At 41.2% G+C, this 288,358-nt stretch overlaps 5 protein-coding genes across 8 annotated transcripts; 3 read left to right on the top strand and 2 right to left on the bottom strand.

The window, feature by feature from the left end:
• The first annotated feature begins 28,491 nt into the window (after window positions 1–28,491).
• USP38 (ubiquitin specific peptidase 38) lies at window positions 28,492–46,735 on the top strand. Of its 2 annotated transcripts, XM_033159559.1 has the most exons (10): window positions 28,493–29,335; window positions 31,651–31,780; window positions 35,103–35,232; window positions 35,372–35,473; window positions 36,810–36,968; window positions 37,958–38,151; window positions 38,842–38,935; window positions 39,642–39,748; window positions 41,300–42,647; window positions 45,749–46,735. In XM_033159559.1, the coding sequence occupies exons 1-10, from the start codon at window positions 28,600–28,602 to the stop codon at window positions 45,908–45,910; spliced, it is 3,162 nt and encodes a 1,053-aa protein (XP_033015450.1). In that variant the 5' UTR covers window positions 28,493–28,599; the 3' UTR covers window positions 45,911–46,735. The 2 variants fall into 2 exon arrangements, with proteins under 2 accessions (XP_033015451.1, XP_033015450.1); XM_033159560.1 differs by lacking the exon at window positions 35,372–35,473 and having other exon boundaries at window positions 28,492–29,335.
• A 37,387-nt stretch (window positions 46,736–84,122) lies between these two features.
• GAB1 (GRB2 associated binding protein 1) lies at window positions 84,123–164,368 on the top strand. Of its 2 annotated transcripts, XM_033161064.1 has the most exons (11): window positions 84,123–84,520; window positions 139,399–139,693; window positions 142,768–142,981; window positions 145,548–146,149; window positions 149,291–149,376; window positions 149,893–150,199; window positions 157,169–157,258; window positions 160,600–160,693; window positions 161,297–161,420; window positions 162,568–162,687; window positions 164,197–164,368. In XM_033161064.1, exons 1-11 carry the CDS (start codon window positions 84,449–84,451, stop codon window positions 164,353–164,355), a joined length of 2,163 nt encoding a protein of 720 aa, XP_033016955.1. In that variant the 5' UTR covers window positions 84,123–84,448; the 3' UTR covers window positions 164,356–164,368. The 2 variants fall into 2 exon arrangements, with proteins under 2 accessions (XP_033016955.1, XP_033016956.1); XM_033161065.1 differs by lacking the exon at window positions 157,169–157,258 and having other exon boundaries at window positions 84,127–84,520.
• LOC117053377 (translation machinery-associated protein 7) lies at window positions 99,633–100,036 on the bottom strand. The gene has a single exon (XM_033161066.1). It carries the CDS (start codon window positions 99,976–99,978, stop codon window positions 99,784–99,786), a length of 195 nt encoding a protein of 64 aa, XP_033016957.1. The 5' UTR covers window positions 99,979–100,036; the 3' UTR covers window positions 99,633–99,783.
• An 11,087-nt stretch (window positions 164,369–175,455) lies between the features above and the next one.
• On the top strand, window positions 175,456–200,132 carry SMARCA5 (SWI/SNF related, matrix associated, actin dependent regulator of chromatin, subfamily a, member 5). Of its 2 annotated transcripts, none has more exons than XM_033160291.1 (24): window positions 175,456–175,626; window positions 180,138–180,212; window positions 182,194–182,360; window positions 182,997–183,097; window positions 183,835–183,935; window positions 184,846–185,025; window positions 186,075–186,230; window positions 186,329–186,460; window positions 188,468–188,536; window positions 189,003–189,112; window positions 189,223–189,449; window positions 190,156–190,277; window positions 190,371–190,523; window positions 192,433–192,565; window positions 194,158–194,306; window positions 194,468–194,587; window positions 194,682–194,792; window positions 195,150–195,263; window positions 195,471–195,557; window positions 196,469–196,601; window positions 197,868–197,986; window positions 198,436–198,648; window positions 199,379–199,489; window positions 199,831–200,132. In XM_033160291.1, exons 1-24 carry the CDS (start codon window positions 175,501–175,503, stop codon window positions 199,894–199,896), a joined length of 3,075 nt encoding a protein of 1,024 aa, XP_033016182.1. In that variant the 5' UTR covers window positions 175,456–175,500; the 3' UTR covers window positions 199,897–200,132. The 2 variants fall into 2 exon arrangements, with proteins under 2 accessions (XP_033016182.1, XP_033016181.1); XM_033160290.1 differs by having other exon boundaries at window positions 195,435–195,557.
• Window positions 200,133–202,378: 2,246 nt separating this feature from the next.
• FREM3 (FRAS1 related extracellular matrix 3) lies at window positions 202,379–279,753 on the bottom strand. Its single transcript, XM_033160821.1, has 24 exons — window positions 274,533–279,753; window positions 272,983–273,072; window positions 251,586–251,732; window positions 245,914–246,144; window positions 245,274–245,399; window positions 235,534–235,785; window positions 221,795–221,944; window positions 220,489–220,698; window positions 219,835–220,032; window positions 218,792–218,956; window positions 218,054–218,236; window positions 216,829–216,959; window positions 215,946–216,104; window positions 214,666–214,969; window positions 213,508–213,639; window positions 212,812–213,143; window positions 210,164–210,356; window positions 209,658–209,762; window positions 209,322–209,449; window positions 208,091–208,225; window positions 206,281–206,407; window positions 204,252–204,439; window positions 204,010–204,156; window positions 202,379–203,439 (listed from the first exon to the last, which is right to left on the bottom strand). The coding sequence occupies exons 1-24, from the start codon at window positions 279,751–279,753 to the stop codon at window positions 202,909–202,911; spliced, it is 9,585 nt and encodes a 3,194-aa protein (XP_033016712.1). The 3' UTR covers window positions 202,379–202,908.
• Between the last annotated feature and the right edge of the window lie 8,605 nt (window positions 279,754–288,358).

Genomic DNA, 288,358 nt, shown 5'->3' with positions numbered 1-288,358 from the left:
GTACACCTGACAGCTATTTTTTAAAAATAAGTCTTTTTACTTATTAAATAAGTCTTTTTACTTAAGTCTTTTTACTTAAAAAATAAGTCTTTTTACTTAAGAAGTGTTGTTTGAAATATATTGATTGAAATATATGCTATGGCAAATAAACTATTTTTTAAAGGGGGGACAAAAAAAACTAATACTAAGAAGTCTTATTAAAGAAACTTGCACAGACAAAATATTTTAAGGTAAATGGAAGTACTTCCCTTAAATAAAAACAGGGGCTAGCCACCCCAATCTTAGGTGCTCAGTATTAGCTTCCCCAGATTTCTGTGCTTCAAATAAAATGTAGGTGACAATCTCACAAGGTAACTGCTCTCAAGGGTTTTTTTTTCCAGATCAGAAGTGTACATGGCTAGGCATGGGGCTGCAGTGCAGAGCACTGGAGAAACATTTACTGGAAAGACAAACCACACATGCCACCCTCAGCTACCTTCCAATTCAACCTTGCACGGACTGAAATTATAAAGAAATTCTAAAATGCTCTGAGAAAGAGGTATACACATAGGCGAATAACACTTTCAAGAAATTGGAGAATAGGTTTCTGAGCAGCACTTGTCATAACTCTCCCCAAACTGATATTGTTCAATAAAAACTATGACTCTTTCAACTTTGCCTCTGGTCTTATGATGATTACTGGATAAGGATCTTTCCTGCCACCCACTCACATATTACTCAGCTCAGGTGTCTTCATGGTGGTCCACACAATGGAAAGCTGGGGGTGAATTCCCCCCCCCAAAACCCCAACACGGTTCCGTGTTTGGCGTATCCAACACCCACCACGCAGGACCATCAGGAAGGAAGTTCTAACAGCCATCCCAGTTATTGCTAGTGTGATAACCAAGCAGTGTCGCTGCTGTGATGCAGAGGGTGGAAGATTGATGAAAAGGTTTGCTGGCAAAATAACCACCAGACACTGGCAATCAATCACATCAACACAGGGGAAGGGGGCTTGCATGAGATGAAGGGGGCTGTGAAAAATCCTAAATCTCCTGGGGCATAAACACATCAGGCAATTTCCTGAACGAACCCCTTGGGTCCATGTACTCTGATTGCCCCGCCTCGGGTGTGTGTTTGGCTCTATTCTCCTTGGAAACCATACCTTCTTTCTGTGCCAAGCCTGGGCAATCCCACTGAGCTATGGCTTTATCTACAGCTAGGGCCAGCCCTACCATTAGACAGGGTGAGACAGCCACACAGCCAGCTTATCCTGGGAGTCCTGAAAGGGCAGCAAACTGCTATATTGTTTAATTTATTCTTATTGTACTTTTCCTGCCAAGGAGGGGAGAGGCATCTGTAAGATTTTAGATTTTATTTTATTAAATGATTTAGCACCTACCTTTCAGAGCACAATTGCCCCCCAGAGGCATTGCACAACATTCCATAAAAATATTATTGCGATAATAATACATAGCATAATTGTTTCTGCCTCGAGTGGTGCCAGCCATAACTTGACCAGCAATAGAGTACTATGCACCTTGACATTAGGCAGCGGGAGGGAGGGGACAGGGCATTTGCTGCTTTAATTCAAGCCAATCCTGTGCACACACTCTTCAGTGCTGGTTGATATGACCATGAGCGCTGCCTATTATTTAAATGGCAACCTTTCATTATTTAAATGGCAATCAATCATCTCTGCAAGTTCCTACAACAAAAGTCTACTTCTAGTTTCGTTTTGTTGTTTTTAATTATCAAGGGATCTGAACTCCTGTTTGAGGGAAGCCAACCCTTTCTGGCTGTAAATTTCTTCCTACATTCCTAAATAATGGCCTATGGAAGCCAGTGCTGGACAAAGCACTACTAGAACACTGGTGCTATATGTGTAGAGTAGTTTCATCTCACTGTGTGTGATGCCTTCTGTGCATGACTAATGTGAGAGCATCACTGTGTGTTCAAATGTGGATGCCATCAAGAGCTCCATTATGATTGGTGGAGCAGTTATCAGTCAGTCAGTTTTATTACGGCAAAAGCCAGCAGTACAAAGAATCATAAAATCATAAATCCAAACAGAGAAAAATTGTCAACAACATCACCAGAGATAAAACAATTACACAAAATTCAATAAAAGAGATTTACGCTTCTCCAGAGCTAAAGTGCAGAATTTAGCCACATCATTTGATACTAGACTTGAAGAATCCTCCAGAAGATATTTTCGTAAAATTTCGGGGGAGGATTCCAAATAGTGTTGTAAAGGTGTAAATTTTGTTAAAAGGGGTAAAATATATCGAGCACGTTCTTCACTATAGAATTCGCAAAATAAAAGGATTTTATTTCCTGTGGCCAGGAAGTGAGGTAACAATCCCTTTGGGTGGTAATGGATTTTCAGCCAGAGGGATATTGCTTGTTCCCATACCTTTAATTCCACTCTGGGGAGTCCTGCCTCTTGCCTTAACACTGAATTAGGTGTACTCTTTGGGGTACCAAATAAGGATCTTAAGAATTTTGATTGTACGATTTCGAGGATCTTGAAATTAGCAGAAGGGTTAATTTGAGAGCCATACAAGAGTTGGGCTAGAGATTTTGCCTGGAAGACTTTTAGGGCCATCGGGAGGAAGCCAGCGCCTTTCCTTCTGAAAAGCCTAAGGATGGCATTTGCGCTTCTCTCTGCTGAGATAGCTGATGTAGTCAAGTGTGTTGTCAATTTGGCATTATAAGAAAAAGTTATGCCCAAATATTGGAAGATCTTAGTTTGTTCAATGTCATTTCCCTTCATACTCCAATTGTCTTTCTTAAAGGAGCGATAGAAATGTACAATTTTGGTTTTGGCAAAGTTAATTGTTAACAATTCAGTGTTACATTGGTCGCTAAACTTCCCTAAGGCGCGTTTCAAGCCCACTTTGGTTTGTGAGAGAAGGACGGCGTCATCCGCGTACATTAAAACTGGTACTTTTCTGCCACTGGAAAACACAGGGGGATGGGTGTCAATTTCATGGCAGCATGTGATTAGGGAATTAACATAGATGTTGAACAAAAATGGGGCTAATAAGCATCCTTGTCTGACTCCTCTTTGCACTGGGATTTCTCTGGAGAGTCTGCCATCCTGTGCGAGTCTTACCTGGAGGGTATTGTTTTCATGGAGTTTAATTATCAGAAGTAACAACCTTCTGTTAATACCCATATTGGCCAGTTTGGCCCAGAGCCTACCCCTAGATACAGAATCAAATGCTGCTTTTAAGTCCACAAAGGCCGCATAGAGTGATTTCTTCCAATATTTCACATATTTGTAAACAAAGTAATCTAACACTAGGCAGTGGTCAATGGTGGAACGTCCGGGTGTAAATCCTGCTTGTTCAATTTCTAATAAGTCATTGAGGTCTAACCATTCACACAGTTTTAGACATAGATGTTTTGTGTAAAGCTTGCAGATCACATTCAGCAGACTAATTGGTCTATAGTTAGATGGATCAGAGGGATTGCCCTTTTTAAATATAGGAACAATTATGGCCAGGCCCCAATCTTTAGGGATTTGCGTTGTTGTGTCTATATATGAGAATAGGTTTGCAAGGATCGGGGCCCACCAATTTATTTGCGCTTTCAAAAGTTCAACCACAATGAAATCACTTCCTGGAGCTTTACCAGATTTCATTTGTAGAATTAGCGAAGTGATTTCAGCTTCAGATATAGGGGACCATGGCGCATCATTATCTAAAGAAATGTCAAGGGGTGCGGGATACCATTGGTCCCTGAACAACCCATTATAATGCTCTTCCCATATATCAGCAGGGATTGTTGTGCCCTCGTTAGTTGCTTTGGTTTGACTGGAAATAATTTTCCAGAAGTTGGTATTATCTTTTTCAATCGAGGCTTTAATGAGGGCTTGCCAGATAAGAGAATCTGCGTGTCTTTTTTTGGTTTTTAGTAGCTCTTTATAGTTCTTTTTTTTAAGTTGCAAGTCTAATTTGGTAATTGGATTGGGATTTTGTTGGAAGATCTTAAAGCATTCCCTGAGTATGAGTTTAGCCTGAATGCATTCGCAATCAAACCATTTTTTGTTGGTAGGCTACTCATTATGGTTAACGCTCCTAAGCCTTGACAATAACGGTTGGAGTTTTCGGGTTAGTGAGTTATATTGATCAATTGGGGAGATCAGTTCGGTGTTGTTAGAAGTCAGATCAGCCCAGAGAAGCTGGCCTTCTACTGATTTTGTCCAGAGGTTAAAACTGTTATTGACATGCGGCGACCATTTAATTCTAGATCTACCTCTTTGTTGTAGATCATTGGAGTTGAGTGCCTGTGTGGCGAGCCTACACCCAATGGGTTCCCAGAATTCAATCCTTTTAAGGGATAGGGGTAAATGGTCACTTTCGGTTCTTATATCTATGATAAATTCAATATGTTCATTAAAGAGCTCTTGAGAAACAAGTATGTAGTCAATAACAGAGTGCCTTAAGCCTGACCAGTAGGTGAATTGGCCAGGTCGATCACCCGATGAGAGGCCATTTAAGATGACAAGATTTAATCTAAATGCCATTTGGAAGAGACATGCGTGGAGCAGTTATAAGAGTCTCTATGGGTTGGCTGTCATTTAAACTTCCGTTGCCTCTTCCCGATCCCTTCCTCTGTTACGGTTTTTTTTCTTTTCTTTTCTTTTCTTTTCTTCTCTGTTTCTTTTTTGGAAAGGTTTATTGAGACTTTTCATAATACATTGCAATAAAAAAATAAACTAATATGTCTGACTATTATAGAATAGAATAGAATAATAATTTATTGGCCAAGTACATTTTTCAATATACTCGGAATTTGCTTTGGCTACATTACAATGTAAATTTACAGAGCAAGAGCCGAGGCTGCCCTTCTTGGCGCCTCTTAAGCTGTGTTGGTGAGTGTAGGCCCGCCTCCTAGGCCCGATGGAGTTGGCCAGAGGAGGGAGCGGTCTTCCCACTCACAGCAGCAGCAACAGCAGCAATGTTCCGGAGGTTTCTCTGGAGCCTCTTAAGCTGTGGCGGTTGAGTGTAGGCCCGCCTCCTAGGCCCGATGGAGTTGGCCAGAGGAGGGAGCGGTCTTCCCACTCACAGCAGCAGCAACAGCAGCAGTGTTCCGGAGGCTTCTCTGGAGCCTCTTAAGCTGTGGCGGTTGAGTGTAGGCCTGCCTCCTAGGCCCGATGGAGTTGGCCAGAGGAGGGAGCGGTCTTCCCACTCACAGCAGCAGCAACAGCAGAACAACAACCATGTAATTATCTTTTGTCAGCCGGAGCTAGCAGAAAGGTCTTCAGATCTGTCATGCCTCTCCTAGCTGTTATGGTGCTCTTGATGTTGCCACCGTGTGATCATAATACCAAGTAGACAGCTTGGGACCAGGTTTGCTGAAAGATCCGCTTCTTCCACAAATAGTGTCCCATTTCTTGAGGTCTTCCTTGGAAGCCTCCCTGCAGGTTCTCCACCTGATAAGGTGTGGCAGTTGGTCCGTAAGGAGAGGACCTTTTCCGTGGTGGTGCCCCATTTATAGAATGCCCTTACCAGATAAATTCACCAGGCACCTATGTTACAGGCATTTAGGTACCAAAAGATTTTTTTAATTAACTCAGGCCTTTAAACACACAAAAGACATAGATTTTGTGAACTTTTAACAATATTGCATTAGTTACTATACACCTTGCTGGTTTTATATTGATTTTATTCTGCTTGTGCTTTTAGGTGCTGATTTGTATTGTAGGTAGCTAGGGGGGGTTAATATTTTTAGGATTGTGACTTTATAGCAATGGAACCAATAACATAAACATAAGCACTGGCATAGCACTCTGTCTTAGAAAATAAAGTTACTGGGCATTAAAACAAAATGTATCCTTTAAGGTAAAGTCCTTCCTATTACTGTAAAATGGGAAAGCTGGGTCATATGAGAACAATTCTCAAGTAACACCCACATTTAGATCAACACCCTCTAGTAATTCAGAGCTCCAGTTGTCAGGTTAGATGTGGAGTGAACAATAAATCCATGTCCATTGAAGCAGACATGCTAAAAACTTTCAGATATACAGTCTATTGCAATAAATGTAGTTTTCAGAGTGAGTGAACCAATGCAGACATTCATAATTTGTATAGCTTTAGCACCTAGAAACTTCAATACAAAGCCAAGGTCACACACACACAAACATAATGCAAGCTTGGCACTAGCCTAAAGTACTTCATAGGCTACAATTCTCCTATAACATGAGATGTACAATAATTTTTATTTCTGTATCCTAATTTATTATAGCCAGGACCCAAGTCATGAGCTTTTAGGGACAACTGGGGGAGGTACAATAAAACTGGACAGCAGGCAAAAAGGAAGCCTGGAAAACAATCCTTAAAAAATGAAGCCCAAAGCTGAATTCAATTCAGAATGCTCTAGGCTCAAATAAATACTTCTGTGCACCTGGAAGACACATCTCCTCTTTCCCTACCTATCTACCTACCTTTCCTTTCCTTCTTTTGCTAAATGCCAAATTATCTAATACTAAGCCTGCAATTCTGGCAATTAGTTATTCAGCAAAGATGCTGTATCTTCAAATTATCCCACTTACCTGTCACATCTAGCATTTTGTACAGAGTGTTTCATCTTCCTAACTAGCTCATATTTTGTCATTCTCATGTTTTTTCCCCTTAGTCATCACACTTACTGTTTTCACATTGTCCTGTTAGAATAAACTTTCAGCTAGCTCTGAACTCCATCAATCTGTGTCTACCTGTAGGTTTATTGAAGTTCAGAGCTGGAGAACTATATAGTGTGGCAAGAGCAAAATTAATTGAATTCTGAACATCCACCTGCCCTGCCCGTTGCTTGCTTGCTTTCTGGGTGTCCTGTGCCTACTATCATTATACACAATGTCAGTTCCTTTTTTTAAAAAATCAGCAAGGTCAATAAGCTGTCCAGCAGCAGGTCACTGACAGAATTTCCAAACAAGCAGGGAAGCTGTCTGGACAAGGAATCGCACAGTGGTACCTCAGGTTAAGTACGCTTCAGGTTAAGAACTCCGCTTAAGAACAGAAATTGTGCTCTGGAGGCGCAGCGGCAGCAGGAGGTCCCATTAGCTAAAGTGGTCCTTCAAGTTAAGTACGCTTCAGGTTAAGAACGGACCTCTAGAACGAATTAAGTACTTAACCTGAGGTACCACTGTATTTAGTATCAGTCCCTGCTACCCCACCACTTCCTGGTACATTGGCAACGCCCTAACCTAGAAGTGTGCATGCACACGAAAGCTCATACCAAGAACAAACTTAGTTGGTCTCTAAGGTGCTCCTGGAAGGAATTTTTTTATTTTTTATTTTGTTTTGACTATGGCAGACCAACATGGCTACCTACCTGTAACTGGAACTAGACTCAATGAGAAAAGGCACACACACACACACACACTCCTGGGCTGCAAGATACACCTCTGGGCTGTAAGATACACCTTCTCCCCTTGGGTAAATTCCTCCTGAATTGTCTCCTCAGACAGTTTCACAAAGCATTATCTGCAAAACCTTTGGCTTCATATATCTAAATGAAGTTTGTACTGTAATTCTTCCCCTCAGAATCTCTAGGGTATTCTTAATCAGCTGAATTTCACATGGTATAACTATGTAATGTGATCCAATTTAGCAAGGAACCAAAGATTAATGATTCAGACAAATAAAACCATTTATCTGTGTTTGGGGAAATTAATGATTTAAGGCAACAAAACACTGCTGCGAGAAATATTTTCTCTGTATTCATTATATATACTGCCAGAGCTATAATAGGTAACGCTAACAATCATAAATGGTCACAACTTCACAAATGGAGTCCCCTAAAATAGCCATAAATTGTGATTATTCCAGGAATAATAGTCCCCTGATCTCTTAAAGCACAGAGCCCTCAGTTGTAATCTTTCCAATCACTCTAACCTTCTACCATTTGTTCTAGTTGCTCTTACCTAAAAGCTTTTATAGAAATCATGAAGTATTACATGGACTCCTGTGGCCTATTGCTGTCCAAGGGCACTTCTGTCACTCTTTTTAGGTGGGATTCACATACCAGCAGCTTCAGGTTGTACAACTGAAATTCATTTGGAACTCTTGTACAACAAACCCACTGTATACTCAGAGGGTTTTCAGTATCTCATGAATTTATTCTGATATTTAAGGGCTTCTCCAGATGACCTTATTGAGCAGTCATTCTGATTTGCTTGCCCAAAATGTATGCAGAGGTGAGGCTATGACCAGCTTTTATTAAGTATTTGTTCTGATTTGTTATTGAAGTTATACAACAACAAGGATTTGTCCTGGGTGGAATCTACCCACATATAAAAAACACTGTGAAAATGCTTTTTTAAAACACATTTTGAAAAATATATTGAATTTGCCACAGCTCACCAATGCCATCAAGTGTCACTTTCGTATATTGCATTTTACAACACACTTAAAACGTTTTATTTGCAGCTGTATAGCTGAGTCCCTGGTTTTCTTGTGTGGTGTTTATGCATTCTCTTTTAAATCATTTTAAATCCCTCCTTCAGAGAGTCTGGAGACACCCTAAAAGATTCTCTACAGTTGATTCTGGCTTTGCCATAGGTTCTGCTCTTTAATTTTGCTCATCTGTAAAGAGATTAACAACACCTCCATCTCAAGTGCCACATGTGGACAACCTGCTACCCTCAGAGGCCTTCAGTGTGGCCTATGTATTTGCCACTGAAATATTCTGCCTTTTTGCCAAATGTACACCCCTTCAAGTCTCTGTGCCATAATCCCCATGCAAACTGTGGTCCTCTCAGCCTCTCAAACTGATAGGCTGAGCAAAATGTGACTGTGATGGGGAGGGTGACAGGCAGGGAGGACCAGCCCTGAATGCTATTTTTCACATGCAAATCATGCTCCCTCTAGCCCAGGCTTCCTCAAACTTGGCCCTCCAGATGTTTTTGGCCTACAACTCCCATGATCCCTAGCTAGCAGGACCAGTGGTCAGGGAAGATGGGAACTGTAGTCTCGAAACATCTGGAGGGCCTAGTTTGAGGAAGCCTGCTCTAGCCTATGGTTACCAGACGTCCCCGTTTCCCGGGGACAGTCCCCGGGTTTACAAATCGAATGTCACCGGATTTCATTTAATGTCCCTGGATTTATATTTTAAGTGTTGTAGATTTATTAGTAGGGAATGAATATTGCGTGATTGGTTCAACGGCACAAGACACATCATATGGGGACTTCCAGCGAGGCAAAATGGGGGGGGGGCATGGCAGCAGGCAGCTCCTGAAGTCAGCCAGAGCCAACTGCACTTCCAAGCTGGCTCCAGGCTGCTGAGACTGCAGCTGCCACTGCCGAGGGGGAACCAGGGATGCCCGGAGCGTCAACTGGGGGATCTGCTGACACACACACCCTGCGACCCAAATCGAGTCAGAAGCGAAAGCACCCGGCTGACTGCCCAGCAATGCTCCATGGCCAGGAAAACCCTGGAGCTGATGCAAGGAGAAGGAGGAGAGGAGGAGGAGAAGGAAGAGAGAAAGAAGGAGAAAAAAGAGGGGAGCTCTGACCTTGCTGCGCCGCCGCCGATGAGGAAGAGAGGTAGGACAGCACCGGGAGGGCAAGGATATGTGGCTGAGCCCAGGCCCAACCCGAGCCTACTCCACAGTGGCTAGTGCTTCAAGAGAGCAGGCTGGGGCCCAGAGGAAGGCTGTGTGACAGAGGAGACCACAGAAGAGAAGATATTACTTCTTAATTATTATTTTTAATAACTTTTTTTTCTCTTTTAAAAAAAAAGTGTCCCCGGATTCTTTGAAAAAAATCTGGTAACCTTACGTTTAGCCTGCAAGGCGGGTTGGGGGGGGCTGCTATGTGAATGTAATTTGTGTCTCTGGCTATGTCCAACAGCACACAATGGCTCTGAGGTGCAAAAAAGGTTGCTTACCCATCATAGAAGCCCACAAGAATTATTTCATTCAGTACATTGTGTAATCAGATACCATGGCAATCGGAGACACAAACATTCCTTTTATAATGGAATTCACAGCAAGTATTTTTGCAGTAAAACAATAACATGAAATAGACCCTCAACCAATCTTTCCCCTATTTTATTCTGACCCTCTCATGCAGCTCTGAAAAGAAGTCACATTTTCAAAAAATCACATCAGTGCATTTGAATATTTAATTAACAGGGGGAAGACTACATGCCCTATCCCACACATCTTATACTAGGTAGCTTTTGTGAATGCCCCATGCAGCTGTTGCAAGATCAAGAAACAATGGCAATTCTTTCGTTGAATTGGTCTGAAACACTCTTCTGTGCCCGCTAAGCTCATCTATATTATTGCACTGCTATTTAATACATTTCCTGAATCTACAACAATCTGTCACTTAAAAAAACAAACCCTACAATGCAATTTCTCTCTCCTTATTTTAGGGGATTTCATATTTCTTTCTCTCCCCTCCCCCTTATTATTTTTCCATGTTTTAGCAGCTGCATCACAGTGATGATAATTGTTAGTTCCTCTTTCTGGCTTTCTTATTCAAATTCATTTCAAACTGGTTCTGTTTCATCCTTTCTAGACAAATCCCAAGTTTCCTTTACTGCTCTGTTCACACAGAGAGTAAAACATGAAGTGCGTGGATGAATTGAACAGTGTTGGGTCTGGATGTCACTGCATATCTGACTCAGCTGTGTTAGAGTGCTGCTGAATAAATGATAAGTTCCTGCATTCACATTTATTACTTGAACAATATTGATTGCTTCCTTTTTGTTTGTGAAGGAATGCATTTTGATTCATAATGCATTACTCTTTTGTCCTAGAGCAGTGGTGGTGGATCTGGTCCTAAGGAGGCCCAAGAGACCTACCCATCTGGCCTGCAAGGCCATTTCAAACAAACCATACCCACCTGCCCTGCACCTGACATCATCTATGGAATTGTGTGGGGCAGGTAAAGATGTGGCTCCTTGCCCAAAGCAGAGTTTGCAGGCGCACCCTGCCACACTGGTGGAGCCCTGTACCTTTTCAAGCACCTCCAACCAGCTCATCAGTGGCACAGCATATCATCTGCGCCTGCAGAGCACTGTGCCTTTGCTCACACTGTTTGATTTCAAACCATTGCAGGCAAAGAAAATCTGGTCACCTGAGGCCATTGTGGTATCAAGGTGATTGACAGGTTGGCATGCAGTGGGCACATATGGATCCAGCCTACCAGCCGGATCCATTCCCCCACCCCTGCACTAAAGCTTTGCCTTTGTAATCACAACTCACATAAAACTGACAGGAATCATAAGCGAAGTTCTTTTCTACAGTTAATTCTCCCTTGTGCTGTCCTCCATCGCCACAACTTCTCTGGCCTGATCATGAACTTCTGGATCCTACAAATGTAAACACGAGAGTCGGTTCAGATCAGCAGTAACTCACAAGGTGCCAGTGAAGTGAACTCTTTATTCAAAGAAACAAAACAATTCAGGCCTAGTGAGCACAGCTACTCTTCCCAGTAAGTCTTGCTGCAATGAGGTAGGTGCAAGGTCCTTGTCTTCCTACAGCTCTGTAAGTCTCCTCCTCACCTGGGTCCTTCCCAAGCAACATGAGACTTCGTTACCCTATTTGTCTTTGCTCTGCCCTCTTCATACCTCTGTGGGATCTGGGAGACCAGCAGGTAGAGGAGATGGTCACAGCAGGAGGGGGAGACGGGTTGGCTTCTTCAGCAGATTGCCTCATTTCTGTCTCTTGGGCTTCTCCTCCTCCCCAGCCTGCGCTTCTACTTCTGATTCTAGACTGCTCTCTGCTACAGCCTCTTTCTGCTCACTAAACCCTGATACCTCTCCATTATCCAGCACCACCTCCTCCTAGTCTACTCCTTCTTCTCCCTCTGACCACTCATTGTCATTCCACCTCCAATCCCCTGGCTCTGAGCCTTCTTCCCCTGGGGGTTCTCCAGCTGGTACCAGTCCATGACACATACACATGAAAGCTAGCACAGTATAGTGGACTGTAAGTTCAGGTTCTTGTTCTGCTGTGGACAAGTATTTGGGCATATTGAAGTCTTTCAGATTAATTTCCCCATCTGTAAAATGAGGGAAATAGTGGTGCACCACTTGATGGGCTTTTTTATGTCCCTATGATAAGAAAATGATGTTGCACATTAAAAGAATTGAGCAACTTGTTTAAAATAGTGTGCTCTGGTCTTTTTCTGATAATGGCTATTTCTAGCGGGTCACTATTCCTAGAGTGCTCAGTGAATGGTATACCAAATAAATCAATTCTATTGATTTGAATGAAATATTAATGTGATGATGGCAAGCTTCAGCAACACAAGAACTTGTGTACCAATTTTATATTCTTTTCCTGCGTCCCCTGCAGCTGACTCTCCAGTAAATAGCAGGCTCCATGACCCTGGTTTATTTAAAAGTGATATTGGGTATCTTCAAAACTGAATGGAAAAGACTACACAGAAAGCTCCTTGTGCGGACGGATGTCCTGAAAGCACACTGATAATGATGGAAGGTCAACAACAGGGTGGGAACCTGTGGCTTTCCATGTGTTTTTGGACTCCATCTCTTCCAGCCAGCATAGCCAATGGTCAGGGCTGGCGGAGTTGCTGTCCAGCAACAGGTGGGAAGCTATGGGTTCCCCAACGCTGATCTACAATGTGATTGGTAATACCTCCGGTTGCACAGGTGTTACCTCTGCCTGCAGACGGGATCCGTTCCAGAGCGCCGGTCGGATCCCGAGATTTCTGCAACAGGAAGGACCGCTTCTGCACATGCACGTGCGATGGCAGGGCACTTCTGCGCATGCGGCAAAACACTTCTGGGTTAGCCACTTTCGCAACCTGAAGTTTACGTTACCCAAACGTAAGCCGAGGTGCTATTGTATTGTTTTAGAAAGGATCCCATTGCTTGCTTTGGCCATGTGGTTTGTCAAAAACTGGGTTGCTTTATTCTAAATAGCTTTATTCTAAATGAGAGTATGATCTAAACAAAGGTGCATAGTTCATCTTGACATATAATTCAGATTCAATAAGCTCTGCTAGCTCAGTATATTTGCCTGGTGACAAATAATTCAAAATGTTCAGCATTTGTTTTATACAGGATCATCACACTGTTCACAGGAATTTATCTTCAGTCTATTTCAGCTGATACAGAGAATGAAATACAAAATGTTGTGTTCATCTCTGATTAAAAGAAACCAGACACTAGTGCTGCTCATGAATACACCCAACTGTTCCAAATGCACTTCCTTTAGCAATTTAGCATACAAGATACAACTACATGGTGTATTTCTTCTTTGAATCCCTGCCCGCAGTTATCATTGTTTTAGTACTATTAATGTGAGAATTCTGTGCATTCTTATCTGCAAATGTACATTCAGAGACCACATCTCAGGGCAGACAGAAACCTTAACCTGCAGCTAGTGCAGATGTTTCTGCTGCATATCACACATCTGACAAGGATTTAGTTCTCCTGCTACAGTGAGAAAATTGGATCTCTCCTTTAACTCAGAGATAGACCCCTTAGTAGACTACTTTAGGGAATTGCTGTTCAAAACTATCTTCAACACCCATCCTTAGGCTGTGATCTCTAAGCACTCTTGCTTGGTGATAAATTTCACAGAAATCAATGACAAATTTCTTCTTCAGTTAGAAATGGAAGAGAAATTAGATAGTTTGCATGTAAAGGAAAACTTACCTAATTCACACTTTCCAAAACACAGCCATCTTTTAAAATTCAAACTTCTGAGAATTTTGCAGTACAGCACTCCAGTCAAGCAACGTGTACAGAAATGGATATACTAGTGTAATGTGTGACTATAAATGCATACATTAGTGAAAATATCATATAAAAATGCATTATATTGGAGACAAGTGCTTGCAAAAAATGTGTATATTAGTCAAAAAGGCATGAAAAAATGTTTTTATCAAAAGAAATTTGCACTAAAATGCTGATGAATGTTCATGTGCATGTGGTTTTTTCATGCAGAAATTGCTAGAGCTGTGTGAGGCTGGCACATATGGAAACAGCTCCAATACCACTGTCCTTATCAAAAAATCTTTTCACTGGGCAAAAAAAGATGAAAATAAAATGCCTGCTCAGTTTCACATCATATTTTTGAAAGTTTAGTTGCGTTTCCGAGCACAATTCAAAGTGTTGCTGCTGACCTTTAAAGCCCTAAACGGCCTCGGTCCAGTATACCTGAAGGAGCGTCTCTACCCCCATCGTTCTGCCCGGAAACTGAGGTCCAGCGCCGAGGGCCTTCTGGTGGTTCCCTCACTACAAGAAGCCAAGTTACAGGGAACCAGGCAGAGGGCCTTCTTGGTAGTGGCACCCGCCCTGTGGAATGCCCTCCCACCAGATGTCAAAGAGAACAACTACCAGACTTTTAGAAGACATCTGAAGGCAGCCCTGTTTAGGGAAGCTTTTAATGTTTAATAGATTATTGCATTTTAATGTTCTGTTGGAAGCTGCCCAGAGTGGCTGGGGAAACCCAGCCAGATGGGCAGGGTATAAAGAATAAATTATACCAAGAACAAACTTAGTTGGTCTCTAAGGTGCTACTGGAAAGAATTTTTTATTTTATTTTGTTTTGACTATGGCAGACCAACACGGCTACCCACCTGTAACTATTATTATTATTATTATTATTATTATTATTATTATTATTATTATTATTATTAAAAGACTTGCTGCTTACTGGACTCTAATGGAAGGGAGGAAAGCTTTGTTCTTTGGATAGACTACAGGGTGGTTATTGTAGGCTGCTATGCAATGATTGATTAAAATCTCTCCATCTGCCAAGTTTGCATGGAGCTGCAAACTTCATGGGCTGCAGATTAGGTTATAACATATATCACAAATATTAAATCACAAAAAGCCAACCAACCAAAGAAATTATTGGACTCGATAAAATTATAATGAACAAATAATTCTAGGAAATACATAAAATTAATTACAGTCAAACTGTTGTGGACTGCCAGCACTAGGACTGTTATACTAAATTTTGGTATTTGTTTTTTTCATTTTCCATATTACCCACAGATGAAGAAAAGCATCCAGCCAAGGCCAGTCATATTCCTATGTGTTTGTAAAATAAAACAAAATTGTGCCACACACTCAAAAACAAGTCATATCTACACCAGCCCAGCATCGCCTTAAACTTGCGTATCAATTTCTCAAGTAATGTTATCTCTCAGATCTGGTACCAGGAATCTATAGTCACTCTATGGAGGTCACACCAGGCCTATGCCACCAGCGCTGTTTGCTTATAACAAAAGGTTTATCAGCTCTCAAATTAACAGGTCTCTGTCCTGCCCTAAAAAATAAATATAGCCAATTGCAGAGAGGGTTGTATTATAGTCTGCCTTGCAATAGTGCTAATTCCATTAAAAACCCATTTCTGCCCCCACCACATGTGAAGATACGTTCCAGTAACCTGATGCCCTCTTCAACATAGTGGAGAGGATCTAGGGCTGATAACAGATTTGGTGATGTTTACCATACCACTACAAACTCTTCTTGATGGCTACTTGCGAGGGCGTGACAAAAGCTGCCTGATCACATGAGGAGACAAACTCATCAAGTAGTAACAGTTATGAAGCAATTTATAGCAGCCCTCATGGTACCGGTATTTATACTGTATAAAGCAGCCCTTAGTTGTAGAAACACGGGAGTTGAGATGCAAGTGAGCTGTGCAGAAGCAAGCTGTCAGCTAGCCTTGCAGAGCCTCTTTTTATTAGCAAAATCAACAGTTGGAAAGCAGTAGTGAAACCACTCTAAACTTTAACATATTTCCAGCAAAGCACATTTCCAGCGTTAGCAATACACGTGTCACACAGGTGCTTCCCCCAAATGTTCCCCTGATACTGTACTTGATAACGTCTGCTTCACTTGTCATGCTCCAACCAAGTGACACGTCTAAGCAAACAGTTTGCAAAAGGACAAAAGGTCAAGGGAAAATGCCTATCTTCTAGCCAAGAAGGCAAAAGGTCAGAGAAAGCAAGCATAACACTCCCAGACATGCTGTGGCATGTTTTTGTGCGAGGTTTCCCTTCGCAATATAGAGCGTTACCCCTACACTTAGTCAATGTGGTGTTTTCTTGTATCTTCATAAGGATAATGTCTAAAATGTTGGTTGAGAATCTCATGAAGGTTCAGCAAGCTATTTTTCCAAAAGGCTACCTTTATAAAAATCACTATGCATAAAAAGAAAAGCCATAGGCAATCTACTTTAGTTCATTTTCACTTGATGAATGAATTCTTTTAAGAAATTGTGCAATGTTTGATACATCTTTCAGGACAGGTTCAGCAGAGTGTGCGTGCACATAATACTTTCTAGCAGATGCCGCACAGTTAGCTCTTGCAGAGTCCACTATTCCATCTAATTTCTGAGTCACAGATGACTTTGCAGCCAATCTATTTTTACTATTCCCTGACAGAGAGCTATCTATACTGATGTATAACACCATTTATATAAACAAGCTATTTCCACAGCAGGTATCCGAGCAGATTCAAATGGATCATTTTTCAAAAAGCGTTTCTTTATAAATGCCCTGCTTTCCATTGTGTTTAGACCAATACAAAGGCCTGAAAGAGATTGTATCAGCATTACAATTCTTGTTTTGTTAAACGTGTGTCATTAAATAGGAGAGCCAAAGGAAGGTACATTCTCAAGAACCAGCATCTATGTTTATCTAGGTGCAAATTAATGCAGGAACAGTGGTATTTAAGCAGCATATACAATGTGAATAGTGGAGTTTAAAATTACAGTAATTTTGTATTTTTGCAGACAAAAATGGCTCTGGGTTGTCTCAGAGTAATCTCATGCAACATGTCCTCAGTAAACACTTCACAAACACATGCCAAAAACACTATCTGTCTGTAGATGGGTGGAAAGCTAATGATCTTTCTCATCCACCAACCAGTGGGTCAGCATCTTACATAGTGGGTGTTGGTCACATCTCTGTTGAATAGAGATTAAAACTATTCCAGGATGGCTGGAACTAACACTGCTTGGGCCATGTGGGCATTAGTTCCTATGAGCTTCTTGTTGCAGTGTTCACTGTTGTATTCTCAGATGGTTCCCTTGCAAAACAAACAAGCAAGCAACTTGTTCTTCTCACACAGACATCAATATAGGTATGTTGGGTGAGCCAGTGTGGTGTAGTGGTTAAGCGTGGTAGATTCGTAATCTGGCTAACTGGGTTCGCGTCTCCGCTCCTCCACATGCAGCTGCTGGGTGACCTTGGGCTAGTCACACTTCTTTGAAGTCTCTCAGCCCCACTCACCTCACAGAGTGTTTGTTGTGGGGGAGGAAGGGAAACGAGAATGTTAGCTGCTTTGAGACTCCTTCAGGTAGTGATAAAGCAGGATATCAAATCCAAACTCCTCTACTTCTTCTACTTCTTCTTCTTCTTGAGTTAGATGAACATTAAGTTAATTGAATTTCGGTGTCATTGAAATGAATGGGGCAAGTTTGAACAGTGGAACAGACTCCCTTGGGAGGTTGTGGACTCTCCTTCATTGGAGGTTTTTAAACAGGGGTTTGATAGCCATCTGCCTTGGGTACTTTAGCTGAGATTCCTGCGTTGCAGTGGGTTGGACTAGTTGACCATTGGGGTCCCTTCCAACTCCTTGATTCTATTATTCTAAGTTAGTTCCCATTGAAATGAATGGGACTTCTAATTCGTTAGTCCAACTAAATCCAGGTCAGTATCTCTTTGGTACCATTGTCCATGCAGCAAGGGCTGCCTGGAATTATTTTCCTGAGGGATCTGCCACACGTACAGTTCCTCCCAGCCATTGTTAATTGAACCAGCTGACTACTATTAGTGGAACAGCAGTCTTTCTTCTCTACATGGCCCTGGGAATTTTCCAAAATGAAAGGGTAGCAGTTTGTAGGCTACTGCTATTTGGGCTGCCAGTGCATTAAAACCCTTTTCTACATATGCTCTGCTAGCTGTAGCAGTAGGCTCTCCTGACCTCTGGGCCATGGCATTAGCTGTAATGCAGGAGGTGCTATAAGCTTGTCTTAGCAATACACTTGTGCTGTGTTTAGCTGAGATCATGAAATAGATTAAATGATGTCACCAGTGAAGAAGGGTCCACTTGGGCTACTGAGACACAGTCCATCCAAACAGAATGTCAAGCAGTGTGGTATAGTGGTTAGAGTGTTGACCTGGGAGACCAGGATTCAAATCTCCACTCAGCCATGAAGCTCACTGGTTGACTTTAAGTCTCTTAGCCTATCCTATGTACCTCACAGGATTATTGTGAGAACAAAAGGGAGAGGAGGAGAAATGTGTGTGCCACCTTGACCTCCTTGGAGAAAAATGGGGCTATAAATGTAAAAATGAATGAAGCTATTTTTGAAAACAAATTCCACCCCAAATTTCAAAGCCACATGCTCTTTCAACACATGTTTTATACTTCCATTTGGACTCAGAGACACTCTGCAAATATTTTTGTCCGAACCCAAAAATATAGCTATGGCAGGGAATGTGGTGTGTGAGGCAGTGAGACTTGTTCTAGGAGAATGTGGATAGAAGTGGCCAAGGGTGTATACCCACAGCATTTACACAGAATTCAACATGTGCTCACTTGCCCCAAATGGTTGGCAACCCCTACACTGACGTTTGGGGATAACAGCAGCCATCTGTAGGATTGTCCTGCATGTCTTCTTTTTCCATTTATTGTATTATTCAAGGGGTCTTACCCAGTACTACTTTTCTAGAAAAAGAAGTGCCAGAACTCACAATGAACGCCTCCCTTGTTCTCCTATAATGGCAATGGCACCCACCTGAGAGGTGCCAGAACTGAGTACTGGTAAGTTCAGGCTGAAAAAAGCACTGGTCTAACCACCACCCTGAATCATCCATGCCTAGTCACAGGAGCAAAATGGCAAATGTCTTCCTTTCTCAAAGACAACAGTTGTATATATGTCTCTAATAAAGGTAGCTATTCTTTCTACTTTGCATATAGCACTGCTGATTATGAACAACTTGTATGAGACTATCTGCTATTGGTTCCATTTGTTCCTACTCTCTTGCCTTCAGGTTTCCAATCCAATTTCCCCTCTGCTTTTAAACTGCTTCTCACAGTGCATTACTTTCCTATACTATTTCCTAAACCACTACAATAGTCTCAGCTATTCTGTGCTAACTACACAAGTGGGAAAGAACTAAGCAGTCACACCAGTAATTGGCAGTCGTTCTTTATGTGTTGCTACCTGGCAAATAATTGTTTAGGGTCAGATCTAAGGGCAGTTGTGTCACTGTGGTGTCACAGTTTGTGGTAATGTGCTGACATCATCATGAGTCAGTCCAAGACACTAGACCAGCAAAGTCATGATGGTGGACACTAATGTATCAGCACTAGTTCCCATTTTGAGATAAGGAACTTTGTTATCTAAATCATTAGTGACACTAAAACAAAGGCACCATCAGCACTATACATTTAAAGCTGTAGTGGCTTCCCCCAAAGAATCCTGGGAAATGTAGTTTGCTAAGGGTATTGAGTGTTGTTAGGAGACCCTTATTTGCCTGACAGAGCTGAAGTTCCCCGAGTTCCCTGGGAAGAGGGACTGGTTGTTATACTACTATGGAAATGGTAGGTCTGGGAGGGGAATAGGAGAAGAATAACTATCATCATCATCATCATCATCATCATCTAAATATCACCCTTCACCCAAAGATCACAGGACAATGGCCATCAGCAGGACAGAATGGATTTAGCCACTTGCTACCGGTATGTGAAAGTTGTTCTTCGGCAAATGACACTTTGCCCATTTGTGCTCAACAACACAATAACTCTGGGTCCCGATGCTCATCACCAGAAGTATTCTAATGATGAGTTGTCATGAATAATCTTCATAACAAATGCATGCATATTCTTCCAATTATCCACAATCAAAATTATGCCCAGCAGGTTAAACAGATTGTGATTCTATGAGACTGGCCCTAATTAGTGGGGAGGAGCTAAGGCTTTAAAACCTGGGAACCATTTGAACCAAAATTTTTGGAGCTATCAGAGAAGAGTCCTTGGGATTAAAGATTCACACCATGCCTGCTGTTAATTCTGGACAGTCTTTTTTTCCATCATTGCCAAGGATATACAAATATCCAGCTCATAAACCCAAGGTTGCATGCTGATTATTTTGAGATCATCCAGACAAGAAAAGGGAAGATTGGGCCAAAATGGGAATAGGCATATTTTCACGGTAGGTTTAGATATCATTTCTGTATGGCATACATGTTTGTGACACAGTATAACGTACTCAAGAAGCTAGCTAGACCTGTTCAGAAAACCAGAAGATTAGATAATCCGGAGGCCCTACATAGCCTATGTTAAGTGGACCAAAGGTGAAATAGATGAAGCTTTGGGTGTAGCCTGGTTCACGGGAGTTGGTAACTGCAGTCTATGGATCCAAGGTGTTAAATTTAATTCTGTAAACATTACAAAAGGGGTAAAACTATGGACAAATGAGTATTAAGACAAGTTTAGAAAAGACTTTACCTTGGTAAATAACAACCTTACAAAGGATGAGAAATACTTCGGAAACCTCGTTATAATTCTTACACAACTTATAATTATGAAAATTACCATTCAGAAGAGGTGATGGAAAATAAAGCAGTAAATTAAGATAAAGTGTACCAGCAGAGATTTCATTATCTAGTGATGATATATCCATAGCATGAGCCCATGAGACTGACATGTTCATTTTTCAATAAATACTTTGATTTATTCTATTTATATCCTACTTTGCTCCAAGGAGCTCAAGGTGGCATACATGGTTCTCCCTCTTTCCATTTTATCCTACCAAACCCAGGTTAGGCTGAGAGACAGTGACTGGCCAAAGACCTGCCAATGAGCTTCATGGCTGAGTGGAGATTTGGACCTGGTCTCCTGGTTTTGGGGAAGGCACTGTTTTCTCCTTGCTTTTCTTTCCCCAAATTTGAATCTGAACTGTTATGGATTAATATGGAGAAACCTAGGTTCTACCTTCTGTAGGACAAGGAGAAGTATCATAAGAAATGCAAATACAATTCTATGGGGGTTAAATGCCAATATCAGCATGTGCATGTTCACTCATCCCTTTAGCCACAGGGGCATCAATTCCACAGAAGTTAGAAACATCTCTCAATCAGTATTGGTAGACTGGCAGAAATACAGATTGGAGTAAGGAAGACCAAGTAATGTTTCACTAGTGCAGAGAGCTATCACATCCTTCAGTCCTAACAGCAAGTCAATAGTGGGTTCCTAATCCTATATACTGTGGATAAGAGGAGAGTTAAATAAGATGTGGCTTGTGTTTGGAACTGCAATCCATATGCTTACAAAAAACTGGAGGCTTTAATGTCCACAACTGTACCATGATATTAAAAAGAATGAAGCAAATAAGATTTATTTTTTTAAAAAACCGCTAAACTGATACTACAGAAAGCAAGATTCCCCTATCCCAGAACTGATAAGTATTCATTATGTTGTGGTGAATATGAGACGTAAACACAATCCTATACAAGTCTACTCAGAAGCATGGCCCACTGAGTTCAAAGAGTCAAGTGTGTTACTTACTTACAAATTACTTACAGCCAAAAGGTGTTTTTTTTCTCTGAAGGGCAATATGAATAATTTTAGAATAGGCTCCCTAGAACAGACCTAGGAGCACAGAATCTGGTCTGTATTAAAACCAAGGTGAAAGGATTCATTTAGAGGAGGCCACATGACCCAGAAGCTGTACGCCAGCTCCCTCGGCCACTAACGCGAGATGAACGCCGCAACCCCAGAATCGGACTCAACTGGACCTAATGGTCAGGGGTCCCTTTACCTTTACCTTTACTATGAGCTGTGGAACCTGAGCCTATATTCTACTACACAGATAGGATCTGGTGTCAAAACTCCTGTCAAAACTGGCATAAAAGGATCTGTATTCTCAGAAACGTCCCTATTCTTAGGCAGGGTGAGGCATCTGCCTCAAGTAGCAGATGCTGGGAAGCAGAAGTTATGTTACAAGAAAGAGTTGTGTGTGCAACAGTGTCTGCCCTGCACCCCCTAAGCTAGCTTCCTGCTCTCAAGTATAGCTAAGGATACTGTCTTGTTGTCTCTAGTGTTTAAGTAAAATTCAAGTGCCAGTGCTATCCGTTTCTGTATGTGGATGGAGGAGGCATCTTGTCCTTTGCCTCTCACAGCAACATTTTATGTAAGCCCTGTATACCGGTACTTTTGCTCCAGCTCTGTGAAATAACCTCACATCCTGAAATGAAGCAGCAGCTCTTAGACAGAGCAAGAGTGTTGCACGAGGGTGGAGTTGAGACAGGGAAAATGAAAGGATGAGTTCTGAGCTGCCATTTCCCCTTCCTTTGGACCACCAAAACTGTACAAAGGATCTAATCTTACTGAATGGCAAGCAGAATGCTGTAGTGTCTCTCCGCCTCACATCTCACACAGGAACTCTGCTGTAGTGTGAAACCTCTATTGTGCCACACCAAGGATATGACTCATCCAAGCTGGGTGTCAGGAGAGATACTGTCATTTCTAAGGCTTTGTACCTGGGGTAGAAAATATTTTTCCTCCTGAGGGCCATATCTCCTCATAGGAAACCTTGTGGGGCCCACATATCAGAGTTGTGGCCAGAGGCAAAAAGTGGGTGGAACAGTAGATGTGACTCTTGCCTTTGTACAATAGGCTATATTTGAGCTATGCAAAATCTAGATATTTCTACATGCACGTCTCCATCCATGCATGTAAGAGGCATTATCATCGTTCAACAGCACATTTCAGCCAGGCAAATGCACACAAGGAGAAAGCGGAGCAGGCCAGCAAGAGGTATAGCAGGGGAAGGGGTGTGGCCTGAAGAGAGTTTGGAGGGGCATTTGGCTCCTGAACCTGAGGTTCCCCACCCCTGTTTTGGACTGCCTGTTTTTCTCTCTCGGGAGTTCTGAAATATTATCCCAACTAATAGGCAGGATACTTGTTTGTATTTATCTAAAATAGTTCTATCCTGCCTTCCAGCAGAAGCTTTCAAGGTGACTGTGAGATTTTTACATTTAAGTTGCAATCTGGAAATCATTTTCACTAGCCTCAGTTATTAACATAATAAACTGGATGCATGTAACCTTTCTTCCCATGGCGGAGTTGTTGTTGTTGTTGTTGTTGTTGTTGTTGTTGTTATCATCATCATCATCATCCAAGCTGTACTGTTGCCAACATTGTGTAGTCTAGAAAGTCACATTCCTAGCTTGTGAAATGTACTGCCAGCTTGTGGAATGATAAGGAATTATATTATGGAGGAAGGTATGACAGATGCCCTCATTGAAGTTGGGTGCTGGGCAACATAACCAATACTTGGGATGCATTCATAGAGAAAACACTATGTTATTATACAGTAGAGGTCTCTTATTAACTATTTGTGGTAGGATTTAAGATTACCGGTAACCGCTGCAAGGTAATATATTTCTTTGAAGGCTGCCTATGGTCCACTCACACCCCACCCAAAGGTTCAGAGTATGAAGAGCCAGTACTGGAACAAAACTGTATCTTTAGTTAATTGCACTCTATGGGGGTTTAACATATGATGGTTTCACATGTGAGGAACAAAAGATATTTAAAGATGCAAACACTTTACTGAGAAACTTTTGATCAAACGAGGCCATGCATTGATTTTTCCCACCTAGAATGGCTATTACTGTTCTAAGCAGCAGCAGCCACTCAGCCCCTTCTAGGATTTAACTTCCCCTCAGGGAATCAAAACCGAGTTACCCTGCCTGATTAATCCCACTCAGATATGGACTGACTGTGGGCAGACAAACAGTCTCTATCTGAGCCCACTCAAGATAGTCACCCACCCAGAAAGAAATTTCCTGTTTAGATATTAAACTGTCAGCATCTCACTGAAACTCCAGTCTCTCTTTCTCCTGATTGGCTGATGATCCAACCAGCTCTCACTGTTTGCTGTCACCTGGAGGCAGACCAGGGCCTCTCCATCAAAGAAAATGTAACTGCTCTGTGGTAAGAGCTGGGGTCCCCTACATAGTGCTCGTGGGTACTATGGCACCCAGAGACATTTCTTTTAGCACCCACAAAGGCCTCCTGTCACCGCCCCAATTTTTAAAGGTCCCCCAATTGCCTTTTTAAATCTGCATTTCATTTGTTTTGCTGGTTGTAGGTGGTTTGCCTCTTCTGGAAGGGGTTTGTGTCTGGTTTTGGCACAAATTCTTCGGTAAAATTGGTATTTTGTGGTACCATTGGTCGTTTCTTAGATTTCCAAATGTGCCCAATGGCCCAAAGAACACATGCTTTCCATGCAAAAGTTCCAGGCTCAATCTCTGGCAGATTTCTGAGTAAGGCTAGAGAAGACTTGGGTCTGAAAGCCTCTCAAGCCACTGTGAAGTCAGTTTGGACTAAGGATGGGCAAATCTGTCAATTTCAGTTTCTGGATTCCCCCCCCCCCCAAAAAAAAAGTTCAGTTCTCCACGTTTCCACATCATTTCACAAAGTGCAAATTAAATTTGCAAATTAAATGAAAACAAATTTCTTTCCCATCTCTGAAGTGGACAATACTGAAATAGATGAACCAGTGACATAACTTAGTACTGTACAGGGGTCGGCAAAGTTTTTGTGGCTTGGGCTGGTTCAAGGTCCCGCAGATGCCGCGGTGGGCTGGAGTGTGCACGTGCATGCACAAACGCTATTTCCAGCGCTCCTTCTGGCATGGAGGAGGCGAGTGCAGCTTTCCATTGGCTGCAGGAGCTTCCTGCAGCCAATGGGAAGCAGGCCAGCATTGCGGAAGGTGGTCCCCGCTCAGCTCTGCGCCAGTTTAGCACGGTGCACAGGAGCAGACTGAGCAGGTGGCGGGGGTCCCCGAGCGGGTGTCAGGGGGCCATGGGCCAGTTAAACAACCCCCATGGGCCACTTGTGGCCCATGGGCCTTAGGTTGCCGACCCCTGACTTAGTATAAGGTAGCTTCCTATATGTCCATAGCTGTCAACTTTCCCCTTTTTTTGCGGGAAATTCCCTTATCCCAGCGCCATTTCCCATTGCAAAAAAGGGGGAAGTTGACAGCTATGGCCATTTCCCAGTGCAAAAAAAAGGAAGGTTGACAGCTCTGTATGTTTCTATGGTTTAAATTACATAATTATTTTGGGGGTCTGAAAGAGTGGGAAGAATGGTGAAACACTGCAGGTGTGGTGAAGTTATTGTCACTTCTTTTCCATATGAAACCCTCTAAGGAGACTGAAAAATGAGGATCTTCTATACTACTTCACTATCGTGAATGATAAATGCTTTTGTCCGATTTAAATAGCTGTCCTCAAACACGTTTGTGCACAGCAAATACAATTCTAATTCCATTATATTTCACAACTTTAGCAGAGAACAGATCCAAGTGAGCTCACTGCATAGGCAGAGACCGCACGCAATTGATTTCCACTATTAGAGCTGTCAAGCCTTTGTTTTCAAGTGGCCATATATCAATTTTCATGTGAATCACGGGACTGAAGCCAGTGATTATCAGTGGTGAATAAGAATCATGTGTTTATGAAACCGAGCAAGCAAGTTTTACACAGTTTGGACAACTGCTAGCATTGTGCTTTGTGAACAAATGTGACACAATGAAGAGAATAAATTCACTTTGATGTGTGGGGTACATGGCTGATTTAAAAAGTACTCCATATGTAACACTTAGAACTAAGATGCTACATGGACTGCCAGTATTTTTAATGACAAGCATAATCAACACATTAAATGGGAGGGATTTATATGATGGTTGGAATTGAAGCCATGTGCAAATATTAGTCATGCTTTGTTGAGTTATACTAGTAGTGATGAGCACTAGCCTTCAAAGTACTGTGTATATGATTAACCTCTAAATACCACCTACAAAGTAACTATTATCACATGGCATCCCTACACTAGTTGCATGAGAAAAACATATGATACAATTGCTTGAGGCAATGGTGCAACTCTCAATCATTTTTTAAAGTGACTGAGCATCTGATTTTCTTTGTTGCTGTTCAGAAAACAAGTATTGTGTTGTTCTTTGCCAGGTCCCGACATTCATTCTTAGCAGCTTATGCCACATTTGTTCACATAATGAGCTGCTCACTACCCAGCGACCTACCTGCAAAATTCTTTCATCTTTTCCCCCTCACAATTTTCACTTATGGTGTGAGAACTCTGGCTTACATCTAATATAGGGCCTACTGGATGAGAAGTGTGTTCTGTGTGATTTTGTTCCAAGCTGGCTCACACAGTTAAAACTTTGAAGTGAAATGTAAGGGAAAGTGTATGTTACCATTTTTCTGCCAAATGTACTAGATTTTAACCATATAGGCTTGTTGTTGTTTAGTCGTTTAGTCGTGTCTAACTCTTCGTGACCCCATGGACCAGAACACGCCAGGCACTCCTGTCTTCCATTGCTTCCCGCAGTTTGGTCAGACTCATGTTTAGTGGCTTCGAGAACACTATCCAACCATCTTGTCCTCTGTTGTCCCCTTCTCCTTGTGCCCTCAATCTTTCCCAACATCAGGGTCTTTTCCAGGGAGTTTTCTTTTCTCATGAGGTGGCCAAAGTATTGGAGCCTCAACTTCAGGATCTGTCCTTCTAGTGAGCACTCAGGGCTGATTTCCTTAAGAATGGATAGGTTTGATCTTCTTGCAGTCCATGGGACTCTCAAGAGTCTCCTCCAGCACCATAATTCAAAAGCATCAGTTCTTTTGCGATCAGCCTTCTTTATGGTCCAGCTCTCACTTCCATACATCACTACTGGGAAAACCATAGCTTTAACTATACAGACCTTTGTCGACCATATAGGCTAACATGGTACAACAAAATGCAGGACAGAATCAATCTCTCACACATTTGAATCTTCTGGATCCAAATCAGACAGCATGGAGAACAAGGTGCTTTAAGAACGCAGCTTAGCTACAGGGTGAAATTCACCCACGTTCTAGCTCACATCTACAAAGGGAAGCTTTGGGAAAGAAGCTTCCTGCCCCAGAAACAAAGCAGGTCATGTAACAAAAATACGTACTTGTACTGCATTACTATAATAAAAGATGCCCCTTGACTGCTCTTTTCAATATTTGAGGAATGGCAGTGGCTGCTATATGAAAAATTCCAATACGAGAACAAGACAATACTTTGGGTCCGGAGGGGGTCATAGCTCAGTGATAAGGGTATGTCCTTCATACATAGAACAACCCAAGATCAATCCCTGACATCTCTAGCTAAATAGATCTTTGTGGATCAAGGGAACGAAAGAGCCCAACCTAAGACCTTGAAGAGCCACTGCCAGTCAGAGCAAACAATACTGTGATAATCATTAGTATTTGTAAGAAGAAGAAGAAGAAGAGTTTGGATTTGATATCCCGCTTTTCACTACCCAAAGGAGTCTCAAAGCGGCTAACATTCTCCTTTCCCTTCCTCCCCCACAACAAACACTCTGTGAGGTGAGTGGGGCTGAGAGACTTCAAAGAAGTGTGACTAGCCCAAGGTCACCCAGCAGCTGCATGTGGAGGAGTGCAAACACGAACCCGGTTCCCCAGATTACGAGTCTGCCGCTCTTAACCACTACACCAAACTGTAAAGGGTGTAAGAGGCATATGAATGCCTTAAATAATAAAATACCTTCTCCTCTCTGTATCCTCTCACACTGTTTCAAAGGGTCTCTCAATGCTTTGAAACCGATTATGGGCAGGTATAAGGGGACTTCAAGTGGAGGGCAAAACAACAACAACAACCCACCCCTTTCTCCTCATTCCACTAAGAAGCCTCCAATGGAGGAAGAAGCCTTTCAGACAAGCTGCCCCTGACTAACATGAGAGGGAGGGGCTATTGCAACCATCTCTTTCTTTTGAGCTACCCAGAAGCATCTGCTGGGCGGCTGTGGAGGGCAGAATAATTGACTTAATAGGCCTTTGGTCTGATCCAGGGCAGTTTTCATCTTCTTAAGGTAGAAATCCCCATATCGCCTAAGGTAGAAAACACAACACTCTCCCTGTTGTACTAATTTTCCACTTGAGAGGAATGCTGCACATAGGAGAGCGTTCAAAACAAAACAAATCAAAACAGACCAGACCTTTGCTGTCTGAAGTACCACACAGCCCTCTAGAGAACTGTTCTGAGTCCTGAGCCCCTGCTTTAGTTCTCCACGAGGCGCGAGGGCGCTTGACAGACCACCAACCATTTCAAGTGAATGACCAGCAGAGCCCCGCCCCTTCAACTCCTCCTCCACTGGTTTCGCCCCTCCCTCTTTTATCGCGCCGCCCCGCCTCTCTACCTCCACGAGCTCTGTGATTGGGCTGCAGCGCAAGGGCCGCAGCACGCCCTCTGGGGCGGAATGGGCGCATGCGCGTTGCTAGGGCTTACGGAGAAAAGATGAGAGCTCCGCTGGTTGTTTATGTGCGTTCCGAGTAATTCCACTTCCTGCCTCGCGTGACTGTGCGCCGCTCCGTCGCTTCCGGGTCAGATGCTTCCTGGCGTCCGAGGCCTCTGAGCTACCGGTGTTTAGAAACCTCCCGAGAAGGCCGGGCGGGCGGGCTGGGGTCGATGTTGAGGCGCCGCTGCCGGCCGGGGGGGTGACGAGGGCGGCGGCGACGGCGGGCGCGAGAGAAGCGGTGGAAGAGAAGGGCCGGCAGGGCCTGGTCGCCCGATGGTGGGCCGGCGCTCGCCATGGACAAGATCCTGGAGGGCCTGGTGAGCTCCTCGCACCCGCTGCCGCTGAAGCGCGTGATCGTGCGGCGCGTGGTGGAGTCGGCCGAGACGCCTCAGAGCGCGCCCGAGTGCCGGGCCATGTTCTCGCTCAGCACCCGCCTCATCCTTCAGGGTCCCGACCAGTTCCAGCGCCAGGTGGGGCGGCAGGTGCTCGAGGCCTACGCCCGCCACCACCGCGACGACTTCGAGGCCTTCTTCACGCGCGGACTGGTGCTGGCCTTGCTCCAGGGAGGAGACCCGGCGTCGCTGCCGCTGCTGCCGTCGCCGCCTCTTTCCGCTGTGGCTCATGGCCTCGGGCCTAGCCTGGACCCTGCCGTGCTGGACTACATCCAGGTGGGGCTTCGCCTGCTCATCAGCTGCCCGGCGGTGCTGGAGCTCTTCGCGCTGCTTCAAGGGGAAGCGCTGCGCCTGGTGAGCGAGAGGCCGCCGGCCCCGCTGTGCGCTCGCCTCTGCCAGCTCCTGAGCGACTTCCCGCAGTGCCTGCCCCGCGGCAGGAAGCCCGCGCTCGCCTTCTGCCAGCAGCTGGTGCGCAGCATCGCCCACTTCCAGACGCAGGGCACCCGCGAGGCCGAGCTGCGCCTCTACGTCTCCCAGGTCACCCAAGTCAGCGGCCTCCTGCGCAGCATCTGGAAGGCAGAACCCGACACCCTGCTGCCCTCCTTGCAGGAGCTCTTCGCCATCATCTCGTCCACCGGTGAGTTGCTGTTTCGCTTTGTAAGGCATTGGCTTTAGTGCCTCTCGGGGGGTTTGCAAGAGGTCTCACCTTAGGAAGAGCAAGAAGTATGTTTATGCAGTCACCCATACAGACATCACCAAATGTTCCCCTTGTACAACATGAGCAGCATTCTCCCTAATGTCATCCTAGGCAGCTCTGGCAACATGTGTAAACAAGAACCAAGCTCTGTGGTTGCATTAGTTAAAGCAGTGGTGATGCAAGAGAAAGTCATGGCTTTATCTTCAGTTCTCATGTAGTTCTTGTTTGCACATTTTTCTAGAGAAGCTCATTGCTCCTGGGTTGCAAAGGTAACATTTGAATTGGACCAAAGTGTAAGGCAACAAGAAGTGTAGGAAAAGTACTAATTAAAGCACTTAAAATTTATGTAACCTTTTTCAAAGTAGGTGAGTTTAAAAAAGCAAGGGGTCCATGACATACTAGATATTAGATCTGGGAGCCACATCTTCCTTGTAGTCCTTCCCTCTTGGGCCAAAAATCATTGTGACATTTGGTGCTCGGAGAGCAGCTTGAGTCCCTTCCTTGACAACTCTTGCAGAGAGAAAGGCATTGTCTTTGGTTAGCTGTTAGGTTACTTTTAGATAACTTTGAAACTCAGCTGAAGTCATAAAATGGCTTGTGCTAACCTTACAGCATGCTGAAATATAAAAAAGAAGTTATAACTAACAAACAGATATTGGGGATAACATTATTAACTTACTACTTTTCAGTATTAGTTTAATCTGACTAGTGATGTGAATTTCCTGGAAATTTTCCTTGAGAAATTAGAGTAATTTGCATCAGAGTAATTTGCAAAAATTCTGATGCCCTAGAGAGTGAACTAATTTATCATCTTCCTTCTTACATTCTTATAAAACATTACTTCATACAGTGCATAGTTAAACTATGAAGTGTTGCTCCCACAAGTAGTGATGACCTCCAACTTTGAGAGTTTTCAAAGAGGTTTGAACAGATTTAGAGGGGATAAGGATATTCTTCTTTGCCGATCACTTGTAGCCAAGTAAGATTGTCTTCCATAAACACAGTTTTAACAATGAGTCCGTAGGTGACTGTGGAGGCCAATTCTGGATCCACACGTCCTTCCACAGTGGGGACATGGGGACATTGGTTTCCTGGTGGGAGTTGATCACGGTGTGGATTTGCCAAGCGTGCCTTCCTCTTAGCACGTTTCTCCCTTGCGTCCTGAGTTCAAGTGTCTTCAAAGCCCATGACACCTTTGGTAAAGGCTGTTCTCCAACTGGAGCGCTTGCAGGCCAGTGTTTCCCAGTTGTCAGTGTTTATACTACATTTTTTTTTAGATTTGCCTTGAGACAGGCTTTAAACCTCTTTTGTTGACCACCACCAGCATTACGCTTTCCATTTTTAAGTTTGGAATAGAGTAGTTGCTTTGGAAGACGATCATCAGGCATCCACACAACATGACCAGTCCAATGAAGTTGATGTTGAAGAATCATTGCTTTTATTATTAATGGCTGCTAGCCACAATGGTTTATGTTCTACCTCCCTTGTTGGAGGTGATATGCCTCTGAATGCCACTTCCTGGGAATCTCAAACGGGGAGAGCGCTGGTTGGCTATTGTGAGAGCAGAATACTGGATTAGATGGACCACTGGCCTAATCCAGCAGAGGCTTTTCATATGTTTCCTCAATTCCATAATATTAACTACAGTGGTACCTCTGGTTAAGAACTTAATTCATTCGGGAAGTCCGTTCTTAACCTGAAACTGTTCTTAACCCGAGGTACCACTTTAGCCAATGGGGCCTGCTGCACCACCGCCGCACGATTTCTGTTCTCATCCTGAGGTAAAGTTCTTAACCCAAGGTACTACTTCCAGGCTAGCGGAGTCTGTAACCTGAAGCATTTGTAAGCCGAAGCGTTTGTAACCCGAGGTACCACTGTATTTGGCTATTAACTTTACCACATGTGTTTGTGCTCTGTTCATGAGCAACACATTTCTGGAATTCAAAAAGTTTCTAGATATGTGGTACATACAGATAGACTCCTCCTAAAGAGATGAAGGTGGGGGAATACCCAAGTTTCCTTCTCATTTGATCACTTAACATCCTAGAAAATACTAAGACAGGCCAAAGGAAGAATTCTTCTGCTGGACATAACTTACAAAAACATATTTGAATGGATTAAAATGTTGCTTAGAACTTGAATAATCTGTTGTAATAGAACTTTAATGTATTTTTGAAATGCGTTTCAAAATTCAGTAGGAAAAAGAGTACAAGCAAAGCATAAATACTTCTTTCTTGCATATTTGTCTATTATAGATTTTGAACCCTCAGTTGCCTTGGCAAGTCTTGTGCAGCATATCCCATTACAGATGATTACAGTGCTCATCGGAAGCCTTACTACAGATCCAAATGTAAAAGATGCAAGTATGACTCAAGCTTTGTGCAGGTATAGTCTTTGTTAGAAAAGGGCATGACAACATTACCCAAATTGAAAACATCGTAGCTGTTTGATCATATGAGTTTTAATTCAATCTGCATAAATTGGTAAATGAACAATACACTATTCTGAAGAGGGGGAAACACCATTTTGTTTTTAGACTATGTTTTAGACACTGCTGTGGCAAGCACAGTCTTAGAAGAGGCATTCCTTTTGTGAGAGAAGAGGGGAAATGTCTCTACTAAGTTCTGGCATGCCATCCATGTTTTTGTAAATGTACTAAAAATAAACATGCATTTGTGTTGTGTGTTTTTATTGTCTGATTCATAAGGGATGCAAACTCAATTGCCAAATATTGCAGCCATAAAAATAGTAATGCCATTAACACATTTTGCAACCGAATGAAATCTTTAAAAATTGGAAATTGTGACTCAGGAAAATCTGTAGTGGTATACAGTATAATCATTGACAAAGAAGGTATTATGGTATCCTAATACAGCAATCCGCCTTTTATCAAATCAACCAACTTGTGATAAGCATATCTATTGGGACTGATTTTGTGTACTAGCCTGTTATATTTCTATTTTGGGCAGTCTCAGTGTGGTATAGTAGTACACAGCTTTAAAAGGGCATCAGGGTTTTTTTTAAATTAAAAACAGTTTCTGCCAAAGAACCTGACCTGTGAAGTTACCTTGTTATAATAAGTTAGATGTTGTTTCTTTTCAGCAGCATAATCTTGTTCTTCTTGGTTAGTAAGTATTTAGTAAGCTTTTGTGAAGAAAGTAGTAATTACTGGCCTTTGGATAAAAGTTTATGGGTAAAATTTGCTGCTATTTAAAAAGAGGTGATTTTGAACATGGGGTATATTCCAGCAACATGAAAGCTGCAATCTATGTACCTTTCTTTGTGAGCAAGTCCCATTGACTTCAATGGTATTTACTTCCAATTAAGCATGTATATGAATGATCATGTACATTCATTGAGATAAAACAATTCTATACATTTTTGTACACCTAGCTGGACATTTAGAGGACAAAAGTAGCACTGTGCGAATCTATCTTGAGTTGCAAAATGCATTGTTTGGGGCTTGTGATGATGCTGAGTATAATCCCAGTATCTTTTATACAAAGGTGCTTTCATTCAGGCTTTTCTACCCTTTCTGCTTCAGTCCCCTGCACCACATTCATTCCCATTTTGTAGTGTCCCCTGATCATTAGGAGTTGCTTTTCAGGTGACTCCAATATATAACAGGCAAGAAAGTCTGTCTTATTGTTTGAGGAGGTTTATCTCTGGATCCATTCTTTTTAGAAAGAAGAGCTAACTGCTACTGAAGTCTTAAACACCAGATTATCTGTATTTTCCAAATATTGACAATGGTTGTAACATCCAGCATTTAGAAATCTGAAAATGTAATAAATCAAATTCTGGATACCAGTCTAGGATATGAAGTGCATAGAAAGGGCAATAAATAGAAATGAAGATGGTGCTTAATCACATTGGTAAGAACAAGCAAATGAGTGATTTCATTAAGCCTATTAGTAGCCGTTCTGGGGCCTGTGGAGATTATGGTGCTGGCTGCAAGTTTTCACTACATGCATATGGTTAATAACAGTTTCTGACAAACAAACATCTGTCAATCAATACATATATGGTAGGCTGCTAAGTAAACCTAGAGATCTAACTGGTTTCCTTTTTTCTGAAAATGATTTATTTGGTTTTCATTGTTTAAATTCCTATACCTTTGTAGGCCATAGATTTAAAATTTACATAGCCTTGCAATTAAGTGCTCAACATTTTCTAGCTGACACACACAGTATTTTACTAGCCCACACACAAATCTTATTTGCCTATCACGTTAAATTTTAGTGCTGACAACCATAAGAGACAAGTCCCATGGCTACATGATAAATACATCATCAGATAGTGAAATCTTTCTGAGGCAGCCAGCTTCACCTGCCTTGTCTTTCTAGCTAAGCAACTGCAGTCATTTATATTGGTCAGCTAGATGACAAGGAGTAAAAAGAGAAGTTGGCTGCTCTTTTACCTCTTGAACTAATATGAGGATAGGTGTAGTGTAATGTCAACGATCACAAAATACTGCATCTAGGTGAGCTGGAAGAAACCTTAATTGCTTGGCAGAACCTGTCATCCTTTATGCATTCACAGTCTATCTTACAGGGTTTTCAGCTAAACGTGTGAGCTCTCCCTGGCTTGATTTGGTTGGGAGCAGCAGTTATGAGCAAAGGTGCAAGATGCTTGGAAAAAACTATTTCCCCCATCCCTCCCCAAGAAAACTGTTCCCATCCTGGTTAGTTCCAAACTCCTTTATCTGGCTCCTGCTATGGTAGTGGGAAAAATATTTCTCCTTCCTCGTCTTCCTCCACGGCAGTAGAGAAAGAAATTGGGGTGTCTATTTCTCCCTTCTTCCAGGCACCTGGAATTCTGAGAAATGTTATTTTCGCAAAAACATAGACATCATAAGGTTGGAAAGAAGAAGCTTATTTCTGGGTTAGGGGTTGTATACTCACTTTGTTTTTAAAGTGAGTACCGTGAGTCACCAGGGTTCATATTTTGAGCCAAGTCATTGGTTACTAACCACAGCAACATCTCTGCTTTCTATTGCTAAATGCAGGCATCACAAACTCAAAGGAATGCTGGGTCACCTTGTTTGGTGGCTGTTGGTTGTACTAGTGAGGGATATGCACTCACTGCTTCTCCACAGAGATTTTCTTCCTTTTCTAAAAGAAAAGTAAATTTTACATTAAATGTTGGACACTTAGTAAATGTTTTGGTTTCCTAGCATATTCTTAGCATTGTACAAGGACCAGTTGGAAAAGAGAAACCATTGCGTCAAGATCTTGCTTCCTTTAATTCAGATCTCTGCCATAAATATTTTATTTGAAAACTTTGGACATGAGGATAGTGTTTAATAAAGACCACTGGTTGGCTTTGACATTTATTGGTAAACATTTACAGAATGGCAGAAAATGGGGAAGGAATAAAAGCATTGATCTGCATTCATGATGCTTGTACGACAGTATTCACACAGCACTCCAAACAAAAAAGCTCCCGTTAGCTTGATGAAATAAATTATTATTTTCTAAGTGGTGTAGTACTGCAGTTTTGAGTATTGGGACTAAGAACTTCCCCCTGCCACAAAACCTTGGAGAAAGTTGTTTCCAAAGGCTAGAGAATTAGGTAGTGCCATGACTCTCAGTGTGACTTAATGTGATGGTCATAATATGAAAACCAACACAAACTGTGGGGCAATTAAATAATTAGAACTTCTTCTTTTGGCTGAAATACTAACAAGCACCCCATCTTTTTTCAGAATGATTGAATGGCTGTCCTGGCCATTGGCTCAGCATGTGGAGACCTGGGTGATAGCACTCTTGAAAGGGCTGGCTGCGGTCCAGAAGTTTACTATCCTTATTGATGTTACTTTGCTTAAGATTGAAATGGTAGGTATGGTTGCTTTTGTAGAACAGCTTTTCTACTTATTCCAGACTGGTGTAAATATTGTGTAATACAGAATGAAAACTGTTGTATAACAGAAAACTTAAGAATATCTCAATTCTGATGTGTTTGGTTTTTTTTAAGGTTTTTAATCGACTTTGGTTTCCTCTTGTGAGACCTGGTGCTTTGGCTGTCCTTTCTCACATGTTGCTTAGTTTTCAGCATTCTCCAGAGGCTTTTCACTTGGTAAGTTTTCATTTGTCTGAGCTTTAAACCTACTGCTTACAAACAACTTCCATAGCTTTCTTTGTAAAACCTAGACTGCAGTCTTGTGTTCATACTGGAGGGTGAATGCCTTGTGGCTAGTTGTAAACCAGCTATAATAACCAACTTCACATCTGTACTGCAGATAATAAGGTCTATCCTTCTAGTTATATCATGTATTGCAACTTCAGTTTTATCCTGCTCTGTTTTATCCTGCTCTGTACTGAAGATGTATTGTACAAAACAAGTTTTAAAACAAATAGAACTAGATATTAAGATATTGCACACTTACCCATACACAAGTACTTGGCAAGGGGAGTTAGATAGAGCCACTGCCACAAAAGATGTCTCAATGTTCATGCCAGTTCATGATGTTCAGTTATGTTTTAAACACCTCCTACAGTCTGTATTGAGGGCCAAATTCACAGTTGGCCTCTGAGCTCTTCATGCCAGCAGCTACTCCACAGTCTTGAATGTGCAGGCTACACACAGGCACACAACCATCTCAGTTAATTTTTCTACATCATCTGAGGGAAGGAGATTATCCACCCATCAGATTGGAGGTAGGGGACAGCAGGGTGCTCAACTCCACCCACCCTAGCACTTTGTCTACTTCATCTTTTCCCTGCTGCCACCAACAAAAACTGGGGGGTCTTAGAGGGGCCAGAATTGCTGGGGTGGGGCAGATCAGGCTTCCAAACTGGAGGGGTTAAACACCTCTCAGTAGTAATATGAAAGCACATGATGCAATAAAGATGTTTCTAAAATTATGTTGGGAGTCAAAGATGTAGCTAGCCTGCTTAAAAAGTTGTTGAGTACAGGCTTTTCTAGAATGTTCTAATTCATACTGTTTTGATTGTGAATTCCTTTTAAGAGATTGAATTTATGGGCAAAGTAGAGGTGAGCCACCCTCGATGGAGCTGCAAACTAATACCAAGATAAAGTCATAGAATACGGAACAGGTTGTACATTATCAGGGTGACAGTACACAATACAGGCCATTAAATGTTTCAATCATAATATTTAGAACAGTCTTCCCCAAATTTGTTGTCCTTCAGCTGTTTGGGGTTTTGTTGTCCAAAATTGTTGAAAGGCAGCAGTTTGGGGAAGGCTGATTTAGAAGAACAATGCAATACTAATGCAGTGTTGCTGTCTATCCTGATTTATGTATTTTAATGGAATTGTGGGTTTTCTGTTACAACTTTTGCTCCCTACCATTAATGGTTATCAGTTATTAATTGCATTCAAGTAGATATGAATAGCATAGTTTTTCAGATGAACTTGGGCAAATGCTTTGGTCTTTTTCTCTTAACATTAGATTGTTCCTCATGTGGACAAGTTGGTAAAATCCTTCAAAATCAATGGCCTTGCCTCCAGTGCAATATTCTTGGGACAGCTGAGTGAGCTAATACACTGTATGATGTATCATTACTCTGGATTCCCAGAACTCTATGAACCTATTTTAGAAGCTATCAAGGTAATGCAAATAAATTAAAGGTTACAGGTTGGGAAAGTGGGTTGGTCTTGATGCTCTGCAGTGAATCTGGGCCATTTTTGGATTGAGGGAGGAAATTGGATTATATTGTAGCACTAGAAACATCACTGACTAGGAAGATGTGAAAAAATGAAATATCAGTATCGATCTTTAAAAATAAGATATCTGGTTGCTTAATTCAGAAAAGCACTAAAAAGCAGAATATGGTAATATGCACCCTTACCTTATTAGAGCATTTTCATAGAGTTAATGAAGATTATTGGTGATTATCGAAGGGAAAAGTCACCATGTATTAACTCATTTATAGTGGAAATGGTTTGAAATGACCAAGATATTTCCTGATCAGAAATGTTGTTTGTATTGCCTTTGTGTTGTATATTGTGGAGGAATATATACATTGATTTTTTTAATTGTATTTCTATGCCACTTTTCATTCAGATCAAATCAATATATACAGTGACACCATTGTCATAAGATGTGGAACAATTCCTTCCATAAAGGCAGAAAACACACACAGCAGTATATTTGGCTTTGACTGTGGTCTCTTTTGGTTGGGGTATCATTTTTTAAAAGTGCATCTTATGGTGAACAGAGGCTGTTGAGTGTTTTTGCTACACTTTACAGCTTGAGAGGCACTCTTTGTGGCAAAGAAATAGCAGGGACACAGATAAAAGATTACCTACAAGTCTCTGATTTGACAGTATCTTTAGAGTTGATAAGACACAGCCTCTAGTAATTTTTTTTGGCTCTGCATTCACAGTGAATCTTTGATGGCTGGCCAAACAACTGTACTGTCAGTTCTCACAAAGACAACTGTGATACTTTTTCAGCATTACCATGAGTAAAGAGCCTAAGTTGTGAGGACAATGTGGGGTGACTGTTAAATTATTGCTTTGTAGATAGTGTTGTGAAAACAAGTGCTTAAAGTTGTTGCTGTTCACTACTCAGTGTTGAATTTTCCCTCCTTGTAGGACCTTCCCAAACCCAGTGAAGAGAAAATTAAAATGATACTGAATCAGAGTGCCTGGACATCTCAATCCAGTTCCTTGCAATCTTGTCTGTCTAGATTTTCTGGAAAATCTGAAACGGGAAAGACTGGTCTGATTAACTTAGGAAATACATGTTATATGAACAGTGTGATTCAAGCATTATTCATGGCTACAGAGTAAGTTTAAACTTCCTCTTGTGAGGAATCCCAAGCATTTGTTTTTACTAAAGTATTTTTTTTAAAATAATAATAATCATGAAGCAGATCATTATGGTTTTGATATTGCCAGTGAAGAACTAGGTAACATGGCAAAATTCAGTTTTCCTTAACCAAACGTGTTCAAATATATTGGAGTTCACATTATATCCTGCATATCATCATGTATTCACGTTAATATTGGTAAAAATTATACCATTTACATAAGGCCTCATGGCAATAAAATATTGCTTACTTTGTTCCCTGGTAGATGTTTATGCACTCAAAGAAAATCACCAATTGGGAGTTTTTTGAAAAATGCCCACTTTGCTTTAGACTATCACCTTCTATAAAAAAAAAAATTAAATCCAGTTTGAATTAAAACAAGGTATGTGTTGTATGAATAATGGTTGATATCTGACTAAGTCATATTTGGAGTTGACCACTTGAAATCAGTGGAATCAAAAGATAGTCATGATTTCAGTGTAATAAGTCTAATAGGACTAGTGTTGGATATTGCCCATAGTGTGCTGGGTCATTCAGACCATTCTGCATTACAAAAGCAAACACTGACCAAAGCTAATGTCAGATAAATGTGTTCTGCGCCATGAGAACATTATGTATACGATGATACATGAAACCATTGTCATCTCATCTCTTTCCCTTTTGCAGTTTCAGGAGGCACGTATTATCTTTAAATCTAAATGGGTGCAATACACTAATGAGAAAGTTGCAACATCTGTTTGCATTTTTGGCTCATACTCAGGTGTGTGTAACTCTTTTAATTTTTTTGAATATTGTAGCCATAATATCCTAAACTTGCATCTGTCTAAATGTTCTACCAGAATGTACCAAGAAAAAAAAATACATTCATATTTCTATAGATTATTTTAATATTCTCAGCTTTTCTAATCCAAGAGAAAAGAATAGCCTTGTTTTCCACGAGTGAAATTTTATAAGTTGCAAAAACCAGTGCAGAATAGTTAAAATCTAGCCAACATAGTTGAAATTTTCAGAGTAGCAATTTTTGAGTGTTGCCAGTTTCAGACATGTTCCCAGCTGCTCAGACCTTGCTTTGTGAAGTCACAAATGAGCATGCAAGTATGGCTGCTGTGTACAACTAAAAAAATGTTGTACATAAGGCACTGAAAAGATAGGAAAAAGGGATGAAGTAGTTCATATTCTTGCTACCATATAACTTTTCTAGCTTTAAGCTGTTTGTCTACTTGCATGTTTTGTAGGAAAAAAAGATTTGTTTAATTTCTACATTATTTTTATGTAAGAGATTTGAAGGTAAAACTATTAGTGCACTAGACCTGTGTATATTTTTTATATCTGAGATTTATTCTGTCATACTTGCATGCACTTGCAATCTATTCATTTGAGCGTCCCAATTCAGAAATTAAGGAATGCTTTATAGAGTGGTGCCATTACTTTGCATTTCACTTGATTTTGTTTGCTTCCTGATACAGAGAGAAGCCTATGCTCCTCGGATTTTCTTTGAGGCTTCCAGGCCACCCTGGTTCACCCCTAGGTCCCAGCAGGACTGCTCTGAGTATCTCAGGTTCCTGCTAGATAGGTATGGTACTCTGAAATCTGCATTGGTGTTTTTTACATTGTTGACCAAATAAAAGTAACCAGAGATACCATCACAGATTTCTAAGTTATTTTGTGCTAGAGTTTTACCTAGAATTGCAAGGTATAACAGTATTCCCAATCTTCAAGGATTCAGAACTGAGGGAGAAATTCAGTGTCACGGTATTATGATCATTCCTTCAGTGCAAGTATCTCTGCTTGCCAAATGAAATGCTCTCCCGTTCAGTGTTTGAAACACAGATATATAAGCTAGGTGCCAAATGGCTCCTTAAACCAGGGTTACAGGTGCCAAAATGGAATGCCTAGTTGCCATTTTGGGGCCAAACGGCTTAAACATATTTTTCAATATGACATTTTAGTTCCTGAAATTTGTTCTGATTGTGCAGATAAAATATAACAGATAACATTATACAGGATGTGTTCCTAGTGTGGGAAAACAACCAAGATCCAAGGATCCCCAGGCATGCACCTCCAGATGGTGGAGACGACAGGCACCATCCTGCCGCCTAGACTTGGTAGCAAGTGGTCAATAGCCAGATGCAAAATGAGCCTGGAGAATTTCAAACACTGCTCCTGTCTCCCTCTCCCCATATGGATCTGGAGGGTCTGCTGATTAGGAGGAGGGGCAACCCTGTTGCACAAGTTTAATTATATGTGGCCCTGAATATCTGTGGTAAAGAACTGCTGCTTGGGGGGGGGGGAATCTAGGTTCTATTTGGTCTCTTTAATTAGCATGCATTTGCAAAGCCAAAATGGCTGACCACCCTAATTAACTCCAACATGCATGCATGCCATTGGTGTTTACATCCGTAGTCTAAACTTTTTTTTCAGTAAGACATTCAACTTGGCTTAAAATCAGCAGCTATGTCTGTTCTAGAGAACTATTGAATCCCTGCAAGTGATTTTTTTTTAATGCAGGAAACTTTTTTGTGTAATATACTAAATAACAGTTTCCTTCCTTGGGACGCAGGTGGCACTGTGGTCTAAACCACAGAGCCTAGGGCTTGCCGATCAGAAGTTGACATTTTGATTCCCTGCAACGGGGTGAGCTCCCGTTGTTCGGTCCCTGCTCCTGCCCAGCTAGCAATTCGAAAGCACGTCAAAGTGCAAGTAGATAAATAGGTACCACTCCGGCAGGAAGGTAAACAGTGTTTCTGTGCGCTGCTCTGGTTCACCAGAAGCAGCTTAGTCATGCTGGCCACATGACCTGAAAGCTGTCTGCGGACAAACGCCGGCTCCCTCGGCCTATAGAGAGAGATGAGCACTGCAACCCCAGAGTTGTCCGCGACTGGACCTAATGGTCAGGGGTGCCTTTACCTTTACCTTTACCTTCCTTCCTTAATCAAGTTCCATTAGGGGTAAAAAGTAACTCACAAGGCTTGTACCAACAGTTATCTGTGTGTGTGAAAGAGACACATATACATACATACATACATACATACATACATACATACAAACTAAAACAGTGATGCTTTAATCAGTGAAGAGAAATTGGTAGGGAAATAAATAATCTCATTTGATTTCTCCTCCTTAGGCTGCATGAAGAAGAGAGGACCCTGAAAGCCCTTTCTTTGTCAAAGCTTTCAGAAGATATGAATGAAGAATCTGTAGTCCAGGAGGTGTCCAGCAAAACGCAGCTGATTACCAAACAACCTTGCAGAGAGGAAAGAACATTAATAGAGAAAATGTTTCGGGGGAAACTGCAAACAAGCATATGTTGTTTGAACTGCAAAAGTACTTCTTACAAAGAAGAAGCCTTCACAGATCTTTCACTTGCTTTCTGCCCTCCTGTATTCTTAGAAAACGTTGACCCACCAAGTACCGAAAATTCACCTGAAGGAAAAGATGACTGCATGGAACAAGTCAGTACTAGGGCATTCAGTCCTGTGGCAGAAACAGCAGCGGATGGTCTAGCAATTGGTGATTGCTGTGAAATGGTCACAAATGATGGGACCTCAAAAGACCCTCCCATTGACTCAAACTGTGAAAACACTAAAGATTCTTTTCCATGCAAGGCTGAGAACAGGGATAGTTTGCAGAAACACGTCAGTGAAGCTACTCCCTCAGTTACTGACTTGCTGAATTATTTTCTGGCACCCGAGGTTCTTAAGGGGGATAACAAATATTATTGTGAAAAATGTGCCTCTCTACAGAATGCGGAAAAAACTATGCAAATTGTGGAGGAGCCAGAATACCTCATTCTTACTCTCCTAAGGTTTTCATACGACCCAAAATGTCACATTAGGCGCAAAATCTTAGACAATGTGTCTTTGCCGCTTGTTCTGGAGTTACCTGTCAAAAGAACTGCGTCACCCTTAAGTCCAGTATCGGGCATGTGGTCTATGGGTGTTGAGTTTTCTGACACTGGTGAGAATCTAGCTAAAAAACTCAAGCCTTCTGGTGCTGAAGAAGTGTGTTGCCCTCAACTAGTCCCTTATGTTTTAAGTTCTGTAGTTGTGCATTCTGGCATATCATCTGAAAGTGGGCATTATTATTCTTATGCCCGAAACGTTGCCAGTTCAGGGCCTTCATTAGGATCTTGTGATCAAACCCAAAGTCTGGCTTTAGCTTATCCACAAAGCAACTTGATGGCTGGAGAGGCTCCCGTTGCAGCTGCTGAAAAGGAACTGGATGAAAATGAGGTGTCAAAGGAATGGTTTTTATTTAATGATAGCCGAGTGACATTTACCTCATTTCAGTCAGTCCAGAAAATAACGAGCAGATTCCCCAAGGACACTGCTTATGTGCTGGTTTACAAAAAACAGAACAGTACAAATACACTCAGCGCTAAATCAACCAATGGGCTCTGGGTCAATGGAGATCCCCCTCTGCAGAAAGATCTTATGGATGCCATTACAAAAGACAATAAGCTATATTTGCAGGTAAGGTGCAGACATTGCTAATGTGATCAGCTGGCTTAAGACTGCAATCCTGTACCCACTTAACATTGTAGTAAGCACCATTGAACTCAGTGGGACGTACTGCTTCTTGGTAGACATGTATATGATTGCACTGTAAAAGCTTAATGCAGGCATCTAGCTATAGTTATAAGTCCAAGGCTGTAGCTTGCAGACAAATACAAGAGACTTTGCATGGTTTTGAGCTGCTGGATCACTTCCATCTCCATGGGGCAGCACTTCTGGAGGTAAGAGCACAGTGCTGACATCTCTTCACACAATGGTTTGGCAACACTCTTCAGATTGTTTTTGATTTTTGGCTTGTCAAGTTTTTAAGCTGGCTTTTCTAGTTCAGACATTTCACCCAACATTATTCGGGTTCCTTAGCCTTGTTTGGGTGTGATGTCTGAACTGAGCCTTTACCTAGTAGATCTTTCAGTTGTGTAGACTGTTACTATACTTTCTACTAGAGATGTAAAATTTCCGGAAATTTTCAAGCTCGGGGGAAAACCTAGTTTTTTCCAGGGGTTTTCGGGGGGAAACGGAAATTTTTGGAAAAATTGAAAAAATTCTACATTAGCACTTCTTTTTTCTTTTCCACATTGAAAGTCATTCTGTTACTTTAGAAATGTAAAATATAACTATGGACAGTTTAAATGGGCATAAAATTATCACAACTAGCATATGAAAAATATAGTGTCTCCAAACAATTATGACAAACATAATTTACTTTTAAAATAATATTTATTTGTATTTGTAACAAATGGAGCAACAATCTCCTGAACTGTTTAGTAATTTATGAGGAACAAAAAAAACTCCACAAAACAATTTTTAAAAATCCAAAAGTAGCAATTATTCATATTTCCTCTCGACGGTATTTAAAAAACATTCTCATAAAAAGAACTGAAGAAGGAAGTGGGACTAAGTTTCAATGAATGGGCATGAAATTTAATCAGAATCATTTTCTGTGCTGTAATTAAGTATATATTTTCAGGCCCTTTTTGTTGCTCTATATTTTCTTCCAGTGCTTTGAGGCCTAGTGAAGAGGAACAGAACCAATGCATACCACATGCATGCAAAAACAAAACTGAAACCTTTTTCTTTTCTGGTGACAACATCACCTCCTAAAGGAAGAAATGTATCTTGTTCTTGCATTGGAGGGTTCAGTTTGTAACCTAGGACTTGCTTGTCCTAGATTCTGCAGTACTTCATCCTTTACAAGTTACAGCCATAATTTTTGTTAAACTTTCTGAAGTCTGTACGGATGGGGAATCTGTGGCCTTAGGTGCTGGTGTACTACAGCTTCCCTTACCCCTGACTATTGACCATGTGGCTGGGGTGGATAGGAGTTAAGAGTCCAGCAACATCTGAAGAGCCACATATTCCCCACCCTTGATGTATCAGCGTTAGTTTCTGATCTGTAGACGCCGCTTAGTTAACTCATTTAATTTCATAACTAGAATTACTCAGTTGATTTGCATAAACATGTCGTTCAAAAACACATTTTGCACAGGTAACATTTTATAGTGGAGCTTAATACGGAGATTTTTGAACTGAGGGTATTTGAGGGGAATTTATTAATTTTTAAAATGTATTCCTTAAACGATTGGCTATTTTGTGACACACTGCAACCTTCTAAAACCTTTTGGGATAAATGCTACGTCTAATATTAGCATGCCTTCAACTTTTTATTGGTTAAACATGGTTGCAAGAGCAAGTTTATACTGATAAGGTGTTGGCTTCAGACTTATCAGATTTTATGATGAAACCTATGGTGTACATGCAGATTTGGATTCAGCTGCTCGTTTTTCCCTCAAGCAACATCAAAACTCAACATTGCTCAAGTATGATTACTAAAGAACTAGACAGAATTCCTGCAACACTTGTACCTGATGCACTTAATAACCCCTAGTACCTTAATGAACAGCAGTGGTGTACACCAGACATCTCCAAACTAAGGCCTGCGGGCTGGATGCAGCCCACGCGAGCCAATTGTGTGGCCACCGCCCGCTCTTACCAGTGCGGTGCAGTGCAGTTGCCCATCCCTCGGTCAGCGTGGTGACGGAAATAGCTTTTGCGCATGCACAAAACATCATTTCCGGGACACTTTTGGGTCTGCTGAGGCCCGTGCACACGCGCACAAGCTATTTCCAGTGCCGCGCCGACCTGGAAGTGCACCAGAAAAAGTGAGTGCATGCGCTCCCCTGCGCGTACACCATGAAACAGTCATTGCAATATCATAGCTTGGGAATTGTATTGAGGCTTTAATCACCACGCCAGTATCTGCAAGAGAACTGAAATTATACGACCTGTATCTTTTGAGGTCATTCTACAGCCTTCATGATCTTGCAAGGATTGTAAGAATTATAGCTTTGAATTCATTTTCAAAGTTTGTAGTGCTTACATTTGTGGGGCAGTGTTGGAATATGTGATTGAAATAGCTTTGGGTGTCCTCAGGCTGCTTCACAAGATGCAGCTTTTGTATATACCGAGTAGCAGCCCCCCAGGTGTGTGTGTGTCTTTGTCTCTGTCTGTCTGTTTTCCCAGGTCTGCTGTCTGCATCCCTCTGGTTGATGCCAGAGATTGAATCTGGGACCTCTAGCATGCAAGGCAGTGTACTGTGGCCCCAGTTAAATGTCTCTTCTGTTTTTCAAAGCACATGACTGCATAACATCTGCAAAATCTATCTGTACAATTTTTTTTAAAGTAATTTTGGGGAGGCAAAAGTAACAATTGATTTAGCTTCTATTCCTTTAATGATGCCTGCCACTTAAAGCATTTAAGTTATGGACAATCTTAAATTCTTTATGTGGTAAACTACCACATGATCTTCGGATGAAGGGCAGTATATAAATGTAATTAATTAATTAATTAATGATGGTGATGGTGATAATATCTGCTGTGTAGTGTTAACAGGTGCTTCTGTTACTTGCTTCTGCTTTTGAGTTTCTGCTTGAGCATTCTGCAGCACTGTTGAACAAAACTGGTGTGGCTGTGCCAAATGTAAATTTCTGCGCCGCACCCCCCCCCCCTTTACTGTGAAACTAGCTTAAATGTTCATTACTAGGTTTATTTGTCTATTTCAGGAGCAGGAGCTTAGTGCTCGAACACAGGCCCTTCAAGCAGCTGCAGCTTCGTGCTCCTTTCGGCCAAATGGATTTGATGACAATGACCCCCCAGGAAGCTGTGGGCCAACTGGCGGAGGTGGTGGAGGCGGATTTAGCACTCTTGGCAGACTAGTGTTCTAGGAAGAGAGCATAAAATGCATTGGTTTCCAAGCAGCTATTGATACTGCTTAGGACTGTTCTTACTGAACTGTATTAAATAATGTACTAAGCTTTTTTTTTTCAAGATGTGATCTTTGTTCTAAAGAGAACTCTCTTTTTTTATTTGAAATAAATAAGTGCATCATGGAGAAATCTACCTCTTAAATTCACTTGTTTTTATGGAAAGATATTCTTCCAAAAGAGGAGTTAGAAGATTTTTATGACACTAGATGAACTAGTAAAAAGCACTTGCAATATGTAATCCCAAATCCCTTGATGAAAGAATACTTATTCTTTGAAAAAGAGATGGTTACTCAACCCCAGCAGTGTTTGCGGTGGGGTTAATTTGTCCATAAATCTATAAATCCTCAAAGGCTCTGGAGTTGGTAACCTAAAAATAAATGAAAATCCAACGTGCTAACAATGTAATCCAGGATAAGAAATACTCAAACTCAATGTATTTACATTACAGGTACATATATTAAAAAGTCACTTTAATGTGCTTGTTAAATCATTTTTCCAAATGTGCATGGTCTTGTAGGGGGTGGGAATTAAGTAAAAAAAAATGCAAAGTTTGTAGTATTTTTAATTGCTTTGAGGATTTTAAAATTATTTCAGGGAGTACATCTGCTGTGTTTTGAAGGAAAAGACTTTGTACGTGCCTTGTACTTTAACAAAGTACAAAACCTTTTGAGGCTGCGGAAGAGTGTAGAACATGAGATGTTAATTTCTTGTTTAATATGAACTTAATATGTTTTTGGAAAGTGTTAGCTTCGCCAGAAGTAAAGTCTGATGGTTCTAAAAATACATTTGTTGCTCGTGATTTTCAGTTCAAAATGAACTTCCATTTTATTATGTATATATTGACATTACGTATATATTGACATCACTGCTTTTGTGGGATACAAAAAAAGATGGTAATGAAACTTTACCCATATTGCTGAGATGAAACATTTTTGGCAACTGACATTTTCATGCTCTTGAACTTTACATATTTGGGGTGTGGCAGGAAACCTCTATTTCTCCCTCTTTTCGAAAAGCCAACATAATGGATATAAAACAAAGTTTTAAATGTTTGGCTAAGACCACCACCTCCAGCTAGATTTTCCTTATGCATTCGCTCTTGTGCTCCATCAAAACTAGCCAATGAGCTTTGCATGGAGTACTCTTTACAAATCTTATATAAATAAGCATACAGGATTAGTTCAAAGGAATTGTTTAGAGCACCTTGGTAAGAGCAATTTTGAAGGTAAGGTAAATAGAGTAGTCTGATTCTAACCATGCTTATTTGTAAAAATACAAAATACTGTATTTTTAATATTGTATTGTTTGTAAGCCGCCAAGAGAATATTTGCTGATGGGTAGTCGTATCTAATAAATAATAAAATAGAAAAGGGGGTCGTTGAAGGATTGCACTTGGTGCAGTAAGGTCACTGTCTGCAAAAAGCTCCACTTGGAAATTTTTTATAATGAAGTTATGTCCTTCTCTGGCAGTATCATGAGGATATTTATGAGGGTGCTACATACAGAAGAGTGAGAAGCCAATATAGTGACATATCCTTTTTTAAATGGTGTTGGATTTTTCAGAGACTACAGCAAAACAAGCATGTTGAACTGTGTGCTGACATGTCTTGTGCTTTTCCTTGCTTGTAATGATTAAAGGCTTTGATCCTAAGTAAAGTAAACTTAAGGAAGTTCATAGAGGGAACACTTCCTGTTCTGCAGTCATCTGTGACCCACAAACCTTTCTGGAGGGTTTGGGGGTGGAGGACTTCAGAACAATGTGATGGGGCTGCTAGGAAGGGCAGGGATACTCCAAATCTGGGCTTGATCTAAACTAAATGAAGTTTACGTAATAATTCACTTCCCCACCCCCCATCTCTAGCATTTCCCTGTGCCCCCAACCCACATTCAGAAGAGGCCCCTCAGTCCTCCAGAGAGATGCTTGGGAGGGAAGCACAGTGGCTGCAGTAGGAAAGAAGGAACAGGAAATATGAGGTTAAATTAAGACCCTGGGATCTAAGCCAAAATTCTGTTTTGCTTAAAAGAGGATTGGTGCATCAGTAGTAAATGTGCTACTGCAGTCAAGAAAGATAAGAGTGGAGAGCTTTTGGTTAGGCTGAACTGGTGAAGAGTGAGAACACTTGTGGTTTGCCATCTGAAAACATGCAACCGATAGGCTTAGGAGCCCTGACCCTTTCTTTGCAAGTCTGCATTCTCCAGTTGTATTCACCTTAGAGAATAAGCAGTGGAAAATAAATGAATAAGGAGCTTCTGGATCAGAACAAAGATCTATCTACTTCGAGCATCCCCTTTCCCACAATGGCTAACGGGGTGCCCTTGGAAAGCTCTCAATCTCGCTGTTCAAGTTGGATAATATACTTTTAGAACCTGAGTAAAAGGCTAAAAATGCAGGTGAATTTTTTTAAGTGCCAAGTGAGTGAGAATTAACTTCTGCCATATGGAGCCGGTCATGACATGCATGCAGATTTATGTTCTGTTTCTACCTTTTGGCGGGTTCTATGGTCACCTGACGGTATTGGCATCGTGAAAGAGGTTTCAGTGTTCTTCCCTTGGAGTCTTTTCCCCTGCTGGCGCTTGTATTATATGCATTTTCCATGGCCAGAAATCTATATCCTGAAAATACAAAAACACCACTGGCAAAAAGAATAGCATCTTTAAAAGTTTCTTGCAGCTCTTGAAGCTGACATCACGTTAAAAGAGAGGTCACAAAACTAACTGCGGGTACCAGAAAATAATATTTAAAACTTGTAGTAGTCTTGAACAGGGGTCAGCAAACTTTTTCAGCAGGGGGCTGGCCCACCGTCCCTCAGACCTTGTGGAAGGCCGGACTATATTTTTTTTGGGGGGGATGAATGAATTCCTATGCCCCACAAATAACCCAGAGATGCATTTTGAATAAAAGCACACGTTCTACTCATGTAAAAACACGCTGATTCCCGGACTGTCCGCAGGCTGGAGTTAGAAGGCGATTGGTCCGAATCAGGGCCCCGGGCCTTAGTTTGCCTACCCATGGTCTTGAATTTAAATGGTGCTGAGCCAGCATCAATATTTTGTTGCAGGAGCTGTTGTATGAAAACAAGCACTACCGGTACTTTTAAAAAGGAAAGCACTTTTCAGCTTGTCATTTGCCACAGTGTCCTTAGATGGATGTAGCAACTGTTTTCTAAGGTGCAAGTCATTAACCCTGAGATTACTATTAACCCCAGTGCATAATATGGGGCCACTTGCAGGTTTTTGTCCTACAGATGCCCTCTGCTTGGTGCCTCTCCTGCTGCCCCCACACTGCCCACTTTGACCCCTCTGAATCCTATTTGCTCTCCTTTTGCAACCTACTTAGGGTCAAGCCAGCTTGTGGGACCCACCAGCGGAAGTCCAGTGTCCTAAAATCAGCATGTCCACCTGATCCTGCAGAGTGTACATTTGCTTCCTTGTGCATTAGTCTCCCGTTTTCTGTAATCAGTCCCCAGAATACAGAGGGACATAATGCAATGTCGTTGGTGCATGTTGCAGCATTTGAGGGCAAACGAAACCAACGTATACAAATTACCGTAATACAAGGACTGTGCAGCAGTTGATCTCTACATGTAGAAGTGAGTTGAAATTATTGCACTAGTAGGCAAAAAAATGGGGGCCCCCTTAGGATTTTTCTGTAATTGATTTATAATTTAATTTTTTACTTTAAAAATTATTTTTTATTATGTTGTACAAATTATATTTTTTAGTGGATAAAGGGCAGTATATAAATTGTTTTAAGGGCTTGGGGAAGAGCTACCATATTTGGCCTCAATATTTGAGTATAATGGGATCCTAAGGAGTTTTTCAACTCTCCCATTTCCACTGTAGCTCATTGTGCCTCCTGAAAAGGCACCTGTGTAAGGTAGATCCCCCCCCCAGTGTGCAATGAAATGTGGCACAAGGAAAACAGCAGCCCCTTTCCCCCATGCACTTCTATGGAGGCTCTCTGTGTATATACATACTTCAGTATTTATGTAGTGTCCCCTTTCCATGCATGAATGTCCACTGGTCACATCAAAGGGTGGGGCTAGCCTATACACCTCTCCTGAAGCATTCCATGAATCCCTCTATAACCTTTGTAGTGAAGCCCAGCTGATCAAATCCAAATCTATCTTTAAATTCTGTTGAGTAAGTTCAAATATTATTTTTTTGCAAACCCCACCAGCATGGACTTTTGTGCTGAATTGCTCGTGAAGAATGATTGTTGCTTACATTGGGCAAGCAGAGTTAACTGGAAGACTCTTCCTAGTACAGAAATTTCTAATAAGAATCAAGTCCCTTTTTCTGTTCATTGAATCTTAGCTTTCAGATCCTCTTAAAGATGAGTGCCTTTCTGGTAGAAAAGCAGCATAGCTCTACCATAAATATGTAAATAATTAGACATGGGAGCAGGTAATCAAAGCACCAGGATGCCACCCTCCACCCACCAAAAAGCCAAGTTGATACACTAAGGCGCGAAATCAAAAGGATTAATCTGGATCAGATACATCCAAGCTGCTATGAGTACTTTTAAGAAACAATGACAACGCCCATATTTTGGTGTGTATTCACCTTAATCCACTGTTGCCTCTCACATGTTTTCCTTAGTTGCTGCCTCTGACTTCTGTGTCTCATTCAATACCTTCAGTGTGAAAATGTTTGATAGAACCTGCCCTGTATTCACCAGTGCTAAAGAATAGCATTGGGCAGAAAGAATAATATCTTTGTTTACTTTGAACCTCCATTAACTCCTCTTGACTCTTAATGAATACTAAGGTGTGTGGTTTTTTTTAATAAAGGCTCCGCAGTTCGTTAAATCTGCTACAGCTGAAATGGTACCATTTTAATTCCTTGGCACACCTCTCTTCTGAGTTTAAATCAACATAAGGTACACAAATGTTCATCTTTGCCCAGAACTGGTCAACAAACCTAGGACTGAACATTTCTCGCTAAAAGTGAACATCTAATTTACAAGGGAACATCCTGTTCTAAAATCAAACTTGTTGCTCTTTTCTTTTGGCACTTGACACCTACGCCTGAGGAAGAGTTCTGTATAATTTGAAAACTTGCTTCCTGTATTTTATAGTTTGCCTTGTTTTTCAAAACAAAGTAACAAAATAACCATTATAGTCTTACTTGTTTTATTGTAGGTAAGAAAGGCATTAACCTGATCTAGGGGAAAACACAACCACATAACGGCAGTTCAAGGTGGAAAACTACTAGTGTGAATGGCTCCATATGCAAAGCTCTACTTAAGTTTACCATGCTATCTCAACCACAAGCTTATGGTAAAAAGAAAAAAGAAAAATGCACATCTCCCAATACAATGAGGAACTCACCCTGCTAGATTTTCTGTACTTATTCTCCCTGTCTGCATCAACATTAAGCTTCTAGTCCTTAGAAATTAATGCACTGCACCAGGGGCGTACCCAGGATCAAAACGGGGGGGGGGGGACACAAGCCATGGTCGTTCAGGTTGTGACACTTCAGCACGGAAAGGCGAATGAAACCAAAATTAGGAAAATTATATATAATTATAGCAGTGCTTTATTATGGTAGTTATTACAATTATTTGCTTGATTTTTTTTTAATTTTTATTCTAGTTACATGTCTTATACCAGGGGTGGCCAACTCCCAAGAGACTGTGATCTACTTTCAGCAGTGATCTACCCCCGTTTTTGGGGGTTCAGCTCAAAGTTGTTGACCTTTTTGGGGGATGGGTTTTTTAGGGTTTCAGTTCGTTTTTAGATTACTGACCATATTATGTAAACAGCAAACAAAAACAGCTTCAAAAAACAGAACCCCCCCCCAAAAAAAACAGAAAGCCCCCAAATGGCTGAAAAACTCAGTTTCCCAGGATCCTCAGCCCTCGCAAAGGAACTACTCACCATGCAAGGGAACTGTTTCCAAAGCTCCTTTGCAACGATCAGCCGGCGCAAAACACACACACACACACACGCAGTGGCCGGCTGCTGGCAGAGCTCAATTGTTATTTAGATTTTGGGAGGGGGAGAAAGACCAGTAGTTGAGCTTTTTTAGGAGAGCTTTTTTTTTCCTTTTAGGCTGCCGATAACCATTTAATTATTTAATTATTTTTTGCTTCGGGGGGGAGGTGCCCCCCTGCCCCCCCTGGGTACGCCCATGCACTGCACCCCTGATAATCCTTCAACTTGAATTACCGTATTTCGCCAGCACATGCCAATCCTCTTCCTGGGAGTGGTCTAGGGCAGGGGGTATGTTGGGCCAAGCCATTCATCTTTTTGACATATCTAGTGTGAAGTGAATGAATAGCTTGGGATGATGAATTTGAGACCTGACCTCTTCCTTTTGAGATGTTTTAATATTTGGAGGGGGGGTGTATTTATGTGCATCAAAACCAACTAATGATGGTGTTTCAAAGACAGGGTAGGCTTTTTTGTTCTGTTTTTAAAGGGAAAAAATGTATTTTTAAAATTCTACAGACTTTTGAATTAAAAAAAAATGTGCAGCAAAAGCAAAGAAAAACATTCCAGTCTAAATTTGGAGTATTGCTTTAGGGAAGTGATCAAGCAGAATGTTCCACTTTGCCTTGAGATGGATGCCAAGTTAAACAGTTCAGCCAATATCTCCTACAATTCAACTTGAAATGTACTTCAGGCCAAGAGTTTGTGTTAAATTAGATCGGTAAAGCGGGGGGGGGGGGAGAGACCCAGTTCTCACACACATGGAAGCTGCTGCAACCAAATCTGCACCTAAAATAGGCTCACTTAGCCACAGGATGAAAATCAGAATGAAAAGAATCAGAATGCCTTGAGATTAGGGACGGTGAACCCTTGGTCCTCCAGATGTTGTTAGACCAAACAAAACACCCCCCACCCCCATTCATGATGCTGATGGTTGTTAGAGGTCAACAATATGTTGAGGATCACAGGTTCACCACCCCTGTTTGAGACTGAAGAGCTAAGAGGAAACCATCACTAAAAGGTCCAGGTAAATAAACAAGGGAGTCAGGAAGAGTCATGTATGTGGCAGGAAACAATTGTTTTCTTACATTTAAGAGTTTAATTTCCTCTTTTTTAGAACGGACAGCCTTATTCCAAATAGATCCACTGATATCAATGGACTTACTTAAGTCCATTGGGCTGTATCTAATGCTGCAGCAGTAGGGTTCTGCTGGCGCAATGGGATTCGGTTTCCTTTCCTCCTGCGCACTCCCCCAAAATCTGCTCCAGGTGGTCCCTCAGCCTCCAGGAACTGATTTCAAGGGTGTGCAGCAGACCAGACAGGACAGAAAGAAGGAGGAAGCTCCATTGTATGCGTCTGTTGGGCCATCACAGCTGCAATATGGTCCTTTGATAGTGACAAAAAGAGGGCTAGCACTTTTTAAAAATGACTGCAACCTCTTATTTGGTGCATCTAAAGGATTTGATCGGGTGCTTTATTTTTGTGTAGTATCACTGGAATTATATTTAATAGTTGAATTATTCTATTAACTGTGCTTTGTTTAGCCCTCTATTTTACAGCTGCTTTTGACACTGATAGTGTGTCTCTCTCTGTGTGTATCAGTTACTTTTAGAAATAGTCCTGGATTGTCTTTGTAGTTCAGTTGATAGGCAAAGTCACTGACCAGTCCAGGGATTATTACTTGTCATGTAATATTAGGCCAGATCCTGAAAGGGGCTGAGCACCTACAATACTGCAGCAAGTCAGTTATTCAAGGAACAAACTCTGATGCATGGTATAAAAATGAATGTCACACAGTATCATCTTCATCATCATTACTGTTACTATTAATTGTTTGTTTATATCTACAGGAAATTGACAAGCAATGTATAGCAGGAACCGAACACACCAGATAACCATTATATCATAATCATTTGCCTCTGTTCCTTTGGAAAGAAAATAGATTTTGAGGTGACCACATTAATGCGAAGCTTCAGGCTTGATTTGAATATATAGCTTGGGGCCAGGTTCTAAAATTTCCCCCTAGATCAAAAGCCTTCAAAGTTTCCAGTAGTCACAGGGTACTTTACTAAGAGTTAAGATCCAAATGTTAAAGACTTTGAAACAAAGTGCTGGTGCCTCCAAAATATTTGTTTGCTGCTCACACAATCCTATTCAATCCCTGTAGTCAAATATTGAGCATGGCAGTGAATGGGCTTGTGTATAGCCAGTATTTCTTGCTAGAAACTAGATGGTGCTCTAGTGCTAGCTGTTTTTCAGCCCTACAAAGAGCTGAAGAATTCACTTTAGAGAAAGCTTTTCCTTCCTGTTCCTCAGAACAGTGATGGGAGCCAGTTTTCCCTGGAATGTTTAACTGCTACCCCACCCCACCCCCCACCCCAAAAAACCCACCAAAGGAGAAAAGCAGCTTTTAAAACTGAACAGTGGCTGGCTTATCTCAGGTTGGGGGCAGCTGTGCAACAAACAAACAAAAAAACGCTCCAGCTTAACATGAAATGCCCTTGTCTTTATGTAAACAGCTCCTTTGCATCATCAGTGCTGTCTACTGAAACCTCCAGCTCATTTCCTTCTGTTGCTACAGCACATAGGGACAGACCCTTGCTTCCAAGGCTAAACCATTTTTTGTCTGTTTTAAATTGTTCCTTGTGCAACTGTAAAAACTGAGAGCATGACTTTTGTCCAATTGCATCGCTCCAGTTTGGTATGAATATGCAGTTGTGCAAGCTGTATTTGCCTGCGGTGCTGCTGTCAGCTAAAGAACACTGCACTTGCTGCCAGAAAACACCATCATTAAACTGATCTCTGCAGTGCAATTCTGAAGTTCAAGATTACTTTGTCAGGCAAATATTTTAGATCCATAAATCTTTCACATGTTACAGCATTACAGGTCTTGAAAGAACTTTTAATCCACATTTCCTTCAGCCCAATCCCTCCCTTAACAACAGTGTAGCCAATGAAATCTGCATTCAGTTTTATATGCAAGAGGTTTTTTATTTGTTTGACTTGTTTCTACCTATGCAGTTGCCAAGCCCAGAGAGGTTTTGGTCTATCACCATAGCTGAACTGGTTTCATTTCAAGGCTGCAGTTTAATGCACACTGCAGTAGAATTACATCCTATTGAAATCAATGGAACATCTGAGTAAATATGGACATGATTGGGCAGCAAATATATTCTAGAACAATACTCTATATTCTATAACCCAGAAAAACTGTAGTAGGGTATCATATTTATAGTGTCAGACTAGGATTAGAGAAATCCAGGTTCAAATGATCACTTGACCATGAAACCAACTCTCATCTTAGTCTACTTCAGAGAGTTGTGAGGATTAAATTGAACCATGCACACTGCCTTGGAGGAAAGGTTGGCTATGCATGTAATAATGTATTGACAAAAAGTTTAATAATGAGCTGTGAAACTAGTTCTGCATGTCCCAGGAGGCATTGGGCTTGCATTAGTCAAAGAGGGTTTGACAACTTTTTGACAACATTCACTATTATAACTGAGTTAGCAGCAGAACACAAATGCTGTTGGCTTATTTGACATACTTTTTGAATCAACTCATTGGAGGTTTTCCCAGATGGTACAACCTCAAGTAGAGGAAGGGTAATGGATGTGATGCACATCAGTGCTAAATTTCCGTCTCCTAACTCAAGTTGCCTGATTTTTGTATTGAGATTAACACCCCAATCCTGTGCATATTTACTCAGTTGAATGTCCCATTGTGTTTGGGAACTTATTCCCAAGTAAATGTACATAGGATTGCATCCTTCAAATCATGTTTTTTACAGAGGAAAAGGTCTTGCCTTTACTCTTAAGTTATTTGCTTTAGTCATTTATTACATTTTTATCTCAATCTTCCTCCGAGGAATTAATGGTATATATGAGTCTGTCTCCTTCCTTTGTTTGTCCTCAGAACAACCCTATGTGATAAAATAAACTGAAAGACTGCCTCAAGGTAGTGATGGTCCCAAGACTGTAAATGGTTGTAAAATATTGTAACTCAACTAACGATGTCCATATGTTACCTCCAGAATTGGAGGCAACATGTCTTTCAAAATCAGGTCCTGGAGAACAACAGCAGGAGAGGCTTTGGGGGGCTTCCCAGAAGAATCTGATTGCTAAAGAAAATAGAAAACGGGAATAGATAGGCCTCTGGCTTATGTTCCCCCATTGAGGCTCATGGCTGATTGGGGATGTGAACATGGATCTCCCAAATCCTAGTGGCTTGTAGAGCTGTAGTAGGCAGGGTTCATTTCTTCACATAAGGGACTTAAGGTGACCCTGTATTCTCCTGGTGAAATCTGTAGTTTAATTATTAGGGAGAACGTGGAAGATTCTGAATGAAGGCAGGGGATTGCATTTCATGTCCTCCTAATATTTTCTGTTGCTGAATAAGAGAAATGTATGGCATTTCGCAGGAAACTATAATGTAAATATGAACAGCACTGTGGAAATATAAATTCTGAGGTTATTGGAGGTTATTGCAGAACATGAACAAATTGAGGGTACAATGGAATCCAGGGGGTTCTACAGGGTGTTGATTTTCTATGGTTATTAGAAGTGATTATACACTTAAAGAGTGTTTTCAAGAGTGAAGCTTTGACAAAATAACCATTTCATGCTTTTATATTTTCAGCCTTAGTCTGTGTGAACAATCTGTCTGTCAGAGATGCAGAATTTGTAACAGTAACACAGGCATCTTCAATCCACAAGCTAAAATGAAACAGTAGGTTTAAGATTTTAGTCTTGTTGGCTTCACTGTGACTACCTTCACTTAAATTCAATGTCTTCTATTTAACAGGTCTGTGGACTGTATGGCAGTCCTCTGAATATCATTGGAATTGCATACTCATGTTGCTCCCTTAGGCTAATGAGGGCAGTTCACTTCTGGTCTGCATCTCAAATTACTCCTCCACTTACCTTGCCATATTACCCCCATGGACAGCTGTCAAGGGACTCAGCTATACAGCTGCAAAAAAAAAACAACAACGTTTTGAATGTGTTGTAAAGTGCAATATACAATTGTGACAGTAGAAGGCGATGGTGAGCAATGGCAAATTCAATATATTTTTCAAAACTTTTTTAAAAAGCATTTTCACAGCGTTTTTAACATGTGTGTAGATTCCACCAAAGACTGCATTCCAGCAATGGATGGGGCTAGATACAAATAGAATTGCACACACTTACCGCGCAAACACTTACTTCCCCTGTTCCTCGTAAGAGGAATGTCCCTTGGACAATGAAGTTGTAGAAATGCAAGTAAAGCATCACCTAAACTTTGGTGACCTCTCTCCCCTGCATTTCTGTGCCATCATGGTCCATGGGATGCTCTTCTTGGGCAGTATGAGGAGACCTGAAAGCAAGTTGAGAGGCTCCCTCATATTCTTTAGCCAGCTAGAAATATTTCAGAATGAATAAGCTTTCCTTACTCTCTGATGACTCCTAACTGATCAATGGAGCAAAGCTGGTTTTCACAACTTTGTTCTTCAGGCTTGGCATATGGCATCCTTGGGCAACTAGCTAGGCCTTCAGAAATATGGCAGAAGCTACCATTGTGCTGGTCTCCCATGTCAGGCCATGTGGACCCACAATGTCTTAGAATGATACAACAGGGGCATTCTTGGAAATTCAAATGGGCATTTCCAAATTGCCTAGTGGCTGTTGCTGCTGCTGCTGCTGCATAAACCTGATGGGGCCCATCAGCCTTTCTGGGCAGGGGGTGCACCATGCCAAAATAAATCGATTCATTCATGCATGCACAGAGGGAAAACCCCATACAGTACAGGATTGTCAAGGGGAAGGCGGTGAGGTAGCCATCTTGAGGAGCCATCTTGGATTCTTGGCCATGTAGTGGATGATGGCATCATGAGGGAGATATACCGGTACATTTCTGGTATTATGCCTTTTCACAGGGTGCTGCGAAGACAAATTATTCTGTAATACTCTGAAGCAAGCAGGGTTGATTGGCATTCAAACCACAGTCACAACACAGTCTGAGGCTGAGCCCTGGCTTGCATTAAACCCTCCTTTCATAAGTTTTCTGCCTTCTAAGCCTGTGCTTGTTTTGCCAAAATGTACTGCCTCGTCACTGTATGATTTAGGTGCCAACTGTTGATTAAAAAAAATTGGAGCTACCTCTACTTGGCTCATACTTGGAGCCTTTTGAGTTTGTGTGACTGCCATGTGATGACTCACTTAGCTGCAAGTTGTACCATCTACCTCTTGGGAGATTATCTTCCAAATTCCGGACAATATCCCATCGTAAGGCTGGCTATTGGATCCTTCTGGACAGGAAGAACTATTAGGGGTTTCCTGTTTCAGTTAAGTCTTACTTGAGTGCTGTGCTTTTGCTTTTCCTGGCTTGCTCCCTGATCCTGCCTCCTGTTTTGTCCTTTAGTCCTGATTAAATCATCAGTCTGGATTATTGACTTCTCTGTGGCTCCTCTTTCCTGGCTCATTACAACCTATAGCCCATAGTATTATCCAATTTTAACGATGAAATTAACATTTTGAGGCATCCCCAAAATGTCCTACATACACATGTGAACTGATGGGTTTGTACAATGCTGCATTCATGTGACTCATTGATCTCTTTCTTTTAAAAAAAACAAACCCAACAACACATTGTGTGTTGTGTGTGTGTGTGTATACACATAGATGCATGTCCATACAAAATGTTCATACTGCCTGTAAGTGTGGAACAACGTGAACTGAGGTTTGCTCCTGCATTAGGCTATATGTAGAACAGACTTGACAGGGCACAGTATGAACTGATCCTTCATGTAAGCAGAATGAATTTAGATTTGAATTAAATACTGAAATTGGCACGAATTGCTTCCCAGCCTTTCCCTGCCTAGGAATGCAAGTTCAACCAAGACCACCTGAGCTTCCCTGCTCTGTTTTGCCTTAGGTTTCCAGCAGCCCCAACCAAAAACTAAAACAAAACACAGAAGCTGTTGGCAGATGAAAAGGAAAGTGCATGGGGAGACCAGTGTGGGTGGCTGGCAACATCTGTATCACTAGAAGCAGGATATAGGCCGTAAGTTATCCTATGCGAACATTGCATCTTTATTTGGAGCATCACATAATTTTAGTTTGTTCCTAACTGTGAGTCCCTGGAACATTTACATCAAACAAGCAGGCTAGTAGGGGCTAAAATGAGGTCCACGAAAATACTCCTCCAGTGCTCATAAGAACATAATATTTATGGAATTTAAATACCGGTAGTTATAAGATCTTGGACAAATGAAGAAGCAGGAAAGTTCAACTTGCAATTTATTCTAGGAGTTTATACTTGCTTTCTGATTTTGTGATACTGTATGTTTTTTAAAATTGTGGGTCCTCAAATAGCTGATGCCAGCGACTAGTCACATAAAGAAAAACAGGATCTGGGCATTCCCTCTTGTCAGTTCATTGCTTGTGTGCTAAACCAAAAGGGTTGGTGCCCATAAACTCTACTGAATCACATAGCTTTGCCCTGATCTGAGAGGTGCAATCCAGATTCTCTGCCTTCAGCCTTGCAAGTTCCGTCCTAGTTCTGCATACCCTCCCTTCTCCTGACTTTGGCCTGGGAGTCAGGGTTTTTTTTGTTTGTTTTTTGAAACATAAAAATGGTCTACTCTATTGTCCCCCTGTGCATGCATATACTTGTCTCTCTTCAGAACTACCATGCAGATGTGCCTTTAATCTCACCTGTCTATGTAAATATCTTCGTAGCATCTATGGGCAAATGTTGACTCCATAGTTATATCCCAGCAAAGAGACCCATTACTGGACATCTGTGGGCAGGCACACATGCAGGGAAACATATTTTGTGAGCTCTCCATTAATTGATGTGGCAGCCAAAGCTGCTCTCACCACAGGGATCATTTTTCTAACCCCTAGAAGTTGCTGCTTACATTTAGAAAAAGCTGAGTGAACTGGCTCAATGAGACCATTCTGTTGCAGTGAAAGAGATGGGAAAGCCGGTGTAGTGTCCAATGGGCTGGTGTTGGAGGACAGAAGGACCATTTGGCCTGAATCTCAAGCTCAAAAGGGGCCTCAAAATTTAGACACTTGCTTTGTGTGTGTGTTTGATAAGTTTCACAATTTGTTTTCATGCACATCAGACCAAAATGTGGCACATGCTGGAAATTTAAGTAAATAAGAGATGTGATTTGGTAAAAAGACATGATGTTTTTACTGATGGATGCAGATCTTGTCCTACTGTCATAGATATTAATACAAGCATATCAGAAATAATGGCACTAAATTAAACTGTGATGAATTCAGATCAGCTGATTATATAAACAGAGCACTACTAGTGGCTGTGTGTTAAAAGGTGGGCCCAGGATATAGGGCACAATATATATATGATTCAATGGGAGAGACTATGGAGAGTTGATATAAAATTTACACCTAGCATGAACTTAAGGGAAAATACGATGAAGATGCTGTACAGATGGCATTTGACACCTGCCAAGCTTGCAAGGATGTATAAAAACAGGTCAGACCAATGTTGGAGATGTAAAAAAGTGACAGCGACATATATATATATCTATATGTGGTGGAGTTGTGACAGGATTAAGGAATTTTGGGATACAGTTTACAACGAACAAAATAAAATGTTTAAAACTACGTTCTCTAAGAAACCAGAACTATTTATTTTAGGCATAATGACACCTGATATTAAAAACAAAATAAGACCGCAGTTCATGTATGCGGTCACCGCCGCCAGGAATCTAATAGCCAGAAATTGGAAAAGGGAAACCCCTCCAACCAAGATAGAATGCCAAGCTAAACTGGTAGAATATCTAATGTCAGCGAAAAAAATGGAACCAGTGAGAGGAGCCTCGGAAAAGGAGGTAGACAAGGAATGGAAAATGGTGAGAGAATATCTCCAAGGATACTGTAATAGCAGAGGCTTTATAACGTTAGAAGAATGAGTAACAACATATGGTATTAATACAAAAAACAATAATAATGAAATAATGGATATAAGTAGGAAGACGATGTTTGGATCTAATGATTACAGCAGGAAGAATATTATGGACTTAATCGGAAGTATTCACATTTCTTCTTATTTCTGTTTGTTACATTGTATATAGGCATATTAAATTATATGTAGGTAGCAACGATTAATTGAACTGGAACAGAGATATGAGCAGTTTGTAAACTTAAATGCTACCTTTTTCCTTTATGGGAAATTCTTTGCTATTTGTATTTTCTTTTTTATTATTATTTTCTTTGTTTATAAAGTCAATAAAGATGATTTTTTTAAAGAAAGAAAGGTAGAGAATTGTTTCATTGTAGTGTCCCGTTCATATTTTGGTGCCTTATTTTGTTTGTGTGTGTTGGCAGTTCTAATCTTTATTGTGGACAGGGAAGCTGGAAGTGACCCCAGACCTCTCTGGACCTTAGAGAGGTGTTGGACTCGGACTGGGAAGACACAGGTTTTTAACCTTTGCTCAGTTGCGAAGATCACTGCATTATCTTGAGCCAGTTGATATATTTCAACCTCATCTGCCTCAGAGGGTTTTCGTCTGTGGCACCATCAGGGCTAGACTTTTGAGTCAGAATTATGTCATCATCGTTGTTATAGTGACACTGTAAGTACATCTGCAGGTAGACTACCTACTCAAACAGCACATGACAGGAACTAAATATACAGTAGATAAGTGAGCTTAACAGTGCAACACTAGCCATGTCTACTCAGAGGTAAGCCCTGTTAATGGGACTTACTCTCAGGTAAGTGGCTAAAGGATTGCAGCCTAAGAGTTCAATCCTAACCGTATCTACTCAGAAGTAAGTCCTAGTGAATTAAATGCAACTTATTCCTAAATATGTAAGTTTAAATTGCAGCCTTAAATATGAAACTTTGCAAATGATTAGAGGCTTTTATCAGGGTTGCCAACTCTGCCCCCCTCCTCTGCCCCAACATATCAGGAATGTAGAATTTGTAAAGCATGGAATGAAGAAAGGTGTGAGGAGAGGGAAATATTACCACAGTTTGAAAGTAAGGGAAGATCCATACCACACACCGAAAGCACACCTGAGCTGCATTTAAAGCACATGACTCCCCCCCCCAAAAAAAAACAATCCTGGGAACTGTAGTTTGCATAACTGCATCACTAATTGTGAGTTTAATAGTGGGGAAGAGAACCTAGGAAGAAAGCTAGGACTAAAACATTGGTGAATAGAAGGCAAATGGAGGCAAATATCCAGATCACGTTTAATGCAAAACATTTCTGTTTCACTTTTATCTGGCATAGCTATGTAAATTTGTTAGACTAAAGTACAAACAATTCCATATTTGCTACATATTGGTTCAGTAGCTAGAACTGCTATCTGCAAGGGATGGAGAATGGAGCCATTGTTTAAGTCAAAAAAAATTCTCCTTACTGAGCGGAAATTGTTTTATAACCTTCTCATGTTCCTTAGAGTTATTCTATATTGTATCACAGGGCAAAGCTTTGGCCAAGTGATAAAAGATGGTTTTACTGAGTGTGAGTAAAAAGAGGTTACCATCTTGTCAACCGCAACGATATTAGATCCCATTGGGGTGGTTTGTTGAATTTCCGGCTTGCTATAAAACCTCATAAAATGCCTATTTCCAAACCTACCTGGGGACAGTGGGAATAGCTCTGTACAAATTCTTACCTTTAGAAAGGATTTTAGCGTCTAAAATCCTCTCTGTGTTGCTCATTTACTTGGGAGTGAGTCCCATTAAAATCAGTGACACTTACTTTTGAGTAGACATGCTTAGCTTATGCTGAAAATGTCTCATATTCCTGCTGAGTAAGCATGGGATTAATTGGCAAATGGACTATTTAAGTAAGAAAATGGAATGGATTATGTAAATCTATTGGTGATTTCCCCAGCCCAGCACCAAGACATCCGGACATTTAAGACCAATCAAAATGAATGTACACTTCCTAACCCTTTTGTTCTGAGCAACCTGTTTTCAATTAAGCATGTCAGGCAGGACAAATTTGCTTTCATCACTTTAAGCAACATCTATGCAAGTGACGTAAATGAGATTTCGGACAGTCCCAGTTCTGGCTCCAAAAAATTAATGCATGTAGCTTTTGATTTGAGACCTAAGGCAGCAATCCTATGTACACTTCCTAGAGTAAGTCTGATTTAATTCAACAGGATGTATGCAGTAGATATGCATAGGGTTGCCCTGCCAGTCTCATGGATGGATTTAAAGTAATGTGCAAAGCAGCAGTAAGCCGAACGTATCTGGTGCAATATTTTAAAGCACTTGAGGAAACTGGGACATCTGATTTACATTAAAGGGGGGGGTCTTCTTCTTCTTCTTTTTAATTGCATTTGTGTAGCTCAGGGGTGCCCAAACTTTTTTCAAAGAGGGCCAGATTTGATAAAGTGAACATGTGTGAGGGCCGACCAAAGTTGTTGAACTTTTTTTAGGATTGAAATTGCTAAACTGGATTAAATTGACCAGGCTGATTAGGCCCCCGAGACGGACTTTGGACATGCCTGGTTTAGCTTGTTCTGAGTAGGTTACCTTTTCTCTATAGAGGCTAGCAACATTATGGTTTTGCAGCCAAAACAAAACATTATACTTACACATTTCCTAACAACTATGGATATTGTTGCATTTTGCTAATGCTACATCAGAGTTCATGGATTTTTATTTTTATTTTTTAGATCATTTGACATAATGAACACAGTATAAGATGGACCTGGGGAAACGTATGCAGCCACACATTTTTGTAGATCAGTTAACATTAGACTAATGAAAAGTTTTATCCTTGTGCTTCTGTAAGAAGGCATCAGTGATATTTAACAGCTATAGCAACTGTATTTGGAATAAAGTGGTAAGTGTTCTTATGTACATACGCAATATTGAGTTACAGAACTACAATGCTAACTTGCTGCACATAGGTTGGGTGTCAGCAGTTGAATTTGATGGAAAGCATCAATCATGTGTTGGTTTCTTTAGGGATAAAAGCCAAAGCAATAAAAAGCTTCCTAAATAGATATCATTGCAGATTCCTTGGAATTAATCCTCTTCGAGTAATGTTTAAAACATAAAGGAAGGAAGTTTCCCTTCACTTCACATTCCTGTAGAATAATTCACGAACTTGATCTGAAGAAAATAAGAAACACTTGAGGAAATAAATTTGTGAAAATGATTGTGTGTGTGTGCGTGCATGCGTGCTTGCTAGTATACTTCAACAGAGCATATAGTGTATTGTTGGGAGTTTGGAGCTCAGACCAGGGACCAGGGAGACCTGAGTTCAAATCCCTGTTGAACCACAAAATTCACTGGGTGTTCTTCAGCTAATGACAACCTCCCTTTTAGCCCTAACCTACCTCACAGGGATGCGGGTGGCACTGTGGTCTAAACCACAGAGCCTAGGGTTTGCCGATCAGAAGGTCGGCAGTTCGAATCCATGCAACAGGGTGAACTCCCATTGCTCAGTCCCTGCTCCTGCCAACCTCGCAGTTTGAAAGCACGTCAGGTACAAGTAGGTAAATAGGTACCACTCTGGCGGGAAGGTAAACAGCATTTCCATGCGCTGCTCTGGTTCGCCAGAAGCGGCTTAGTCATGCTGGCCACATGAGCTGGAAGCTGTCTGCGGACAACGCCGGCTCCCTCGGCCTATAGAGCGAGATGAGGGCCACAAACCCATAGTTGTCTGCGACTGGACCTAATGGTCAGGGGTACCTTTACCTCACAGGGTAGTTTTGAGGATAGAATGGGGACATCACTGTGCTGCCCTAAGCTTGTTAAGAGAAAAATTTAATAAGATATGTAATATACAGTATTTTCTGGGTGGGCTCCTAAGAAATGTGAGTTCTGCTTGCACAGTGGAACTCTTAATCCCAGGCTGAAATCAAGCCTTTCCATTGAACAGTTGTATGCATCTTGAAATAATGCTACTGGCATTTAAAAGATTGGTTGGCCCAATAAAAGTTATCATCCTGTTAGTTCTGCATTCACTTTTTCCGAATAGGACATAAGAGGCTTTGTAAGATCACTGAGTAAAATCTAATACTCTGGCATTTCCATGGATCCGCCAAAAGTCTATTTGCAAATGCTCTGAATATCTTCATTAACTACTTAGTTTTAAATCACTGCAGTATAAAAAGGGTGCTTCTTCTAATAATTTCCCTTCTTGTACATGCTAGGAAGATTTTAGAGCACTCTACATACTTTCTGGGATGATTTTTAAAAACCTGATCTGCTTCTGTAGGTAAAGCAGCAAATTAAAATAAAGAAGGGGGGGAAACCCTATATATTTAATTTCATTTAGGTTTTGACCTCTTCTGCAAGGGGCTCTGGGCAGTTTATAGCCAAATTAAAATCCTGGGAAAGTAATTTTTAAGGATGCTGGGAATTGTAGCTCTGTTGTTAAAACAGTGCTATTATTATTTTTAAAAGACTCTATAATACAAACACATCACACCAATATCATTGTTCCATAAACAGTCATAGACATATAAGCATAGTGCTGCAAATGGGAGCGTACAGCATATGATTTAAAGCTCATGTTATCATAAATTGCATTAAGCAATGAAACTGGCTGGACTTGGCAGAAATGCATATTCTATGGAGGCTAGCTTTACTTGTGAAAGCAAAAGCCAGCCTTTCTTGGGGCAAAGCCATGGTTCCAGATGGTACACATGCAGAGAAGTATGAAGAGTTGTTTTCTATAGATGATGAATCCCAGATGTAGCAAATTTCAACATACTTTATGAATTACTGAATGAGTCTGTGGAAAAAAAAATGGCTTTCAGTAACCAGCAATGAAAGTATATACCTTTCAATAAGTTAAGGAATTTTTGATGGCGGCTTCTTGTCTCTATTGATCAAGCTAATGTAATGTCTTCCGATGCTCACAAGCAGTGCTGTGAGAAACAGAGGCAAGCTAAAGCGTTGTTCACATGTTTTCCCCCATTTGTTCAAGGAACATGTAGAGGGGAAAGTGACTGCTGGCCACATCCCTGATGTCTGGCTTCACCACTGAAACTGGCACACCTGCTGGCCACATTCTGGACATCCACATGCTCAACATTAGCATGAATGGATCTGCACACATACAGTGGAATGCATGCAGTACTCTTCTACACACTTGGGAAGCCTGGAGAGATCATCATTGCCAGCTGCAGAGGAGATCCCTGCACCTGTACTTACATAGGTTTCTTTCAAATTTCAACTGCAGGCACATAAGGGGTGTGGCAATTTGTTTTTCCCACTTGGGCTTCTTAGAAAGAAGAGTGAGATAGAATAGAAATGTAATAAATAAATATAAAGCAGGGGTGTGAACCTCAGTCCCAGGGGCCAAATATGGAACTCTTCCCAGGCCACTGCCCCTCCTCAGCCACAACTGATGTCCATAGACAACACATCCCACCGGCGTTGCTTCCCATCTTCCTAGAGCATTTTTGGCTGGCTGGAATGTGTCCTTGAACTCTGATAATGCCTCTGGCTTGCCTGGATGGATGGAGGATAGAGAAGGGTGAGTAAGTGTGTGTAGAAACTAACCTACTGTACAACTGGAAAATTTTTACACCCACCCACCATTGGCATATTCCCCCTAGAAGGCTGCATGGAACAAAATGTGCCCCATGGGCTTAAAAAGTCCCCCCCCACCCCTAGTATAAAGGAACAGTGAAGAGAATACAAGCCAGTTGTTACCTGTAATAATAGCACAATCTGGGAACATAAGAAACACAGGTGTGGTACTTCTCAAAATGCTGGTTTACCGGTGACCCCTATGTCAGCATGTCATGGGGGCTGGGGGGGGGGTGATCTAGGCTAGGCAATCCTCATGTAGAGTTGCTCTTTCTGGGGGGATATTCTGATATGGATGTGTGGCTGCATTGTTTGACCTGGGAACAGAAAAGGCCTTCTCGTTATCTGAAGAGACCTTGCATAACATTTTTCACTGGGCAGGAAGACCTTGCTATCAGCCTCATTCCTTGCATAGGAAACATTTCATATTCAGTGAAAGAAGTCTCTCTTCTTATGTGGCAAAACTCTTTCAAAGCAGGAGAACATGGTGACCTTAGATCTCATTTGTGGAATGAATGTGGCAAGGGGAAAAGTTCCTGAGGGGTTGCACACTTCCTCTTTGGCAAGGCAATCTCAACCAAAGGGGCACAGAAAAGAAGAGGCATAGATGTTGTACTTGACCATGTTTGCCTTTCTTTTCATGTCAGAAGTTCTTTCTCGCTTCCCTTTATTGGAAAGCTGGCTTTGCAAATCTATCTCAGAGGGTAAAGAACTGACTCCTCCACTTTAAGGAAAGGGGTTGTACTGAAGCTGAACAGAGAGATAAATAATGGTTTTGGCCCTGCTGATGCAGAAGGGCCTGAACAGGAGCAGTAACAGTATTTACCTTCAGCTGTGTATTTTGTGTGTGTGTGGTCCAAAGCCATGTTTGGAAAAGCATAATATGCCTCTTCTCTTTGGCTAAGGAGAGAAAAAGAGCTGATGCTGTTCCTGGCTGCAAAAGTGCAGATTGTTGTTATTTCATTAAATGCATCTCATGAAGAGCAGAATACCTCTGGATAACTTTTAAAAGAATGCAGAAGGGCGGGATATTGGGTTGTGGCTGTGTCAGCTGTTATAACATTTCTCTATCTTACTGTCCCATCACATCTGAAGTTTCATATCATATTGAACTTATTGGCATTTTTAAAAATAAAGGATTACAGTGATACCTCGGGTTAAGAACTTAATTCGTTCTGGAGGTCCGTTCTTAAGCTGAAACTGTTCTTAACCTCCACCTATCTACTACCTTTTCCCACCTAGGTGGTGGGAAAAGGTAGTAGACGATGGAGTGTTTGTTTTTTAAGATGTCTAGAAAGAATGTATGTTGTGTATGTCTTGTCTGTAACATGTGAATGTATTATAAACTGTATTGATGAACAATAAAAAAAGTATTTAAAAAAAGAAAAAAGAAACTGTTCTTAACCTGAGGTAACACTTTAGCTAATGGGGCCTCCCACTACCACCGCACCACCACCATGCGATTTCTATTCTCATCCTGAAGCAAAGTTCATAACCCGAGGTACTATTTCTGGGTTAGCGGAGTCTGTAACCTGAAGCATCTGTAACCCGAGGTACCACTGTACAGTGTTGTTGTTGTTGTTGTTGTTGTTGTTTTAAAAAAGGAAAATATGAAAGCTCGGTGTGGGTAGGTACTTCAGAAATCCCTTTGTCCAACTTTTTCTGAAGGCGGCGGCGGCAGCGGCGGTGGGGGTGGGTGGGTGGGAGACACATAAAACACAATTTATCAAAATCTGGCCAATCCCATTGTATGCAACCCTCTTTTTTCTCTCCAGTAGCATCCAGTGTCACTGTAGGCTTGTGCAAATATCTCTCCCACCGATCTACACTTCTGCTTGTCTCTATTATTATACAAAGCACTCCAAATGCCAAATACAGCGGAAGTAGCAGCAATATTTATTATTGTTATTTTGGAATTAGCCCAGGCTTATTGGATAAATAAAGTTGTTTTGCACGGTTGATTGGATTTTTTTTTTCACACAAACAAATTCTTGGTAGAAGGAAACTATAGCCTGAACACTAATTTTTCCAGCACTAGTGAAATGTATCAGATCTAATTCTGCACTTAGACAGCTTGTTCTATGCTTCCTCTTTCCACTTGGATGAGTGAGCATAGAAGATGTGTGGTGCTTTTGTAATAGCCTAATTGTTCTATAAATTTGCAGGTAATGTGGGTACAGAACCAGCTCACAGGCAGTACCAGACACAGAGCAACACTGGTTCACATCTGAAATCATTAACCCAAGTTAATTTATTGGCTGGGATCTGGACTGGTGGTTTGAAATGCATCTGCTGTTTAAAAAAAAAAACCAAACCCAATTCCTGTTTCCCAACTCTTCTTCAATACAGCAAGCTGGGCAAACCAGTTTCAACCTCCTCCTACTCTGCAGGCAGTGTGACTTGTATCCAAAGTCCATGCGAGCATGATCAGCACATTTAGGTCACATCCACACCATATATTTAAAGCACACGACTTCCCCCAAAGAATCTTGGGGAATGTAGTTTACCTTCTGACAGAGCTACAGTTCCTAGCACCCTTAATAAACTACAGCTCCCAGGATTCTTTGAGTAAAAGTCATGTGCTTTAAAAGTATTGTCTATGCTTGAACCTTTGGAGATGCCACCATGAGAAAACTAGCCCTGTGGCATCTGAAAGGAAAACAAAATGAAGCTAAAGACTACAATTTATCCAGCACAAAATATGGTGTGCTTAAATGGGTTTAGCTCTATTGCAACTATGGGCAGCATGCAGTTACAGGGTTTTCTTTTAAATTAGGCATTTGCTAGTTCAGCCAATGCCTTACAACAGAACAAACCCTGTTTTTTTTCCTTACAGCAACCCATAAACAAGAACACACCCTTGACTTGCAAAGCTGGAGTCATTTCTTTCCTAGCTAGTGTTTCAGGCACACACCAGTCATTTCAGTAAGTCATGTGAAAATGTTTTGAATTCTTTATAAAAGCACAATCTGCGCTGTCTCTCCCCATCTCTTACTAAGAAACATGTGATTTGAAAAGAGTACTGTACTGTGTGTCCACGGAGGAGTCGTCACGCATGACATTTAGTTGCGAGACAATTGTTCTGACCCTCTGCTTTATTCACAGAACGTCACCTTCTCTCTGTGACTTGCAGACGTCAAAGTGTTGTTTACTGACTGACTTGCTGGGCTGAGGGAAGTAAAACAAGCAAACGGACCAAAACTGCTGATGCCACAATTTAGTCTTCTCACGAGCGTCTGAAGTTTTTGCAAGAGGCATGTGAGGCTTCGGTGTTCTCCTTATGAATGAGTACTGAAGACAACCAATCTTTCATTGTTGTTCTGTGTTCTCTAATCCTGTACTGATCAACAATGCTCAGACACTGCATTGTCAAGTTATCCTGGTGAACATTTATTTATTGTGCTCATTCTAAAGTACAGCATTTCTATCCTGTGTTTTGATATAAAAAAATACTAACTTTTTAAATTTAAAAAGTGAAATAATTAAAAACAAAACAAAGCATAAGATGATAATTAAAACATAATGTCACAGCAAAGTGGCTTTAAATGATAAATGACCAAATAGCAGCAAATTAAATAGCAGTAGCAAATATGTCTGTTGGGTTTAAAATGTGGTAACACTGCTTGTGGTTTTTTTTAGGCAGGACATTGAAAGATTGGTTTTAGATGTTTATTATTTAATTGTTTGTTAATGCTAATTCATTAGTCTTTAAAAGTGTTGTAAACAAAATCTGTCCTTATTCCCTTATGGGGTACACAAGAGCCCTTTGTAGGTTCTTCATCGGTAGGAGAATATAACAGACGCCAACCAGAGAAAATTGAGAAGCAAAATCTTTATTATAGCTGTTGCAACAGGGTGACTCCCCTCACACATAGGAGAGCAGGGGAGGGACCTAGAACAAAGGTGTGCCTGCCCTTATATAGACATTTAAATTTCCTGCCCTGGAGTCCAAGACCACCCCCAGAGACATCATACATACATTGCAACTCATTACCAAACTTAAAACCATGGAGACACCTGGTCTGAACAAAACATTGGATTATTATCTCATTATACATGACAAAGCTATTTTTAGCCATCTCACCCCTTGCTTTTTCCTGTAAGACCAATTGCAGTCGTTAACAGTCGTCAACAGGTTTCCCACACCTATCAGCCAATCACCCATTCCCACCACCCTTCTGAGTAATACTGTGATGGCCTGGGAGTCAGACTCAGATGCTGAACCTGAGGGATCCCAGCCTGCACAGGATTCCCTGCCTCCAGAACCAGCTGAGCCGGGGCCAGGGCTTGAGCCTAAAGGATCCCCACCTGTGCTGGATCCCCAGGTGCAGACATCAGCAGAGTCTGCTCTGGCTCCTGATGGGAGGGAGGACCCATTGCCTGCAGGTGCTCCACTCCCAGCCTCTTCAGAGGAAGCTGAGGCGGCCCCTGGGTCCAGTAACCCACCAGCCTCTCCTGAGCTGCAGAGGCTCAGGACAGAGAGGCGAAGAGAGCTAAGTGCTTACAGGAGGAGTGCTCGCCTCCAGAAGATCGGGGCCGCCCTAAGCATAGGGACAGATAAAAGCCAGCCAGACCCAGCCCAAGTTGCGTGAGCAACTTAGCTGCAAACGTATGCTTGACCTGCAACCTTGTGCCTGCACCTGCCTTTTCCCCCCAAATAATATTTATTGTATTTTCCAAAAAAGAAAAAAGAAAAAACATCTACAAATACACACTAACAACAACAAACAACATAACACAATAAAAAAGAAAAACATCAAAAAAATAACCACAAAAAGAAAAAATACATCATCATACTAAAAACAATCTCCATTTTCTTATCATCTTTTACGGACTTCCTCCTGTTTCCCCTTATTTGCGTCCCTTAAGAATATTTCACGTAACTTCCGAATTTAATTTCTCCCATATTTTATGAGTACTATCAATCTTAAAATTCAAACTATTTAAATTTATAACTATTTGTAACTAACACAGATTCAAAATCTAGTTCTATAATCTATAATTTCCTAAAGTTCTTGTTATTCACTTCAACTTGTACATTTAACAGCCTATCTTTCTTTTACCAGTAAAAATAAACTTTTAAATATTACAATGCTTTTTTAAATACAATTTAAATTTTCCCCATTCTTTCTCCACCACGTCGTCTCTCTGGTTACGGATTCTCCCAGTCATTTCCGCCGGCTCCATATAGTCCAACATCTTCATCTGCCATTGTTCAATAGTAGGTAGCTCTTCCAATTTCCAGTTCTTTGCTATTACAACTCTTGCTGCTGTTGTGGCATATAACACTAAATTTCTGTCACATTTCAAAATATCTTTACCTAAAATACCTAATAAAAAGGCTTCCGGTTTTTTCTTAAAAGTATATCTAAGAATTTTTTTCAACTCATTATAAACCCTTTCCCAAAAGTCCTTCACCTTCGGGCACCCCCACCACATGTGAAAAAATGTTCCGTCAGATTGTTTACATCTCCAGCACTTATTACTTAAACCATGATGCATTTTGGCCAGTTTAACAGGGGTCAAATACCACCTGTAAATCATCTTCATAAAGTTTTCTCTTAGTAAACTGCATGCTGTAAATTTGATATTTTGATTCCACAATCTCTCCCAGTCCTCCATCATGATGTTGTGCCCTAGGTCTTTTGCCCAATCAATCATTGCCGCGTGCCTGCACCTGCCTTGGACCTTGACCTGTTCCCTGCCTCGCTCCCCGCTGGACTGACCTCCTTTGGACCCCTAGACCCAGGACTGGACTTGGACCTTGCTTCACAGACAAACCCCTGGGGCCAACACAAATACCCCTCCCCACTCTCTCACTATATATAAGGGTCTGGTGACTTCTATTTCAGTGTATCTGAAGAAGTGTGCATGCACATGAAAGCTCATACCAAGAACAAACTTAGTTGGTCTCTAAGGTGCTACTGGAAGGATTTTTTTTTATTTTTTTTTCGACTATGGAAGACCAACACTGCTACCTACCTGTAACTACCATAGAGATGTCATTTTTTTCAGAAGTAGGGAGTCTATGGCTTGGTTCTTGAAAAACAGGAGGCCCATAGTACTTAGCTAATTGGGAACCACAGGACTAAATGATTCACACAGTATTCAATAAAATGTGTGAATTATGCAGAGGACTTTGTGGCTTTGGGTGGTCAACAAATATTGAAAAACAACAGCAGGTTGCCATAGCACCTAAGGTGTTCTAAAATAACATGACTTTTAGCCTCTGCCAGGGGGATGAGAAGGAGAAAGGCAGGTGGACCTCCTGGAGAAGACAGTTCGGGAATTTGGGGTCAACCACTGAAAAGGACCTCTCAAATGTACAGGGCAGGGAACACAGGGGAGGGCAAAGTAAGGGGTCATATTGGAGGAAGAAATCTTTCAAGTATTTTGGACCAAGACTGCTTAAACATTACTACCAGCAACATAGGCTAACCTCACCCATCTGCATTATATAGATGGTTCTTCTTTAAAATGAGCCACAGTCTCCCTAATACAGAAGGAAATGAAATGACCAATTCTTATTCAGTGCATTAAAATTATAGCACTGCTGGTTTTAAAGCTATTTACCCACCCCACCCCACTTTGATTCTTCATTTTATACAAAACCAATTAGTAATAGATATTGATGAAAATAAGAGTTTGGTATTAAGGGTGTGTAAAAGTTTGCCTAGATGAGGCAATTGCAACAATCCGTTTGTGAAAAACCTTAGTCATTTCTGCCTATTCTGAGGAAAAGCCTTCAACACTCCTTCAGAGGCAGAGCAGCATAAACCACAGATCCAGGGCCAGCTGTAGGCTGTTCAATGACTGAGATAAACATTTACCGGTAACAAGTAAACATAAGTGTATTCCTGTTGAAATAGGTGGGAATTTCTTCTGAGGAAACATGATTAGAACAAGACACTTAGTCACACAGGTCTGGGTTACTCTTGCTTCACTGTGTGGTGGTTGCGAATTGGGAACTCCACCCAGGGCCACTTTTATGAGGTAATGGCCAAGATATCCTGAAGTGAGACAAAGGTAAAGACAAAGACAGTTTCCAGATGTTTGTTTCCAGCTCATTTAAATGATTGACACAATAAATGAAGAGACCCAGAATTATCATGAAAATGTTAGAGGCATATACAACCTCTCTGAGTTTAAAACAACAACAACAACAACAACAAAGCTTATAAATGCCATGAAATAAATGAATATAAATAAATAATATCCCAACAATAGTAAAATACTGCAGGTCACCAACTTGCGGTAATAAGGCCATTTTGTGATTAGTCTTTCTCAAGTTCATGTAACTGAAGGATGGCATCTACTTTCTTAGGGAAAGTGATCAGATTCCTGAGGGATTTTGTATATGTTTGCCATATAATGTATATAATACTTGTTTATGTTTAGACCTCTTCATATATGTTGTGGATCATGGGCGAGGAACCTTTTTGGCATAGTGGGACAAATTTTTATATCAACCCCCCCACCCCACCCCATAGGCCATCATCTTTCACAATGATATCAGGTGACTGATAGGTAGGTGGTCCTGCCCACCTGTCAAAGTTGGCCTGTGGGGTGCAGCAAATAATGACCAAGCAGTATTGAACCCCCTGCCTATCAGCTGATGCATGGGAAGTTCATTTTTGTGGGGGGGGGGAATTTGGAGAAATGTCTCAAACACCCAGACCAAGTAGGATTGAACTACCCATTGCTGATATCATTGCACTGATGCTAAAGAGATGCATTTTATAATGGAGGCTTTACGATTTATATACCAACACAGCCTAAGGTTGCACCCCTAAACAGGCTTATCCGAAGTGCTGTGGGAATTCAGCGAGACTTACTTCCAAGTAATAATGAATTGATTGAAGTTGCATGAGTGAACAATCCCAGCTTTAAATTGGAAATTATGCAACTGGAATATGTGAAGAGGCAGTTCACACCCAAAAAATGTGGGGCTGTTTTGCAGCTATTACTTCATGGTTTACCCTAATAAGGCTTTCTAGAGCAAAAGCGCCTTTACTTTGATTGGGGAGCTGACCATTGTCAATTCTCTGTTTATCTAGGCCATTTTATAAATCCTGCTGGCTTGGAATTTAAATGCTGGCAGGCAGCAAAGGGAAGGGACAAGTGGCTGAGAACAAGGAATACAGAGGTGACTGTTGTAGAATGGCTCAAAACATTACAGAGTTACAGCTGTTGGCAGCTCCCAAAATTCATAATGTAAAGAATTCTTACATTAGATAGCCACCCAAGGTAAACTGCTATTATTTACTAAGAATATGTAGAAGGGTTGTTTGAAGTCCCCTCTGTCCATGTTTACCGTATGTTTTCTTGGCTGAGGAGTGAACTTCAGCAAAGCAGCAGCATGGTAAATACCCTTATGTGAATTTCTACTCTCTTTCTAAACACAGGAAGGCCCTAGGCCCTGTTTCCTTCAACTTGTTTGGAATGTTTGGTGAAGGAAGAAAGGGGCTGCTTATCAGATTTGTAGATGACACAAAGTTGGGAGAGACAGGTAAAATCTTTATTAGAAGAAACAAGGTCAGCTCAAGAACACCAGGCGTAATGAGCACAGCAACTCTTCTTGGTAGGTCTTGCCCCACAAGGCAGCTGTGGAGGCTGAAGGCCCCCGCCTTCCCACAGCTGCCTAAATTTCTTCCTTCCTCAGGTCCTTCCCAAGCAATATGAGACTCTGCTTATGCATCTGTCTCTGCTCCTCCCTCTTCATACCTCTTCTGGTCTTGGGAGAGCAGCAGGGAGGGGATCTTGTCATCACAGGATGGGGAGACACCCTGGCTTCTTCACCAGCCTGAATCATCTCTGCCTCTTGGCCTCAATCCTCTCCTGCTTCTACCTCTGCTTCTGCTTCTGGACTGCTCTACTATGGACACTCCCTACTCAGTAAACCCTGTTACCTCTTACCTCCTCCTCCTAAGCTTCTCCTTCTTCTCCCACTGACTACTCATTGTCATCCCGCCACCAATCTCCAGGCTCCGAGCTTTCGTTTCAGGGGGTTCCCCAACTTTTGCCTCCCACCATTCCTCTTTGTCCAGCCAGTCCATGATATCTATGCACGTATTACCATGGGTGAAAAGTGTCTTGTTACAAAGCTTGTGCTTTTCTAAACCTCAGTAACTCCACTGGTGGCGGCAAGAATGTCATGTTCCTAAACCGAGTTTCTCCTTCCTAATAGCTCTCTCCTAACATTGTGTCCTTCAAAAACAACAACAATGAAAAGTTAATACATTTTCTTCTAGGTTATCTCCCTCCCTCCCATAAGCAACCCACTGCATTTGCTTCCGCTGGAGATGGTCTGAACAAACTGTTCTTGTGCTCCGTAAGATTATTTCGAGGGGCTACCTCTCATTAAAGGTCTTCTATGTACCATTCTTGTTTCTGTTGATACATTTGAGGTTTTCTCAGGGAAATTGTCCTTCCTTATCCTTTGTGATACTTATTGGAGACAATCTCCCAACTGTCATCGAGAAGCTGGTTGATATTCAGCTATCCAGGTTACACACAAACATGCATGCTAGAGCAAGCTATCCTGTCTACTTGTCTTCAATTTATCTGGAAATAGACAAATTGAATGTTCATGAGTTTTTGTTTCCTAAAGTGACCCTGATGCTGTCAGCCTGCCTTCAATCAGGATTTAATACACACAATGGGGGAGATGCCATCTTTTAGATACAGGTTGCCTGCCACACAGTAGGGGGTGGAAGACTGAACCCTTTTCCTGACTCTGGTTCCCCTTATCTTATTTCCTCAGTGGACCTACATACAGGTGGGAAAGGTTTTATACAGCTTTTCTCTGCTACCATGGTGGCAGCAGCAGCAGATCTGCTGGCCCTGTGAATCCTGCTGCCTGGGCTGGTTGCCTCTCCTTGTCTCATGGGTGGGCCGGCCCTGGGTGCAAATCATGTTCTGTAACAGATTACAAATTTATTTGCAAACTCTGTAACTACGTTGCAAAGGTGAAGCAGGTGACAAAACGAGCTAAGCACCGTCTTGCATAATTTACACCAAGTACATGCATTGCACACCTCTATAAATCCTTCAAGAGTGAATCCTCATACTACATTTAGACAATGTGATCAGAAGCCTTGTTTTTTATTGTTCCAATAGCAAATCAGAGTCTCTGGATCCCCACAAAACAAATGACATAATGTTGATGAAAGAAAAGTGTTGCAGGCTTCAAAACATGCACATTATCTTGTTTATTGCCATATTTTCTGACCTTGACCTTTAGGACCTGTTAAAACTGTTCTTGTGCAACTTCCATTCATTTCAGTGGTGGCCTGCGCAGGGGAAGTAAGCTGTGTATTGTGCCACAGTTAGATTTTAAAGGAATCCAAGGTCAGAAAAGCCTCTGCTATGACAGCTTACACATAACGCATAGCAATTCTCGCTCCATTCCTGCATATGATTTTTCAACACTGAACTGAGAAAAATAAGAAACCGCAAATTATAGTGCTGAGTAAAAATGTAGTGACTCTATATTAAGAAGTATACAATATACCAGAGCTTTCCAAACTTTTCATGTTGGTGACACAGTTTTTAGACCTGAATCATTTCGCGCCATAGTAATTCAGTTTTACTTGCAGACTGGAGGTTAAACTAACCCCTTTCCAGCCCCAGGAGGGGTGTGGGGAGCATTTGCACGACACACCTACACACTGCAGCCGACATACTCCATGTTGCGACACACAGATTGGAAAGTTCTGCAGCATACAACAGTTAACTGCTAAACTGCTACAACATACCATAAACCTTTTCCTACTAATATACTTAAAGAAGTGTTTCAAACTGGAGGTAACACACATAAGGAAATCCTGGGGATTTTCCCTTTCATATCCTTCCACTGTTACTTCCTCAATTTCTTAACCAGGATTTAAATATATTTTATGTTGTTTCATGGCTTGCAGCCTGACGATTGTCACTTTAAAAAGATACATAAACTGTTCTTAAAAGACAGAAGTATTCTGTTTTCACTTTGATTCCATTGTCAGTCCTTTTGCCTTCTTTTGTCTCATTGGAGGATTCATGTTCTTAATGCTCAGTCGTATGTAATTTAGAGCTACCAAAAATACGGAATTTAAAAGACTGGTGTGGTTTTGCTTGTTTTAAGTACAACAACACCTACCTGCTTCATGGCTCAACATCTTCCCAACCTTTTCCCTCCAGGATTTAAAAACAATTTTCTTTTATCATAGCCTACTCCCCTGCATTAAGTTCAAATTCATCATTTTCAAAATGAGTCATTATAAACATTATCTTTCAATTGTCCTTGTCTGTGTTGTATCGAAGCAAATGGGGGAGGGGGAGGCGGAGGGGGAGCTGGCTTTTTAGCTGCTATAACTTCTCTCTTCCTTTGAAAGTCAGCCCAGTATAGGCTTACACATGGGAACCTGCACAATGATCCAAATTAAACTATCATGCCAGAAGCACGTTGAATTCAGTTCCAGAAGTGAAATAGATTATTCCACTGTTGTCTGCTTTATACTATACAACATGCATGGAGTATACTTCTTCGGAAAGTATTAGACAGGTTAGATAAGCGATTAATCTCCATAGCAGGTCTGAAGGAAAAAGGCCAGGTTCACTAGAGAAAATATAGGAACAACTGGACACACACGTGTGTGAAATAATTATGTGTGCAGCTAGAGCTTAGCTTCTTAGCTAACCTCTTAGGCAGTGGGAACTGTTGGGCAAAAGCTGCAGACAATGCCCCACTTTTTCTCTCCTACCTGCCTTTGGATTTATCCTACATGCTTCAATTCTCAAATTATTTCAGAGGTATCTCAGTGACTTATCTAGACTTAACCTAGAGAAGATGGATTTGAGGACTACAGTTTGAGTCACTGTGCCATTCAAGTGGTTAGGGATTAGAATAAGGACAGAAACCAAACATTATTGTTCCAATCATAATGTATAGCTTTATACATTAAGAACAGGTTTATATAATAAGAATACGGTTTATATAAATGCATCACAAAATGTTCATTAAGTTGCTTTATTTATTTATTTTTTAAAAAAGGTACGGATAATTAATCCACAGAGAGAGAGACCAAGGTTCTGCCAAACGGTCCGGTTTGCATATGTGAGCTAAGGCAATCTTGCAAGTAAATTTTGAATCTGATTGACATCAGGGTTAGCTGAGTGCTTGGTGATAACCACTTATAAATTTGGGATTGCAAATGACAGGTAGCAAAGCAGAACAGAACTGGTGCATTTTCCTTGCAGAGGCTGGTGCTGCTTTAGCTATGTAAATGCAAGCCACTCTAGATCCCAAATCAATTGTATAATCACAAAGTGATTATACAATGCTCTTCCACATATTCCCCAATAATATAAACTTTTTTGTACAATGAACTCCAGACTCCTTCTTCGACATTAAGATTGCAACCCTGCATTCAGCTAGGTTTATAGATATCTCACAAAATCATAGAGTTGGAAGGGACCCTGAGGATCATCTAGCCCGACCCCCTGCAATGTAGGAATATGCAGCTGTCAGGGATCAAACCTGCAACCTTGGCATTGTCAGCACCACACGCTTAACCAACTGAGCTATCCAGCTAGCTTATACCTAACTTGAATAGGATTTGAGTAGCTGAAATGAGGTTGAATGTTTCCCTTTTTATATAATCAATTAGTTAAAATTACTTAACTAACATGCATCAGAGGGAAAATTAAATAGCGTAATGGGCAAAGCCCATTTGTATAATTGCATTTAAAACTCTATTATCCAAATTACTCATCTGTATGAAATGCTAAGTGGCCAATGACAAGCATCTGATTTTCAAAACACAGAATGTAAATGAAACAGCAGATAGCTTTTTGACTTTTTTACCTTGAACCACAGATCCTCTTGAGCACCAATGCTCTGACATTTGAATCAACTCTAAAAGCACTTCACTGGAGAAAAATGTTACACTGGAAAAATCCTTTATATGTCTCGATAGCCCCATCAGGATCCAGGACACCTGGAAACGTTCAAATGTTCCTGTGTATGGCTGAACTCCTAGATGATATCCACTAAAAATTTAGCTGACGTCCTGCCCATGTTGAAGTCAAAAAGTACCGAGGGTTCACATTTGGAAGCACACTATTTACACATAAAAGGAAAATAGTAGATACTAATATTACTTTGGATGAGGCCTCAAGTATTACCGGTAGCTGATGGTAGAAATTGGCAGATGTTTAACTCATAGCAATCTTGTGCTTTGCCCCAGTACATAAGTTCCGAACTGTGGTTTGTGGTGTATTTGCAGGTGGTCCTTGAACCTTGGTTTATATTCCAACTGTAAAACTAGAACTTTTGGGTTGGCATTCTTCCTTCTTTCCAGCAGCAACATAGCTACAGACAGTAGATGTAACTAACAACACTTTCTACTTGGGGTTTTTTTTTTTTTAAAATAGGTGCACAGTTGCCGCTAAGGCTTCATGTGAATTTGGATTTTAAAAGATGTTCTCAGAGAACATGTCTCATACAAGCCACAGAATTTATGTGATATTATATTTTCTTTCATCATTTCAAATTCATTGAATGCAACCCCCCTGAAATAAACCAATGCAGTTAAATGGCTGCAACCCTGAACACATTTACAGTATGAGCATATGCTTGCTTACTTTTGCAGTCAGTTCCATGGACTAGGAGCACCATGATGGATCATACCAAAGGTCCGCACAGTCCTGCATCCCACTTCCCACAAGAGTCAAACAGATGCCTTTGGGAAGTTGACAAACAAGGCACCAAAAGCAGTAGCCTGCCATGTTATTGCACCCCAGCAATTGGTATTCTGCCTCTGAACCTGGAACATCCATATCAAGAATGGCGGTTACTGGTAGACTTACTGGGTTGCGCAACAGACTTCTGCTTGCTGCATGGAATTTCCCACTGCAGCACCCTGCAAACCCTCAAAATGTGATCCCAAGGTTTGGATGACCCTCTGGAGCAGGATTTGGGGTTGTGCAGGGAGAAGAAAGGAAATCCTATTGCACGAATGGGATGGCGCAAATGCAATCCATTTTCCAAGGCCACATTTTGGGGCAGCAAATTCCACCCACAATGCAAAGCTCAGACAGTAGAGCATGAGATTCTTAACCTCAGGGTTGTGGGTTCAAGCCCCATGTTGGGCAAAAGATTCCTACACTGCAGGGAGTTGGACTAGATGATCCTATTGATTGTGTGGGAAAGTATTTTGTCTCCCCCGAATCTCCTACTAATTCATTTCTTTGAATAGCTTTTAGTTCTAGCTTGATGGCAGAACCTGTTGTACTGCTGCAAACCCATGAGCACATACTTGGGAATAACAAAGTAGATAGGTGTAGGATCAAGCTGTTAGTTCCATTAATTTCACTAGAATGTAGGCACCCTTAGTTTTTTGTATGCATTATCTTATTGATAATGCTATCACAGGAAGGATTTTTTTTGGGGGGGTGTTTGTTGTTGTTTTTGTAAAAAAATTATTAAGAAAGTTTAGAATCCATACAAATTATCAACAATACAACCAATTACATTTTCCCCCTTTCCTCTCCCCTCCTCCAGGACTTCCCCCAGCTCCCTTAACTGTTTTGTCAATTCATATTTGTTTCTGCATGTTACAGAATTGTAAATATTATTTTCCTATTGTTCAGATTCATGTTCTACTAATAAAATGTGTGTATGTTTATTCAAATCCTGCCAGTGATTCTAAGTCTCTTTGTTGTTTTTTCAAATAGTTTTGTAAGAAGTCCCCATTCTTCCTTAAAGTCCCGATTGTCCTTTTCCCGCAATTTATTTGTTAGTTTTGCCAGTTCCGCATAGTTCATCAATTTTTCTTGCCATTGTTCCTTCGTTGGTATTTCTTCCTTATTCCATCCTTGTGCTAGCAAAACTCTTGCCACAGTTGTAGCATATATAAATAAATTCTTTAATTTCTTTGATATATCTTGTCCTAGAATCCCTAGTAAAAAAGCTTCTGGCTTTTTAACAAAAGTCATTTTAAACATTTTTTTCAATTCATTATAAATCATTTCCCAATATTTTTTTACTTCTCTACATTCCCACCACATATAATAAAAAGTCCCTTCTTTTTCCTTACATTTCCAACATGTACTTGTACCAGTTTTATACATTTTTGCCATTTTGACTGGTGTAATATAACATCTGTACATCATTTTCATATAATTTTCCTTCAACAAAGAACAATCTGTACATTTTAAATTCACTTTCCACAACTTTTCCCATTCCTCAAATTGTATATTATGCCCAAAGTCTTGTGCCCATTTAATCATTACAGATTTAACCTCCTCATCCTTCATTTCCCATTCTAACAAGATACTGTAAGCTTTCTTCAACAACTTCACCTCCTCTTCTACTTCTTTTTGGAATCTCAAGATTGTATAACTAAATCCTTTTTTGTTATCTTTCTTACACATTTCATTTAATTGTCTATCATGTAACCAGCTCTGGACGTATCCTTTTATCTCCTCATACTCTTTTATTCCATTTGCCTTCTTGATCTCTCAGTAAGTCTCTGTATGTAGGCCATTTTTGTTTTTTGCCAAGTGGTTTGAGCAGTGAAGCCTCAATTGGCGATAGCCACCAGGGTGTTTTTTGCTCTATTAAATCTTTGTACCTTTCCCACACTCTCATTAATGATCTCCTAATTATATGATTATAAAATCCTTTATGTTCCTTTCCTTTCCCATACCAAAGATATGCGTGCCATCCATATCTGTTATCATGACCTTCCAAATCTAAAGCTTCCTCCTTTTCCAGTTTTATCCAGTCTGTGATCCATACCAGACATGCAGCCTCGTAGTACAGTTTGAGGTATGGGAGGGCAAAGCCTCCTCTTTCTTTTATATCTGTAAGTATCTTATGTTTAATCATTGCCTTTTGCTTCAGTTTTGTGTACGCCGCTTAGAGATATTTTATATTAAGCGGTATGATTGATTAGAAATTAAATAATCATTTGCAGAAAAATTGGGCTTGGAGGAACCACATCCTGAGGATACAACCCCAACCCTGCTCTTTTCAGCAGCAAAGGAGCAGCAGGAGATAAAAGGAAGCAAGTTGCACACTGTCTGCTACTTTTCAGCCACCTCAGCTCCCAGTTTCAGCTTGCTAAGGGCTAGAGAACCCTGTGCCCCCATTTCTGACTCACCCACCTCTATTTTGCATCACCTCTACTCTCCTACCCTGCCTTCCCTCCATATACTCACAAAGGCATAGCAATTTGCAATCACAAGGAGTGGTGCTTATAATGCCTTGGTTAAATTATTAAAACTGTATTTTTGCCAACTTTGATCTTCCTTACGTGTATCTGGCTTGATGTATGCAGAAAGCTTTGTGGACTAGATGAAAATGGCTTAGGTTGATGGGAAATGCGATTGATATTCCTATTGCTTGGTTTAAGTTGGGTATCACAATATTCATATGGCAGGGAGGGGAATCGTGGTCATCCAGTTGTTGTTGGACTCCAGCTCCTTTCAGGTCCAGTCAGCTTGGCCAGGGATGATGGGAGTTTTAGTCCAGCAATAATCTGAGGGGCACCAGGTTCCCCTTCCTATCGTATTCTAATTTCTTACTCAGCCCAGCATCTCCTCTGAAAATGTGTGGAATGGGAGGCTGGGTAATGAAAACCATCTGTTGCATAAGCATTTTACTCCATAGAGTTTCACCTGACCTACTTTCAAAATATAATTTCTGCAATTATATTTTTCAGCTTTACACCCATGTCAAGAAAAGTTAGGCTGAGCACCCCCACCGTCTGTACAAGGCGCTTCATTTCCTTGAACTGCCACAGTCCCGCCTCCCCTTATCCAAAAGTCCTCTCGAGCTCCCGAGAAACTTTCCAGAGCAATCCTGGCAAGAATCTAGCATTCTCCAGAAGAAGTTTCTCTCCGTTTCACAGGCCTGCTTCGGCAACTAACCCTTCTGTGCAATCGACTACTTTTGCGCACTACAGATCCCAGGATCCCTTCCGTAGGGTTGAGTCCCCTCCCTCCCTTATTCGTTAGCGAAAGGAGAGAAAGAGAGAGAGAGAGAGAGAGACCTCTGGCCGACATTCAGAGTGTGGGGAAAACACTCGCTTCCTCTGCTTTGGACGGAAAGCACGCAGAAGAGAGGCCATCGCTGCTGGAAGAAGGGAGAAAGGTTTAGGGGGGGGGGAAAGCGTCACAGCAGAGCGGGCTCCAAAGGCAGGGCACTCGGCTGCAATCCTAACACCCGTTACCTCGGAGTAAGCACCGCTGAATTCAACAGGGCTTAGTTCCAGGTAGCCATAGGTTAGGATCGAGCTGTTACAAACTGAACCTTCCGCTTGCTGAACAGGGGCGGGGGAGCCCCTCTGGGGCAGCGCCCCCCTCGCCCGCGGTGGACACACGGAACTGCGTCCCCGCCTCCCTCGGTTTTTAACAGTTCCGACGTTCTGAGCGTAGAATTCCGCCGCCCTCAGGATTCCAGAGGGGCGTCCCCTGAACTGGCTCAGCGTTGCAGCTGCAGCGAGGCCCGTCGAGGCAGCACTTAAAGCGGGGACGGGACTAACCAGCCGGGTTCCTGCTCCCCGCTGTACCAGGAAGGGACAAAGCGCAGGCTGTAGCGGCGTCCAGGCTTGTCCAGGAGCTGCCAGCCGAAGCAGCTGAAAGTTACGGTGCCTTTTCCCTACCCCTCTCGGCTGGGAGGAGGAGAAGGAGCGCCTCTGTCCCTCCGGCCCGACGTGGGCTCTGCCTGCCTGTGCCTTTGGATACACACATAAATACACAACCTCTCTCGGCCCGTCCCTCCCTCTCTCCCTCTCCTGCTCTTTCCCGGCCGTCTCCTCCTCCCTCTCTCCTCCTCTTTCCCCTCCTCTTTCCCTTCCCCCAGAGTTGCCGGAGGAGGCCGGAGCAAGCAGGCAGGCAGGCAGGCAGGCAGGCAGGCGCGGTGCTCCTGTTGTGTGCGCGCCTCTCTCTCTTTCTCTCTCTCTCTGGGCTGCCTCCTCTCGGCCCAGGCGCGCCGCAGCTGCCCAAGGAAGAGTCTCCCTTCCCTCCGCCCGGTGCGCAGCAGCCATGAGCGGCGGCGAAGTGGTCTGCTCGGGCTGGCTCCGAAAGTCGCCGCCGGAGAAGAAGTTGAAACGCTACGTAAGTGCCTTTTCCCCTTTTCTTTTTTGCCGCGGCTTGCGGGTTGTGCTGGCAGGGGCGTCCCTCGGCTTGCAGCCGCCGCCGCTCTCGGTTCCTCCTTCCTTCCTGTGTGTGTGTGTGTGTGTGTTTTCGCCCTCAGTCCTTTCTTCAGCTCTCCCTTTCCTCCTCCTCCTGCGCCTCAGCCTCTCTCGGTCCCCGGAGTGTCCCACCCAACCTGGGCTGCGGTGAAGGCTTCCCTTGCGAGCGGGGCTGCTAGGCTTGCCCACCCGAAGGTGCTCGGGGCAGCCACGGAGCCCGTCAGCCTCCCAAGTACTTTTCAAAACTGCCAAGTGCGCAGTTCTGGTTTCTCAGTGTTTTGCAAAAGGCCCTGAGCAGACACAACTTTTACCACCTTCTTTATCATTGCCCTTTGCCGGGGGATGGCGGTGGGGGAGCGGGCGAAGTTGAGTCCAGAGGACGCAAAGTTTTTTTTTTTTTTCCTGGAACGGTTGTCTTAAAAAGAGAGAAAAGGGAGTGGAAGACGGGAGATCCTTTTGGAATCGGGTGATAATTTTGTTCTTCGAACTTCCATTGGTTATCCTTGTATGTGATGTCTGTCCAATCTGACTTGCAGCATAAAATACAAATGTAAGGCACTGGGTCCCCCCTCCCCTCCATTGAAAGGACACCCGTGTAATAAATAACATGCAGGCTATGAACAGATTGTCACATGTGCATAATCATGCATGTATGTGTGTTGTTGGATCTACATGTGAACCTACAGCCATATGGCTTCCTAGTGTAGTGTGCACATAACACAACTTATCTGAGCTTGTGTGTTTATTTAAGATTTCTATGTGCAGCAGACATTGCCACTCAAAGGACACCAATGGGGAAGCCAGAGTATCAGAGTAACTGAGTGATTTTTGGGGTGGGGATGGTACCATAGATACTTAGAAACCAAGTGGTTTTTTATATATAAAAAATTCTTCCCTCATTTTCCTGCCCAGATCTATTAGTCCATTTGAAATGTGCACAAATCTAGTATATCTGAGCTGCCCGTGACATCGATTCTTACATATATCACTGATGATTTTTGCAGCCGTCTCTAACATGTGGTGCCTCTATAGATTATGTATTTTAGTTGCAGTGAGATGTAAATAATTGCCAGAACTGTGCTATCCCTAGTGCCATTCAGATTTGGATAGGAAGACCAAATACTCCTGGAAGCATTTGGTTTTAATACCAAACCTTTGCCTCCTCAAGTTCTACATTTCAATACATGTTATTTTAATCCCTTCACTCCTAGGGGTGCTAATGAGATTGCCCATTCTCTCTCATACCTTCAGGCATAACATTTCTCAAACTACACCATTGGATTCTGGTCTCTAAACAAAACAAAAACAAAACACCAGGTACCCTAATACAGTGTTTTTCAACCTTTTTTGGGCAAAGGCACACTTGTTTCATGAAAAAAATCTCGAGGCACACCACCATTAGAAAATGTTTAAAAATTTAACTCTGTGCCTATATTGACTATATATAAAGTAATTTTCCCACGGCACACCAGGCAACATCTCGCGGCACACTAGTGTGCCACGGAACAGTGGTTGAAAAACACTGCCCTAATACAACAAAAAGAGAGACTGTCTTTAGTAAACAAAAAGCAACTATTTTCACCTTATAAGAGTTGTCTAGCCCTGACTAACCATCTGCACTATGAAACCACTGTAAACAGTCATGGTTCCCCCCCCCCCAAGAATTAGGGGCGTTGTAGTTTGTTAAGGGTGCTGAGAGTTGTTAGCAGCCTCCTTTCCCCCCACAGAGCTGCAATTCCCCTAGAGAGAGAGATTTTGATTGTTACACCATTCTAGCTCTCTGAGGGGAATAGGCGTCTCCTAAACTCACAGCATCCTTAGGAAACTGCAATTCCCAGGAAAATGGTATGATACATTGTAGGTGGGCTCTAAATGCTTAGCAGAGTTTGGCTTGTTGAAGTAGATAATTCATCATTTTCGGATACAGAGGAAATGTCTCAGTAATGGAGGCATTCAAGTAGTTTATATGAGTAGACATCCTGGCATTAGATATACCTAAATATCATTATTAACCTATAACTCTTTCCTTGCATGTTGTCATCTCTGGTTAAACAGAATGTTGTCTTGCAGTGGTGATCATCAAGTTATCACACAGTTATTTATCCTTGGAAGGGACAGGAGTGAGAAGCTTCAAGCTCTGTTAAACACCTTGGTCCTTTAAGCAAATCTGGGATTGAAGTGGTAAAGGGATAAGTGGTTTAAGCAAGTCCCATTTTAAAAAACAGTATCTGAGTAGAATCTTGGGATGAGATGAAATTGAGCTTCTGCATAGAGAAAGCTTTGGCCATGACCCGAACTATTGACTAATAGGGCTAGTGGCACATGTGGAAAAGCCCAAGGACATGAGCTTGTCTCTGTGGAATAGCAGTTCAAAATAATAAATCTTTGGAGGAACAGTATATGAAGCAACTAGGCTGGTGAATCACTTCTCTATGGTTGACATTTAAGCACTTAGGCAAAAAATTCAGGGAATACCATCATAGTGTCAGACTTGTTGTTAGGTTGTTGGGTTAGGTTCAAAAGTTACCTTACTCTAATGGAGAAGGCCTCTTCATTTGGAGGAAGGAAGGAAGTATTTGGATCAAATTTATAGGGCAATAGCCCACTAAGTCATGCTTGGATCAGACCCATTGAGGTCAAAGGGCATGACTGATTTGTCCATTAATATAAATAGGTCTACTCTGAGTTCAACTCAGTATATCATCCATTTAGTCTTGCTGCTGCAGTATATTAAATACTTTCCTATTTTCCATTCAATTGCAAGTCTCTTTTTAAGTGTTTCAACAGAAATGTATATTATAAAAATATACAAATCAATCATTCAAATATTATACTATAAGCAAGGATGGGTGAATAAGTCTATTTCCAGTCTGCATCACTTTTGCTTTGTGTTCACCCCATAAATGCATGCTGTTTCCATGTTAATCTGCTTAAGAAACTCCACCAATTTGAATAGAAATATGTATTTAAACACACATTTCTGAGTATATTTTTGTCTAAAATGAATTTCGAAATGTAGGATATCTTTTAAAAATTGTTAAGGCTCGAATCCTATACTTTGGGAGTAAGTCCCATTGAACTTGATTGGACTGACTATAAGTAGACATGGATAAGATTGTGCTGTCAATATAGTTTGTATTGGTTTTTGAACTAAGAACTGCATTGGAACATTCAGGAAGTGTGAAAGCTAGTGGATAACTATGTTCCAGTTTATGTATTGGTTTGAGAGATGCAGATCAACCCAGTCCATTTTGGAATGTGCAAAGACTGAATTCCTCAAGCGCCTCTAAATAGAACTAGTAAAGGTTTTACCCCTCAGTTTTGAAGTCTTCTTTCCATCTCCTCATTAGTGATTTGTCATCCATATTCTAAGTGTTCCCCATCTCTGGCCTCTGGGAAATAGATTGTGAAGTATCATATCAAGAAGAAAGAGCCTACCACTTTTATTATATGGGGTGGTAAGGAAGTTAATAAAACTTGTGTCTATAGGCAGAGAGGTATTCCATTTGGGTGTGGTGAATGGGTGTATGGTTTGTTTTGGTAGAAGAGATCCAGTTGTTGTTTCTTCTGAGGCGGGCTCCTAGGAGCAATTAGTATAATAAATTGGGGTAATCATTAACTCCTTTATTTATACTCCTGTCACACATGCTTTGGTTCAATGTATATTACTTTTCTCCTCTGTCAACCCCACTGAGGCATTTTTACTGAGAGATAAACTGGATGATCATGCTTAACTTAATAAGTGGGACTTAATATGTGGGATTTCCTTCCATTTTTCTGGCAGATATTTGTTCATTTGCTTCATATGCTGAAGCAACTATGATCAGGCAAAAGCAGGAGAGGCCAGGCTGATAAATATGAATTTCTCATGCACTATTCCTAGTGCCTACTGCAGGCATACTGTATTCGTGCTTCAGGGTTGCTTGTAGAAATGCTGTATGGCAGACTTTCACTTCACGTTTCCTTTCCTGACTAGTGTGGAACTTTATTGCCTCACATGTTTTGTGATCCAGTAAAATCCCCTACTTGGCGTTCACAACTGCAAGCAAGCTTTTATCTTCCCTTCAAACCCGTCCTGTAACTGGTTGTATGGACTCCTGTTTTGCACACGAAAGCTCATACCAAGAACAAACTTAGTTGGTCTCTAAGGTGCTACTGGAAGGATTTTTTTATTTTTTATTTTTTATATTGTTTTGCCTAGCTTTGTTTGTCTCCTGTGACTTAGCTTAAGGTCTAGAGTTGGAGGGCTTTGCGAGCTGGATTTGGGATAAGTATTGTTGTGCTTGTGTTTAGCCTAAGACTGTTGCTCTGCCCAATCAACATTAAAGGAAACTGTTGCTTGAAAAATTCAGAAAGCAAGTTGCCACACCTTTTCTTGAGTAAGTTTGAGCAGGCTAAATGTCACTGGGTTCTCCCAGGGCTTCATTTTTCCACTTTGCTCTTGGGGAATTAAATGATGTGCTGCCACTTAGAATAAATTTACTGGACACAAAAGATGTGTTGCTGTACCATCTCTCATGTAAACTTACTCAAGTGGATGAGCAGTAGTATATCTTTTGAAAAACTGGAGCAACAGAAAGCTCTTTCCTCCTGTATCCTCCTTCTTCTTTCATGCCCCATTCTATCAGAAGAAGATCTTAGATATGTGAGATCTGGGTTTTCCTTTTATGATGCCAGGTTTTCTTGTTTTGCATTTGCAGACCTGTCAAATTTGCAACTACTATGAATTATGGAGTACCAAAAATATTGGGGAGGGAGGACAACATAAAAAACGAAAGGGACTCCCAAGCACACAGTCAACATTGTACAGAAACTCCACTAGATTTTCCTGAGATGGTTACTTTATCCCAGCAAAAGAGAACCTGGTGGGTCAGGCCAAAGGCCCATCTAGTTAGCATCCTTACTCTCACAGTGATCAACCAGCATCTTGCTTCTGACACTAGACAACTGGATGATTCTGGGAAGCCCACAAATAGGATCTGAAGTGTGATGTCTTTCCTCCAGCAACTTTTACCAGAGGCTTGCTGTCTCTTTAAACACGGAGAGGTTCCTTTTAAGGATAATAGCTATTGGCAGATTTAGCTGCCATGTATTTGTCTAAAGCCATTTGTTTTAAAGCCACGTAAGCCAGCTGCCATCAACACATATTTTGACAGCAGATGCCATCAGTTCAATTATGTGTTGTGCATTGCCTATGTCGATTCTACTTCTAATTGATTTATTGAGAAGGCGTATGGAGATCAGAAGGGCCAGAGGCAGAAGCGAAGTGGCAGCTAGCAGAGGGTGTCAAGATCAGAAGCCGTATTGAGCCAGGTTGGGAGCAGGTGTGCAAGCTAGTCTTCCCCAACTTGGTAACCTCCAAGTACTGAGGGGAGTTGGAGCCCAACAACACCAGAAGAGCCACAGGTCCCCATGCTTGTGCCAGCCTGGCTGCTGGCACTGTTCAATCCCTTCCCTTGCAAAAATGGTTACTCAAATAGGATTTCCCTTTGCAGGAAGCATACTGATTCTCCTTCAGTGAGACTTGTTCTTCCACGTGTTCAGTAATTCTAATTTTAATAGAAATATTCACTAGTTTGTGAGGAACAAATTTGGGGCAATGGGCTTGTAATTTTGTACAGTTGTCCCCTGTTAAATTGGTGCTACATTGCTTACCTCCCAACCATCTGGTAATAGGTCTAATCTCAGTGTGGTTACATATTTCTGTGTCATATTTGGTGGTTTTTTTACAGTGTACTTCTATACATATCTAATCAGAAGTAAGTTTAATTAAATTCAGTGGGACTTACTCCCAGGCTATGAAGATGGGATTGCAGCCGTAGCTGTTAGTTCCTGTTGCCTCTTACTACTTCAGCTGCCCTCTTGGGGGTAGGGAAAGTGGCCGTTCAGCCATGAGTATCTGTCCCACATCTTCCACACAGAATACTGGTTTAAAGAATTCATTCTGCCCCTCTGCATTCTTCCCAAGTTTCTTCAGTACCCCTTTCACAGCTAACCACTTGGATGGCATCTTAAATATGACTGCAATTCATAGACAGCCACCTCCATAGTTAGCTGGTTTCCTGCTTCAGATATATTTAAAGAAAAGTTTATTGGCCATTTTGATGTTTGTAGCAAGGAGCTCCTGCTGTTTTTGCTTTTGCTTGCCAGCATAGATTTCCTTTTGCCAGAATTGCCGCTCCTTTAAATTTTCCTCAGCTGGGCAAGGCTGTATTGGAGGAAACTTTCTTGCTCTTTCTGTCTTCCTTGACTCTGCTTGCTAACTGGCAACTTGTTTCATACTTTTCTTATCTGCCCTATCTAGGCTTCTGTTCTCATTTTTAAATAACCTCAAAGCATCTTGGGGAGATTTGACCCATTTAACAGACTTGCTTCCAACTTCTTTCTAGCTAATACTTCAATTATTTTGAAATTAAATATGACTGCACTGGGACTTTCTAGGCAACTTTCCATTTACATATATGTTGAATTGGATAGCATTGTGGTCACTGCTCCCCAGTGGTTCAGTAACTCTTACATCTTTCACCAGATTATGGGCTTTGTTCAGAATTAAGTCCAAGTTTGAGCCAGCTTCTTGGCTAGTGGTTATAAGGGACAATCATTTGTTGTATCTAGAAATTTCACCTCCTTGTGCAACCTGATGTGTATGTATCCGGTCAATGTAAATACAGTATAGATAACGTCTCACATTAGAATAGTTTCTTCCTTTGGCTGTGCCCTTGATTTTTGTCTATCTCAAGATCACCTTCAATGTTTTGGTCATAAGAGTGATGGCTTAGCATGAATACTTGGCTCTGGGAGAGGAGATTGCAACTGTTTTGTTCATCTCACTAGTTGTTCTGCTGCTGTGCTGAGCTAAGCCATGGTTTGGCTTAGCATTCTGTCTGAACCTGGGGTTGTCGCTTAGCTCTCTCTGGACTAACCATGACCTGTAACCAAAACTTATCCTATGATTTAAAGCTTGTGGCAGCTAAACCACGAGCCCAGGTTCAGATAAGACACCAAGCCATTCTGCAGCAGCAGAATGACCAGGGAGGAGGAAAGTGGCTGAAATCTCTTTTTGGAGGGAGCTTGTACAATCATGCTAAGCCATGGTTTGACTTAGCATGGTTTGCAAAACAGGCCACTATGTCCCCACTACTTGTTGGTGCCAGTATTTCTACTCACAGTGATTCTGTGAAGTTTGTTCCTCTTAAATTTTTGAGCTTTTTGGAGTTGCTGTCATTGTTATCTATCACAGGTAGGTAGCCGTGTTGGTCTGCCATAGTCAAAACAAAATAAAAAATAAAAAAAAATCCTTCCAGTAGCACCTTGGAGACCAACTAAGTTTGTTCTGGGTCTGAGCTTTCGTTATCTATGTTCTTAGATCTGGTCATACCCAGAGATTGCTTAAAAATTGTGCTGCAAGCTTTTAGACATTGAGCACCAATAGTCTGAAGTTCGTGTCTTGTTCTGGTCTGGCTTATGCCATCATGTTCCCCAGTGCCTAACAAAAATTTAAATCCTTCCTCCTGGCGCCACTGCTACTTGTGCATGGATTCCTTGTTGGCCTTGCATGCAGAACTGGTAACATTTCTGAAAATGTCACCTGGATTTCAACATCCTATTCAGCAACCTAAATTTGCCTTCCCTGATTGTATTTCCAGATGTTTAAATGATAGTGCTCATATGTACCACTTAAAATATAGACAAACAAAAAGATATTAATTTGGGACCTGAGTCTCAACAAAGAAGGCACCAGGTGATGATTTATGGGGTTGTCATTCCAAAAATGCAGCACCACAGATACTGAAAAGGACCTCTTATCCTATGTGAGAAAAGGCTCCTGTGATTTTCTTATGGAAGTAGGCCATCCTTTCAGTTCTTATGGTAATTATGATCTGGCATGATCTTAGCCTTGGATATGCAGGTCATTGGCTTTGGCTCTTCATAGCCGTGGATCGTTTGTTGTTTATCTGTCCTTTTATACACCTCCATGTGTGTAAATAGGTGCAATGTACATTTTGAGTTTTTGTTCTGATTATTATGGGGGTAGGGAGGGAAATAAAGTTTGCCCGCATTCATGGTGGTGATCTGATTTCTACCCTTTTCTAAACATAATTTTTGATGCCAGGTTTTTGCAACAGGATTACTTGTTCCCTAACACTTGATATTTGAGAGGCACACTTTTCCCCGCCCTTACTGCTGGCTGCATGCAGTTCATTGGAAAGAAGCTTTGCCCTTGGGATAGAAATGTTTAGATTGTAAATTACGGGGTGGGGGTGGGGGGGAGACTAGAGACAAGAAAATGTTTTTCTTTTTATAGCACCCTACCGTTTCTCCTGTGTAAATATTTTAATAGGCTACAGTAGATCTGACATTTTAAGATGCATGAAACTGTTTCTTGTTTGCTGAGAGGGCAGATTCCTTGACATGGGAATAGCAATGCTGTTGTGTGCTAGCAGCTTTTCAGCCCTTTTTGAGGAACTGTCTAGTCATGTTTGGGCAATGGATCTTGCAGGAAATGTTCCATCTGTATGCTGTTTATTCCAAGGTGGACTAGGTGATGTCTGCATTCGTGAACAGATGTTGCAGGCTTCCCTGTCAGTTGTTGCTCATGCAGAAACAGGGTCTGGTTCTCACACCCACATTTACTGCTTGATCCCTCTATATTTGATTGGCAGCTGAGTGTGTCAACTAACCCTGCTGAAAGATGTGCGGTTGGAGGTGAAATTCAAGCTCAGTCTGTTGTGTTGGATGTGTACTGGCCATTCACACATGCAAGACATCGCTTAGTGCTGCAGTCAAGAGTATTGACCTTGTTTACGGGAAGCAAGGTGGGTGGAGGGAAAAGTGATTTTTGAACTAAGGAACAGTTATTAAACAATTTGTGAAAGCTGGGATTGTTGTGCAGATAGTAATAAATATAAGCAATCTTGGAACAGGGATAAAAAGAACCATTCACATCTCTCACCACCTGTGAAGTGATAAGGAGTTGTTTATATTTGCTCTGGCCTTGCTCATCCAAAGTAAGTTTGTTGATCTGGTCTTTATTGGGGCATTTGTTGCCTTTTATATATTCATACATGAGCAGATAGCATTTATGTTCTAACCTGCTTTGTATATTCTCTGTACTTAACATGGTGGTGTTTTGTATGGTTTTATTTTGGATCTCATTTCTGGTTTGTAGACCATAAATCAATGGTGATGATGATTCAGTGTGTATAGTCATCTCCCCCCCCCCCAAAAAAAACTAAGTATGTATATATATATAGTTTCATGCCACCCCGATCCCCACAAGCTGTGTGAGATTCCAGGGATTTCAGGCACTTACCCAGGGTCATGTTTCCATTGGGAAGATCAAGGCACAGTGGAGGCTAGTGTCTTCGTGAAATGTGGTTTATGAACACATATTTGCCCCTGGAAGTCTGCAATTGAGCAGGTGCAGAACATTATACCCCAAGAGAGTCTCTCATTGCTCCTCTCATAGTTTCAGGAAGCTTGAGTCCAAAGCAGTCATGGTTCCCAGTCTCTGAGTTGCAGCCTCTTCAGGCACCAGCCAAGATAGTTTTGGCCTACCCAGCAGCTCATGGAGGTCTGGCCTGTCTCCTACTTCTTCCCAGCACACCTCTCACCAAAAACCCAAGCCTTCTGCAAAGCAGCACATTTTACTGTCACCTCACACCCGTCCCCATCACCTTGGCAACCCTGTTTTGCACAGACCTGAGAACCTTCTTTGATGTGTAGGCACCTGGCCCTTGTTTCATAAAGGCTTGTATTCAACCAGCCTGGTAAGGCTGGTTTGCACAAGCGGGTTCAGGGATCCCCTGTGTTTCTGGCGCACTTCTGTAGCTTGCATTTCCCCCACCTATCCCAAATATTAGCTAGATTCTGACATTCATTTATTTCTTGCATTTAGGAGGGTTCCCCACCCCAACCCCAAACTTATAACAACATGCTACATCTGCATCTGAAGTCTTTCCCCTGCCCCCTTGTTGGCAAAGGTGTTATAAGCTTTGTATATTGTATTATATGTTGCAAATCACTTCAGGATGTTTCATGGGAGCGATTCATAAATGAAGTATATAGTGTTAGTCTTGCTAAGGCAGTAAATCGGGCAGTTTTATTTTTTATTGACAAGCGAAATCTATCTTATTTCAAGATGACTAAGGATCATGATATTTGGCATCTCTGAGAAAATTCTTTTTTACACTGGTGAGTGTTTTCTGGCTGTGTAGCTAAAGGAAAATTTAATTCCACACCCACAGGGAGGTGTGACTTAACACTGCCTCTGAATATATAGCTTGATGTATCAGTTTGCACTATCTGTGCATATCTTGCAGTGAACAGTTGCATAATAATTGTTATAGTTCATACTAAAGTTACTTGCTAGCCTTTCGTAAGAAACTAGTGTTGCTGACTATATAAGAGGTGCTGTTAAGATTGAACTACAGTACAGGGATTGCAGCCATGGCCATGGAGATTCTAGCTAAATATCTACAGCCATAAAACCTTTTTTTGAGCTTCTAGATACGATGAGACATAACCTAGGTGGCTCCTCTTAGCCAACAATTCCTGCCACTATAAAATAGCCCTTCTTGCTACGCTTCCTTGGTCAGAGGAGCTGCTTAATAAGACTTGTCTGCCCAAGACTTTAAGACGTTGCCTATAGATTTGTACATCACATGTAATTGTAGCTGCTTGACTGTACTGCCAACAGGTTTGGTTCCTTCTGATGCTTGCTTGCTAAGCTTCCATCCTGACTAAAGCAGAGGCTGCATTTGGGCATCCGCTAAGCATTAACTATGGTTAAGCAAAAGAGCCTACGCACAAGGGGAAGGGGGGGGGAACGCTGGCCTAGTGTTGCATATGAACCAATGCTCATAACTTGTAGGAGCAAAACAACCCACAAATGGGAAGCCAGTAACAAACCTGAATCTTAGCTCCAGGTCATGGAGAGAAACACTGAGCACACTGGTTCAGGCACAGTGCTGAACCAGTTGCTCAGTGGTTTGTTTTCCCAGTCGCAAAAGAATGGATTGAAGAAGGAGATCTCAAACTGTGTGCCTCAGCTAATTTGCTTAGTCGTAACTAGTGGTTTAGTGCTTCACCGGAACATGGTCAGAGCCTGATAGGGAGCTGTATGTACATGACAGACTTCCCAGAATATAGAATGTGTGTGCTTTCAAATTTATAGAAGGATTTAATGTGATGTGCTGAAGTAGGACTAAAGCAACTTCCCAATATATGCAAACGTTATTTAGAAAGATGTGGTCCACCAGAAATCATCACCTGATCAGTGAAGAGGGGGCAATTATAATCTCATGGTACTGTGGTGGGTGGAGAGGTCAAAATATTGCCCCCTGTCATAGTGGAGATGCAAATATTCCCTTCTGTCTCATTCACTGAGCAATGTTCAAAATTCCCCAGGCACCAGACTCATTTTGCGACTGGCGTGGGTCCAGTTGCAACCAACTGAAGATGTTTTGCTGCCAAGTTTGGCGACTAACGTCTCCACCATCTTACTGGTGCGCAGCAGCATTTTCTGCAGTGGCGCACGTCCCCATGCCAGTCAACCGAGCGATCTGTGGAGATGTCTTGTCGCTGTTCTGGATTGTTTTATTCAATGTTTTAATGTGTTGTAAACCACTTTGAGCTCCCCCCCTAAAATATAAAGCGGTATATAAATGAAAATAACAACAACAGCACCACAACAACAATCCCTGTTTTGGTGGGGGGTTGATGGTGACTAGTCAGTCTGTTGTGGTGACCAAAACCTAGTTTTAATGTGCCATTTGGTGATTGGCTTATATATCTTAGTTTCTTACACTGCCAGTGAGCAATTTGATTGGCAGGAAGGGGGCGGGAACCCTGTATGCCTGTGTGTGTGTGTGTCCATGAGCCTGTGTATTGGCATTTGGTGTCCATGGGAGTGTGGGTGGGTGTGCTTGTGGTGGCTACATCCAATGCTGGCATGCAGCCCCTGGAGAGTTGCCCAGGATGCTCCTCCAGCCATTGAAGGTTAGGCACCCCTGTTTTAAACTGATATACAGATAAGAAGCAAGACCCAGCTCTTGGTGGATTCTCGCATGGCTCAGTTTCTCTCTCTCTTCTTTGATTTGTGAACTCCATAGCTACATATTTTGCGTAAGCTCTGTGTTATTAGTCTGAAGGCCACTTTAGAACAAAAGGTGGTGTTTTTGAGATGAAAAGTTACTGGAGGTTATATATTCTAAGGCTCAGTTGTTTTTTCAGAGGAGGTGTATCTTCGATGCCAACATTCTTTTTTTCAAATATAAGATTGATCATGTGCGCTCTGTACAAAGACCTGCTTAAAGCCTGTGGCCAATAGACTTGGATACAGTAAATGTAATTGCATCTTGGTAACAATGTATGTGTGGAGCTTGTTGAAAGCATAGTCTGGGTTGGTGATTATTCAAAGGTCTCTCTTGGGAGAAGGGGAAGGGGATGTCTGGTTGCCATTTGAAATATTTTTAATTTAATTATGTAAAGCACACTTCCATGTGTATCTAGAAAAATTGCACCTTCACACCCTGTTAGTGAATGCATGTACGTGTTAGGAAAAAATCCAGGTTTCCATCTGGGTTGAAGATGGTAGGCCTAAGTATGAAGTTGCACTTGTTACATGTGGTTTCATTGCAGTGTTTTAAGAAGTGGGAGGAAGAATACTTTGAAGCTATTAGGCAGACATCTGGTCTGTTGTGTTTTTCAGGTTTTTTCTCTTCCCAAAATGATCTGACACAGCACTCATAACTTCTAAGCCCTGGAAGCTTCGCTATACTGAATATTTCCCTTACAATTGGCAAAATTGCCTGGATTTGCATTAAAGAATTCTGACCCATTTTTCCCCCCTCGTGTTGAAGCTGAACTGTGATGTTGTTCTGCCCATTAAGAAGCAACATTAATTGCTAGCAAAGCATCCTGTGTATAGGTGACATTAAAATCCATTAAACGGATGCTGAAAACACTGGGGAGAAACTCCAGCAGCATCTCTTGTGAGTAGCAGGTCAACTTTGTCCTGTTGGAACTAGCAGATTTGTCTGTTTGTTTTTAAGGTGCTAGTGGGTAATGTTTATGTATAATCTGAATAATCTGAATTGTTGATTTTTTAATTAATTTCTAAATTTATTCTTTTAAAGCAATAATTATTAATTTTAATGTACCGGTACTTTAATTTTAATACGGCCAACCCCTTTTAGATCAAATCTCAGATCAATTTTAAATTGCATTTATTATTGATTCTGTATGTGTCGTGTGTGTGTGTGTGTGTGTGCTGGTCGTCGACCGTAATAAAGTACTTACTATGCTGGGATATCTCCCATCTCAATCTGGGAGGCAGTGTTGGCTTTTTGGTGTTGAGATGAACCCTGATGCAATTCTGTGAGCTTGATGTTTTGCTCCTGTTACCTGTGTAAAGAGCCAGCTATGTGATGTAGTGTTTAGTGTGCTGGTCCAGGCCTGGGAGACCCAAATTCTAATCCCTGTTTAAACATGAGGCTCCCTGAGTGACCTTGGACTAGACACACACTCTCAGCCTAATGTCCCAATCCTCATAAGCTTGTTGTGCAGAAAAATGGGTGTGGTTGAGAACCATGGACACCACCTTGGAAGGAAATCTAGGACATAAATGTAGTAACTAAATGAAAATATCCATTGGTCATCCCTATATCCATAGTTGTTGCACCCTATCTCTAAAACTCCCTTGCAAGACGTGCCTAGTCCCCTTCCTGGAGGCTACTGGCTGCCATTTTATTTAGGTGGGCCTCTAGTTGGAGTAATCTCTTCCCTCAAGTAAGGAATAATTATCTATGCTTTTTTCCATGTTGCGTTTGTGCATTATTGGTACTGGGAGTGATTCGAGATAATGTCAGTGGTTCCAGTGATAGGCTCTGCCCATATCTCCCAAGAGGTAGCCCGCTTATCCTGATGACCCCCCAACAGTGTGTCGCCACAGAGAAAATGAATTGGGCATTAGATGTGGAAATATAGCAAAAAAGGAGATATGACCCAGTCTGAATCAAGTTGCGCAAAATTTATTTTCATTCGCTATTACATTTGTGTCCCATCTTTCCCATAAGGAGCTTGAGGTGGTGTATGCGTGGTTCTCCCTGTCCTCATTTTATCCTCACCACTTCGTGAGCTATAGGCTAGAGGCAGCAGCAGTGACTGGCCCAAGATCACCCATTGAGCTTTGTGGGAGAGTGTGTGGATTTGAACCCCTGGTCTGCTAGGTCCTAGTCGGACTTTCTGACCACTAGACTGGCTCAGACAAACTGCAGTAAATCTGTGTCTGGGCTGTACCACTTCAGACTGCATGTAGGGGCTGGATGGCTCGATCCTCTATGCTAAAAAACAGTCAGTCAGTCCTGTCTCCCCACTTCCACATAGACTAGCTTAGTTGAGCCTCCTCTCTTGACATCTGAAGTGGATTTGGGAAGAGGTCGTGGACAATTGAACCTAGCCTTTTACCTTGGCTTTTTCAGAATGCATCATTTGCTAATTCTTCAAACCCTTCATGTTGGCATTCCTCTAAAGAACTGAAAGTGAATTATTCTAAGGAAAGCTTGGCTTGGAAAAACAAAGTGTAGCTCAGCAACTTTGCTCCGGGGCAGTTTCTTAAATTACAAGCTGCTTGCAAGAACCCGTATTCATGTAAACAGGAAAACTCTCAAGGGGACACATATATATCATAGAACTGTTTATCTATGCGTATGTAACACTTTTAATTTGGGAAGTGCTTTGCAGTCTTTTATTGTGTTTGCACTCAGAACAACCTTGTGGTTAGGTCATTAACTAATCCAGGCTTGCATGTGTTCAGCACAGGTATGGCTACATTTGAAAATCCCCTTTTAGTTTTGTTTCATTGCTTGTCTGTTCATTTGCATGAATTTGAGATGCACAGTCCTGGTGAGAGAGATAATAAAAGTGCTTTCCAACAAGGCAAAGTGCTTGGTTCCAAAACATCTGGAGGGCACCAGATTGGCAAAGGATATGATAGAGTGTTTGCATTTCTTTTCTTTTTCTTTTTTTAACCAAAAAAAAAAGGCGCCATTTATTTTGTTTGAACGAAATGTACAAAGGTGCTCAAATTAATGTTTCCTACAACATCAGCCTGGAAATCCATCCTAGTGCCAAGCATCCAGTGACAGTGAATGCTTTTCTTGCCATGTAGTCTCATCAAATCTGCTAATTTTTACCAGATTTCTTAATCCCACCTCCAGTAAGTGGGCCCTTGCCAGCCACTTTTGCCTTCAACTCATCCAGTTTCTTCTGCTCCTCCTTCTGTTTTTGCTTGAACGCTTTGTCTTCCTCATCCATTTCCTTTGCTTGCTTCTTGGGCTGTTTCAATGGTTTCTTCTTGCCACCGTCGCGTCCCGACATGATGCTGGCTCCTCGATTGCAGGCTTGCTTCTTCCCAACCCTCCGCTCGTTCCGACACCCGAAGGCCCTGACCGAGTGTTTGCATTTCTCTACATGCTAGGTGACTCTTATTTCTAAATGCACAGGTGTAATTCCTTTCTTTTTTTTAAATTTATTCATACATTTCCCCCCACATTTGGACAAAATGCCTATTTGTGGGTGGAAATTCAGTACATTAAAAATCTGAGATTCTTGTGGTGACTTCCATTACCTGTTCTGAACAGATGCCTATCAAGCTTGCTACTTAACAAGGATGCTTCAGCTTGTTAGAAGTGACCTTCAGTAGGAGTGCCTAAAAGAAAAATCAGTATCAGGCTTAATAGAGTAAATTTCTATTAATTTGTAGTTTAACTACCCCTCACTGAGCTACAGTTCCTGGCAACCTTAGCAAATTACAGTTCTCAGGATTCTTGGGGGGAAGCCATGACTGTTAAAGCTGTATGAGTGCTTTAAATGTGCAGTGTAGATGTGACCTTAGACTTGTGGCAGTCAGCAAATAGCTGTGAAAAGTATTTTCAGAGCGTCTCATCTCTCCTGTGTGACTAGTTACATGCTGAGGCCTAGAGTCCTTGGTGTTTTGGAGAAGAGGGATGTTTGGCTGACCTTAACAGGGGTTGCCAACATGGCTCCCTCCATAAGTTTTTGAACTAGAACTCGCATCAGCTCCAGCTAGCATAGCCAATAGCAATGGTTGATGGAGATTGTAGTTCAGGAACATTGTATTAGCACTGTATTAGCTTCCCCTAAGCTGGTTTGAAAAGAGGAAATCATCTTGCACTGCGATAAGTATTCAAAGACAACTAATCTTTACAGTTAAGCCCTCCAAAATTGGGAAACACTTGACTTGTCCTTTCGCGTATGTGGATTATGAAAGTCTTATAATTATATGGTGACAAAGCATATTTTGTAAGGGACAGCAATCATAGTTGCTGTGCCGGTTCCCCCCCCCCCCGAAAGGGATTGCTTTTAAAATAGCAGTAGAAGAAATGTTACTTCAGAACAGGAGTTATTAGCTGAATTGCAACTTAACAACAGTTTACTCTGAGTGCGATGCGTTCAGTCTCGTTCCTTTGAACACCAAAGGCTACTTTAAACATGATGTATTTCCTGTACAGAAAGTACCAATATCTAGGAAAAGGTGGCATGTGTATACAGTAGTTTATATTTCTGTTTCTCTGCATATCTGCACGCCAGGAAAATGTGACTGAGTGCAGCTTTCTAGCATGTGTATACATTGGCTGGCTTTGGAAGTCATGATGAACCATGGTTTATTGTGACAAAAATATGTCAAGCCTCCCTCCAGGTTCACATGCACCCCCCTAAAGGTAAAGGGACCCCTGACCATTAGGTCCAGTTGTGTCCAACTCTGGGGTTGCGGTGCTCATCTCGCGTTACTGACCGAGGGAGCCGGCGTACAGCTTCCAGGTCATGTGGCCAGCAAGACAAAGCCGCTTCTGGTGAACCAGAGCAGCGCACGGAAATGCCATTTACCTTCCTGCCAGAGTGGTACCTATTTATCTACTTGCACTTTGACGTGCTTTCGAACTGCTAGGTGGGCAGGAGCTGGGACCGAGCAACGGGAGCTCACCCCGTCGTAGGTATTCGAAATGCCGACCTTCTGATCAGCAAGCCCTAGGCTCTGTGGTTTAACCCACAGTGCCACCCGCGTCCCTACCCCCCCCCCCTCACTTCACGGCATTGCCAAGGAGAACTTTGCAAGTTTTTGCTGCTTTTTTTTTTTTTTTTAAATAACCACAGTGTGCTGTGTTGGCTGAACCAAACAAGCTGTGGTTCAACTTAATTGGGGTCAGTGATGTGGGGTTTCTGGAAGATGTTGACATGGAAAAATATCAAAAGTCCTAATTTGCATAGAGCGATTTGGATAGGAACATTTTCAGTTTGCATCAGAAAATGTTATGTTGGCCTAGAACAGGATCTAATTCAGCATGTTTATTTTACTTATATTTTGCAAACAAAGCTAAAAACTATGAAACTTGCAAGTTTGTCTATTCCTGTATTTGCAATTGTTGTTAAAGAACTTGGGAAACAAATACATAAAGCAAAGAAAAATTTTCTACCCCGCATCACTGATGGTGGTCTGCTTAAAACAAGCTACCTCTGCACCATGACTTATGAAGCTGGCTTATGACAACAAGAATTAATCATAGAAGATCATAGAACTAAACAGTTGGAAGGGATCCCAAGAGATCATCTGGTCCAACCCTCTGCAATGTAGGAATCTCAACATGAGGTCTCCCATCCAGTTTGAAACCATAGCAGACCCTGCTTAGCTTTGCAAATGTACTAGCAGTTTAGGGTTAACTGGGGAGGGGGGAGTTTCCATTCTGCTATTGCTGCTGTGTTCTGCAAAGCTAAGCCATGGTTTAGCTCTCCCAGACAAACCATAAACCACAGGGTAAATCTATGCCCTAGTGCAAGCAGCAGAATAACCAGAGAGCAAATTTCACATGGATCCTGTATATTTGTGCCAAGTCTTGGTTTGGATTTGGATTAGCATGATGCCAGAGTCCAGCCTGCCTCCTTACACTACAAAAGTATCACAATTGTGTAGAATTTGCAGGAATTTGAAGAGTATACATGGTACTATCTTTTCTGGATTGTCCACGGTGAATGCTGCATGTTGGAGGTTTGCATGGGCTTCGTAAGCTGGGATCTCAGTATACGCTTAATTGAGATTTAGGATGAACAAAATGAGTTCGTTTGGAATTATAGTTAGAATGAAGCAAATTTCTTCATTGTTACAGAGCCTTCCCCAGGCATGTACGTGACAAAGTTTTTCATTCACTATTCCTTTGTGATGAGAGATAAATGTGAGGGTCTGCTAGCCTTCTTGACCTCATGCTTCATTTTCAAAGCCTTTTTTTCACTACCAGGATGACAGCTGCACACATTTTCTTTTTGGGTGGTGAAAACTGAGATTATGAAAGCCCTTTTTAAAAAAGGGATGGGTATTATGGGTTGCATGGAAGTTCTTGGCATGCACCTGCTTTCTCCAAGTCTTTTGTTGTCCCTCTTTGATGGTTTCAAATGTAGCTGTAACAAACTTGCAATAATGGTGCTTCTACTAAGAGTTGGCATGCCACTAATACCAGTTTTACAATTTAGTTTTCTAAACATTAGTGTAAGCTTGTTGTTGTTCTGGGGCAAAGGTTTGGCTCCCCGCGTTGAATTAGAGGTTTCATATCTGGGTCACATACCAAATTGGGACCATTTTTTAAAAAAGTTTCCCCGAAGGGCTCATTGGACTTTATAGGAGAGCTAGTGTAGTGTCTAAACAGTGAACAACAAGCCAGTCTTTCTGTGTCTGATGAAGAAAGCCTGCCAAGCTGAGGCAAATCAGAATCAAAATAACTTGCCTCCTTGGTCAGACTCTCATCCAAGGCCACATCATTTCACCATCTTAAATATGCCAGCTAGGTTTGCAAGATAGGGGCTTGTTGGTTGTGGCCCCTAGAGAAGTGGTCCATTTGGCTTCCTCACTGCTTCCTTTTCAGTGCTCTGTTTTTTCGGGGGGAGGGGGGCATTTGCTTGGTGACAAGTTGGGCTGTGTTTATACCTGCCAGATGTTTCTTCTGATCTTGATAGGCATATAAGCAGGTTATAAGTATTTTAACAAGGCTAGTCACAGTGGCTTATTTAGGAGCAGGAAGGCTGCACCAGAAGGATGAGAAAGCAAGCTAGGGCTGATACAGTGCTTAGCACTGGCTTGCATGCACATAAAGGATCTATGCTCTGTTGCACGTGAAGAGGCTGCGGGTAAGGAAATGATATGGAAGCAAAAGTGAATTGTGGGATACTTTCTGCAGGGCAGGGCAGTCAAGGTGAGGGGCTGTTGAGGTGACGTGAGCCCAGGAACTGCACAGTCTAGAGCAGAAGTAGTGACTAAGTGAGCAGGGCTTCTTCCACCTTTTTGTCAGACACACCCAGGCTCCTGCCTTCTTGCATTTAGAGGGCTTAGCAATCTGGTTATGTGCACATCAAATTTATTCTGGAATCTAACCCACGTACAAAAACAGATGTTCATAAAACATTGATGCAACTTAAGTTTTTATGTAGCGTAGTGCTGATTCCCAGCCCCCAGTGGCTAGTAAAAGCCAGTGACCTATGCTAATGTAGGCCTCTGTGGCCTCTTTGGAAGTGGGGGCGGCACCTTGTTAGACATGTTGAGAAGTGGCGCTGCAATTTAGATGGAGATAGATTTGTCTCTCGGAGCAAATAATTTTATAGTTCCCTAATACGTAAATGCTCATTTTTTATTTTTTATTTGCAAAAACTGAATAGGGGGATAAAGCGCCATCTACAACATGTAACTGAGACCTTAATATGTAGAATCTTGGGTTTTTTGCCATGTGGTCCGAATTCAGCTCATTTTTTTTTATTTAAGAAAAGTTTTGTCATTGGAACTCATCCTTGGACGATGCTTTAAGGCAGCAGTACTGCCAGGTTTGAGAGAGTCCTTAATAAACTGCCTTCTGGGCTCCCCTACTTGCCATTCTGGCTGCTCCACTGCTGCCACCACACTGTCTTCCCCACTCCCCCACATACACCTTGCAATGCTCTGTCTTACTTTCATACTCTACCAGGAACCTGGTAGGGCTCTTTCTTTTATTTAACATTTATCAGGTGGGCAAGTGCAGTGGCTGTGGCTGAGACTGCAGCCATGGACACTGTTTTCATTCCCCCAGAGTGTCTCTGAACCACTGAAGATGGCAGGTGCAGCTGGAGCCACAACAGAATATTTGCTGCACTCTGTATGTGCCCCACTAATGGTTGGAAAAGAAAAAAGGGTGCTGTACGATAACCAACTTTGCCCATTATGCTAGGTGCAGGTACCCTGCTTGTCCCCTGTTCATCATCTGCTTTGGCTGCTATTCCCCATTATCTGCCTTCCTATTTCACTCTCCTTTTACTTTCATATGCTAGAGGAAAAGAGAAGGACTGTGCTTTTGTTTTTAAACTAACCACAGTCTCTCGTGACATCTGAGCTCAAAAGACCATGGCTTTAAAATCTGGTTATTGAGAACAAGCCTAAACTTGGTTTCAGATCTTAGGTCCCATTAGCCATAGTTCACGCAAACCATAGTTTCTTGAATCTGGGTGGGCATCATGTGGAGCTCTGGTATCATTTGAAAGTGGCATAGTTTTTTTCTACTTCTCTTTCTTTTAGAAGGAGGAGGAGAGGGGAATAGAAGCACACAAGCCTGAGGCAGGCAACCACAATTTTCTGTTGCATCTGAACCAGACTTCAGTGATGAATTAGAGGGGGAAAATATCGAAGGATACGTTGTGAAGTGTGTTCTGTGACCAAGCATTTGAGAGCTGTGTTCATAGCTGAGCCTGGGTTTGTAACGATACATTTGTAATATACCACATTGGAGTTGTTGCCTATCTCAGGCAGACTTTTCTACTGTGAGGCATGGCTCACTTTGAATTGCCATTAGCAGTGATGTCCTTTGTGCCACCTCCCATCATCCTCTATTGATGAACAAAATATCTAAGGCCTAGCTTACTGGTTTTGAGATTATCCATTTCTTCTGAAACATTTGTGTTACTGGCGTTGACCATTCCACATGAGAGAGAAAGAAAACTAAGGTTTAGGAGAATGATCAGAAAGCACCGAGAAGTGGTGATCAGGCATGCTATATAAAACTTCTGTGGCGTGGAGCCTGTTGGAACTTTTGATCTATTTGAAGGCTTGTTTGTTCTTTTGCTAATATGATGAATCCTTTGAGGATGGTGATGCAGGAATTAAGTGTTAGTGCCCTGCCCTGAGGTAAGAGGTGTATTCAGGCCATGACTGGGATGCAGTGCTCGCTTAACTGATAGAAGAAGCTATATATTTGCTATAAGCACTGTTGAAGCTGCATAGTGCCTTACTAATTTTATGGGATAAAGATCTTAAATTTATGTTAATTAGAACTATCTAAAAGGAACCAAGAGGGCTATTTTAAAAAATACTGTCTGTATCAAATTTAAGGAATTTGATGATCAGGTGGACTTACCACCTGTTTTTATGCTTATTGTGTTGTTTTTATGATGTTAGCAGCTCTGAGCCCAAGCCTCGGCCAGGGAGGGCGGGATACAAATAAAAATTTATTATTATTATTATTATTATTAAATAAGAGAGAGTGAACATTTTGGCTCTGGATTAGTGCAGTAAAGTTTGGTAAGGAGCAAACTTCTAACACCCTGTTAATAGAGTTATAGATTACCATCTTGTCCTTATTATAATCTGCTGAAAGAAATTGCACTGCTGAATAATTTACCGTATTAGATGAAAGTCATTAAAAATTAATGCATGTATCTCTTATGGCTTTACAACATTTGTGTCTCCAAAGAAGATTTTTAAAAGGCAGGGCAAAAGTGTAGAGAAGCAATTTCTCGATATTGGGATGCTAGCTTCTTGGAACTCCTAGTGTTGTAGAGTGCACAAAGATGAGGCATGGATGTTAATTCCTAAAGTGGATATACAGTATCTGTGTTGCATTGTCTCTGTGTGTTGTTGCTGCTCTAAAAAGAGCGTGCCTAAGGAATGGGATGAAAAATCTATCTATGATTGTATCTTTGTATTAGGGAAGCCTTTGTTGGCATATCGTTATTGATAAATAGCATAGTAAAATACAACATGCACATATCGTTAACATTGGAAAGGAAATGAGGAAGAATGTAAATCCATTCTAAAACAATCCAAGAAATGTAGAGGGGATAGAAACCCCATTGGTCAGACCCTGCCCAATGGTAGAAATAGCCACTTAAAGGACTGATGGGAACACACATGCTCAACATTTATCAGGAAATGTCCTGAAGCCCTCCCAGAATTCCTGAACGAGCCTTCCAGAAAGTGGCTTGTTCTCCAAAGTTTAGTTTAGTTTATTACCTGCTATTGCTTTGTAAACTTGTAGCTTGGTGAATGTTTGGGGTGGAGTGCTCAAAGATTGAGAAGGGTGCTGAGTTCGTGCATAATACCAAACCATAATTAAAACAAACCAAGTCTAGTAAGCCAGCAACAAACCATGGCTTCAGATAATGGTTTGTTGGCAGTCATATTGGGCAGAGTTAGCACGTGCTGCTAAGAAGAACAGAATGGCCTGGTTTGCACAAAACGTTAAGCTATGGTTTATTAAGCAATAACTTAGCATTTTGTGCAAACCAGGCCATTCTGCTCTTTATTACCCTATTAACATATTGTGGTGATCTGCCATGGATACAGGAGCACCGTGTGCTGGTCAGATGAAGCAGGATTGAAATGTTCCGTCTGGCTTTGCTCATTTCAGGATGGCTTAAATGCTTAAGGTTTTTTTTGCCAGGGAAGTGGCACTGGTTGCTGTAAACAATAATGTCGCATGAATGAAACCAGTTCTTCTCACGATCTTTGATGAACCCAAGTGTGGCTGCTGGGGTGTTCATTCTGCTCTTGTGCTGATCCTTTGGCCTTTAAGAGTGTGGTCTTTAAAGAAGAATCATCCTGGCTCAAGTCAAGGCACATATTGAATCTGATCTTGGAGTGGTCACTAAATAACTTGTACTTCCACCAACTCATGTCTTTTTAGCTATTCTCTCACACACCTTGAGAGCAATGGGGTTACCAGAGTAGACAAGGACTTTTTACACTGTCTCATGATTGGAGCCTGGTTTATTACCCAGTTGTGCTATCTGACCTAAACCACAGTTACCTTATTTGAATGTAATGAACTCTGGCTTAATGTATGTCAGCATCTCCACACTGAAGTCAGCATGCAGTAGTAGGAGGAGAAAGATAAGAGAGGAGCCCATAGCCACTGTGCTTCTCTGTGGTTTTATGAAGCTCCCAACAAATGTCTGAATGTGACTGAAGATTGCAGTGAGAATTTTAAAAACAACCTGAGAGCCAATGCATAGAGTTGTTTTTTGAGGATCTTGGCAGTGATTCCATTCTTAATTAAAGAAAACCTTTTGAGGTGGGCAGGAATGCCCTTTAATTTAGCCAATTACTCACTGTTAACTAGTAGAATTCAATAGAACCTTGTTATAATTTTATAACTCAAATTTGAAGCAGAAAATTAAATTTACAGGCTAATGGATACTGATTAACTAGAAGGACAATTTATCGCCACGAAACACTTCTTAAAGCATTTATTGTTTCCTTTGGCTAAGGAAAAGGTAACTCTGAAAGCCCAAACTAAAAAAAAGTCCTTGAATCAGATTGCGCTCTTGCATGAGCAAAGAAACTTCTGCTTGAGAGGGGGTGGTTGATTTCAACACCCCCCCCTCAAAAAAAAACCAATTTCTGGTTAACACCATTTTAGCAACGTGGTTAATAGTGGTGAAAGGAGTTTTAAAAACTGATTTTAAAAATAATTAAAACCATAGCATTTTGGTATTATTGTGTTATACCTCTCATCTTCTTGCTTTTTTAAAGACACACCTCAGAATGTGTTATTGCGATAATTAAAATATTGATTTAAGAATTGGGTTATATTGGAGCATGGTAAGGTGACTTAAACTGAGAAAGACCCATTGGTCCATTGAACTCGGTACTGTCTACTGACTGGCAGTGTTTCTCCAAGGTTTCTGACAGAAGTATTTTCCAGCTGTTCTTGGAGATGCTGGGGATCGAACTTGGGACCTTTGGGCATGCAAAACATTTGCTCTACTACTCAACCTTATGGCGCTTCCTCTGGGTTATAAAATGGCACCCTCACAAAGGCCATAGTGAATGTGTGCCGAGCTTCATACGATTCCACCAGCTGCCGTGCCATGCCCAATGGTTTGAATGGAACATAGTGGAATGCACAAATGGGAAGAGTGCAGTGCTCCCAATAATGTGTGGAAGTCCATTGCAATTCCTCTTGCAGCTCATGAGAGAAGAGCAATGCTTGGGTTGCACCTGGAGCCACCCATCTGGAAGCAGCCTGAGATAATATCACTTGTTATAGCCAGAATCCAGCACACAGAGAGGCATGCTTAAACTCTCTGAGGTCTGTAGGCATGAGCACAGCTGATTATGGGTTGGGTTGTGGCCGCTTGCAGATCTAGATGTATCTGCTGTTGATGATCGCTGTGCAGCAGCTTTTCAAAGTTATGTCAACACAGCTTTTTTTGCACCAGTACAGAACAATTGAGGCTTTTCTGGGTATTCTCGCCTAAACGATGACATTAGCTGATTCAAGAACAATGCTTCTTTCCTTAGACGTTGTAGGTTAGTCATCAGTGACGGGTGGCAGTGCTTTGAAGGCGCAGGGAAGACAGAGGAGTGTACCCCCCCGCCCCCCACAAGTGCCTGCAGTTCTTCAAGATCTTGCAACACAGTTTCACATATTCACAAATAAAAACTACATGCACTCATTGTTTCTAATGACTTTACCGTGACTTTGTGCTTTCAAGCATTTTATGTCATGCTGAGTAATCAAACAATCCCAAGCTGATCACCGCGTTTAAAGTGATGTAAATTGTTTTGACTGAGTATAAACCATAAGAAGCCTATAGTCTTGCAATTGGGTGGTTAGTTTAAATCAGTACTTGAATTTTTGCCCCACTCCCAAAAATGTACTTGAAGACTAGTAGGTCTGCACATGTAGTGAACTTCATACAAGACACAGATGGTTGGAATGGGATAACATGCCAACCTTCAAACAGGTCCAGATGTTATTGGTGGGACATGGATCAATTGACTCTGAGAGGAAGAACGAGTTCAAGAACCTTGGGTCAGTGTGTCTATGATTGTTGCCGTGTGGAGGCCATTTTAAGTTGTTCTTTTATGTGGTGAGCCATATGTGTGCAGTAATTCGCCATAACTACTACCAACTTCTTTGGGAAGACACAGATTGCCCAGTCTTGGGGGTGAGCTGTTTTAGAAGAACAGTTTACCATGAGATGTCTGCCACATCCATTAGTTTAAAGCAGCTTCCGTGTGCTATCTTGAACATGCATACCCAACCTAAGAGTCTTCCTTGTATTTCTCTTTATATTTCGCAGGGTAAAACCTTTGTTGCTGCAGTCTTTGCTGGTTTCACTGCCATTGTTTCAGCTTTTCTCTTCTATCCGTTGTTTTTGGCTGTGCTGTCTGCTTCACTGCTCTTGAAATGGCAGACTTAGCTACTCTTGAAATGTACAAAAGTACAACATGTCCCCTTTTAGCATTTAAGATGTTGTCAGTTGTCACCATCTTGTTGCCATGAATCTCCTGCAGCTTATGTGCATTTTCAGAGGCCTGCTTTTTGTGTGCCATGGAATTGTAGAGTTGGAAGGGACCCCACGGGTCATCTAGTCCAACCCCCTACAATGCTAGAATTTCAACACAAGGTCGCCCATGCAATTTTATTTTATTTTATTAAAAATTAATCATTTTTCTTTTGCAATTGTAACAATAACGATAATCCAGATGTAAAACACACAACTGATTTTGAGTTCCCTTCCCCTCTTCCATGGTTCATTTTATAATTTTCTTATCCACTACATATTCTGATTTCCCCCAATATTTTCTTTTTTCTCAGTTTTATATCCCAGTAATTCTTACTGCTGAATTTACTCTAATACTATCCAAACTGAAGTCATACCGGACCCTGCTTAGCTTTGCAAATGTGCTAGCAGTTTTATTGTTGCATCACCAGTGTGAATGTGATCTGCCAAATGCATAAGCCTAAAACAATGAATGGGTGATAAAATGAAATAAGCCACAGGTTTATCACAGAGGAATGGAACACCTATCAAAGAGGTAATGCTTCAAGTTCTCTAGAACCTATTTTTATCCGTTTCCATTATGCATTCTTTATTTTCTCATTAGTAGTTCTGCAAGGGGGGGGGGAACTCTAATGGAAGAGGGACATCTGAACTCAGATCTTAATAACTTCCTAACAAGCAGTGGCAACACATTTAAATGAAGAAAGTGCCTTCATGTTACTGAGGTCCAACTAAGTGTTTCAACTTGTCCTGCTGCATGTTTTCTCTGAGGCCTGTTTACCCTATTGTACAATTCAAACTTGCCTATCTTGTTGGGCAAGTACTGCTAAGATTCCAAAACTGCAAAGTGAATGATAGTAATATTACCAAAGCACATTCTTACAGTGCGCCATCTATGGCTATTGTCATTATGTGTGCATATGTGTAATTCTGAGGCAAATAGCATCATAGCAATCTTATTTTATCTCTCTCTCTCGTAAAGAATAAGCCAGCTTTGGGAATGCTGCCCCTTCCTGATTATTTTAGTGTGCTTTTGGTAAAGTAGGACAGATCAGTGTATTTACAATCTAAATTCTAAATAAGTAAATTGCTAGGCTGCATGCTTAGAGAAGCTTGATCGTAGACACAAGAAACCTGGATTAAAATATCGCCAAACTGTGGATTCATTAGGTTAGCAAGTTGTAGCAATCTTTCAGATTCCTATTGGTACAATAGAAACAAATGCTGGAGTGAAAATAAGATTAGGATTGTAAAACTCTGTGGCCTTGATCAGACAATAACCAGCATTTCTACCTTCCTTCTAAGGCCATTGGTCTTTAATGCACAAGTCCATAATGATTCAGAAGGGTTAGGGCCAGATCACATGGCTTAAAGATATTGACTGCGGAGATAAGTCATGTAACATTGACCATAGTTTGCCAGGCAAGGAGAGAGGGAATCAACATAAAACCACAAAATATATAATCAAAATAAAAAGAACAACCCAATAATTCTCCCCACCCAAAAAACACCTATGTTTTAAAAGGGCTTTGGATGTCAATCAGATAATCAGAAGGCCTGGTTAAAAAGGAACGTTTTTGCCTGGTGCCTAAAGGTGTATAATGAAGGTGCCAGGCAAACTTTCCTGGGGAGAGCATGCCACAGACAGGGAGCCACTGCAGAGAAGGCCAATTCTTGTGTTGCCACACTTCGATCCTCTCGAGGAGTAGGCACATGAAGAAGGGCCTCAGAAGATGATTTCAGGGTCCGGGTAGGTTCATATGGAAAGAGGTGGTCCTTGAGGTATTGCGGTCCTGAGCGGTTTAAGGTTTTATAGGTCAAAACCAGCACTTTGAATTGGGCCCAGAAACTTAACTGGTAGCCAGTGCAGTCAGACCAGGATCGGTGTAATATGTTCTAACTGTCATGAGCAACCTGGCTGCTAAATTCTGCATTAGCTGAAGTTTCTGAACCGTCTTCAGAGACAGCCCTACGTATAATGCATTGCAGTAATCTAACATTGAGGTTACCAGGAAGTACACAAACGTGTATCATGTAGCAAGCCTCCAAACTATGGTTATGAGGACTAGAAATATAGCCACACTGGACTATTAAGGGCTGGGAACCACAGTGTATTTGATCTTTGTTTCCCTTGAATTTATTCATGGAAAGGGATGGTGGTTCGTTCTCATTTTGTCTGGAAGCAAGAATTTTCCATTAAGGAAATTTTTTGCTTTAGTGCTTAAACGTTTCTTTCCAGGCCCCCATCGTTAAATTTTCCAAGTTGCTATCTCTGTTTTGCTTTGTCTTTACTTTCAGTATAGAGGCAGTCTTTTAAGAAAGGTTGGGCTCAAGTTTAGAACCAGTATTTATAAACAGAAATCTAAAGGGGGAAGTGAACCAACTCTCGTGATTTAGTAATATCTCATTTTGTTATGAAAATGCAGTTTGAAAGGACTCTTGATTATTGGAAGAGCCCTGTTGATTTTGGGGTGGGGTTCACATTCATGACAGTATGATTTCCCTGCTGTTTTTTTAAAAAATAAAGCTAAAATTAGAAAGCACAATCCAATTATAATAGTCATGTTTGCATTTTTTCCTTTCATTACACCTCATATATGCTGTATCAGTTCAAAGAGCAAATATTTAAACTGGATTAACTTGTTTGAAACTTCAGGTATGTTCTTTCTTCCCAGCACCTGCAATTTGCATATTACAAAACTTCGTGTAGTATTACTAATAAATAAACTGCTTCTGCAGTTGATGGCTGGCTGTCTTTAAAGCAAATTTATATAAGTGTTTACAAATCAGCTCTGGTTGGTATTTGAGAGGGAATTGGCAAAGCTCCTGCCTTTTTGAACAGATCAATAGTTTTTTAAAAAATATTGGAACAGCTAATACATAATAGCTGCAAATGTTGGTATTTATAGAATCATAGAATTGTGGAGTTGGAAGGGACCCTGAGGATCATCTAGTCCAGCCCCCTGCAATGCAGGAATATGCAACTGTCCTGTATGAGGATTGAACCTGCACCATTCTCTAACCAACTGAGCTATCCAGTGGTGTTTAGTTGATTGCGTAACCTTTTATAAATTACCCAACATAGGAATTATGCAGCTAATGAATTATGCAAAGAACAGATTGTCCAAAAATTGCCCCCCCCCTTAGAAGTTCAGCTAAAAGCTGACATTTCTGCCATTTGTGCTTCTGTAATAAATGCTTCTTTTCTGTTATGCTCCTGTCTTGTGGCTATCTGACCTTTTGTGTTTTTTAGGATTAAACATTTTCACTCAAAAGAAGAAGAAAAAAGCAAGCAGAAATTCTCTGTGCACATTTTGCTCATCATGAATAATTTATACAGCATATTAAATGTAATTTTTCAACCTAAATTTTGTTTCCAGCCCAGTGTGGTTGCTCCCATTGTTCTCATTGCACAGGTCCTTCATGTTTCAGAATTTGTTAAAATTTCAGAACACATCCAGAATATTTGGCTGATTAGTTTAATGTTGGTCCAGTTTGAATGCTGCATGTGTCCTGCCACTTGATGGTTTGGTGTTAACATGGTTTTTAAATTGTTTCACAAATGTCCAGTATTAGTTTTATGCTGTGATGGCTGGAAAGGGTTAGGGTGACTACAGATGACCATTTACCAGGTGGTAACTTTTGTTACAAACCACAATACTAGTGACTGGCTTGTTTAGTTATTTTCTACGGTTAGTTATCATTTGTGAAATGTTCTTCTGTATTCTCTCAGTGTTAAATATTTTGGGAAAAATATGAATATAATTTTTGCTACTCTTTTGGCAAAAATAGTTGAGTAAAATGTTCTTTGCAAAGTGCAATTCTCCATGCTCATGTAAAGTAAAAAAAAAAGTAAAAGTAAAAGATATTTAGGATTGCCATGTTTTATTTATTTATTAGATTTGTAGACCATCTTTTTGCAGCAAAATACTCCTAAAGGAACCTAAAAAGGATAAATACAATTCCTTATTTTTGGAGAGGAATACTTGTATCCTGGTTGAAACAACTGTGAAAACTACCAGTTGTTTTGAAAAAAGATAAGCACTGATGTCCATTTTAATGGTATTTTATCCTACCAACTGAATTCACTCTCTTGGTTGAGATTTTTTTTTAGGCCATTTTCAGATTGATGATTGGTATTTGGTAAGCATCTCAGTGGTGCCTCTTTAGACCAGCCTTTCTTAACCTTGGGTATTCAGATCTGAGATGTTCTTGAACTACAACTCCCATCATCCCTGACCACTGCTCTTGCTGACTAGGGATGATGGGAGTTGTAGTCTGGCAACATCTAGTAACCCAAGGCTGAGAAAGGGTGCTTTAGACAGTGGCAGAGGTACATGGAAAGGTTTTACATTATTGGCAGCTGTGCTAAGTTTATAATAACATTCTCCCTCTGTTTCTGCCTTCAGGCATCAGACACTTGAATGAGTGGTAAATGAATGCATTTGTACTACTGTATTAGAGTGGGCCTGGGATGATGTACATTTGGTACTGTATAGCTAACTCTTGCTATAGCTGGTGTCGAGGCTTGTTCTGAAATGCAGTTTTGATGACTGTGTGGAAATTCTAGCGTGCACGATGTAGCAAAATGTATGCTTTGTGATTTTTTGGAAAGCTGAGGCCTTATGAAAGTGACAGTGCTTGAAGGGCAAACCCATTTTGAGGGACAGTTTTTAAAAAGTCATTATCTCTCCCCAATCTCCTGCAACTTGTTGGGAAAGAACAGACAGCTTCTCCATTCTCCGCCACCATCCCAGTTGGGGAGACTTTATAGTTTACATTGTTCTGAGTGAAATTAACCCCTTCCTAAAAATGGTTCTTCTCCGGTCTGCCATTCTAGTTTCCACTAACACAGCAGGTGGCAGGTATAAGATTCAAGCAGAAAATGCTATGGGCTGTGCAGAGACTAGTTCAACCCTCCCTAATCTAACCAGATGTTTTGGAGTACCACTCCCATCTGCCCCAGCCAGCATGGCTAGTGGACAGGGATGATGGGAGTTGTAGTCAGGAGTGGATCTACTATGAAACTAATGAATCTGAAGCTTCAGGGCCCCTAATCCCCTAGGGGCCCCTGAAGCAACTTTAGTCCACATTGCTTGCAATTTTTGTGTCTAGTAGACCCAATTTGAATGGTGCAACTCAAATTGATTAATCTTTTGTTGTATATATTTCAACAATCCCGAAGTTTGAGAGTCAGTAGCACATGTTGTAAAGGTGTGGTGATCTGCCATGGAACAACAACATTGAAGAAAACAGTGGTTACCCAGACCTCATTGCTGGTTGCAAAGGGCCCTCCAAGAAAGTTCTATCTTCAGGGCCCCAAAAATGTAGGTCTGCCACTGGTTGTAGTCCAACAACATCTGGTCACCAGGTTGGAGAAGACTAGGGTGAGCCTAGCATTGTTTCCTTCTCCCCTATCTTTTGGCATTGAAAGAGCCTTTCCTTAAGTATGACTTCCATGCTTCTGACTGTGTGATCCATAAGATCATAAAAGGAGCCTGCTGGCCTATCTAGTCCAGTATCCTGTTCTCTCACTGTCTAACCAGAAGCCTAGAGGAAGCCCACAAACAGGACCTGAGCACAATAGCACTCTCCTCCAGTGGTTGCCAGCAACTGGTATTCACAAGTATACTGCTTGTGACTGGACAGTACTGAAGCTGATCCTTTGCCCTCCCATGGGTTCAGCCCCTTGAAAGTGACAGTAACCCTTTTACCATAAACAGGTCTCTGGATGCTCATCAATGTTTATGCTCAGCACCAAATTCATGCAATGCCTTGTCATTTAACCAAACTCCTCCATTGGTTGGTACCACCATAATAATACTAGATGCCAAATCCACCTGCTTTAACTGTGCAGAGTAGGTGGATAAGCCTGCTTCACTATGCCAATTTGATCTGCAAGTAAAAAAGAAATTCCTGCTCCAACCCTAAAGCAAGTAGCAAAATCTGCATGGGAATAACAGTTGGGTGGGAAGTGAGTGGATGTCTGGATGATCAGAAAAAGGTGAATGGGCCTAAGTGATATGTTTCTGTGCTCTTCTTTCTTTCGCCTCCATATTTGTTTGTGGGTGGGTGCACTGGTGTGTTCCATGCTTGCCCTGGCATGCCACATCCCTCTCTCAGGCTGGCTGTGGTTCTGCCCTCCACCCTGTAGCATTCTGTGTTGGAAGGAGCAAAATAGTCAACAAATTCCTGTGTTTGTAAAAATCTGGATATAATAAGTGTTCTGTGCAAGCAAAATCGGGGTTGATGAATCCTTCTGAAATAACTTGGGGCGAGCAGATGAACCAAAATCACTTTCGTTCTGAGGACATGGTCCCCAAAAGTCCTAATCAGAAGAAGTCACATCTACACCAGTTAAAGCACATGCCTTACCCCAAGGAATCATGGGAGCTGTAGTTTGCTATGGGTGCTAGAAACTGTAGTTCTATGAGGAGTAAACTGCAGTTCTCAGGGATTCTTTGAGGGAAGCCATGTGTGGTGTGGATGTGATGCATTCCTTTGCTATGGAATGCATTTAGCTTCTGTACAAAGCACGAGGCATTTTTGTTGAGTGATTCTGCAAATATTTTGTATGCCGGTATCTGCCAAGACTCATCTCCTTCTGTTCTGTTCCGTTGGTTGGGGTGGATTTATACAAACGTGCCACAGTTCAACTAACAAACCATGCTTTGGTGTTGCATGTGAACTACACCAATGGCGAATTGTGGTTCTGCCTCTGAAGTTAAGCAAACTTCTTCTTGGCTATTACCTGACCTGATTCCCTAGCAGCCCTATATATGTTCCTCTTGAGTTCTTTTGGAGTAAGGGCAGGATAATAATAATAATAATAATAATAATAATAATAATAATAATAATTTGTTATTTTTACCCCGCCCATCTGGCTGGGCTTCCCCAACCCCCCCCCCCCAGGGAACAAGTGAGGGTTAGGATGCAAAGAATTCTTAAGATGTAAAGCATGTTAGCCTATGATGTAACCACATCCAGTTCTTCTCCTGCAGTAACAAATGTTCTGATCAGACAGCATGTCTTCCAAGAGAGGTTCAAACCCCAGAACCTCGTATTAGAAATTGATTGCCAGCAGCATGGTTTCTGGTGCTTATGTATATGATTTTTATTTAAGAATTTAATATTCCACCTTATTCCTAAGATTCCCGGAAGCTTGCAAACAAATGAAAATCAATATTCATAAAGCATAATGGACATTAAAAAGCAACAACAGAAGCAAGTAAATCCGTTTGAACTTCCACCTTATCCATTAAAAGCCCTTCTGCGTAAGGATGCTTCGCTAGCTTATCTGAAAGCCTACAAAGTTGCAAACAGGTGTGAGCTCCATAGGCAGCTGACTTCCTTGACTTCTGTTGAGAAGGTCCTCTTTGGCTTATGATGAGCAGAAATTTGGATGCACTTCTGTTTTTCCATAATGATCGTCTTAATGGAATGTTCTGGATAAATAATAAGAACAGCCTTATTGGGTCAGATCAAGGGGTTCATGTTGTCCAACATTTTGTGCCTGCCAGAGAGGAACACAAGCAGGGCGTGAAAGCAGCATTCCGGACTTCAGCAATACTCTGTGCATAGGACTGCCTTTGAAGTCTGCCTACAAACTTCACCTGGTTCACAAATCCAGCCGTCAGAATGCTTGTGGGGATTGTATCCCACCAAACTACCATCAGTTGCCTTGGTTGCCATTTATTTCTGGGCTCAAGTTAAAATGCTAGAGGTACCCTTTCAAGACTTCAACAGTTTGGGACCAAGTTCTACTACTACTACTACTACTACTACTACTACTAATTTGAAGGGTCCTTGTGACACAAGTACTTTTGACAAAGGATGTTAGTCACAAAATATGGTGGGAGGAATCTGATTAGGATGAGTTTGTCAGATACTACACATTATACAATTTGTGTTGAAGCAGTGTACACCTTTGTTATCTCAAGAAAATACGTTGGTGCAAATTTTAGGTATTGTGGTCTTCCAGACCATGTCCCCACCCCCAGTTGTACTTATTAATGCAGTTGTTGTGGTGACTTTGACCATCACTTGCAGAACTGAAAAACGCACAATATAAACAGTACTTGGAAGGGGAGGGAGGTAGATAACCAAAGCTTTGCAGTCTTTTCAGACAAATGAATCTGTCTCTAAAGCTTCTTTTTAAAAAAATAAATAAATCTGAGTCTGTTTTGTGTAATTGCTGTGCAGCAACAGCTTCCCTCCCTCTTTCTCTTTTGAATGCAGACAGTGGCTTGACCAAACTGTCTGATCCACTCCATTTTCTGTCTCTGTCCCCTGTGTATTGCTTCTGTTACTGTATGAATATGGAGCAGTTGAAGTCACTGACTTGGCTGAAGGCCACTTTGTGCTCTGTGTATAGCTTCTGTGAAGACCACTTTAATGAACAGTATGATGATGTGATTCAGAGATAAGCAGAGATTCAGCTTGGATGAACGGTATGTTATTCTCTTTCTATCTTGCTTTCTTCGCTGCTTCAAAACCCTGCTTAAATACTTGATATCATCTATTTTTCCACTCTTTTCTCCACCCCTTTGCATCTCTCTCTCTCTCTCTCTCTCTCTCTCTCTCTCTCTCTCTCTCTCTCTCTGGAATCATTTTGCTTTCTTCCTTGTTAGGCAAACTGATGCTGCTTTGATAGCTTCTTGTCTGCCTCTGTTAAGTAACATCCATTGCTTGAAGAAAAGTCTTGTTCAACAGCCTTGTAAATTAAGATCGGTAAGCGATCACTGTGTAATATATAGTATAATAATCCATGTAAGCCATTTTGCAGCCCCAGTATTCCTTGGTATGAAATAAATATAGATGTAAATAAAGTATTGCATTATAACTGAGATTATGACTTTCCTATTTATACACGGCTTTGAGTTTTTATGTAGTAGGTTTGTAAATAACAGTTATTATACATGGATGTGTCTGATTCTACTAAGATAAGAAGCATCAAATTCATGAATCCCTGGATGTTATGTGGCTTGTGGCGAAACACAAACTTGCAGTGCAGTCCTATGCTGGGTTTGTTCACAGTTGGCCCATTGTAGCCAATGGTGTTTACTCCCGCATGAGTGTTTGGATCGCAGCTTTAAGACGTGGAGTAAGACGTTGCAACTTTACTTTTAGCTTTTGAACATGTGTGCCACCGCTCAAATAGATAAATGGATATTTTCTGAGCAATTTTTTTTTAAAAAAATCTGTTTAAACCATGAGTTGTTCATTACCGGTACGTAAAGATATCAGTGGATCTACTTGGAGTTATGACTTAGTCAGATACTACTTTGAGAAATTTATCATTTTGGAATACTTTTAATATTTCTTTTTATGTCATTGCAAATGACATATATTAATCCTGTTATCCTGTCTTTATTAACTGTTTTAGTGTTTACACATTTTATTTCTTAATGGTAACTAATAGATAATACTCTCTCTCTCTCTCTCTCTGTGTGTGTGTGTGTGTGTGTGTGTGTGTTTGTTTGTTTCAGTCTCACTAGTTTTTACATCTAGTGTAAAGTGGGCTGTGTTGTCCTAACAGGGAACATGAAGGATCATATAGAGGTTACAGTTACACTGGGCAAAAATCTAAAAAGTCATCCAGTGATTGCTTTAATGTACTGTATCTTGGTGTTGAGCTGCTATTGATGGTGGTGGGCTTAGAATGGGGAAACCCAGAATAAAACACTTACTGAGCATAAATTGTGGTTCTTGTTGGATCCTGGACCAGCCATTTTGTCTCAAGGTAATCATTACTGTATTGATGTAAACCCCCAAAATGTATTTTCTGTAGTTAAGTTTTTACCTCTGTCTTCAGTACATTTAATTTAATTTTATTGCTATGGCTAGTGGCTGATGCAAATAAAGATTCTTCTGATTCTGATTCAAGGTAATCATGACAAAAGAAGTAGCATGTGCTGTCCTGAGCTTCTTGGTAAGAGCTGTTCGACTGTGGAACAGAATCCCATGAGAGGTAGTGGACTCTCCTTCCATGGAAGTTTTTAAGCAGAGGGTGGATCTGCCATATATGATCTAGTTGAGGTTCCTGGACTAATGGGGGTTAGAGAAGATGACCCTTTGGATCCTTTCCAACTCTACAATTCTGTGATTCTATGAGGATAGATAAAAAATGAAATAATGCCATCAGTTTGCACAGCATAAGGCTTTTATTTTTTAAAGTAAAGTAAGCAAATAGATACTGAGGGCTTTCTGTATATATCTTTGCATTTTTGGGTGATGCCTACCACGGGAGATTGATGTGTCTGGAATTCTTGTGCTAAAGCATTAAAATCACATTGCAGTAGATTGCCTCATCTAAACATAGGGAAAACCATTTACACAATTCTTTGTTTATTATGACAGCTGTTAAAGCTCCAGATAAAAAAACTGGTAACCATCCGCCTTGGATGATTATGATTAAAGCTAATGATTTAACAGTGATTAAAGCAGAGACTCAAATTGTAGCTAACTTTGAAAAGGGGCCTTTTTAAAATCATTGGAACTGTGCACTTGTTTATGTTGGAAGTTTGCAACTTCCTACGTCTACTGCGCCTTGTTCTAGATGAGTAATGATTTTTCATCTGTGGCTGCTAATTCGTGTTAAGAGTTCAGATCATTCAGTATTTTTTAAGAAAGTCTTGTCTCCTGTAGATTGTCTTCCTTTCTGTGCTCCAATGACGAACCTCTGTGCAATTTTGTTGTCATTTGTTCTACAGAATGGTGGTGGCATTGGAAAGTAGAGGAGAAGCCATTTGCTCCATTTTAAGAAATTGAGCCTTTAAAAAGAGGTGATGCTGGTAGTTTTCTACCCTTTGCAAATGATGTGTCATCTTGTATCAAGCTGAGCCCTATTGTCAGGCCTTTCTGAACCCTCTTGCCTCCCACCTGCAGATTCTGTTGCAAGAGCTAATGTTGACTGGCTCTCTAATTGATACAGTGGTACCTCGGGTTAAGAACTTAATTTGTTCTGGAGGTCTGTTCTTAACCTGAGGTACCACTTTAGCTAATGGGGCCTGCTGCTGCTTCTGTGCCTCCAGAGCACAATTTCTGTTCTCATCCTGAAGTAAATTTCTTAACCCGAGGTACTATTTCTGGGTTAGCGGGGTCTGTAACCTGAAGCGTCTGTAACCTGAAGCGTCTGTAACCCGAGGTACCACTGTATCTAGGTAACTGTAATATGAAAAAGGAAAAGGAAAATGAAGAAGTGTGCATGCACACGAAAGCTCATACCAAGAACAAACTTAGTTGGTCTCTTAGGTGCTACTGGAAGGAATTTTGTTTGTTTGTTTGTTTTGACTATGGCAGACCAACACGGCTACTTACCTGTAAATGAAAAAGAAAGTTTAACATAAACTATTGATGAATAAGCAATGTGATTTGGCCTTCCTATGGAATTCAGATCAATTTCTTCTCTAGTGACATGTTGATAAAGTGAGAGTGACCGGAGAATTCACTTTCTGGCATTTGATATCTGTGGGTTCTGGCAGGTGCTACAAGGGTTCTATGGAAACTGCCATGGTGTAAAATTGCAGAATCTGGTTCCTGTGTGCTAAGATGGATGCAGAAATAGACCATATGGATCCCTGACCTCTTTGCCCTACATCAGCTATTCTGGATGACAACGTCGCCCTTTGTATTTTTGCTAGTCTTGGAATTACGTAGTTTGCTGTCTGTGTCTGGGCCATCTTTGCTCGCGGACTGTGACAAGAAACAATTGCCAGAAATAGGCACTACAACATTATGTAAGGCTCTGGCAAGTGCAATTTTATATTAATTTCAAATGTTACAAGTTGCTGGAGCAGAGGGGGAGTCCATCTTAAATTCATTTGCTTTTTTATTCCCCTCCCCCTTGATTAACAGGTCCCCCCCCCTTCAGAGAACCATGGTACCCTTGGTTAGGTTTACTATAGAAACCTATAATGATGAACAAAGCAACTGGGATATATGACTGCAAAACTAAATCAGTTTGTTTGTGGACCATATTGAGCAATGTGTGGAGGTTGTTTCAGCAGGAAGTCTAAAAATATTTGTTAAAGTTTTTCTCCAGAGAGACGCCTCAGAATGTCAGGAGAATGAAACGTGTTTGCAGGGTACAGGTACTTGAAATTTTGTCTGGCAAAAATCAGGTTTGGGATCTGCTTTGGGAGGAAAACGTAGATTTACAGCAGAAGTAGAGAGCCTGGGGTCCTTCACATGCTCTCTGTCCAGTGGTTAGAACAGATAGGAATTTTATTCCAACAACATCTGGCAGGCCACAGGTTGAGGGACCTGTGGCCCACTGGATGTTACTGGGCTGCCACTAGTCTTCTGGAACAATGTCAGAAACTTTACTTCCCGTGACGATTTAAATAGCCTGAAGACACTTAGGAAGGAATATGCAAATTAGGACACGGGGACTTGAAACAATGCTGTCAAATCAGACCTTATGTTTAGTGGAAGAATTCTGTACAAGAGTGTCCTGTGAAATAAAGAATATTCTTTGGAGATTGTTTCAGTAATTTAACTTGTGCAATAAATAATGTGTATTATCTGCTATGAAATACAGTGGACTCGTCAGTCGGCAGTTGTAATGATTACCATGGTGAATAAGCTGTAAATAGTGGAATGCTGATTATGTAACTTTAGTAGAACATGCAAGTGTGTTTTTCTGCTAAAATTAGTGAAATCCATAAACTGCCTTGAAGACCTGGCTTAGAAATGGCATGTAATCAATTATGCCCCCCCCCCACCCCTTTCTCTTTGCTTCTAGATGTTGCAGGGCAGTGTTTCAATGCTGTGTTTAGATGGTAAGCTGATTAGCCCTGTGCCAGGGGACTGGTGTAATGGGTTGCCATTCAGAGTGCACTGTGAAACCACACACACAAATTACCTCATCTCATTAGGTGGTCAAAACCTTGATTTGAGCGTTTCAAGATCATTTCATGAGCTCTGTAGCAGGGAAGAGATACTAAAATTGTGATGGCTTCATTTACTTGGAATGAGCTTGTTAAATGTTTTCTTACAAGACAACAGCATAGGTTTAGTGACAAGTAGAGACGGTTTCGTGGAGGTGCTTGTTTGAAGAGTGAGGTTTTGATCTACATACAAGCTTAATGATTCCTAAAAGGCCAAATTTCTGAGAGTAATAAATGCTGTGTTCATTGAAGGCAGGGTTGGCGACCCAGTGACCCAATAGAATCTGGAGGGGCACAGACTCTCCATGCCAGCTATGGGGTTTATTAAATGTTAAGTATTCAGGTTACATTTACACTTGCGGTTTTGTGTGTAGTGTTTTTTTCCTTTTTCCTGGTTGCTCGTTTTGCAAACTTGAAAGGATCTGAGCTCCCATGTAAAAGATCCAGAATTCATGTAGGTGCAAATAAGCACCTGCAGTTAGAGCACTTCAAATAATAATGCTTTTGAGAAGCATATTTCCCTGTTATTACTTGCCCCCAAGATACAACGTATGTAGACAGGAATGCCACATGAACTCTCAGACCCCGCTTTCAGGAAGGTGATCTAAGAGAGTAAAGGGTTTTTTTTGGGGGGGGGGTAGTTCTCATGCTGCCTTCTCTCTCTCTCTCTCCTTTCCCCCACCTTACTTCCCATTGCTTTTATCCAAGTTGTGTGTGTTTGCAATTAGTTCATTGCAATTATCTTGTTTTGAGCGGAGACAGTACTACATAATAGTTCATATTTTAAAAAGAGATGATTTCATAGATTGGCTAGACAAACAGACCTCAACTAATCATTCCTAGGCATGGGCCAATTGCTTCAGCAATACCTAATCAAAATGGTCCTCTCTAGACTGGGTTTTCTTTGCAGTTGTACTCTGCAACATGTCATTAATGATACGATACTGCTTTAGAGGTGGATTTATACTTGACCATCCGCACCTCATCCTGCTTTGTTGGTTATTCTGCAATGCTTCGCCAGTGTTGTTGCATTCTGGAGGGGAATAGTCATAAACCAGAGCATGTGTGGTATAAAAGTTACAGGATTTCAGCAGGAAGTTATGGGAAGTGAACTAATTGGAAATGAAGCATTATGTCTGCCCCAAAACATTTGGGTGGGCAAACACTATTGAATGCTGGCTGGGGTATTACTGCCTGATGCCAACTTGAACACCAATAATGAACAAACAATAAAAAGGATATCTAAAGGTGCCTATTGTCACTGTAATTAATTGTTGAGTTGGCTTCCCAAACAGGGCAGAAACAGCCTTAAGGCGAGGTGGTATAAGCAACACAAGCCAAATCTATGCTAAAATGAAGAGGCTGGCCTGCACCGGACCCCACAGCATAATTAAATTATTGACACTGAAGCTGTTGCAGTGTTCAGCCACTGCCAGTCCATAGTTCCATAGTACTTATATTGAAGGAAGCAGACCTTGTTGATGGGTTGTTTGCAATTTGAAGCAAAAGGCAGGAGTGGCGGACATGACTTTTAACAGATTGGCATCGGTTGCTTCGGAATAGTAATGTCAAATTCATATAAGTGAGCTGTGCGAATGAGAAGGTAGCACAGTTGGCTGCAAGTGAAGACTTGTCTCACCAGGGTGGACTGCAAAGAATCTATTTTAACCTCTAAGCGGTTTTCTGTGGCTAAAGGGAGCACAGGAATGCAGCTTGGAATCCAGCATTTAAATTTAAAAATGTGTGTGTGTGTTGCTATCTGGAATATCTCTGATCCTCTCAGGCTGGCCAGATCTGAAACTTCGTTCTGCTGTGAGAAGATGCAGCGCCTTAGCTGGGAAAGGCAAGTTTACTTAGGCTGGCGGCATCTGTTTCTCCTTTCAGAGAAGCATGCAACTAAAGAAGTGTGAAGAAAGTGCTGGGTTTTCTTGCCAAAATTCACAAGCGTCAGGATTGAGACCATCTGCCAAATGTTGTGAGCAGCAGTTTAAGAATAAATGATCGGATTGAGTCAAAAGTGTTGATGCAAAATATGTATTTGTTTTGTTTGGGGCTGAAATTTGTGCTGTGTAATGCTCGTTTTGGCAAAAGCGTTTAGTGTTGTGAATCCTTGTATGTTTATGTATTTGTTCATGTATCAGTTCTGTATAATAACAGAGAACTCGTTCTCCCAGTGTGGATCCTTTTGTAACCAAAATGGCGGCATCCATGCACAAGAATTAGATACTAGCATGCTGGGAAGGGGGAGCTTGGGCAAGATGCTCTCAGTGGGTCCCCACCTTAAGCAGCTCCATCTCCTACTTTGCCACTGGTAACCGCAGCTCTTTTGTTTGGCCTTTCCTTCTGTTCCCAGTCCACACAACCACCCAGAAAGAAAGTGCAAGACAACAATTGTAGGCTGCTGTACCTCCATATTTTATGCTGGAGAAGAAAGGTGAATAGAGCCTGGAGGTTCTGGGAGTCAGGAGTCACCATCTGCAGTGTTGTGAGGTTTAGCAGGTGCCCAACAGTGCTGACCCCCAACACTGGCCTTGGGAAGTGCCAAGGTTTGCAGAAGGTTTACAAAAGCAAAAACTGGTAGGCGGGAACCTAAAAATAGGCCCAGTGATCACAGAATGCTAACTTAGTGTTGTGGGGGAAGTTGAGAATGAGGTGTGTGTGGGGAGACTGGATTGGACTATCCTGGAAAGAGCATGGCTGCATGGAAGCTGAATGAGGGCACTCTGCCCTGCTACCTCATTTGAACCTGGTGTTAAAGTATATCTTCCAGTTATCCATACTTGACTGGTAATATACTAAGGATTTTAAGTGTTGGGAAATACATTGTATAATATTCCTTCCAGTAGCAACTTAGAGACCAACTAAGCTCATACCAAGAACAAACTTAGTTGGTCTCTAAGGTGCTACTGGAAGGAATTTTTTATTTTATTTTATTTTATTTTGACTATGGCAGACCAACACGACTACCTACCTGTAATTGTATAATATGTTTGATGTATCTTTTTTCAAATGGTTTGTTTTTTAAATAACTCATCGCTATAACCTACCATGGGGTCTTTTTGGGGGGTGGGGAGGACAAGATGTCCCTAATCTCTCCTGGCAACTGTTTCAGTGTGTAAAACGTGGAGTAAAAAGGTTTATGTTAGGTATGTTGGTACAAATTCCATTTTGTAAATCTTTAACGGCCTTTTGGGCTGCTTGCGATGTGCAACGTGTGGATGTTAGTACGAGATCGAAAGGGAACAGGAGTCCTTTCTGTTTGCTTGCCTTACAGAATCAGGAAGTACAAAAAAATAAATTCAAAAGTTACTTGTGAAAATGGCTTGAGGGTTGCATCTCCTCATGCTGTGTTTTATGTAACAAGCTTCTTCAGATCACTTCAAGGTTCTGCAGGTGTCTTTCCCTGTGCCGCAATATGTTTTCTTGACTAACTGGATTCCATGCACATCTGGGCAGTAAAACAGGATCAGGAACCAGGGAACTATGCAGCTAGTTCTGTGAGCTCTACACTGGCGAGATAATTCTGAAGATGAGTTAGGCAACTACCAGTGTTCAGGACTGTGAAGAACGTAAAGCTAAACTTTGTTGCTATATTATTATGTTTGCACATGTGTGCGTTTGTCCTAAGAAGCCCAGTCGACAAGCCATGTGTATAACTGGCATTGAACCAAAACATTTAGCCACAATAAGCCCCCAAGCAATAAAAGCTAGATTTTAAAAAAGGCCATTGGGAGTTGCTTCTGAGGTAAATGTAAAGGCAAATGGGGGTAAGCAGAAAGCAGCCAAACATGATGTGACAGAGCACCGACAACAACAAAGGAAACATGAAGGCATAGTTCTTCTGCGGCTCATAAATTAAATGTGGGCCTCTTATGCAGAACTGGAGAATGGAGATGAATAAGAAGTGTTCAGGAATACTTGTATATTTGGTTAGGGACTCCTGTGCACTACTATTTTTTCTATTTTTAGCAGCATTAATGTACAGAGGTGTCCTTTATATCACAGGAAAATGCAGTACACTTCCCTGCTCTTTGATTTACTGTTGCCAAATGGCAGAAAGCTCTGTATGTTGAAAGGCAGTTGGAACAGAAGCCAACGACTGGAGTTGGAGTCTGGGCCAGGAGGTCCACATTTTAATCAAAGATGCCTTTTGTGTAACCGTTTTTGTCCATGAGAAGGCACCTGCAAGCTTCCCGGAACGGTAAATTTAGTTTATAAGGTATAAAATTTCTTGGTAGATTGTGGAGTCCAGCAGAAGTTAGCACAACTGTAGCCCCCTTTGGGCATTATTCATTTGATGATGGTCCCATAGGTAAGGGGGGGGGGTCTGTGCCATTGCCCCAGACAGTGTATGGTTCCCTGCCCACCCCACATAACCTACTTTGTGCACGGACGTCTTCTTAGGGGAAGATTACACACACAGAACTTCCTTCAGTCTTTCATGCATAGATGTTGTGTGGCCAGGGAGCCACATAATATCAGGGGTCAGGCCAATGGGGTGGCAAAGTCACTGCCCCTTCTTTCTGTGAAGCCCTCTACATGCAAATGGCTGTGAGTAAGTGCTCTGGTCTTTTTCCCCTTTTCTATCCAACATGATTAGTTCATGGCCTTCCTTCCTAACATTCAGTGTACACTATTAATTTTTAACTCAGTTTTGTGAGTGCTAATCCAACACTAGAACCTTATTTCATGTTGAGGGGATTTGCCAGTTAAAGTAGCACCCTGGTATCTCTTGTGTTAAGTATCCTCTGGTTTTGTTGGTCTCCTTAAAGGCATGTGGGGGAGATCAGGATATCTTTTTTCAAAAAAAATCAAAAAAAAAAATCCTTCCAGTAGCACCTTAGAGACCAACTAAGTTAGTTATTGGTATGAGCTTTCGTGTGCATGCACACTTCTTCAGATACACTAAAACAGAAGTCACCAGACCCTTATATATAGTGAGATGGTGCAGTGGCAGAGGAACCTTCTCCAGCACCCAGGGCGGCGCATGTGTGGCACCCTGTACGGACTGCGCATGTGCGGTATCCCACGCGTGCGCACTCCGTACGGAATGCCGCTTGCCCGCAGCAGCCTTATGGGCTGCGGCTTGCACGGCGTCTGTACGGACTGCACATGTGTGGTGACCGTATGGGATGCCGCACATGCGCAGTCTGTACGGGCTGCCACTTGTGCACGGCGGCCATATGGGCTGCCATGCGAGGAAGGAATTTTTTAAATTTTGTTTCAACTATGGCAGACCAACACGGCTACCTACCTGTAACTATCCTTTCTCAGTTGTTATTCCTTGGCGTTATGGCAGTATAGGCTCCAGTTTCAGGTTGGAAGTGAAAAGCATGTTCTGAACTTCTCCAAGCACACTTTGACTTACAGAACTGAAGAGGCTCTTAGTTGCTCTTTTGCCAAGCGTCAAATAAATGAATTTGACACTGGGAAATCTTAAAACTGAGCAAAGAGGAGCTACATAAAGGAAAGGCAATGCATGATTCCGCCAGCCTTCTCTCATGAGATTAAATGAATGAAAAGTGGAAAACAAGAAATGTACTTACTACAATTGTACCCTGGTCTGTCCCCCCCGGGAGTTCAAAGTGGCTTACATATGGTTCTCTATGGACTCTCTTCCCCACTTAGCTCCAGTAGCTGAACTGAACCACATCCATTCAGACCATCCTCTTTTCGGGAAATAATTGCCAACATTTGCAAGCAATTAAAACTTTCCTGCAGGACTGCATATGAAATATAAAACATATGCTGTATGTAGCGATATAGGTTTTTTTTTTTAAAGCAATAATTCTAATACAGAATACATAGAAAGATACAAATCAACAGAATAAGAGTTTTGGCATTAAGTTTTATAGGTTTACCGTGCATGACAACTGTCCGTGTTCACTGTCCTTTTTTTTCTTCACAGCACAAAAATAGTATTTGGTATGCAAGGATAAAATCAGCTTTAGGCAGTTTGTTCACCAGTGAAATAAGTACCTCTTTCCTTTACATTAAATCATTCTGAATGCATACAATTGCTGTTATTTTCATTCTATTGTGTCTGCTTCCTGTTGGTCAAAGGTTATTAGAATAGGGTGGTGTATAACGAGATGGAAAGCTGACAGGAAGACTTAACGCTGTGCTTATTTTGGGGTAGACACAACTACTGAAATGGTCGGGATTTTGTGGCTGTGCTGAAAACAAAATGAGGTACTTTTATTATCCAATCTCAAGGTCCTTTTGTACATATGCACAGTCCTGTTTTTAAACTTGTTTCAATGGCAAATAAAAGCAACTCTGAAGTTACTTTATTTAATAGAAAAAATGTCTGTTAGAAGATTACGGTTAACTTTTCCTCCTAAGCAATTCTGTTTGGTTTAATGATATATATTCAGTCTTTTTTTAAATAGTCACTGTTCAGACTTCAAGAACAGTCATTTTTTGATAGCGTGTAATACAACTGCCTTGGAACCTGAAAGAACACTTTCAAAAAGTATAGTAATGTCCACCTTTTAATGTTTGTTGTTGAATAACAGTGTTCTTAAGAGCTAATCTAGATGACATTTATTGAGAAACAGCTGCTTGCCTAAGATGTTACATGTGGAAATCAGAGTAGAGGATTCTTGTAACTTTGTTAAGATGAAACCGGTAGATTGTAATACTCATTGATCCACAAGAAAGTTGTTTTTCGTTGTGTGACTTGATGTTGTGTTGAATTGCCTACTCTCAAGGTCTCTAATTGCACAGTCATGAATTCATATGTGAAAGTGTAGCTTCATAACAAATTACTATACTTTTTAAAGTAAATGTTCATTCATTGTACTGAAAGGGAATGTGAAAGGAAGAAAAGACCAGCTCGGCAGAAGATAACATATGAGGGTCTGTCTTTCTCAGCAATCCATCTCTGCTGTATTGTTCTGTTGTTGTTGTTGTTGTTGCTGCTGCTTATTATTTATAAAGTTCTTAAAGGTGCAAGGAGCTGTACAGAAAGTAAAAATGAACACAAATCCTAGCAGGAGGTTTACAATTTAAAAAATTGACAGTAAAGTAAAAGCGGCTACAATGAACTGATTAAGGCTGCAATCCTATACAGTACAGTTACCCTGGGATTAAGCGTCATTGAAAACAGTGTGGCTTCTGAGTAATATACAGCATTGGTCTGTATAAATAACAAATTTTGCTAATGCATGTGCATTTAAAAAAAACACTTTGAAAAGCAGAAAGGTGTAAACTTGGATTAAACTTTTTTAAAATGTAGTTTTTAGCCCTTTGAGAGGTTGGAAGTTTATGTGATAGCTGCTGGTTTTCAAAGCAAAACCTGACCACAGGCTTGTTTTAGTGCATTCGTTCTTCATATCTAAGTTTGTGCATTTAAGGTAGAGGGGTATTTTGGTTTCTCCTTATGTTTTTTTTTTTAATGAGTCCTGATGAGAGCAGATTACACCAAAGCTTGCACATTTTATTCAAAGGAGTTGAAACTTAGAAGAATGTAATGTAAATAGCTGTGAGTCTTAAAAAGATTTGGATTTGATATCCCGCTTTTCACTACCCGAAGGAGTCTCAAAGCGGCTAACATTCTCCTTTCCCTTCCTCCCCCACAACAAACACTCTGTGAGGTGAGTGGGGCTGAGAGACTTCAGAGAAGTGTGACTAGCCCAAGGTCACCCAGCAGCTGCATGTGGAGGAGTGCAGAAACGAACCCGGTTCCCCAGATTACGAGTCTGCCGCTCTTAACCACTACACCAAACTGGCCCTCACTTGGCACTGTTGGTAAAATGGATATATATGGAGCAATTCTATTCAGGGGCATTAATAAAGGGTTGAGTAATGAGGAGAGGCACTTGAAAGAGCCCCTCCCCCAGTTGTTTTAATATAAAAAAGGGAACCACTGGACAAAAACAGCGGAATATATGGTGGCTTCTGAACTGCTGTTACAGCAATGCCACCAGAATGAACCAATTGGAGGCTTTCGTGGAATGGAACATGATATCAAATGAGTTTTACAAAAGCTAGACAATGAAAGGAATTTATTGAACAATACATCTTTCCAATGTGTTCATCTAGTTAGGAGAACAGTTGTAGAAGAGACAGAAAACGTTTCTTGAACAACAGAAAATATACTTGAAGTTGTACAGTATTCTATCGTTGAGCACAGGGAAGCATAGCATGCAACTAAAAAAAATGTCACAGGTAAGACCAATTTGGGCATATTAGGAAACCATGATTTCCTGTTACATCTGAACCAGGCCAAAAACACAGGTCTGCCTACCCTTGGTTTTGCAATAATGAGATGGGATATCATGGGAGTGATATTCATACTGTGATTTTAAGTCAAAGGAATGTTCTGAAATCATTCCCATTATTAAAAATGGTCTGATTCTATGAGTAACCCATAATACACTGAGAATCCCAGGGCAGCTTGGCATACCTGTATTTCTTCTTAGGAGAAGACATGTAGCCAAATCCTTTCCATATTTACCATTCCCTTTAGTGTCGGGTGTTAAAAACTTTAGGTCTTAGTAGATAAAGCTTTAGGTCTTAGAGTAGATTGGGAACCAGTGAATATGGCAAAGCTTATGAATATTAATATTTAAAATGTATATAGTGCTATCAAGTCCTTAACATGCATTAGCTAGTTGTAATTTTTAGAACGACTCTATAAGGTTAGTATTATCTCCCATATTGTGCATGGGGTGTGGGAATTGAGGCTGAGGAAGAGTGACCTGCCAAAGACCATCTAATGAGTTTGGAAGAGGCGGGATTTGAACCACAGACTTCAAGATTCACAGCTCAGTTTCTTAGCCACTAAACTACACCAGCTCTCCAGCTTGTTGGGCACCACTGATGGGGCCAGGATGACATTTTCTCAGTCATCCTGACTGGTGTCACAGAAGTTAAACCTTACCTTTGCTACTGTTCAAGCTAATAACTTGAACATAAGGTTAATGAGTAACTGTAGGCACATAGGAAGATTAGTTTAAAGTTATTGCATTATAATTTATCACAGCATGTGAATACTAACAGTGATGGGAAACTGAGCTTGTGAACACTCTTACTTGTACCTTAGAATCATGGAATAATAAAACTGTAGAGTTTTAGCACATACATGAACGTAAGAGAGGCCTTCATACTGCAACACACCAAAAGGCCTGTCTAGTCCAGCATCCTGCTTCCACAGTTGCTATGGGAATCCCAAGAGCAGGACATGAGGGAGATGGTGCTCTTCCACCATCAGTACCAAGCACTTGTATTCAGTGACACATCCATTCTGGTGGTAGTACATAGCTATGATGACCGGTGACTGTTGAAAGCTTTATCCTCCATAAAGGTAAAGGTAAAGGGACCCCTGACCGTTAGGTCCAGTCGTGGATGACTCTGGGGTTGCGGCGCTCATCTCGCTTTACTGGCCGAGGGAGCCGGCGTACAGCTTCTGGGTCATGTGGCCAGCATGACTAAGCCACTTCTGGTGAACCAGAGCAGCGCACGGAAGCTCCGTTTACCTTCCTGCTGGAGCGTTACCTATTGATCTACTTCCACTTTGACGTGCTTTCAAACTGCTAGGTGGGCAGGAGCTGGGACCGAGCAACGGGAGTTCACCCTGTCGCGGGGATTCGTGCTGCCAACCTTCTGATCGGCAAGCCCTAGGCTCTGTGGTTTAAGCCACAGCGCCACCCACGTCCCTTATCCTCCATAAATTTGTCTAATGCCTCTTTGAAACGAAGTTGATGGCCACCACCACATATTGTGGAAGTGGATTCCTAAGTTTTTAGCTGTGCAAAGGAGTACAGTGGTACCTTGGTTCTCAAACGCCTTGGTACTCAAACAACTTGGAACCCAAACACTGCAAACCCGGAAGTAAGTGTTCCAGTTTGCGAACTTTTTTGGGAAGCTGAATGTGCTCCATTTTGAGTGCCACGCTTCCGTTTTGAGTGTTACGCTGAGGTCTGTCTGTTTTTGCTATTTATTTTGCGTTTTTGTTTTTGTGGCTTTTTTGTTTTGCTTTTGTGACTGTGTGCAACCCAGTTCAGCTACTGATTGATTGATTGTGTGACTGCAGTACATTGTTTATTGCTTTCATTTTATGGATCAAAGGTCTCGTTAGATAGTAGAATTCATGTTAAATTGCTGTTTTCGGAGTTGTTTTTAAAAGTCTGGAACGGATTAATCCATTTTTCATTACTTTCTATGGGAAAGCGCGCCTTGGTTTTGGAACACTTTAGTTTTGGAACGGACTTGCGGAACAGATTAATTTTGAGAGTCAAGGTACCACTGTACTTACTTTTGTGTGTTGTGCATCTCACATAATCCTTGGATAACCCTGGCCACATGGCTACAACAGGTTGAGATCGCATTTAGAATAGTCTTTTATTATATGAACAAAACTGTAATTAGACAGCAGCATTCTAGGAGTGTTTCTAATAAAGAATGCTATAACAGCGCTAAGTACCATGTGGTTGGTAAACCCTTAATAGTGATAAAGTTCTTTGGGTTGCATAAAAAACTACTAATTACCAAGCGTGTAACAACTGCAAAGCATAGCAAACTTTCTCTCTCTCTCTCTCTCTTTGTTCTTCTTGCCTTTCTGACTGTTTTTTTCCTATTATTTTTTCCAGTGTAGTTGAACAAATTCCATTTCAGATTGCTAAGCACAAAGCGCTTCAATGCTGCTTTTCTGTTTTCAATGTTTTCTTTGTTTGAATAAGCAAGCTAAAGTTAGAACTGACCAACACAAAACTGGCAAATGGTGACAATAGATTGAAAACAGGAAATTTTGGCCGTGTGTGTATGTGTGTGTATTCTGAACAGATTATAAGGATGATAGCTGGTGGAGTGGAAACTTCCACTGAGACTGTTTTTTCCTTATTTTCCCCTGCTAGAAAAGATGAGGCTTCCTGGAAAACAAGCCTTGCGAGGTGTGAGTGCACAGTGTTTTTGTATCTTGGTCAGTATCTTAGTTAGTAAAAGGTGCACTGAATATTTTCCACAGTTCATTCATATTTGTGAAAGTTTTTGCAAAACGCATTGAGAGATATGGAACTCCGTTCATGTCAAATAATATTTTCACCATTCTCTAAGATCAACCTGGCACCAACTTTCTGTTGAATGTCTGAATAACAGTTGTGTGTGGAGTTGAAGATGGAGCTGTCTCTGCCCCCCCACATTGGCAAGGGGATGTCTACAGGGGGAGCTTGTTGTATGGTAATTGCCTCCTGCTCTTGCTCATGATGTGGAACTCTGGTGGTTTCAGTGGGGAGGATTCTGCATGCTTACCACAGGGAGATCATGTGGTTATGTGGGGCCAGTGGTCTTGCACTGCATAGGGAGTTAAAGTGCATGATTGAATTCCTGAATCAGGCTTCTGTTTATTGTGACATTTGACACTGTTGTCAAGTAGCACTCCATAAAGCAAATGTGAGAATATTTAAAGCAAAGTGCATTGAGCATTAAGTTTTCACATTTGAAATGATACAAAGCAACTATCTTAATTAAAGGGGAAATAGGGAAAACCTCACCGTTTGCTTGTTTAAAAGGCAAGGAAACGAGAGATTGAGGCTCATTCTGATACACATATACTTGGGGGGTTAGCTGCATTGAGTACAGGGAGGCCTTACTTTCGAGTAGTCATGCATGCTACTGTGCTGTAAATTGTTTTGTTTGTAGCCCATTCCTCCTCAGAGCTTTTGTTCCTTTGTCTTCACTGATCTACATTCTGATACTCAGTTTTAGGGCTGCTGGTGTAACATCCCTACAATACCAACACTAATTATGATTTGGATTAAGCTGTTTCATTTCTCTGTCTTGGAGGAAAAGTTAACACCAGCCTGCAATAAACCCAGATGCCAACTTTGCTGCCACATACACCCGGACAGCACCATTACTGTCCCCAACAACATGAAACATGCCATCTCAGGACTATTTAATTGCTCATCTTCTAACACTGTGTATGCCATCAAATGCCAACAGTGTCCTTCAGCTCTCTATATTGGACAAACAGGCCAAACCCTACGCCAAAGGATAAATGGACATAAATCTGATATCAGGAATCACAAGACAGAGAAACCAGTAGGAGAACACTTCAGTCTCCCAGGACATTCTATACAAGATCTCAAAGTAGCTGTCTTACTACAAAGGAATTTAAAAAATAGACTGGAAAGAGAAGTTGCTGAATTGCAACTCATTACCAAACTCAAAACCATGGAGAGACCTGGTCTGAACAAAGACATTGGATTCTTATCTCATTATACATGACAAACCTATCTTTAGCCATCTCACCCCTTGCCTTTTCCTGTAAGACCAATTGCAGTCGTTAACAGTCGTCAACAGGTTTCCCACACCTATCAGCCAATCACCCATTCCCACCACCCTTCTGAGTAATACCCCTCCCCACTCTCTCACTATATATACTGGTTACTTCTGTTTCAGTGTATCTGAAGAAGTGTGCATGCACACGAAACCTCATACCAAGAACAAACTTAGTTGGTCACTCTGTAAGGTGCTACTGGAAGGATTTTTTTATTTTGTTTTGACTTGCTTATTGTAGTAACACTTCTGTAAGCAAAGATCCATTTAGCCTTTCTGAGCATGCTGTTTCAGTTTCAAGATCAGATGTCCCAGTTGCAAAACGTAAGTGGATTTTTGTGAATTATCTCTGCATGGGCGCGAATGAACATATAAACTTGGTAATAATTCTGTTCAGGAACAACCCAAATGTTTTGGGTTTGGAAAGTACCTCCCGAAGCTGTACTCCTTTACTTCAGTTGTGTCGCATGGGCTTCTGAAGCACTTCTCAGTAAGGCAATGTAGAGCTTCCACCAGGCAGCCAACACTAAGATGTTAAAAATAGAACACGCTTCAAGAATCCCAGATATTTTCAGATAACAAAGAGTGATTTATGTGGGCTCCCTTTTCAGTTTGACAAAACATAGAAGGGCCTTTGTACTATGATTAGCACGCGTGCTGATGTCAGTTCTCTTGTCTAGCTTCAAGCTTTATTCTGCTGCTAAATTGTGCTTTTGTGCTATAATCCAGAGAAGCTTTGTGTCTGCCTTATTAGTGTGTAGTTTATGGAATTGCTTTTGTTTCTGAGGATAGTCTGTGCCAGTTTCAGTGTGAGTGACTCATTATGCAACTGAAATAAACATTCCCATTTTCACTATGTGGAAAAAGAAATCTTCTGGGCAGATAAGGGGAGGGGGCACAGAAGCAGGTGTTAATGGCCTAAAGTCACTGTTTTCAGATACTTGGTACTTTGTGGCATGCCAGGCTAAAAAGAAAGTCTGTTTGGATTATCAGTTTATGAAACTGGCTCCAGTGAAGAGTTGTATTTTACCCTCCATGTTGAATTGGGTCTCTGTTAGCACTGACATACAGAGGCGGTTTCAACTCATGAATGTGCAGGATTAGGATGTAAACTTCCAAATTACCTGCATTCGGTGTGTTGCAAGAACATCATTAAACAAATTGCAGCTCAGTTTTGTGCAGCATTTTATTCTGTATTGTATCTGCCCCCCCTTCCACCCCATTAGCATTTTTGACACAACTCAAAAAACTTGATCATTATTAAGGATATACCAACCACATGGGACTTACAGCATTCTTTATTAGAACACTCCTGTCTTTTTAACAGTTTTGTTCATGTATTAGAAGGGTGTGGAAGGGGAAAGCAAACTCAGGCCCCTGTGCGTAAAAATGACCTCCCAAATCAGATCTGGGAGTGGGGCAGGTAACAACTTCTGGGTCAAGAGGGACAGGGCTGTTCCTTCTGCACTGGGACAGCGTTGGAATCCTCACAGGGGGCTGCTTGATGGAGTGACCCTCCTCCTTTGCTGTTGTTAGTGGCAGTTCTGGTTTCTTGGTCTCAGTAGAGAGCAACCCCTCCCTGGATGTACTTTCTACCCAGATCTGATATTTATTTCTGCCTGTAGGCATCTACCCCTCTCCTCTCCACCCCCCCAAAAGCCACATAATTGGAAGTTGCACAAGTGTTTGGATTATAAACTGCACAAATATGAGTTGTACTGGAACTTCTGCTTCAAAGCTGTTTAAAAGAGGCTGTGCCAAGTTGCCATCTCTGTTCCAAGCAAACTGAAGAATTGCCTGGGCGACACAGGAGTTTCAGTCTAGCAGCACCACAATGAGAGCTCCAATGATAGTATGTGGTCATGTACATTATAGTCTAGAAGAGGAAGAATTTTCATTCTTGTTTTCATTCAGAATTCCAGAATTGTGAATTTTGCATTTTGTATTGCAATTGTGAGTTTAGCTAGCATGCTACTTAGAGCTGCCAGTTACCTATTGGAATTATTGTTACCAAGCCTACACATGTCCTGGTTCATGTTACATGAACACATGTGTTTAAAAGTGCAACCATGAAGGTATGCTATTTGAAATCTTTGTTCCAAAGTTTGCTATATGTCACAGAGGTTGTTGCACTGTACTTACACTTTTAATCACTTTGGGGAATTAGCAAATACAACTCAGTCCCAGTTTGGAGTTAAACACAAAAATATTTACTTATTTTTTGTGCCAAAATTGTGGTGAGTGAGTAATTTGATTTGTGGTTTGAAGCACCAAATGGACTGTTGCAGAATTGCAAGATGGGTTGGTTGTTGAAAAACTATATGCAGGCTATTCAAACCCACATGGCCTGAACCAGTAGTTGACACTTAGATGGCTGCTATCTTAGAGATAGCAAAAGATGGAGGCAGGGAGTCTAATGGCTGCTGTTGTGTAAGAAGTGAGAAGCATTGTCAGGGATGTTGCGGTGTGCAGAGGAGGCCAAGGCATGCCAAGAGGATGAACGATCAAATGCAAATGACCTGGGCTTGGACCATGGGAGGGCAGAAAGATGGCAAGATTTAAGAAATGAAGCAGGTGGAGAGAAGTGAGAGGAATAAAATGCCAAACACTATTTGTCCCAGAGAAAGAAGGGGAGCCTTTCTTGAGTCCCAAGCATGCACTCAGATGTCCTTGGAACACTCAGCCAAATAGGATTTTAAAATACAAATGTTGTCCAGAGAGCACGTGAAACTTGTGTTCCCTTAAAGTTCCTGCCTAAACCACCAGACAAGGAGAAGAGGCAGGGAGGAGGGGGTCCTTGATGACAAGTACACTAGACAAAGTGTGGTGAATGGGGCAGTCTCATGGGAGAAACACTTAACTTGTGGAGCAACGTTCCTGGCCAGAAGACTGAACAAAGTGTGAACTGAGGGGACAGGACTACCTGAGGGAAGTAGTCGCTCATCTCTAAGGTGCTACTGGAAGGATTTTTTTCCCTTTTGTTTCGACATTAGGGACAAAGCAAGATGGAGGGGACCATTGGAAGCTAATTAACTCAGTTGCTGAGTCATTACCAAGCTTATCAATGCAAGTTTCCTGCTGCCTAGTGGCAGGGATGTCACGAAGAGTCTTTGTCCAACCTGGTGACTGAGATGACTTTTGTGGGGAGAGGTGGAGGCATTTCCCATTCAAAGTTAGACTAACAGTAAATTTTGACTTAATTCAATTACCAAACGTAGGTGCTTGCTGGAAGGTGTCCTAGAAGTGATTAATGTTATTTGAATTTATGTTGCTGAGATATTGGGGGTGGGGGTGGAGGTGGGGTGGCAATTAGCCTTTCATGATTGATTGTGCATACCAGTTCTTGCAGGGAAATTCTCCTGTGCAGCAGCTACTGTAGAGATATTTGGTAGAAGCCACTAGAGCTTCCCATGATGGGACTAAACTTGAACTGCCACAGTTTCCTCTTATTGTCTTGCAATGGCACTGCACTGATTGTCCACAGTACTCACGTACTGCTCAACCAAAATATGGTTTGGTGTGACAAGTGAACACAGAGGGTAAATTGTCACCCCTGCCTGGATCTACATCAACTGTGCTATCAGGAGCTAAGTCATTGTTTGGCTTAGAGTTGGCTGCACACCTGACCCCCGTGGTTTGCATGCTTGAGACATGGTTTGTTTTTGGCTTGCCCATATGATTGCTCCTTGATGGTTAGCTGTGGCTTCGCTTAGCATTACATGTGAACTGGATCGATGTCTCAGAGCATGTGCAGAGTTCCAGTCGAACTGAGTTTCTTAATAACAGATTGCACTCTGTACCAACCACGTGCCTCCTTTTTCCTCTTAGGCCACTGCTGTCCCTTTTAGTGAAGGTTTAGTGAACTAAATAATGATTCATGATATTTAAGATTTCCAGAACTTTGGTCTAAGATACAATTTTACAGCTTTGAATATTTTTCCAAAACTGTTTATTGTGTCCAGCGCTGGCCGAGTAATGCACTGGTATAAAATATGAATTGCCTGAATCTTTTCTGCCTTCCCTTCTCTAGGCATGGAAGAGGAGATGGTTTGTGCTCCGCAGTGGTCGACTGACAGGGGATCCAGATGTGTTGGAATACTACAAAAATGACCATGCCAAGAAACCAATTCGTATCATTGACTTGAACTTGTGTCAACAAGTGGATGCTGGATTGACATTTAACAAAAAAGAATTTGAAAACAGCTATATTTTTGACATCAACACAATAGACAGAGTCTTCTACTTGGTTGCCGACAGTGAAGAGGAGATGAATAAGTGGGTTCAATGTATTTGTGAAATCTGTGGGTTCAACGCTACTGAAGAAGGTAGGTTCCCCCTCCCACAGCATTTAATTTGTATTCTTTTCCACTAGGAATCCCAAAGCACTCTATGAGACAATGGCAAGGCAGTGCAGATGTCTGCTGTGTTTGCTTGTTTTAAAAAACTGCACAGTGTTTGGAAGTTTGCAAATATTGGGTCATCATGTAGACACAGTCAACAACTGAAGAGTTTTTTTTTAATTCTTTACACTATATACAGCCACATTTTTGTATGTTTCTCTAGAAGGCATTGCCTTTTTGGAGGCAAAAGAGAAAGGTTCTGTATTTGGTTTTATAGGCTTGAATATTTTTAGGACAGTATTTGCATAGTGGCTAGTTATGAGTTTTTATAATTTGTCTGGCTGTGGATTTAAACATATATATTTGTGGTTGTAATAAGCTAGCTGAACAGCTAAAGTTTGACTGCAGCTTGAGCAGTGGGGTTGACTTGCCAGACTGTGGTTAAGTGGAACAGTGGCCACAGAAAAGCAGATCTTTTAGTACACAGCAATAAAATAATAATAATTAATGGAATCTGACTTAGTATTTGTTACCTACCATTGCAAAATTCCCCAAGGATCTCAACAGCTACCCCTTGCTGTTAGTTCATAGACATGAAATAGAATTTATTCATTGACTATAGTAGTCTGACTTTCCCAGCATGTCTTTAACCATATAATGGCACTTTTAACATGAGGAATGTCTAGCTGACTTGTATTAACGCACCATCAATGTCTCCAAGATGTCGCATTGCCCCCATTTCACCATTAATGCTTGGAAGCTAAGATAGAAGGGTTCTACTGGTGCACTGGGACTTCTGTTTCCTCTTCTTCTCCTATGTTCCCTTAAAATCTGTTCTGGTGTGTCCTCTGGAGCTAATTTTAAAGACCTGTGGGGAGCTGGAGGGGAGAGGAGAGGAAGAAGAAGCTCCAGTGCATGTCTGGAACTGCAGTGTTGGATATGGCTCCTGGTTCAGTTGTCACATTAAGCCAAACCTTGGCTTAGGACAATTGCATATGCTCCCCAAACCCTCTGAAGTGGGACTTATGGTTATGGTCTCTCCAGACTAACCACAAGGTGTGACCAGGAACAAGCCTTGGCTATAGTTTGTGGTTAGTGAGGACAGAGCTTAACCATGAGTTCCGGTTTGTACAACACATTAAGTCAAACCTTGGCTTAGGTCACATGGCCACAGGCAGCAAAAAGGGAGGCGCAAAGCTCCTGTCAGCTGATTTCCAGGAGCCCAAGTCAACATCTTGCCCAAGACCTTGCAACTATACTGTGGTTAAGGTGAGATTTTAGCCCAGGTCTTCCTAGTATGATTCTGAAATGTGAAGAAGGCTTTTCAGAATTGTGTCCTGATTTTTGTAAGGTTTCTGCAGGAAAGGCAAGAAATGCTGTTTGAATCCTTCAGCAAGAGATCAATTTGCACATCTAAAAATTGCATGTTCGCTTCTTAGATTGTTTTGAAAGACCCTATGAACACACATTTTCAATGTCTTGAGGCAGTAGAGTCCGTTCTGCCACCTCATTCCTACTCCTAGTTCACTGCGTGTGTAGACTCTGCCTCTTTATTAACTTACAGGATACAAAGTGATATTGAATGTAGGATAAAAGATGTAGGAAGTTGCCTGTACAAATGTTCATAATGTTGTACAAAATAACGTGTGGGCTTTTAATCAAAATAGATGCATGTGATTCAGATGTACTCCCTGCTTTGGATGATGTGTTCTGAATTTGCATGGTTTACAGCTTGCTAACAGAACACCTTCTGGGAATAATTTCCCATGCTCCTTTGTAAGCTAATCACTTAAAGTCCATTGCCATTGTATCTGCAAATTTTCTACTTGGTATCAATTTGAAGTGCAGTCGGATTGTTTTGCTTCTGTACAGATGTCCTAAGTGACTCATTCCTGAAAACGAGTTGCAGTGCAAGACAATCACTGCAAGACAATTTTGTTTGTAGCTGATTCATCACTTTCCATTGCCTCTTCCCATATTCTGTGAAGTGTGCCTCCATCTCTGTGGCTGAATCTGACATTGCTTAAGGTCTTATCATTGTGGAGGGGTGGAGCTGGTATCTAAAACATGTTCACGCTGCCTTTAAAATATTTGTTATTTCTCAAAAGGTTGGTGGTAATTTTCTGCTCATATGTAATGTAAAGCTGGATATTGGGAAAGATCCAGTTTATGTGTACTGTATTGTACAGTATGCTACACTAACATAGGTTGTGTTTAAGAAGCACGCAGATATTATATTGTTGTTGGTGGCAACTAAGTACAGGGAGAGAAATGAATATTTTGCTATTCTGAAAGGTCTTCGGGGGTTATTTGCTGTGGCTTTCTGATGTTAGAATTTAGCATGCAGATTCACCAAGGGACACATTTGAAACAGTAAGAAGACAGACACAACTCTTGACCCATGATAGTGGTTGGGTCTAGCTGTTCTCACCTCAAGACAAGTAATTTGTATCCCCCAGCACAAGGCAGGTAGTTAAACTATGGAATTCATTACCACAAGATGTGCCGATGGCCACCAATTTACACTGCTTTAAAACAGGATTAGACCCTTCTCCCAACTGCCAAGAAGAAGAGTGGAAGAAAGAAGCAGCTAGTTAAGCCTAGTGAAGCTGGCAAGATGATGAGTAGGGCATACACATTTCCCCCAACTGGCCTGAATTTCTGACGGGAGAGACCATTAAAAGTGGGGTGCTTACATGGCTTGGCTAGCCATGTCGTGCTCTTGCTTTGAATGGAGCTTTGGAACAACCCACTGGCAGGAAAAGGGGTGTTTCAAGGAACAGGCCGCCACTCCTTCCAACATTCACCCCAGTATGGGGTTGCATCCACCCCAGTATGGGGATATTAACAGCAGGCTACATTACAGGCTTGTGATGTCATTTGCCCCCCCCCCCGTTAGTAATGTAGCATTTATTCAAATGCAAATCACATTAATTGACTGAGCATCTCACGATCAATTGATTTTTCAAAGGCTTCAATTGGGCTTGGCTCTGATTTAAAGAGGCTTAAATGCAATTAGGCAAGGATTGAATGCTGCTGCGTGCTTTTTGCATTTGTAGATGCTGTGAAGCTACCTGGCAGTTCTCTGCAGGCACCTGCCGAATTGCCCTCGGCTGTCAACACTTCCCTGCCGTCTGTGCAAGCAGAACCATCCCTACCTCCTCCATACCAGCTAATTAACATCCCACCATCAGAGTCTGCCTCAAGTCAAGAAGATCCACAAGACTACCTGTTACTAATTAACTGTCAGAGCAAGAAGCCTGAACCCACAAGGTAAATGTTAACTTCCTCCCTCATAAAAGTGCTTATGGTGACAAATCCGACATTGGCTGCTGCTGTTGCAGTTTGAATATGTCTTGCAAAAGCCTATCTTCCTCCACTTGCAATGGCATTTGATGCTCATCAGTCTTGGACAGACTTAGTGTTGCCATCTAACCATTGACAATGACGATGTATTGATATTACTATATTATTTGGTCCTTTAAAAACCCCTAACAAAACATGACCCCTGTCTGACAAGTGGATAAGTGCGCATGTAAACCCATTTATTTCAGTGGGTTTATTGTGCACTTAATTGACTCCCTATGGCACACCATGATCAAGATGCTATGAATCTTCAAATTACTTACCTATCTTAACATCGGCACACTTTTTGGGAAAAACAACAACAAATTTTATCCATGATTTTTCCAAAAACTAGGCTGCTTTTTGTTCAAAATAGTTTGTGTTGTTGACCTCTCTCAATTTTTATCATGCACTTGTAAACCAGCTCATACATAATCTCGGAAGAAGGGGAGGAGTATTTACTGCTGGAGGATTTTGAAAGTAAAAAGATTCCCTTGCAGTGAGTGTAATGTGAATTGTTTGGGATCTTGTGTTTAGACTTTAACCTCAAAGCTATAACTTGCTTGAATCAATTTCAGTGTGTGTGTGTGTTGCACGTTGTGCTGTGAAATTTTAATAAGCAATGCAAATAATTACCACCTGGAGGATCCAAGCGTGCAAAAAGGATTGTGTTTCAGTGTGTGTGCTTTTGTGGGCATTTTTTTTTTTTTTGAGGGGTGCTTTTTAAAATGATTCAAAGAAGAATCCTTGGAGGTGTTTTTGTATATTATGTTGGAAACTGCCCAGAGTGACTGGGGAAACCCAGTCAGATGAGAAGGGTATTATTATTACTTATTATTATTATTATTATTATTATTATTATTATTATTATTATTTTATTATTTATTACGCATAAATGAAAAATGCTGTGGCTGCCCTGCATTCTTTGTATTCTTCTCTTTTTTCTTTCCCCTGTGGAAAATCCAACAGTTGCATTCCCAGCCCAGCCCCAAATGACAGGTAGCCATGCTATTTATACCGTGCCAGTTAGCATGTCATAGTAAACCATAGTTAATGATCCACATGCATATTGCTCCTCCCCATTAGCATGTTGGAGAAACACGACCCCTGGTTTAATGTTACTTCCACATGGGGACTGTGGTTTTTCCATGCCAAACCAATTATGATTGCTAAGCTGATAAAAAGCCTTGGCTCCACATCACGGTTCGTTTGGAATGAAGCAATTTACAATTCCTAGTTTGGAAGTAACACTAACCCAGGGAGCGTGGCTGAGCTCCAGGGAGGAGGGCGGGAGTGAAGCAGGAGCCCAGCCACAAGTTTGAGTGGAAACATTAAGTATGGTACACTGCATGGCTGGCTAACCTGTGACCCTCCTGATGTCATTGGACTCCTAGCTCTTTTCAGCTCCAACCAGCGTGGCCTCATTAAAAGATGATGTAAGTTGTAGCCCACCAACTCTTGGAGTGCCAAGGGTTAGCATCCCTGTGATGTGCCAATGCAGCCTTGTGTTAACAAATTCAAGCATTTCATGCCTCAGCCTCCTTTAAGTATACAGGCTTTTTCACTTTTAATTCCCTGCTATGTGAGCAAGATAGGTTTGCTGATTTTAGAACATAAACATCTTCTCTCTATGTGTTATATAGTGGTTTTTATGAATGGCCACAAAATGCAATCAATGCTGCATGTAGCAATGGGTTACAATTTGCAGATCGTCTCAGTTCCTGTCTCATCTTAACAGGGTTTCCCCTTATTATAGCACAAAGTTTGCTTGCTTTAAAAAACAGTGTTAAAAAGGATGAAACTGAAGCTGAAATAAAAAATCTCACAGTTGAAATGACTGATGAGTATACTTCAAAATTGAAAAAAAAAATTGTTCAGTTATTTAGGGTATATATTGTGACTAAAAATAGTACCTAACACTTATTTATCTATTCAATTATTTCCCGCCCTTTATCCCAAAAGAGCCCAGGGTGGTGAACTTAAGACTTAACCAACATGTTCCAAATTATCCTCACATTTTGACTGTAACCAGCTTTGCAAATATTAATTTAGGAAATGGTCACCTGATTCATCTTCAACTTGTGTGATTTTTGGCCCTCCACCCCAACTACCCTTGTAATACCCTTCCCACACGAAATCTACAAGACAGATATGAACCGAGACTTTAGCAGTGTACAGTGCAGAAATATACAGCATCATTGTGTAGCTACTCTTCGGATCCAAACATTAGAATGAGATCGACATGTATGTCTATGCAGCCTCTGTGATTTCACCCTTTTTAACACAAAAAGAAACTTCCCCTTCTAGTGTAAAGAGTCCATATGTTATAGGTGCATGAATGTGATTCACATAAAATCAAACTATTATTTATAGTTTACAGTTGTGATTCACTGTTTTCAGCTGATTATTTTGCAAAATGTGCAAAAGTTCCTGTAATAAACTTGGGATATGCCAAGAAATTCTTTTCTTTTTTTAAAAAAAATCTTGCATTTAGGTCACAGTCTGACTCAGCAAAAACTGCCTCTTCAGAAACAGACTGCAATGATAATGTGCCTTCCCATAAAACATCTGTACAGTCGCTGAACAAGCATGCAGTGAATGGGTTTTTTCAGCAGCAAAGTGTCTATGACTCTCCCCCGCCGAGAGCTGCCTCCGTATCTGTGGATGGCAGCCTTTATAATTTGCCAAGGAGTTACTCGCATGATGTTTTACCGAAGCCATCTCCTTCTGGGACTGATGCAGATGGAGAGCAACATGTTTTCAGTGTTCCATCTGCAGCATCTTCTCTTGATGCACAACTGAAGGCTTTCTCCATTAGTTATGACATTCCCCCAACACCTGGAAGTACGTACCAGATTCCACGAACTTTCCCGGAAGGAACATTGGCTCAGAGTTCGAAGCTAGAGACTATTCCAGATGTCCCTCCACCTCGGCCACCAAAACCTCACCATCCTTCAGACCGCTCACCTGTGGAGGTGTGCAGTATCTCCCGCACTTCCTCAGACACCGATAGCAGCTACTGCATCCCTACTGGCGGAATGCCCCCATCGCGCAGCAACACAATTTCCACCATGGATTTGAATATATTTCGTAAAGGTTAGTGTTCTTTCATCTGGCTATGCTTTAACACAAATGTTCCTTGAGGTGCTTCCAAAATTCAACCTCTCTTTAAAAAAGAGTGAGAAAGCTTGCTTCTTGGGGAAAGCTTGGTTCTTGGGGGGAAACTACACATTACACTTCAGCTGTGAGAAATCGCACCTCAGTTCCCACATACTGATTCTCAATATTCTCTTGAGAGAGGGAAATTTGCATTGAGGAGAGGGCCAGGAAAGGTGCATTTAACTTTTCCATTCCTAGTTGCTTTCTCCCTGATGCTTCCCCAGTTGCTTATACACTTTGCAGAGTTCCAGACCTGGGTCTATCTTGAAAATACGGGCTTCGAACTCTGCAGGGATAAAAACAGCTGGAAGCAGGGATATTCCAGGGAAAAAGCTACTTGTAGGATTTAGCAGTCTGTTGCAAAATTACCTCTGAGATTGCTTTGCAATGGTTGAGGCCTGTTGACTCAGGCTATGTTTTCCTTTGGCAGATAGTTAAGTGGACTCAAAAGCTCTCATTTTGCCTTCCAAGTGTTTGCTTGCTTGAATTCAGATCCCACCTTTTTTCTAAGGAGTTCAAGGTGGTGTGCATTGTTCTCTCCCTCCTCATTTAATCTCCACAACAACCCTGTGAGATAGAAAATTCTTTTCAGTAGCACCTTAGAGACCTTATCTGAAGAAGTGTGCATGCACACGAAAGCTCATACCATGAACAAACTCAGTTGGTCTCTAAGGTGCTACTTGAAACAATTTTCTATTTTGTTTCGACTATGGCAGACCAACACGGCTACCCACCTGTACCTGTGAGATAGGTTAGGCTGAGAGGCGGTGACTAGCCCAAGATCACTCTGTGAGCTTCATGGCTGAGTGAGGATTTGAACCCTAATTTCTCAGTTCCTAGTCCAACTTTCTAACCACTACACCACACTGGCTTACTTAATCTTGAGGGAGCGGGCAGCACTATGGTCTAAACCACTGAGCCTCTTGGACTTGCCAATCGGAAGGTCGGTGGTTCGAATCCGCGCAATGGGGTGAGCTCCCGTAACTTTGTCCCAGCTTCTGCCAACCTAGCAATTTGAAAGCACACCAGTGCAAGTAGATAAATAGGTACTGCTGCGGCGGGAAGGTAAATGGCATTTCCGTGCTCTCTGGTTTCTGTCATGGTGTTCTGTTGTGCCAGAAGCGGTTTAGTCATGCTGGCCACACGACGCAGAAAGCTGTCTGTGGACAAACGTCAACTCCCTCAGCCTGAAACGAGATGAGCACCGCACCCCATAGTCACCTTTGACTGGACTTAATCATCCAGGGGTCCTTTACCTTTACCTTTCTTACTTAATCTGAATCACCAGAAATTCATTTTTATTTTTTTACAAAGATGATTTCCAGCCAGGGAAAACTTTTCATATAGGTAATTACTTTACCTTCCTTGTAAAGCAGTGAAGATCTTAAATATAATGGGTTGTTTGGGAGCTGAGAAGCAGGAACCTGTGAGCAGAAATCTCTTTGTGCAAGAATCAAGACAGTGCAACTCTGAATTCATGTTACAAATATGCTGGTGTATGATGTGCCTGTGTGGTGTAATGGTTAGAGTTTTGGACTATGAGCTCTGAGAGTAGGATTTGAATCCCCACTCAGCCAATGAAGCTCACAGAGTGACCGTGGGCCAGTCACAGTCTCTCAGCCTAACCTACATCACAGGGTTGTTGTGAGGGTGAAATGGGAAGGAGGAGAACCATGTACAGCATCTTGAGTTCCTTGGAAGGAAGGTGGTATATAAATGCAACAAACAAATAAAAAAATAAAAGATGTGCTACATTAACTGCTAAGATACACTATATAAGAAATTCAAGATATATAGACTGTGATTATTGTTATAGCTCCCTGTTTTTTTTTTTAAGGATCTGTTTCAAAAAATTTGGTGGATGTGATAGACCTCAAAAACTCTTGATCGACTTTGTACTTGACCTGAACAGATTTTTTAAAACAATATTTACTGAGTTTGCAGAAGTTAGTGAAAGTTGACATTATGCTTTGTGGATGTCTGGAATCAATCACAGGTACCTAATAAGATGGCCTCCACAATTTTAAAATAAACTTTCCCAACCTTATGTAAACTGAAGTTGTCTAATGGCACACCCGTAGCTCATTATATATAGCTCTTACATTTTCCCTTCTTTTCTGCTTGCCTTGTATTTTTCTTGTCTTTATCCAGTTTAATAATCTACTCCAAAGTGTTTACTGTGTGATCTGCAAAGTACCATGTGCAATGATCGCACCTTATAAATAACACATATGGATGCCCTCAACCATTTCCCAGCTCTATAACGGTGCTTGAGAGCTTTGGTGATGGCCTGGCTTTCTGAAGCAATTAAGATTTTAATTAAAATTTACTTGGTGTGGTTTTGTGTAAAATTCAAATTCTGGATAAATATTCAGACAATGCACAAGGCCAAATTGTGGGAGTGGTATGGGGCTAAGAATGCCAGGGGTGAAAAGTGAGTTTAAAGAATTAAGAAGGGGAACAAGGGGAAGCCAGAAGGAGACACATAGAACAATTGTTAGCAATGTAAAGGGGGGGGGGGAGGGGAGGAAGGCAGAGTCACCTGTGAAGAAATGGGCCCAGGAGAGAGTAAGGGGAGGTTTCCATATGTTGTCCAATAAGACACACATGTATTGACCAATCACTAGTCAACATGGTTTTTCGTAATGAAGATGTTCAGTTTTGCATCACTTTGGGCTCTGCTGTGCATTTCAGAATGGTTGTGTGTGAAATGTTGCCTTTCCTGGTTTTTTAGTTTTTTAAAGTCTACTGTAATCTGCGGTGAATGGCGGTAAGAAATGTAATACTACAACAACAGTTATTTGCTTTCTTGGTTGTTTTTTTTAATACATACACTATTGTAAGATCTCCCTCTTTTTAAAATTCATCCTCACTTTCTTCTCCTTCATGTGGTCTGGGTGCTTTCATTACTTCCAGATTTTAGGATTGGTAGTGGCTTGCATTCAGACTGCATAACCAGACATAGATAGCAGCAAGATAGCATCCAGGAAATTGCGCCCCTTGTGCTATCTGCAGCTAATGGTGTGTGTTATGCCACCAGGTGTAAAAACAATGCTTTCTTTCTTCCCCGTTCTTTAGATATGGGTTCTCAAGATTGCTATTTTATTCCACGGACATTTCCGAATGACAGATCAAGCTCATTGGAAGGTTTTCATAACCACTTTGTAAGTATGTTTTGATTTTCAACATTAGCACAAGGCATATCTGCTTATGTATTCTCTGATATGGATGGAGACAGGGCTGTGAAACCCTTCTACACAGAATGCTTTGTTCTTAATATGACAAGTGGGCTAGTTCATAGTGTTGTGTGAGACAACAGGGGAGGCAATTGAGTCTTGGGAGGGAGGGGAGGTAAGTGATGGGGATAGGGGTTAAGAACGGGAGGCTGCAAAGCTCACATCAACCCCCCCACCCCCACCTGACTAAAAACATGTAGAGTGTGGCAGTCAGTTACAAGATAGAGACAAAATGTAGTGGAGATCCTGGCTGGAGCTTGTACAATGCAAATGGGGTGAAGCAATTCAATTGAACCTGCAAAAGGGAAAAAAAGACACACAAATGTTTTGAGACTGGTCAGGTGTTGTGCAATATATGTATGCTAAATTCTGTTCACCTGTTCAGAATGTTGTTTAATTTCTTGCTGTTGGAATCATTCTCCCCCCTGCCCCCCCCCCCCGCAGAAAAACAAAAGCCTATTGACTGTGGGAAGCGTTTCAAGCGAAGAATTGGATGAAAATTATGTCCCCATGAACCCAAACTCTCCACCGCGGCAGCATTCTAGCAGTTTTACTGAACCTTTCCAGGAAATGACGAACTATGTGCCGATGACTCCTGGCACTTTTGACTTTTCCCTGTTTGGAATGCAAGTCCCCCCGCCAGCACACATGGGGTTTAGGTCGAGTCCCAAGACCCCTCCCAGGCGGCCTGTCCCTGTTGCTGAATGTGAACCACCACCAGTGGATAGGAACCTCAAGCCAGACAGGAAAGGTAAGGAAGGGGCATGCACTGCCAACCGCTCTTGAGTGTTTCATGGTCCTTGTTTTGTCCTTCCACCCACCCATCTTGTTCCACAGAATAAAATCCTGCTTGAAATTAAAGCAGCAATATTAACAGTTTACAGTTTCCTTTAAAACACACAGACTTCAACACTGAATATATTTACGGTTGTTTTGATTAATCACTAGATTTCTCATCATATGTGAAACAAACTGTGACTGGATCAGAACCTGCGTTTTCATTTGTGTTTAGAATCCACTTATACTTTAGCATTTATTTATTTTTTTGGTAAGGCTAGCAAAAGTACACATTCAGATGATATGGATATATAATAGCTGGGATTCTTACATTCCATACATAATACAGATGCTGCTGCTTTCAAAATAGCATTAAAAAACATTAGCAGGTAGGCATATGTTAAGTATTAGCAGTTTTAAATTCTTTTTCATTCATGTACAATCCATAATTCACAATTACAAACAACCTGGGGGCAGCAGACCGTCAGATTTTCTGTACTGTCTATTTAAATGTAGTGAGTTTCTATGCGCATATGCCTTTCTGAAGGGTCAAATACGTAGCTGTTTGCATTTGGCATCATGAATCTTCCTCTCCCAGTTAACAGCTATTTCCATAAATGAGGAAGAGCCCTCTGGAAGGCTGTACCAGAGGCTACCTAACCTGGCAGCATTGGCCAGTGTAATGTACTGTATTGTGAATTAATGGCTGCATTCACACATCACACTACTTTAGCATAATGTGGACCAGCAGGAATGTGTTGTATGCAGCGTCTGGCTTCCACCCTCTCACCTTTCTCCGTGTGGCTGGAAGTGGCAGTACAGAGGCTTCCACTTTTGCTTAATCACATCCAGACCAACCAACTGTGATGAACATTAACTGTATGGCTAGTTTCTATTCACGCCATAATTGATAAAAATTGAATTTTTGAAACTAATAATATTTACTGGTAACAGCAACATTCAGCTAACATGGCAAACTGTGATTAAAGTAAAAGCCTAAGCAGAAGCTTCTAAACACCAACAACCTGACCTGCGTGTTAAGGAAAATGATGAAGGGAAGTACATGAACCCAAGGTTCACTGTGGCTCATTCACAGGGGAAATGGCCATACGGAGGCAAGCAAGTTTCAATTAAAAAAAAACTAAAAGGCACCAAATGTTTAAGCATATATGTGTCAGGAATAAATGTCATTTCAAGAATGTTTTTGACAGCACTGTGTATATTGAATTATGCATTTGGGGTAATTATGCTTTCTGCTGCTTAAACCTCTGAAAGCTTGCATGTGTTGGTGATGGTATGTTGCAAGCAGCAGTGCTAGCAAATTGGATTTCAGCTTGGGAAGATCCCTGCTTCCTCTCAGCACTACTGGACGGCATTCATCTAAAATCTATTAGTTAAAAGGAACAAAAACAAAAACAAACCATATTGAATTGGTTGGTAATAAAGAATGAAAAAGAACAGTGCTTGCAGTTAGAGGGACGGATGAGATCAAAGTTATCAGAAAGATCTTGTTTGAAACGTGCATTTCCTTTCTTGCTCAGCATTGTTGCAGTCTATCCTGCTATCGGCCTTTTCCTTCAGTAGAGCTATATTGAGATGCTGTAATATTGATCATTGTTAAGTTGTAAGCCAGTAGTACAGAAAACTATTTGATGGCAAAATGCAGGTTAAAAAAACCATGCTTAGAACTTGGAATATAATCTAATCAGAATACTGTACGTTTGTTAGTACACATGGATGAAGATGGCTCATCTAGACAGGCATTCTGTTCCCATAGGGGCCAGTCAGATGCCAAGAAGGACATGAGCGCAGTACCATTCTTCTACTCATGTTCCTCAGCAACTGGTCTTCAGAAGTAGAATCATAGAATCATAGAGTTGGAAGAGACCACAAGGGCCATCCAGTCCAACCCCCTGCCAAGCAGGAAACACCATCAAAGCATTCCACCACACTCCTTGGCAGCAAATTCCACTGTTGAACAGCTCTTACTGTCAGGAAGTTCTTCCTAATGTTTAGGTGGAATCTTCTTTCTTGTAGTTTGAATCCATTGCCCCGTGTCCGCTTCTCTGGAGCAGCAGAAAACAACCTTTCTCCCTCCTCTACATGACATCCTTTTGTATATTTGAACATGGTTATAGGGCCTCTGATGCTGGAGGTGGAAGAATGAGGTCTTTCCCCCACCCACCAAATTTGATACTTTTGCATTTATAAATTGAACACATAGAGAAAAGACAGTTGTTGCATGCCGGCTTGGAAAAGATAACGGCAGTTCTATAACTTTATATATGAATATACATGCATATATGCCCCCCCTTTATATAAGGCAAAACAGAAAATAAATTTCACTTTCAAGTTTGGTTCTTGGGTTTGTCCTGTGCTCCTGTCTTTGAAGCTTTGTTAAAACAAGGATTTAACATGGCATTTTTAGTTTATATACCCGTCTCTGTCAAGATAGTAACACAGCATTTCATATGCACTGATACATTGTGAGCACTGCTAGGAAACTTTAAACATGCATAACTAATGGCAGCTGTCTAGTATCGTGCCCTAGAGATATCTAGGTTGGATCTTTAAAGTGCCTCTTGCTTGGATAGCAAGAGAAGCTTAATTAAGGAACAGGTAGGTAGCCGTGTTGGTCTGCCATAGTCAAAACAAAATAAAAAATAAAAAATTCCTTCCAGTAGCACCTTAGAGACCAACTAAGTTTGTTCTTGGTATGATACCTGAAGAAGTGTACATGCACACGAAAGCTCATACCAAGAACAAACTTAGTTGGTCTCTAAGGTGCTACTGGAAGGATTTTTTTATTTTGTTTTGTTTTAATTAAGGAAGTTCATGGAAGGAAAGTTCCTTTCTCATTCTCCTTCTTGCGTCAACCTGCATCCCTTAAAGGCCTCTGTGGATGACTGGGAGTTATCCTCAGCAATGGGAAATAGGTTGTAGGGGAGGCTCTCTCTCTCTCTCTCTCTGTGTGTGTGTGTGTGAGAGAGAGAGAGAGAGAGAGAGAGAGAGAGAGAGAGAGAACGGAACTATCCTTCCACGACTTTCTTTAGGTCAACTTACCTTAGGGTCCAATACTATAGGCTAACTCCTGACTAAATTTTAATTTACCCTGTTTATAAATAACTTTCCCCTGTGGCTGGTAAAGAGCATTGCTTTTTCTGTGTATTAAATAATCTAATAGTAGGTAACTGAGTTGAAAGTCTCTTTGATAAGGTTTTGTTTTGTTTTGTTTATTTAAAATTTATATTCTGTTCTGTAGCCCTCAAGATGACTGACAATTTTAGGTTACTGTAGTAGAGTAGACTAGAATAGATTGTAACCCACAAACTGTTTAAGCCAGATGTACATGGATATGAACATGGTTCAGTATGACTAATGGACTGTTCCCCACTTGAATGACTTGTGACCTCAAGACAATATGAGGGATATAAAGAAGAGCTAACAAAGTCTTCTACATTTCTTTTAACTTTTAATTTTATTTATGGTTGCATTTCAAATAATAATGATCTGCAGGGTTGTTAACAAGGAAATTAAAATGGCTATGCATAATCAACCAACAATAAATGCATTAAAAGCTATGGTTTGATACACGGCAGCACAATAAGATACAGTAAGTACACTAAGACAAGCACAAGCTTGTGAATGTGTCTTCACCAAAAGGAAGTCATGTCTATTGTTAACAGCTAAAATGGGATGTCTTTTGTAAACCAATGCTGCATCTTGGGGGTTAGAAATTATTCCTGGATTTGGTTTTGTTTGGTTTTAAATTGCAGTAATCCACAGTTTTACAGATACCTATTTAAAGAAAACCGATTGGCGCAGTTACTTTCGTGCTCCAAAACAAGTTTTATTCGTAATTAGCAAGGAGAAAACATAACCAGAAACCGATGTTCAGATGACAAATATTGGCTTTGATGACAAATATTGGCTTTGCTAAGGGCAGGGGAGCACAGGAGTAAAAAAGGCCAGAGAGAAGCAAAGCGGCCGTGAGCTCCTCTCCTCTCCAGGAGCCCTTACATTTGCATGGTCCCAGAAGGCTATAGTTTGTCTTAGTGATGTGTGAGTCAGGCCAATGCATCAGAAACAGGTTGTTGTTGTTTTTTTACAGCATATTAATGTTAAAAATTGGGGGGTCTGGAGTAGGAATAGGAGGCAGGTTTAGCTCCATACCATTGATATATAGCAGAGTTCACTCTCCCCAGAGTTCATTCCTCCCCCCCCCCAAAAAAAAAATCTTTAGTGGCAGATGTCCACCCATTTGGGGCAAAAATAAATTCTTTGCACAGTTGCTCTGTTTCACCCTGACACTGGCAAGTGCAAGAACCACCAATAGTCATCCCACGGAGGCAGAATCAGTACCTGTGCACAGAACATGCAATATGCACTCACCAGGAGGTTTCCACCACCATCCCTTGAGCATGTGCACTGCACATCTAGTAGTAATGCATGTCTGATCATCACATACTGTTTTCATGCATTTTTCTACGTGGAATTTTGTTTCATGAAGTGATTCTAAGCTTAGCATGCTAAGGAGATGGCCTGCAGTGAAGAACATGAACATATGAGGTCCCATTGGCTGCTGCAGCTGGGGAACAACTTCATTTGTATTTGTATTTGAAGGCTGATTTTGCTGGAAAGTAATCGTGGTCTTTTCCAATATAATGATCTAATCATCTTTCTCCTACAAGACAGTGGAGACATCCACATGGTGGTAGTCCAGCACATAATGGTAGTCCAGATCTACTTATTTGTTTATTTATTTATAGGCCTTGCAAAAAGCCTACAATATAGAAATTTGACATAATCCAAGGGGAAGGAAGTCCATAGCCATGGGGCCACCACAGAGAAGGGTATCTCCCTTGTGGCCATCCATCTTACCAACCTAGGAGTCAGGCATGCTAGGGTAAGCCTCAAAAGCAGTTCTTAAAATGTGAGCAGGATGACATTGGTACAGGCAGTCCAATAAACAGCATGGGCTAAAATCATTGTGGGTTTTCAGGGTCAAAAAACTAAACTGATCCTAGAAATGCATCAGGATCCAGTGCAGCACGGTATTGTAGCCGATGGGGTTAATCCGAAGCATGATTATTGCTCTTTGAAAACTTTCCCCAACTGCTGCAAATTATGCAGTCGAATTTCCTGGCTGACCCCTTTTGCCCTGTATAGGACTCCCCAGCTGAGTTAGACTTATAGAATGATATAATTGTAGAGTTGGAGAGGACCCTGAGGATCATCTAGTCCAAACCCCTGCAATGCAGGAATCTCAACTAAAAGAAATACCAGAAGAGGAAGAAAGCACTGGAATTATGGCAAAAACATATTCTCCAAATTCATTTGTTCAGTAGGTACAATGATTCTTTCTCTCTCCCCCCCCCCCACTGCCCTCCACTATGTGTAGCAGCACATATTGACGTTGTGTCCAGTATCAGGACTTGCATGCTGCCTATAAAATGTTACCCAGGAAAACATAGTCATGCCTCTAGGACAGGGGTCCCCAAACTAAGGTCTGCGGGCTGGATAAGGCCCAAGGGACTTGTTTATCCGGCTCATGGTGATGCCCACTGCCGCTGCCCGCTCTTACCGGCGCTGTGCTGCATAGCTGCCCACTTCTGGGTTGGAGGAGCACCAGAAATAGCTTGTGCACATGCGCACAAGCTATTTCCGGTGCTCCTCCAACCCGTAAATGCACTGGAAATAGCATGGGCGCACGCGTATGGGCGCGCGCTCCGGCTCATCGCGCGATCAGCGCTGGAGGCACCGGCCTGAGGCGCAGTAAGTTTGCTGACCCCTGCTCTAGGAGCATGCTTTTTTTTTGACCATGAAAACAAGAATATCTGGCAGCATTAATGAAAAGGATAAAAAAAAAAATCAAAGAGCCTCTCTGGGTAATCTTGGGCCAATCACTATTTCTCCAGATTACCTACCTGGCAGATTACCTACCTGGCAGGGTTCCTGTGAAGATAAAATGGGGAGGCAACTGTGTACTTTGTCTTGAGCTCACTGGAGGAAAGGTGTGATATAAGTGTAATATTAAACAGTAAAGTCATAACAAAAATTAAGAAAATGCTCCTGGTAATTTCTGCTGGACACTTACCAACCCAGATGGCATGATGCAGACTAGGATATGTGCTGATTATGTCACCAGAATTGGGAAAAATATCAAATTCCTAGCCAGAGAGCTAAATGTCCTTAGAAATAAACCCAAGTCATCCCCAAGTGCTTGTGAAAGAAGGTCATCAGTAGGACCCCAAATGAAAATCTGCTTTATGGCATAAATAGCAGTATTTAAGGCAACACAGAGAAGATATGTTCCTACAGGAATTAGCATGAACTTGGCCATTACAGATTGTGACCCACAATGACCCTTCACATACATTTTGGATGTGAATTTTTGGCCAGTTCTGGACCAGCTGAAGTTTCCGAACCATCTTTGAAGACGGTGCCATGTAGAATGCATTGCAGCAGTCTGGATGTGACCAGAGCATGTAAGGTCAGCTCCACCAGATAGAGGTGCACTTGGCATACCAGCAGAAGGTGGTGAAAAGTGGTCCTGGTCACCGATGCCCCCTGCACTTCCTCAGTCAGCTCCAAATCTAGGAGCACTCTCAAACTGGGTGCACGGACTTTCAGGGGGTATGCCAACACCAGCTGTGAAGCTCCTTCCTATAATTAAGGAGACCCATCATTTGATGGCATTCTATCATCTCTTCTTACATTGTCTCTTTCATGCATGTTTCCATCATGCATTCTGAATGCCGTACTTATGCACTAGCATGTGCTTTTGCCACACTGCAGGACTCTTTCCACCAGCTGCTTGCTTTTGCTTCTAAGCATCACCTTTCTGCAAGGGGCTTGGCAATTTGTTTATAGGGTTCCATTTTTTCCAGTTATTATTATTTTTTAAACTATATTAAGAGAGACTCTTCTTTTTACCAATTAGGTCAGAGCCCTAAAATTTTAAGACCTAAGCCACATGGTTTAGAGCGAACAGATTCCCAAACCATAGGTGAATTTACTACAAGAAGAAAGGGTATGTACTTCAGCACTGCATGGTATATGGAGCTGTGTATGAAAATGTTTTCTAAAAGGGAAACTCCTATAAAAACATGGTCGTTGCTACTCTTATCTCAATTTATTGGTCCGCTTATTTGTTAGCCGCAGTATTTCCTGCTTAAGAAAAGGCATTCTTAGCACACAGAAAATGGAATATGCTGTACATAAAAGCATCTTTCCTTCAACTAGCAATTAGCTCTGCCTGCTTAATGATTGTATAACTGTTTGTTTTCAAATATATTTCCAGCCTGCAGGTTATTTTAACTAACGTTTTCTAATGTGAAATGCTTGAAGGTACAGATAGTGTCACTATTGGGATGCAGCTATTGGGATCTTTATAGGACTACTTTAGTATTACAATACTTTTTTAAATAAAAAAACAACTATATACAACAAGCACTGAAAATTTGAGATAGGCTAGTGTTTACTGCATTGCCCCATTGGAGAGGGAGGCTTTAAATAATGCTAGAAAAGTAGCATGTTATAATGACCAAATCACCATTTAGCACATACCTTAGCCATGGATCTCACTGTCATTTGGATGAAGCAGTTTTTCCGCTCCTAGTATGTATCTACTAAAGGTCTTCAGTTGTCAACTGTCACTGCCATCAATCAGCGGACAAGTTGCTGCTCATAGTGCTTTCAAAAAATATTGGTGCCTTTGGAGACTTTGCAGCTGTGTGGAGCTCCATTTGAGATAGGCAATGTTCCTGCAGCCCCAGAATCTGGAATATGTGACAAAGAACAGCCCCTTTAGATAAATGCAGAATGTATTTTCCTCTCCACTAGGTAATAAGAATCAGAGGAAAAGGCTTTCACTGTAGACCATTACTTTATGACTAACTTAAATCCTAACACCTTCTTAAAACTGAATCTTGTCTCTATCTATGGTACCTGTGACTAATGACAGCTGGAAGTATAATAGAAAGGAACATGAACATTCTATGATCTCTGAGGGAAACTTATTCAGAGATTGTTCATAGTCTTTCTCTTTCTCTCTGTCTGAGACAGATGTATACTGTATATCATAGCACTTACATTTCCATGGACTTACTCCTAGGTATGTTTGTGTAGGCACAATTTAAAATTCCTGTGAAGTTCACTGACGTCAAAATACAAAGTATACATTTGCATGTTTATACTTTCAAATGATTCAGAGAACTTGTTAAAAGTGCTTCACAGTAATGATGTTTCCCATCATCACACGAACACTTTAGAATCTGTCTGAGGGTTTTAAGATGCTTTTAAATATGATCTGCTACTTCTGACTGCTCTGAAAACTAAGTGCCTTGAAGTAATGAAAGCTTGTGAATGGTGCAGCCCCCTACTCTGTTGGGCATTTGCAAAACAGACCCCTGTTATCTAGTCTCATAAATACTGAAAAGTGCTTAAGGCTGTACTGCTACATAAACATAGCTAGGAATAAGTCCCATTGAAGTCAGTGGTTCTTACTTGTAATACAGTCGTACCTTCAAAGTCAAACAGAATTTGTTTCGGAAGTCCATTCGACTTCTAAAACGTTCAGAAACCAAAGCATGGCTTCTGATTGACTGCAGGAAGTTCCTGCAGCTAATCGGCAGCCGCAGAAGCCCCATCGGACGTTCGGCTTCCAAAAATAGTTCACAAACTGGAATAGTCACTTCCGGGTTTGCAGCATTCATGAGCCAAAACGTTCGAGAACTAAGCCGTTCAAAAACCGAGGTATGACTGTAATAATAATAATTTTATTATTTATACCACAGCCACTCTGGGTGGCTTACAACATATCTAAAGTTATAATAAAAACATCAATTCTTAAAAACTTCCCTAAACAGGGTGATGTACTTATGAGTACAAACTCGGTACTTATTAGGTCTGTCAGAAATACCATATGGAGATAATTTACTGTATGTGACTGACCTAAGTGCTTAAAACTGTTCTTTAATCCTAAATAAACTAGCCTGCAGATATACTGTACTGCAATGAGTCCTAGAAAGGTGGGATCAATTTCGGGGAGGGTGGTTATTGCAGGATAAGGCTGGGGGTATAGGGTGATGTGCAACTAACATGCTCAGAGTACACACTGAAATAGATTTCAACGGGGCTCCTCTGAATATGACAAACATTGAATATTACCTATAGCTATTCATTTTGTAAAATAGCAGTTATGCAATTTTAATATGGACTGTGTTCAATTGCCAAGAAGTATTGCCCTCTCCCCCAAACTAGCAGAGCCTTAAGATGGTGTTACATAATCATGCTACATCAAGACAATTAAAAAAATGCACCTGCAAGATATAACTCTGCTTGGTTATATACCCCAGTGACCCCACCCTTGAAGATCTCAGGCCATGAAACAGTGTGTAAATTTGTAAAGTAAATAAATATGCAGAAAGGCAGTGTTTGCATTGACATTTCATTCTAAACCATGGCTTAGCCCTATATGCGTAAGCAGGAAGGAGCTGCTGCAAATCTCAGGCTTGTACATTCCCCATCTCTTCCTCTTCCTGCATGGTTGGGTGAAGGACTTTGGCAGCATTTAGAATCCTGGCTTGTTGTATCTTATGAAACAGAGATCATGGTTTGAAACAACTTCTAGTGTGTTTCAAAACAAGATGTTTTGAAGTTGGGTTGTTTTGAAATTGACAAAAGTTTTAAATGGTTTAAAATAAACCATTAAATAAATAAGAGTTTATTTTAAACCATGATCTCTGGATCATAAGTCTGGATTCATGCAAAGTAAAACTAAATTCTACTGAACTTCTCCTGCTACACAAGAGTGGAAGGGTGAGCATTCAAGGCTCAAAGCTACTTCTTCCTGTTAATGCACATTAATGAAACCTATTAAATTCTGCATGTGTAAGAGAAGACAAACGGACCTGAAGAGCTTACATTGGTGCAAAGAAAACCCCTTTTCTTCCTAGTTTCTGCAGCAAAGCAGTTTGTGTACAAAACAGCAACCATGCTGTTTTATGTGAGAGTTTGACTCAGTTTAGATTGTTAATGACTCACTGTGGTCACAAGAGCCTAAAAAGGTGAAATTTGGAGGCACTTCATAGATTCGTACATTAACGATTCTAAATGTAGTAATTGTTAGCTGTTTACATCATTCAATTAGCAGTAGCCATTAGTTAGTGTTTGATAGTAAACTGAAAGTATATATATAAAACTCAAGTATTTGAAGAAGCTCTCTAATTTTAACACATTCCTATTCTGAATTATTTCCTCACCGACCTTAAAATAATGGGAATTGCAATAATATTGTAAGAATTCCTTTTGAGGAACTGTAGTTCTTTCCTAGTACATTATTTTAAAAAACTTGTTTGCTTCTTTATATAGTAAAACCAGCACCACTAGAAATAAAACCTCTCCCTGAATGGGAAGAATTGCCAGCTCCAGTTAGATCTCCAATCACCAGAAGTTTTACACGAGAGTAAGTCTTCTCACCCTTTTAAGAAATTAAATATTTGCTTTTGTGGATGTGTGTGTATTATACAAGTAAACCTTTGGTGTGAAAAGAAGCATTTCACCCCAATTCTATGCATGTTTGCTTATAAACAAGTCTCACAGTGTTGAGATTGTGTGTTTTGGGTTGGTGTGTTTTTGCAGCGTAAGACTACTCATGTTCATTCAGAATTACTTCCTAACATGTTCAATGCAGCATATACCCTAGTGCAGCGATGGAGAACCTGTTTTCCTACCAAGGTCCACATTTTCTTGGTGTCTTGGCATCTTGTCTCACAACCTGAGACACACAAATATATGTCGCATTGTCAAAAATGGGATTTTTAAATTACATTTCGATACTGCTGTAATGATTATCATCTCTCAGTCTGTTCCTCTGTTTGGTTATTACTGAGGTTTTTATTGTATTTTATGTAAGCTTCATTGAACTTTTATTTATTTTAAAAAAGGTGTGGTGGGGAAGTATAAATATTATAGATAAACATTTTAAACAAATATAATAATACAGCTGCAAAGCATACATAAGATGGTTCCAATTTTACTTTTTAAAACCAATGTCTCTTTATTTTAGTTCCTCCAGGTTTCCTTTGTCTCCCCGACCAGATTCAGTCCATAGCACAACTTCCAGCAGTGATTCACATGACAGTGAAGAGAATTATGTACCCATGAATCCAAATCAGTCCAGTGATGATCCAGTATGTAGTTTTATTTTAAGTACTCTTTACTGTGCAGCTCTTTCTAAAATGATGCCACGGACCTAATCTGCACTATACATTTGAAGTGGTATCATACCACTCATCACGACTTTTTTTGGGGGGGGGAGGGGAGGCACTATACCACATGCTCTGATAACTTCCAGATTGGATTATTCTCATGCAGTCTGCATTGGGCTGCCCTTGAAGATGACTCAGAAACTTCAATTGGTCCAAAATGAAGTGTCCAGATTGCTGGCTTGGGTTCTTCTCAGATTTCATATTTCCCATGTTTTAAAACAGTAGCTTTGTTTGCTGGTTCATTTCTGAGTCCAATTCAAGGTGCTCACGTTAAGTGTTTAAAGCCCTAAATGATGCAAGGCCCAAATGCCTGAAAGACCCTCTCCTTCCCTCCATGCCATCTTGGGAGGTAAGATCGGCAGATGTTGTCCTCTTGGTTGTTCCACTGCCCTCAGAAGCTCAGGGTAGGGGGTGGCCCAGGAGAGGACATTCTCTGTGGCAGCCCCTAAGTTGTGGAGCTCCCTTTCCACAGAAGTGTGTCTGGCACCTTCCTTATATAGCTTTTGGTGAATGCTGAAGATGTACCTCTTTACCCTGACATTTGACGCCTGAGATGATAGATAGATAGATAGATAGATAGATTGATAGATAGATAGATTTGGACCCGCCTTATTTCTGTAATTATTAGCTGTTTTAAACTGTTTTAAATATTGTGTAATATTACATTAATATTAGTGTTGTATTTTAATTGTTGTAACCTGCCCTGGGACCTTAGAGTAAAGGGGCAGGGGTAATAAAGGGTAGTAGTAGTAATAACTTTCTACACCCTTAGCAAACTACAGTTCCCATAACTTTTTGAGATGAATCCATGACCTTCTGAGGTATGATACTGCTTTAAAATATATAGCACAGATAGAGCTTTATTAGTATGGGACACAGGTAGTTAAACGGTTCAAGAATGACATTTTTGTTACCTCATTCTCAGATTTGCTTATATTCAGGGCTGTGTTACAAGGCATGTTGCAAAATGCGATGTATCTAGTCAGTTTCTCACAAGCCATGCAGTGAGCACTACATTCCATTAAAGTTGTCACCGTTGCTGACTTAAACGTTTTAATTATAATTTCAGGTTCTGTTTGGGAGCAGCAGTCTCGATGGGGGAAGCAGTCCTATGGTAAAACCTAAAGATAAGCAAGTGGAATATTTAGATCTGGATTTAGATTCTGGAAAATCTACCCCACCTCGCAAGGTAAACAAAACTGAGTGGTTTATTAGTGACAATATAGGTGCCTTTCTGGGGCTAACAAGACATGTTGCTAGAGGTTCCCTGGCACACTGGCAGAAATGTTTCACCAGTATAGATTTTCTTCCAGCATTGTCAGACTGACAGAAAAGGGGGAAATGAGGCACATGGAGTGTGGTTGTGCATACACCACATAACACAGCCCTTGCCTTGCCTGCAAAATTGTTATAACTACAACGAATCAGTGAAATGGGCTACTATAGTTCATTACCTCCCATTATAGTCAATGGGAGTGAAAAACTCCCCTTCTCAGCTGGGCAGATTCATATCTGGCAGTCATTGTGTCTCGGGATTTTCTTTTTCCATCAAGATACAGGTAAGTTTTTGTTTATTAAATTGTCCCAGGGCAACTACTTATTTATAGGAGAAAATGCTGTACAGTGGTACCTCGGGTTAAGAACTTAATTCGTTTCAGAGGTCCATTCTTAACCTGAAACGGTTCTTAAACCGAGGCGTGCTTTTGCTAGTGGGACCTCCCGCTGCCAATGCGCCGCTGGCGTGCAATTTCCGTTCTTATCCTGGGGCAAAGTTCTTAACCTGGAGCAACCACTTCCTGGTTAGTAGAGTTTGTAACCCGAAGTGTCTGTAACCCGAAGCATCTGTAACCCAAGGTACCACTGTATTTCATATTTGCTTTTTCATTCCTCATTACCACATCAGAATTAATATAGCTTTAAGAACTAAATTACTTTGATCATCAGCCTCACTAATTAAAATTGGCTTCTGCCTATTAATACTAAACTAGCTCCATCTACCAGTTAAAACTTGCCACTAATAATCTAGCACAGGGTTTCCCAAATTTAGGTCTCAAGCTGTTTTTGGACTACCGTTCCCATCATCCCTGACCACTGGGCCCTGCTAGCTAGGAATGATGGGAGTTGTAGTCCAAAAACAGCTGGAGTCTCAGTTTTGGGAAACCCTGTGGAAAGCCATGGAATCTTTAATGTCACCTGCCATTATATTGCTACACTTAGGCTTTTTTTGCAGCCAATTTTCTACATACTGTACCATGTTTTGAGGACAGGTGAGAGGTGTTGTTTTAATAAAAATGGTAGGGCGCAAATAATTATATTCACTGATACGTTTGTCTTCCATTTTGGGGGGACCTGAGTTTCAATGAGTTGTCCCTTGGACACTCTCACTGGAAGAAGTGGGGGAAGGAAATATGTGCAGATTCTTCCTTTCCCCTGCAGCCCCCTGAAAAGCTGTTCTCAAGAGCTGGGGTCTCCCTGGAACAGTGTAGTTGATGGTTTGAGGATTTGCCAGTGCGGGGTGTGTGTGTGTGTGGATTAGCCAAAACTGCCCCCTCCTTCCCTTGCTGGGAGACCCTGCTGAATCTTAGTTCCTTCTGCAAAGAAGTCTTATCTTTTCATGAAAAGGATGCTCTGAAGCCAACCCATAGACTTGTATCAGCTTATCTTGTTCTTACCCTTTTCTTCTTCATTTTGTCTCCAGAAAAAGAGCAGCGGTTCAGGCAGCAGTGTGGCAGATGAAAGAGTGGATTATGTTGTAGTTGACCAGCAGAAAACACTAGCGCTGAAGAGTACACGGGAAGCTTGGACAGACGGGAGGCAATCCACAGAATCTGAAACGCCAATTAAAAATGTAAAATGAAAAAAAAAAAGAACCCTTTTGTCATCCTCCTCAAAATTATAAAAAGAGCTGCAATTATGCCATTAACTGATGGAAGAGTACTGGACAATTCTTGAATGATTCTCTCTCTCCCCCCCCCCCCCCCGTTATATGAAAATCAAGGTGATACCATGAGATAAAACAGTAACCTGTGGCATCTGGGTAAATCATACAATGTAAAATAATGTGTAAAATAGTGTTGCTTAGGTCCCGGAGAAGTTTTGGCCTGAAGTTAACACATTTGTAGTATTACAATGTCTTATGCACTTTCCCCCCGTTAAAATATTGGTTCAGCTTTCCCCGGCTAATGTACTTCTAACACCTTTTTCTCCCAACACTACTATATTTTATAGCATTCTAGAAAGTAAGCTACTTATGATATAGAAATCAAGGTCTGAAGTGCATTTTAACAGCTCAGAATTGAATTAATAAAAAAAAAAGTTTCACAATTTTAATCTACTTGAAATGTCAAGAGATGATTTGTTAAATACCTATGTTTTATATTTAATACATGCGAAGAATATTTGGAAGTCTACAGGTTACCTTCCTAACAGACATGGCTATGACTTAATAATAGTCATTATTGGTTTTAGGATCTACCCTTCTGTCTTATGCAATATCACACCAATACTGGAGCTCCTATTGGTAGTTTCATTTGTGACAGTGTTCATTGTTCAGCGAGCAAAGATTCTGCAGGGAGGGATCTTTCGTACAGAAGAATTAAACTTCACATAGTCCTGCAAATCACTGATGGGGTGCAGTAATGAGTAACCTTACACTTCATTTGCAAACCATTACTTTTACATTATTTACAGAAGGTAGGATCTCTTGAGATCAGGTACGTACATAGCACTATGGTGCTAACACACTTATCAGGTTTAAACAACGAGTTTTATGTTTTCTACTTCTACCAAGCCTTAATATTGGTTTTCAGTATGAAAATTAAAGAGACAGTTTGACATTCTCTGTTTGTAGTACTAGAAAATACTGTGATTTTTTTTTTTAAGTAGAATTCAGATGGAAATACTATGAGCGTTATTCACCATATTCACTGTAGATCTGTTGAAATCAATGGACTTAATGTCCAGTGAGCTCAGTAGTTCAACTCTGACTTGGTAGGATGTCATCCTAGGTCTTGACACCATAGTGCTCTTTTAATGATCCTTATTATGACTAGTTTCCTGCTTGGCCTTATATTTAAATTCCTATGCAATTGATATCTCTTAACATTTTGTGTTGTTGTTTTTAAAGAAAGGTGGTATGTTGAAGTGATCTCATTTCCTCTCTCCTTTTTTTATAAAGTTCTTTCCCCAGGTACAGAGTCCCTATTGAATACTTTGTTCTATTAATTATCTACCCCTCCTTCAAATAGCAGCCTCCCCTAAATTAGAAACCAGATTTAGTTGCAAGGAAGAAAATGTACACCTTAATCAATCCATTAATCTTGTTATAATGGCAAATTACTAATTCATTCTCACACGGATGCATTAAAGAAAATTCTTCTCCATACCTCCATACCTCTTGAGTTGCAAATGAACATAGAACATAGAAATGCATTAGTATTGTTTTAATGAATGCTGGCCTTAATACTGTGCCTAATTTCCTGTTGTCATCCCCTCAATAGTATGTAAATTGTCTTTATTCCTAACATGGTTTCTTTTTAAATTAGAAATATTTTGATGTTTTCAATATTTTTTTTTGTAAAATAAAAACTAAACACGTTTCATTCTGAGATGAATTTTAAATAAATTCAAGTTGTTCTGGTTAGTATGTGTGCAGTTGTTGTCTGAAACTCACAAAACAGCAATGTATTTACAAAGCTCTTGAGTTGCCAATTTCCGGTGCCATTTGAATGTGGATTATTAACCCAGCCCAGAAGTTGTGAACCATCTCAAAAAGATGATAGCAACAATGGCAGCATTGTATCCAGTCTTGTTGTCCTGCTAGCATTATTTTCTGTTTGAACACTACCTACTTTGGCTCTATTTTCTCAACAATCTTTACAGCTTTAAAAAGACAAGCCCATTCATCACTTGGACAGGCCACCACCTCGTTTTCTTACTGATTAGGTGGTTATGAGATAACCAAGGGGAGAAGGAAAGATTGAATTGAGGAAACAACAACAGCACTTCCATTTTGCTGCCAGGGGAAGCACATTTTTAAAACAAGGCCTCCCCATACCTTGGCTTAATGTGGATTGTGAAGCCTTCATGTCTCTTTGAATCCACCCCCCCACTCCACCCCTACCCCCCATCCATGCAGTGTTCTCCGACTACTGCCTACCCACACTTTATCCTCCCAAAATCTGAGGATTCCCTATGCAGTTAATGTAGCTCTCCTATTCAGATTTTCAAAGTGTAGGGCTTCACATTCCACATCAAATCGAGGTATGGACAGGCCCTTAGGTAAATGCAATGAGAATTCTTTTTAATAATCAGAATTTTTGAACAAGAACTTATGGACCGTATAAACAGTGGTGTCCAAACTTTTTTCAAAGAGGGCCAGATTTGATGAAGTGGAGGGCCGTGAGGGCCGACCAATGGGCCAACCAAAGTTGTTAAGCTTTTCTAGGATTGAAGTTGTTCAGCTTTTTTTAAGGGTTGGAGTTGTTGAGCTTTTTTAGGATTTTACCCCAGGAAATAAACTGCCAAAGGGGCCGGATTAAACCGACCGGTGAGCCAGATTATGCCCCCGAAACGGACTTTGGACATGCCTGGTATAAAGGATAGTGCACTGAAAGGCATCACCTGTCCAAACTTTTCCAATCATTTTTCTTTTAGCTGGGACAATCTGGATTCTACACAATCACGTAGATTTTTTTGCAGGAGCAGAAAGCATTTATTCTCATGCATATCAATTTCTATCGTTTCATCTCTCCCTACCAGCTGTATGCCACTGTCACATTCCACACAGTTCCAAACGGTTCCCCCAACCTCAAGAAGGGAACAGGTTGCAGTGGAACAGAGCAGCCAGGAAAGCCCCATAATGGGCCTCATTGGGGTTATAGATCTATGGTCCTACCTAAGTGGAACTTTTTATTTTTGCTGATAGGCCTGGAGTACAGAGTGCCTTACATTCCCAGTAATAGCAATGCTTTCAAATGATGACAGTGATGTAAATTATGAATTCAATTAGTACTTCCTCAACTACACTCACACACAATATTTCGTTTGAGGGTTCGTGGAGACCCAATTCCCTTTTATATTGTCAGTATAAATACAAGATTTATAATAGGAAGAGGAACTTTGTGTACATACCGTATTTTTCCATCTATAAGACACCCCCCTATTTTGGGGGTCTCAGATTTAAGAAAATGGGAGATGTATCTGTGTGTAAGGCACCTCCTAATTTTTGACATTACTTTTAGGGGGGGGGGGACCTAGTCTTATACACAGAAAAATATGGTAATTTCGATTGCATGCAAAGGAGAATACGTAGCTTAGCTCTTACCATGATTTGTATTGCTAATACTATATACGCCAACCTCAAATTCAGAATTAAAAAAATAGGGAAGCTACTGTTGAAAACAGTTGTTGTTAATGGTATAAGGGTGTATTGTTGATCACTTTATCCATGGGGTGTGACAACAGTTTTAATGTTTTACAAGGCAACTGGGACACATACTGAAACTTCCACAAGACTTAATTCAATATGCATATCAGTTGAAAAGAATTAACTCTCACTGGCATCAACATGGAACTATATATATATATATTTGTGTGAATCTGCTCACCTTTACTGAATACTCAGAATCTACAATGCATGTAACACTAAACCAAGCATTGGGTTAGTATGGTAGCAGCAGGACAGAGAGAAGCAGCAAAGTGGCTATGATTTTCTTCCTGGGGACCTGCACACTTGCTTGTTTTTGCTAAGCCACACCACTACTGCCCATTGTGTACAGTAGCATTTTCTAGTTAGCATTTACCAAGCTGTCTTATAAGGAGGTAGCAAAACAGAAATAGTAATTATATCAGATTATATACTTCATTGAGTCAACCACTTGTTTACAACTTTACCAATGAAACTGAATATGTTACATGGCTACTAGTCTGGTGGCTGCTCTCAAAATGAAGAAAATGGATAGCAGATTATGTAAAGCTAAGAACATAGATCAAAACGAATTATATTTGCAAATACTACACATTTGGATCTACAACATTGTTGTTGAAATATGAGATCCTAGTAATTTCTCTTGGCGAGACCTAACAGCCTACTATTTAGTTCTTATTTCAGTCAGTCCCTGATGCTCCAAATACATCCACAAAGTCATGATTGGTGGTGAGCTCCCTCTTCTGTATGGCAGTGGAAGGAGGCCTCCTCCAACATCCCTGTAGATCAGAGCTTTCCACACTTTTCATGTTCGTGACACACATGTCGCAGTGCATGCACTCCATTTGAATGGGAATGCCCATCAACTTTGTGGGGGCCCCTAGGAGTTGGCTCCCATGTCCACCAGTATCTCCTCTCCTTTGTGGATCATCCATTCTTGAAATGGATAAATACCAGCAATTTAGCCAATGAAACATAATGTATAGGTTATGAGATCTTCCAAGAGGGTTCAGCCCATCACAAAAGTTAGGCTTCATGCTTCAGTGAAGGTTAACTGGCTAGTATGCTTTTAGGTACAAAAACTTTCGAGGCCCTTGATAACCAAGCATCTTGCAAATTTCGAAACCTGAAAGAATGTTAACAGTTGTGCAAATATCCCTTCCCTAACTAGATCTGAAGGCATAGGTATTCAACCAGTGGTGGAATTGAGGTTGCTGGCCTCAATGATTTGGCAGGGCCAAGGGAAGTGTGGGAGGCAGATTTAGGGGTAAAGTGGGTTGGCAGGGGGTGGGATGTCATCAGGATTAAGCAGCCCATTAGACTATTTTGAGCCAGAGTAAAAGTAAAAATAGCACATTCCTGCCTGCAGCAGTATAAAAATCTAAACAAAATAAAAAATTCTTTCCAGTAGCACCTTAGAGACCAACTAAGTTAGTTCTTGGTATGAGCTTTCGTGTGCGTGCACAATCTAAGTTAAGGAAGATACCATCCAGTAGCCAAGCCCACCCTGCCCATTATGTCAAACCCAAATTCCCGAAATAAACATAATGAAGTGGCCACATTTTCTTACCTTGCCAAACCCTAGCCTAAACCACTCTTTGCAACAACAAAGAACAACAGCCATAACACCTGCTTTTTAAAGTATTCTATTGCTTTTTCACATGTAACAAACATAATTTAAAATACAATAAACAATAGCAGCTAGTCTGTCATTTATTGGAAAAAAGGAGTAACAGGAGCTTAAAGTTAGAACCCATTTATAATGTCTGTTAGAGACTCGAATGCAACAGGTCTCTCCAGATGTTTTGATGGGTCTGGGTAGGTTGTCTCGACTGATCCTCAGGTCACAAATGAGTGGATGCCAAGTGTTGTAGAAGGATAAAGGACTCACTTTGCCTCTGGTCACTCTGATCGGGCACATCCAATTTCTCAGCCAAGGCAGTGGACCACATCTAAGCATACTATGATTCTATTGCAGAATGCCAACCTTTAGCTATTTCTAAATGAACAACTACCAGCGGAAATGTCAGCATCTCCCGAGGAGATAAATGTTGATTTGATTCATCTATTATTCCTAGCAGGGCTAAGAAGGGAGTTGGAGATACCTGGGTTGTTTTGACATCTTTCTCAATTACCTTCTAATGCTCACTGACCTTGGATTCTGTTTCTGTAGTATTCAGAGTCTGCAAGTTGCTTAGGTTTTACTTCAGAGTCTTCCATTTCTCTCAAGGTCATTCTTTGATTTCCCATGACTTACTGAATGTAATTAAAATTATTTAACTTGAAAGTACAGTATGATATGTTTGGCAAAAGCAATTACTTTTAAAACTTATTTTATTTTCCAGCATAGTGAACATCTGCCTCACATCGCAGCTAATTTTAGAGGCTACTCTGCTGCGATGATGGCAGCAAATGAATCTTACTTCTCTGCCACCACGGAGTCAGTGCAGTGCCAGCCAGCAAAGCTTTTTTGAGTGGTATGGGGCTTAACATATCTGAAGCAAGAAAGAATCCTTGGAGGCCTGCTGTGACCAACACTTATTTGAAAGTTGCTGACATCAATTCTAATTTAGGTTGTTTCAATGCTAAGACTGTGAACACAACATACATTTAAAGCACATGACTTCCTCAAAAGAATCCTGGGAACTATAGTTTGTTAAATGTGCTGGGAGTTGTAGTACTATGAAAGGTAAACTCTGCTTTCCAGGAAATGTTTTTTCAAGGGAATAATGTGATTTAAATGAATGGTGTATACAAAGCCAAAGGCTGCCTACATGTTATCAGCTTAAAAGGCAGCTTTTTAGTCTTGCTTTTTATCGATATGGATTGAAGCTGGTTTGGGGAAAATGTGTCAAAATACAGTATTTCATTAGAAACGACAGGATAGATCTCATGTGGATTATCACTAATGTGTACACCACTTCCCAAACCAGCCGTGGGACCACACAGGATGCAGAGTAAGAGTGTGTGTGCACAGCCTAGGTTTTCTCGGCATTACTAAATATTCTCTCTTCGGTTTTAAGCTCCAAGTGGAATTAAAGCAGCAATTCCACACTGCAGTTAATATTGTAACTTATCTCCTTTCACACCCAGCAATGCAAATGGTGATAAGGGAAAATGGGGATTGTGCATGTAGGGCAGACCCTCCAAGTGTCCCTATTTTCCAGGGACAGTCCCTGATTTAGAGAAGCCGTCCAGTTTTCTGATTTGATCCTGGAATGTCCCACTTTACCTTAGGACGTCCCTATTTTCATCAGATAAATGTTGGGAGGTATAGTAGGATGTTTTTTTTCAACGGAGAAATGTCAGAGCTAGAGTAGGGGGGTGAACACGTGTATAATTTGAAAGGATGGTTAAGGAAAAAGAGTACAGGAAGTGAAATTAACAACTATATGAAGCTAGTAACAGCTGTCATCAGAGGATCTGAAGTGTCATCAATATGTGGATGATACCAAGCTCTATCTCTCTGTTCCATATGAATTAAGAGAGGTGGCTGAGGTGCATGGCTTATTGGCAGTAGTGGGCTAGATGTGGGCCAAGAAGTTGAAGCTGAATCCTAAAACGACAAAGGTGTTTTGTGTCCCAAGTTCTCATATCTGGGAGGTGAGATGTGACCTGCTCACCTTCTCTGTCTCTGGCCCAGTGGGAGAGCACCAGCAAACAATGTAAGCTAACAGAATGGCAGTTGCCGCTGGCTGCTTGCTCATCTGTTCTTTCTCTCTGAGCTGTGATGGAGACTAGGCCCCAAAGCAGAGGGAGAATTAGTGGGTGACCACAGGAAGAAGGAGAGAGGCCACTGGGGAATTTTGCCAATGACCCCCCCCCCCAAAAGTCAAGCTGGCGCAGCAGGTGATTTTTGTTAATATGGGAGAGACACTTGGAAACTTCAACTAATCCAGAATGTGGCAGTTAGACGGGTGACTGGGAGCAACCACAGAGACCACATAACACTGGTCTTGAAAGACCTACATTGGCTCCCAGTATGTTTCCGAGCACAATTCTTTTCATATATATAAATATTTTTATTCATTTTATAAGATCTAAAACATAAAAAACAAGTACAAAAACAAACCCAACACAAACAACTCTTATATCAACTTCACATTTTTTCTTTAACATCTTAGGGCAACTTCGACCTCCCCTTTCTTGGTTTCATTTTCATTGTTCTTTTAGCAGTTTCATAAATTAAAAATATATTCATTATCATATTTAAACACATATTAATTTGTTACCCCTTATAAATTCCTTTAATCATTTATTTAAATCATTTATACCCAATTTAATACCAGAAACCTCTAATTACTTCCCTAGGATTTCAAGAAATTTAAACATTACAATATTTTTTCATATAAATTTTGAATTTCTTCCAATCTTCGTGCACTGTTTCCTCCCTCTGATCATGCAGTCTCACTGTCAGCTTGGCAAGTTCCATAAAGTCTATCATTTTCATCTGCCATTCTTCCACTGTTGGTATCTCCTGGTTCTTCCAATTCTTTGCGATTAATAGTCTTGCTGCTGTTGTGGCATACAAAAAGAAAGTATTGTCCTTTTGGGGGATTTACTCCCCTATAATTCGCAAAAGAAAGGCTTCTGGTTTCTTTAGAAAGGTGTCTTTTAACACCTTTTTCATTTCATTATAAATCATTTCCCAGAAGTCCTTTATTTTGGGGCACGTCCACCACATATGAAAAAGTTTCCTTCCTTCTCTTTACATTTCCAGCATTTGTTATCTGATGTATGATACATTTTAGCAAGTTTTACCGGCGTTAAATACAATCTATACATCATTTTCATCATATTTTCTCTCAGAACAGTACATGTAGTAAATTTTAAACCTTTCTTCCACAACCTCTCCCAATCTTTCAACATTATGTTGTGCCCCAAATCTTTAGCCCAATCAATCATAACAGATTTCACTTGTTCATCTTTTGTATGCCACTCCAACAATAAATTATACATTCTGGAAAGTTTTTTTACTCTTAGAATCAAATAATTCCATCTCCAGTCTGGATTTTTCTATCTGAAAACCTGTATTTTTACTGTCTGCTTTAAACAGTTCATTGATTTGATAGTAGGCCTATTGCAGCCAATCTGCCAATTTGTCTTTAAGTTTATCATATTGTTTTAGCTTACATTTATTATCATCTTCCATCAATAAATCACTGTACCTCAACCAATTAGTTTCTATGTTTAACTTTTTCTGGGCCTTAGCTTCCAAAGGTGAAATCCACCTAGGTGTCTTGCTTGCTAACAAATCTTTATATCTAATCCAAACCTTAAACAATGCTTTTCTGATTATATGATTCTTGAAACCTCTGTGGGCCTTTATCTTGTCGTACCATAAATATGCATGCCAACCAAACACATTGTCAAAGCATTCTAGGTCCAGTAAATTGGTATTTTCCAACATGAACCAATCTCTGAGCCAGCAAAGCCTGAATGGCTAGGAGTGCCCTTTCCAAATTACTTGGCTGCTATGTGGGGACTCAGAAAAAGCCACAGAGGCCTGTTCTTGTCCTGTTTTTTGGTTACCCTAACTGATGCCATTTTGCTTCTGTAAAAAACTCCCTGCTTTAGAATTTAGGAGGCTGAGCCACAAATATGTGAAGACCAGATAATGTTGCTAAGTGATTTTCAGGAAAACCTCCCTCTGCCAGGCATCTCTCCCCTTCAAGGTCTCCAGGCAGGGTGTCCTGTTTCAATCAGCACAAGGAACCTCGAAAGGGGGGAAGGGAGGGGTGATGCCTATAAAAAGTATGAACAAAGGCTATTTGGGGCGGCTTCACCATCACACTCAGCTGAATAAACGAGTGATTATGGGAGACCAAGGCAGCTTGGGCCTGGTTAGTGGACCCCAACAGCTATACTCCATCCTTTGGTAACTTCGAGACTGGATAGTTGCAAAGGGCTCTATAGGGGGTTACCCTTGAAGATGACTTGGAAACTTCCAACTGATCCAAAATTAAATGGCCATATTATTGGCTGGGATCCTATTTAGATTTCACATAACCTGTTTTAAAACAGCTACACTAGTTCCCAGTTCATTTCCAGATTCAATTCAAGGCGCCCCAAATGGCCCAGGCCCCAAATATTTGGAAAAGCCACCTCTTTCCCTACAGAGACTCTTGGGTGTTAAAATTAGCAGAAGTGTCTCTCTTGATAATTTGGCAGCTTTCTATGCTCCTATGCATTGGAAAACACATTAAATGATCAGCTTCAATTGTTTAAAGCACTGGTCTTGAACTGGTGGTCACTGGTCTTGAACTGCCGTTCACATCTTTTTCTAAAGTGGGTCGTGAGAGTGGCATTACTTTTTTGTTTCGTTAATAATTGTTTTTAAAGAGGAAAGGTGCCTACTTGACCTAAATAAGGAAGGTGATCTGTAACTTTTAACAAAGTAGAAAAGGGAATTTCAGCTTGACCCGCTTTCCCCTTTGCATGACGAGAGAAAAAAAATTGGACACGAATTTATAAAACCCCAAAATCACATTCCATGTTGCAAACTGCAGTTAAATGTATGATCAGGATTATATTGTTTTAAGGCAGCGGCTCCCCAGATTTTTTGGGACTCCAGCTCCCCTTACCCATGACCATTGGCCAGGCTGAAGGGAGTTGGAATCCCACAAAAGCTGAAAAACCTCTTTATCGAAATAAGAAATATGAAATGCGTTGCCTCCCCACACTTCCCGTCTTTAAAACTCCGGCAGGCTTTCGCTTTCTTTTGCGGGTTGTTTTTAATGTGGTGCACACTTGATATATCTGCTGTCCCCGTTTCGCTTTCACATCGGGTCCTTGTTTTATATTGTTGTGTCTAACACGGCTACCTACCTGTAATCATCAAGCTGTTATATTTTAGTTATCTAAGAGATGCGCTACAGCAGCAGGCCGGAGGTTCGCAAATAAAATAAAGCAATACAAGTATTTTACTATTAAAAATAAAATAGAAAATGTCAGGCCCCCAAACATATCCTGGCACGTGCCTTAAACATCATGTGTGAAAACGTCCCAGCGTGAGTGTCCAAGGTCTAAGCGGCTCGTCCCGCCTTCGGCCCCGCTCCCAACACGCGAAAAGAACGAACCCAGGCCCTCCCCGCTACTCAAATGACGCAAACACAGTCCCCGCCCTTCCCTCGTTGATTCTGGCCTCGCGCACCCGCGCGCGCTCCCCAAATCCCTCCTACTCCGCCCTCACGCCAAAATAATCGCGGGGGCAGCGTCGCGTGCCGCCTCCTCTCTCTTCTCATAGCCAATCAGAGTCCGTGTGCTGCGAGCGCCGGCGTCTCGGCTCCCCTTCCTCTCCTCCGCCTCCCCGCCCTCGGGAGGCTGTCTCGCGAGACTCGAGAGCCGGCTCTGTTCCTGGTTGGTGGGATCGCGCTGAGAAAGCCGGGGCGGCAGCGCCGAGAGGGGGCCGTGGGAGAAGAAGAACAACCGGCCCGAGTCGCGCGGAGCGAAGCTAGCGACGAGACCCGTCCTCATATATACATATATCGATATATATTTAAGCGGCGGAGTTTTCGAGCCAGGCCTCCCTCTCCCTCCGCCGTCGCCGCCCGTGTGTGGACGGGGGTATCCATTATGTCTGCGGCGGGGCAGGAGAACGAGAACGCCGGCTCCCTGCCTGCCGGCGCTTCGGTTCCCGTCGCGGAGAACGCGGGGGCGGGCGCCGCGGAGGGCCCGCCCGGAGGAGACGCCGGAGGAGCGGTGAGGAAACAAAAAGGGAAACGGCGCACGGGGGGGGGGAGGGGGGCAGCGGCGAGGGGTGAAGCTCCTCGTCGCCGGCTCTTGCCCGGTCGTTGGGGAGGCTCTTCGCTCGCCCGCTCCGGCGGTGGGGGGGGGGTTTAGGAGTGGCTGTGCCGGTCCAGTGCCGCCCCCGCAACGCGGTTCTTCTTCGACCGGAGCGCCGAGAGCGAGCGTCGGTTATAGCCGCCCCGTCTCTTTCGTCGAGAGCGGCCGGGTTGGGCCCCAGCCGAGCCGCGTGGGGCTGAGACAATAGCGAGGAGAGAGAGGAGGCGGAGGAGGAGCGGCTTCCCTCAGAAGCGCCTCGGAAAGCCCCGCCAACGCGCGTTTGGTTTTCGCGTCAGGAGCCCCGTGCGCGCGTCCCGCCTCGCTCCCCCCCCCCCAGGGCGGAGGGTGCGTTGGTTGGCACCTCCAGCGACGAGACTCCTTCCTTCCTTCCTTCCTTCCTTCCTTCCTTCCTTTCTCGCGGAGGCGTGTTCCTCTGTCTCATCTTTGCCCGTGGCAAGCGGCCCGACAAACCAAGCAACTGAGCGTTAACTGGGGGGGGGGGGAGAGAAGGGGGTGCACAGATCCCTCCGAGGGAAGCAGCCTCCCTCTCCGCGCACACCGCGATTCCATCAAACGGCCCAATCCTTAACGGTGTTTTTAGTCGGAAGCGAGTCTCAAACAAGTGAAATCAGGATGGAGTGCAAACGAAAGTTACCCTACTCGCAAACTGGGTCGATTAGTGAATTCGTTGCTCCCAACGCGTGCACGCAGTTTGAAGGGTTGTTTTGGTTCTGCGGTGGGGATACCACAGGTCTTTCGTGCTTTGTTTGTCCGGTACAAAGCCAGAGTGGTTGGCCTTTCATTAGGATACTTTGATATAACAAATGGCCCACCCTGCCCTGTCAGATGTTCTAAAGTGGAATAGATAATTTTGTGCCCACGAAAATAAAATAAAAGTCATTTGTGAAGTCAATTGTATGCATTTACCCCACCACCAATGATGATGTTGCATACTTTTTTTTTGTTTGGTACCATGTTGTATTATTCATTTGTGCACCTGTTTCTAGTTTATATACATTTTCCATACATTTTGCTAATATGGGGAAATATGGGACTTTAAAAAACCTGATCCTACTGTTCTCAAAAGGACTTATTTCCTGGTACTTGCAGCCTCATAGTTTTGACTTTGGTGTTTTTCTCTTCTGTTTTGTAACCTGGCCTTATATAACTATATTGGTGGTTAATATACAGCAGCAGCTAATAGATTAAAGTTCTACTCATACAGACAAACACAAGGGCTGGAAGTAGTTGAACCACCTGATTTAAACAAGGCAGGGATAATAACAATAGATAGTGGGTGCCTTGTATGGTTTCACACACCATTGTGTTGTGAAGCTGATCATTTTACCTTTGTTAACATGCTGAGAGACCAAGTGGGGATGTTAGTGTTAATGCTTAGGGTCCTTCACCTGCTGCCGCTCAGGAATTTGTCTTAAGTTCCATAGCCATGGGAATAGGACAGAAACCTGAGGAACATCACTAGCTAATGGCCAAGGTTCAAACAGGAATCCCTCAGGGTTTGCCCCTCCAGAAAGGAATGGAGGTTTGCCCCTCCAGAAAGGAACTTTCTAGGTTTGCCCCTCCAGAAAGAAATGGAGCCTTTGTAAAATAGTGCCCCCAAATCCCATCTCAGAAAGGTGACTCAGAAGGATACCATGATTGATGGTGTAAAAGCCACTGAAAGGTCCAGCAGAACCAACAGGGACATACTACTCCTGTACAGTTTCTTGTATGTCATCCATGAAGGCGACCAAAGCTGTTTCTGTCCCATAACCAGGCCTGAAACCAGTTTGAAATGCTCCAACATAATCTGTTGAATCCCAGAACCACTAGAGTTCAGATGCCACAACACACTCCAGTATCTTGCCCTAAAAGGAAATATTGAAAACAGACAGCTAATTATTCAATATGGTGGGATTCAGGGAGGGCTTTTTCCATAGAGGTTTTATAACTGCCTCCTTTGGGCATGCTGGAACCCTTCCTTGTTGTAAGGAGGCATTGACCCCTCTCTTTACCCACTAAGCCATTCCCCCACTGGCCTTTTTAACGAGCCAGAAAAGCCAAGGATCTAGCTCTCACATTGCCAATAATCCGGTCCACATCATTGGGCTGTACAAATTGAAAAGTATCCATGCCCACCCTGGTTAAATACATATGTCATAGGAAGATAGTATGCTGCATAATGGAGGTGCTGCTATATGCCTCCTTGATGAGAGAGTGGTCCCTACAGTCCCTGTGGTCTTTTTCAATTGTACCCTGTCTGCTCCTAAAGGTAGTCCTCGGTAGATCCAACTGATTTTAATAACTTCAGTCTAGTGTCAATTCTTCCTTTAGATATTGGAATGTGTTGTTGTTGTTCAGTCGTTCAGTCGTGTCCGACTCTTCGTGACCCCATGGAATGTGTAGTTGCTCTCAAATGCCAGGGTTTCTTTGCATGATACTGAACTAAATCTGGTTTTATAGGAGAAATGGATGGGAAAAGTCATCCCTGTTGATTTTTTACAGATCTCCTCTTCTTCATATATATAACCATGGTAACTTTTCCAGGTTGGATTCAGGGGAGGTCTTAAAGTGATTGGACCAAGAGGTGGTGCTGGGTTCTACCCCATGGTTGCTAGCTTGTGGGTTGTGCAAATGTTCCATTTTATTTCCTGTGCTATAAAACATGAAATTGTTGGGTGATATGGCTTGGAGACTGGGGTACAGTGACACCAGTATGCTGTTAGTACTCAACTCTGGCTGTCATTGTTTAATCCTGGGAATGCAATTGAAGATTGGATGAACAAACTGAAACTTAATCCTGACAGGATCTGGATTTGGAACTGTTTGTTTGTTTGTTTATAATGCTATCCTTCATCTGAAGATGATAGACGGGACAGTTTACAAGACAAGGAATTTTAAGATGGTTCGTAACTTAAATGTTTTAAAAGGGAGGCATTATTCAAGCTAAATCCATTGCTACATCTTACCTCCTCAATATTACTTTTATAAATTTTTTACAGGGGCCACAGCTGAGTGGAAAATGCATTGCCTTGCATGCTAGATGTCCCAGATCCAATCTCTGGTATCAATCAGGGGAATGCGGGGTAGTGGAGCTGTGAAGACACACATGTATGCACATAAACATGCACAGAGCACCTGGAGGGCTGTTGCCAGCAGAAGTGAACCTACTTAATATAGTTAGTGTGCAATCTGTGGAGGATGGGTTTACACTGCCCCTAAAAATTCAGGTTCATGGCTGGTGTAACAACACTGACCAATAGCATTCTTATTACAAACTTGGGTATGCCCCCTGGCTCCTTTTCTGGCCATGGCAATTCATGTGTGATGATAGTCCAGTTGGATTATCATAAAGAGCTTCATGCAGGACTGTATTTGAAGACTTAATTGAAACTATATCGGCCAATTTAAAAACAAATACACTGGAGAACTGGAAGTCAGTAAATTAGCTTTTAAATAAAATGAACTCTTACTAATAATTTTGCTTGACTAAAATTTCCTTGTGACCTGATAAATTTTCATCTTAAAGTGATATGCATTGTTTTATTTTCTGCCTTCCTTCTCCCCCCCCCCCTCCACCCTCAGGTTATAATTTGCTTTCACTAAATAGGCCACAGGGAAAGAAAATGTTTATATATGTTCCAATAGCTATATAATAATTTTCACATCACACTGGAAATACATTGTGTTATAAAGCTCCCTTACTGCTTTTCTTTCCCATCATACTTGTTACCATGTTACTATAGTACTGTACCTATATTGAGTGGCGAACTAAATGCTGAAACGTACTGTCTACAATATTATTCGTCTAGCAATTTAAAAGTTACAAAATGTCTACTGAAACTTTCTGCAATGAATAAATAATACAATATAAAACTACTGTAATGGAAAAATATTTAGATTAACAACTTTCAGTAGAAGACCCAGTATAATCAGCAATTTGATGGTAGTATAATTCTAAATTGGGAGAAAGGAATAAACATTGGACAGTCAACATTATTAAAAGGTACATGAGATCAAGACAACAAATGTTAATATACCATATTTTACAATGTATAAGACTAGCCCCCCCCAAAAATGTCAAAAATCAGTGGGTGTCTTATACACAGATAGTGCAGAGGGTGGACTGGTGATTGGTTGTTGCCCCCAAAATAGGGGGTGTCTTATACATGGGGGCATCTTATAGATGGAAAAATATGGTAGTTTGTCATCTCTTATTAGGTTGTGTAGGCTGTCAGAAAAAAAAATAGATCAGAAGTGATATCATAACTGTATAACCATGACAAAAAGACAAAATAGTGGAGATATGCAGCTTGTCATGAGAAACAACACTCTGGGTTACCTGCTTCTTAAATAATGGACACATTTGTGAAGTTTTGAGATGCAGAAAGAAAACAAAGTATCTCTTTTTAATTTTTATGTTCTAGGATGTGGTTGATGACGAATCTCCAGGAATACAAAAAGAGAACCAAGAACCAGATCCTACATATGAAGAGAAAATGGTTTGTAGTTTTATACTAATAAGTATCGTTTAGATGGTTTAGAAGATTGATAAAGATGTTAATCTCTTCTTGTCTGAGATTTCATATCACAATGCAAATAAGATTGCAGAAAATATTGTTTATCCTACTCACTTGCCTTGTGTGCCACAGACCTCTTCTGTTTCTCATTTGTACCTCTTGCTTCTCCATGGCCTCCCCTACCTTGCACCATTCGTAGACTCATTGTGGTAGGGACAGTTGTGGTAAGACTAACGAGATGCTTCCACAAGTCAAGTGCAATTACATCCTGGTCCCCCTTCTTATGAACTAGGAATTACAGTGGTACCTCGGGTTACAAACGCTTCAGGTTACAGACTCTGCTAACCCAGAAATAGTACCTTGGGTTAAGAATTTTTCTTCAGGATGAGAACAGAAATCGCGCTGCTGCGGCGTGGCGGCAGCGGAAGGCCCCATTAGCTAAAGTGGTAAATCAGGTTAAGAATAGTTTCAGGTTAAGAACGGACCTCCAGAACAAATTAAGTTCTTAACCCGAGGTACCACTGTAGTTCATAAGGGGAAAAGGACAGTTGTGAAACTTGTGACTTGGCACTTAGGTAGGTGATAGTTTCTGAAGGGCAGTGATGTCCACACCTAGGTTTCTCAGTAGAAGAAGAAGAGTTTGGATTTGATATCCCGCTTTTCACTACCCGAAGGAGTCTCAAAGCGGCTAACATTCTCCTTTCCCTTCCTCCCCCACAACAAACACTCTGTGAGGTGAGTGGGGCTGAGAGACTTCAAAGAAGTGTGACTAGCCCAAGGTCACCCAGCAGCTGCATGTGGAGGAGCAGAGACACGAACCCGGTTCCCCAGATAACGAGTCTACCGCTCTTAACCACTACACCACACTGGCTACCTGTTACCTGAAGAATAAAAGGCTCTGAAAGAATGGAGAGAGCCAGCTGGGGCCACTGCTGATGCTCAGAGACTAAATAGCTGCTTATATGTCAGGCTTGGACAGCTTTTTCTGTTGCTCTGCTTTCTCCTGTCCTCTTACCCTGTCTTGTCAGAAGTGTTGAAAGACAGCTTACATGTGCATGACAGGGACTTCCGATATTTGCTGTCTTCTGTGTGTATCTGCCTGAGAAACAGAAGTAGCAGCCAGACACTTGAGTATCCTGCCATGTTTCCAAACTTTCAAATATTGTAGGACATCCAGAAAGCTTTCATGTTATCCTTCTCTATTATTCTGCCAGCAGAGAGTCAGAAAAGAAGAAAGTGTGGTCTTCTAGTCTTAAAGAACCAGTTGCTATGTTTTCTATTTGCATACCTGTTTCATGTCATGGTCTAAGCAGTTAATATTTGCTGTGTGGAAATATCTGTTACCTTCTTTCTCCTGACTGGAACTTTCTGACTGGAGCTTTCTCCTTTCTTTGGAACAAGATTTATAAAATGCATACATATAATGTACCTGGCACAGAAATGAAGTAAAATAATTATTTATGAAATGAAGTGAAATATTTCAGATAATGACTAGTATTTCCAACTAGTAGTGTGGTTGCACATTTTTAATTACAGGAAGGAACATACATAGAGTCTCAAGCCTTCAGCAGTTAGATTAAATGTTCATTTACATCTTTTCAGTTAATGGTGAGAACTCAGTAGATATTAGTTTTTTAAAAACAAAAACAAAAAAACCTCTGAACTTTGCTCAGCTACTCTTCAACCTTGGAAGGTTAATTAAAGATAAAATTTGCATCCCCCCCAGTAGAAACATTTACAATATGTTAGCTTTTTAACCATGGCAATGAACTTGATGTCAAAAGAGTTGTCTTCAGAACTAGGGTTGAATGTTCAGTGTGTGTACATCTTTAGATTTTCTTAGCCTAAACAGGAAGGATGTTTTTAGATGGGGCACTATATAGTTGATTCTGACATGCTGAAAGCTAATGTAATTCTAGAATCCTGCTTGCATCTTTGCTTATATTTTTCATTCTTATTCCAGCAAACAGACAGAGCAAACAGATTTGAGTATCTGTTGAAGCAAACAGAATTGTTTGCTCATTTCATTCAGCCTGCTGCTCAAAAGACTCCAACTTCACCCTTGAAAATGAAACCAGGACGGCCACGAATAAAGAAGGATGAAAAACAAAATCTCCTATCAGTTGGGGAGTGAGTACTACCCATTCTGTTGATTATCACTGAAATTATTATCCTTTTTACAGACAAGTGTCAATCTAGAGCATAAAAAGTGGTGAGGTAGTTTAAAAAAAATTGAACTCCAATGTATAAACACAATTCTGAAGAAAGCCACTTTTCTGTAAACTGTGTTTTTCTTTTAAGTTTATTCAATAGTGCAGACAACTTCCTAAAAACAAAGTCAATGTTTATTAGCACCACATGACTGGGGAAATAATCTTTTAAATACAGGAATTCATAGATCAGGGTATTTAGGTATTGCAGGGTTTCACAGATATTGCCTGGCTTGTAGCCAGCTCAAAATTGATGGCTACCAGATACTGCCTGTGAGAGGAGCAGGCTGTTGTTCCCGACCTTGTGCTTGCGACTCCATGAGTTCTGGGACAGTCTTCTGCTACTCTTTTCAGTTGGGATTGGAGAAGGGAATGGGAGCTCATTTCTGCAACCTTTCATTTACTACCATTTCCCTCTCCAGTTGGGACATGGAGGTGCAAAGAGTGGCAAGGGTCTTCCTTGTACTTGTGTTAAGGTTCTTGAACAATATGCTTCTTAGAGTGTTTTGGTATACATGGTAGTTGCTGCATACTTAGACTGATGCATTGTTTTTAGCTACCGCCATCGCAGAACTGAACAGGAAGAGGATGAGGAGCTGTTAACAGAAAGCTCAAAGACCACTAATGTCTGCACCCGCTTTGAAGACTCTCCATCGTGTATGTAGTGGCTTTTGCTCTTTGTGGTGCAATATCAATTACTTACCATATTTTTCCATCTATAAGATGCCCCCATGTATAAGATGCTCTGTGTTTTGGGGGACTCAGATTTAAGAAAATGGGAGAGATGGCCCAGAGTATAAAACGCCGCCTAATTTTTGACATTTTTAAGGAAAAAACCTAGTCTTATACACGGAAAATACGGTATTTTAAAACTAAAATAGATAGTGCTTTTTGCCAAATTTTACAGAAACCCTTACAGTTGCCAAATATTGACCAACCGAAAGTAATTGCAGGTGATAAAAATGTAGTAATCTGTTTGGGCAGTGTGTACATAGTCTGTTTAGATCATTATAAAATAATACTTGGTTTATTCCCCGGATGTGTTCCATGTTCATTGTGTTTGTTTTTTTTAAAAAGTAGACAATCGGGATGGCTTTCTCCCTCATCTGTGTTGATTGGCTTACCTGTGGAAGTATTGTGCTATGGCTAACAAGATGTTAGGACATTTGACTAAAACTGCAGGTAGAACTGAGAGAAACTCTTCTGGGTACCCTAGTTGCTGTTGCAGCTGAGGCTTCTCTGGTCCTGGTGTTCCCAAGGATTTCCATGCTCACTGTCAGGATATACTGTATACTAAAATATTCTTATATCCTCCTATGTTTTCTTCTTGGTCATTGGAAGTATTATTAATGGTGACTTTAACTATTTTATACTGTGTATTGTTTTTGTTGCAGATGTAAAATGGGGGAAACTGCGAGATTATCAAGTCCGAGGGTTAAATTGGCTCATTTCTTTGTATGAAAATGGCATCAATGGTATCTTAGCAGATGAAATGGTATGTGCAACAACTGATTTTGTCTGAGATTATCAAATTTAAATTAGATGTCTTCATACTAAACTGAAATAGTTACTACATTCTTCTTGTCTGAGTCTTTGTACTACATTGTGGCTAAATCTGACATTGGTTTAAACTAGATGCATAGCAGCAAATACAAATAACAACAGTTCACTTTACAGTACATAATGACGTTCATATGCTGATTTGCCTCAGTAAAATCCAACTAGAGAATATCTTTTTTGTTCTATGGAACAATGTAGGCTCTCAAGTTGCTGCTTTTCTGGTTAAGAGCGTTTCACATTTAGAAAGGCCAATATTCTGAGATTGTAGGAAGATGTTTCCATCTGTTGGATAATTAGCATTCAAGAAGCTTGAGAAACTGGCATCAACATGTCCTCACTGCTTATTGTTCCTGCTTCTGGCAAGCAGTTGAAAGTTGCTTCTGGACTGAGTTGCTTCCAAATTCAGTTTTTCTAAGGCGTGTGACAGGTTATATTGAGAAATGCAGCATGTAGTTGGAGAAGATAATTAAGAAAAATGTGCACCTGATAATTTGGATACTGGACAAATCCTGTCTAGCACAGTTGAAAGAGAAATTAGACATGTCTGTGCACTGATTGAAAGTTTTGCAAATATAGACAGCTTCAAAAATGTGGTTTTTAGGGAATTAGCTGTGTTTGGATGTCTTCTTTATACGTATTCTGTCTTGAGTAGAGGGCATTTCTATTGTTCGTTGTGTCTTTTTGGCCAGTAAGAATATTTAAGGGAGCAGACATATAACTCATAGAATTGGAAGGGATCCCGAGGATAATCTAGTCTAACCCCCTACTACATACGTATATATTAATTATTTTATCTTGGTGACTGGAATCTTCTCAAGTTAACTTGATATATGTTCTGTTAATAGGGTCTGGGGAAGACACTGCAAACAATTTCTCTCCTTGGGTATATGAAACACTACAGAAATATTCCTGGTCCTCATATGGTATTAGTTCCCAAATCAACTTTACATAATTGGATGAGTGAGTTTAAGAGATGGGTGCCAACTCTTCGGGCAGTATGTCTGATAGGTGACAAAGACCAGCGAGTGAGTATAAAGCACCTTAGTGTTTCCCTAAAATTTTCTGGTGTACTTAGCACATAATGCTTAACCAAGATTTAGTACCACGTGGATTACCTTGAGTGAAATATGCTTTTGTGCTGCTCCTCCCATTTCTCATTTTATGTTCCCAAGAGAAGGATTTTTGCTAAGTTTAGTTTCACTTCCAAAGCATCTTTGTTTAGCAGAATATACAAACCAGGGTTCTTAGTTTAAAACAAACAACAGCTAAGCAAGGCAACAAACAGATTTCCAGAGACTGTGAGCCATGTTCTTGGATTCTAATGCACCAGCTTTCTTTTAAGTTCTGATGTGGTAGGATGGTGTGCTGAATCAGGAAAGATACCACCCAGAACCCCATATTCTCCGCATACTACAGGCTTTAATTCTGTATCGTCCTGAATTTGCAGAACATTTTAAGATGATCTAGAGTAGGGTGGTCCAGCTCATGGCCCACAAGCTACATTTCGCCCATGAGGCCTTTGGCAACATTCAAGAAAAATAATCTTAAAGCCTTAAAAAAAAGTTTTTGTGTCATGCATTGTTAATGAAAGTGCATACATTATTAATTGTGTATATTAAATTATAATACATATGTTACAAACACTTTTAATATATGATTTGGAAATTTAATTCTGTGTGTTGCCTGCAGGTTCTGTGTTGAAGTACTTTTGCAGCCCAAATGGTATGAAAAGTTGGACTGCTCTGGTCTAGAGAAATACAGTGAGGGGGGGGAAAGTATTTAATCCCCTGCAAAATTTGCCTGTTTGCCCTCTGACGAAGAAATGACCAGTCCATAATTGTAATGGTAGGTTTATTGTAGCTGTGAGAGACAGAATAACAACAGGAAAACCCCCAGAAACCCAGGTCAGAGATTGATGTGCATTATAATGAGTGAAATAAGTATTTGATCCCCTATCCCCTACTTTTAAGAACCAGCATCAAACCTGAGGTGACCAAGGTACTTTGTGAAATATGTGAAATAGCAGTTGCATTTTTACAGTTTTTCAAATCATTTTCCTCCCTCTTATTAATAGGCCGCATTTGTGCGAGATGTCTTGTTGCCTGGTGAATGGGATGTCTGTGTAACATCATATGAAATGCTCATTAAAGAGAAATCGGTGTTCAAAAAATTTAACTGGCGATACCTTGTTATTGATGAAGCTCACAGGATCAAAAATGAAAAATCAAAGGTATTTTGAAACACTCAGTGGATGTAAATATTTAAATCATGCAAAAATATTTCTGCAAGTTTAATGTATATATATGTGTGTGTATTTTTTTTTTCCAGTTGTCAGAAATTGTGAGAGAGTTCAAGACTACAAATAGACTACTGTTAACTGGAACACCATTACAGAACAACTTGCATGAACTTTGGGCACTTCTTAACTTTTTACTGCCAGATGTCTTTAATTCAGCTGATGTAAGGGTTTGCAACTTTTAAAATTCACTTTAATCTTGCCTATCAAATACTGTTGATTACTTACTGTCTTGTCAGAGTGGTGCATGCTCTGGTTATCTCCCGCTTGGACTACTGCAATGCGCTCTACGTGGGGCTACCTTTGAAGGTGACCCGGAAACTGCAATTAATCCAGAATGCGGCAGCTAGACTGGTGACTGGGAGTGGCCGCCGGGACCACATAACACCGGTCCTGAGAGATCTGCATTGGCTCCCAGTACGTTTCCGAGCACAATTCAAAGTGTTGGTGTTGACCTTTAAAGCCCTAAACGGCCTCGGTCCTGTATACCTGAAGGAGCGTCTCCACCCCCATCATTCAGCCCGGACACTGAGATCCAGCGCCGAGGGCCTTCTGGCGGTTCCCTCACTGCGATAAGCAAAACTACAGGGAACCAGGCAGAGGGCCTTCTCGGTAGTGGCGCCCGCCCTGTGGAACGCCCTCCCGTCAGAAGTCAAGGGAATAAACAACTACCTGACATTCAGAAAACACCTAAAGGCAGCCCTGTTTAGGGAAGTTTTTAATTTGTGACTCTGTATTGTATTTTGATATTTGTTGGAGGCCGCCCAGAGTGGCTGGGGAGACCCGGCCAGATGGGCGGGGTATAAATAATAAATTATTATTATTATTATTATTATATTTGGTGTGCACATTCATGAGAGATCTCTTATAATGCTTGGTGGTTTGCGTATATAGCAACCTTCCCCAACCGGCTGACTTGTTACTTATGGGAGTTTGTAGTTCAAATGTCTGGAGGGCAGCAGGTTGGGGAAAGGTGGTGTAAGTGAAGTTTTGTTAGCCACAAAACTTCTCAAATGTACTTATAATTGTCAGAGTAATGCAATAGGCATCCTTAGTTTTCCACGAAGCAGACCTTACCATCTTGCCTGGATGTAAACCCCATTGAACTCCTTGGGACTATTCAGAAATATAAGAATTACTGTTTCAGGAAGATTATAGTTGATAAAAATAAAAGGAAGAATTAGTGAAAGCATATTTAGCTAGATTTTTTTAATACACTATCCTATGTAAATAATTTGAAAAAGTGGGAAGACTTTCCATTTGAGAGAATAACTTTTATGTATTTATGCTAATGAACAAACCAATGCAGGTCTCTAGAACCTTCAAATGCACATAAGGCAGAAATAATCCCTTACTGATGCTGATTGGGCTACCTTGAATTTGGACATGGAAATTGACTTACCTCGCTAGTGGCAGGTGTAATTTTGACTTTTTACAAAACTATGGTTTGCAAATAGCCTTGTGAACATCACTTTCCAGTGTAACTTTTCCTCCTCCCAGTGCAGTCTTGACTTTGGTTCACATATACAGTGGTACCTCTAGATGTGAACAGGATCCGTTCCGGAGTCCCGTTCGCATCCTGAGCAGTCCGCAACCCGCAGCGCCGCTTCTGCTCATGCGCAGGTCGTTATCTGGTGCTTCTGCGCATGCGCGTGACGTCATTTGCCGCGGCTGCGCATGCGCAACCCACCGAACCCGGAAGTAAGGCGCATTCGTAACCTGTGCTGTTCGCAACCCGCAGCGAATGCAACACGAGGTACGACTGTCATGCAAAAACAGAACCAATGTCAACTGTGAAACTGTCATAAAGTACCTAGGTTTGCAAAGCATTGTTGGGCAGCAAGTTGGATTGTATTATCCATGGCTTGTGTCAGTGCATGTGTTATGTGAAGTCATGATTAGTGCAAGAAAGGTAGGGGAATATTTTCAAATATTTATCTGAAGGGAATCTGCAGCATATTCTGTCTCTTAATTAATCAGGAACAGAGTCAGAACATTCTTACAACTTTGTAAGAAAAGCTTGGACTATAAGTTATGTGTGCTTCCTGAAAACTTGGATTTAGCCTTTGCAGAACTACATAACATAAATACCAATTTTTGTTCTTAGACAAATAATGGGTGATTTTATTCTGAAATGTGACTGATTATAACTTTTTAATACTTCAATACAGGATTTTGATTCATGGTTTGATACAAACAACTGTCTTGGGGATCAAAAACTAGTGGAACGGCTCCATATGGTGAGATTTTAATTATGCTATCAGTTTAATTGGTTGAACTTCACAGGAATGTTTCTACTGTTCTGTGTAACACAATCAACTTTCTATATGCATTGTACTTGGGAGGTGAATAATTTTCTGCTTGTAAGCTTCAGTTGATAGGTTACAAAAATTGATGTAGATATTGGGGCTAATAAGAGATTGGGTTCACTTGCCACTTAATATAGTTGGGAAGACTCTGATACAAAGTATGGCACTATATTTGGAACCAGAAATCAGGCATACCCTTGTATGCAGATGGAATTATTTGTTTGCATCTTTTTGTATCTTAACACAAATATATATGGAATGCCTACAGCACGTACAGCCTGTCATATTGAAAGGGGGTGGAAAGCAATATAGTTCTGAAGTAACAGTAATATGAATAAGTATTTTGTGTGTAGTGCTGCAATTTGAAGTCATGTGCTGCTTTTTGTGTTTTTGGTAGGTGCTACGACCATTTCTCTTACGTCGTATTAAAGCTGAAGTAGAGAAAAGTCTGCCTCCAAAAAAGGAAGTTAAAATATATGTAGGTCTCAGCAAAATGCAGAGAGAATGGTAAGTAATTGAAATTAATATATAAATGAACAAAATCTTTCATCTTGCTGGTTGTGTATGAAAACTGTTTGTGTGACATGATCGTCAGTTGCCTTACTCTTTCAATACAGGTACACAAGAATCTTAATGAAGGACATAGATATATTGAATTCTGCTGGGAAACTGGACAAAATGAGATTACTGAACATTCTTATGCAGTTGCGAAAATGTTGTAATCATCCATACCTGTTTGATGGAGCAGAGCCTGGCCCACCTTACACAACAGATATGCATTTGGTTACTAACAGTGGCAAAATGGTTGTCTTGGACAAACTGTTGCCAAAATTGAAAGAACAAGGTAACATGTTTATCTTACTGGTAAATGCAGGTGGGAAACTGCCTCTTTTCTTATTTGATAAGGTAGTATTTGCCCAGTTTGGGCTTTTTGTATTGCCTTGTAGGAATATATTAGTGATCTTCAGTCTTTACTACTAAATGGAACAAGATTGGTGTATTGAGATCCTAGACAGTCCTATGCACAACTTGTAGGGTCTGCCTGTTTCTGAAATCTTGGAATCTTAAGCTTCATTATAGCAGTGAGACTATTACTGAAGAAGCCCTTTCTGTACCCTGAACATTATGCAAACAATTGACTAGTTGCAAATATTCCTTTAGGCGCAAGGTGCTGGAGTTAACCCTTTCTGGCAGCCCTTCTTCATGGAGAAGTTGTGTACAATATTTTAAAATAATAGAACCTGTTCAAATATTTGCCTATCGATGTGGACCAGGGATGCGTCTTCCTCCCTCAATCCTGATGGATGGTCCACCTGTCAGACATATGTTGTCACCTCTGCAAACACTGATGAACAGCTGATCTAAACTGGTTTCATAGCTTTGTGCATAAAAATAGTATGTGATTGTGTAATTTATGTCTTTAGTTATGTATTTGATGTATATTTCTGGATTGCCATAAATTTTGCAGTTGTTTCCTAAAATTCTTGAGTGATCACTAATTGGTTTTAGAGTGCGGTTTCCTTTGAACTATCTTCTAAAATTTTGAACAGATTCACGCGTCCTAATCTTCAGTCAGATGACCAGAGTCCTAGATATCTTAGAAGATTATTGCATGTGGCGAAACTATGAATATTGTAGGCTTGATGGGCAGACGCCTCACGATGAGAGACAAGTAGGTGCTCAGAAGAATTAAGCTTAATATTTTTTTCTCTTCAAAAATTTATGAACCAATATTGATGTACTGACTGACTCATTTCTTATATAGGCCTCCATCAATGCGTACAATGAACCTGGAAGCTCAAAGTTTGTGTTCATGCTGAGCACACGAGCTGGTGGTTTGGGAATAAATCTGGCTACAGCTGATGTTGTAATCATTTATGATTCAGACTGGAATCCTCAAGTAGATCTACAAGCTATGGTAAGGTTCATAAGAGTACCTTAGAAATCATGAACTTGAATCTCACTTCTTTGTTTTTGAACACATTTTCATGCTATACACTTGTTGACTCTGCAACAGCCTATTTTAAAATTGTAGTATCTACTGTTATCCAGGTTCAATGTTCTTGTATTAATTTACAAAGCCTTGAACAACTTAGGTCCAGGGTAACTCGGGGACTCCCTGAACGCTTACATCCCAGCTCAGATACAGGTAGGTAGCTGTGTTGGTCTGCCATTGCGGGGATTCTTTGCTGGAGCTTCCCGCGTGTAGGTTTAGGCCACCTACACACGGGATTCCAGTTGCCGGGGATCTGCGGCCAGCACCTCACATGCGTTTCCGCACGGGCGCCGGCCAAGCCTGCGAACGAACCGTGCCGCAGTTCGCCAGGCTAATCTGAAGGTGCGTGAGTCGTTCGGATGAAAATGCCTCGAGAAAGTAGCTACAAATACTTGCGACCTCCTGAATTACACTAAAGTTACACCTAAGCATGAAGGCTAGATAGACCCCAAATTTTTAAATAAAGATGAAATAAAGACAGACACAAATACTTCTTTTGAATGGCTTTGGCTGACCCGCATAGGCTTTTATACTATACTAAAACCATCACTATTCTAAGCTTTTCCTAAGCTAACAAACCCTGCACCGCCAAATCTTCCGCAGTGCTAAGGCTAACTAAAACTATACGCGCCAAATCTTCCGTGATCTAAGCCTATGCTAAAACTAAAGCTATCTAAGCCTTTACCGAGAATCTTCCGCGAACTAAGTCCTAACTAAATCTACACGCGCTTCCAACCCAGAGACCCAAAAACTAAACTTAACCCAACTAAAAGAACCAAAGAATAACGTGCCTAAGCGGGGAGCCGCAGCCTTTTATTGACAACCAAGTGTAACGTCACGATCGATATATTAACCAATAGAAACGCTGTTGCTGCCCCCCAAAAAGGCGGGAAGCAGAATAAACGATCATTGACAGATTCAAACCTCTGGAACTAAACTTTTAGGCGGAGTAATCTCAGTGGCAACATGCCTACTGAGCTTTACTTTTACTTTCACTTTTAAACGGAAGGATACGTAAAATAGTGCATAAACAAACTTAACTTAAAGCAAATAACCCTGGGTTCAAAGGAACCCACGAAGTGTATTCCCACATGCCATAGTAAAAAATAAAATAAAAAAAAATTCCTTCCAGTAGCACCTTAGAGAGCAACTAAGTTTGTTCTTGGTATGAGCTTTTGTGTGCATGCACACTTCTTCAGATACACTGAAATGGAAGTCACCAGACCCTTATATATAGTGAGAGAGTGAGGAGGGGTATTACTCAGAAGGGTGGTGGGAATGGGTGATTGCCTGATGGGTGTGGAAAACCTGTTGATGACTGCAATTAGGACTGAGTAATACCCCTCCTCACTCTCTCACTATATATAAGGGTCTGGTGACTTTTATTTCAGTGTATCTGAAGAAGTGTGCATGCACATGAAAGCTCATACCAAGAACAAACTTAGTTGCTCTCTAAGGTGCTACTGGAAGGAATTTTTTATTTTGTTTTGATCCCAGCTCAGACACAGATCATCTGCAGGAGTATCGTTAATCCCCAAGTTGGCAGTAGTTGACTGATGTCTTAACATTTTATATTGTTTTAATTGTGTGGGTTATGTTGAATTTTTGTAAATTGGTTTGTTCTTTTTAATGAATTGCAGTATACAGGTACTTTTATAAATAAAAGAAAGGTTTTTCTCAGTGTTATCATTTCTGATTAAGTTGTTCAAGATGTTGGCTTCTACTTTCATATGAATAAATTTTAAGTTATGCAGAGTTGCATGAATATAGTTCAGTATAATGCTAGTGCTTTATTGTAGATAACTTAAATATTGAGTTCTTTTCTGTGTAGGATCGGGCACATAGAATTGGTCAAACAAAGACTGTTAGAGTATTCAGGTTTATTACAGACAACACTGTAGAAGAAAGAATAGTGGAAAGAGCAGAAATGAAACTTCGCTTGGATTCCATAGTTATTCAACAAGGTAAATAGAACTTGGCTTTTCTTTCAACAAGTCTGCACAGTGGTATTGGTTGATATTGGGTGTTTTTAGTAAGTTAAGAAACTGTTTTATGATGCACATTTTGTGGTAGTGTGTGAACATAACGTAAGAAAAGGGCCATTTAGCTCAGCATTATGTCCCAAAGTTGCCAATCAGATGCCTATTGGAGCCTCATGGCATTGGTGCAATGTCTCTCCTGCTCTGTTTCCTGGCAACTGGTATTCAGTATACACTACATCACATACTGGAGCTAAAATACAACCTTCTTTACTAGTAGAAATTGATAGTCATTTCTTCCATGAATTTATCTAATCCCATTTTGAAGCTGCCCAGATTTTGGCAAGAAATACTACAGTTTTAAACTATGCACTGTGTGAAGAATTACTTTTGACTTTTTTAAATCCAGAAAAAAGGGAAAATGTTTAAGTAATCTTAGGGAGATGTATAACTTTCATGGGTTAAATCAGTACTATTAAATAACTTTTATTTACATAGAATATATTGTTTTATTATTTCAGTTGCACAAAATCCAGGAAGTCTACAAAAATACCTTTACTGAAAGTGGTTTCAGAAAGTCTGTAATCATTATGAAGCCATTATCAGACATTAAATGTTGCCAGGCAGAAAGAAAGAGATCCAAGTGTTTTAAAGTTACCGTATTTTTCGCTCCATAAGACACACTTTTTTCCTCCTAAAAAGTAAGGGGAAATATCTGTGCGTCTTATGGAGTGAATGGTGGTCCCTGGAGCTGAATTGCCCAGGGGCCAAAAGAGGATCATGCTTTTTATTTTACAAAGAGAAAAGGGGGTGTTGAAAGGACCCCGCTCAGCAGCTGATCAGCAAGAGATCGGGAGAGAGATAAGAGTCCCGGCTCCCTTTCAGCCCCCACTCCTTTGTTGAATGTGCTGCAGAGGGAGGTTGTTTGTTTCCCCAGCTACATGTGACTGGCTGATTATCTGTCTGGAAACTGTAGAAAAGGCTCCCTTTGCTTTAGAAGCTGCAGAAATGTGAGTTGAACCCCATAAAAACAGAGCTTTTCCTCTTTGCTTTTCCCCCTTTGCAAAAGGAGCTTTGCTTTTCCCCCTTTGCAAAAAAACTGCAAAACATTTAGCTGATCCTCAAAAAAACAGGGCTTTTAGAGGAGGAAAACCAGAAAAATATTTTTTTTCTTGTTTCCTCCTCTAAAAACGAGGTGCGCCCTATGGTCCGATGCGCCCTATGGAGCGAAAAATACGGTATTTGTTTTCTATAGGTTATAGTGAAGTTCACCTGTTGTCTCAAGTATTGTATATTGCTTCAGAAAAACTCTTTTTCATGGAAAAATAATGTAAACTGCACTGTATAGGCAAAAGTAGAGTGTTTAAAGATTGAGTACACTCCTACTAATTTAATCAAAAGTGTTTGCTTAGCATTGTTGGGAATACAGTAGAAATGGCACTTCAAATAATAGCACTGCTTCTATGGGTGCCCAGATTCCAAAACAGAAAATTAAAAACATTCTTATGACAGCAAATTTCAAAGTACTTGACTTTTAGTGTAACATTCTGTTTCTTAACAACATTTTTCATATTCAGGAAGACTGGTGGATCAAAATCTGAACAAATTAGGGAAAGATGAAATGTTGCAGATGATTAGGCATGGAGCTACCCATGTCTTTGCTTCCAAGGAGAGTGAAATTACAGATGAAGATATTGATGGTATTTTGGAAAGAGGTGCAAAGAAAGTAAGTTAACATGTTATGAAATACCAGAATAAAATGTGACCTTCATTTTTTCCAGGTCAAAATTTGAATACCAGTAATGATGCCTTGTCTTGACTGCATTCAATTCTCATTTGGTTATGAAGCATTAAGTTTTATTGAAAAAATGGTTCTTGTATTTTTAGACTGCAGAAATGAATGAGAAACTCTCCAACATGGGTGAAAGCTCACTCAGAAATTTTACGGTGGATACAGAGTCAAGTGTCTATAACTTTGAAGGAGAAGATTATAGAGAGAAGCAAAAGGTAATGAGGCGCTTTTAGTGACTAGAATTTCACGCATTGTTGGGATCTGTCAACTGGTTAATATTTCATTATCCAACAATATTGCTTATTGCAGATGGCATTCACAGAGTGGATTGAACCACCTAAGCGTGAGAGAAAAGCAAACTATGCTGTTGATGCTTATTTCAGGGAAGCTCTTCGTGTCAGTGAACCAAAAGCACCAAAAGTAAGGTTATTCATAAACCAGAACATAAATAGAAAAATGTTAGCTTATTTGCTATGGGGAGAGTGGGGTGGAATCAGTTTGTTAAAGCCTTTATTTTCCAGAATACCCATTTTGTGTAAAATTAAACATACTACACAAGTCCTTCTCTTGACAGACTGCCATAGTAGGTCCTATTATTTGAGAAACATTTATTCTGCTGATGTTTCCTTTGGCATGATTTGGAAGTACTTTGTATCTTGTGTAGTTCTTGTTCTGGGGAGTTTGTAGTTGCTAATATTTGCCTACTTTATTGGTGGGCCTGGTGGTGTAATAGCCTTGATTTCTTTTCTCTGATTTCTCTCTCTCTCTCTTTTTTAGGCACCACGCCCTCCAAAACAGCCTAATGTTCAGGATTTCCAGTTCTTTCCACCACGTTTGTTTGAACTGTTGGAAAAAGAGATTCTTTATTACAGAAAAACCATTGGGTACAAGGTAAATTATGATCAATGCTTTGTTTTTCATCTTAATTTAAATAAATTTATATTTTGTTTTGATACTATATAAATTGCCACTGGTTTATCTTATTTTAAACTTAGTAAAGTCAAATAATTTGTCATATAGAAATCTTAGTTTAAGTATTTGGTGATGTCTGGTAAATTTTAGGTACCTCGTAATCCTGACTTACCCAATGCATCCCAGGCACAAAAGGAAGAGCAAATTAAAATTGATGACGCTGAGCCCCTTAATGAAGAAGAGTTGGAAGAAAAAGAAAAGCTACTAACCCAGGTATGGTCATCCTTCTATGACATATTCTGGCTAAGTCTACATTTCATTTCATTTCTGTTAATACTACAAAGAGAAAACTGATATGTTTTCTTCTTTAAAACTTGTTTTTGAGAAGCACTCCAAAGTACTGTTTTTTATTTTGTAAACCACTGAGGGTTTTTTTTACAATCAAGTGGTGTATAGGTAAAGGGACCCCTGACCATTAGGTCCAGTCGTGTCTGACTCTGGGGCTCATCTCACATTACTGGCCGAGGGAACCGGCATACAGCTTCCAGTTCATGTGGCTGGCATGACTAAGCCGCTTCTGGCGAACCACAGCAGCGTACGGAAGCGCCGTTTACCTTCTCACTGGAGCGGTCCCTATTTATCTACTTGCACTTTGACGTGCTTTCGAACTGCTAGGTTGGCAGGAGCTGGGACTGAGCAATGGGAGCTCACCCCGTTGCGAGTATTTGAACCGCTGACCTTCTGATCAGCAAGCCCTAGGCTCTGTGGTTTAACCCACAGCGCCACCCACATCCCCTCAAGTGGTGTATACATTTTAATAAAAAATAAAACCCACTGTGTCTATAAAGGGTTCTTTTGGTGCCTTCTGTTTTTGATGCTAGACAGGTTTAGTTTTTGTTTTTTCCTTCAGATTTTAATCTCTGATTAAATTGTTTTCATGCATTCTCCTGATGCTGTTCTTAGTTCTTATCTTGTAGTAAGCTACCCTGAAATTGTTTTACATTAAAAAGTGGCAGGATACAAATTTACAAAGCTTAATCTGGGTCACTTAGAGAGAACACTGTTTTCAAAGTTTTAACTCCCTTAAGTTAGCCAGAAAGTTCTCAAGGCAGCTGATGACCCAGTTAAGTTTGTCTTTGAAAGAAACATGAAAATCCTAAATACCTATCTTGCTATTTTTTAAGGGGTTCACAAATTGGAATAAGAGAGACTTCAATCAATTCATCAAAGCTAATGAAAAATGGGGTCGTGATGACATTGAAAATATAGCCCGGGAAGTAGAAGGAAAAACTCCAGAGGAAGTCATTGAATATTCTGGTAACTTATGTTTTCTTGTGAGAAGTTCTGTGAATGATTTTATGTCTGAATAGACATGCATGCCTATACATGTCTATTCAAAAATAAGCTGCATTGAGTTCAATTGAGCTTACTCCTAGGCAAGTGAGTACTTGACCATAGCCTAAATATCACTTTTGAGTTTTTTGGGAAGTTTTTTTCCACGAAATAAAAACTGAGTCACCCATAAAATCTGTTTTGAGATTTATTCACTCTAAAATGGATTAAAATGCCAGTTTTCTATTCAACAGGACTTTAAACTGAATATTTGCCTAAATAAAGGGCGTGGGAAATAATTGGCTGGTTGGCTCTCACTATTTGGCCTGCAAAGCTGCTACTGGCAAGCCAGAGTGTCCTGCCCTACCTACACCTGATGTCATTTATAGTGTTTGTGGTGAAGGTAAAGGTGGGGCTTTCTCAAAAAGGCTAGCTGACAGTGCCTGCAAAGCCCCTTTCAAAGTACTTCATAAGTGCCTGATAACCCACTGGTTGCCAGGTGCTTAGGATGCACTGTGCCAAGGTGCTTTGCAAGCTCTGTGGTCTGTGCCTCTCAAGCTCAAGGATTGCAAGGCTTGCTCTTTTCTGTGTGCGCTTCCCAAACACCTGGCAATCAGCTGAGGAAGTCATTTGGCCTGCCAGGCCAAAAGGGTTAACCACCCCAGACATCGTAATATATCGCACATTGCGCTATTTAGCTGTTGAAAACCAGGTATCACCCAGCTCTATTCTCTAGCCGCCTCTTCTGCATCCTGTTACTCTCACGAAGGCTGCTGGCTGTTTTTCTCTGCTCTCTTCCACCTTTTCTTATTTCCCCCCCGTGTGTGCCAGTTTTGCATCATTTTTAATTTTTTTTTAAAAAAAATTGGTATTGCACATAAAGCTGCAAGCACATACATTATATAAGCATAAAATGAAAGTTCCTTGCACGACAGTTTCTTTCAAGGAGCTCAAGGTGATGAGCATGGTTCCCCCCCCCATCCTCCCTGTTTCATCCTCACAACAACCCTGTGAGGCAGGCTACGCTGAGAGATGTTGACTGGCTCAAGGTCACCGATTGAGCTTCATCGCTGAGTGAGGATTTGAAATCATTTTACCAGGTCATAGTCCAACACTAATTGTTACATCATAATAGCTCTGACTTGTTTACATATCAGTAGCTATAAATTCATATATATTTTACCTAATTAAGATTATGAAACAGATGAACTTTTTGTAAGATGTAACTAGCAAATAATTCCCCCCATCCAGCTGTTTTCTGGGAACGATGTAATGAACTCCAGGATATAGAAAAGATAATGGCACAGATTGAAAGAGGTGAAGCTCGAATTCAAAGGCGGATTAGTATTAAAAAGGCACTTGACACAAAGGTAATAATATATTCTTTCTTTTTAATTACACTGGTATTTCAGGGTAATGATATATTATACTACTACATTTCATTTAAATGTTGTCTTTCCTATTCTCTTGGTTTCTTTTTCCATATTTCAGAAGTTAAGAATGACATGTCTTAAGTCATGAAATTGTGAAGTGCTCTTGGTGTTTCAGATGTAATTCTTTATTACTGTCTGAATAGTTTACTCCTCTTTGAATTTGAAAACAGTATTATCCACAATTGGAAAGAAAATATTGCCCATTAAAATTGGGATGAGTTATACAAGCTGATTTTCTACAAATGATGCTTTCACTGTTGCTAGAAAAGTATAGTTATATATAACTTAAATCATGTTTCAAAGTGATATGGAGCTGTGGGTCATGTCTCTATCCTGCAGTACACTGATGCATGTCTAGTTCTGTGCATTAAAATGTTTTTGTTTAGATTGGCAGGTACAAAGCACCTTTTCACCAGCTGAGGATATCGTATGGCACTAACAAAGGAAAAAATTATACAGAAGAAGAAGATCGCTTTTTAATCTGCATGCTTCACAAGCTAGGATTTGACAAAGAAAATGTTTATGATGAGTTGAGGCAATGTATTCGCAACTCTCCCCAATTCAGATTTGATTGGTTCCTCAAGTCTAGAACTGCAATGGTACGTATTAGTTTGCATGTATCAATGTCTTCTGAAGGAACCGCTTCAGAAACTGTGTTTCAGAGAACTAGAGCTGTTGTCTTCCACACTGGAACCTGCTTTGGAGTTATCAGCCATAGGCCAAAATGAACAAACCGTTGCAACTAGGGCCTTGTCTCCTGTGTACTTAGTGTTTGCCCCTATTTTCAGCAAGTTTACCATGAGGGTCTTTTGTAGGCTCACTGTAAAAATATGCACACTGATGAAGTAAGCTTACATGGCTATAAGTCAAGGTGTCACATGTTTACTTAAAATATGTATACGCTAACCTTGCTAATGCTGTATTCACCAATGTGGTTATTTATTAAAGTCCAGTGGTGGTGTTGGTTGAGGGACTTACATGGGCTCCTTCCTATCTTTTCTTCCCACCCCCCAAACTGGGAAGCTTCTTAGTCACCCCTGTATATGAGAGGCACCACTTGCAGAAATCAAACCTATGACTTGTTTTTCAAAAATGATATATACACCCTCCTTGTTAAGAGTTCACTTAATGCCAACAGCACTGTGCTAGTGGGCTCTACTTTGATCATATTCATTCTTCCCTCTACTTCTGTAATATTGGCTGCTTCAAGCTGCTCTTTTTTCAGCACAGATTAATTCAGAGACTATTGAGAATAGGATGTAGTTGTGTGAACTTTTTGTGTGTTGTGGCTACTGTATAATTGGGTCTGTTTCCTTGTTCATGACTCAGGAGCTGCAAAGACGATGCAACACCTTAATCACTTTGATTGAAAGAGAAAACATGGAATTAGAAGAAAAAGAAAAGGCAGAGAAGAAAAAACGGGGCCCAAAGCCATCTTTGGTGAGTGTAAAATATGAATTTCTTACAAGTGATTTATGTGAAGAGAAACTGTTGATTTCGGCACATAATTTGAAAACAGTTACTTTCTGTATCTGAATCCTTGACCAAATCATCCCCTGAAGGAACATGTGTACTCTGGCCCCTGTAGCTGCTTCCAAAGGCTCTCTCTGGGTGTTTGTTTCACTGGAATTTTGACTTTCTTTTTAACAGACTCTCTATGCCATTTCAAAAGGTGCTTTCAAACGTACTCTTCAGTTTATCCAGTGTAGTTCTGTGGTCCTTTATATCATGGCCAATTAACTTATGACTAAAATCTAATCTTTCTCTCCCTCCCTATCCAGGTGCAGAAACGTAAGCTGGACGGTACTCCTGATGGTAGAGGGAGGAAAAAGAAGTTAAAGCTGTGAATTCTAAGTTTTTATCACTAAATTTAAAGTAGTTCTTTAATTTTACGGGTCTTCATAAGATGTACTGTACAATTCTCAACTATTATGTCATTAAAGGACATTGGGTTCATGTGTTTACTTACTGAACTAGAAGAATAGTAATGTAGTTTCACTTTTTTAAATAAAACAGCTGTGCTGAACTTTTTTTTACCATTAACACTTGAAATAAAAAATAGACTTCATTTACTGGTCACTAACTTTTTTATATGTTGTCCCTTCTTTCTGCATGAATAGTGTTGAAATTCATGGCTCAAGATTTGTTGGGTTCAGAAGTAGCAACACAAAGTGGCTTTTACAGTTGTCTATTTTAACAGTGACAGAGATAAACCTAGAGGTGCTGGCACTACTTGTTAATGTGGAGTAAGTTATTCAAATTGAGCTATACTGGACGTAAGAAATAGGGAAAGAAAAATCTCAAAGGTAAGTCCAATTCATGAGAGGTCTGTTATATTCATTTACACGCAAACGTCTTTTGAAGTGGTTGGTACTGATTCCTTTATGATTGTTGTACAAACTAGGCTTTCTTAACTTAGTTTGAACTGACTAGCTTATATTCAGTGGTAATACAGCGTAAGAATAGTAATTCACACACAAAAGTATGAAAGAAAAAAAACCTTTATAAAACATTTTGGCAATTTCACAATGAAAAGTGTAAGGTCACAATTATAAGAACGTATAAGCGACAGGACAATTCAATTATAATGTTTCAGTGCTTGCCTGAACCGGCTTTGCTCATATCTGGAAAACAAGTAGCATAAGCATATTGCAGAAATATACAACAGTGTCAAATGTATGTTTTAATGCTTATATCTCTGATTCCATAAACAACAAGAAAGGAGCTGGTCAGTAACAGCTAGGGCACACAGAAGGTGAGGTAATGAAGGAATACTTGCATTTTTGTCCCTTTCAGCAACTTGGGATGCTGAAGCAGATGTTTCAACAATACAGAGACTGGGTTGGTGGGACTTGCTGGATCCATGTACTTTGCCCTCCCCTTGCACTCTAGAAGAAACAGGTCCCAGGTAGGCAGGAGCAGCAGCCCCCCTACCTTAGTTTAAAATGCATAGCATCAATGACTTCCAAGCAAGCTTAGAGAATTGCACTGTAAGTCCTGAGTTCAATGGGGTTTACATCTTACATAAACGGGTATAGGATTGTGGGCTTTTAAGCACATAGTAACTGTTCTCCTTTGCAAAGGTTGCTGCAGTCTACTGGGTCACAGTGGCTAAATGAAGTATCTGAGGTCAGCTGAGGTCAGCTGCCATAGTAAAACTCATTTTCAGGTTTTGAGGGCTAGCCTGTAGCCCTACCAAGTTGTGTATGCTCTCTAGTCTGTAGAAGGCAGATTTATCAATTGACAGCTTTCCCATTTCAGTTTCATCAGTTATGTGCTTTGGGGGGTTTTAAAGAAAAAAAAAACCTAGCTGAACATCGTAAATAGTGTTGTTAAGTCATTTAGGAATTTTTAATTAATTGCTTATATGTTTGTTTCTTTTGTGATGCAAACAAGTCACAAAGTACATCCTGAATGAAAAAGCAAATACTTCTAAAATAGGCGCCACCTCTTATCTGTTTAAAAAATCTGACCAATTAAGTATGGGTATCTTTTTCATGGTTAAAAAAATCTTATAATAGATAAGCAAAATAAAACTTAGTGAAAATGTCTCATAAAAATTATGACTTGCTTTTGAGTAAACATGCATAAAATTCTGCTGTAAACATACTTGAATTTTCTGTGAACAGACCTTGTCTGAACCCAATATCTTAGCTGTAGGCAGTGCTCAGCAGAAAGATTCATACACGAAATTTACAAAAGCTGCATGTAGAATAAATGAATCTTTAACTACTTTTTTAGTTTTATATATACTCACTGCTTGAATAATTGTATGGCAAACTGAGATGGTTGCTGTATTTAGTTGTCATGGACATGTCTTCATCTTACAGCAATTTGAGTCTGTCAGATGCTGACCAGTGCCAAATATTGTTTCAGAAATGTGGGCAAACCTGACATGGAACAGAAACCATGTAGTCTAGCTTCCTCAAACCACTGTTACAGCATTAGAAAACATGCTTCGCACAACCCTTTACCAAAATATTTGGTGGTAATGATTCCAAGCTCCTTTACTGCAGTGGCTGCATTTGATGGTTTAGAGATTCATTGAGCAAAATAACTGATCCAGCCATGTAATGTAACAACAAATTATAGGATATAAATGTCTTAAGTTATTCACAATATCTTACAAAATTTGCCAAGCTAATGGACATTTTACTAACTGCAGGCAGACAAAAGGAAGGGCCATCTAGTAATGATTTAGGGTTATTGTAAAAGGCATGATAAAATACTAAGGATGCGTCAGCTTTAGGGTATGTTTGTAATACCTGTTGGTAAAACCATTTGGGAAATACTCTTTAAATTAGCTTTCCATTTTTCCAGTGTATGTCTCAGCCACTCGGACAGTACAATTCTGCTCTGAGATTTAATTACATATACTTTTCTTCTACCCTATCTCATTAAAATCTGACCCCTTCTCTCATTCTTCCTCACACCACTCCTTTCCATATACAAGACGGGTATAACTAGACATCATACAAGTTACTGGGTAAACAAAAAGGAACTCAATATCCCTTTGAGGAGCACCAGGCTTTCATGATGGTAGGCAAGGCACATTAATAGCTGCTAGCTGATGATTTATTTTTTTTAGCACCATTTGAAGAAGAAAGAGGGAAAGCTAAGTTTATTCCAGGAATCCATCCTGTTTTCCTGGGTAGGTGGGGAGGAAGTTAAGTTATAAATAAAGCACTCACACTTCTACACACTTCATCTTGTTTGCTACACTTTTTGTATGCTGTAATCTCATACAACCTAGCACCAACACGGCAGCTCCCAAGTCTGTGCAAACACAGCCCCCCAATACCAGTTTTTATGATGAAATGAAGTATCTTCAAACGACAACCCTCACCTTTGTGATGTAATTAAACTTCAGAGCTATCACTGCTGCTGTGCTGCGTGGTCACAGTTTCATTACTGCTGGAATAGCCGGTGCAGGAATTTGCTTTCCCATTAGTAGAACGTCCCTTTCTCTTCAATAGGAAGATGATAATCAAAACTGTGCTGATCAGAAGCAGCAGCCCAGCTGCACCTCCGACAATAGGTACAATCCTGTCTTCCATGTCGCTTCCAGTAATTTCCAGGACTGGCTTCTCGTATGGTTTACCGGGCGGGGACCAATCTTTCTGCTCAATAACAATTTTGTTAGACCGGTCAAGAGCTATGTGCTGGATGTTGGTGCCTCGATTCTTATCTGCACTGATATCTTGTGCAAGCGTAGGAGCATCTGAGATGGCTCTCCGACTGCGCCCAGAATACGTAGCACCTGGGATTCCACTGGCTGAAGATAAAAAGTGGTGGTACTCAACACTTCTCTTTCCAAGGCCTCTGTGGGCATTCTCACGTGACCGAACCATGTAGATAGTGTGGATGTACCATTCTCGACCTGCTGCTACCTGTTAGAGTAAAAACACACATGACAACTTTTAAGCAAAATTAAGTTGCTAAATGCCTCCTAATCTCTCTGGGGCTCAAGATTTCAAATATGACCGTCTCCCAGAGTATTGCTCCTGACATAAAAATAACACGACAATGCTATTTTGCATGGGAGGGGGGCAGACTTTGACAACACAGTATGCAAACATAAAACATGTTTTGTATACAGTCACTTGATTTAAGATGGAATGTTTACAATCTATTCCAGGAGGTTTTTGAAGGTGAGGATTATTATGCATCCCTTGAACAATAACATTTAACTTTATTTAGTTCCACTGACATGAAAAAAAGATTTCATCATAAATAGGTTTGGATTGATAGTGACAAAAATTGTCTTTCATGTAAATTTATATGACAACAAAGAAAGCAAAAACATTTTTGACAAAATTCCCAGAACACTGTTTTTATGAACACACAAATAAGGCTGTGTTTCAAAAAAAACTGCAGGAGTTTTGAAAAATACCTTGCTAGTTAGGAAGTTAGTTTCCAACATACCAGAGTTCTGGAACAGTATTACTCTCAGAAGTTACCTGGAAGAGTGGAGTCGACAACATGCTGAATCCATCAGACCCTGGCTGCTTTACCAAAGGATAACCATCTATGTGATCAACAGCGAGTTTTGCATGGAAGGCCATATTTCCAAACACTTTTGCCTGGGTATCAGGCTGAGCTTTATCCTAGGAGACAAAGAAACCAACACGGGTACATTATTACATTCAGGATTTCAAACCTGTTGTATTAGGATTGTGCTGTAGTGTACCATGGTACATACCAGAATCTTGAATCTGTATAAGAGGGAAGGGGAGTCTGCTAGGCAACCATATTCCTTGTTATCTGGACTGTACTTGGGGACATACCCGTCAGCTCCAGTGCACAAAAACACCTTCTCAATGTTACAGATGAAAGAATCTCCTAAATTCTGGACAGGATCCACCATGACACGACCATAGATTTCAGAGCCTAGAAATATTTTTAGAAAAAGTTATTTTGGAATACCATTGATACCCCTTACCTTCAAACGCAATCAGACCCCATAGGGCAGACAACAGTAAAGTAATAATATACAATATAGAAATAATTAACATTTTTGTTACAATAATTGTAATTAAAAAAACAAAACATACAATAAAATGTGTACTACTTTAAATAAAGCCTGGTATCCCAAAACACAGCATAAACACCTTTAATGTTCCAAAGATCTAAATATTTCTAAGTTTTTTTTTGGGGGGGGGGTATTTTTCCCTAATACCTAAGACAGGCAACCTGTGAACATCTCTGGGAAAGCATTCCAGAGGCGAGGAGCCACCACAGAAAAGGCTCTTTTGCATGTCACCATCTGCTGCACTTCAGAAAGCAGAAGTACCTAGAGAGAAGTCTTGGATGAAAATGTGAACAGGTGGACTGATAATAGGGAAGGCAATACAACAGAGATCTAGGTCCTCAGCTCTGTTTCTTAAAGGAGCCAATGAAGTTGTTGCAAGATAGGCTCTATTAATGTGACTTCCATTAGCAGGTGAGCTAACTAGCTGCAAGTTCTGAACCTTTGGCCCTTCAGATGTTGCTGAACTGCAACTTCCACCACCTCTGACTATTGGGTATGCTTGCTGGTGTTGGGAGTTGAAGTTCATCAACATCTGAAGGGCCAAAGGTTCCTCACACCTTGTCTAGAAAGCATAGGTCAGAAACCAGGAACCCTGAAGTCTCTGTTGGTGCTGTACGTATCCAACTGAAACCACTGCATTTCTGATACCAAAGTGGTGGGTTTGGGGGGTTTGTTTTAGTAGTGAGAATGTTTGGATATATTCTTTTCATAACCTCTCCCCTGCACCTGCCCCCCCACTTGTTAACTGGACTATTTGCATCTCGTAACTCCACTTAAATATTGCTCTTGCACAGAATTTGAAATGTGCAGAATTAAGCATTCTGAGAATCTTATTTTGTACATATGCAAATTTTTAGGCTTCTGGTCAGTAAAGTTGGACTTTAAAATGTGCAAGTGATGTCTGCTACGAAGAAACCAGAGCAGAAAAGGAAGTGGTGCTTCAAGGTACTACTCCTTGTCCCCATGTCAAGCAGCATAAAATTGTTCATAATAAAGCAATTGTGCTCAATTTGCATGGATGTACACAATGGTGCTAACCTTACTTGGTTAGCAAAGTAACTTTGCAATCAGGGTGGTAGAATCAGGCTTTCACTTACTGTGCTGACTAATGTTAAAGTGAATTTGCACAAGCTTATCTTGCTAAATGACTTCACATCAATCCTAGTTAAGCGTTCTCTTTACTGTTCTCAGAGATACAACCATCTTGTCAAGACTTGTTGAGTGCAACCCCACTTTTCCTCACTAGGGGGCAACCCATATCCAACTCACAAGCCCAGGGGGTTCAGCATAATGGATGTTAATTAAGTACTGATTAAACAGATGGTTTTGTTTTCCTAGCAACAGTTTGAGTAGGCAACGCATTATGAATCCTACTTTCTAATAGCAATTTCATTCAGGGACACTTTGTTCAATAACTTTCAAACTCAAGAAATTGTTCTTAAATACAACCACCCTTTAAAACACCCTTGAAGCCTAACCAGTTATTTTTCCTGGTAACTTTTATTAAAGCACCTTCTTCCTTCAAAATACACCTCCTTTTTCTATTCCCTTTTCACATTCTCAACTATGAAATTATAGCATTAGTCAAAGGTAGAGAATAATATTAAGAAGAAAGAACATTAATTGATCCTAACAGGATGCTAAAAGTAGCATCATGCCAGCATCTATATGTAAAGAGTAAAGCTATTTTTTATTTTGCCTTCTGTGAATGCAACATCTGTTCCTTCTCCAAATCCCATGGAGCCATCAGATAGCCAGAGGTCCTTCTTCGACAACAGGAACATTTGGGTGTTTAGACTGAATTCAGCTGCTACCGGGTCACTGACCTATATAAAAAGAAAAAGAATCACTGTTTAGTTTCTCAATTTCAGTTCTCTCTGATGCTTGCTCAACATCAGCTTGCTTGCTTTAGCCCTTCAAATTTAAAACGGCTAATACTGTTTTAAATGTGTATTTTATATTTAACTTTAGTAATTTTTCTTTTGAAATCTTTGAAATAATATTTTAGTTTCCTGTTAATTATGTTGCTTTGACTGTATACTTGAATTTATTTTGTAATGTTTTATTCTGGATTGCTTTATCTGATGTTTTAATGTAGGCATAAACCACTTTGAGATTTTTCTTCTTAAAAATATAAAGTGGTATAGAAATGAAAATAACAACAACAACCTCTTTGCACAAGAGCAGAGTCTGTGCAAGTAGACTGAATCCATTAACCCATTTATTAGAAGAAACACACTTTAATCAGAAAGTTTTATTCATAATATAGTGCAGAAGTCTTGAAAACCTGAGTGAGACCAGTGGTCCACCTAGGCTTGTATTATCTATGCTGAACAGCAGTAACTTCTCAAGACTCGGGCTAAGATCATTCCCATCACTTCATTACTTGATTCCTTTAACTGGTGATTTGGGCATTGATCCTGGGGCCTTCTACACATAAACCACTACTAATGAATTATGCCTCTTTTCTTCCCATTCATTAGGCTCGGTATAGCTTTTAAATCTTGGCTGATCCCTCCCATCTTATGGCACATCCAGAAGAAGGATTTTGGGCCAAACACTCACAAACCACTAAAGGACTGTGCTAGTTTTGATGCTCAATGCAGCTGGTTAAAAATGAGAGACCAAGGACCAGCAAGACACCATCAGTGGTACAGTCCAAATCAGTTACTACAATGCAGCCCTCTTGTGCTAGCTAGTAGCTCTTCACTGAAGTGCCCTCTCTTCTACTTCGAGTGGAAAGGGATATGGAACTGCTGCCCAAAGTGGTGGGCATGTCAAATGAGCTCCACTCTTTCCCTGTAACCATCCACAATCCTTCCCAGCCAAGTGATATGGAGAAGACACAGGGAAACATAGCATTGATGTTTAGGGAAGTTTTTAATCTATGACATTTTAATGTATTTTAATATTTGTTGGAAGCTGCCCAGAGTGGCTTGGGGGACCTAGCCAGATGGGTGGGGTACAAATAAAATAATAATAATAATAATATTAATAATTGACATCATACACAGATAAGTGTGCCTAAATTATGGGGAGAGAGAAAAATAACTTGGCACAGGGCTGTGATTTTCAAGGGCAGGCTTGACTCAAGCGGGACATCAAATTCCACACCCAGGTTTAGCACTACGGTCAATGGTAAAGAAGACTGGTTGTATCTAATAGCGGCTTAGTGCAAGGAGAACCATGGCAAAATGGGGTGCCTTGTCTGGTGCTTTGGCTAGCTCAAAGTCACCATTGGATACAGCCCACTTTAAACATCTGTAAATTTAAACACTAATTCTGCTCCCCACCCCAAGTTGGTGGATTTTAAAATATTCAGGACCAGCTCTTCTAAGTCAGTGGAAAATAAAAATACTGTGTGTAAAACTAGTTCAGACTCTACTGCTGATGAGCTGCACAAGTAAACAATTTAGTTCAATTTAATTGCCAAGGGAGTGTGCATGATGTGCCAGATAAATGCAGTCAAAATACTTTGTTGAGAGCATTAAACACAAGAGAGGTTTTACCTGCTGGAACCTGATGTCTAGATCAAAGGTGATTGGTTCCCGGGGGCTACAAATGACAGGCTGGGTATATTCTTGGCTGGGTGCAGCAATACAGGGGATAAGTTTCACAGTGTAAGTACCCGAATAGTCACGTACCTACAATAAGGGGTGCAAGATCAGAATATGAATAGTTTTTGTTTAAAAGTGCTTTAGTTTAATACATGCACACACAAATATAACAACAAAAAGATACTACATTTGTCAATGGACTCTTCAGCATAATACTGCTTCACTTGGCTGTTTTACTTCATCTGTATTTGGGCATCTACTTTTTAAGAATCATGGGGGGTGCTTCTGAGCAGAGCACCAGCTGTTTCTACTCAGCAGCTGACTGACTGATTCTGACACCCACCCACATCATGCAACTCTTCTTGTTTTCCTACAATCCTAAAGTGCAACCCCACTGAACTCAATGGGATGTACTTCTGAGTAAACATGCTTAGGGCTGGATATGCTTAGGATTCAAGAAAGGGCTTAAAAGATTGGTGTTCGTTTCTGTCTGTATCCAGAGCTGGCAGGTATTTTATATTTTAATTAAGGTGAAAACATTATTATGGCTTTCCTTCTAGCAGTAAGAATCACAGGTGCCTGAAGTTCTCATTCGAAACCAATGGTGAGGCTGACATATCTTTGGTATATAAAACTTCCACTATCTCATCATTTATTTGCATTTCGCTTTTCTCCCCCAAAAGGAAGCTCAAAGTAGCTTACAACATAAAAAACCCAAATACATACAAAGCAAAGGACCCCATACCCAAAAAATCTGAAAATAAAATAACTACAATAAGTCTATATTATAAACTTTACATTCAATACTTAAGAAAACACCAGTTCAGCTAATAAAGAATAAAAAGTACTGATGATTTTTTTTTGGAATTGAGAAAATTGTACATTCCAGATTCCAAGAGGCACTGTGTGAATTGGGCATAACTTTCTCCATAGTTAGTGCCCAGCAGGGGACACTGTAATGGTGTTGAATTTGGAGGAGTGATGTCCATACACGTAATTAGACATGAAACTTGCTGGGTAGCAAAATGCTGGACAAAATACACAGATGTGTTGGTATTGGAGAACACACAATCTATCAGCTTAACCAATCATAGAGTTGTAAGAACAATGTATTATGTAACAGGCACAACTCTCCCTGCCCCCCTCGAAAGGTACTACAGAAAACTGCATTGTTGGCACTCACAGCAAAATCTGAGACAAATTTCCATTGCTGCATAGGCTGGTGGAAGGTTTGTTCACTTTGAGAAAGGCTGAGTGTAAATGTGAGGCCAGGGTGATCAGCAGACATCACCATTGACGACAAAGAAGTACCTGTCAAGGAAAAGGACACATTTTCATGATGGAATGAATGTTGCCATCCAGCACACAGTGGCATACAAGGGCTCCTTATGATTTATGAAAAGAAATATTTCACTACTCTTTGATCACAAAAAGCAAAACAAAATCTCCACCAAAAAGAATAAGGAGAATTATTAAGATGTATTGCATACCTAAGGTATAAACAAAAAGCTAATCTTACCTTGGTGGGACATTACAAATTGCCCTCTGAACCGAATCTCAGTCCTGAAGTAGACGACAAGCCTCCCTTCATCATTGATCTGCATGCTGGTTGGGTAGAGGGAGCCTAAATTCAAACAACCATTGCCATTACTATATACAAAAAGGTATTAAAGCTTGTAGCATTTGAGAATATCAGATGCTACGTACATCCCAGTTTTACTGTGATTTTCAGATGGTTTGATTTCAGTGAAATAACTATTTGCAAACATGGGGTACGAATCTCCTCTGGGCCAAATTTTCATGTTTCCCCGCCAAAACAATATACTGGTACAATTTTGGAGGAGCACATAGAGAGTGCTGAAGGTGATGAATAAATTATTTGTAATAATAATAAAAAGTAAAATGTACTAAACATTGTAAACCCAGGGGCAGGGGCTGCCATTATTGATCTTTGTGAGCCATTCTGGAAACTATTTCAGCTGAAAAGTGAAATGCTTCAATTAAATAAGAACTGAACAAAATCACCTTGGAGTTCAGCTTCTGGTGGGCTTCCTATGCCGTCCTTCCAAAGAATGGCAGTATCATACACAAAGGTGAGCCTGAGCTCAGACTGCAAGTCAAAGTGCTGCCAGCCTCCAACAGCAGCCGGGGAATGGAAGACGTAGGAGACATACAGGGGCACTCGCAGAGTCACATAAGACTGGACCAGATTTAACACCTGCAAAACACCATAGTATTTGGTTATGCTATGTTCAGATTGCATCCTGAGAAGTCAATTTCACAACCATTCTGGGAATGGTATTAAGTCTCATCCTCATTCCGTCCTGAGTTGCTGAGTTTGACAGATGTTCTGAGTGTGTGTATGTACATGTTGGCTCCTGAACAAACTTCTCTGGCTTTGATTAGAAATCCACTTTGACACTTTATGAATGAATTGCAGCTTGTGTTGAAGTGTGAGAGAACGAAGCACGGATCAAATCCAAGCCGGCAGGCAGGCAAGCACTCTTGCTGGCTTCTGAGATGCAACCCTGGCAAAGAACAGAAACACCCTGGAATTGACTTGACAGTCATCCCAAAGTGTAATCTGGAGTTACAGCTAAGTCCCTATTATAGGATTAAGTTGATACTAACAGTCTCACTATCTGCATTCCGGTCCAACTTTCAGGAAGTGAATGGGTAATGATTAAGCTCTTGTTCAGTGAAATGGTCATTTCAAGGAACAACAAAGCATATAGTTTGGGGAAGTTAAACTGAAGCTTGCTCCCCATTTCCCCTTTACTTAACTTTCAGCACTGATAACAATTCACATGGCAGTTAAGAAATGGGCCAGTCAAAAGTCCAGACATCTTTTAATTGTGTGTAAGCAGCACATAAAGGATGTGGGTGGCACTGTGGGTTAAACCACAGAGCCTAGGACTTGCTGATCAGAATGTCGGCAGTCCGAATCCCCACAACGGGGTGAGCTCCCGTTGTTTGGTCCCTGCTCCTGCCAATCTAGCAGTTCAAAAGCATGTCAAAGTGCAAGTAGATAAATAGGTACCGCTCCAGCGGGAAAGTAAACGGCGTTTCTGTGCACTGCTCTGGTTTGCCAGAGGCTGCTTAGTCATGTTGGCCACATGACCCAGAAGCTGTACGCCGGCTCCCTCGGCCAATAAAGCGAGATGAGCGCCACAAACCCAGAGTCGTCCGCAACTGGACCTAATGGTCAGGGGTCCCTTTACCTTTACTTTTAAGCAGCACCTAAATGGAAATCTTTGCTTCTCTCTCTGAAAGTGGCTTCACATGTATTTCATGGCAAAGGGGCTTTTGAAATTCAAGGGACAAGGGCTTATGTGGTGAAAAGTTTATGTCCTTCACACAAAAATCCAACATACACATATAGCATGCAACTTCTAGTGCTGCACAGTTTAAAAGATGATCATGTATGCTCACTAATGAGCATCATGTTATGGTCCTACTGTTTAACTTAATTGCATATGAAATAGAACGTGCCTGCCTCTGAGTCTGGGAATCCTTTGTGAAAGTCCAAGCCTTGTTGCTAAGCAGCTTCAAGCTACAAGATCCTAAACCCTTGTGTGTGTTCTCTAGAGGTGCTGCTAGAGGAGGGAGGCTGAGTTAATGAGCAGAGTCCAGTTGGGGGGGGGAGGCTGGGCAGAGGGGACTAACAGGGGAGTATATGCATTTGGAAACAACCAACTGCTGAACTACATACAGAACTATTTTGCTACAACTGTCACGAATTTTAAAGATAGGGCAGGGAAACCACTAGAAACCTTTGTGTGTGGTACAGTATGAACCAACATGACTGCACAAGCGAGTTTTCAACACTTCATTTTGCTTTGCTTAGAGTTTTACAATAATAGTTGGTTTCAATACAAGATGCTGAGTTACCTGTCAGCTTTGACTAATCAGGGGAATGTTGTAAAGATTTAAGTTGTGAATGAGTCAGCTTAAAGATAGATGAGATCCATCATTCATTAAATTTCTGTGTCTGTATTAGTGAATACTGTGTCTGTATTAGTGCAAATCAGTATATCCTTGCCTTGTCAGGAGCACACTGTGTGCCAGACCTCACTCTTGCCTGCCCAGCAAGTGACTGGGATGTCCATGTCACTGCAGGGCTGTTTACGCAGTGAGCTCCCATGCCACATCCATCTTGGTTACTGAGGTGAGCAGTGTTCGTCATAAATCAAATAGTGTTTCTAATGAGGTCATGCAAAGTATTTGAGAGTCACTGCACATGACTGCCATGCTGTTTGTGGCAGTTTCTTGGAGCCCAGCAAATGGGAATGCTAGACTGTGGAAGAAGCAAAACCTACATTTGGCCACTATTCCTGATCTTCTTGACTATTTGTATTCTCTTGAAATGTTGCCACTGTAGGCCCTTTGCTGGTCTTGGGTCCCAGGCAAATGCCTGATTTTGCCACCTTCGGGAGTCAGTCCTGAATGGAGATGCTGAAAGTTGAAGCTTTCTGGGATTTTTGCAAGCAGATAATGTGCATGGCCATTGAGATACGGCCCCTCCCGGATTTGCAAATTATCACAGACCTTTGTCTTTGTATAAAGGCAGCTTCCCAAGTTCCCATGCTGAAAACTCAAGTGCATGCAACTGGGCATAATGCTAGCATTTTCTTTTCAGTTTCATAGGCTTGCTTTTCATGCATGCAGCATACCTGACCATCTGTGCCAATGGAGCCACTGCAATCAGTCAGCAGTTCTGACATGTCATAGTAGCTGTTAAACTCCCACAGGCAGGCCTCCAGATTGAGGTTACGGTAGAAACGCAAGGTCTTGGCAGATCGCACAGCGCTGCTGTACTGGTAGGGTGAAGTTTCTCCAATCACTTCTGGGTTCTTGGTGTCCTCTGTGATGAATCCGTAAGTTGTCTCAATTTCGTTATAATCCAAGAGGTTTGAGCACTTGTGATTGCCTACACGAGTGCCATCAGGACTAAGAGTCAGCTCAAAGTTGGACAAAGGTCTAGTTGATATAACTGGCAACATCCCTGAAAATAGAACATGCAAGAAGAGCCATATAAAGCAACCTGTTTTGCACAGTAGACAACCAGATGCCCATGAGAATCCCACAAGCAGGGACAAAGCCGTTCTCCCGTTCTTCCCTAACAACTGGTACATTCAGAAGCAGGATAGCATCACAACTAGCACCACTGGTAGCCTTATCTCCATGAATTTTAAACCCATTTAAGTTGGTGGTCACCATCCCACCTTGACATATTAAATCCAAGTGTTTAACTATTAGCTGTGTGAATAAGTACCTCCTCTTTATTTGTTATTAATCATTTGTTATGTGATTGTGCTGAATCAGTGTAATTGTTCAGTATTAATCAAATGCACGTGTCTGGTACTTACCATCCATATGAGGCATTGTAACTGTTAATTTGATCAGGTTGGAATAGTCAGGATCATCAGGACCTGTGTAACGTATTCTGGCTGAGAAAGGTTCTGCTCCGACTGTTCCTGGTATACGGGGCTGACACAAGCCTACGTGGAAAAGGGCAAAAGGTTGATTGAAAACAAAGAGAGTAATTCTGCTTTGTCTTTCCTTGGAAGAACCAAATTTAAAAATGCTGATACTTTAAAAACACATGTAATCTTATGGTTGACATAATATACTCTTGATCCGATTGAGAAGCCAACTCTACAGGGCACAGCCCCAGTTTACTTGAGTAGTAGCGGCAGGGCCACTTTCTCTTCCATGTGGCACCACCCCCAATTCGATAGGACAGGAACCAGTGTGGGATGAAGCTTTCCTCTACCTCCACGGGAAATATAGAAGCTATAATATGCATCACAAAAGCCAATCCCATTTGGGATTGGCGCCATCTTGGTCTCTCATTCACAGGAACTGCTGTATGGACTGAGATTGCCCTTTTATTTCACTTCCTGATGATGAAACTAAGTTATATTGGGCCTGTGCCTGTTCCCCACCTACCCACAGGTATGATCCATATATGATTAGAATGTCCAGTTCCAGCAGGTTGCAGAGCAGACATGTGAGAGCAGAGCTCTCCTTGCTTTGATTATGGAACTTGCCTATTTTATAGTTTCAGCTGCAAGATGTAAGGAAACCTTTGGTGGAAGTGCAAAATATAACAGGACAAAATACATGATGGGCTACAACCAAGGTTTGCCCTCTGGTTTACAGCTTGTAGTTCAGCAGGGGAAATGAAACATGAGCCAGGGGTTGGATGACATGCTCAGTCAAACCATGGCTTGGCTCAGCACATTGGCAAAATGGCCGTAACATCCCTGTGTGCAATGTCACTGATTTCCATAGCCTTTCCACCCATTTCATTAAGGTGAAAGCACTATAGGAAGCAAGCATATACTATACAACTATGCAGAGGATGAGAACCTCAGGACTGAATCTGATCCCCTACATCCCGTGCTTCACATCCACTGTCTGTGTCCTTGAACTTTAAAAAGCCCTTTGAAACAAACATCTATTTCAGCTTCACAAAAGCCACTTGATTTTATTTCATTCATGAAGACTTTCCGCTTCCTTACCTTCTCCTCTGTTTATTGTGTAAATTGGGCTCAGTAATTCTAAACCCACATCTCCATTGGCATTGACAGCACGTGCTGCACACTGGACCCTTGAACCGGCCTGGAAATATATGGAGTCCAAGGCAATGGACTTGGTGTTGGTGAAGAAAGTGTTGGAGTCCACTTCTCGCATGGGACTGGTAACCCCATCACTGCCACTTGGAGCGCTGACAAGCCAGCGATACGAGGTCAGCGTGTCATTGATGTTTTCAGCAGCACAAATAGACCCAGTCTTGTCATAATCTGAATATTTGGGGTTGCATGCCTGAAGTTAAATAGAAACATACAATAAATCCACTGAGTTATATCTAAACTTGCTCCGGGAAAGTAAATAATTCAGATCAAATTCTGAGTAAAATGTATTTTTCCTCGTGTTGCATTAGTATTTAACGACCCCCCCCCCCCCGCTACTGGTTTAATCACCACAGGCACTGCATTTTAGTTTCATAATAATTGAGGAACTGAATCTTAATGTATGTGGCATCCAAAATTAACCATCTCACACTGTGGAAAGCCTTCAGTTTATCAAAGCTCAGATGCCTCCTTGGAAGGAAAAGAAAGGTGTATCATATAATATATGTAAATCATACCATGCATTAGCTAAAGTCAGAAAAAAGGCAGGAAGTGAAGTTCATTTTTTCTTGTGCTTTCATCCAATTGTGAGCCAGGGCTGAAAAGTTTAATAAGTTTAAACTGGCCTCAGTTTCCCAAAACATAAAAGTAAGAACCTGGATAGGATACAACCTCATTGAGTGGTACTGACCATCTTACTATATTTTTACCTCAGTTCCCTATCTGTAAAATGGGAGTAAAAGTGACTCATCTCACAGGCATGCAAAATGAAGATAATAATATGCTCTGAAAACTAAAACTGCTATAAAATGCCAAATATCAGTTCTCAAGAAATAAGATGTGTAATTCTAAGTATTGAAATTGAATGCATGCCTTAAGCCTCCAGGAGAGCTAAGGAGATCATAGAATCACAGTCATAGAACTGTAGAGTTGGAAGGGATCCCGAATGTCATCTAGTCCAACCCCCTGCAATGCAGGAATCTCAACTGAAGCATCCATGACAGATGGCCATCCAACCTCTGCTTAAAAACCTCCAAGGAAGGAGAGGCCACCAACTCCCAAGGGAGTCCATGCCACTGTTTTACACATCCAGAAAGCATTCACTTCCCAGCTAGTAGCAGACCTTTAGAAAATATAATCTGGAGAAGAGCTGGCAGAGCAGAGCGTACCGTTACACACACAACAGGGTAGCCAGTTGGAGGCTGGGGGTTTCCTTTGCTTTTAGCAGTGTCGTCATACAGCAAGAGTGAGACAACCTGGGGCACAGCTGGGAAAGTCACATCTGCCACACTGTCCATTTCTTCAATGTACACAATAGCTTTGTTCACCTGAAAGGGGAAGCAGAAAAGAAGGTTCCATCTGCAAGGGGACCCAAAAGCATGCTGCTTCTACTGTAAACGTTTATACTGCAACGTTTGCAAGATTGAGCAGAAAAGTTCCTTTCCACTGGAGTAAGGAAACATTTGGATCCACCCTATGTCTGTTACAATATATCTTTTTTAAAAATGCACTACTCTAACTCATACAGGATACAATTTCCAAAACTTTTAATAAAAACAAACAAACAAACAAACAAACAAACAAACAAACAAACAAACAAACAGCCAGGTGACTTCAGATGGCTGTTTGTATGTGAAAGAAGTTCTGCCACAAAATAGATAATGTTTGAGCGCAGATTAGGCACATAATAAAAATAGGTATTTTTCATTGAGGGTTCAACTAGGTACAATTAGATTGTATTTGGACACATTTCTCAAATAGCACCTGGGGCGAGGATTTTAAATCAGGTGAAAGGGAAAAGGATGAAACTTCCTTCAGTGTCACAGTTCTGTTTAGATTTCAGGTCCTGTGTATCTGATACCAAAGGGTTTTTTTTGTTTTTTGTTTTTTAAACCAAGAGACCTGATCCTAGGCTTCCAGTCTAGTTTGGTCCTCAAAATTGGCATCTAAGGAAGTCAAAGAACAGCGACACTTTTATTTGTTGCTGTTTCTGAATCATCATGATCAAAAGCAATTGTGTCCACAACTAACCAAAAATGACCTAGTTCTTACCTGTGTCTCAGCTACCATATTCTCATCTGGTTTCAAGTGCACTGTGAATGCTTCACGCATTTCTCTCACTCCATCATACAAAACTTCAACCTCGACAAAGTGCTCTGTTTCTCCTTCTTTGAATTCAATATCTGAAATGAAGATATATTATAGAAAGAACTAAACTTTCCCTCTCCAGTCATCAGCAAAGTTAGGCTAGGTTCCAAAAGGCAACAGTCTTGGCTCCTTACACACCGTGTCAAATTCATGTTGGGCACCTGGCTGGCAGAAAACCAGCTGCTAAAAACCAAGCAAAATACCTAGTACTAGTACGAATAGTCTAGGGGTGTTCAATGTTGTCAAAGGAGGTTAGCAGTGGCTAAAGGCACCCTTTCTCAGTTTTGGCTGTTGTGCCAGATTCCAGACAGGGATCAGATGACCACAGGGATCCATGCACTGGTAACCTAAGGATTGGACTGTTGTAATAAACACTATGTAGGGCTGCCCTTAAGGTTGGTCTGTAAGCTTTAGCTCATGGGTAGGCAAACTAAGGCTCGGGGGCGGATCCGGCCAAATTGCCTTTTAAATCCGGCCTGCAGATGGTCCAGGAATCATCATGGTTTTACATGAGTAGAATGTGTGCTTTTATTTAAAATGCATCTCTGGGTTATTTGTGGGGCATAGGAATTCGTTCATTTTTTTATTCCCCCCCCCAAAAAAAATAGTCCGGCCCCCCACAAGGTCTGAGGGACAGTGGACCGCCCCCTGCTGAAAAAGTTTGCTGACCCCTGCTTTAGCTTGTGTAAAATGCAGCAGTTGGGTTGCTAACAGGAGCAGCCTACTTTGATTATGAAATATCTCTGCTAAATAAGCAGAACTAGTTGCCAATTTGCTACTGAGTCAAGCTTAAGTGTCTGTTGCTGACTTAAAAAAAAACACTTAACAATCTGGTCAGTGGAGGAAATACCTGCATCCATATAGACCACCCAGGCTACTGAAATTCTCAGGGTGGTGCCCTCTTGGTTTGTACCACAGGCTGCGAACTACCTCTGGTGGTGACTAACGGAAGAGAAAGGCACTCTGCTGTATTTTAATTTGCATTCAACTGAGCTAATTTATAATGTGTTTTCACTGGTTTAAAATTCTAATTTGCATTCATATGAAAGGTGGTGTGTGTGTGTGTGTGTGTGTGTGTAAATAAATAACATTTACTGTAATTTTTCTAAGATCCAGAGGAAAGCCTCACCATCAGACATTGGATTATAGTCTTCTCCAGAGGTAGCTGAACCATCTTTAGTATGGATTCTCACAATCGAAACTTTGGAACTGTCCCCCACACGCAAGACTGGAATCTTTACAACTGCAATCTCCCCAGGCTCTTGAGGTTCTTGAATGCTATATTTGATTTCGGAGAACTTAATCACTGGTTCTGCAAGAGAACTGAAAAACATCACTCTCTCCTATTTAATAATTTTATTTATACATAGGCAGAACTGTCTGAAGGATACATGTAGGATTGTATCCTTAGTGCTTATAGGGTGTCTCTAGCGATGAACAACAAAAAATGTGCACACAAAGCCATCAAACAACACCAGGGGAAAAGAAAAGAAAAGCAAGGAGCTGTATGTCAGGACAGCAACAAAGAACATGGAAATAAAATTAATTCACCTATACACCCCGCACCCCCTTTTCATTTTCTTGTTTTATCTTGTTTCAGCTATTGGATTAAGCTTTCTTTACATTTTAAAATCACCAATATTCACTTGCGGGAGTGTACGGGTATGGTTTTTTTTTAGTAACATGATATTTCTTCAACAAAAATTGATTGTACTACTGGGAACAATGCTATTTTTACACAAGCAATAAAAAAAAACTGTACTTGAATGCAGGGCATATGAGAAAATAAACTAATGCTTTGTTCCATTTAATCCCACACCTTTGAACTGACAATATGTAATGAGTATGAAGTGGCTCATAAACTCACTGTCTTCTTCATCTTTAATCTTCACCAAAGTTTCTTTTTGTTCCCCAACAGAGGCACCAAATGTTGAAGTGCTTTTAGGTGTTCCAAGCACCAGTCTGAACTCTTCCTCCTCTTCATAGATGGCATCATCTTCAAGGACCACCACACACGGCTTCTCAATCTCTCCTGCAGGAGGCAAAACACCAGATTAGCTGACATAAATATTTTGGGTAGCACCTACAATCTAACTCCACTTTCCAAATTAAATACAAGTATATGCTGGGTTGTCTCCAATGTTGTGCAAGAAAAATTCAGCTCACGCTATAGAACATTATCTTCCCCTCCACTGGTGTGAATATTGAACATTAAGGACTACAGTAGAGGGGAATTGCCCAGAATGTAATTCACTGACTTCACATTGCAGCCTCTCTTTGAAGCTCCTTTGAACCTTCAAAAAATGATTTAATATTTGGATATTAATTTCCCAACAACAAAACTGAGCTGAATATTTAATCTGAAGCAAGCACAACTGAATTCAATGGGATTTACTCCCTGGTATGTGCATGTCTAGGATTGCAGATTTAGGGCCTCTTTAGACTAGCAGGGTTTTTTTTTTTGTAACATGTCACTAACACAATAGCAGTGCGCTAGTAGTGGATTTATATTGGGCCACTTAATTTTGCTTTCCGGGATGTTCTGTGATGCTTCCTCACTGCTGTCGCATTATTGGCATCTGGAGGAGTGCTCTTGCAGTGCAGCACAACAGGAGCAGGACAAAGCAACATCATTTGTGGTATAGGTTGCAGTTTTTCCATCAGAAAGGTACAGAACATGCAACGACTGGAACTTGAAACTGCAAATATCACTGGAAGAAGGATTTTGTCTAACTGCCCTGGTATAAGATACTGTCATGAATGCACAATAAAAAAGAAGCCTGGAACAACCCTTAGTTGCTACAAACTTTTGTCAGCTATAATTAAAAACAAGCCTTTTCATGATAATTTTTGAAAATGCAATAGCTTCCTTGCAAGGGAAACTCTTGCTTTCTAAGAATGAGACCTTACCTGGGAGGAAGACCACTACAGAGTCATCAGTGTTTGGTCTCTCTTCATAGTCCATCATAACCTGGGCAGAGCCTTGGCGGGTGTAGCAGCGGACTGTAGATTTATGATTAACATCACCACTACGGTAAATTATAGCTGCCAGTTGCCCATCTTTTTCATTCACTGTGTATACAGGTTCCTTGAATTGGACTTTGGGTACTAGTGGGGGGAAAGCATTCCAGCATCATGAGTTAGTCTTTTTATATCTCACTATGATCTCCATATGATTCAGATTAATATGGGGCCATTTTCATGGTAATTCATCACCATTGTCTTACATTCATACTGGGAAAAAGTTAAAACATTAAGTTCATATCAACAGTTACACAGGATTTGTTGTTGTTCAGTCGTTCAGTCGTGTCCGACTCTTCGTGACCCCATGGACCAGATTACTGATGTGCATATACGTGTGCATAATATAATTAGGTGTGTGTGTGTGTGTGCTGGGAGCACGAATGTGGAAATCGCAACAGTTCCTATGCATGTTTACTTGGAAGTAAGCCACACTGTGTTCAATGGGACTTAATAAATGTGTTTAGGATTGCAGCCACAAACAACTTTCCCCTTAGTGAATTTTCTAGGCCATTGAAAGGTTGTAGAATCCATAGCACTTACAATCAGTGATGGTATCATTGATGAAAATGGTAGTTTTGCTTGGTTCCCCAAGCACTGCATTCATGGGCATTCGGAGAACAAGTTCAAACTTTTCTGGTCCCTCAAGTACAGGCTGTCCTAAATCATCCAAGATGGTCACACGGAAGGTCTGCATATTTACACCAGGTACAAAATCCAGGTTTCGGCTGATGCCAACGTAATCAACTCCAGCTACATAAGAAGCAAGAGGGACTATTTAGAATCACATCCATTAGATTTTACAACTGTCTTATTAAATTAATATTTATTTTATTCACAGAATTATAGAATTGTAGAGTTGGAAGGGATCCCGAGGGTCGTCTGGGCCAACTCCCTGCTTTGCAGGAATCTCAACTAAATCATACATGACAGGGGACCACCCAACCTCTGCTTAAAAAGCTACAAGGAGAGTCCACCACTTCTTGTGGATGTCTGTTCCACTGTCAAATAGCTCCTACCATCAGAAAAGTCTTCTTGATGTTTCATTAGAATCTCCTCTCATGTAACTTGGAAGCCATTGATTCGGGTCCTACGCTCCAGAGTGGGAGAAAAGAAGCCTGCTCCATCTTCCATCTTTAGTTATATGAAGACGGCCATGGTCTCTCCTCCGTCTCCTCTTTCCAAAGCTAAACATACCCAACTCTCTCAACTGTTCTTCATAGGGCTTGGTTTTAAGTGCTCATAGACCAGCCGTTTAATTATCTGTTTTAGGACATTTCCTGGAATCAACATTAAGCTGACTGGTTGGTCACCTGAGCCTTACCTGAGTCTTCTTTCACCCCGCTTTTGAAGATGGGGATGACATTTGCCTGCCTCCACTCTGCAGGTACCTCATTTATTTTCCAATAATTCTCAAAGATTATAGAAAAGAGGCTGATATTACATCTGCAAGCTCTTTAGTAGCTTTTAGTGCAGCTCATTAACAATTATTAACCATTACATTTGTTTTTAGCAAATCAGATTTTTGTCTTATTATTATTCTTAGGTTAGTTGGATTAAACAAATTAAATTCTTCAGTTGTACTCTAAAAATAAAAACATTATGTTGTCTTATAGTTTTGCCCATAATTCCACACTCTGGAATCACAGTGTCTGAAGGAAACTGTTGGGGAGTATTGTGGGCAGCTATATATTGAAAATTTGTGCTGAGATTTTCCTGGGGAAATCTGCATATGTCTGAATAATGCACAATGCAAATGTATCTAGACTTAAAGATGACATCTGCACAGGGAAGAGATCAATGTTGAGATACAGCACATTAGTAACACCTCTTGGAAAAATTAATTCACCTTCTGCAGATAATGGTTCTGTTTTCCTGGAGCGCACAGTGACAGTGGCTGCTTTAGACAGGTCAGTTCCAGTTCTCCAAACACGAACTTCGATGTGGCCAGCACTCTCAGCCACATGATATTCTGTGTCACCAAAGTAAAAAGCGGGTTCTAGATGCAGAAGATAAAAAGGAGAAAAGAGATAAGAGCTCATCAGTTTCCCAAAAGACAGCAATCAGGTAACAAACCTGTAACTTGCAAACAAATGGATCAACAGGGCAATCCTTTTAGGGAAATCTCTTGTAAGTAAAGTGAGTTAGAACTACACAACCAAAGGAACAAAATGAAGTTAACTGATTTTTTTAAAAACTGATTTTTGGCAATTAACAAAAATTGTTGTCAAAATAGAGCCCTTTATTTACTATACACATGGTATTATTCTTCATTCCTCAAAGTGAAAGACTTGCCTTTTATCGGGGTGAATCCCGAATGTTACAAATCAGGTCAGGGAAAAGGCCAGCGTGAAAATGGGCTTAAGTAGTCACCCCATTGTTTAGTGTAAGAGATCAAACATCACAAGACTGACTGAAACTAGCCCTAATTTAGCAGCTCAGCACATTAATTATCTTGGCAGGTGGATGGGGAATGTCTTCGTTTTCAGTTAAAAGCAATTTCGTTATACTTTATCTAACACAGTGAATATAGCAGGATTTGGACTTGGTTTTTAAATTGATATTCTGCTTAGTTCCAATACAGCTCCTCTATCTTCATACAGACAACAATTGTGTCAGTCTTGTTTGAGGATGCTTACTTTGGTTTTCCTAGCCTGAAGCACTCTAAAAACCTTTAAAATTGATTTAACTGGTAATCGGGTATTAAAAAATAAAGTATATATTTTGCAGGCAACAGCAGCTCTGAAGTACTGCCCCAGTCACCCACAGAGAGTGTGTCTGGAAACAATACTCTCTGTAAAGTCACACATTCACTTTTCATCTCACTCTGCTATGACTGCCTGGCTCGCACCTCAATATTTAGGCACTGTTATGCACGAAGAGGGGATATTTCCAGGGGTGGCAGCAGGGGGGACGAGACTGTGGACAAACCCACAGATACTGGACAACTGCAGGAGATGGAACGTGTCTTAGGCTAACTGTTTGCACAACACAGCATTTCGCCATAGGCAGCTGGTTCAGCTGTGAGCTGACCACCCAGGAGGCAATAATGGCAAAGAATGCCAAGCCAGCTCCTCACCAACTGGAGTTCGCTTGTCAGTAGATACTTAAATAAAACATGGGGAGGGGACACTTTCACCAAACTTAGGGTGCTTCTTGACAGGAGCTGAATATTACAAATGGGAGATGTCACCAATTATAACTGGCGACAGGCTTACTTTAAATTTACCGGTAATTGGATTTTCTGAAGAAAGCATAAATCTGGATTAAATGGGGGGTGAGAATACAGGCTAGCACTTTGCTGCAGATTTTGTGTGTATAATGATAAAAAAACACAGCTCTAAATCCCACAATAAACATACAGTACATCGGGAAGCACACATAGTTTAAATGTTTATAAACCTGCTTCCATGGTTGATGCTTATACTCTTTACAGATCCAATAGATGCTCTTCCAGGCACAGTGATAATATTGGCTAGGTGTTAACAGCTGCCCGGACTAGAACCAGCAGCTTTCATAGAACCATAGAAGGGACCCTGAGGGCCATTTGATCTAACCCCCTGCAATGCAGGTATCTTTTGCCCAACATGGGGTTCAAACCCACCACCCTGAGATTGAGAGCCTCATGCTCTACCAAGTGAGCTATCCACAGGGCTCTGTGCAGCTGCCCTGTGTAGTGAGCTGTCAGCTCCAGGACCTGAGTAACTTGACCACACCCACCCAAGCTCAACATTGCACTCTTTTTGTTTGGACAGGGACCTTCCCTGAGCATCAAGGTCTTCCTGGTGTTCCCCACCAAACCCTGCATTCCTTGTCTCTGACTGCTGGCATTGTTCCTGAGATCCAATTCCTAACTTGGTCACTCAGGTCTGACTTCTTGGGTCAGTTCTTGGCTTCCGGATCACCTCTGACAACTGCTTTCAGCTCAGCCTTGACCCAAGTCATAATATGAGACAATCCAGTTCTCTCACAAAAAGTATAAAGAAAATGTTCCTTACATCCTATCAGATCAATGAGGTCTGTCACATTGTGAAGATGGAAAAGGAAATACCTAAACTCTAATTGCAGACCTTACCTGTTCAGCACACCTAAGTTTGCTGGTGGGATATAAAACCGTCCCTGCCCAACAATGCTATGATTAGTGGTGCTAACACATTCACAATATTAGTGCCAATTTGGGTGAGAAAAATACTACCAATTTGCCTCACTGGATATTTTGCCTATCTCCAAGTGAACTGTTCGCAATATTTAGCTTCCTGTGATTTAGCAAACCGTGCAAGGGACATAATAAGAAATCAGAGGCAAAGGAATTGCTAGTTTCAAACACTGATAAGCAGCTTCAAACCATATTGCAAATTGCAATGAACAGCTGTTGGTATATAAATATGTCTGTGTTTCTGTTGCTATGCACATATGCTGTGAGATATTTATGTTGCACATATTTTCATTTGTGCAGCCTTCGGCAATTAAGATCCATGCCATAAATACATTTCAGAATAAATATATTTATATAAATATTTGTGGGCACAGGGCCAGATCCTGATCTCACTCTCAGATCATTCTCCCAAATGGAAGCTCCCTCCCAGCATTTGCATTAGTGTAACTGTAATGAAGCACCTGCACATAATATCTAAAGCTTACGAGTACAATCCCCTATTTTCAACCCCCGCCCCCTGTGGTGTACCAATCACAAGAGAGACCAAGCCATAATAGGATATAGTAGAAGAAGCACAAAATAATAGAAGTGTAGAGTTTGAAGGGACCCTGAGGGCCACGTAAGTCTAACTTCCTGCAATGTAGGAATCTCAATTAGATCATACATGACAGATGGCCACCCAACCTTGCAAGTGTGGTCAAGACATCATGATGCAGGAAAAAAACCAGTTTCTTTTGTTTTGTATATACTGTTTGTCCACCACAGCACTGCCACTGGTGCAACTTCTATTCCTTTTAGTGGGGCTGTCCTGGGACGCTCACTGTAAGCACCACTAGGAAACAATGGCGGCTCAATAGTAACAGTTCCTCTTGTTTAATGAATTAAGCACAAAGTGTGCATGCCTCAGTGTACAGTTTGTGCACAGAAATTAAAAAGAGCAGCACAGGAGCAATTATATAGCATCCTCAAAATTTTAATAAAATATAGTTACTCTTCCCATTCATACAAAAATTAATTAGAAGACTACTAAACAGACATGACTGGAGACCTTCAGAACATGACCCTAGTCACGCCTCAGTTATTACAGGGATTTAATCACTTGTCTCTGAAATATAATCCACTCTTGCTAGATGGACCTGAACACACTGCCAGCAAGCTTTGAGGCGGAACCCACTAACAACTGGAAGAGAACAGAGGCCTATCTAACATATATCCTCTTCTCTCTTGGCAAAACAACCCATGTAGCTAGAGCTACACCCCAGTCAGAAGAAAAATATGTGCTTTTCCTGTTCTTCATTTTCCATCTCTACCAAGCAAAACCAATAATGCAAAATAAATAAAGCAAGGATATTTTACAACAAGGTAGTCCAGTAACAATGAAGTTCATTTTCTTATGGCAGTAAAATATTCCACATGAACTTATTCTGGCCATGGTATCTCTAGAACAATCTTTCAAAGACAGGCCATTGCAAATAGGATAAATAATAACAGCCTTTAAAGACTTTCCTTGCTCAACAATTTCCTTAAGTAGGTGGTCAGATTGTGAAACAATTGCCACTAATGCCTTAATGAGCACACATCCAACAGCAGGAATGGTGTCAGAAGGAGCAGAGACCAACAGACGGAGGTTGCTTTTGTAATTTAGTACTCACTCTTCTCCTCTGCCTCTAGCAAAGCTTGGGACTCTGCTATACAGCTACAAATTAAACGTTTTAAGTGTGCTGCAAAGTGCATTATACAAATGTGACACTAGATGGTGATGGTGAGCTATGGCGAATTGAATATGTTTTTACAAAATTTTCACAGCGTTTTTATGCTTCTAGATTCCACCTTGTTTGGAAGGGAACACCTGTATGGAATCAGAAACATTAACCCTATGCAAGATTTGATACTGTTTATATGCATATATAAATATACAATGTTATATTTTGATTTTAAAAACAAGCTATTCTAAACACATTTTCAAACGTTTCTTTATGAGGAAATTTATCAGCTAATAACAATGTTTGTAAATTAAAAAGAAAAAAAACCTGTAAAAAGTTACACTGCTCTGAAATATGTGAGCTAATGAAGCAGCAACTATATCAAATAAGGTAATGCCTTTCGCCTAAAATCCTTTTATTTACTTAGTATCAGCCACAAATAAATACAGTTTCTTAAGGTAACCCAACACTTTTTTTTATGGCAGTGAAATCTTCTGAGCCAATGGTTAATTTAAAATCTATTTCTGTTTTCCTCAAAGAAGACTTTACAGTGTTTGCTCAGGCTATCTGGATAACCTTGTTGTTCCCTTGATTATTTAAAAACACAAGCACTGGACCCGAAACCTGTTCTACCTGCCATGCCACTTAAACATTCCTGTAGCAGAGAACCATGGTAAGATTTCCGCTTCCTTATAAAATCACAAGTTGTTTGCATCTGTGTCTTCAAAGCTCATTACTGTACAACTGGATCCTTTGTTCAGCTACACATGATCAGAAGGCATGCTTCTGAAGAACAAGAAAATAACACAGAACCCACAGTTTACTATTAGTGTATTATCAAGGGCTTGCTGCAAATGCCATATTATTCAGCCGTATCTAGAAAACCAAGATCAAAGGATTAGCTTTTTGTCTTGTCTTACCTGTTTATGAAGCTTTTTTTTTTAAAGGAATCACCAACAGTTGGCACCTGTGATGTTACAGATCAACAGGTCACTGATTACCTTTGAAATTCAATTTAAGCATTTCCTTTATCAAGCACATGCCTTACTTAAAAGAATTTAATGCAGAACATACATGAATATACTGACAGAACCTTTGGTCTGCTGTCCTTGCAAGAGTATAAATATTCCTGCATCACCAATACGCAGAACTCCAGTTGGATCAATTATTTATACAGGTATACCTCATTTTATAGCACTCCACTTTACTGCTCTTCAAAAATATTGTGAGGTTTTTTAACAACAACAAATCGAAGGGCTTGGAGACAAGGATGCAGGAGCCTGTCCCTGCTGCAAAGCAACTCCTGCTGCACCTTACAAGGACATGGGTGCAGCTGCAGGCAAGACCCTGCATCAGAAAAAAAGATTATGACTTGCTGAAGGCTCAAGTGATGGTTAGTATTGTTTAGCATTAAAGTATTTTTCAAATTAAGGCATGTACATTGTTTTTGTAAAACGTAATGCTATTGCACATTTAACAGACCACAGTATAATGCAAACCTAACTTTGATATGCAATGGGAAACAAAAAAAAACAAAAATGTGTTACTCGCTTTATTGCATTATTTGCTTTATTGCAGTGGCCTGAAGTGAACTCACAATATATCTGAGGTATGCCTGCACTGACTTTAGCCTAGACACCTTTAACTTACTCTAGTTTCTGGCCCCATCAACTGTTCATCAGGGACAAATGGAGACCCTTGCATGCAGCCCATAGAATTGATACTCATGGTTTCCTGACCAGTTTTTTAGGCTCTTGTCCTGCAATATACCCATTAGGCTGGGGAAGGGGGGGAGAGAAGCTAAATGGTGCATACTGTACAAAGGTATAAAACTTACTGTGTGCTTTCCCCTCCTGCAGGTCAAGCCCAGATTTCTATCACCTTGACAGCACATTTGAGAGTGGGGTGCAATGAATCATGATTCAGCAGCCTGTTTTGATCATTCTTGATACTTTAGAAATGTTTAAAAAACACTGCACGTGCATTTATAAAATCAAAAGTATATTCATGACTTTTAAAAAACAAAAACAGAAGTACAGTGGTACCTTGGTTTAAGAACTGCTTAGTTTATGAACAACTTGGATTAAGAATGCTGCAAACCCAGAAGTAGGTGTTTTGGTTTGGGAACTTTGCCTTGGAAGCAGAACATGTTCCGCTTCCTGTTGAGTGTGTTCCATTTGTAAATTGAGTCCCCTGCTGCTATGGGAAAGCACGCCTTGGTTTAAGAACGCTTTGGTTTAAGAACAGACTTCTGGAACGGATTAAGTTCGGAAACCAAGATACCACTGTAACAATTATAGTATGTTTATAGTATCACCGATTTCCTGTCAACCTTCACAATGCAGAGCCAGTTTCTGCTGTGAACACACAAAAGTGGCTTCCTCTGAGATCTGTCCAGGAGAGCAGGTTGGCAGCACATCGCTCCCAGAGTCCCAGAAACTAAGTCCTTCCACAGTCTAATGCCCCACAGTGTGCGTTGCTGCACATTGTCAAAATGAAAGACGACAACAAAACTCAAAGAAACTAGGACTTAAAGAGTGCTCCCTAACTTAAAAAAACCAATGCCATGCTGTATATATACCAATAGCAAACACATTCTCCAAGTGTGAGTCTTCATGCAGCTCAAACATGCAAGAGGAAGGTATCATGTTTGAACAAAAATCCTAAAGGGGTGCGGGTAGATTGCAGCTTATTCCTCACAGGGCTTCAGTTCCCAGCAACCTTAACAAATTATGGTCCCCCAGTTTCAGGGGTGTGAGAGTTAAATGTACGGTGTGTGCACACAGCCATTTCTCACTTCTGTGTTGACCCCCACAAGGAGTCATTAGATGCTTGGGAAACAGGATAAATTTTGGGATCTTGGGAGCAACTGCTGCCATTGTTTAGGGCTCCTTTCCCTGCATTCAGCAGCCCTCAATTTGAAACGCATTGAAATGGCATAATAGGATCAGTGGCAATACTGAACAGCCCAGCTTAACAATCCGGTGTTAATAATGGATAGAGATCTCACATCTGAATTTCTATATGATTTCCTACTTAGATGTCAAGGTCCATCAAATCCAAATATACTGTTTTCCTGCCCAGATAGAGCAAAGAAACATGATATTCCAAGCATTTTAATCTTCACTTTAAATTTAGTTTTTATTCAAGGTTGGGTTTTTTTACCACTTAATATTATCTCTTTCAAGCTCTAATACCAGATTTACAGAAAGGAAATACTATGTATAATTACTTTATTGTTGAGTGAATGACAGATGGGTATCAGATAGTGATCTCTCTGAATTACAGTATTGTCTTCTCTCAGAACAATTTTTTTTCTCTCCCTCAGCCACCACTCAGACACTATATGGAAATAATTGTAGTTCTATAGCTTTCTCTCCTTCAATAAACCTTACAACATTAGTTAGGTGATAACAGTTGAATTTATTTCTCTTTCTGTCGCAGAACTGATAGGCCCAGAAAAAATATCAAGCCATACACAGTTTTGTAGATTTCACCAACATACCGTATTTTTTGCTCCATAAGACGCACTTTTTTCCTCCTAAAAAGTAAGGGGAAATGCCTGTGCGTCTTATGGAGCGAATGGTGGTCCCTGGAGCTGAATTGCCCAGGGGCCAAAAGCAGATTGTGCTTTTTATTTTACAAAGAGAAAAGGGAGTGTTGAAAGGACCCGCTCAGCAGCTGATCAGCAGGAGATCGGGAGAGAGATAAGAGTCCCCGGCTCCCTTTCAGCCCCGCCCTCCTTTGTTGAATGTGCTGCAGAGGGAGGTTGTTTGTTTCCCCAGGACATGTGACTGGCTGATTAGATTATCTGTCTGAAAACAGTAGAAATGGCTCCCTTTCCTTAAGATTTTTCAGAAATGTGAGTTAAACCCCATAAAAATGGGGCTTTTCCTCTTTGCTTTTCCCCCTTTGCAAAAGGAGCTTTGCTTTTCCCCCTTTGCAAAAAAAGCTGCAAAACCTTTAGCTGATCCTCAAAACAAAAACAAAAAAACCCCCTAGGGCTTTTCCCTTTGCAAAAAAAAGCTGCAAAACTTTTAGCTGATTCTCAAAAAAGGCCTTTTGCCTTTGCAAAAACAGCAGCAAAACCTTTAGCTGATTCTCCAAAAAAAACACCCCAAAACCCCAGGGCTTTTCCCTTTGCAAAACTTTTAGCTGATCCTCAAAAACAAAACAAAAAACAAAACAAAACAGGGCTTTTAGAGGAGGAAAACCAGAAAAATATTTTTTTTCTTGTTTCCTCCTCTAAAAATGAGGTGCGCCCTATGGTCCGGAGCGTCCTATGGAGCGAAAAATACGGTAATGCAGCACAATGATCGCTCCTACACATCAAATGGGGGGGGGGCAAGTTTGCATGGTCGTGCGCAGCCCCTTGAGCTCCTGGGCGACACCTGGTAGTTTGGACTGGCTGCGCCTTCCCCCAGGAGGGATACCTGGGGTCTCTGCCTACCCCAGTTAAGCGCCCAATCCCGCCTGGGGGAGGCGTTGCCAGGGGATTGGCCAAGTAAGGAGAAGGACTACCTAGCCCACACAATAGAAGGTATCTTACCAGGAAGCAGCAGCCTGCTTTGCACCATGATCCAGTGTGGAACAGGGCAGAAGGTGTTTTCCCAGGCCAGAGCGACTCCAAACTGGCCTCACGCTGGCCTGGGAAGTGGATGCTAGCCTGCCCAACATCTTGCCAATCACAGCCAGGCTGGATGCAGGGCTCTACCCAGGGGGCGGTCCCAACTGAGCCAAAAGGTTTCACTCTAGTCCGCTTCTGGGGTATTTAAACCTGGCCTGCCTCAATAATGAAAAGGTAATTTACAACGTTCATTCATTGTTCCTCCTTGTTCCAGCCAGTTTTTGTCAACCTGGTACCCTCTACTCTCATCAGCCCCCAGCAACATGGAACCACGTCAATAAAGGCTGGACTTGACTAACACAAAGAAGAAAACTGCAGTGAACTTTGTAAATAATACCTCTAGTGGAATGTATATTTATACTGCTTTAAACAATCTTAAAGTTTATTTTACTGACAATATCTGTGCACAAATCTCATCATAATGGATTTGTAAAATGTCACCGCCACAAAAAAAATCTTTGATAAATACTTTATGATAAATTTCTGTATTTATCTATAAACATTGCCATGAAATACATTTTTCCTTATCCAAAGTTCTGCTCTCTTTTCTAACACCACCTAATCTGTCAAGCTAATAATTACATTCTGTTGTTCAGTTTTCCAAATTAATTATCCAATTTAAATTATTTTCCCTCTGTTCTCAATACTGACATGCAAGACTAATTTGCAGATCACACTAAACTATGTTTAGCAAGATGTGCACAAGCAGGGATTGACGTGCCATGACTTTAGGGCTCATGTCCCCATCCATGCACAGTGAGGAGGAGTTTGGCCGTTTTAAGTTTCACTTGTAAAGTTGGCTTGTTGTGTTGTTCAGGTCAGGGATTGTGGTTCACAACAAACAAGCCAGTTTCGGAAACCACGGTTTGAAGTTTTGAAACTGACCAGAGTTAGTTTTAAGCCAAGAGCCCTTGTCCCGATGACATTTCAAGTTGAGCTTCAGAGGAAGAGGAAAGCTGCTCAAGGCTTCTCCCAACTGCATGAGGCTCCAAGGCATGCTGTGACTTCATGTGTCACTAAACCATGGTTTAGAAAGATGTGCAAACTGAGAATTGGCGGCGCTGTGGTCTAAACCACTGAGCCTAGGACTTGCCAATCGGAAGGTCGGCAGTTCGAATCCCTGCGACGGGGTGAGCTCCCATTGCTCGGTTCCTGCTCCTGCCACCCTAGCAGTTTGAAAGCACATCAAAGTGCAAGTAGATAAATAGATAACGCTCTGGCAGGAAGGTAAACGGCGTTTCCATGCGCTGCTCTGGTTCGCCTGAAGCGGCTTAGTCATGTTGGCCACATGACCTGGAAGCTGTACGCCGGCTCCCTCGGCCAGTGAAGTGAGATGAGCGCCGCCACCCCAGAGTCATCCACAACTGGACCTAATGGTCAGGGGTCCCTTTACCTTTACCTTGCCAAGGAGAAAGTGGGCAGCCTTACTTCCTCTACAGCATAAAGTATCTATATATTTAACTATTAATTTATAACATCTCTATTTTGTAACATTATTGCCCTTAAAATAAAAAAAAACCCTCTTTAGTTTCCAGACTCATTCCTTTGAATACTACATAGTTAACATAAATCTTATTCCCAATCTTTGCTGTTTTTATGTTTGAAATAATATGCAAGTGGAGAAAAAAAACTACTTTCTAGTATGAATTATAGTGGCATGAATAGTATGCATAATTAATTTGATCTTCATTTAAGATTTGCCAAATACATGTCATTTCTTAGCTGGAAATGTTGGAACACCTTAGGAAGATGTGCACAACTTGAATACTAATTTGATTTGTCTAATTTTTCATTTATCATTCATTAAAATCTTCTGCCACTATTAATTTTCCCTCCCTCCACTTATCTGCATTTCTAACTAATCTCTCTGTTACTTTGTGTGTGAACAGACTAATATTCACATCTTTTTTTAACAGTCAAAATGTACACTTCATGAAGTCCTTTACTTGAAAGATCTAACAACTCTTGCCACAAGTAAAAAAAAAAATATCGAAGTTTTCTCCTTTTAAAGAAAATGTGATGTCGGAAAGGTATGATAAGTACAGATAAACCCTTTGCTGCAAGTTTTAGATGATAAAAAGGGCTATTGCTACTCTATGCTTTGATATCCATTTCTGAAATGTTATCCTCTATAATAAAGTGCAAGTGTCTCTGCGTCCAGTCCCTGTGTCCGTGGGATTGTGCTACTGCGCATGTGCCCCACGGACAGCCATTGGAACTTGGAGCGCAGAGACTTCGGGCGGCCGGGCAAAACTGTTGAAGCGGCAGGTGTGTGCGTGCACGCGGCGGGTGCGCGCTCGCGTGGACTTACTTCTAAGCGGCAGCGGCCGTTACAAGTGGCGGCGGGCGAGCGATGTCAAGCGAGAGCTGCTCGTTTGTTAGGGAAAAAAACGAGATAAGCGAGAGCCGCTCAGTCAGCTCTGCGCATGTCCCCGACGTTGCTAGGGCAACAGTTTGACCACATATGTTCTAGCGCCCATTAATTTAACGGGGTTAATGTACTGGTTACTATATATTTGGGTTACTTCCTATTTCCAACCCTTCTGTTAGTTTTGTCAGTCTTGATATCTTCATTGCGTTTGGTCTAACACAATACGTAAGCAAATCTTCCAAGTATGCTAGCATATTGCCACTTTCCATACTTCTAATCCAAAGATCATTTCCTAGTTTTGTACCATAACCTTATCCCCTGTTCCTTTTCCCATATAAGATCTTTTTCAAGCAGCCTGAAGGTCTCATCTACATTTTCCTGTTTTAGCTTCGGTTGTTTTTAACCTTTCGTCTTCTATATTGCTTACCTATTATTTCAACATTTTATCTATAGCCAGCAATATGTCCTCAGTCCTTGCTAGTCTGTTACCAAATTTATTTTCTGTTCCTTCTATTGTCTTCATGCTGCCTCTCCAATGCACTCATGTAGCTCTACACACCAAAATGAAATACAGTTAAGCTTTTTCATGTTCATCCAATGCGGATTGCATGAATTGCTGGAGTTCCCCTGCAACTGCCTGCACTCAGAAGATTCCTCTCCAAAGAAAATCCTACATGCCAAATAGGTTTTGTGAAGAATACAGTAATCCAGAAAACATTTGTAAGCACTTTTAACCGTCACCTCACTCTAAGCAAAGCACTGAAACCCACAACTGGTCAGCTGAACTACTTACATGCTTAATACTGTGCACAAATGAAACAGAAGACAGACAGCTCTATGCCGAAGTCAGACAAGCAGGCTATCCTGACGCCAAATCAAGTTGAGATAAGAAACACACTGCGGAACATTAGTTATTGTGCCCATTAATGTCGTTAGTTTTGAGACAAGTACACAGCATGGGAAGCTGCTTCATCCGTTGTTGCCAAGTGGACTTTTCAGGAAGTCAAGGAAACCCTGGCCTTCAAAGTCTGGGAAAGAAAGTAATTCTCTTCTTTTCACAATGGCTTAATTCCCTCTTTATTCTGCTTTCCTGTTAAGCAAAATAGGATAAAGAAGCAGGGATGCAATGCAAGTGGAAAATATAATGGCCTTTGGACAAGTTCTGTCTAGTTAAAAGGCCATTATGGCTTGATTAACTCCACTCACTGGGGATTTCTCTGGCCCATTCTCTTCCTTTCTCTGCTGAGGAAACCAAAATATTGTCTTTCAGCCTATTTGTTTGCTAGTATCTGTCCCAAGTCCTTGAATTTCTGGAGAGTATGCAATCAGCGTTTGATCAAAAAGTTGTTTTCTAGTTTGAATTAACACCAGGATGTCATTTAAAACCAAGTGGTAGGTTTTGATTTTTGCACAGAGAAAGTCGGCCTCAAAATATTTATTGTTCAAGGAAGTTAAGTGCCCATCATTTAATGGGCACTGCTGAGAGTCTCGGGGGGGGGGGGGGATGAGGAGCACTGATGTACACTCACACCTATTAAAAGAATAAATGCACTGTTCCTGGTCTTACACATTAGATATTACACAAAGCCTGCTCAGTGTTGATAATGAAAAAGGATTAACTCGTTGTTTTGTAAAGACCTGAATTTAAAAGCCTTCTTTCACAATGAGAACCAGCTCTGTATTCTTACGAAATCCTTTTACAAACCTCTGGCATCATGGCACACTGACCAACTTTTTAACCTGCATAAATTAGCATTTTTAATCGACACTGCACAAACATGAACGTACCTCTCATCTTTTAAAACACACACCAGCTCGGGGTTCACATGACTTATTGTGTTGGATCCAGGGTTCCTCCCATGCTGGGATCCAGCAGAAGCCTCTGCTGAAGAAAGGAGGGAGGAGGCGACTGCCATTAATTCCTCCCTCCTCTTGCGCTATCCACAAACAACTTTTCAGGGGCCACAAGTCATTGCACGGGGAAGGAGGAGTTAGCAAAAGCTGTCCCCCCTGCTTTCTGCAGCAGCAAAAGTGCCCCATGCCACTCACAGAACCCTAAAGTCAACCAATTGTAAATGCATCTCAGACAGGAATTGTATGGAAATTTCATTTTGTATTAGAAAAAAAAGGATTCTTATAACCTGATCTTCAATGCAGCTGCTTTGAAGTAAGCAGAATATAGAAATGATGAAGGGTGCTTACTTCCATAAGTGTGCACAGCTGCAACATTACAGAAATCCAAATTAAAAAGCAACAAGTCCTGGAAACATATTGGGTTGGATTCAGTCGAGGTTAGTTGCACATATGTCCCATTCTTCTGAATGGGAACTGAAATCATGACCATCATTTCACGCTGCTTCCAATAAGGCCTTAGGTTCAACTCACAATCCAGATCTAACCCATTTTGTTTCCATAGAATATAACATATAGGACATATAATTCTATCTAAAATGTGGAATTTTCTAGGTGGAATGTTTAGAACTTATATAACAATGCTTTTTAAAACTCCATTATAAACTTAAGAAGCAGTAGCTACTACATTTTTACCATAACCTACTTCTAAGAGGAAGCAAGATGTTATTCAGGAACAAGGAACAGCTTACTGAAATACTTGACCAGAGCCTCAATCTTGATCGTAATATGTCTAACTAAAATAAGAAAAATATGAAAAATGCATTCCGTACCATAAAGTTTGATGAAGCAGGTCTCTGTTGTGGACCTTTCTACTCACCATCATCTCTGTCAGCTAAAATGGTTACTTTTGTGCTGGGGAATTCCGTTCCAATTTGTCCACCCATTGGCATACTTAATGTGACGTTGAAAGTTTCATCTTCCTCATAAAGCGAATCATCAATAATGATGACACGGCAGGTTTTCTCTGTCTCATCCTTGTCAAAGCGAATGAGGCTAGTATGGTCTTCAGGACGAGAAATATAGTCTGAGTAAGACAAGACAGTGGAGGGAATCGTGCCTGTGGCAGATCCTAAAAAAGGGGGTGGCAAAGGAATGAAAAGCATTAGAATGAGGAGAACAATAACTTCGAGCAGCAGAATATTAAATTTTCCTTTCCCTTCAAACTCCAATCTTCAGGGTTTTTTCCCCTAAAAATAAAAACCCCACCAGTTATGAGCCTTAAAAACCCTCATTCTCTCTGCTTAACAAAATGAATGACATGATCATGACTTTTCGTAACGTGCCAGTTTCCTGGTCTCCACAACTATGGTTCACCCCCCAAGCAACCTCTTTTGCTGGTTTCAGGGATCACGTGATGGTAAGAAACCATTAGAAGTGTCTTGTGACTCGGCAAGCTTATCAACGCTGTCCAGACAACTTGTGGGGCAGGGCAGTGGCCGCCATGGACTGGGAATGGGGAGGAGCCTCTCACGAGCTCTTATGAGGGCAACTACATATCATGTGGGTCACTGGGCCCTCACAGAGCTGCAGGGTGGTGGAAACCTTTGAAAGGACCTGCTGCCATCCTTCTCACCTTTGATCCTTCTATCCTTGGGCAGAGGTAAACTTGGATTTCTTGCATTTGCAAACTGTGGAGCTTTTCCTGTAGTTTTACCACTTTCCTTGCTCCTAACAAACAATGTTTGCAGGAAAATATGGCTACAATAGATGCCTGGTCTCATGGAATTAACCATAAGAAGAACTCTTAATCATAGAAGGGTTTCTCTGTTCTTCTTTTGGTTTCCAAACATTCATCAGGTGACAGTCAGTTTTTCCTCTGCAACTATGAATACTCACCTCACCGCCAGTTGCCTGCATCACTGCTGCATACTGGGATGAAATGGGGGAGGAGGGAGGCAGTGGTGAGGCTGGGGTGCTGCAAATGCACTAGTAGGAGAGGATTGGCTCTGTTGGTGCATTTCCAACACACAGACCTCCCCGGCCTCCCTCTATCCCAGTAAGCAGCAGCAACACAGGTGACTGCAGGTCAGGTAAGCCCTGCTGCCCCTCCCTGGGGCCTGCTACTGAGGATAGTGCTCTCTGAGCACTAGGGACTTGACTTATGGAACACACTGCACAGAAATATTTGCTTGGTACTGCATCTTATATTTTAGGTGCCAAACCAAAACTGCTTTACTCTGCTGGAAATTTATTAGGGTGGCTGCTTTGCTGTTATCTTATCACTTTTTCACTTTTAAGCTGGATTTTACAGCAGGTTGATATTTTATTGACTCCAGTATTGGTATTTAGTTTTTCCACTCAGTAAGAGGGATAAAAGTTTATTTTAAATATAACTTTCACAAACAGTTTGCTTAAAATAAAATGTATTTCAAAACATTAAAGATGCTCGTTTCTTAAGTTTGAAATGATAATACTTTAAATATATTATTTCCAGTACTTGCAATGCCCTGCACAAGGAGATTGATATTCAAATCTCAAACTGCAGTGTTTATATCATACCCAAAATAGAGCAGTGTTTTTCAACCTTTTTTGGGCAAAGGCACACTTGTTTCATGAAAAAAATCACGAGGCACACCACCATTAGAAAATGTTAAAAAATTTAACTCTGTGCCTATATTGACTATATATAAAGTAATTTTTCAATTTTGCCCACGGCACACCAGGCAACATCTCGCGGCACACTAGTGTGCCACGGAACAGTGGTTGAAAAACACTGAAATAGAGGACTGGTCAAATAAGGTTATCATACATGCTCAGGTGACATGATATGGTCCAAGCCTGTTTAAAGATAGAGTGTGTTGTGCTGTCAAAAGTGGGTCTTTGGGGCTTTTGACTCATTTTACTTAGGAACTGAGAGTATAGAGCAACAATTAGGATCACTGTACAAATGTGTGGTAGCAAAATGCTTAGTTTTTTTTAAAGCCAGAGAATGTTGGCAGCTTATAAGGCTGCAAAATTCCAAGCCACCCTTGAAGATTTTCCGTGCACCAGTAAACAACAAAAGGTAGAGTATGGGAAGAACAAATGGCATTAAGGCTCTGTAATAACTCACTGATTAAATAACATATGACCTTTGAATTCTTGACTTTCAAAAAGATTCCTGCAAGGCACTAAGGTTATTTAGAAAGAAAGAAAGAAAGAAAGAAAGAAAGAAAGAAAGAAAGAAAGAAAGAAAGAAAGACTATAGCAGCCAAACTAAGACTGGCAACGCAGAAGCAAAAGACTTAAAAAAGGAAACTTTGGGAATCCCAAATACAGGGGACCTAATACTTCACTTCCATTTTCATGCTCCCAGACCATGCAGGATGTGGCTCTCCCAAGCTGATCAGCTGGTAGATGACTTCCTTGGTAGAAAAAAATAGAGCCTCAACACTAATGAGGGTCAACAAACTACATGTGATTTTGGAAATGGATGAATGCATTATTATTGTAAAAGCTATTTATGTTTGTTTGTTCTTTTTTTTTTTTTTTTTACAAAGAATTTATTAGTTTTCCACATAATACAAACAAAACAAAACAACAATACAACAACAAATACAACAAAACAAACACCAATATTTCTTATTCATCTTAAAAAAAAAATCTTGTTTCAAATCTTACTAAATGACTTCCCCCGTCCTCTCTCCTTTGTTTCCAATTCCAATCCACTTTGATAACTTCTCATCTTTAAATTTAGAATCATCAAAATTATCTAAACAAACTTCTTAATATTCAATTATTACATATAATGTTCACAATAACAAACAAACTTCTTAATATTTATTTTTAACTTCATGATATAACCTATTACTTCTTAGCTCCAATCTTACATCTAACTTCTCCTATATAAATTTAAAATCATCAAAATTATCTAAACAAACTTCTTAATGTTCAATTATTACATATAATGTTCATAATAACAAACAAACTTCTTAATTTTTATTTTTAACTTCATGATATAACCTATTACTTCTTAGCTCCAATCTTACATCTTATTTTCTTAAACTGCTGCTAATAAACATGTCCAATATCTCTTCACTAGTTCAAAATCTTAAACTCTTAACACACTGACTTCAGGGTACCATGGTGAGCCGTCCTGTTTATATTTTAAATAATCTCACCCTATCCCTCTTCTAACCATTTTCCTTCGCAATCTCGGGGTCACTTCCCCGACATTTCTCCATCTTTTTACCACAACATTACCCAGAATGTCCTCTTTTCCTTTGAAACCAACAGACCAGACACAGTCCATAAATATCCTTGCAGGGGGCTCCAGGAAACTCATATCTTCATCTTCCAGCATCTCCATTTCACAGTTGCATTCATCTTGAAATTGTAGTTTCACAAGTCTTTTGCCCATCATTTCCGGGCTCCCACCCCAGAAATTGGATATAAATTGTATTCCAACCCTAGGTCTCTCACACCAATAGGGTCTTTCAGCTTCTTGGAGTTGCGCAGTCACTGTACTTTGTTTCTCAAAAATTTCCTCAAGTTCCCCAGCAAGATTTTTTTCCAATTTAGCAAAGGTCTTTCCTGTAATATATAACTTTTCCTCAAGATCCTGGTTCAGCAAAATTAATTTCTGGCTTAACAGTTCTAATTTCAAAAGAATAATCCTTTGTTCATGAGTCAATTCAGAGTCTAACGCCAGTTTAAAAACGAAACCAAGCATGGTAGAAGTAGGCATAGGGTATCAAGTTTCAGTACTTTTCCATCTTCAACTATAATTTTCAGCCGCCATTTTCCCCCGGGTCAGGGTAAAAAGAATGCAGTCCATCATTTTCCAAAAAGAGATATTTCCGAACTCTTAATTCCCCCAACGGGGATTCAACCAGTCTCACTTGTTAAAAGTTCCATAGAAACTTTATATCCACTACTGCAGCAGCAGCTCACAACAATGTTATCTTCTCCGATCAGCAAAGGGAGGAGGAACGGGCTCCTTTTTTACGATCCTCCTGGAGTGCCAAATGCCATAAATTTTAAAGCCAATTAACTTCGTACTCACAGCCTCCAGTTTCCTTCTTTTAAATGCAAAACAGGTAGAACGACGCGCTCATGCAGGCGGCAGCCGCCGCATCGCCGCCCGGTTGGGGCAATGCCTCCACAGCCCGACGCTGTAGACTCTTCACTCCTTTTCCCCTTTTACAAGGGGATCGGGAGAAGAGTTCAGCGCCATAGTGGGCTCGCTGGAGAGCCCAAGCCGTGGGACGCTCTTCCCACGGCTTATCGGAGCCCCGCTGTGCGGTAGCAGGGCTCCAACCCCCGGGCTGGCCTGGGTCGCCTCGCTACCGAAGCAACCCACGACCGCCCAGCATGGCGTCCTCGCCGGAAGCCTATTTATGTTTGTTTGTTCATCTGTTTGTTTAACAGGCTGTTAGACCACTTTTTAGGTGAAGCATGCCCCTCATGCAGTTTAAAACTGCATACAATACAAATCCACAAAAATTCAAGAATAAAATCATTAAAATACTGTATCCAATAAAATCACTTAAAATAGCCATTTCCATCCAACCTGCATAAACTAGCATACTATACAGTAAAAGGAAAAGTAACCCTGATAGGTCTAAAAGACAACCTCCAATTTATAGACCTTAAGTAGCCCTCAAGGGTCATGATAAAAAAGCTTATATCCTAAAGGCCCATTTAATATTTTTTTTGGTGGTGGGGAGCCTAGCTTGCTCTCACTTGGATTTGAATTCCATTATTTGGGGAGCACCACTGAAAAGGCTAAATTTCATTACACACCAACCTAATTGTAATTTAAAGGCAGGCATCTCAACAGGGCTGCAGAAGCACATCTTAAGGTATGGACAGCATGATACAGTTGAAGGTGGTTCTTAATGTAAGCTGGTCCTAAACCATTTAGGGCTTTAATGGTCTTCATCTGCACTTTGAATTGGGCCTGAAAACGTGCTGACAACTGGCGCAGCTGGCTCAGTACTTGTGTAACATACTCTGCCTGCTCCGCTCAAACCAGCAGGCGAGTGGCAGAATTATCCACTAGCTGAAATTTCCAAACTATCTTCATAGGTGGCCTGACATACAATGCATAACAGAAGTATAGCCTGGAAGTCACTGTAGCACTTACAACAGAAGCAAGGTTCAACATCTCCAGATAGGGGTCATGGCTGGCATATAGTTGAAGATGGCAGAAAGCACCCCTAGTCGCCACCTGCGCTTCCCCAGTTAGCACCGTGTCTGAAATCACACCCAAGCTGTGAACCTGGACTTTCAGGGAAAGTGCAAACCCACCTCAGACCAAGTAAACACCTCTACCTTCGTGCAATGTTCTCCTCATCTCTCTTGGCTCTAAATCTGTTATGGGGGCTCCTCGAACCCTCTGGAGCAAAACCGGTGATTTGGGGGGTGGGGACAACATGTGTGACGGCAGGAGATAATTTCCTTGCATAAGCAGAATCCATTCTGCTTTTGGAATTATTTAGTTCAATACCACTCATAGTATTTGGGCAGGGTGGGCACATGTGTGGAAATCATGGAAGAACATTCTATCATTTGAGCTGCCGCTTGGAATCTGAAGTGGCAGAGCCAAGATACAAGTTTCTAACCTCAGTGAGAATGAAGCCAACATCACTTCTGCCATATACGAAAACCCTAGGTGACAAAGGCATCCCACAGACACATTTTTATTTATTTTTAATTAGAAGCTCCCCTGCGCTACATGAGAAGCTGTCTCCTCTCAAGTGTCACAAGGTAATTTCCAATGGGGTACAAGGGAATTAAATGTGCCACTGTGACACAGACTTCAAATGCTTCTTATACTGACAATGAGGGGAGAAACTTCAAGCCTCATTATAGATGTGACATACATATTGTTATGTATTGAAGTCCTTAATACATATAATTCTGTTATAATAATAAAAGAAACTTTTGCTTTTCTCTGAGCTCCAATGGAAGGTGCTCCATCTGGTCTCCCCTACCCACCCTGCCCCCGTTGGCTCACTGTAAGAGAATGTGGCCAAAAGCAAATCTTAATCTAGAAGTTAGCCCTTATCTTTGGTGTGGGGGCTGGGGAGCTGCCTCATATAAACTAAGATACTTTTCCTACAATCTGCTGAAGAGCAGCACGTACTTTAAAAAAAATCCCATTCCTCAACTACCCTCACTCCCAAATGTTATGTGGAGGCATAATTTTTATCTTTTGCATTTGGGGAGCACAAAACATTGGGCAAGAAATGGCAGGAATGTAAAGAAGAATGGTTATCTCTAGAAAGGGCAAATATACAAAGAAAGGAATTTATCTGAAGCAGTGGGTTTTCTTTTCAATTAAAATAGAATTTAGACTAAGGCACTTAAAAACCAAAGATTTTGTTGTTGCTGATATTAGCACTGTTCTGTTGGTTTTATCATGTACTGTCATTTTATGCTATATTTAGGTTTCATGCTTTTAACTTCCATGCAAGTTGTTCTACTGTCAGAAAACCAAATAACTTTCATTATTAGACAGTATATATAGAAAATAGATTAATAAAAAAACTGGGTTGCATTGCCTCCAACAAAGTCATCCCGTTAGTGCAAAGACTTCCACTTTCACAGCATAACTTTCCCCTCCTTCTCCTGTCCTTGCACCTCCACCTACATCTGCTCTGCAGGGCTGGGGGCACCAAAACAACAGATTTGGGGGGGGGGTGCTCAATGGAAGGAGGGAGAAGGGAAATTCCACTGCACAAGCAGAAGTCCTTGCTCTGTTGAATACAGCCCCACAGATAGTGCAGCCCAGTGCTTGTTCGCTCAGACATAAATGCAGATTACTTCTAAGCACATGAGTTTAGGAGTACTTGGCATTAAGTGCCATTGACTCAAGTGCAACTTCTCTAGTTTGAACTGGTCTCAAAGTCCCAGTTACAAATTCTTAAATGGGTCATCCTGATATTTATAGAGAAGTAATGCAAGCTTAATATACACAGCATATAAAAAGATCCACTCCTTTTTTGACTGCATTCCATTCACAGAATCCATAGTTGGTGCCGGGGGATGGGGGGGACGGGACTGCACAACCCCATCAATATATTCAGAAGGGTCTTTTTTAATAATAATTTTTATTGGTTTTTACATATATTTCCATACATAACATCTAATACACAAAAGTAAATAAAACATTTGGCTCCATAAGCCTGTGACTTCCTTCCTCCCCGATTGATGGCTTTCAAGCCTATTCTCTAAATACTGCATTCTCCTATATTTCTTAATACTATTAAATTGTAATCTTATATAAATATTAAATTAGCTATAAAAAGTAATAAGTAGTAGTTTTAACCTTACAAAACTTCTTGTGACCCTTCAGAAGGGTCTTGACCCGACAAAGAGCTATCCAGACATTTACGTTCCTCTCATGGTGACCGTTTAGAAATCTACTGTGCTTTTCAAGAGAAATTGCAATATAAAAAGGAGACCTCCAGTACAATCCTGTCTGTCTACTCATAAGTAAGCCTCACTGAGTTTAACAGGATTTACTTGCTAAGTGTGCATATGACTGCAGCCTGCATGACCTGCTATCAATCAGCAAGCTTACACTCTCAGCACTATCTCTATAAAGACCACCAAGCAAACCCAGCATAAAAGTCTGCAATGGCAAAGCAATCTAATCTCTGTAAAAGGTGGCCATGGACCTGTTTTTTTTAAATGCTTTCATCTTCCTATTACACCCCACAGCTGTGCTAGCATACTTAACATCTGAAACTGGCCAACAGCTGTCATGCTTCACCGAAACAACTTGACTAGCTGTCTAACCCACAGGGGCATAAATCTTTCAGCACGTGCACTATGCAAAAGAGAGTGCTTCCTAATAAGGAAACTAGGATTAAAAAATAAATAAAATCACCTAGCATATATTTTCCACCAGCCCTTCCACAAAGATATGGATAATCTGAACAAGGGGGGAGGAATGAACATCCATAAAATATTATACTTGAACATCCAGCATAAGTTTCTGCATATATTTTATATCATTTGTACTTAGCATGTAGCAGTTCACTTATTATTTTATGAGTCATTTTACCAGGGGCGGAGCGAGGGGGGCGTAGGGGGTGGGCCGCCCCGAGTACCGCCCGGGGGGGGGGTGACACTCGCTGGCCCACCCCTTGCCTCCGCCCAGGGAGCCTAGTGGTGAAAAAAGCCCTGAAAGGGGAAAAAAAGAAAAGTAAAGCAGACGCTTGAAAGTGCCTGCTTTGCTTTCTGTTTTTTCCCCTTTCAGCGGCTTTTTTCGCTGCTGGTTGGCCTTCGGAGCCGCAGCATGGAGGCAAGGGGCGGGCCAGCGAGGGGGCGTCATGTCAGCGACAAGCGACCCTCCTCGCTGGCCTGTCCCTTGCCTCTGCACCACGGCTCTGCAGCCGAGCGCCGAAAAAAGCCCTTTTTAAAAAGGGGGGGAGGAAAGCAGCCGCTTGTTTGCTCTGCCGGTGGCTGCTTTCCTCCCCCCCTTTTTTAAAAGGGCTTTTTTAGGCGCTAGGCTCTGCAGCCCAGCACCAAAAAGAGCCGTTAAAAAAGGGGGGGGGGAGGAAACCAGCCGCCGGCAGAGCAAACAAGTGGTTGTTTTCCTTTCATAGCGCCTGGGCGTCATGATGCACGCCCCCGCCCCCAGGGGGTGCCTTCGGGATTGGCGCCCCAGGTGCGGTGGAGGCTTCCTCCACCACTGCATTTCACAACTACATGAGTAGCTGAGCCCATGACCAACCTATTATCTCAGCAGTAAATCCCACGGAGTTCCGTGGGCCTTATGAAAGTGTAGGACTGCAGTTTGCGTAAAATGTACAGAGAATTCTTGTGGAAATTTATTTTTTATTAAATTATTATCTCACCTTTCCTCATAAAGGAGTCCAGGGCTGCAATAACAAGTAGTAAAACATTTTTTTTAAAAAATTAAGCACCCAAGATATTCGATCTGAATATTTTAAGGAAACCTGAAACCTAATGTATTTACCTAATATTGGCACATAAATTATCTCATTAGCTATCTGATACTATGTTTTTGTTATGATCCGATTAACCTGTTTGCCATCAAAGGAAGTGTACAGCTTGTACACAAAAGGGGAAAAGGGGGGGGAATATGTTTAGTTGGTTTAACTGGATCACATTTCCTAGCAAATGAAAATAAAATAATATTTTAGAGCAAATCTGCCCAGTCATGTATGTTTGTATCTGCTTTAACTATATTCCAGAATGAATATGTGTGACACATCCTTGAACATTTCACGCAAATTGAAAATTCTGCTGTATGATGCAAATACATTACAAGTCATTCCTAGGCTGTAGAGGCACTACGACAGCCAGGGGCAGTGTGTCATGTTTCACCGCCTGGAGCAAAATGGGAGCGTGCTGCTGTGCTGCCCCACACTGCCAAAGCGTCCCTTACCTGTGTTGGTGATTTCCAGACAGATCTAATGAGATCTTTTGGCACCACGGCAGATGTCGCTTCTACGCCAGTGACGGAGGTGGTGTGGCGCCTACAGGGGCACTGCCTCTTTAGCTTCTGCTGCCTTAGGCGACTGCTTTATCTTGCCTTATGAGCAGGCCATGCCCTGACAACCGCTAACAGCAGGCCTGATGTAGCAAGGAACACCTTACCTTGATGTGTGGAACAAATGACCATTAATTCATGGCTGGCATCTCCAGATCTCCTGACAGGAATTAGCAGCTCACCAATATCTTCTTCTATTCTATACTCTGACCCAGGAATGTACACGGTAGATTCTGGAAAAGAGTGGAATGGGAGAGAGAGTGTGTGTGTTCAAATAGCCAGATAGGCAGGATATAAGTAATAAATTGTTGTTGTTGTTGTTGTTGTTGTTGTTACTTCTTCTTCTTCTACTACTACTACCCTTCTGTTGATGGAACAGTGTATGATTGAGCAGGAGGTCTCTGCTAATAGAAAGGAGCGAGGAGTTCCATTACTGATCCCCTCCCTGTGGTTTCCTACTTTCCATGCTGCTCTGAAGGGTCCCCAAAACCCTCTGGAGCAAGTTCTCAGGAGTGGAAGAGGCTGTGGGTGAAGAGTGAGATGAGAGTTGGCAAAAGTGCCCCCCCTCACCATCCATTAGTGGAGGCATCCACTGCATCAAAAACCTTTCTACAAAACAGAAGGGAACAATTGTTTCCCACCCATTGTCATCCGATGCTGAATTCCATTCCATGGGGACAGGATTGGAGTGCCTTTATAGGGGAGGAAAATTTAAGCAGGAATAAAAAGTAGGAAAAACCCACATACCATCACCTGGATCCACAATTTCCACCGTTGCCCGTTCTGGAAATTCCAGGGCAGCCATAACTGGATCTGACAAAACAATCTGGAATAGCTCTGATTCCTCGTATTCATTGTCTACTATTATTCTTACTCTCCATGTAGCCACTGTCTGCCCCGGGTTGAACTGAACCTGTTTCTGGGCTTTTCCTTTGAAATCTTTATCCTTTTCTGCTGTTCCATCTCTAGTCCCAATGCCTGAAGGAATATTTGGAAGAAATAACAATAAAGGGATAAGAAAATACTCACTTTTTCTACTCCCCAAGAAAAGAAGAATCCATTTTTGAAATTTCAGAAAACCGTCATACACACATATATAACATATATATCAATATCCCTGTCCCAGAAAAGATAGTGCACACAGAAAGCCTACGGCATCATTCTGCAGCCTGCGGCAACCTGTTGTATCATTTAACAGCCAAAAGAGACATACAGGTGAGTAAACAGAAATCTGGAATGGGTGAGGATGAAGGAAAGATGGGGAGCAGGGAACAGGTTTGTCTTTGCGATGATCTTCACTTCCTCCAGTAATTTTTCTAGCTGGCCCATCTTTCTTTGCGAGAAGCAATAATAATAATGTACCTCAAAATCCCCAGCAGAGCAGTATCTTCATTAGGATCAACAACAAAAAAGTACTTATCCATGGGCCTGCTCATAAAATAAAATAATTTAAGACAAGGCAAACAATTATTACAATGAGAGGCTAAAGAAGATTTTAAATAACTGCGTAAGACTTCAGCATAAACAAAATGGAGCTGGAGGAAAAGCTGAAAGTGGTATTAGTTGTTACCCAAGTATGCAGAGTAAAACCTTGAGATGGAATGCTGGAGGAGATTCGCAGACAAAATTGCATTTCCCTCTCAGGGTGCAAGACAGATTATAAGATGCACCCTAGTCTACAGGCACAAAAAACACCACATATTCTACCATTTTTGAGAATAGAAAATCTTGGTTCATTTTAAAGCCCCAATTGGGAGGCTATGTGTATGTGTAAATACATGTTTTTACACAAACACAGACCTTTTCTGCTTAGAAAACTGAAGAATGACTGCAGCTGTAGCTTAATATTACTGATTTGATCATCCAAAGAGAACCTGACAATACTGTAGCTCTTAATGCTATTGCCGCAATACTGGCAATGCCTCAGTTTGATGACATTTTAATATGGACCTAAATAACTAGTTCTGTTAATAACTAGTTAATAAGTTGCATGCATGATGCCTTAAAATCCATATTAGAATCAAATGGCTGAAGTTGATTTCTTTCTTTTTAAAAAAGTGAGAGGGTGCCATACTCAATTCTACCAACACATTTAAGATAGATACTGGTTATGTCCTTGGCAGCTTTTAAAATTTCAGCTGCAAAAATGTGATTTTACTGTTGTCTATAATTTTAAATGAAGAAAAAAGTGGGCACAGTTTAATGTCTACGAAGTTAGATTTTGAATTTCTTAATGTCTAACATTTCTACTCTACTTCAGCTTAAATAAGTGAACTATTTTGTTTAATTTATGGTTTGACACCATCAGTTAGGAAACTTTACCTCTCTGTCTGAGAATAATGAACCTTTGTCATGCCGAATCCCTCGCCCAGGTCTGGGAGAACCTGATATCCTGCAAGAAACTTCTGAAAGCTGTGAAGTGTGAAAACCATTTCCACTTTAGGACTTCCAGTTCTTACACTCCAAACCTAATTAGAAATGCTTGATATAATTAGGAAAGCCTAAGTCAGCATTAAACCTGCTCTACCAGGTTTGCTCTTAAATACCTGATCAGCTAATAGTTGTTTTTAAAGTGTCAAAATGATGGGGGGGGGGGAGGGAGATCTGGCCATGCGTTCTTTTCTGACTTAGGGTACATTCAGATATGGGGATTGTTGTGTTAGTATTCCTGGTTATAATGCTAGCACTACTGGCTCAGTTTCTAACATTTCTTTCACACTATATTATCCTGCTATGTTACAGAACTGTAACTGCTTTTTCAGCAACCTACCACCATGTCACTCTACTTTTCATTCACACCAGTGAGTGTAGTGTGACACAACAGCAGGTGTCATCTGACATGTCGCCGCCACCACTCTTTCTTGTGCATGTTCACATCGGTTCACCCATGAAAACGGCAGAAAAGAACTATATGCTGGGATCCCATCAACTGTCCTGGTTAATGGACTTGCAAACAGATTTTTTTTTCCTGGAAGCAACGAACCCAGAAATGATTACTCAAATCCGCTGTATTAAGCAAGAAATGTTTGTGTAAAATGGGATAACACTGTTCTTCAACAGACTGCCATATAGTCATTACTGCAACTGAAACCAACATTTTCTACAATTTATGTGAGCAAAGGCATGTCTACGCATATACTTATAGGTAGGGCTGTGCTATAAATCGATATATTGTCTGATATCGGGTTTTAGATCAAATCATGATAACCGTTTTTTTAAAAAAATGACTTTGCAATTAATCACATATCATGTGTGGGGTATTTAAAAAAATCACAATACTGTATTGGAAAAACCAGGAAGCTGATGCTTCTTCCTGTGTGTGCAGCTCTTGCTAACTACACCTCAAACAGCTCTTCCCTGCCTCCTGCAGCAACAAGAAATAGCTACAAATCACTACACACAGCTTTGAGAACCAGTTAGCAGTCACTGTGAGTCTCACCCTTCAGTCTCCTGCAGCAGCAGTAAAACACTACTTATTAACTACAGCAGGCAGACTAAAAAATCGGGCATCAGATATCGCCAGAGCTCTGAGAACCGGTTAGCGGTCACTGTCAGCCTCAACCTTGACTTAAATAGCGCCAAGCAGTTATCGCCAAACAGAGCTTTGAGAAACAGTTAGCTCTTCGTCTCCCTGGTCACGCGGCCGGCAAGCAGGGACTTCTACCCTCAAGGCTCTTTCTTAAAGACGGCAGGCTGGTAGTTGGCTTAGAGAAAGCCTGCAGGTTCAGACTTCTGGAGCCCTTTCCCCGTAAAGACATAAACTGGGGTTAGTAAAAAATAGACACCACCCTTCGGCATTTGACCCTCTTCTGTCATACCCCCTCCATCTGCATGTATGTACTGCTTGTGGATGTGTCTCCCTCCCCCCTGCCATTGGCAGGGGGGGTGTATGGTGCATTTGTTTTTGTGAAGCAGCAGCCAGCAGTGGCAAAAAGCACCAGGGTTTTTTTATTAACTCAGCCGACACTTCCGGCCCTTTGTTGATTCCCTCCCGCCTCTGTTGGTGTGCCCAGCTGATGCTTTGCTTAAAGCCATGGCACTATGGCAAGGAACTTTCCTGGAGGTGCAAGGGGTCTGGGCTGAGAGGCTTCTTTAGCTCCATGTTTCTTTAGCTCAGTCTGCCCTGCAGTGCTTCACTGCACGCTCTCTCAACTCTTTCCCTTCCAAGTTCCTTCCTTCCTTGCTCCGTGAAGGAGCCCCAATTCTCCTTCCCTGCTTCGCTCTCTCTCTCTCTCTGCATGTGTGTTCCAATGTTTATTTAGCTCAATCTGCCCTGCAATGCTTTGCTTGCATGCTCTGTCTGTCTGTCTGTCTGTCTGTCTGTCTCTCTCTCTCTCTCTCTCTCTCTCTCTGTGTGTGTTAACTCTTTACCTTCTGAGTTGCTTCCTTCCTTGCTCCATGATTCTCCTTCTCTCTCTCTCTCTCTCTCTCTCTCTCTCTCTCTTTGTGTGTGTGTGTGTGTGTGTGATTGCGGCTTGCAAGTTGCTTCAGAATAAAAGGGGGGAAACTCCCAGTGTTTGTTGTGTGTGCCTTTCTTTCAGGGCAGAAGCAACCCATGGTATGCTGCCAGCCCCATGTTAAATCTGCGAGTCTTCAGCTCTCTTCTCCCCAATCGCAAGCAGGAGGGAAATGCACTCTTGAGATGCTTGTTGGCTTGCAAGGTGCTTCAGAGTAAAAGAAAAGAAAAACCCACCCTGCTCTGCCGTTTGAGCCTCTTCTGTGTCTCCCCCAACCTCCTTATGCTCCCCATTTTCTCCTATATGGCTATGCCAAGAGGGGACTTTGATGAATGCCCTCTGATGTGGTGGAAGACACATGAGGCATCCTTCCCAGTGTTGAAGGTGCTTGCAAAGAAGTTTTTGGCTATCCCAGGATCAAGCATGCCATTTGAAAGTGTGTTCAGCACGGCTGGCAATATTCTTCAAACACAAAGGGCATCTCTATTACCAGAGAACGCCAAAATGCAAATTTTCCTTGCAAAAAATATAATTTTCATTTAATAATTTTTGTTCTGTAAAATTTTATCCATTCTTTCTGGTTTGGCCTGATTTATAAAAGAAATGCAAATTTTCCTGACAATAAAAATATAATTTTTTAATATATATATTGTTCTGTTGAAATTTATCCATTTCATTCTTTCTATTTTGTCCTGGTTTAGAAAGGAAAATTAACAAACAATCAAATAACTGGTGATGTATACATTCAACTAAGACCTCAATAGTGAATTATATTTGAATATCTAAAAGTGTGACACTGAATTTGCTTTTTTTCTTGTTTAGGAATGTAATTAATTTTTTAGGGAACCTTTGATATCTATGCTACTAATTACTTCTACAGCTTTAATTTTAGAGAAAATGTGCTATTATTGGTACGGTAGTACTATAACGTAACAGTTGTAACAATATGTTAAAGGTAAGTAAAAATGTATCAGTTCTAGAGTTAGACCCTTAAGTAGTAGTAGTTGCCCAGGACATTACCATGTTCACCTCTACATAGTTCCAGCCTTATTTCAGATATTGTGATATATCGAAATATCGCAATGTTTAACTGGTGCTGTATTGTGATGTTGGAAACCAGGTATCGCCCAGCCCTACTTATAGGAAAGCACTGGCATTGTAGTGCTGCATTTCCGCACACTGAGCCTTACGAGGAATGTGTTTTAAAACGTCTCCATGCGTTATCCAGTGGCCGACTGGAATGTTCCACTTCACATTTATCTAAATACTTCTGAAAAGCATCTGATAAAAGACACTTTGGTGTTTCTTATTGACTTTCTTTTCTCTGTTTCTTACAAGAGTTCACTGTTAAACAAAGGCAGTCAAGGCATTTTGCTGAAGCTGGGAAAGTTCACTGGCTTTTGTGAAACATTAAACAACATTAACAGTTTTCTGGCCACTTTCCCTCTCATTCAATGTGCACTATGACAATATTCACTGCAACAGTTTTAAAATAGTTTTTAAAGAGGTCACAGAACCCAAAACAGGGCAGACAACCACAAGTTAATAGTACCCAAATGTTCCAAGTAATGCCTTGGTACACAGTAACCAATGAAATAAATGGGAATTATATGAATGCATCCTAAAAATCTATACATTAACAAGTAATTTTTCAATAAATCATGAGTCAGTCAAATATGACCAGTCCACAATCCTGAACATGTTTATAAACTTCTGCATTCATGGTTTTGAAGCCATGTGAAAGCCACTCTGCTGTAGTAAACTGTTAATAAAAAACCCTGTGAAGATAACCAATGAAGGCAAGAATTGCTGTAATTGACCATTTTACTGCAGAAATGCATTGATTAAATATTAAGAGTATGGTTTATTTTCAACCATTTTATACCACCCTTTAATCATATTTTGATGGTTTGTAAGTTCCTCTAATAAAGTTGCATTCGGACAAATTAAATGGATACTCACTAACAAATGATGTCTCCCCCAGATATCCTCTCCGCTTGAGTGTTACTTCCAGAACCCTTGAATCCTCGTCTACAACATAATATTCTTTTTCCAGAGAAATCCAAGCCCAGTTCAGACGGAAAGGTTGGCTCCTCAACTTGTTTCCTCCTAAAATTCATCGGCACAAAACAAATGTCATTGTACAGAATTCATAATGCACAAGCCCAATATTCTTTAAATATGCAAATGTAAGCATGCTCTCATACACCTCTCACACAAACATTCTTTTAGTTTTTAAAGTTTGGAGGATTTTCAGTCAGTCATTTAATTAGTAACAGTGAAAAAGTACACATCAGTGGGTTTAACAGAAGATAATTAAAACTGCTTGTGATAATGGTTTCATAAAAGCACCATTTTTTCCTTATCTGGATCTGAGGAGTGCTTTGGTTCTTACCCATTTGCTGTGTGGCAAATCTTACAAATAAACTGGATTAATTAATTGCTAGATCCAGGAATTAGAAGCCTTCCCCACCCAACTCATAACAATAACTTTACAATGCCAGATCTTAATTAGCTATGTGATGGCAATGATTTAGAAATGTTCTTTAAAATATGAGATCATACTCTTGGTAGAATAGTACTTTGAACACTCTAAATCAAATTCTTTTTCAACAGGATAAAATTACAGAAATACCATTCAACTAGCCAGTCTCAGCAGCAGAACATCTTTGAGATATGTGCCACCCATATGGAGTCAGCCTTTGCTTCCTGGTGGACGCTGTGCATCACCACATTGCCCCCCCCCCGTACATGACAGCAGTGGGGGTGGAGCCAACTCCTTATTTAGAGGCCGAAGGCCACCTTTACCCCCTTTTCCTCTCTTAGCAGCACCCACTCCACACACACACACACACCCCGCAACTCTCAGTATGACCTAGGGTCGCTTCTCAGCCATGAAGGAGGTTTTTGCTCACCAGTTGCTCGTTCTGGCCAGTAGGGGTTTGTGCCTACTCTCTTTCAGGGATAAGGGGCAGCCACCTCTGCCATACTACCCATTTCTGGTAACGACTAGTGTTTACCAGTATTGTATTTACGTAACAAAAGGTTTAGCAGTGTTTTGTATATACTCCCCATTTCTGCAGGCAAGTTGGTTCACGTGATTAGCTGCAGGCTTGGCCTGGGGTTGAGTTTACTCCCCAACCTAAAGGGGTTTCCCTCTGCAGGTATTCATACGGCTTGTTGTTTAACGAAGTGGCCCTTAGTTCAACCCAACCTACTGTGTCTGACTCCTTATTTGGCCTTTGGGATGCAAAGAACAAGCACTGCACGTACCCCAGGAAAATACTTAAGGTTTGAATTTTTAAGAGAAGGACAAGAAATGCCATGCATTTTGCAAATCGCTGTTATCTTGGTGAAATTGCCGGTAGAAATACACTCAAATTAGCCCAGATGACAGCTGCATACCTCTTATTAAATGAGTCTCTTCACTGAGCTATTATGGTTAATAACACCTGTGACTTATACTGTGGAGCCACAAGGCCTCTGTCAGCTTAATACGTTCCTCCTAAGGATGACAGATGCTGCAAGCTCTTCATGACAAGTTGTCTCCATTCCCATGACAAGTTTTTTTTTTTCTCTTTCAAAAAAAGAGAACTTTTGTGACCAAGATGTCTTGAGCATCCGTGAAAGGAAAGACAACTGCACTCATTTTTCAGGGCTGCCTTTCTCTCTATCCCAAAGGTCAAATGATATGAGGTCAAGGTATGGAAAGAGGATTTTAAGAGAAAGAAATCGATTTTACTTTTCTTTCTGAACTCTTGATTAAAAGAAATCACAATCAGATATGTGAACTAATTCTTATTTATGTGTAAGGCAAATTTAGTTCTTGCTGATTCCTTCTGTGGTCAAATTTTCATATTCAATTGGAAATGATGTCGGACGAATAGTTCACCAAACTATTGAGTGTACATTTTGGAAAGCTAACATTTCATAAATACAGTAGCCACTAGTAATAACACTATGTGACTATACAAATAAGACACACCAAGGGGAATTTTTAGGACAGAAGCTAGTTTTGGGCAAATACAATTTGACTGACTCTGTAGAAGCCGATTCTTTTCAGACTGCCTTTCTGTTTTTCAAAGCAGAGTGCGGATGACAACATTCCACACACCTTGTGCATGTCTTTCAGTGTCATTTGGACAGGTTCAATAGATGATATTTCCCATCACATTTTCCCTTATACTTCCTGCCATGCTAGAAATGCCAGCTACCATCAGTATAGTGGATCACTAGAAAAATCGCAATGCTGCCATTCTGTTTGCAGAATGGCTTTTCATCTAGAGCAGGTCTGAGGAACCTTTGACCCTTCAGATGTTGCTGAACTACAACTCCTATCATCTTTGATCATCAGCTATGCTTGCTGGGGCTGACAGAAGTTCTAGTTCAGCAACATGTGGAGGGCCAAAGGTTCCCCATACCTGATCTAGTGGAAGAAATCTGTGAAAGGAGGTGAGAAGCAACTCTAGCTAACTATCCTTCCCCTGTGCAACACCTTCCATGCAGCTCTGAAAGGCCTCTCAGCCCCTCTGGAACACATTGCAGAGGCGGATGGGGGATCTGCAGAAGGAAGGAGTGGCAAAAATTGTCTTTTCTTTTAGCAGAAGCCAAACGTCATTCAACTCACAGCACTGACTTGTCAATGAGAGTTAATATTCCTCCAAGCCATAATTTAAAGCCTATTCATTACGTAACAATTTTCCTAATTCCTTAATTCGCCCAAGTCAGCACAAAGTCTAGGTGATGAAGCATCAATCTATTTCTCATACAGGAAGACTCCCACCTTGGAAGAATCCTAAATAAATGAAATCTACGTATACTAGGAATTTCTGCTATTTCAAAGACAAAACGTATCAGTATAAATGGATGTAATTATGGATCCAATGAGGAAACACCACTCAGATTAAGTCACATGCCATTATTCAAAAGTTAAGAGCGGATGATAAAACTGAATTCTGACTGTCCTATCATATTTCTAATATTATATTTTTGCAGCACTGTAAAGGAGCCATTTTAAAGTTTTCCAAAGAGTACTGGATTTTATCTGGTCAAAATTTAGCTGGTGAGAAGCCCTATCATATCCATTTCAGAGATCCGATACCCTCTCTTAACTAAGATTACAACAGATGTACCATTATATATAGCTGTATATACAATAAAAGCTTTGCTCAGACATTAGGGGTCTCCCAATCCGTCACATTATTTAAAGCTGTCTTACGTTCAGTGTCACTGGGAAATGTTAATATCTTAACATATTCATTTATAATTGTTGACAGAACACATTCCCTATATGCACGCACTACACTGTAAAACACAAATAAGAACTACTGTTTGTTTTGATAACAGAAAACTAAGTTAATGAACAGAGTTCACGCTGTCAAGCCTCCGTTTTATGAAGTGAGGTAGTGTTTCTTTCAACAGGCCTAGACGTTAATTGATCAAAGAGAGCCATTTTATACATCCATTCTTATTCTGTTTGTCCAATTTCTCTTTAACAAACAACAACTGTCCCCAGATATGTAAACATGATTTCCAGTTTCCTAAATTCTCTTTTGGATTCTGTGGTAAATATATATACCAAGATATTTAACAAGGGATTTGGAATTTTCCAGTTTATATCTAGTTTTTTAATTCTTGCATCAATATAGCATCAAAACTGAGTCTAATTTTGACTTATTCCTATTAATTCTATAACTACATACCAGATTTCACCAACTTAGTGCCTCTAGATGTGATGAGAGCTGCAGTCTAAGACATCTGAAAGGCATAGTATCATCTATATATACAGTGGTACCCCGCTAGACGAATGCTTCGCTAGACGAAAAACTCGCTAGACGAAAGCATTCGTCTAGCGGGAGGCTGTCCCGCTAGACGAAAAAGTCTATGGGGCTGCCTCGCAAGACGAAAAAATTTCGTCTTTTTTTTTTTTTTCGTTTTGCGGAGCGCGGCTCCCATTGCCGCTCCGCAAGACGAAAACCCCGCTAGACGAAAATTTTCGCGGGACGAATTATTTTCGTCTAGCGGGGCACCACTGTAACGTGATTTTAATTCCCCTACACACATTACCTTAATTTCATTTGTATGTCTAACACAAAACATTAAGGCTGGATGAGTGATGGATGAGAAGTTAAATTCAATATGCATTTAAAGTTGAACATATCAAACTTGCAGTTTCTGTAGCAATATGCAAACTGAAACACAGCTATCCTTTGAAATTCACACCTATCTGAATTTTGTGATATAGCTCTTCAAACCAATGTTTACAAAAAAGCATAAATTAGTGGAAAGTGTGAAAAAATGAAGGTACTTAGTGCAAAAACAGGAAGATAAAATCCCTCTGCCTGCTCTTTACATAGGATCTTTAAAGAGGAGGCAGAGGAAGTGGTGGCCTTACATTTTTTGGGCCCTGAAGCTTAAACTGTTATGGGGGCCCCTTCCCAACCAGCAACAAGGGACTCGGCTAGATTGGTAAAGAAAAAGTGTTTTATATGCGTTGTATATGCGATATAACACTGTGACACCAGATGGTGCTGTGGAGTCCCATCTTTCCCTACCAGATTTCCCTGTATGAGTTTGCAACACGTTTAATTGAATCGCTTCTTTGACGTGCCTAGATCCAGCCAAGATTTGTTAGCTTCTTCACTGGGGTTATTCTACAACACATCACCTCTCTTTTCCAATCTTGTGCTGCAGCATCCTCCTTGCAGCATTTATTGCGTTATCACTGGGTTGGGCACCGATTTCCTTTTGGGGCAAAGTAGGTGTTAAACCGTTCCACCTTCTCTTTGCCATCCACTTGTGGCCCCACTGCTAAGATGTACAGCACCACGGCTATGCAATCATGAACACTGACATTTGTCATGACCCAAACAGGTTACACCCTACCATTCAGATTCATGAGAAGAATGAGCATGGGGAGCCTGCAGCACTTCCATTATTCTAGGACTACAACTCCCCTGACCGCTGCTGCCTTGTAGGCGGCAGCTGATGGGATCTGGAGTCCAACAACTTCTGGAGGAACAATAGCATCCAAATGAAGGTCAGGTTTTTACAAAGACCTTCGACTCTCTGCCATTTTCTCCAGAGAGCCTTCCTTTTTCATGACCATTTTCAACAGGAGGAAAATACAAAACATGTCAAGATATGAAAGATAATCGTATTTAAAACAAACTATCACCTGTTTCTATTGTTAAATGCCAGGCATGAACAGCCAGGAAGGGGGCTGAACTATGTGCTTCACCAGGCACATTCAATACAGAAATAACATCAAGTTCAAGAGAAGTGTGTGTAAAAGGCACCAGGTAAGATAAATATTCAAGTTGCAGCAAATGTGAATTGAGTAGTTCAAGAGACGAGACATCCAAAAACACTGCAGAAGAAGAAATAAGACCCCATTTACATGCACTCAAAGCCATGTGGGAGTCATGTCCTTGTGATGCAACCCCTCCCCATTCAGGGTGTTGAAATGAATGAAACAACCACACCATCAGGGCCAATTTCCTGCTAATTTGGCCTTTCCTCTCACCCACACAACAGTTAGTCCAGAAATGCCCCATTATGTGGCAAAGATAGTGTACAAAGTCACACCCTTGGCCCATCTAATTAAGTACTGCCTACACTGATGGCCATGTTGGCACACCAGGATAGGTCAGTCTGAGAGCACTGACCTCACTAGCGCCAACTGTAGTGTAGCAAAACCACCCAATTGTGTTAAGCAGCTCAGAAAACAGGTGGATTAGACAAATTAATAAACATGTCTATCAACAGTGAAACGTCACAATTGATATGTTATCTCTAGGTTCGAAGGCGGTATGGCTCTGACCTATCAGTTGCTAGGTAACAAAAAGCCAGAGAGGATACTGTGCTCATTTCCTGCTATTCAGCTTCCTACTCATCTGGCCACTCTGTAAAACAGGATGTTGGACAAGATGGGCCTTCCGTCCAAACTAAAAATTGTTGCGTTTAAGGCAAGTGATGCATGACACACATTTATCACTACAGAGCCCCATGTGCTAACAGCCAGCAACTAACTGGCATTCCAGCAGGATGGACTTGCCCCATTTGGTATCACTGGATACTGCTGTACATTAGTGAAAACACACACACGCTATAAAATAAAAAATAAATTAAAAGTTACTCTATGCATCTTTAGGAATATGGCACTGACTTGGCACCCAGCAAAAACATTCATTTTCTCTCAGGCCTTTGGCTATTTAAACCATCTATGGACTTTTAAACTGTGTGGGCAGGGCTATTGTTTTTGTTTGTTACTATGGTATATATTTTTGTTTTTATATTGTAAACCACCCTGTGATTCTTGGATGAAGGGTGGTATAGAAATTTAATAAACAACAACAATAGATCTTTTCTTGAAGAAACTATGTAACATTGATGATTTGATAATTAAAATATCAAAATCTTGAATGCCTTCCCACCCAACACAAAACAATTCAAATAGAATTAGCAATTGTTATATACCCATTGCTGTCATTATCAATTATACACCAGGGCTTTTAGACACCCGTCACTATACTTGCAAAATGTCTGTCCAATTATATACATACGGATCTACAAAGTCACAAGACTGCTAGCCTAGAATGTGAAAAAACACTGATCCTATGTGTGTGTGTATATATGCGCACACACACACACACACACACACACACAAGTGGCTTGAAGAGTGTGCTTGGAAAAATATGATAAATGTACTTTGTGGGTGCCAGCATAGTGTATTCAAGTGAAATGAATACAGGATGTAAAAATAAACCTGCTATAAGAATAGATAGCTATTCATAAGACTCTAAAGATCCTGCCAGTATTCTGGAAGAGTTCCAAGAGCTGTGACAGAAATATAAGTTTCTCTGCATGCCAGAGAATCATTTGCTAGATAGTATTCCACTCAATGTGGAGACAGGGAAAGAACAGACAAGGAAATACAGGTTTTTTGGGCTTTCCTTTGACTCTTATGCCTAATTGGCATCTGCCGGTAACACTGCTACAAAGTCCAACGCTAATTGTTATTCTGGCAAAAGTTGCTGGCAGGACAACAGATCCAGTCTCTGATTGCTTCCTGTGCTCCAACAAATCCTCTAGGTCTCATTACACATGGGCTGCTTTGAACAACAGAACACACCATTTTGCCAATTATTTAGTTCATCATTTTGCCATTCTTATATGATCGACATGTAAGATTAAATTTGCAACTGTGCTTACAGGTTTACAGTATTACAGATGCCAAATAATACACTGTATTCATTCATATATATGTGTGTGTGTGTTTTGCTAGCTGCTGAAAGCACCTTTGTTTCATTGAATGTTGGTACCCTACTTTTCCTTCCGAAAGAAGCTCAAGGTGATTAATAACAACATACAGAAATGAATGAAACAATAAGGGAAACAACAATAAGGGGGGGAAATCAACAGTAAAAATGTTATTGAACTTTCATTCTCAGATTATTATAATACCCAAGGTGAGGGGAGATGGGGCAGAAAAAGAAAATATATTAAAGCGCTCCCACCATGCTTCACTCCAGCGTTTCCTCTCACCTGCACCATCTACTTTCCTTAAGCATTTCATGCCCCCAAATTTATTATGTAGGGCATTTGGTATATTTGTGTTCCACATGTTATCCCCAAGAATCACCAGCCCCAGCCCCTGTGAAGGTTCAGAGTAGGTACAAGGAATTCCTTCTTCAGGTGTGAAAATGAGCATGGAAGAAAGGACAGTGGGGCAGCATCATTTCTACTGCCTTCCAACTTGTGGAAAGCAATATGCTGAAGCATTGTATTTGCAGAGGCTCCCCACACATTTGTGTACCCTGATGTTACAGGTGTGCTAAAATGCAGGGTAACCCTCCGTGGATATAAAAGGCTCTGCACTTCAGACTGTCATCTTCCATGGCTTGAAAGGCAATTAAAAGTGAAGCAAGGGGCACTCTACTTCATGGCCACTGCACACACCCCCATGTGCTTAGCATTGGAAGAGGACACTACTAAGCACATGACAGCTCAGCTGATTAGAGCATGGTGCTGTTAATGCCAAGGTTGCAGCTTTGATCCCCATATGAGACAGCAGCATATTCCTGCATTGCAGGGGGTTAAACTACATGATCCTCAGGGTCCTTTCCAACTCTACAATTCTATGATTCTACCTGTATACAAGTTTTGAGACCTACGGTCTATCCATCCAAGGATTTGTCACTGACAGTGATATAGCCAGAGGCTTCTAGATGTTTTTTAACTACAGTAGCTGCTAAAAGTGCTCCAGGAATGATTACAGTCAACTGGTATTGATCAAAACCTAGTCAACTAGGATTGAACAAAAGCAAATACAGTATGAAGTTCAAAAAAAATCTTCCTTTAAAAAAAAGTATCTCACTTTGTTTGGCCCATTGTTATATTGCCTATGTAAAACAGTCTTTCATGCTTAAACAGTCTTTCTTTTCACCTTCCCTGCTACCACTGAGGTGTAAGGCAGCAAGACATTAAACAAAACTGTGGCACTTTCACAAGCATGTGTGCAGTAAAAACTGTAATACAGAAATTAAATATAAGCTAGGGATACGTATGGGGGTAAATGCTTAGTCCAAACAGAGAAACGTTTTAAAAAAGTTAATAGGAATTAACTGGTATGGCAAACATCCATGAAAACTAAGAATTGGTATTTTTCTCAGTTATCTTCCAAATGTATTAAGTAATCTAGTATTTCCTTCCTGCTAGTTCTTGAATATAGAGTGGAAATTAAGGGAGAATGAAGTGATTTCTCCGATTAGCTATTGCATTACATTTTAATTCAACTGCTACGGAAACGAATAACCTTCCTGCTACAATTTTCTATAGGCACAAACTCCAGACAGCCTCTCTTACATTACTAGCTGACATTAATAGGGCCATCATTCCACCCATTTGCAGTGCAAGACTCTTTATTGCAATTGCCGTAACACAGGTCTGGGGCAACCTGGCCCTCCAGATGCTAAAAGTTCCATCATTCCTGATTGTAAGCTATGATGGCCAGGGCTCATGGGAGTTGAAGGATAACAGCACATTGAGGGCTTTAGGTTTCCCATCTCTGCTGTGAACACAGCTACTGATCCCTCTGGAAAAATTCCATCATTGTACAAAATCATAGTCTAGCCTGGATTACATGCATGACTTGCCTATATAGATCTTTCATTGATTTCAATTCAGGGTGAGTTTTTACAAAATTTGCCCTAAACTAAAAGTAAGCCAATACTGCTATAGCATTTAGTGCACGAGGACAACTGTCAGAAGCATGTCATATTCATTATTTAGGATGCAACCCCAAATATAATGCATTTTTGTATGCTATTTTCACTAATGCATTTTTATGTACACTTTCCCCTAACATATGTATTTTCATCAACATTTTTCAGTCGGAGAACTACGGAGCAAATTTCAGATAAGTGAAAATTTCGAGGGATGGCTGTGTGCTGGTTTTCATATTGTTTCAGAAACAGCAAATTTGATATATCCGGCTTAAAATGTGAATGAAATTTAATTTCTCCCTCATACCTACCCAGGAGCACACCTTACTTTTGCCTTAGGAGCAGCTCCACCTGATTCCAAAGCACCGGCTGTGGCAATGGAAGCTAACACCCATCACAGAAGTACGGTAATACCAAGCAGGGACATCAGCCACGAGGAAGGCGAAAACTCATGCCATGCCTATGGGTGCAGTTATATTACTTTTCAGTTCCTTTAACTGGCAGCCAACCCAAGATTTTGCAGTATCTAATGAACACAGCTAGATCAAGAGGGCTTTCCAAGTTGAAGGTGGTAGGATGGGTAAAGGTAGGTAAACGGTAAAGGACCCTTGGACAGTTAAGTCCAGTCAAAGGCGGCTGTGGGGTTGTGGCGTTCATCTTGCTTTCAGGCTGAGGTAGGCGGTGTTTGCCCACAGACAGCTTTCCAGGTCATGTGGCCAGCATCACTAAACCACTTCTGGCACAACTGATGGAAGCCAGAGCGCATGGAAATGCCATTTACCTTCCCGCTGCAGCAGTACCCTGTTTATTTACTTGCATTGGTGTGGTTTCAAACTGCTAGTTTGGCAGGAGCTGGGACAGCGCTGTGGTCTAAACCACTGAGCCTCTTGGGTTTGCCGATCGGAAGGTCGGCGGCTCGAATCCATGCAACAGGGTGAGCTCCCGTTGCTCCGTCCCAGCTTCTGCCAACCTAGCAGTTCAAAAGCATGCCAGTGCAAGTAGATAAATAGGTACCGCTGTAGTAGGGTGGATGGGTCATTAGACCAAGAACTAACTGACTAAAGCACAATTTAAATACATTTGGAAAGAAGCAGTCTCCACTCCCTCATGCCCACCCCCAGTCCAGCCAGATCAATAAACCCCCAAACTGACACAGATGCTGGCCAAATCTGCAGAGCGAGAGACCACTGGACCAGCTGCCTCCTCCATCCAACACTTAGCACCATCTCCAGTGCATGCTCAAGTGTGGGGATTTTTGCTTCTCGTTTATCTTTTAGATCATTTACCCAAAGGTTAGTAACTCAAAGTTTCTTAACTTCAAAAACCAAAATCGTATTATAAGAAAAGAGCTGGTACAACATTGCTTAGCGTGATTACATACACATTAATAAAGTCTAGCCACTTAAGTATTTTAAAATAATCACAGACAGATAGGTAAGATAGGTATAATTGCGTAGAAATCATGACATGTAAAATATTTCTCTACTTATTCCTTTAATAGTTGCACAGCGCCTAAAAATATTCATAAAGGATTAAGATACAGTATATTACCTAGTCACTAACAATTTTCTCATGTAATTATACATTTCAAGCTGACAACCCATTCCTCAAAACAGAAGTAATGCAAGCATCTCACAACTAATGCTATATTAAGAGGGCAGACTGAGTCTGGCAAGGCTCACTTTATGATTGTGTGGTAGTGTGAGATAAAACTATAAATTTGATGGATTTATTGAGCAACTGAATACTCATTTTAGCATAGCTTTGCATCTCCATTTTGCGAAGGTGCCAAGTTTACTCCAAGTCTTGAAATAAGATTTATTTTACACAGTCTGCCCTGTAGATTGCAACAACTTGTGCACAGCTATTGTCTTAGATTGTTCAAAATTGCAAAAATTCCTGTGATTCAAGTTTACAAAACACCTGTCCTCTAGCTCCTAATTCAAATAGCTCCATCAGGTGGGAAGAGCTAAGACCATAAAGGAAACAGCTAATTTTACCAGTCAGGTGCAGGTACTAGAAATGCAACACAGAGTATTAGAAAGGAAACCTTGAGCACTCTCTGATCACCACCACTAAAGGAGGAACCTCAGGCCCCAAGGCCAAAAGTGCCCCCCCAACCTCTCTATGTGGCCCTTGGGACCATACCAAGCCATACCCCTGCCTCAACCTCACTCCAACTCCCTAGGCCTGAATGCCTTCCTTTGCCCATCTACCTCCGAGGGCTTTTGGCTGAACTGAATGTGCTCTTGAACTCTGATCATCCTTCCTGCTTGCTTGAATGGAGGTTAGAGAAGGGATGTGTGGGCGTGTGCAAAACCTAGCCTACTGTACAAACGTAAACTTCATGCTTGTTGCTTGACCCTTTTGCCGCCAACCCCACCCACCACTGACTTGTAACCCCCAAACATTTGCCTAGAGGGGAATGTTGCCTGCAGCCTAAGAAAGTTTGTCTACCCCAAGCTGCAATTATACCTGGACACCTCTGCCTCAAGATGGTTTAAGTTCAAAGAGGTATCTGTCCAGGAAAAATACTTTGAACCTGGATGTCCACATTCTAAACCCTGTGAGATATTATAAAAACCATGGGCAAGACTTGATGCAACAGTCTTTTTTTTAAAAAAGAGGGTATGTTTCCTTGGTATTCAGCTGAAAGAACCAAAAATTATTATATAATTAGATGATGCAAAATATATGGTGCCCTAATCAAATCTCTGTGTATATGTGTTGCTACAACAACTGTGATGAAGTCCACGCTGCATAAGAAAGCGTATGAATCTCCCAAAACATAAGGTCAGCTTTTAATATTTACATTTATTTATTTACTTATTTAGACATTTAGATGCTGCATTTCAAAAAGAAGAGTTCTCAGCATGCCTTACATATGAACTTCCTTTGATTCAGCCCTGTTTCTCATCTATTCCTGGGTGGTCATCAGTGTAGTGGTCTCCTTATAAACTCTGAGGTCCTCATAACCTTTACTGTAATTTTACTGAAAGCACAGAAATTGATTTGACATATTGCTTAAAACACTAATGACCTCTGAGCAAGCTGCAACGTGTTAATTAGGGAGAAGCAGCAATAGCATTTGAATTAAGTATTTAGCTTTGCTTCCAAATGTAACAAATTGATAGAAATGTATCTCTTATTCGCTTTGTCATGGACACATACAGGCAAACATTGTAGTATGAACCATAACTAGTTAAATGGCAGGCATCAAATGGTTGTGTCTAGAAAGCAATCAAAACAGTGCCATTAGAAGCAAAGGCAAGCACCCGTCTACTTTCTCAGGTTGCTTAGCTTTACAAGAAGAGCAAGAATATTAATGTCCAGAAAAACTGGGCCTAAATTCAGCTGTGCTGATTATATCTAATATATTACAGAAGCACACACCATGCAGAACTTTTACCCCCAAACTGAGGAAAACTGTTAGGAAAGCAGACTGCTATAAATTGAGGTTGAGATTCCTACAGACACACACCAACTCAGCAGCATATTGAAATCAATGAGACAGGCACATGCAATTAAGTCTTGTTAATTTCAATATGTGTCTGAGTAGGTATGCGAGGACTAAAAAAATAATAATTGTCACATTTAAAAATTAGGGAATAAATTAGATGTATGCAAGAAAAGGTGTACTGGGAGAGTACTTTACAAGTCCGCTACAGTCAACCTATTTGCTATATTGAAATGGTGACTTTATTAACAGTATTCTCTCAGTATTTTTTTTAAAAAAAACTGCTGTAATTGGACAAGGCAGAAAACTCCTCGCCGTAAAACAAAACAAACACATTTTCACATTTATCTCCAAAAAGAACTGAAACTACCGTACTTCAAAGGGATGCTTGCAACCAAGTATCTGCTTAAGGAACATTTTCAAAAAATATATTCAGTGCTAACAACTTACATAGCAAAGCCCCTCTCAATCAGAGACGAAAGATGAAGATGCAGAAAGGAGAAAAGATTGTTTGTCCTGCATACGGTCTCTTGATTATCTCAGGCACTCTGAGAAAGGGGCTTAGTGACTGATCCCAACTAGCTAAGAAATCAAAGATTTAACACCATTCACTACGTACAATGGAAACACTGTAAAGGGGAAAGGGTGTTTTTCTAACTGCAATATTTAAATAGCACTAATTGAAAAGCTAATGTTCAGCCAATTCTTTCCAAAAGAAAAAAGCATTAGCTGTACTCATTAGCATGTTATGTTCAGTCATTAAATGTCCTATATTTAAATCCAATTTTCATTAAGGATTTTTATGTATTTAACTGTATATCATTCTTTTTTCCCCGTATAAGAGATCCGGACTAAGGCACCAATGCCCACAGCCCCAGAAGTAAGCCCTACTGAATACACTGAAACTCTTTTGTAAACCACTTTGAGCAGTTTTTTAAAAAGAAAACAATCAAGTTGTGTATAAATTTTATGAAATAATAAATAAAAATGCAGCAGAGAAAATGCAGTTACATAACTGTAGCACATATGAAAATGCTCTGTGAAATTGTAAATGTGCTGTTGCAGACAAATGTCTTCTACATAAAATGCCAAAATGTGGAAATACTTCAAGCATTTGAGGGAAAGTCTTCTTATTGCAATACTTCAAACACAGGCTGAATTGGAACCCAATGCTAAACTTATGCCAGCAGGCACTGGTATGTCAGGTTTGGTCATTCCTGGATAGGGATAGCTTGGCTACAGTGGCCCACACTCTGATACCCTCATGATAGGATTACTGCAATGCGCTCTGTATGGGGTTGCCCTTACATTTGGTCCTGAAGCTGTAGCTAGTGCAGAATGTGGCAGCATGGGTCGTGGCCAGGATTGCTAGCAGGCCAAATTTATGGTGTTATTCCAAGGGTATAAAGCCCTGAACAATATCAGAGACATCATCGTACCCAATTTATACCTGCCCGTTCATTCCTGTCGTGTATGGGGCGCGTCTTTCGGTTCTGCATGTGCCAGAGCTTCATTCCCTGGCAGCTGCCTTGTGGAAGACACTACCCACGGAAGTTATTATATAAGCTCCAGCACTGTACACATTTTCCTGGATTCTTCACATCAGATTCTTTACTTGTGGGACAAAGTGCACATCCGTTTACAATGATGTTGCAGCAGCTTCATTTAAAAAAAATAAATAACTGCAGGGGTGATTCTGACTATTTTTTGCTGGTAAGCAAAACATTATCATTTTGAAAATTGAAATTAATGTTTTAAAAATTCCACTTTTTGGCATGCTTTTTGTGACTTGGGGTGAATGTATGTTGCATAGTTTTTGAGCAAGAGTTTTAAAATCTCATTTTTGTCAATGAATAGCAGTCACAGCGATTCCAGCTAGGTCAACCATTCTCAGGTGTGTGAATAGGAAAGCAAGCATGTTCTAACGGACAGTAAGCTTTTGGCTACTTTTTTGGCCCTTTTATTTCCAGGGAGTAAACTGAAAGGGTGCAATTCCCTCATGTCTGATCCCACTGAGTGATCCCTCCTCGCAGCAGACAACCCAGAGTGATGTATTCCCAAACTTTGGTCATGGCTAAGGAGTGGCATAATAGCGTCCATTTAACAGTGAAAGTGGCTCTTTCCTATGTGGCAAAAAAAATAATAATATTCTACTTGACAACTGAGAGTATGGATATTATTTTGAAAAGTCAGGCATAGACATTATGCTTGTTAGCTAGTATTCCTTGCAAAGTATTATATTTCTTAAACACGGCTGGAGGTATATAATGAAGGGGGATTATACTTTTTTTGTTTATACTGTTGCACCAGCCTCCAGGATTTCTTCCCTTATAAGGCAGAGTTTCTACAGTCTGATCCTACATTGGAAACTATTTTCATTGTTTAAAATACATTTATTTCAACACACTTCACAGCTTTTTAAATCAAGTAAAACAGATAAATATATCAAAATGCTTAACTACATAGATCCTTTTTCTGAGAGGAGAAGATCACCACAGGTGGTTTTCCTTCCCCTAATATGTATGCTGAACAGCAGCATAAAAACCTAATTTCTACAAAATCCTGTTAATTGACAGAGGTAATACAGCAATAGAAAGTCTAATCTGTACACAAGGAAAGAAACAACTTACTATTAGATTTTAGTGCAGTCTTTCCAATTCATGCTAGTGCTCAGGATGCTGAACATCAATGTAACCATAAAGTAAATTTTAAAACGCAGACTATATATTGAATAGGAATGCGGGTGGCGCTGTGGTCTAAACCACTGAGCCTTGGGCTTGCCGTTCAGAAGTTTGGCAGTTCGCATCCCCGCGACGGGGTGAGCTCCCGTTGTTCGGTCCCAAATCCTGCCAAACTAGCAGTTTGAAAGCACATCAAAGTGCAAGTAGATAAATAGGTACTGCTCCGGTGGGAAGGTAAACAACATTTCTGTGCAATGCTCTGGTTTTTCCAAAAGCAGCTTAGTCATGCTGGCCACATGACCCAGAAAAACTGTGGGCGGACAAACGCTGGCTCCCTCAGCCAGTAAAGCGAGATAAGCACCGCAACCCCAGAATCGTTCGCGACTGGACTTAACTGTCAGGGGTCCTTTACTTTTATATATTGAATATTATTTATATCCTGCTTTCACTCTGAAAAAAGATCAGTAGCATACACTATAAACAATTTTTTTAAAAAAACAACAGTTAAAAAACCAGAAGCGAGTTAGACATAATGTCCAGCTTTTCTGACTGCAATATTTTAAACTGCAATAAATAGAGACCGTAATATTTTAAGATACTCCCACTGAATAACTGTGTTTGCTGAACACCAGCTTTCTCAATCAATTTTAGTGTATAATGAATCTACCACCCTGGTCCAGGGAACCTTAAGTAAAACAGAAAGTTGCATGTAGCACATACTTCTGAACTTAGTGACATTGACTGTGCCTCAGAAGTTTGTGCACAGCTTATAAATGGGATGTGCATAGAGATCAGCTGGTTCTTTTATTACAGTTATAGCCCATGATGTGCCTATCTATCCACTCGCAAAACAAACGCAAGTTGGTTGCAAGAGTATGTACAACATCTTCTTTTGCATAGTAAAGATAGCATTAGTTTAGCTAAATTCAGAACTGCATTCCTTGTGTTAACCAAGTAATAGTGCAATCCAATACATACCATACTCAGAAGCAAGTCTCAATTGGGCTTACTCTGAGGCAAGCGAGTATAGGACTGCAGACTAAATACTTGTGTTTGTCAGTTGTATGCAGTTACTGAAGGACTGGATATGTTTTTTCTTTCAGTCCATTTCCCCCCCAATTGGCTCAGGTTCAATGTTTTTCCACTGGTAGAGACAAAGCACAGACAAAGGTAATTTGCACTATCACAGCTTTGTCTATTAATTACTATATTGGCTTCATTCAAAAAAGGAAGTTCCTTCAAGCTGTAAGACTGCCAAGGATGCAAAGATACCCGGCAGAGGTATGGCTTAGAGAATTATTACTCAAACAAGAGAACTCTTATTCCTTGAAATCCAATACAAGAAAATCTCAATGAAGCAATATCTCAAAGTAATATAATCTGGACAGGATTTCCCCCCCTACTCCCTTTTTATGCATTTGTCTATTTCAGGCATTCCCAAACTCGGCCCTCCAGATGTTTTGGGACTACAGTTGCCATCATCCCTGACCACTGGTCCTGTTAGCTAGGGATGATGGGAGTTGTAGTCCCAAAACATCTGGAGGGCCGAGTTTGGAATGCCTGGTCTATTTTAATAGATTTGTATCTCACATCTTCAACAGCTCCCATTATATTAACAAATTGAATGAGCAAATAATGCTTCTGCATCCCGTTATTAGTCAGGATATAAAGAGAAATATGGTGTGCAGGGTGGGGAAACCAAATGCACTATTCTTAAATTAGTTGTTTGCCTTCTAAAATAAACAACAGAAACAACAGCATAAAGACTGAAGAGAGTGCATCTACTCAAACACTTGCCACAAAGAGCACTCATTTGCATATTATTTACCATACATTCTTAGTGCTCAGAATTCACCCAGGGTAATTCCAGAGTTCAGAACTGTCACTAATACAGTCCTACTTGAGATTGTAGCTCTATCCATCTGGTCATTTACTCACACAATTACAGACGACATGGAGAGGTTAGTGGTTAGTGAAAAGCAAACTTAGCTACATGCCCAGGTTTAGATGCTGAGCCCAACCTTAGCTTGTCTCAGAAGCAAAAAAATGGATTAAGGAGGAACAAAGGGGTTGCAAGCTCCTCTGTGGAAGTCCATATGTTTGCACAAACACAGTAAACCATAGTTTGGCTTACCGAGTCATGAAAACAAGGCAAATGTATTTGAAACATCTTTAATACTCTTACGCACTATATAAACACTAAAAATTATTATTCATTATAAATTTTTAAGTTACTGGATTAAAGCGTCTCTGCCTTACTCATCCCACATCTGCACCATTATAACACCTGCTACACAAGCCATTACTAACAAGCTGCAGTCTAGGAGTGGGGGAGAAGCCCTCTCCGGCCCAGGAGATAACAATTTATGATAGAAAACAAATACAGGCAACTGAATCTAGCATGAAGCAACTCTTAAGTGACAACCCAGACTGGTAAAAAACCTAAAGGTTTATTTAAAATAAGGCAAGCTTCTCAGTTACACAAACTTTTAGCTGAGAATATAAAACCGAGAAAAGTTAATGTCTAAATTCTAATTACCCGTTAATACATACAAAAGAAACAGGATTAGAAGACATTCTTGGAACTGGATTCAAAACTAACCTTTTGGAGGAGCATGACATACTTATGTTGGGAGGTAAAGCTGAACTAATAGGGTCTTTTTGCCAAACTGTGAAAGTCTGGTGGCCAGCCAACCCAATCACAACTTAGTCACCAGAACCTAACTAACAGCACCTGGGCTTTGCTGATTAATAAAATCAGCACAAGGCTAATTGCACCTGGCCAAAGTAAATCCTTGACAGCTACTGCTTCTAGTCTACCTGGGATCTTGGGCTTCACAGAATGAAACTTCTCAAACTTCCCTTTTCAGCAATGTTCCTGTTCCTGCATTAACAATGTGTCAGAATTATACACCTGTGCAGTGCTGAAATATGGAGTTATATGTTACATTCTCTGGAGTAGGAAAAGAATGTGCATAAAGACAACATCTACTAGCCACCCATAAAGGATCATGAACGCTTGCATCTAGCATTGATATGTTCACACTCATGTCACATTCATTCCTCCAGCTTTCAAAACCAGTGCCACAGATTATCACCTTCTACCCGCTTCAGTATCACCTTATCACTTATATTCACAGGCCTCAAACCAATTAAGGGATTTCTGCTAAACACATATGATTTCGTTCCAGACAATCCCAGCTGTTAGCCACTCAAACCTGGTACTTGGAACCCTGGAATACTGTGTCATATGACATTAATCAGTGCTAGATCCAAACAATTTAACTATGTCACTGGTGCACTTTCACTAGGCTCACATATGTATAATTGAGAATATAATCTGATTTAACAACATTTTGCTTATATACCTATCATTTTAAATTACATATTTATTAATACCTCTGTGCTGACTTTCAGACTCATTAGTAAACAGCATACATTTTACTTAATTATCTTCTTCTGAAGGGTTATTCAGTTCTTTACATCTCAGCTGTATGTTTGTAAAGCCGCCATGAAACTTGACAGCTAAAGCATATATTTAAGTGTATGGAGCAGGTATCATATTTTGTTTTGTCTCTGTACAACATCCGGTGGAATGCAACCTCCATCCAGATGCATTGTAAATTGTGACACAATAATAACACCTTTGCCTGTGGATGTAAACAGCCATAAAACTAGAGATAAAGAAGGTCAATCTACTTGCACAAGGAACACAAGTGTATTACAACTTGTTAGTTTACTTTTGAGCTTTAGGAATATAATACTAGATAATGTGATAAAGCCAGCTGTCTGTACGCTCCAAAACTATCATGATCTAGTATAAAAGTTAGCCTGAATAATGGGCATTTTTGAAACTTGGAATCTTATTACAAATTTCTTATGAAACAACACAATCATGTGCATTTTTATGTGGAAGTCTCCCCATCAAATATGCTCTCTGGGAAGTGTTTTCACACAACTGCAGCCTAAATTATCAAAGGAACCGTCTGATTTGCAAGAGTAGTAATTATAGTCTATTATTTTCTTTATCATTTAAATAGCCAGCAATTGTAGATATGTGTCTAGCAGAAGTATTTGTTTTTTAGTATGCTAATTTAAAGTTGCAATCTGTATAAAATTTTATAAATTTTATGGAAGTCTGGGAGCAAAATGAAGGCACAAAAGTAATCACATGGACTGCCTTCGTGCTCCACTACTGTTCCAACCGACAGTGTGCTTTGAGTTACTACTAAAGTATGTGCTCTAACATGTTCCATATTTTCCACACTGTTTTTAAATCCCTCCCTTCCCCCTTTTAATTCTTCTTTTCTAGTGTTAAAAGGCATGCAGTTAGCAGGTTTCTGTTTGATTTATTCTTTAAGAACATATACCTTGAGAGCACTATATAAATATTTAGCAATCACCATATGCACAGCCAAGGACTTCAGAGCACTTTCCCTGCATAGGCAGAACAAAGAATGCAGAGAAATTTATGGCACAAAGAAACAGGCAGTGGTTTATAGAAAGCACAAAAACAGTTATACCAACCAATAAATGATTAGACAGAGATGTCTGGAATCTTGTGCAAGGGCATCTTCAGAAGGCCTAGGTAAAGGTAAAGGTAAAGGGGCCCCTGACCATCAGGTCCAGTCGTGTCCGACTCTGGGGTTGCAGCACTCATCTCGCTCTATAGGCTGAGGGAGCCGGCGTTTGTCCACAGACAGCTTCCGGGTCATGACAAAGCCATTTCTGGCGAACCAGAGCAGCGCACAGAAACGCCGTTTACCTTCCCAGTGGAGTGGTCCCTATTTATCTACTTGCACTTTGACGTGCTTTTGAACTGCTAGGTGGGCAGGAGCTGGGACCGAGCAATGGGAGCTCACCCCGTGGCAGGGATTCGAACCGCCGACCTTCTGATCAGCAAGCCCTAGACTCTGTGGTTTAACCCACAGCGCCACCTGCATCCCTAGTGTTATGCAAATTTTCCAGGCACTATGGCAATGATACAGGTTAGAGACACCTGGAAAATATTTAAAATTGAGGATGCCAGGGTGTCTGAGCACAAGCTTTGTATGTAAAAGGTATCTGGTTCAATTCTTGGCATTTTCATGTAGGGGTAGAATTAATGGGGACATGGTGCCATTCAGTGTAGTAAACAATTGTGTGCTAGATTGACCAAATGGTTGCTCTTGGTGCAAGGCAGCTTCCAATGTTCCTAAACAGCCCCTGTTTTGAACAACTGATATACACACCATTAAAAAAAAGTTATTATTATTTTTAATTTGTCACATCAGTCGCTGACCAGCCGCATGAAAGTAGCCTGTGCTCCAGGTTTTAAAGTATAGGGAAAGTACTTGCAGAAGGAACATAAAATGCACAACATAATTTGCAGTTATCCCTTACCACCCCCCACCTAACCAACTGTACAACCCGCATTATGAGAATCATTTGCAGCAGGTGAACCTTTGACACTCCAGGTGTTGTTCAACTCAAACTCCCACCAACCCAAGCCAGCATGGCCAATGGTTGGGGGTGACGAGAGCTGTAGCCCAAAAACATCGCGTGAAGGTAAGAGACAGAAGTGCAAACAGGGGGATCCTGCCACCTATTCCAGGTCCCTAACCTGCAGTATCAAGCCGAAGATAATGGCAACCTCTAGGCAGCAATCCCATGCACACATACTTAGGAGGAAGCACCACTATTCACAGGGGAACTTGCTTATAAATAAACATGCATTGTTTTAGGTTAAGAAAAATATACAGAATACATGGTATGCATTCTATGTTAATCATACTCAGAGTAGATCTGTTAAAATTAATGCACATGACTAACTCAAGACCATTAATACCAGTGGGTCTATTCTGAGTAAACCTCAGCTGGACCCCCTCCCCCTTTTCTGGCAAAACTGCACCTAAAACTATTATCAAATTCCCAATAGAAAGTGTATGAGTTTAACTGATTCCAATATTCCCGTGTTGATTTTAGTGTATACTTCAACAAGAAATGTGTTATCTTACCACTGTCTTCAATAGAGAAGTAGAACATGTCACTAGTTGCATTGTCACCTTCCCTCAAGACATAGCAGATCTTCATGTCATCAATATCAGCTAACAGGATAAGAAAAAAGCCACGTGAGTAACTGAATCGCTACAGTGCTGACACCAAAGACTTCTCAGTAGTTTGAACTTCTAAAAGGAATATGCCTGCAGATGTTCTTTGCAGACTTTATATTTTATTTTGGCTACACAATATCACCCTCTTCAATACGAAATACAACACAAAAAATATATGCAAGCAACAATTCTCAAATCAAACCAACCACAAATTTAAAAACAAAACTATAAGTGCTGAATATGGGTATTTTTGTTTGTGCTAAAGACTGAAACATGAAGAGAAACTTAAAAGTTACTTTTAAAAAGGGATCTTAAAACGCAAGTCCATGACTTGAGCCAATGACTCGAGTAATTCTGTTTTTCAAAGAGCTGTTTAGATTACAATTCCAGGATTCACTATCTTCCCTACCTGGGATTTTACGATTGTGACCCACATCCACTTAAATTTTATCTTCAGACTGAGCACCTGCCCAGGAACCAAAGGACTGTGCAAGGCACACCCAATAGCATTTCCTTTCCTCTGAACACCAGGCAACCACCACAAAAGGAGCCTAGTGTACTCTGGATGTTTGGCACTACAACTCTCATTTGTCCTATCCACAACAGCCTTGCTGGCTGATGCTGATGGGAGTTGTAGTCCAAAGCATCCAGAGGGAACCAGGTTGGGGAAGGCTGATGTACAGAAACAGCCTCTTAAAGTTGCATGCTATGCCATAAGGTTGCTGCTCAAGAAACCTATGCTCTTTGGGCACAGAGCTACCTGGGTGGCTCTTTGGATGCTGTTATTTTTGTGTGTCCATACCGGTGTATACAGTGCCTATATAGCCAACAGGTTGTATATAGCTACTACACAACTTGTTGGCATTCAGACTTATGTTATCATAGTGCTACTGGGAGGGAGGAAGCCACAAATAATATTTAGCATTGTAATTGCTCAAAGCACTTCACAAAGACAGTAATATTACCCCCACCCCTTGCTGGTTGAGGACTGAAGCTAAGGGCAGATTCACACTGTACGTTTAAGGCAAATTCAACACACATTTAAAGCACATGACTGTCCTCAAAGAATCCTGGGAAGTGGAGTTTATGGGTACTGGGAATTTTAGGTCTGTGAGGGGAAACTAGTTGCCATGATTCTTAAGAAAAGGTCATGTGCTTTAAACATGCATTGAATGTACTTTAAATGTATGCTGTGGCTCTGCTCTTTAACAAAATACTTGTCATTTTACAAATACACCTATATATGCCACTCATCAAACACCATCTATCCCAGAATGGATTAAAATCTGCATGCCTTCTACAATGCAAGTGGTTTGTTGACTAGAATCTGTAAATGATGCAAGATCTTAAAGCAAACAACAATCTTAAAGGCTACAACTATTTATATGAAATTAACATTCCAAAGAAACAAGTAAGTAAGTAAGTAAGTAAGTAGGAAGTCAATTAGCACTAACCTTGAGTAAAGGCTTTAACACTTCCATTTCCTAGGCCAATATGAATGAGAAGTCCATGCTTTGGCCCATCTGTGATTTTGTATTTCAGCAATTTGTGTGAGCTGTCTCTGTCTTCTGCCTTCAGGGATTTGCTAGTGATCAAGAAGCCAAGGTGCCCAGTTGGAATATTTCTCAGAGTTGAGGCACCCTTATTCACTACTATCTGTGGCACCCCATTGTCCAGGGAATTGATTTGGATCTTCATCGTCTGCGGGTGACGTGTTTCAACGATGGTGTCAGGAAAAACATAGAAGTCTGAGTGGGTCCCATCAGTAACAGTAAAAGAGAAGCTATCGTGAGTTGTTTCTGTGCCATCATGTCTATAGTTGATCAAGTTCTCATTTAAGTCTTGTTTAGTGAAGCTGGTCACAGGGTAGCTATTGTTGTAAATAATCTGACCATGTACAGGGACTTGGGTAATTATGAAACGGAGTAGATGGTCAGGTGTGTCCCGATCATCTACATTAAGCTCAAATGGGGTGATCAGTTTGGTTTCCCCTTCCTGAATGTTCAGGTCATGGACAGTTAGAACTGGCTTCTTATTGTCCACATCGGTAATGGAGACTCTGAAAGTGCGGAAGACTGGATTATAGCCATCTGTCACTTCAAACTCAAAGCTATCCATCTTCACCTCATCCTCTGCAGTGTGGATGTAATAAATCTTGTTTCCAGCTAGCTGGAGCTGAGTGAAGGTAGTGACAGGAACACCAGGGCTGTCAGAGTTCTCCAAATGACCTCTGCTTGGGGCACGGGTGATACTGAATTGGAGATGCTCATCTGGGCTGTTAATGTCACTTGTGCTGAGGAGGTCAGTAGTGAGTGTCACTTTCCCACCTTCTTTCAGAGTCACTCCTTTATTGATCACCTCAGGGAAGACCATATCAATACTACTGATGGTAATGTAGAAATATCTGTCTATCAAAGGATTTATGCCATCAGTGACATCAAACTTAACTAAGTCCCGGACTCCTTGTTGGCCAGTGTGAATATATTGAATACAACCTTGGTCTATGTCATCCTGTGTGAAATTCATGCCCAGTGTAATGTTGCCTAACACCTCTCCTTCTTTGCTCATGCGCTGCAGAAGGCCATGCCTGGGTACTAAGCGAATAACATATGTAAGCGTCTTGTCCTCTGAATCTATATCGGTGGCCTTGAGGTCCCGATTAGTGATAACTTTGGACTCACCAATATCCACTTCTAGTCCATCATTGATAGACATCCTGGGTGTCTCATCATCCACTAAGATGACCATAATTAACACTTCTTGCTCCACGGTGTGTAGGCCATCAGTCAGTTGGATTTTGAAAGTGTCCTCTTTAGTCTCCGAGTCATCATGCTCATACACAATGCTGGATGCCTCACGGATTTCTTCCAGGGTGAAATTGTGTACAGACACAGTACCAGTGGTTAGCTGGTTAACAATCTGCCCATGCTTAGGAGGAACAGTTATAAAGAAGCGCAACTCATCTGGAGGGATATCACCATCAGCACCATTCAGAATGGGAGTGTCAATCACCAAGCTCATCCCTTCCAGCACCACAAACTCACGTACAAACAGTTCAGGCTTCTCATCGTTAGTTGGGATAATGACAATGGGAAAGAACTGGTGTGGTGAGAAGTTGATACCATCAGAGCAATGGAAAGTGAATCTGTCCTCCAGTGGTTCTACCCCTTTGTGAATGCTCTGCACATAGTTGATGTGCCCAAGACGAATATCCTTGATGGAAAAAGCACTAATAGGAGTCCCAGCCCTGGATTTTTCAGACCCAAGGGCTGGAGAGATATTCTCCAGGTAACCAGAAGTGGTTTGAATTAGGATGGTACACAGAATGTCATCTCCAGGGGTGTCTACATCTGCCACATCCAGCAGCTGCAAGCTTAAAACATTTTTTCCTCCCTCATAAACAGTGAATGGTTCTTCCCCCACCATAACCTCAGGAGCAATGCTATCCACTGGCAAAATAGTCACATTAACACGCACTCCTTCCACTGTGCTGCCTCCCACCACCCACTCACTGGAGAGGTCCGAAATAGTAAGATTAAAAGCGTCAGACCGCTTTTTCATACCAATCTCCCCACCAGTGTGAGCATAGACTACTGTCCCACTTATGAGGTCCTGCTGGGTGAATCTCTTAGAGGGCACCCCATCCACTAAAATATCGCCTAGTTTGGGGGGGTCCTCCACAATAAATGTTAAGGCCAGTTCATCAGTGTCCTCATCTGTCCCCTGGATAAGAGAAGTAGTAATTTCAGTGGCACTATTTTCCAGCACATCAATAAAGGCCCCCAAAAGTCCATTACTACCAGGGAGAGTGATGCTAGGACGCTCATCATCCACGGGCTGAACAGCGATCTTAACAGTGATTGGCACTTGATGGACCCCATCACTCACTTCCAGCTGGAAGGAATCACTTGTGTGCTCATCACCGCTATGCTGGTAGGATATGCGACCATTAGCAATGTCATCTAACAGAAATGATTCACCCTGTACCATCAACCCCTCCTCCAGGTAGCGCAGATGGCCATGCTGAGGTGCCTCAGTTAAGGTGAAGACAATCCTGTCTGTGTCTGTATCCTTATCAGTGGCATCTAGCTGACTGCTGGTGACAAGAAAGCTGCCCCCCTCAGACACAGTGAAGCCAGCGTTGGTGATTTGAGGGGGCTGATTGTCCACTGGCTGAAGGAATAGCGTGAAGGTGCCTGGCACAGAATTACCTGCCGTGTCTTCTACACTGTAAGTGAACTGCACCACTCTTGGGGTGATCCCAAGTTCCTGGGCTGGTGGCTTATATGCCACCTTGTGGTGATTTATTTGTGCTTGAGTGAAATGTGTAATGGACATTAAAGGGTTGTCAGTCAACACAATCTCTCCAGCCAGTACGGGGTGGTTTTCGTCAGTGTCAGTTGGTGGTGTGAGCAAAATGTATCTCAACTCCCTGTCATCTGCATCCAAATCGGTGTATCGCAGGCAGTGCTTTCGGAAATGGGTCACCTGATATTCAAGAACAGTCATCTGCAAGGTGGTTCCTGGATACAATTCTGGGGGCAGGTTGTCTACTGGTTGAACCTTGATGATGAACACCTGCTCATCAGATTGATTTGGGGGGTCATTATCATCCTGGAAATAGAATGCAAACTGGTCCATCACTAGATTGGTGTTATGAGGCCCTGTGTGTCTGTAGAACAACTTTCCATCCAAGATGTCCTGTTGCAGCCATTCAGTCACCTTCTTCTCATACACACCTTCACTCTCCACAAAGTGCCAGGAGGATGTCCCACTATGATCTCCCACCACATCCTCCTCCTTTTCATAAGAAACTGGAATCTCTGCCTGACGCAGCAGAAGCTCACCAAGACGTTGATGGGTGGGTGTATCTGGAGATCCTTCAATCTCCTTAAGCACAAATCGAATGGTTGAGTCTTCAGAGTCTATGTCAGTAGCACTGAGGACAAAGGGAGAGATCTGGACCAGCTGGTGCTCACTTAGGACCAAGCCAGTGTTAGCATTGAGGATGGGCGGCTGGTCATCATCTGGGGCAATAGTGATTGGATAAAGAAACTCCACCTGGTGTCGTCCATCCCCCATGCGGAATACAATGTTATCGCTGTAGCTGTGCTCATTGCCATCATGCTGATAGATCACCTGACCAGCCCCCAACTCTGCTGCAGTAAAAAACTGGCGGCCAGGTGGCACACCCAAAACCCTGAGTTCACCATGTTTCAGCCCTCTTGTAACCCATACCTTCACCTCATCCAGGTTGTCCTCGTCACTGATTTCAAGATTGTCAGAAAGTGGCCTTGACTGGCCTTCAAAAAGCATCATCTGAGGCCCAGCAACTCGGTTAAAAACAGCCACTGGGGCCAATGTGTTCATAGGCTTCACCACCACCATGAAGGCAAACGGCTCTGAGGAGGCACCCTCAGGGTCCAATACCTCCATCTCCAGCTGGAAGAGCCGCTCGTGGTCAGAGTCCACTGTGGGGGGCTGGTAGGCGATCTTCAGCTCCCTCACTTCTTGCTGGGTGAAGGAAGTGAGTGGCCGGCTGGGGTCATCAGTGCTGATCAAATAACCCCGCAAGTGGGGATCATCGCTTGCTCCCCTGTCGAGCCCACCTGCACTGGGCCAGGGCGAGGTGAGGTTGAAGAGCAGGAGGTCAGATGGGCTCTCCAAGTCCTCAGCAGCCAACATGTCGGGGGTGATGGCGGTGAGCACAAACTGGTCCACCTCCATCATGAGCAAAGCCACAAAGCTGGGCTTGGGCGGGGTGTTCTCGGCGCCTTCCCGGATGCGAACCACCACCTGGAAATACTCCACTTCGCCGGGGTTCTCCGCGGAGTCGTCGCCGCCGTCCTGCTGCAGCAGCTCCACCCGCATGGGGATGTAGTCGCGGTTGGGCGACGGCGTGGTGGCCGTGTGCTCGTAGCGGATCCCGTCGTCGAGGAAGCGGCCGCACTCGTTGCTGTAGCCCGCCGGCAGGGGGCGGCCGCGCGAGTCCACGAGGCGCCCGTAGGCGGGCAGGTGGTTGCCGCTGCCCGCGGGGAAAGGCAGCGTGGTGAGGCGGCAGCGGCGAGCGGGATCCCCGGGCTCGGCGAAGGCCAGCACTTTGGCGTCGAGTGGCGGGCTGAGGCCGCGCAGCTTCTCCACGGTGAGCGGCAGGTTGCGGCTGAGCAGGCGCAGCTGCTGCGAGAGCACCTCGGCCTCGAGCGTGAAGGGCGCGACGAGGGTGCGGCTGGGCGAGTCGTAGCGCAGCTGCAGGCTGAGGCGGTCGCGGCCGGGGCTGCGCGAGCCGTAGTGCGTATACCTCACCTCGCCGGGACCGAAGGCGCACGGGAAGCGCTTGGGGGAGAGCGCGCCGGGGCGGTGAGGCGCCGGCGGAGGCCCGCTCTCCAGCACCGTCAGCACGCACTTGTCGCCGGGCTGCACGCGGAGGACCAAGTCCCGGGCCGGGTCCAGCCACACGGAGCGCCCGAACGGCACGCGCAGACCCCGGTTGGCCACCAGGATGGCGGCTGCGGTGGTGGCGGCGCCGTCGAGCGCGCGCGGGTCTGCCTCGGCCGCCAGCAGGAGAAGCGACGGCTCGACCGGCTCGGGCTGCCGCTGCGCGTGTCCGGGCGTCGCCAGGCTGTACAGAGACAGCAGGAGCAGCAGCGCCCCAATCTGCCTCGTCGCTCCGGCCATTGCGCCTCCTCGGCGGCGACCGCTGCTGGGGCCCCTCGAGCTGCGCGCCGGAGTTTCGGCGGGCTTTGGGACCCGGCGACAGGGCAGGACGGCGTGCTGCGCCTGTGGCGTGTGAGGCAGGCAAGGTGCACGACCCCCGGCTCCTTCGCGCTGCTGGGTGCGGGGCGCTCTGGGCTCGGCCTCTGCCCGCCGCAGGTACTAAAGGGAAGGCGAAGAGGGGGTGGGAGCTGGCAGCTCCTCGCGCCGCCCAGGAACACCCTCGCCCCCCTCCGCGGCCCACCCAGGAACCAAGGGCTCGCTTCCCTGCAGCAGAAAGCGGCGAGAGAAACTTCCCTCGCCGAGTAAGCCAGCCCCCGAAAAGAGGGAGAGGGACTCTCCCCCCCCCCCGGCTCCGGTTGCTGCCAGGCTCGCTCCTTGCGCGGGAGGGACGCGCTCGGGGCTCCGCTGGCGACTTTCAAAGAGAAGAGCTTTCCTCACCGGGCACGGAACTCGGTGTGCAGAAATCAGTGGCTCCGGGACATAACTTTCTCCTTCCCTCCCCCGCGCTGTTGCGTTGGTTCTACGGGTAGGATAGGGAGAGTGTTGATTTTCGCTGGGTTCCTGCCACAGGGTGTACCCAGATTCTTCATAAAAGTGAAGTAGGCTACAACAAGAGAGCACTTTTAAGCCAAAAAGGGAAAGCGCCTTCTGACAAAGCCACAAAGGAATTAAGGCTGCAACCCTTACTTTGGGGGAAGTCTGGTTGGACTTCACATGGCTTACCTATGAGAGGACATGCATAGGATTTTCCTGCAAGTGAAGCCTCGTAGCTCTCTGCTAAGATAAATTAACCAGTTTCCTTCTCCAAAGAGAAAACTTGGGACTTTTGGTAGCTTCACATTTGCACAGCTGTAACCATTTAAAATCAAATACATGTATATATATAAATCAAATACATGTATATATGTATATAATGATGTTCTTTGGGACTGCAGTTCTGCGCACAGTGATATAGGAGCAAGTGTTACTGAACTCTGGGGCTTATCTACAAGTTAAACATGCACAGAATCAGAGTGCATGACACTTTCTCACCTATCATAGAAGATGATAGCTATAACTCTTCTTAGTTGCCCCCAAATTGCTGGAAACCTGAACGACACTCAAGTCAAAAGCAGGGCTGCATTTAACATAAAAATAGCCTCGAGACTTTGTATTTACAGTAGTAGAAATTCACACAGGCATGCAACCGTGAGATTTTGCTCTCCCTTTGTACCCTTGGCTTTGCGGTTTTGTTGGGACTCATCTGCATGCTGCATTTCAGCTCACCACTTTTCCTTCACTGCCTTTAGCTCTAAATGGAGTGGCTGCTGCTTACGCCCCCAAACATTGAACAAGTACACATGCCAGGAGTGGGGGTGTAGCTTCATTAATCATTCCCTCTGCATTATGAGAGCTTTCCACCATATTAAAAATGGGGAGCTCACATGCAACTTTTAGTGACATCCACACACCTGGAGTCTGTGCTCATGAACACTCGGTGGGAAAAATAACATTTGAGGCGGAAACACCAAGAATAAACATATTGGAACCTAAACCATTACTGCCGTTTCAAATTCATAAAATGCAAACATTCTAAAAGCCTATGCCTGCAATCCAAACTTATGACTTGGATGAATCTGAGTAATTCCCATTGAACACAGGAACTCTCTTCTGACTAAACATGCATAGGACCAGCCTGCCATTCCGTGGAGGCTTGAGAGTGAGTCCAATTGAATACCATCAAGCTTGACTTCCTAATACAGTATATGTATTTGTGTGTGTGGTGCTTGTTCCATTGGTCATTTGCATTTTTTCTAGGCAATTGGCTTAGGCAATTTAAAACGTGCATCTGTTTTATATCTCATGTTCAGATTATCATGCACAGCACCAGTTACGATGTCTGATACATTTTGTCATATGCCACATTTTAAAAACGTTTTCTCTCAAATGAACTTTCAAAGCATAGCACATTTTATGTTAAGAGCTCTCTCCAAAGCACTGTTGCTTCTGGTTCTTATATCCACATAGTTTCATGTGGCTTCATTAATTTGAAATATAACAAAACAGATTTTGAATGCTTTTGGTCTAAATATTACACTAAATTGGCTTAAATAGTCAGTCCTCATGGGCTGCCAGTGACATTAAGTTTAATTATTTTTGCTCACTTTTTCTAATTTATTCTATATGCTAGTCTTTAGTTTTGCAAACAACCTGATCTGTGCCCTATTCTTCAAGTAATGGGACAATGTATGCAGCAGGACAGAGAAAAGGTGCTAGACAAAAGGGAAAGGGTTGAAATGGCACCACTGATACAACTAGTTAATTTTAGACAGTTTTACATGTTTGTATGTGTGCTTTAGATAACCAATATGCTGGCCAGGCTGTTGGGTGTTGGAGTCCAACAACAACAGCTGAAGGGTCACACCTTCCCCATCTCTGCAGGGAACTTTTTTTTCATAATTATCCAGGTTACAAATTTGGGAAAAAATGGAATGGTCAGCACATGGTAATTAAAAGGCAACTTTGCCCCCAAACCACACTAGAGGATTCTGACAATCCCCATCACACATTGAGGTCCACAATTGCAGAGGTGTGTGGATAAACCCTTGTCTATCCCACACACACACAATAACTATGTACAGCCAACTGCATATTGGTTGGGTTTTTAAGCATGTGACTAGAGTCCATTTTCACATGTACCCAAGGCATGAAAACAGGTTGTGGCTACCAGTGGTTGGTGGTAGAGAGCTTGTGACCCCTTTCACACATTCTTGGAATGTCTGAATCCCTATAGTATGACCTGTTCAAAAATTTCTGAACCCAAAAGCGGTATGCTAGAATCTTTAGGTGATCACATGAGGTTCGTGACAGTCTGCTCCTCTAGTGTCTTCCATTACCAACACCCTCACAACACTTGCTTCTGGGCTTCTTTCTCCACCTTTCACACCAGGAGGCCCACGGCTTCCATGATCAGCCAGTTTCCACACTCCTGACTTTTCCCTATACTGTATACTACAGTCCCTTGGCCATAATGTGCAGGTACCACATACAGGTACTCCAGATTTAAACAAAACTGAATGCAAGGCCCAATCCTGACCATTCCTGGGGAGCTGTGGTTAAGAACTGAATTCGTTCTGGAGGTCCATTCTTAACCTGAAACTGTTCTTAACCTGAAGCACCACTTTAGCTAATGGGGCCTCCCGCTGCCGCTGTGCTGCCAGAGCACAATTTCTGTTCTTATCCTGAAGCAAAGTTCTTAACCTGAAGCGTATGTAACCTGAGGTACCACTGTATCATGCAGCACAATCCTATAGATGTTTCTGCAGAAGTACCAGTAAGTTTCACTGGATTCAGGGGGATTTACTCCCATGTAATTGCGCACAGGACTGCAGCAGAGTGCAAGAAGTCGATCAGATCAAATAGGCCAAACTAGCTCTGATGCAGAGGGAACTTATTTATACAGGAATGCCATAATCCTGTGCGGGACAAAATCAAGCATAACCATTGGTTTGAAGGCTTCCACTTAACAGGCCAATTAAAATGCAGATTAAAATCAGGAAGATTGCAGGAATGATGGCAGAAAAAAGGATTAACAGAAGGTTGTGACCCAAACACACAAAATGAGTATGCTTCATTGAACACAAACTCAGAAATTCAGTTTTATGCAAAGGCAAACTTACCTTAATTTGCAGTTGCCCAAACAATGTGTTCACTAAAACATTGAAATTTGTGCTTCTCAGAATTTTGCAATGCAGCTGTTCAGCCAAGCAATGGGTACAAAGATGCACATACCTTGGGTAAAGTGTGCATAAAATGCATGTACTAAGTTACATACCGCTGGAAAATGACTTGCAAAAATATGCATATTAGGCAAAATTGTGTGACAAAATGTGTGTACTAGGAGAAATTCAATGCTGAGGAAACTGATGCAGAAATGTGGAGAACTGAAAAGATTTGAAAAATGAGAAACAGAGAGAACCCCAAATTAAGAGATCTGTTTTGTCACAACTGATACCGAGTAGACCTGCTTTTGTTTCAAACCTGTGAACACTCAACCACCTGAATTTTCTATTAGAGGGAATTATTCCAAAGCAAGACTGGTGGGCAGCCCTATCCTATGGAGAACAGACTTCATCAACTCCACATAACATTTCACTTTTACAGGGCAAGCTTATGAAGGATTTCTCAGTAGTCCCATTGACTTCAGTGGAGGCTTATTCTCAAGTAAGTGTGCATAGTTTTGAATATACAGGAATGTATTTTTGAGTAAGCATGCTTAGGATTGCACCACAGATGCAGGCAATCTTAACTCTTTGGCCTACAAATATTGGATCCAAGATGAAACAATAGCATTCCTGTTTAGTACAGGCACATGCCTATATTTCAATTGCATGCCTGCTTGGAAATGTTGAATTTATTAGTGAGTAACAATTTTGTGTATGCGTGCCTTTATTATATGAGATTCTGCAAAGCACTTGTAAGTCCCATTGATTTTAAAATCCATAATAAATATATTTGCTGTGGAAAAAAATTAACAACAGATATAATATTACCACTTCCTCTGGCAATCTGTAAGGCAGCAGCAGTGTTTAAAATGTTCTTTGTCACTCCAGCTGAGCACGAACAAATGAAAGTTATTGGCCATTCTTTTTGGTTAATGTAAAGCTTGATTTCTATCACCTTTGAAAATATTACTTCGACTGTGAAAACATAGCTGTACACAAATTAACCTTTATGTGGTGAGCAAAAAGAGTAGCCTACTGTGGTGGCTCTTTGATGTATTTGAGGGTTGATATTTCAGAGTAGATTACCATGGTAATTACCAACTGCAGGCCATGTGAACAGAAAGGTCTTTCACAAAACCTGATTTTATGGTAATGCACCATCCCGTCACACTATGATCCTTTATTCACAGTCGCATCAAGAACAGACATCAAGTCGACAGATGGAAAGGACTATGAATGTATTGAGTTATTTACTGCACGGGCAGATATCCGATTCTTCATTTAACTCTGACAAATTGTGTGGGAAGATCTTTCAGGGACTGAAGCTATTTCACAGAGTTTTAAGAAAAATCCAGATTATACAACTAAATAGCAGGCAGGTGTCTGAGCTTCCAAAGCCATCGCATAGTTGTGTTTCACATGATTTGCAGCAATTTACCTTAATGGACTGATAGCAAATGCATAACGTTTAGTGCAATTTTCCAATTCGGCACCTAATTGCATATCAAACACAAATGCCAAATTCTCACTGCAAAAGAGGGCTGGCAATATGATGATTTTGTTGCTTTTCAGTGTCCTTTTGAAGGGCCTTCTGATTAATCCCACACATTTTAGGGCCTATATCTTTATTATTTCATGATGCATCTGCAAATGCTTATTTTTCTTCATGCTGTGTGTTTCCTTCTAACTCGGAAGGTAATAGGTTAAAAGGTTGCTCTCTAAATAAACAGCCATAGGTATCAGTGCTGTGAAGTATCATGCCAGAGCTTGGTTTCTGACCCATTATTATTCATCGGGATACAAAGAACTGCACAGTTTCATGCACCCAGGCAAGCAATGTGTTACTCAAGCATAGCAAACTTCATTTGAAACAGAACAGTCTCAATGTGGAGAGCATTTGCTTTGCAGGGGGGAAATGTCTATATACAGGTTATTTTGAATCCAAACCATACCTGCAAATGGACGACTTCAAAGGGAAGGGACTTACAAGCTCATTGATTGACATGTGACCATCTCCACCCACTTGTCAAAAACGGCCCATAGAGGGTAAGCCAGTTCTTGAACTGGCCCTCCAGCTGAAAAAGGTTCATCACCCCTGATCTAAAGGTGGCCAATGACAACTGCAGGTTTCTTGAGAGAAGCTGTGGGAGAGCAAGTGATTTGATTGACTTGGATTCAGCTGTCTCTGAAATTCAAGTTCATTTCAAGAGTGATTCTATTTTGTTTCAGCAAGTAAAGTGTAACTATTTATACCATGTTGAAGGGCACATAACTGTTCTTTATTGCCACAAAGTAGACTCTTTAATTTGAGCACACAATCAATATAGAGTATGTTTACATTATGCAATGCTCATGGTATTTAATGGGTAACTTTTGCTGGCATGCTTTCAATTAATTCCAAGGTGTTGTACTGACATGCTAGCTCTGAGTTTCAGAGTAGCTTTTAGCTAGATAATTGTTGGTGTGTGGGATAAATTATCTCTAGATCTTTAAGCGTTAGAGAAATTCTGTTCAGTCATTTACTTATACTGCAAAACTCATATAGCAATCTAGTTATAGCGCACTGAGTTGTATGAACTACCCTGATATAGATAAACGGGTAAGAAACATTAAATCAGATGTGTGCAATAGATGTTTTATTAGTTTAATAAATGCTTGATAGTAAGTTGGGCCGAAGGCAAACTTTTTCAAGCACAGTTGATTTCAGTAGGAGAGATGCAATTACTGTACAGAACATATCCCCAGACTATACCTTGATTAAATAAAGGTGTGATTCAAAGTATGTGTGGAGAAATAGGGTTGTAAAATGAAACACCAGAATCCAACGGCCTAACTATGGAATACACATGACTAGAATTGGGATATAGCTACCTGAGTGCTACTCACTGGCCCATTTGGTACATAATATTAATCCATTTGTTTAGTGTTACATGAATAAACAGAAACAAGATGTGGGCTTGCACATCCTTTCCCATTCTCTTCCTTCCACATGGCTGCAAGGAAACCAGAAGCACCTGCTTCCAGTTCTAAGCTTACCAGTGTTTACTGTTGGGGAAACTGATTTGTTTCAACAAACCATACTTTAACCAGAGCTTCCTCACTCTACTTTGGATATAACAACAAACAAAAGCTTAAAATGGGAACTGAATGCTTCATAGCCATGCAGCAGGAGGAAAGTCCTCTTTTTTCAACTCACTCATTGTGCTAAACAGAAATGGCCCACTCTCTGCTCAGTTTGAGCCCTCACACCAGGCACAGGCAAACTCGGCCTTCCAGATGTTTTGGGACTACAACTCCCACCATCCCTGACCACTGGTCCTGTTAGCTAGGGATCATGGAAGTTGTAGGCCAAAAACATCTGGAGGGCCAAGCTTGGAGATGCCTGCCTCACACATTATTTTGAATGCTGAGAGAGGGATACGGTTTTTATCATCTACAATGCTAACAGCCCCAAGAGAGAGCACAATTACACATGCAACAATCCCCTATCAGAAAGAAAGTGGTCCATTACAGCACATCATGCCTGTGAGGCATATTGTAATGCTCTGTGATTAGACCAAGGCCCCAGTTGCACTGTGCATTTAAAGCAGTATCATACAATTTTAAACAGTGATACCTTCCCCCAAAGAATCCTAGGAGCTGTAGTTAAGGGTGCTTAGGATTGTTAGCTTTTCCTTTCAGTGAGCTACAGTTCCCAGGGTTTCCTGGGAAGCAGGGTTGATTGCTAAACCTTTGGGAATTGTATATCTGTGAGGGGAATAGCAGTCTCCTAACAACTCTCAGCACCGTTAACAAATTACGGGTCCCAGGATTCTTTAGGAGAAGCCATGTCTGTTGTATGATACTGCTATAAATGTATAGTGCAAATAGGACCTAATTGTAAAAGCAAATATGACAATCATCATTGCTTTATACAGCATTCTTATCAATAATGCATGTTCCTAAAGTAGGATAGTTATTTACCCCCCCTTCCATTTCTCAAACTACAGTATTCCTGTAGTTGCTGTCTAACTTCAGCCTTCTCTGACCCTGGTGCTCTTCATCAGGTTTTGGACACGTGTGTTAGCTGGGGCTGATGGGAACTGTAGTCCAAAGGGGTACTAGGTGCTAAGTAGGTCCTGGAAGGCTGCCTACCAAGAATATGTTAAATTTCCAGCTCTTCCCATTGACTAACTGTGCAGTCTTATGCATGCCTACTTAGATATACTGAATTCAGTCGGATTTACTCCCAGGTAAGTGTGTGGAGGATTGCAGCCTAAGGACTATGTCACACGTTGCATGGAGGATTGCCAGAGACTACTATTAACCAGAAGAGGAAGCCAATCTTACACCTCTTTGATTGCCTTCCTTCTACAATACAAATTTTCCAAAAAACAACAACCACCTTAGGTGTATTTTTTAAAAAAACACCTTAATTTTTGAAAACGTCCTTAGTTCTACTGCTCTAAAACTCTGTTGGGATTTTGTTTACTCAGAAGTAAGTCCCACTGGGTTGAATGTAAGTGTGCAGAGGATTGCAGCCTAAAGTCCTGGAAAATAGGCATCTTTGCTCTAGTAGTATCTCATATTGTGGCATTTATCTAAAAAAGACCTCAAAACCCCTTCTCTCAAATGGGCTGCTTTCCAAGAAGGGAGTCTCCCTTCCTCTAGGCATAGCCTGCATTCTTTGTTCCCAGATGTACAACCCTGTATTTAGCTATATGAAAACACACGTTTTGTTTGATTGTAAGCTTTTAACCAAACAATCCAGGGATTCCTTACAAAGCAAGGGCTGTGCCGCGCGTAGGAGAGAAGACTCCCTTCAGAAATGTCTTGGCCACATGAAATTCCACATTCCACTACAGGGGCACAACACCCCATTC

Source organism: Lacerta agilis, chromosome 9 (genome assembly GCF_009819535.1).
Source record: "Lacerta agilis isolate rLacAgi1 chromosome 9, rLacAgi1.pri, whole genome shotgun sequence".
Taxonomy (NCBI): domain Eukaryota; kingdom Metazoa; phylum Chordata; class Lepidosauria; order Squamata; family Lacertidae; genus Lacerta; species Lacerta agilis.
The sequence above is the reverse complement of the archived record's forward strand: the minus strand, read 5'-3'. Positions and strand labels throughout refer to the sequence as shown.

Coding starts and splice junctions, on each gene's coding strand:
- FREM3 (XM_033160821.1), bottom strand. CDS start 279,753: ATGGCCGGAGCGACGAGGCAGATTGGGGCGCTGCTGCTCCTGCTGTCT. Junction 273,073..274,532: donor TGTTAAAGCCTTTACTCAAG/GTTAGTGCTAAT, acceptor TTATCCTGTTAG/CTGATATTGATGACATGAAG. Junction 216,960..218,053: donor CTATAATCCAATGTCTGATG/GTGAGGCTTTCC, acceptor TCTTCATTTCAG/ATATTGAATTCAAAGAAGGA.
- GAB1 (XM_033161064.1), top strand. CDS start 84,449: ATGAGCGGCGGCGAAGTGGTCTGCTCGGGCTGGCTCCGAAAGTCGCCG. Junction 139,694..142,767: donor GTTCAACGCTACTGAAGAAG/GTAGGTTCCCCC, acceptor TTGCATTTGTAG/ATGCTGTGAAGCTACCTGGC. Junction 160,694..161,296: donor ACCAGAAGTTTTACACGAGA/GTAAGTCTTCTC, acceptor TCTTTATTTTAG/TTCCTCCAGGTTTCCTTTGT.
- USP38 (XM_033159559.1), top strand. CDS start 28,600: ATGGACAAGATCCTGGAGGGCCTGGTGAGCTCCTCGCACCCGCTGCCG. Junction 39,749..41,299: donor CTCAGGTTCCTGCTAGATAG/GTATGGTACTCT, acceptor TCTCCTCCTTAG/GCTGCATGAAGAAGAGAGGA. Junction 42,648..45,748: donor ACAATAAGCTATATTTGCAG/GTAAGGTGCAGA, acceptor TGTCTATTTCAG/GAGCAGGAGCTTAGTGCTCG.
- SMARCA5 (XM_033160290.1), top strand. CDS start 175,501: ATGTCTGCGGCGGGGCAGGAGAACGAGAACGCCGGCTCCCTGCCTGCC. Junction 182,361..182,996: donor AATCTCCTATCAGTTGGGGA/GTGAGTACTACC, acceptor CATTGTTTTTAG/CTACCGCCATCGCAGAACTG. Junction 186,461..188,467: donor ATGTCTTTAATTCAGCTGAT/GTAAGGGTTTGC, acceptor ACTTCAATACAG/GATTTTGATTCATGGTTTGA.
- LOC117053377 (XM_033161066.1), bottom strand. CDS start 99,978: ATGTCGGGACGCGACGGTGGCAAGAAGAAACCATTGAAACAGCCCAAG.